The sequence below is a fragment of the Poeciliopsis prolifica genome, unplaced genomic scaffold (genome assembly GCF_027474105.1).
Source record: "Poeciliopsis prolifica strain line A6 unplaced genomic scaffold, Auburn_PproV2 SCAFFOLD036, whole genome shotgun sequence".
NCBI lineage: Eukaryota > Metazoa > Chordata > Actinopteri > Cyprinodontiformes > Poeciliidae > Poeciliopsis > Poeciliopsis prolifica.
Genome location: NW_026562411.1, coordinates 1,763,564 through 1,984,595, shown reverse-complemented (window position 1 = coordinate 1,984,595; position 221,032 = coordinate 1,763,564). Strand labels below are relative to the sequence as shown.

Below are 221,032 nucleotides of genomic sequence, written 5' to 3'. Positions count from 1 at the left end.
ATAAATAAAGTCACTAAGTTAACTGTTCTGGTCCGAACACAATAAAGAACAACCGAAATGAAACTGAATGCACAACATGAGATTAGAGGTTGATGTTTGCTTTGTTCTGGATTTGTTTGGGTTAACGTTGTTTTCGGGCTGGAAGCTGTCAGTCAGATCTGGCAACCTGTTAGCAAACCTCATGCATTTAGTTTCCTGTCTTCTTTGAGAAAAGTGTGTCTGATTCCCAGGGAGGTTCTGGCACCAGAACCTGTGTGGACTTGCCCCGTTTCTCTCCAGGACGTCCAAATGTAGATCATTTACATCCCTGCCTTGTCTCTGCATGACTGAGCAGCTGTGTGATCAAAAGTATGTATGGAAACAGGCGGCTGTGGCTGGAGGCCTGTGGCTCCGACGCAGGAGACACTGACACTGATTCACAACCACCAAACTGCTCCAGAGTTGCCGTCACCAACTCAACTGGCCCGTTGCTCTGAGAACTGATGGTGTTGTTCACCTGAAAACTAATGGAGAGACGCCAACCTGCAGAAAGCTTTCCTCACTGGCTGAGTGTGTGAGTGTGTGTGTGTGTCACGCTCAGTCCTGAAATTGGTCCATTAGCGGCAGTACTTGCAGCGTTTGCACCACAAATAAACACACTATTCTTGTGGTGTGCAAGGCCACTGTTATGTGAGTGAGTGTCCAACACGGCGCTCTGCGGAAGAGGGTCATTTAAAGATCCATCACCATCTGTTTTGGTCCCAACATGCCATTTTCTCTCTGCAGGAGCATTTGATTTAGTGACAGAAGGGTACCACTGCTTACGTTCTTCCCACTGTGCGACCAGACATCCAGCCTGAGCTGCTGATACGAATCAAACGCTGCTGGGCATCCATCGTATCGTCACAGGTCGGCCCATCTGCCCGCAGTCGTTGCAGGTAATCACATCGGGGGCCATTTAAACACTGATCAGGAAATGTGTCGGCTGCACAAAACCGGCTCTTAGTAAGGAGGAAGTAAAGGCAGCAGGCAGGATGTGGACGTTTCACCTAATTTGGCTGTTTTTTGGTCAAGGTTCAATCCTGCCAGCCATGTTTGATCCAACTGCAGTTTATTTGCCGGTTCGTTTGGGAAGAAGTGATCTGATGCAAACTGATCCACATAGAAACCTCTGCCTCACTTGGGTTGAAGTGAACTCTGGCTCGGGTCAGAGACCGCTCCAAAAGCAGGAAGAGGATTACAGCGCAGGGCATTCTGGGTAAATACAACCAAACACAAACGCGCTAGTCCAGCACCAACTGGAGAAGTGACTTGTGCTCAAACGTCCAACGCTATCCCATTTTTGTTTATGTTTTATTGCACTGTTTTCTTCAGAGGTTTCATGTTGCTTCCTTCAGTGGTTCCTGCAGCAGCGCCCCCACAGGCCAGGAGGGGAACAGGTTTGTCAAAGGGTTTGGTTGGTTTGACTCACAGCAGCTGGAGATGAAGCAAACGTTGCAACTTCGGCCCCAATTCAACCGACTCTACTGGACTATTAGGTCCAGTAGACTCAGCTTTTTAATTAGTTCATGCTACTAATTAAATGCATTAATTACAACAGTTTGCAGAAGAAGAACACTGAGGTCAAACAGCAGCACTCCGTTTGAGACGCAGTGCAGTGAGAAAGTAAAACCACACCTGCTAAAAATGGAAGTGAGTTCACCAGGTGGGAAAACTCCCTTAGAGAAGATCCACAGCCTCCGTCCATCAACATTTAGTGAACAGTTGAATTTAATGCCTTTTTCTGCCTTTTAATGAATGAATCCAATTAAACTCTTTTGGTGACATTTTGTTTTGTCACAGGATAAAAAACCAATGAACCTGTAAATCATCCTTTCTGAGATAATGAAGTGAGACCAGCAGCTTACATAAAGGCCCCGCCCTGGAGGTTCCTGGAGGTTCCTGGAGGTTCCTGGAGGTTCCTGGAGGTTCAGCGTGTTGCAGCCTATCTGGAGGGAATCAGTCTCTCTGCAAAGATTCACCAAAACTCCTCTGGAGTCTTTATGATTGGGAGATTATGTTACCAAACTAAGCAAACATACACAATAGGAATTTATGCTATAAGAAATAAGCATAATCTTAGATGAGTTAATTTAGGGAAGAACCTTCGAGGAAGTCAATTAGGTTGTTTGCATTTCTCAGCCTCTAGGTGGCTTAATGGCTCCATCTTCTGCTCAGAGATAATTATGAAAGGATGTTTCAGTCGATGCCAAACATGATGGCATTCTGGGAAACAGAGCAGGAAACCTGGAGAACTGGAAAACCTCCAGCCGTTTAGGAAAAGACTGAAAAGAGGAAGGATGGATGGAAAGAAAATGGGCCAAAGGTCCGGATGGGATGGTCGTTCCCTTCCCTGCACAGTCTCAAAGTGAAAGTGGGAAAAGTCAGAGTGGAGGAACAGGAGGTCAAACGTTTGTGTCAACAAATGTGTCCGTCTCCTGGGACAGCGGTGACAGAATCTGGACTCGGCCTGGGAAGGAAGTTACTGTTTTTGAATATCTCCCACTTCAGCATGACTTTCACAGCTTTGATGCTGATGGACTGAGAGCCTCTGCAGAGGATTTGTTAACCTCACATGTTGTAACCGACTCTTCTGGCTGCGAAAAGACGAAGCTGTGACAAAACAAACATGGTGCAAACTCTCCCGTCAGTCGCTGCTGTCAGCAGGACTTCAGGTTGAAACGTTCCCTTTATGACACCAGGACCATTTTTTACAGCCTTCACCCTAAAAACTGACATCATCATCTTAATTAACCGACTTCTTAGATTGGTCTGGACACCCAGAAGTATGCAAAGTGGTTTAGATATGAACTTTTCTAGATGTTTTAGATGCTGCGTTTCTATAACAAATGTCAAAACACAAATTCAGATTCATCATTCAGGAAGCAAACGGCTCCATTAGAAACACTGACGATCTGCTGGAGGATAAAGGCAAGACGAGGCTTCACCTGCAATCACCAGCTGTGGATTGGGAGAAATACAGCAAGACCATGAAATGTGGACACTCTCAAACAACCGTCCAAACAATAAACCAACCCGAACATGCAAACACAGATTTATGTTGAACTAAAGACGTTCCTACCATCAAAATGTGCACAAAACAATCCTGACGTTTGAATAGAAGGACTGAGTCGTTTTGCAGCAGTTTTTCACTATTGTCCCAAGGTGTGGCTCCTCTGTTTAACCAGCGCTTACAGGAAGCCTAATCCCAGTTTGTGGGTGTGAATGTGTTGATATTTGGAGAAACAATGCTTCTTTAACTTCAGCCAACGCAGATTTCATTGCTCTGATAACGGAGTCGTTGGTCGGATGTATCGTTTTGTTTCTGTGAGAAAATCAATCCGTCAGATAAAAACACGCCTCGCAACAAGCTGTGACTTCCAGGCGGATTGCGACACATTCCTGCTTTATTTGCCCCTGCAGCATGTGATCACGTTACTATGAATAAAAGATTTACAGTGACAGAGACGGAGATTGAGAAAGAGAGCAGGGCTGGATGCCAGCATGCAGATGAGCTCATTGCTGGAACAGGGATTTCCACATTTCCATGCCATGATACAGAACTGAGCAACAAGAGGAAAATGTGGCCACAAACACATTCAGATAGACGCCATAATCTGAGCCTGGAGCAGGAGGAGCAGGCAGGTACCAGGCGGCTTCAGCGTCCCGTTCAGTCTCTGGAGAAAAAGCCTGGATTAGTTTTTGTTAAGCAGAAACTTCTGCGCTTTTTGTTCTGGACAGTTTGGCTCCGTGTGAACACGCAGCAGCCAGCGCTGTAAACAAAGGTAGCCCTCACTTTTATTTAACAGATGCAGCCAGGCATGCTCAATGTGGAATGGACACACAGCAGGCCGAATGCAAGGAAGAGCTGACATCCACTCACTGCAGGCCGAGCCGCCCGCATCTGCCAGCTCACTGCCAGAAAGCTAGCTGCGCTAACGCTAACGCACCGACCATGAACATCAGTTCTGCTAATGCTGGGATGGTTTACCAACCTGGTATTTAGCAAAATGCTAATGCTAAAGCTCTGTGCCAATAGAGCAATTAAAAGAAGCTAACGGTAAACTGCTATGTCGACATGTTAATTATAGGAATACCAATACCAGCATGGTATTTAGGAAAAGCTAATGCTATTGTTTTAAAGTGTTGTAGTTATTAGCAGAAGCTAATGCTAAAGAGCTACACTAATACAGTAATTAGTGGAAGCTAAAGCGGTATACCAACATAAAATCTGACAGAAGCTAACGCTAAAGTGTTAAACCAACAAAGTAATAAGCAGAAGCTAATGCTAAAGTGCTCATATTATTCGGGCTGTTGTAGATTTTTTAAAAAGGTGTAGTAAATAGCCGCCAATGAACTGGAATCTTTCTGAGATTCATCAGTTCATTGAAGATTTGTATCTTTAGGAGCTCAGAAATTATCTTGTTTTTCCTAGAAAATTTCTGAGATCTCAAAATTTCTTAATTTTTTGCTGCAAATTTTCTCCTTTTTTATCAATCCACAGTGACTCTTAACACTCCGTCGTACTTCTCCTATATCTGCATTCGAAAAGTGACTGAAGAGCCGTTTGTGAGTCAGAAGAACCGGTTCTTTTAGGTGAGCCGATCCGTGGAGCCCGGATCCCGTTCGGAACCGGAACTCCCATCAGTCGGTCTGGATTTGCAGCAGCAGGGCTCGGCCTGCTGGTCTCCGTAGCAACGCGGCCCCTCCTCTCAGCCCGGGGAGTGTTTGGAAAGTTCACGGCGTGTTTGTGCGTGTCAGAAAGAGGCGTGGAGGCCGAACCCACTCCGAGGAGCTGCTCAGCCCGCCTGCAGTCTCTGCGCAGCCCGGAGAGTGACAGCAGCCCCTCTGCAGAGGAAGCGTCTGAGTTCAGGAGCCATGGAAGACGAAGGGTCCCACGCAGAGCCCGGCAGCGTGTCGGTCAGTGTGTCTGGCAGCACCCACACCCTCCCACAGCTGCAGCCCGACAACACGGAGCTGCAGATCAGCCCGTCCTCCGCCCCCTGCTCCCCGAACCCCACCGGGACCCTGAAGCGGCTCAGCCTGCGGGGGCCCCTGAGCCCCGCCGCGGCCGCCGCGCCCTCCTCGCCCGGCCAGGTGAGCGCCATCACGGTGGTGGCGCTGCTGGACAAGCTGGTGAACATGATGGAGGCGGTGCAGGAGAACCAGCAGAGGATGGAGCAGCGGCAGTCCGACCTGGAGGGCGCCGTGCGGGTGGTGCAGGGCGACGTGGTGCGCCTCTCCAAGACCCACCTGTCCACCGCAAACAGCGTCAACAAGCTGCTGGAGCGCTCCCGCAAAGTCAACGGCAACGTGAAGGAGGTGAAGGAGCGTCTGGACAGGCAGGCGGTGCAGGTGAGGAAGCTGGAGTCCAACCACAACCACCTGCTGAAGAGGAACAACTTCAAAGTGCTCATCTTCCAGGTTAGTCGGTTTAAAAGCTGCACCAAAACACTCAGTTTGCGCCATTTCAGAGGCAGAACCTGTGACACTGCAGCAGGTTATTATGGAGGAGTGCGGTTTGTGAGCTCTATTTAAAACAGCAGACCTGGTCATTACTCAGGTTGTTGTTTTAGTCCGAGCTGTCATGATGAATCATGGTGGAGCTGCAGGGACTGTTGCCTCAGACTGCTGCTTCAAAGCTGCACTGAGCAGCTTTTATTCTTTACATGTTTGCTGAAACTGTCATCCTGTTGTGACAGATACTCAGTGAACAGATCAACTTCAAATAGAAACAACCAATCAGAGTCAGGAGGCGGGTCTTAGTGCTGTCAATCATTACCACACACAGTCTGAGCACTGAGGCTAATTAGCTTCACTATAAACTATTCTTCCCCATTAGCACATTTAGCAGAATACATGAGAGTAAAAGTCACATCCTGCAGCTTTACATGCAGAACCAAGTATTTAAATAATCTGCTTTTTTATGATATTTTATTTCTCAACCTGCTAAATTCCCTCATATTTTGGTGGATTTTTGTTGCTCATATTAGATCAAAGATTTATTACTTGTTTTCAAAACAATTTGATCAAATGTTGTACAGAAAGTCAGTTAATGATTTAATTTGAGTTCAGGACACAGCAGTGCAGGCCTTCAAATGGTTCCACACGTGATCCGGATTTTATTCAGCTACATTCATCTGCAGAAACTCATTCTATAAAATTCTAGACTTTATATTGTTACCAGTTTATTTATCTTCTAAATCTTTCTGTAACTTAAAATATTTGCAAAAACACCAAATTATTCACATTTTAATTGGAATGTATCTCCAAATTATTTGTTAAAAATGTACAGATTTGCATATTTTTCTGTGGAGCATAACTCAGTTTTTTGTGAAAAATATTCCTGCTTGCTGATTTAAAAAAAATTATTCTCAAAATAATTTCTGACTCACGGTTTTTCTTCTCCATTTGCATCTCTATTGAACATATTCAAAAAGAAAATGCAGCTGAGGAAGATGAAATAATTTGGCTCAGAACAGCAGCCAATCCAGAAGCACCTGTCATTTTCCTTGATGCTGATTGGCTGAAGCAGAGATTCCACTGTAGATTCTTGCTGCTGCACTCGTGCCAACATGGCTGCCACTATTAACGCACATTAAGGTATATTTTGTGTTTGAACTGTTAAAACTGGCAGCTGTAAGCATTTGAGAGAGTCTCAAGTATTTGGAGAGTTCTGCTCTTTGTGGTTTGTGTTCCAGGTTCTGGTCCAATGTTGGCTCAAACATTTGTACCTGATTTAATGGTACTGTAGTAAAGTGTGTGATTGTCAGCTCCAGTTTTCATGGTTAAGGTTCTTGACATGTTGTTTTAAACATGCATGTTTTCCCCTATTAATGCATAAAAACTGAAATGCTTAATAAAAATGAAGTTATTGAGCATCCAGAGCTCGGCTAAAGCAGTGCTGGGTTCAAGATTTTTCCTCAAAAAAAAAAAAAACAACGGCGTCTCGTTGTTTTCTGCTAAAGTCTCATGAACCAGATTTCAACTCATTCATGGCGTTGAAGGCCAGAGTTGGATCCGCTCGGTTGTGGTTTCTTGTGGTTGTTGCAGAAGTTGGGAACAGAAAGAGTCAGTTTTCATTTTGAATGTTATCAATTTTTAAGGAAATTGTTCCTAAATTATAAAGAGTAACTTCAAAGCGACTTGCTTCTCGTTAGGACACGCGCTGCTCTGTTTGAGTCCATTTGCATCCCTATTTGCCTGGAGTTGTGGGTGTGTTCAGGAAGCGTGCGTCCAGCTGCAGAGCTTCGCACATTTACGCCTGAAACGAGACCTCTGACCAACAACTGCAGAGGTGAACAACACGATCCCAGTATTCACAAGTTTAAGGTCCCAGCAACATCCACCCTCCCACCCCCCCCCCCCCCCACACACACACACACACACACACACACACAGCTTTCCCCTGTGCTCCAGAAAAGAAGGGTGTGTCTGAGAACGGAGCTGCAGGAGATAATAGAGAATGGCTTTAGACGCTGACTCTGCCTGGATCTGCTTACAGGCTGCGGCAGGCGTTCACACACACACCTGGGTTTAGACGGGATGTTCAGCTTCAGCTGTTTCCTCTCACCTGTGGAGGAAAAACTCACTGATCTGGAAAAATAAATAAATTCCTAAAAAGTTCCTCTTGTTGTTCAGTAGTCGCCATTAAAGTCATAAATCCTGATATGGTCCGGTTTACTAGGAGTCGGCGTGGGTTTTTATCCTGTTGTGTGTGTGTGTCGTGTAAAAGAAGGAGGGGGGCATTGTTGACTCAGGCTGAGCCACAGAGAGCTCTTTACCGCCGTTGTTATCTGGTTTCCCAGGTACTGAGGCTCTGTTGTTCAAATGCAGCAGGTGCCAAGAACCTTAACCTGTTTAAGCCGGTCTGCAGGTCTATCGGTTTGTCTCCGCTCTGGGTGTTTTTCAAGCTGCTTGGCTTCGGTTTAATGTGCATTTAGCATGCGGTGTCTGCATACGGGAGCAGTCAGACCAAGTATCTGCATGTGTGTGCATGCAGCAATGCCGTTTGATGGTCAGGTGTAAGCAGTTACTGCGGTTGTAAAAGAGCCTTGCTGTGCCCGAGGGGAGGGAGGATTGAAGGAACTGAGAGCAGCCCTGTGTTCCTTTCTGTTCTTTACTCTAATTTGCACCCATCATTTTCTGCTGCCCCTAATGTCAGATTCTGCTTCCTTTAGCTTTTGCAGGGTTTACCCCAGAAAATTTGCTAAGCCTGGTGGTAGAGGTGTTACAGCAATCCACTAGCAACCCAACATGATTTTGTGTTAAAAATGTGAAAAGTTGCTAAAATTCAGAAATGCAGCAGTAACTGCAGTTGTAAAAAAGCCTTGCTGTGCCCGAGGGAAGGAGGACTGATAGAATAGCGTGCAACTCTTTTTCTTTTTTCCGTTCTTGATTCTAATTGGCACCCGTCGTTTCCTGCTACCCGTCAGATTTTGCTTCCTCAGTTTAGCTTTACTGCAGTTGTAAAAGAGCCTCGCTCTTCCGGAGGGGAAGGACGACTGAAGGAATAGTGTGGCCATATCTTTCTCTCCTTTCTGTTCTTGATTCTAATTGGCGCCCATCATTTCCTGCTGAGCGTAATGTCAGGTTTTGCTTTTTCAAAACCTGAGAAAGCAGGTTTTGCTTTGATGTCGCTCGGTTTTTGCCCTCATCTTTTGTTCCACCACCTGTTCCGATTCCCTGAGAGCTTTGATAACACTTATCTGTTGCCAAACTCGAACCACAGAGGCCGTTGGATGTCAGCGGAGGAGGGCGGGGGCGCTTCCTAATTGACCCCAAACAGTCGTGCTCCTGTATGCGGCAGCTGAGGTGGAAACGGGGACGTCCGTACCCGCTCCAGTTGGACAAAGATGTCTCCCGCTCTGCTAAGTCACTAATGAGGTCTTAATTACTGTTGTACTGGTTTGTTTACCTTATTGTGCTTTCCTGCCTCAGTCTCCATGAATTTCATTTCCTGTGACAGAAGTTATTTATTTCTGAGCAGATCTGAACTTTTCTTGTCGCTGTTTATTTCTCAGAAGAACCAGGATGCCAGATTGAATTTAAGCAGAGCGAGAGGCTCGGTTAGAAGTAAAACCTCAGAGGTTTGCACTGACAGGTAAAGCTCCTGTCATTGTTCTTGTTTGCTTTGTTACCAACCGTCTTGATGCTTCGTGCATCAGCACTTAATCAAAGGTTGTTGCTTAATCCAGCTTCAGAGAGAAGGAAGTAAAGCCTGTTTTTCCCTCTTTGTTTAATCTTTTCACTCAAGTCAGCCTGGAATACAAAGGAAGAGACTCATAAATCCCTTTCATTGTCTGTAAGGTCTGTTGGTCAAACTTTTACTTGTCGCTGTTGGATTTAATGTCCCAACATGGGGAAGCATGTTTGGTTCCACATTAGTTGCATTCGCTGCCAGAAAAAAAACAATCTTTTAAAGAGACAAGATAAGAATGCTTCACTGGGTAGATTTACTCCCTAAAGGATGTTCAAAGCTTTGGTTCTCTGCCTCAAACTAAGGATATTCTGGTTTCGTCCATTTAAAACAAACTGGTTTGCTTTCTTCATCAGTGCGTCTCGTTTGGGTCTGGATGAAAACAACCGTCTGGATGAGGTGGATGAGTTTCCAAATGAACTCATGGTTTGTTTAGGTTGTGAATGTGGTTTGACTGCTGCAAGCTTGAGCTTGAAAATAAAACCTCAAACCAAGAGAAAATGTAACCAGTCAATAACCTGAAGAAGTGATTCCGATCAGGAGATTATTAGGAATATTGGAGGAGTTTGAAGTTGCCAAGTTTTGCACAAATTGATGCTGCAGCGTCTGCAGACGTCCAGGGTGAAATGGGCTTCAAGTGCAATCATGCAAATCTTTTCAATAAACATAAAGGTGACGGTTTTTCATTCGACAAGATTCAGATTTTCTTCTGAAGAAACTCGACTGTTTGAACTTTTTAATTGCACATAAAATAAAAAAGGTGCTCCAAATTCCTTCATAGATTAGTTTTAAATCCAGCTCGTAATTAAAAGATTAAAACTTTATCCTCCCTTTTGCATCAGAGCATCACTCTCTCACCCTTTACTCTGCTCGTTTGATGCATTTAGAAGCTGAAAAAGGTTAAAAAATAATAAGATAAAACCAACCAGATTGTACAGGATGTGGCCTCCAGTACAGTAAAATTATTCAGCATAACCCGTTTCTTCAGTCTTCCTTGCTTCTAACTCAGAGTTTGATATTTTTCTTGTGAAAAGACAAAGACAGTGAAGTTTGGCCTTTAGGGGCATTAATAGTGATGTTCTCTTGCATCAGATTGGTGCATTTGTACCTGTGAAACTTCACCGCCGCCGCCGCCGCTGCTGCTGCTGCTGCTGCTGCTGCAGACGCTGCTGCTGCTGCTGCTGCTGCTGCAGATGCTGCTGCTGCTGCAGATGCTGCTGCTGCTGCAGACGCTTCAGATGCTGCTGCTGCTGCTGCTGCAGACGCTGCTGCTGACGCTGCTGCTGCTGCAGACGCTGCTGCTGACGCTGCTGCAGACGCTGCTGCTGACGCTGCTGCTGCTGCAGACGCTGCTGCTGCAGACGCTGCTGCTGCTGCAGACGCTGCTGCTGCTGCAGACGGTGTGTGGGAATTGGATCCTCCTCCACAGGTTGCTGCAGGCTGCTGGCTGCTGGCTGTTTTACGTTCCTCATGGTGATATATAACTTGTTTCAGGGTGTTTACATGCTTCTACAGACTTATTTTAGGTTAAAGTTGCAGATTTGATAAACAAGAAAAAGTTTTAAATGTGCCATCAGAGCAGAAAAAGTGACTTTTCTGCAGAAAAAGTGACTTTTCTGCACGTTGGTGTATTTTTAGCGGGAATAAACCTGTTCTCCTTGTTAAGCTGAGCTCTCAGCCTGTTAAGGCGTGCTCTCCAAATGAACAATGAAGTTTGTTTACGAACTACGTTCCTGCTCTGTTATCATTCTTACTTTCCCTTTGGGGTTCATTCCTTGGATAATCCTCTGGGTTTACGGCACAACGCAGAGCCCAGGATAAATATAGAGAAGGAAAAAAGATGAGCAGAGAAACAAGGGAAGGAAAAATAATATATTGTCTGAGCTGCATTTCTCAAGTGATGACAGCAGCAGTAAGAGGAAAGTTTGGGGAAATTTGCAGACTGTATGCGTGCAGACGAGCCTCCCTGCATTCAGGTTTGACCAGTCGGTTCAACTGTTTCCGTCTTGAAGACAAATGCAAGTTTATAGCTGCAGCTTCTTCTAGTTCCACTCCAGCTTTAATTACACAGAGAAGACTGAGAACTTTGCACAGCCTGGGAGAACGTCTCTGCAGACTTCCAGCATTCTGCAGTGAGGACTCCAGATCTCTGAGATGTTTTTACATTTTAATTGCAGTGAAGTTTGGACGCATGAACGCTGTAAGCAGATCGTTCCTCCGGGAACAGAGCGTCTTTGTTTTGGGCGGCTCACAGTTTGCATGTCTCTGGTTTTAGTTTGGCATTAACTGGTTAACGAGGCCGGTTGCTCTGGTTCACATCCACAACACAAGTTCAATGAAACCAATATCATATTATACAATCATGCAAAATAAGTAAGTACACCTTCTTTTGATTCTGGGACATTTACATGACATTTGCTTGCAAATTTAAATAAATGCATTTAATTTGAAAATCAAGTGAACAAAAACATAAAACAGATTCAAAATATAATTTCTGAAAAGAACAAAGTAATACTGTTAAAATCTTATCAAAATAAGTAAGTACACCCTTGCTAGGTTCCAGTGGACGGTTTTAACATGAGACCCGATGAAAACGGTTTATAGAAGAAAAATGTCCTTTATTGTCCCACAGAGAGGAAGAAAAGGCAGCAGCATGTAGGTTCACACAAATATAAAAAACAAATGAAAGAAAATAATATTCAGAAATATTCAAACTTATCTGCTGATCCCAGGAATGTGGAGCTGAGGCTCGACTTTATAAACTTTACAAAAGGTTCATTGATAAGAATAAAGTAACGATGAAGAAGGTCATGAAATTATGAGGAAACGTTTGGACCTGAGCTGCTGCTCTGGTTTGAAATCCTGACGCAAAAATAATTTAATGATGAGTTAAAAACTCAAATATGGTTTGATAAGATGCTCAACATGCCTCATTTTAAGTTTTTCTACTGTATTCTGGTAATATTAATATTATAATTATAATTACTACTTTACTCTTGAAATATAAGTTTATTTTCATGTTCCTCTTTCTCACATTACAATGGTTTAATTTTTATAATATGACTTTATATTGTACAACTTTATTCTTGTATTTTTATGGATTTTCTCAGAATATTCTGACTTTTTTGTTTATTTTATTGCAGCTTTATGCTTGTAAATTATAAATTTATTCTCATTTATTATGACCCTTTGTCACACAGTTTTAGTCTCACGTTATTCAGATTTTTTTTGTTTAATAACTTTTTTCTGGTGATCTATTTTTCCTTTCATCTTGCCTTCAGAGGCAGAAGTTTACTTGCGGTGGATGAAACTAGAAGAGCAGAAACGTGAAGTGAAATGATGGAAGCTGGGAGGAAGGATCTGCCTTAACGCTGCTCTGTGCGCCGCGGACGCGCCGCCCTGTCACTGAATACGTTTTGTCTGTTTTGTTTGTAGCTTCAGCTGCTGATTCAATGAGACAAAAACATGGACAAACTTCCTGCTCAGCGCTGTGTGGCTCTCTGATTGGCTCCTCGGAGCCTCGGCGTTCCTGCCAGGAAGGGAAACACAATCAGCTTTCTGCTGGTTTTCCTTTTACTTCTGTCTGAAGCATTAAAAACGAACAATAACTTCCTGGACTTCTGCGGCGGCCATCTTGTCCTTCATTGTCCAACATTAACTCTGCGCTGCTCTTATCAAGCACCGGTTGATATGCAGCAGAATGGGTCTGCGCTGCGGCTCACTGACTTATTGAACTGGAAACGTGGAGGAATGTCGACGCGGAAAACGTTTCATTCCTGACAGAGAAAACGATTTTAAAGCAGCTGTGAAGCTTTAGTGAAGCAGTTTGGAGATCAGCTGCAGCTTCACGTCCCTCTGATGACTCGCATGCAAATGAGGAAAGTTAAAGGCCACGACCCGGATGTGTCAAATGACGCTCCCAGATTACAGAGAAGCTGGTGAAAACGCAGGAAGCACTGAGTGACGACTTTTAACGTTAAAACTCACAACAGAGTATTAGGACCTAAACACAAAGCTGCAAGAATAGAGTTGGAAAACTTTATTCTGGTAGGATTTTAACTTTATGAATTAAGTGATATTATGACGTCTTATTATTATAACTAGAAAAATAACTTTTTTTGAGCTATTATTGTATTTCTTTAAACTTTGCCAAGGCACTGAAAAAAGTGACCCAAGTCCTGAAACTAAATTTATATTCCATTTTTTACTTGATTTTATTTTTATTTTTTGGCACAAAAGTAACTTTGAGTCAAAGACCAAAAGTTTTCAAACTTTAAATATTAGAGAGATGGCGGCTGAAACGTTTTGACTAAATTGGAGCATATTTTCCCTGTTTTTCCATATTTTCCCTGTTTTTCCATATTTTCCATGTTTTTCCATATTTTCCAGGGTTTTCCATATTTTCCCTTTTGCACGGAGCTTATCGTATTTGTTCTGCTCCAAAGACAAATCCCAGGTTTCCACTTCCTTCCTGCTTCCTTCCCATGTCCACAGATGGTCAAAACGTTTGCAGATGAGGGGAGGTTTTCGCGGTCGGTCCGTTGTTCCTGCTGCAGGTTCTGGTCGGAGCGCTGGACGACCCGGGTCGCGTTACAGAGTCAGAGAGCAACTCACAGTGAAAAGAAGGAAAGATGTCCGCCCAGCCGTTCTTTCTGTTTGGTTTCATTTAAAGCTTCCTATCTGTCTGGTTGTTACTGGAGATCAACAGAAAGTGGATCTGTTCTGAGCTGAAACTCTAAACTCATGATTATTGAGACCAAGTTTTAATTTCCATTGATTTTTTGATACAGCTAAAGAAAACCCAAACAGTTATAGTCTAACCAGGCTTTTAAATATGCTCATGCACTGGTGTGTAGTGGCTCACACTTTGTCCTTCCACTCAACTTTCTGTATAAAACTGACTGTGAGCAGCAGGACATTTTGATTGGTCTGATGGAAAACTTTATAAAATCCAAACTCTGAAGAAAAAAAACATCTCGAAATCTGAAACTGTGGACTTGAATCAGTGAATTAATCATCAACTTTGAGATGATGATGTATTTCTGAGTCTGAATTTCTGGATTTATATGTGCGGCGGCCATCTTGGATTTTATATTTTAGGGTTGAAACTTCTGATTGGACTCCAGACATCCCAACTGCAGGAGTTGAAGTTCATCACTTTGATTTGTTACATAATATATTTGGTATCAATTTAGAGCAAAGTGAAGTTATTTTCAAAACTTTGATTTGGATTTGATCGGGTTTGATTATCTTCCAAACTAATTGATGGGTGATCGGAGCGAAGCGGCTGCTGTTGCTCCGTCTCTCCGTCCTTCACACACCTGCTCATTTAAAATAGATGATTCAGCTGAAAACAGATCAATTGAAGGTGTCCGGTTCCAGGAGTGGCCCTTCATCTGAAAGGTGAGTCCACTGAGCCACACCCTGACGAGAGTTTACAAACTAGCCATTAGATGCTAATGGTACCGTGCAGCTGATAAACACCAGGTTGCATAACTGCGCTGCTGTCAGCCTGGATTATCGTTGTTTTTCTGCTCTTCTGAAAGAGTTTCTTTCTTTAAACAAAGCTGGTGTCTGACAGACAAACTGCATCGTCTCTAATGAGTCCGATAATTAACGAGGCTCCCAGGAGGACATCAGAAGGCGAACAGTCGGTCCCGGGTCACATGGTTCTGAGGAAAATGCTGCTGGAAGGTTAAACTGGGGTCAGGTTCGTTTTCACAGTCTAGTTGTTTAAAAAGCTGAAAGTTTTTGGGACCAACTGGAACCAGCAGGACAAAGTTTGAATTCGTTTGCCGAAAATAAATTTTTAAAGCCACAATATGAAAAATATGAATTACCAGAATAACATTGTAGTAACAAAAGAATAAAGTTCTGCAGTGCAACTTTATTTTCGTATTATTACAGTTATATTCTCGTATTGTTAAGATTTTATTCTTTGATTATTATGAGTTTAATCTTGTATTACTGAAAATTTATTCTCATATCGTTACAACTTTATGGTAGTGTTATTATAACTTACTGTATTATTGCTACATTATTCTCATATTATTGTTACTTTATTATCTTATTATTATGACTTTATTGAAGCATTTTTATGACTACGTTGTTATATTACATATATATTTTTATTACAATTTTATTCACATATTATTCTAATTTATTCAACTATTGAAACTTTAAGCTGGTGTCATGACTTTATTCTTTTACTATGAATTTTTTTAGTAATTTTACCCCTTACTGCCCTAAAACTCTATTGTAGTTTTAGTTTCCAGTAGCTTTTCTTGGTGAACAAACCTGATCCAGTCAGAGTCCAACATGTCCGGTCTCAGGTTCCCCCTGCAATAAAGTTCTTATCATCCTGATGCAGGAAACAAAATAAACTGTTTCCCTCATAATGACCTGATGGAGTGGAGCTGATTAAAACCAATCCTGACTCCCAGTCTCTTCAATTAATTTCATTTTTCTTTGCTTGGATTGTCATCAACATCTTGTGTGAATTTTATGTAAATTGAAAGATATTTATTGAAGAAAAATCTGTTCAAATCTGATTTTATTGGCTGAACAAAAGGAGAAAAACTGAAAACATAAACATAATATTCTCCTCCAGGCCAGTTTCCTGCTTTCTGTTTAAAAATATCCGGACTTTTAATTACGTGTCTGTTTGTTGTTGATGGCTATCTGTTGTTTCCGCTGAGCCTGGAGCTTCGCTGCTGTCGAGGCCAATTAAAGGTTCTGTTTACAAAAGTCTTTAAAAAATAAATTTCTGAAAGTATTTGCTAAATGCTGGCAGGTTGTTGTGGATTCAAACCTGTAAACAAAACAAAGACGTCAAGATGATGGAGGCCTGCGAAACGTCTGGACTGAGGAAAACTGACGAGTTTTCACTGAAACAAACAAATAAAATCAACAACTGTTTCCTATTCTAGCTTGAGCTAACACTTTTAGCACTAGTTAAGCTAGCGCAAACACCATTAGCAGGATCCAATAACACAAACAGGAGCTAAAATATTATCAAACATTAACACCTTTGTTAACAGGATCTAACACATTGGCTAAAGCTAACAACATTGGCTAAAGCTAACACTATTAGTAGGACATAATACCATTCAGCCTACTAATGGTATTAGCAGGATCGATGCTAATACCATTTGTTCTAACTGCTAGTTAGTGAGTTCGCACTAATAGTGATAACTGACACCAACACCATTATTAAGTTAGTCAGCTAGTTAGCACTGACTAATGGAGCTAACAGTATTAGTTAGTTCTAACTAATGTTTAGCGATAACTTTTAGTCAGTGCTACCACCAGAGTTGGTACTGTTAGCAGCATCAAGCTCCATTAGCTCGAGCTAGAACTGAACTAAGACTATTAGCTGGAGAAAACACTTTCTGAGGGCTCTAACACCATTAGCTAAAGCTAGCACAGTTAGCTAGGGAAAGCACCATTAGTTAGCATTAACACCACTACCCAGAGCTAGCGCTGTTAGCAGCATCTAACACGTTTAGCTACTGCTAGCAATCTTAGCAGGAGCTAAAATGAAATCAAAACAATCTGAAAGATAATGAATGGTTGTTTGAAGTGAAAATGAAGTGTCTTAACGTCTTTGTTACGAAACATTTTAATGTATTTGAGAAAATGTTCTGAGCCTGATGCTAACCGTAAAACAGTTTGAGGAAAAAAATAAAATATTTGTGGATTTCAGCTGTTTGTGTGCAGCTGTGAGTAACAAGAGAAAAACAGATTTTTTGGTTGAAACCCAGAAATGAATGTTCCAGGATGTTTTAGCTGGTTTGGTTCTTAACTTACAAAACAACATGTCCAACTGGAGCAGATTGTCTTTCCATTGCTGGAGTTTTCTGACGAATCCAGGTCTCCTGCTCAAGCTTTCATTGTTCTTTAGCTGAGGGCTGAACTGCGGGCCAGGCTTGGCCCCGACTCCAGAACACACTGACAGATTTATTCCCTGTACCTGGGAGATATCGCACATACCTGGCCCACACCTGAGCCTTGATTCATAGCTGCATTTTTCAGATCTGGGCAGGAGATACCGGCGCTTTAAAACCCTGCCGCGTTTTTATTTTTTGAATGTCTACAAGGTGCAGATAAGGTCCAACGTTGATGAATAAATGAGTCATTCTGGTCTGTAAACACGCTGGGAGCACTTTGGGAACGTCTCACCAGCTGCCAGGCATTCTTTGAAGTGCAGGCATTTTTCTGTCCGTCCATGCAGGTTGCATCACCTAGCAGAGCGAGGAGCATTGGGGAACGGGGTTAAAGTTTTGGTTCTTTGTTTTCCCACCAAGCAGATGGATTTACTGAGGAAATAAAAGCAGGAATGGTGCAGAGGCTCGGTGTTTCTGGAGGTTTTTAAAGTTCTTTTCAGGAGGAAAAAATGTTGAATCTGAAAGTTTGGTGACATGAACCCAGTGGTGGTCGATTCCATGACTCAGCGTTTCTACAGCATGGAGGAGGTTAAGGATTCTGGAAAAGACTGGAAAGTAGATTAAAATGTTATCTTTTAACTAAAACATTCATCCAGGCTTTTATATTTCTATAATCTCTGTAATTTTCAGTCCTGATGGAAGTGAACTCCAGATTAAAGTCAAGTTTGTTTCCAGTTAGTTGACCTTTTACCCTGTGAGTCATGTGGCTGGTCTCTCAGTCAACCAGCTGAATCGGTCAGTCAGTCAACCCAACCATGTGATGTGGACTATAACCCAGTGAAATTTACAATACAGCAGGTTTCTGAGCCTCAGGTGATCCTCCCATCGTTTGTTTATGAGCATTTCACATGTTCGCTGGAGAATGTGAGCCGCCGGCTCCGCTCCGCCGCTCGGCCAGAGAGGAGTGGAGCTCATAAATCCCCGCTGGAGGAGAAGACTGTTGGTGCCTGCATGCTTCTGATTTCCTGATTGTGCACAGATGAGCAGCAGTAAGTCAAACGCTGGACACGAAGCTCGTCTGTTTATGGTGTGTTTGTGCGCCGCTGTGTGCGGCGTGTTGGAATCCTTCAAAAGAAACGAGTGAAATTCCTCCGAATTCGGGGGAAAGGCATGCAGAGACTGGTCTGCTCAGGCCGAGTCTGGATGCCAAAGCTTATCAACACAAAGTCGACGCTTCTTCCACGATGTCACGGAGCGATTACCGGCCTCAAATGTTGGGATATTTCACGCTACGTTCAAGAGATTTATGTCCTGAAATGTAATATTTAAAGTGGCGTTGATCTATCGACTGGATAAGTTTCAGTTATTGGTGGTAAATAAAACACACAACTGATGATCACAAATGTTATTTTTGCTATATTTGCTTAAAAAACCTCCTGAATTAAAGTACCAAATCAGGAGGGACGGCCCGTTACCTAGCAACCCACACTGAGCTCCAGCATGTTTGGTCAGCTGGTTTTACTGCTGTATGAGTTTTGTTGGTAACTTATCATCCAGAAACCTCTTGTTTGTGCAGATGGTTCCACTTCTGCTTTTCAAAGATGTGTATTTGTATCACCGTGCATCTGTTTGTGGGATTGTAAATGTTCAGTGGGAGCGTGGAGAGCAGCATCTTCTCTGGATTAACAGCGACAGAATCCCCAAATAGGCAGGACTCACCCGACTAAAATCATAATTTTGTGTAAAAAAACATGTTTTGTGTCGTCCATAAATTCATCCTGACCATAATGGATCCCCTTTAACATCCATCTCTTTCTTCTGTCCCCCAATAGGAAGACAATGAGATCCCTGCCAACGTGGTGGTCTCCCCCAAAACCCCCGTACCGAGCCAGTATGACGCAGAGTCCACCGTCCAGCCGGCTCCGTCTATCACAGGATCTGTGGAAGGCAGCCGCACTCAGGAAGAGATGCTCCAGAAGATCAGTCTGTCCTCAGACGACGACCCTGACCTGGCGTGCGCTGCGTCCCAACGAGACGAGGGCGACTCCCTGGAGTACGACGTCTCCCCCATCAAATTCGAAAGAAGGTCTGACCGGTTCAAACGCTCCAGTCTGAAGAAGGTCGACAGCTTAAAAAAGGCCTTCACTCAAGCCAAGATCGGCGAGAAGGTAAACCAGATCACCTCCAAGATTGTTCCTCCAGAGAAGCGTGAGAAGATCAAGAAGAGCTTCACCCCGAGCCACCCCAAGTCCCCAAGCGCCAAGGCCTCCACCTTCAAGATTTCCCCAATGACTTTCAACGTCAAGAAGGTCAGAGATGGGGATGCTCAGGAAATGAAATCCCCAGAGGAAAAAGCCCATGTGGAAATCCCTGCGCTGAGCGGTCTGGGCGGTAAGATTCCCTCAGGCGAGGTTCACATCCAGGAAGTGGCGATGAAGGAGGTGGAGGAGACCCTGAGTCCGGCGGAGACCATCCAGGCGGAGGTGTCCGTCAACGGGAAGTCCTCCAGCGTTGAGGCGGAGATCAACGGCGAGGGTCTGGCCGGCCTGGCGGTTCCGGAGCACGACGAAGATGTTGGTGAGGAGGACGAGGGGGAGGAAGAGGAGGATGAAGAGAAGCAGAAAAGCCCCGTTGAGGTGGCGGCTGAAGTCCAGATCACCACAGAAACGATCGCCGTGGAGCAAGTGTCTTAATGCCAACCGGCTGAAAGCATCAAGTCCGATTCTTCTTCTATTCGTCTTTGAGTTCCTAGGATTGCAGAAAACCCAAACGTCCCTCCTGGCTGCCGGGTGGCGATGCACCGTAACTCACATCACCAACATCTCCAGGGCGCTGGAGCAACCGGCTTCCTGTTCCTCGCTGAAAAACGGCCTCTTTTGTTCCCTCTGAGTTTTCTGGAAAGTGAAAAAGAAAAACCAAACTTGCTGAGGCAGCGCATTGCCAGGTTGCGCCGGAGCTGGAATGAGTCGGGTTTTTTCCTTTTCTTCCTCTTTGTTGGCTTGTTGAGGTTGTTTACTGGATTTCCAGATCCGACCCAACCGGTGAATCTGGTCGTCCACCGTCTGCTACAACCGAGCAATTATAAATCTGTTTTCCTCTTACTTTCTGATCTCATAACTGATTTAGATCATCATGTTGTTGTGATAGTATCTAAATACTATCACAACAAAAACAACTGTAAATTATTCCTATATCGCAGGGTGTGGGGAAATAAAAACTGTTAAAAAAACATTAAAAATCTATATAAAGGGAGATAATTGCTAACGTTTGGAGGCATTAACCTGGTATTTACTTTGACTGTACACTAAGGTCACAGCTCTATTTGTTTTAGGATTTTAGGGCAGAAAGTAACGAAATTGTTTCTTTACACGTCTCATAAACAGAAAATAACTTCCTTTCACAAAATTATAGAAACTTTTAACTAAATACCTTTTGATAGTTTCATATTACTGGTGGCAATATGTCCACAAAAATATAGATACATTTAACATTTCTTTATATATAAACTGTAAAAAAAATAGCAAAACTTAGTATTAATGTAATGCAAATTAAAACAACTAAAATTATACAAAAGCTTGGTGGCTTAATTAAAGAACAACTATTTTGAAAAATACAAATTTTGCATGTTTTTATTCTTCCATTTGGGTCTAAAACGATCCAACCGCTTACAGAAAACACCCAGAAAACACTCAGAACACTTAGAAAACACTCAGAACACCCAGAAAACAACCTACTGCCAGCTGTTTTCTGGCAGTAAGTTAAGGTTTTTTGATGCCTGTAAAAAGAGTCTCTTCATAAACCTCCCGATTGTTACCTAGCAACCTAGGCTGAGTGCCAGCATATTTGGTCAGCTGATTTTACCGCTGTATGGGCTGTACAATGGCTGCTGGAAGTAACAAGTGTTTGTTGTTGTCTCACCAAACAGAAATCACTTGCTGAATTCCTGTTGGTTGTGTGGGAGGCTCCACTTCTGCTTTTCATAGATGTACAGTAAAATCCCATTACCCAAGAATGATTTTGTGCAAAAACAGTAATGAAAAACAGTAATGAATATGTTTTAGCTCCATCCTAGGAATCATAATAGGTCACTTTTATCAAAATTTTTTTAAACCGCGCAAATTTTTGACCCTGTTGTTTTTCCGTATGTTCGCTACTTGCTGCTGTGGATCACCTAAAATCTGAACTTTTCTTTGCTGACTGTCGTCATTTCCACCTTGGCCTTGCACTGCTTTGGTGTGGATTTATTTAATACAGATTTACATCTAAAACAGGATGATCATTGCTTCTGCTTGTTAATTTTCCACGCCTCTTGCGAGTTCAGACCTCCTGCTGTGCTGCCTTCGACTTGCACAAGCTGGTCTGAGTAATTGCAGACCCGCAGGGACGGATTCCAGCGGCTGTGCTGAATAAAACACACCAGGAATGTGTTATCAGTTTTACTCTAACCGATTGCATCTTGCAGATCCAAGTTTTCCAAATGCATAAAAACCAAAGTTTACATTGAAATAATTTAAATTTCTGACAGTAATTTACAGAGTTTGAACGGGTCGAATGGGAGCAGATAAAAGCGAAGGAAAACATTCCCAGGTTTGACTGATGGCTCCTGCTTGGCACATTTTTCATCCTCCTGGCCTCCCAGTCTGAAACTGGTGGAGGTTCAGGGAGAACCACAGGTGTGCTGGAAACTGGGAAAGTTCTCCAGGTGCTGGAAGGGACCGAGACGTCGCCCTGGGTGATTTCAGCAGGATTTTAAAATGTTTTTCTGCGTTGAGGCTCGCGTTGAACCGTGGGAATAAACCTGTTTTTTTTATGGGATTGACGATCTGTTGCAGCTTGACTTGTAGGCACATAAATTCTGGATGGAATAAATCCCCCAAAAAGCAATAAATTAAAAAATTTAAATATTAATATATCATCTCCATGTTAACTGTGCAAAACATGCATTTACTAACTTGTTATTCCTTATGGAAGATTAACGCTCATTTTATTGTTTTGGCACAATCAATAAATATATATATTTGTATAATATGAATAAATAAATGCCTCATTTGTGTGAAATTATGGGGAAATTTTAAAAGATGGGAAATTATGTTGTTGATTCACATTGTTTTAGAGATATTCGCATATCTGAGTGAAAAAACGAATCTTTAGTGAATTGCAGAAGTATTCATGCTTGTTTACACCGGATAAAAATGAAACAGTTTTATATTACATATTCTAATATATACTAACTGCTTTTATTGTTGGATATTTTGCCCAGTTGCTTATTATTTTTTAAATAGATCAGTTTTTACTGAAACTGTTGTCCTTCAAAGCTCATGCTGATCAATACTTTTTGCTCTTTTATTCATGATGGGATTAAAAATATCTGGGAAATGAGAAACTTCAGAAACAAGCTTTGGGATGTGTTAAAGGACAAAACGCTAAATAATTTGATGCATTTTCTTCTAAACGCCTCACTGTGTGTCTTTTTAAAACTTCATGTGTTTCTTCAGAAATTCTCCAGATATTTTGGGGTTTTTGCAAATATTCTGTTCGCTTGCATAAATAAAGCTTTTGTTTTGAAATGATCTTTTTCTGTGTTGTTTGCTGAAAGTGAAGTCAGTTGTTAGAGGGGCTTAGCCGCTGAAACCAAAGATCTTCTCCGTCACAGATGTTTCACTGCCATCCTTCCTGCTGTTTCTTTGCAAAGTTTAGTCCTGCATCAACCAATAAAGATTTTATGACACAGAAATGGACTTTTTGTGGTTTATTTCCTGCAGGAAAACGTGCAGAATGTGCAGAGCTGAGTTGAAACGAGGCGTGTTGCTGATGAGTCACGGTCCAGGGAGCGGCTCAGTTCCTCACCTCTGCTCCATGCAGCACTTTATTCAGATTCAGGCTGAAATTAGCATTAGCTAAAAAGACTTGCTTCACTAAAATACAATACACTCAGAAGAATGTTTCCCTTCTACTGACCAGGTGGACGAACCAAAATCAGTCAAAACCATTTGGCTGCAAAAACAAAATCTTCCAATTATTCTTGTCTAGTTTCGAGTGCAAATATTTTAGTACCCTTGAAATGAGACAGAACTAAGTTACATGTAATTATTTGTCAATAATTACTTAATATTGATGAAAAATTGGCAGATTATATAACTTATAACAGGGGAGACCAAACCTTTTGCAACCTGAAGTTGAAAATACGTGGTGGCCATTTTGTTTTTCTCACTTTAAACACAAAATAATGTCATTATTTTTTATTTAAATCCTCATCCAGAAACTTTAACTGCCAACTTTTTATCCCAATAAAAGGTAGAGCGTTTCTGATCCCTTTCATGTTATGTAGTCTAGAAATTTTCCCACGAACAAAAAGGAAAACGTTCTTCAGAAACCATTTTATTAATCAAGACAAATAGAATAGTGTTTTTGGTTTTTTTGAGTAAAACGTTTCTGAATGTTTAATGGGAAATTAAAAGAAAATGTCAGAAAAAAAATCTTGTGCTAAAAACAATATAAAAGTTTCCACTGGAGAACCAAATTTGTAACTGCAGTCGGGGGCCAAAAATAAATTGTTATCAGGGCCACAAATGACCCCTGAGCCACACTTTGGACACCCTCAACTTATGAGACATGTTTCCCGTGTCATAACTGGAACAATCTGCCAGGAAACCAAAGTTATTGATTCCAACAGGTAAAAAGTTACTGATTTTAAGTATACTAGGAAATTTCATTATAAAACACACACACAAATGGTAAACTTCAGAGTTTTTGCAGTGCATTTGTTGCTTCCACTTGCAATATTAAGAAAAACTAGAGAAAAAACAAATCTGGTCCCAAAACCAGATTACTCATCCTGCATTATCTGCCTGACAGTCCTTCACTGTTTGATGGAATATCTTTGCTGCACATCAGGGTGCATGCAAAGTGCAAAATGTCTCATTTATTTACTGGAATTGCAGCATTTATATGTAGAGGAACAAACATTTATTCCGAATTAAAGACTCGATCTGTCGTAGATGAGCAGGAAAATGACACGAGACAGACAAGAAGATTCTTCTTTATTTAATCTGAGGTCCATAGTTGTAACGGCATTTGACATTATTTATATAAAGAACTGAAAACCACATGTCTTCCTCCCTTTTCCAGATAGCTTTGTGTATAAAACCCCAATAAAATACGTTGAATTGAATTGCAACGCGGAAAAACACAATAACGTGTGAACGTCATCAAACCAACATACACGTCAATCGGATGGTGTTTGTCTCCCTCTAGTGTTTGAAATACTACATTACAACTTCCGCGTCCTTCATGTTACACCTCGCCAAACGTTGTCTAAATGCTAGAAACGAGTGAATTTACACAAAAATAGCAACAATTTTATGCACACGGTTTCCACTGACTGGTATCGTAGATATATCCAGCTCGTGCACCTGTAGGATGTATTGTCACGGTGGCCGAGAGGTTAAGGCGTTGGACTCGAAATCCAATGGGGTTTCCCCGCACAGGTTCGAATCCTGTTCGTGACGATTCACTTTTTGATTTAAAAATGCAACAAGCTTTTACGACACATTTTGATTTATTACCCTATGTATATTTGACGTAATGACAAAAATTCACCCGGATGATTACACTCATTACTGAGCAGTTTTAGGGAATATCCGTGATTACAACGTTAATAAAGTGTCCTCATGCTGAAATCTCGCATGCTTTTCTCGCGTTGAAACACAAAGTTGCGACCCTACTGTGAGTGGCAAGATCTGCTTGACTACAGATATGAACCTGTTTCGAAACTAGAATGAGCCATTTTTATATGCAGTTAAATAACTTTAGAGTGATATGTCGTGAAATATTGATGATAAACACACTAATGTCAAATTATTTACCATATTCCTATTTTGATGAAATATAAAACTTGTTATAGCCAGTGTTAAATATTGTTATAAAATATTTATATTAATTAAAACGAAAATAACAGAGGGAGCTCATTTATGCCTTTGTCAGGGAAACGTATTTCTATGTGTAATGAAAACGAGAAAATATTATTTATTTTTAACGAAATATAAAAATACGTTTCTCTGTGTCGCTACACATGCCACTTTAAATATGGCGGCCACGTTGACGTACATCCCCAAGAGCGTCACAATCTTGAACTCATGTGGGGCTCCGGTGCGGGTGAACTGAACCCCCTCCTGTTAAGTCGATAATGGTACAGTCCAGGCGGTATAAAAAGTCACCGGCAGCGAACAGTAACGTAGTTTTTGGGGCATTATAGAAAGGAGGAGAAAGTCGGTACTGTACGCAGCTGGCTTAGGCTTTTAATAGTTAGCTTTGTTAGTTCGGCCCAGGAGGGGCTAACATCCAGAACACTATAATCCCGAGCTTTCAGGAGTAATTTAATTCGCTTAGAGTTATAGCAAAGCATCTGGTCAGCCTACAGCTCCATATAATCTGAGCCACACAAAGGAAGCATCAGGGCAGCAGTATAAGCGGTTCAGGGTCAGAGATGGTGTTTCCTCACTGCAGGCTGGGATTAAAATCTTTCTAACTTCAGCTTCTTCTGCCTGCGAAGGGTATTTTAGACACTCCAGCCTCATAAAACTGATACATTATTATCTTATTAATACGGGTTTAGCATTTTAGCTGGTGTTATGTGAAGAATGAAACCGTTATTATAGCGATAGTCGGGACAGAACGGCTCATATAATGCATCCTGAAACTAGCCGAAGGTAGCTAGTTAACTGCGAGCTAACAAGCTTTCCGCTAACAAGTGGTGCTGCTGGGGACGACAATCACCGTCTGGTGTTATTTATGGGCTCATTAACCTCGTGACTCTGAATGGAAGCGTAGAAACATCCCGATTCTGAAGCGTTAGTGGCAATTTGAAGCCGTTTATTTTTGTGGAGCAGGGCTGCGGCTAGCAGGCTAACTAGCACAGCTAAGGCTAACAGTAACCGCTGAAAGGCAAACCGAAGGAGAAAAAGAGGAAGCTAGCAGAGGCTAACCAGTGATGGCAGCACCTTCTAACGAGGCCTTGTTCCTGATTAAGGACGTGAAACCGGGCTCTAAGAACCTGAATATTGTGTTCATCGTGTTGGAGATCGGTGAGTTGTGAGGCTAAAGTAGCCCCCTCCGTCCCCACGTCCACTCGGGGTTGTGTCTCTTAAAGGGACCGAGGTCTGTCGCAGCTCTGCTGTCTGCCATTCACCTCTGACTTTCTAATCGTTTTGTTTTATGTCCTCTCAGGACGAGTGACCAAAACGAAAGACGGCCATGAGGTGAGGTCCTGTAAGGTGGCGGATAAGAGCGGCAGCATCGCCATCTCGGTGTGGGACGAACTGGGGAGCCTCATCCAGCCTGGAGACATCATCAAACTCACCAGAGGGTAGGTCTGTCTCAGGATGCGTTTGCTTAAATTAAACTGTCTACAGATGATTCATGTTTTGTTTTGAAGGTATGCATCCATATGGAAAGGATGCCTGACCCTTTACACTGGAAGAGGGGGAGATCTTCAGAAGATTGGAGAGTGAGTAAATCATTCAAATTTCACTAGATACCCCAAAAAGTGGTAAATATAGATTTGAATTCACATCACAGTTCTTCTTCAGCTGCTACTCTTTGTTTCACATCAGAATTGTCAACCAGTCAGGTGTCACATACAGTAGATGTCCAGCATGTGTGGGGTCTGCAGAGATGTTGGCTTCCTTTTTTCAGACATTAGAAGTTCAGCCGTCATGGTCTTCTCTGCAGATGCTTTATTAATAAACACAAAACTGAGTGTAGTGCCACATTGAACCAAAAGGATTGAGTTACTCCAACTCATTCAGATCCTTTGCCATTTTCTTACTATCTCAAAATTTTTCCTGGATAATGTACATTTGCTTTGTGTGTGAAACTGAAGCATTTTGTCACCATTTGTCTGACTTTTATGAAACCAAAATGAACATTAAACCTATTTACATTGTTTAATGTCCTTGCGATGTTATGCAATGTTGTCAACAGTCACTTGATTAGTTTCTGGATGTTGGTCAGAAATATCTTCTTTTTTTTTTCCTCAGAAATATCTCAGTTTGTGCATAAAAGTAAACAAACATCAATTATTGCTAACCGGTTTTAATGGCTCCTGAATTACTGCAGCCTACAATACATTTGCAGCTGCGGTTCTGGACAAAAATTACAAAACAATATATTTAGCAGCTCCAATCTGGTGACTCAGTGATTTAATTTGTTTATTGACAAAATTGAAAAAAAAAAATTTGAGTTCCCATTTAGCAAGAATTTCTTCTGTTTTTATGACAAAAGCCATTCTGAATGCACTGTACAAATGAACTTGATTGATTCAGTTTCAGAGTGTTTTTGTTTGATTTTTAGTTTAAGTCAGTTTTTCTTTGCCAGGTTTTGCATGGTCTACTCCGAGGTGCCCAACTTCAGCGAACCAAACCCAGAGCTGCTCGCGCAGACGAACCAGCAGAACAAGTCTGTGAGTACCGACGCATCGGCCAGAAACCTGCAGGTCACGCTCACTTTGATCTGATTCTGATTTTTTTAATGCGAGACTTTTTGGTTCTGAGTAACTACAACACAACAATGTCCAGGGCTGGACAATATGGCTGAAAACATATCATGATATAAATGTTTCATATTGGTAAATATTTATAATTATCGATGAGTCATTTTTGAAAAATATCTGAATTGCAGCCAAACCGGTGACATGGCCTTTCCTGACTTATCTACGTTGTTTTTTATATCTAAGCGGTTCGGAGACGTGCTGGGGAAACTTGAAACTGCTGCTGGTCCAGTTACCCGGCATGTTGTTGCTAGGCAACCAGAGAGCGAGAGTTGGTTGATTTCACCAACTTTCCGTGAGCTAGCTCTGAGGTTGAGCAGCTAGCTCTGAGGTTGAGCAGCTAGCTCTGAGGTTGAGCAGCTAGCTCTGAGGTTGAGCAGCTAGCTCTGAGGTTGAGCAGCTAGCTCTGAGGTTGAGCAGCTAGCTCTGAGGTTGAGCAGCTAGCTCTGAGGTTGAGCAGCAGGAGCTTTTCCTCTCCCAGGAAAAGATCCTGGGAGAGGAATATTCGTTTCAGTGAATATTCAGTAAATTCTCATGATTGTTGTGGTATTTAAATATTTTCAGATGGCTGACATTTTGTCCTCCAAACAGGGAAAGCCTGACCAGAACCAGAGAGGAAACTCTCCGCCTAATCAGAATTCAGGTACCGTTGCTCCACCAGGTCAGTGGCTTCGGCTTCTTTTGGGTTTTTCTTTTGAAAATGGCCTCCAGGAAAACTCTAAATATTATTTTAATAACGTAGTAAATCAACTAGTGAAGCAGTGGGATTAGTTTGTAACTCACAGTTGCATTTGCTTTCACCCTGAATTTCCGTAATTTCTCTGAAGTTTGAGTCATTTTTAATTTTTTCTCTCACAGGTAACGGCGCCATGCCACCGTTTGCCAACAACCCGACCCCCGGCGCTCCCCGCGACCCAACGTTCGGCAACGCCGGTCGTTCTAACGGACGGTCGACGGCGGGCAACGGCGCGACGCCCGTCAACGCCAGCGGACCGCCGGCGACTACAAAGTCCTCCGTCACCATTAGCAACGGCAGGGATCCGCGACGCGCCAAGAGATGAAAGCGATCGGTTCGGTTCTGGTTCCTCTCCCCGCCGGTGACGGCCTTCACAATAATGAATGGTTTTATACAGCCTACGGTAGTCAGACGCATCATTTTGTCCTAGTGATTAAGCGCCAGAGCTACGGGGTCGGCCATCTTGGATGGAGACCTGCAGTAGTTATCCAGTGTTATCGCTCCCTCCCTCCTCCTTTCAGAGAACACATCCTACTTGAACACTTGATGCACTTTCTTCTCTTAATTTATGTTGAAGCTTGGCTGTGATTTAAGTCAGGAAAAGGTGTTCCCTCTTTATTTTCTCCAAGTGGAAAAGGCCTTAAGTGGTGAGGATGCGTTCAGCCGCATCTGAAGTGACTCTTAAAACACGTCAGCTGTTAGATTTTAATCATAGCCGTACAGAATGACTGTTTCCTCTCCATAAACCATGGGTTTCTTGTTTTTTGCCATGAACTGTACCTTTCTATCTTTATCACGGACCAACGATCAGACACGACGGTTCAAGTAAATCTTAATTATGCTGCCATATTTGGGTTTCTATTTGGTTCCAGAAGCTCCTGGTGTCAAACTGACATGTTGGGTTCACTGACTCTAATGGCGTCTGGCCTTTTCAACCTACAGTTAAATACTTTATTTTTCACCAATAAAATGTTGTTGGTTAAACATCTGTATGTTTCCGGCCACCAAAGTGCCACAAATAAACTTTCTCAGTTTCAACTCTTCAGCACCATCTAGTGTTAAGAACATGAATTTTTATTTCCCTGTTGTTTTTCTCTGGAAGTGTCAACAATGAATGCTCCGTTTTGCAGCAACGCGTTGCTTAACCTTAACCCCAAGTTTCCTCACATCCTTTGTTGCACCAAGCACCTAAATCTTTGAGACTTCTGTCGTCTCTCTCACACTTTCTCCAAGATTAAGCTGCGTAGAAAACCTAATGAGAGCCCAAAAAACATTAATTTAAAAGGTAAACACCATAGATGCTTATTAAAATTTAAAATGTACAATAAACAGACCAATTATCATTGTCTGCTCTATAATTATCTAATGTCTTGGTACTAAGATCTAATTCATTAAAAACTGGATTTGTACAGTGGAAACTTGCATTTCAATCCAATATGAGGTGCGTGGGCCTTCTGTGGCGCGCCAACAATCCGGCCCAAAGACATGATGGTGATTTGAAATGTTTCCTAAAATGAAACTTTCTGTGCAGCACAAAGTTTTGCTTTTATTTTGGTTTTATAGTAAATGACCAAAAACATTCAGATTCAGGTAAACCTGTCAGTTTCACTACATTTAGCAAAACTTCAACTGGTCTTGTTGCTGAGAATTTAAAGATGAATTGTTAGCATCCATATGCTAGTAAGATTCAAATGAGAAATTTAGTTTGGAAATAAATATTTACCATCACTAAATAGTGAGTTAAATATTTAGCCTTCAAACTAAATAGTTTCCTTTAAACTAGTCAGCCAGATATTTATTTAGCAAGCTAAATATTTAGCTCACTTATTAAACACTGAGCTACTTGCTTAGCTTTGTACTAAAGAGTTACATTTTGAGTATTTAGCTTCAAACTCCCTGGTGAGATAAATCTAGACATTTAGTTAAGCTAAACTAAGTATATTTAGTCATTTGAAAGGCTGTCTGAGAGCAGACATGTTGGAACTTTAAGGTTGATGAGAGATAATATGGAGTCATTAGCATCAGAGGTGAGTAGCTAATCTTTACTTTCCTTACATTTTGGAAAACTTAGAAATCGTTTTACTGCACTTTGAAGAATCGCTGCAAATGTTCTGATGTCAGTTTGTGTTTGCAGAGCCTGATGTTTGGAGATCCAGAGGAAACTGAGCATCTTGTTTCACTGAATGAACATCTGCTGTAAGTATCAGTTTCATAAAGTTTATACTGAAAACACTGATGGACGTTCTGCTTACATTTTTATTTTGAACGGCATTATTTGTATTTAATGTTTTTAGTTTTCATATGGCTGCTTTTTATTTTCACTGCAGTAAAATATGTTAAAGTATTAACATCTGAAGGCCAGATTATAAAGTACTTTTGGTCTTTTTGATGTGAATTAGATGCAGGTTGTGTAAAACCGTGTTGTGTTTCACAACCTGAACTGATTCCTGATGTTAAAGTTTCTGCTTTTAAATCAACTGCCAGTTTCTCTGAACAATTCTTTAGTTTCTGAAATACAAACAAATATTTACTCATTTTCTTTCATGCATCTCCTGACATCAGAGCTGCTTTCAGTGCAATTTCTCCACCTAAATCTACTTAAAATGCATGAACTTCCGTCTGATCGTCAGGTTTTATGCTTGTAAAGGTTTAACCTCGTTTTGGGTCGAATCAGGTTTTGTTTTGTTTTGTTTTTTGTCAACACTTGTGACACTGTGAGCTGAAACACATGAGATGTGCGGCAGGAAATGTGATGAACTCGTGTGTCAACAAAGACACATGTCATGAGTCGGGGACTTCCTCCCCGGCTGGCGGCGAAGTCCCCGCCGATAAATCTGTCCTTAAAAACTGCTGAGTCACTCAATCCGCTGCTCCTCATACCTTCACTGTGAGCTTCACTCATATTCATAACTCATTCTTCTCTAAGCATGGCTTTATTTCATATTTCAGCTTAAAACCCGTCACTCCTCTCAGATTTCAGATTGAATTGAATTGTTGGGTTATTGGTTTTTTTTTTTTGCATTACACACTTTTCTCTGTCTATTTCCCAACAAAATGAACATTTATTGGCCTGATTTATTGAAGAACCTCTGATATACTCAGTGTTGCCACAGAGGTGGACACTTCCCAGTCAGGACTGTTGAGCAAATCAAATTATGAGAAACAGGAAGGTGAGTTTGATGGGAGGAGAGTCGACAGATACAAGCTTGGTCTCCTGAACTGTCCTGACGTATTTGGAGACCTTCTGCAGCCAAGACACCATGATAACTGGTGAGTATTTCTGTATTTATTTCAGCTTCAGTTGAAGTAATCAATTCATGCTAATTGATTTATGCTAATTAATCTTATTGATTAACTGATGAGCCGCCATTTTCTGTACACAGAAAAGGCTACATTTTTCATATGGTTAATTAAATTAAATTGTTTCAGCTGAATTAAATACTGACTGATTAAACATTAAATTGTGGTTTTGTCACATTATTAATCACAGACATATTTTAAAGATGTGGGAAAACAGGAATGTATTCTGAATAGAAAGAGAAAAGATGGTGTTGGTACAGAAGCGCCGTCGGTTCTGATTCTTCTGTTTTATGCTTTTTATCATCAAATCCTCGTCGTTGCAGCATGTAAATTATTTCTGATGATAACATTGGTCCTTCTGCTTTAGGAGCGAAAAACATAAAACTTCAGTGTTTATATTTAGAAACAGAACCGGTTAAAGTGGATTTTATATCGTTTTCCGTTTTGGTACGGCTGCCATCTTTGTTTCTGTATCAAACCGTCAGCGCCATCTGCTGGATGGCGGCCAAACTATAATTAATTAGCATTACTTAGTATTAATTAGTATTACGACTGAATATTGGGGAGAAGTTAAAAAAATAAAAATAATAAATTACGACAATAAAGACATGACATCAGAGTTTTATGAGAAAATCCCATCATTGCAACTTTATTTTTAAAACACTTTATTCTCGTGAAACTTTCTCATGATTATGACTATTTTTATGTTATTACAACTTGTTGTATGATTTTGTTTGTTTATTTCAACTTCAATCTCGTAATATTTTGACTTTATTTCAACTTCTTAATTTTTTTGTTAGTTTGATTCTCCATCCATCCATTATTAGTTAATTGATTGGAGCCAATCATAAGTTAATTAATTATTTACATACTGATAAATATTTAACTGAACATGCACTGAAGGTTTTTCATTTCTGCCCTCAGATCCAAACGTGTCGTCATTTTTTGACGACTTCAGCTCCATCTATGAAGAGCTGAACTTCACCTACAACTACACAGAGTTCACCGCCGACCCGGCGACAGAACCCTGCGACAACATCCGCTTCCCGGAGGTCATGATGCTGATCGCCTGCTTGTTTTACGTCTTCGTCTTCCTGTTGGCCATTCCGGGGAATCTGGTGGTGGGGTTGGTGATCGGGCTGAGCAAGCAGACGCTGATGCCCTCTGACCTCTACCTGCTCCACCTGGCGGTGGCGGACCTCCTGCTGGCCTTCACCCTGCCCTTCTGGGCCACCTCCGTCACCTCCGGCTGGGTGTTTGGGGATCTCATGTGTAAAATCGTCACCGTCTTGCAGGAGCTGAGCTTCTACTCCAGCATCTTGTTCCTGACCTGCATCAGCATGGACCGGTACATGGTCATAGTGCGGGCGATGGAGGCCCGCCGCGCAAACCGCCAGGTGTGCAGTTTGGTTGTGTGCGTGGTGGTTTGGGTTGTCGGTGGGTTGCTGTCCCTTCCGGGGTTCTTCAGCTCCACGTTCCCTTCCCAAAACACAACCCAGATGGTTTGCGCAGTGCAGTACAACCCCAGCAGCGCAGACGAGTGGCGGCTGGCCACCAGGGTCCTCCGCCACGCCTTGGGCTTCGTCATCCCGCTGGCCGTCATGCTGCCCTGCTACGGGGTCACCATCCAGCGGCTCCTCCGCATCCGCGGTGGCTTCCAGCGGCAGCGCGCCATGAGGGTCATCATATGCGTGGTGGCCGCCTTCCTGCTCTGCTGGACGCCGTACCACCTGGTGGTGATGGCCGACACCTTCTTCCGGCTGAAGATCGTGGAGTACGGGTGCCGGGAGAGGACGGCGGTGGACCAGGCCATGTTCGCCACGCAGAGCCTGGGGCTGCTGCACAGCTGCGTCAACCCGGTGCTGTACGCGTTTGTTGGGGAGAAGTTCAGGAAGAAGCTGCTGCAGAAAATGAGGAAGATGGGCCTGTTGGAGCGGGCGTCGGTCTCCAGAGCCAGCAGGTCCTCCATCTCATCGGAAATCACATCAACAGTCATGTGAAAATGTTGCTGAAAGCTGCAGGATCAAACTTTTGCAAAACTGTGTTTTACTTATTTGTTGAAACCGCCAGTCGAAAACAAAATATCAGAGCCAAGAGAAGACTCCTAACGCTGACAATCAAGCTTGTGTATGTTTTGATAAATATGCTAATGGAGGAGAAACAAGTTACCGTTACAGAAAAATGATTTATCTGCCATTATCAGTAGCTGTGCTAACTAGCTTTAGCCTTCTTGGCTGAAGCTGCGGAAGGCTAACGCTAGTTAGCATTTGTAAATAGCTTTGTACTGATTAACCAGATGTAGCATAGCAGAGAGCAAGAGGGAAAGGATGTGAGCAGCATAGGTGAGAGTGATTGACAGCGCTAAGACCCTCCTCTTGGCTCTGATTGGTTGTTTTGACTGAGAGATTTATTTGTAAAGTTAGACATCACAATAACTTATAAAACCTATAAAAAAACATTTTTTTAATAAAAGTTACCAAGTGAAGCTTTAAGTCCAAATATTTGCTGGACTTTCTACACATTTTGTTACTTTAAAGTTGCCTTTAAAGCTTCTTTGCCTGTTATAAATAAGTTTCCTATGTGTTGATGTACATTTCATTGTATTTATGCTACCAGAAGAAAAGTTTCCTCGACTTAAGCTGGGAACCTTTGTGCAGAAGTAAAAGTACCAAAAATTAAACTCACATAACATCAGCACTGCTTCAACATTTCTTTACTCTAGTAAAAGTAACAGTCCCAGAAATTACTCAAGTGAAAATAAAAACGTATTTGGTAAAATTATGATCAAAGAAAATCTGATTTAGTATTCTTAAAAAAATTATACCATTACACAAAAATATAAATTTAGGTGAAAATACCTTTATTTTAAGGACAAATGAAAATAGTGATGTGAATAAATTAGAAAATTAAGAATAACAAAAAAGTTCATCAGTTACTCAAATACAACTAACTGATCTAATTATTTGGAAATGTTATCAGATACATTTAAATTTAAAATAACACAACTGCAAAATCAGATTATAGAAGCATTTTTACAAATCAATTTCTTTAAAAAAAACAAAACAAAACATGAAATGTATAAAAAATCCAGACATGTGGGGCAAAGTTTTGGTACTTAGATTTTTACTCAACTATGCATTTGTGTTGCCTCTTTTTTATTTTAGCAGGATTATGTCTCAGTGGAGGCAGAGAAACCAGGTCTGTCAACATTTTGCGTGAGTTGTGAAAATGTTTCATAACTTGCTTTCAAAATGTCTAGACAGACAAAATGCTAAAGGAAAAAAAACACCAACCGATGCACAAGAAGCTGTGAAAAAGATGTTGGTCTTTTATAAATCTGTTTTTTTTTATGTGTGTAAATATACAAATATTTTTATCAGCTGTTATTATTGAGTAGTTTCAACTGAAGCTAGCTTGTTGTATTGTCCATATTAAAAATGTAATTTCTGTATGGCCAAGAAACTTCATTAAAGTTGAAACAATGACTGTTTCTCGTCATGTGATCAACGACAGCAGCTCTGAGTCACATCATCGATCAGCTGGTTTTTTTATTGGTTAGGGACGAAACCGAAAACAGAAGTTGTGATTTCTGCTGCAGGAAGATTACAACGCAGTCAGATGTCAACATGCTGTTTTTCTCTCCTCTTCACCTTAAACTGATCCCTCAGATGCTTTTAGTGCAGCAAAGGGAATATGTGTTTTGTCCACCTTCTGAGTCTGTGGCCTGTTTAACTGTACAATCAGTCACACTGCCACCTTCTGGCAAACCAACAAATCTGCAGTTTAAAGTCTCAATGCAGGCAAGGAAAATGGGAATCATCCTTTAAAGCTTTAAAAATAGGACACTATTTGAGTCCAAACTACATACTGCGTTAGCAAGCAAAATATTTAACCCTAATGGAGAAACAAATAGACAATTTAGCTAACGCTGAGCTAGTTAGATATTTAATTAGCTCAGAGCCAAACATCTAGCTTGGAGCTGAAGAGTTAGCTTCCTCCAATAAAAACTTTGGAGCTAAATACTGAGCCTGCTCGCCAAATAATTAGGTTGGAGCTAATATTAGCTTCATAACTACTTTTTCAGTCTGTAGTTAAATATGTAGCTTGTTAGGCTATATGAAATTTGGAGGTAAATATTTGGCTAACTCTGAGATGGCTAAATATTTAAATATCTCAGATCTAAATATCAAGTTATCTTTGGAGCTAAATAGTTAGCTAGCTAATTACTTAGCTTGAAGCTAAAATTTAGCTAACTACTTAGGAGCTAAAGATAACTATGTTGAGTTATCAAGCTAATTTTGATGAAGTATAAAAAATAAATAATTTCTCTCACAGAAACAGGCCAACACGAGTTTCATACGACTGAAATGAGCTTGCTGTGATCAAACGGCATCTACTCCAATAAATATATAGCTAACTAAATAAATATTTAGCTAACAGTATATTTATATATAGCTATCTGCTGGCTAGCTATATATTTAATTAGCTGAGTAAATAGCTTTCAAACTAAACATTTAGTTTGGTGCTGAAATGTAGCTTGCTGACTAAAAACTTAGTTTGGAGCTAAGTTTAGCTTGGTAAGTATTTAGCGTGTTATTTAAACATTTAGTTTAAAGCTGATGTTTATAAATGTAACTTCCATTTTTGCTCTTACGACAGGATAAATGACCCAGATTGTTGCCCCTCTCCACCCTGCCCAGCTGCCCCTCAGTGTTGCCCCTCAGTGTTGCCCCATGCTCTGACCCCAGGTTGGCTAAAAATGAGGCGGAGGGCGGGAGCCTGGCGTTGAGTGGCCAGACGGACCAGCAGCTGTCGCTGTGCGGTTCGTGCGGCTCTGACCGTCATTTCCCCCTCCAGACTGACTGCAAAGGTCGGGGGAAACCATGAGTGGGCTGATTTAACTGACGGGACAAGGAGCGGTGACAGCAGGGGGTCACGGTGCAACTACCAGGGAGGCTCTGGTCCCTGGACGAAGCCAACCTCAAGGAACCTCAATGAAGACTTGAGTTTGGGAGGAACTCCACTGGGAAGAGGGAAAACCAAGAGAAGGAGGAAACTGGGATAAAAACGAGGTTGGAAACTCAAAGCTGCCAGTTCCAGGAGAAGTGGAAGGAGCTGCTGTTAAAGCAACATGATCTGGTGCGTCTTATCCTAAAAATACCTCCGTTCAGGCAGCGGCCTGTCTGCGTCCTGCCTGATTACCTGCTCATCAACAATTCCTTTTGCAGACAGCAGATAGCATCACTTTTACAATATTTAACAGCTGTACAGATGTTACTGAAGTTTTCCTGTTCCTGATGAGTCAAATGGATGGATTATAACTGGACCTGCTGATTTTAGGCCCTAAGTATTTACCCACCTAGACGTCCAACCATGAGAAAAGCTGATGTAGCAATGACCCTGAAGAAGGGGCCCGATGAGGCAGCAGCGCCCCAAAGTCCCATCATCCCCCCCAAACGGTCCAAAACGGCCCTGGAGCAGGTAGTCCCCGAATCCCGGAGCCCCGGCCATCCCGACCCGTCTCCTCCCGTTTTCACCCGGAAAATGCGGAACGCGGCGGTGGGAACCGGCTGCGACATCCGCCTGAAGGTGACCGTGGTTGGGGACCCCCAGCCGTCCCTGTACTGGTACCACAACGACGAGCTGCTCAACATGGAGAACCAGGAGTACGGAGGCCTGTGGATCAGGGACTGCAAGCCCAGCGATGCTGGTCTCTACACCTGCATCGCCAACAATCACCTGGGAGAATCCCGGACCAGCGCCGTGCTGGCCGTCCTGGACCTGGGAGAAGGTACCGGTTCTGCCTGCCTCCACCCCGACATGCTGCACCATCCATTACTGTCCCACTAAACCACTAACACACAGGATTCCTCAGAAACCCATAACAATAACTCCATCAAAGTTTCACCTTCAGGTCAATAATCATAATAATCACAACTAACTTCCTGCTCAGGAGCCAGAAATGATCAGGGTCACTTAGAAAAGACACATTTAGTTGGCAGGATAAATATTCAGCTCTTAGCTTCTAGTTACATATTTATTTTGATAATTAGCTTAAAGCTAAATATTTTTGATGGACGCTATATTTAGTTGATTCAGTATTTAGCCTACTTACTAAATGTTTAGCTTCCAACTCAATGGGATCTAACTGAATATGTAGCCTCATAATTCAGTAAATTCAAACTTACATTTTGCTAACTAGCTAAATATTTAGCTCTCAAACTAAATATGTAGCATACAAACTAGATCAACTAAACAGTTAGCTTGCTAAAACTAAACATGTCACTTGATGTTTGAGGTACATTTCCAGTTGTTTTGTTATTTAGCTTGATAACTAAATATTTAGTGAGATATTTAGCTTCCAAGTAAATATTTGGTGTCCAATTTTTAGCTTGCTAGCTCCCTATTGGGCTTATCACTAGATATTTAGTTTGTAATTGTAATATTTGAGTTAAAAATGGTGAACATAATTTTGAAATGAACTTCTATCGTTTTTGTCGGCTGTCAGGCTAAATAATCCAAGTTTCGGCTCTAAGTTTTGACTCCGTGGATCCAACCTGCTCCCTGTAGGATGCAACTAATTTGGAGATTTTAGCCGTAAACATTGAATAATTTTACCTAAATCAGAGAAAGTAGCTCTGTGTCGACTCCCGTTTCTCTCCAGAATCACCTTATTTTTCCTTTTCCAATCTAAACCCAGTGTATTCAGTTTTGCATGTTTTTTGGTGTCAGTCGTCTGACCCAGAGGCTGCAAAGGCCAAACTTCCTGATCAGAAACCCAGATTTTCCTGCTAAGCATCGCCTCGATTCTCAGCTCAAAGTCTGGTCAGCTCTTCTGCAGAGTTGCTTCTTTATATTTCAACAATAACATCTTGTGCAGAAAAAAGAAAAATATTGCACACCCTAATCTTAAAAATCCCAATTTTGCAAGCTCTGTGTCAGAAAAACAAGTCCAAATGTTTCCAAACATTTCATTTATTAAACTTAATAATTGGTTACTTTGATAAACTTTGGAGATGAATAATAAACAATCCTTAAATCCTGCCTGTATTCACTGAATTTTATATTAAACCTCATTTCCACTGATAAAATTTAACAGGTTATGACCAAATTAAAATAACTCTTGAGAGACCTCCTGTTGGTAAATATTATTTATTGTTGTCATTTAATTAAATATTATCACAGTAGAAAGGATGAATTTGATTTTAACATTTTCAAACGCCAAAATTGGCTGGAAAAAGATATTAAAATGAGCAGCACTCCTTTTATTCTAAATAGTTTAGATATGCTAAGCTAACTAGCGCTAACCTATAAATCATTTAAGCAAAAAAGCTAAATTTAAGTGATAAGTCAGAGTTATTTCAATGTGGAAGATAAAAAGATCTTGCAGATAAAATTCACATTTTTAATATTTACAGGTTAAATGTCTTATTTTTGTGATGAATCAGCCTTTTTGTTGCAAAAATAGTCTAAAAATTATATTAAAAATGTTCAATTGCTGAACCAAACACGTTTTAAAAGACAAACCACATCAACAAACAAGAGCCATCTTTCTTTTATTTTCCTCCTGTAAAAAGCCAGAAGCAAAGGAAACAAAGAAAACAGGCTGCTGTTGTTTTCAGAGCTCAGTCCTTTGGGTTGAACTTTCCCTTCAGGGATCTTCCATCTTTAAAACTCAGAGGATCTTTGAATTTCAGTTTCCCAGCAGCTCAGTTTGATTGAAACTCCTGGATCCTCGGCCGGCTGCAGCTGTCCCATCACTCAGCGAAGCCGCGTCTCTCTCTGAACGTCTCTGTCCGCCCTCTTGTCCTCCGACCCCCCGGTTATTTATACATAGGAATGCGCCTGGCCTCAGATTTTTGTGATGCTAGCAGGCCCAGTGTCTCTCCTGTTACACAGCAAGACATCACTGCTAATATTAGCCAACGGGTTTCGCTCCGAGGCGCTGAGCGCGCTCAGATCATCCACACGACGCAACTTTCTTCCACTAAAATCACAGCGAATGTCTGGCATGAACTCTGGATCCAGCTGTGCAGGATGCTGCTGCTAATTTATGCTAGCAGATCAATCAAAAGTTGTAAAATGGAAATGTTTTCCCATGGTTCATTTTCTATTTTTATACAGTTTCTGGAACATTTTTCACAACCTTTCAGAAAATCCAACTGAAAGTTGAAACAATCCCTCATAATTCCTGCCCTGCAGCTGATTTATGACTTTTTCAAGCCAAAAATCAGGTTGTAATGCTGAGAAGAGTCAAAAGGTGAAGGGATGAGAGAAAGGAAAAGGGCCCATCTGGAGCAGGTGGGGCGATCATCCGGTTGAGCGTTGGGCTATATTTGGAGGTTGGATGTAGTAGTGAGCGAAGCGTCTGCATGTTTCCCCGCCGTGTCGTCCAGCAGCGAACAGGTGGAACCTGAGTTCCTCTGGAAATCCCCGCTCTGATGCAATCAGTGAATCAACAGGGGCTGATCCTCTTTAATTAGAGGATAAATCACTAGAGGTCACTATGAATCAGGCCACAAATGGACTGGAGAGCAAAGGTTTCCATCCTGGCTTTGCTTTGCAACAGGATTTTAAACATTTCTCTTCTAATACAGAAAGTGATGCAAACCTGTTAAGGTGTTTTTTACTTGTCACAGATTGCTTTACTTTCAGTTTCTGTTGCCACAGTCAGAGTAACTAAACCCAAAATCAACTTTCTTTTCGCAGATAAACTGTTTCAATAGTTTTTAAGGATTTTATCTTCATGTTTCTGTGCAAATCTTGAGATTGTTTTGTGCAAATTTGATTAATTCTGCAATATGTTCCCTAAAACTGTCTCAGTGCTGCCCTCTGTGGGTTGAACACAGGCTACTGCAGATCAATTTTCCTATTGGTTGTTGAAGAAGAAGAAGCATTTTATTTTTAAAAAGTCGCTAAATTTGTCACTTTTGTAAAGAAAAAAATGGTGGTTGAATTTGCTGCTTGAATTTGTCACAAATATGAAAGAAATGACCCCAAATTAGTAATAACTTTTGAATTTTTGGTAACAAATTGTCTATTATGATGTATTAATTGTAGAAAACATTAGAAAATGTAAATATGTTTTGGTAAAAGTTTGATTTGTTTTGTTTTCCTCGATTTAAAACAAAGTTTCTGGATTTATTGCAAGTGTCCACTGGATTTTATCACTAGTTTGTCTTTTGTGGAAAAAAAAGAAAAAAGTTGGTAGATTTATTGTTTGTTGCTTTTTTTTAAAGTTGCCAGATTCAGAGTTTAAAGAGATAGAAGCCAAATTAAATGCAAAGTCAAATTTATGTCAAGTTGTGTTTGATATAAATGTAGCATTTTCATAACAGCTGAAGGTGAGATTGACTCGTGATTGTCTTTAAAAAGGCTTGAGAAATACATAAAACACATATTTAGGTGGATCTTAATGAGTAGATCATTTAGTTTTGCTACTTTTCAGGAAACCTTTTTCCTGCCTGCTGATGATTTTCTCTCCCTTTCATATTTTTATCACTCAGATGTTCATATCAAACACCAGATTGAAACCAAAACCTCATGAAATGCAGTTTCCAAAGAGACAATCCTGATCACATCCCCTGTCTTGATGCTTCCTGCCATTTGTTTCCAGTTTTCTGTCATTTTTCCGTTGCTGGTTGTGGGTTTTTCCAGCTGGGCTGCACGGAGCAGACTTTCCCCAGCAGATGATTTGTTGTTCTGCGTGAACGCTGCTGTGGCAGCAGTTACTGTATTTATTAATAAATAAAGCAGAATGAGCAGGATTTGCTGCTCCTCCACCGCGGAGCAGCGGGGATCTCTCCTCCTCCTCTCTGCTCCTTCCAGCGGTTCCAGGATCCAACTCGACCTCATGGGGAGGAAGAGTCGGATCCGGAGAGGCTGGATCGTTCCCGCCGGTTCGTTCCCGCCGGTTCGTTCCCGCCGGTTCGTTCCCGCCGGTTCGTCCGCCTACAGGGGAGGCGTTGGGGAGGTGTGGAGGGGGAGATGCTCTCTCCATCGCTGGCTTTTGTTTTTGCCACAGAGGGGGGGTGAGAGATGCATTCAACAGACATTTGCACCTGCGGATGGAGGTTTGCTTCCCACGCATGGATTCCCTCAGCAGAACCGCAGAGAGTCGGACTCGTTATGTAATCGACAAAGTGCCTTTTTTCTTTTGCGTTTGCTTCTTATTTCCTTTTCTCTCGCCTGGTTGTCAGCATATGAGAAACGGAGCGTTATGCGCTGAAGCTGCTGATGTCTCTGGAGGAAAATTCCTCATTTAGGAGCAACGTGGCGGCGCGGATCCCCCCGAGCGGCGGGGGATCCCCTGCTGCTGAGCGTCAGCCAGGCACAGAGACAAACCAGCCATGAAAACCTTTCAGACCAAAGAGAGAAACCAGGCAAGTGATCACTTAATGCTGTCAATGTGAATGTTATCTGTTCCATCCGGGCTTTCCTCTGTTCCCACAATACTTTGGAACAGTCGGTTACTCAGAAATCAGGAAAAAAACTTTAAAGTTTCACTTGAAATATTTTTACAAGATTTGGACATGGCTGTCATTTCACGTTTTTACTTTTGTTTCTGTTTTTTTTTTTTACTAAAAAAAGCCAAAAAACAAACAGTTTTTATGTGCTGAATCTGAAAAGCCAGACTAGATTTAAAATTAGAAGAAGCCAAAATATTTAAAAAAATGTTTAAAGTGATTAAAGTCAAGCTTGTTGTAAATCAAAACTAATCATTTGATGTGAAAGAAATGAACCCAAATCAGTAATAACTTTTGAATTTTTGGTAACAAATTGTCTATTATGATGTATTAATAATAGAAAATATTAGAAAATGTAAATATGTTATTACATAATTCAGCTCAGGGTTAAGATTGTTTCCTGTTTGTAAACTATTTTATGTTTCCACATGTAGTTCAGATTTTGACCACTAGATGGTACCAAGTTACCTCAAACAGCAACATTAGCAGGAGCGGAAATGTAGCAACCAACGTTTGTTGTATTTATGTTTCTATCTTCACCTTCACTAACAATGTGACGTTTCACACTTTGTTTAAATTCATCTCATCTCCATAAAGGAAGAACCTTTACAGAAGGTTGTTTTCTGTTTTTTTTAAAACTTTGAATGTAGGGATTGATGCATTTGCATTAATGTTGCAAGAATCTGCAGAGAAAACTGGAGATTTGTGCAGGATGAACAGATGTACAGAGCATCACTTCTAGTAAATATTAAAAGAAAGGACGGAGATGACACCAGCTCCAGCGGGAACGAACAATAAAATGATGAAGGAAGCTTTTATTAAGCTGCAGCAGCTGTTGGCTTTATTTTAAGACCATTCTTTCCAAGTGTTTCCTGATGCTGGGATGCAGATTCATGAGTGACTCAGTCATGCTTTCTATTTTCAGAGCAGTGACTGTATTTTCTGTGTGTGTTGAAACAAAAGGCGTCTCTAATTAGCATGCACTTCTATCCAGAGAGAATCTGCTGACATTAAGCTGCCCTTAATTTAGTCTCCAATATTTACTTTACTCCTCGGCCTCCTTGTTCGGTGACATGCGCCGTATTTATGCCCGAGTGTTTGGACTCCTTTTCCACTGGTTCACTCAGCAAACCAAGGTGACCAAGGCTCTTGTTTTTTAATCATTCTCCACCAAATATTGCTGATGAATCCGTGTGACAGTGACGGTGTAGTAAGGATGGTGCTATGGCAGCCATGTCCTCTCCTCATGCCATGATCCAACTTCAGTCTCCCGTTTCGCCAGAATGTAAATTATTGCATCTCAGACTCAGTCAGGCTGTGTTTGTCTTGCCTGCAGACTCTGAGACAACAGAAGATGAAGGCGGCGACCAGTTCGAGACCAAAGAGGAATACAGGGAGGACCGGGCCGCGCATGGTGGGAACCCGTCTATCTTCCTCCGCTGCGTCCCGCCAGGACTTGTTTTGGATCTGCTGTCATTGCTGCCGCAGCCTTCAGACACTGATCAGCAGCATGTTCAAGTGTTACGGCCCAAAACCCCAAATAAGGCACCAACAACCCCACACAGCTGAGCCACATCCACTGCTGCTACAATGTTCGCTAACTTCTCATAAACATTGGTTACTATAATACTAAAACGCTACTTATTTATATTTATATTCACTTACTTTTTAGATTATTACGCAGAGAAACTCCAGAAATAGATTAGAACGAACTTAGAATCCAGAACAGGAACATTCAGCTTTTATTACTGCTTTTACAAAACCGGAACATTTTTATAAAGTCCAGACGATACCTACTCACTTTCACTGTAACAACCCAGAACAATAAGAAGAAACTTAGAATCCAGAAAAATGGCCTCAGAACCTGAATGGATTATCAGCTTTATTACATTTTCTTTCTTCTTCTGCTCTTTCATTTGGTTTGTTATTTAGTTTCCTTTCTAATTTATGAAAAGCATATTGAATTGCCCTGTTGCAGAAAATGTGCTATATGAATAAAATGTCATTACCTTACCTGTACCAACATGGTTTTGGGCGGTAACTAATGCTAAACACTAACACAGTACTTTACAGATGCTAATGCTAAACAGCTAACTTGAATTCAGATTGTCTGGCCTTCAGAGACAACACTTTAATTTTGACATGTTCTGTAAAGGCTCTAGATATTGTGTTTATGTTGATATCTTGTTCTCCTGTTTTATTTTGTTCCTGTGGAAAAAAGAGAGAGAACTTTAGGAGAGGAAATGGAACTAAACAGTCTTTGTGCACTTCAAAATAAGAGCATGAACGTAACCATCTAACGGCATGAACGTAACCATCTAACGGCTTGATGAATTCTGTCAGTGGGTAATTTAAACTTTAACACAGACGTGTGACTTTATTCAGCAGAAAGTTTGCAAATCATCGTATTGTCGTAGTTTTGGTTGATTGGAATCCGACGTCTTCAGGTTTCGGTGGAACGTTTTGTCCCAACAAAGCAAAAGTTTTTTCCTGCAAAGGGAAACAGGTTGCTTAGTGATCATTGGGTCTGTGATTATTTTGTGGGTTAGCAGCTGAAAGATGAGTAACTACTGGATTCATTGGAGTGTATTATTCAGTATCACCATTAATTTATGACTAATTTACCAACATATTTGTTTCTCTGCATAAGAAACAGTGATGGAGAAATGTGGGGAGGACAGAAGTAGAACACATGGACTCGAGGATTTCTCTACCAGGCAAGGAGGAGTCACATTACGGCGGTCCAAAATGCCTTGTTGTCTTCCTGCAGTCATTCTGCATGCAGGTATTGACATTAAATTCTTCCTTTTCAGAAGCCAAGACGATTTTGCAAGAGAATCTCCTCCCCAAGTTCTTCCACCGCCATCGCCAAGGCTGGTCAAGCGCGGCCCGCCGTCTCCGATGCCAAGCCGCTCTGGTTCAACCACTCCCGTCAGCTCGCGGAAGAAGATTGTTGTGCCAACTGAATACCAAGACACGGTTCCAGGAGAGTTTGAGGAAAAGACAAAGCAGCCAAAAGGTGTTTCTCAGGGAGGTGGCCAGGACTCCAGGCCACAGACCCCACTGAGCGAGTCTTCCCGAAAAGAGTTCAACCTCAGACCTTCTCCCAAGCTGACAAGGGCAAGCTCAAAAGTTTTCGAGAAGGTCCGTGGCTTAGAGGAGCGGCGGCGAAGCCTCGATATTCCAGAAGGTTCTGTCTCGGGAAGGTCCTGGGCGGGGTTCAACCGTGCTGGGTCGGTAGATTCAGACGACGGTGGAAGCCGGTTGGGCATCTCCAGGGAGAGTTCAAGAGAAGATCTTCGAGAAGCTTTGAAAGAGGATGCTGCTGAACGGAGATTCATGTTTAAGCAGAGAGCTGCTTCCCTGGAGGAGAAACCACGCTACTCTCAAAAGGTTCAGGACATTGAGAACAAGTTCACGGAAGAGCTCCAGCGCATCAAGAAACTGGTTGGGAAACCCCATCTAAAGAAATCCTTCTCCACCGAACAGCTCAGCCTGAAGGGGAGGCAGCGCCAGCCTTTCAGGAAAATCGAACCGATTCCTCCACAAGTTCTACAGAAGCTGCAAGAAAGAGAACGAGCTCAGTGGGAAAAGGAGCAAAGGGAGAAGGACCTGAGTCAGCAACCAATGCAGCAACAGCAGCAGGAACTGCATCAACCCCAGAAGACAACAGCAACTGGCCCAACAGCGGAGAGATTCAGAGACGCCCCAGGGCCGCCGGAGTCGGTGCAGTTATCAGAGCTGCCGGGTCAACGGTTCGTCCGGGAGTTACACAGAGTCAGTCCGGTAGTAGAAACGCTTCCCAGGTCGTCGTCACCAGCATTGCATCAACAGCAAAGGGCCGAGTCGCCCAGTGTCATAATGACACTGCGAAAGGTGGAGCGACGGCCCCCGAGTCCGCTTGTTCAAAGAGTTTCTCGAATGCAAGAATCGTCTCACAGTCAAGAGCCAGAGACAGGGAGGAAGACGCCCGTTGAGGTGGCAGTGAGAAAAATTGAAAACAGACCTGAAAGTCCTCTGGTGCAGAAAAGGGTTGTCATTATGCAAGATCTTCACCTTCAGCCTCGTCCAAAATCTCCACGGGTAACGTCCGTCACCCCAACAGAGGACGTGACGGAGGTGTCCAAACCGGTCCCGCAGCTAAAGGTCCCTACGATTATTGTTGAAGACGAGAAAATGGACGTGGACGTTCCTGCAAAGACAAAAGAGCCCAAGCAGACGGGTATAAGTGCCAAGGAGGGAAAACCTCCAAAGACGAAAGGGAAGAGCCGCCGTCCTCGTCCCCTGTCTCCAGAGTTAGGTTTGTGGTTTAACAGACATTCTTGCTCAGTATCACTGCCTGGGGATAACCACGGTTAAAAATGTGCAGATTCCTCAGACGATTCGTACGTCTCTGCTGGAGAAGACCCGATGGAGGCTCCCGTGTTTGAGTTTAGCCTCCAGGACACCGAAGCATCCGCTGGCGCAGACGTCCTACTGAAAACCATAATCGTAGGAACTCCATGTCCTGAAGGTAACATGTCTGCTTTTTAAGTTAAAATCCCTGAAAACGAGGAATTTAAACAGAACAAGTTGAGTTGTTTGCCTCACTGTCTCGTCTGCTCAAGTTACCTGGACAAAAGACAACATGGATGTCACAGCCATGCCGAGCTACCTGGTCAAAGTGGAAGGCGAACGACACAGTCTGCTCATAAGATCAGCTAAAACAGCTGACAGTGGGAAATACTGTGTGACTGCAGTGAATCAGATGGGAAGAGCCACCAGCAGCGCCACACTCACCGTCAAAGCAGGTGAGACTTCGCTGCTCCTGTTTCAGCTGCTTTAATTAACAGCATTACAGCCAGAAACCATGAGAATAAAATCACAATATGAAGTATTACCTGAAGACAGTCAAAAAATGACAAAAACGTCATTTTAATGAGAAAAATTCTTCAGTTGAGTTTTAAGATCTGACTTTAAGATCTTTTTCAACTTTTTGTGGCATTATTATGACTATGTTCTTGTGATATTACAATTTTATTCTTGTATGACAATTCTTTACTTTTGTTTAGTTTTGACTTTATTTTCTTACCACTGTGACTTTTCTCTTGTAATATTGTGATTTTATTCTCATATTATTAGGATGTTATTCTAGTACAACTCTATTTCTGTCATATGACTTTACTCTTTATTTTTTACACGTTGCACATACAGGATTCCTAAGTTTATGATTAATTATGTTCATAAGAATATGATTAATTGGGAAACTTAGAACTGCACAAACTTGATCCTAATATAGAGACACTATTCAGAATCGCAACTCATCAAAGTGACAGGACTTGATATTGTACAATATTCCCTTCGTTTATTTGCATTTAGACCAGAATACCACGTGTTTTGATCCCAATTTAAATTATTTACTTGAACCAGTCCAATATTTTTGGTTTAAACCTCATTTCCTTCCAGTCTGCTGTTCATTTTGCAGTTTTGCATTGAACATTATTGGTGCTAATCCACAGAATGATCTACTTAACCTCTTTAATTTGCAGCAGAGTACCTTGTAGAATATGCTTCATGTACGTAAAGTCGATAGATTTAGATCAGGCCAGTGTTTGTAACGTTTGTTCAGTTGGTGCTGCTGACTTTATAAAAATCCATTGTTCTATACTTTCTCTTCCCACGCTGCTTTCTCTGCTGCTCCCTCGCCGTTATCTCCCTAAACAGACTGAGTGTGCATGTCTGAGTCTGTGTGTGCGTCAAATACTGCAGCTCAACAGCCACACTTATAGTTTCCATAGAAACGACGAGGGGAAACTGAACCTGTAAATTTTCCAGTGGCTGTGAAAAAACGCCATTGTTTTGATGCAACACGGTTTCCCATTTCAGATGGTAATTATTAGGGGTCATTTGTAAACCTATTCAACGCCTGTGTTCTCGCTGAGCTGTGCAAAAAGCTAAATAATCAATGTTTGCATTTTCCTCATGTTTGAAGCAGAAATCCTAATATTTGAACACTAAAGTCAGTTTTGGATAGCTAAAAAAAACCAAGTCTGTTGGAAAACAACAGTGTTGGTTGTCCGCTAATAGTGGAGCTAACGTTTGGTTTAGCACTTTAGCTTTGAAAACATTTAGCACATTTAGCTCACTGACTGGATAAAAAGTAAAGCGTTAATTTACTGTTTTGTAAACTAATAAAGTTCAACATCTGTTTTGAAGTTTTGGTTATTAACTGTTGAGGATTTTCCATTTCAATATTCATGCTCTTATTTTGAAGCTTTTTACACAGCACTTCCTCCCCTAACATTCCTTAAAAAAACAACTTTATTGAGCAAGTGGCAAACATACAACAAATGTGTGGTGTGTCATTAACACATGGTGATGTCATGGTGGAAATTAGCGCTTCAGCATTAGCTTCTGCTCAATGTGGTGTAGGTATGATCCTTTAGCCTTAGCAGAGCTAATGTTTAAGATTAGCGCTTTTTAGTTAGCATTGTCCAAAACTGGAAAACAACTTTTGACTTTAAAATGCTGCATTTAGCTTATGACTGTTAATCTGGATTTGAATAATGTTTTCAACACAAATCATAGTTTTCACTGAGGAACTGCTTATTGAAGCTACATTTCTACTCTTTTGAGCAGGTTGGTTTTGTTTGCAGCCAATGAGTTGTAAAAAAGGCGGGAATCATCAAAGCAGCCGCTCATTTTACCCAGAATTAACTTGGCAGTGGTGCTGAGGGTGTTGATGGATGGAAATTTAACCCAACTTTGCTGATCTCAGACTCTGTGCAGGAGCTGAAAGGAGGTTTGGGTGTGCCGATGGAAATCAGCAGCCCGATAACTTCTGACGAAGAGTATTTAAGTCCTTTGGAGGAAGCCACGGACTTCGGAGCTCAAGAGCCGAGACGAACTATTGACACAAGATTCAGGGAACCTCCTGCTTTTCTGGTCCGACCATCGACAACAAACTGAAGCTAATTTACTTTGAATTTTAATGTGTTTTTTTTTAACCATTTTAGAGCACGAGAATGTGCATTAACATTGTATTTCATTCATTTTTTGTTACATTTTCAACAGGCAACAATGGCCGACCAGTCCGTCACTGAAGGACAGGAAGTCAGCATGTCTGTTCGGATCGCAGGACAGCCGAAGCCGCTGCTCTACTGGTACGTTCCTCCAGGACGCCGCGTCACGTTTCATCAAGCTGCAGCAGATTTCCAGTTCCAATGAGGTTCAGGAGGTTTTCTGGGTGTAGCAACTCCTTCACTGCATCATTATCACTGATTTGATCCCACAACCGCAATAACTTGGAATAAAAATGTAAAAAGTTAAATGAAAAGTCAAATCTTAAGTTTCAAAACAATTTTTCAGTAACATTTTTTAACAGTTTTTTCCAGTTCAAATATATTTTTACAGTTTCAAACTATTTTCCATTTTTTCTCTATTGCGAAATTGAAAATTGTTTTGTGGCCCCAGTTTATCTTCATAGACAAAGAGACGCGTTGTTCTGTGTCTTCTTTTTTTTTTTCAGCCTTATGTAACGTTTAGCGCTGCATTATTTTTAACTCATCACATCAGCTCCGTCCTGTAAATAATCAGAAAGGCTGAATCATTCATGTGGGCCGCAGAGTTCATCATGATTTTAAACAACAGCAGAAAATAAAGAGCGATGAAGGAACGCCGCCCACCACAAGTCTGTCAAAGCAAAACAGAGGAAAATGTAACAATCTCACATCTCAGGGTTTGACATTTTGCTTCAGGCTGAGGGACAGAGTGACGGTGAAGTCGGACGCCCGTCACGTCGTTCGGGAGGCAGCGGACGGCGCCTTCGAGATGACCATCAGGTCTGCGGCCAAATCCGACTCTGGAGTTTATACGTGTCGCATCATCAACGAGTACGGCACCAAGCAGTGCGAAGCCAGGCTGGAGGTCAAAGGTCAGCTGCATGGATGCCTCCTTGCTTCCTTTGTCCTTCCTATTTCACTCTCATTTTTGTTTCCATGTCTCTCTCTCTCTCAGCTCCTCCGGTCGAGCCGGGTCTGTCCGTTGTTCGCCCGGTGAGGGACATCACGGCGAAGGCGGGAGAGACGGTTCTGTTCGAGTGTCACGCCGTTGGGCCGAAGGACACCGACGTGGACTGGCTGGCGGACGGGAAGCTGATCCAACCCGCCCTGCTGAACTGCAAGATGCACTTCGACGGCAGGAAGTGCCGCCTGCTGCTCAACTCCGTCCACGAGGACGACAGCGGGACTTACACCTGCAAGCTCAGCACCGCCAAAGGTTCGGACCTGGAGAACGTGAGGCGCAAGATGGCCGACGCTGATGTCACCTGATTGCTGTTATTGGGTTTCAGAGGAAGTGACGTCCAGCGGGAAACTCAAGGTGATTCCGTCACTGGAGCCTCTGTTCACTCGGAAGTTGGACGTTCTGGAAGTGATTGAGGGTCGAAACGCTCGGTTCGACTGCAAAGTGAGCGGGACGCCGCCGCCGAAGGTCCTCTGGAGCCACTTTGGTACAAACACACTGCAAATACACACATTTTATAACCTGGGTGCAGGTGGCCACACCTTCAAATTTAACTAAACGTGCTTCAAACGTTTGTGCAGCAAAAATTTCCATTTGTGCCGCAATCGTTTTAAAGGATATTAATATGTATTTTCTTGGTCATCATCAATATCTTCAAAGCTAAAGCAGAACAAACAACATTGAGTTGATTGACACTAAATTTGATTTTGTAAATGTCATTTTTTTAATTAATATCTTTAAAATAATAGCAGCACAAAGGAAAGTTTTACAAGAAAATCCTGAAGGGAAACTACGTAACTTGGGTTATGCATGTAAAATATGGAAGTTTCGGTGTGACCTAGTCAAAGTTCCACTTAAATTTGATTGGGGAAACCCAGGTTTTCTGTGTCTGATAAATAGTTTTTTTGATCTGCAACTTTTAAGTTTGACAAAAGAAGCAGAAACAGATTCTGTGATCTTTCTCTTCAGACCAGCCGCTCATTGAAAGCGAAGACGTCCGGATGGTCCAGGAGGGCGGCCGCCATTCTCTCATCATTTCTCACGTGACGAGTGATGATGAAGGTTTTTACACCATCAGAGCCCGAAACGCTCACGGAGAAGCCGAGAACTCTGCTGAACTCTACATCCAAGAGCCGCGGCCGGCCATCTCCTCTCAGATGTAGGGAGATGTGATTCACCTGGAACTCATGAATCTGCGAAATATTCCTCCCTGAGCCGCATCTCTCTTCCTCTCAGGGCCAAACTGGAGAAGATGCCCTCCATCCCAGAGGAGCCCGAGGTCCCGGAGAACGAGGTGGAGCGCTTCACCATGCCCGACTTCATCAAGCCTCTCTACGACCTGGATGTGGTCGAGGGGAAGGAGGCGGTGCTGAAGTGCAAAGTGGCCGGCCTGCCGTACCCGACCATCACCTGGTTCCAAAACGGCCGGAGGATAGAGAGCACCGAGGACAGGAAGATGACGCAGTGTAGGCGGAGCTACGCCAACACTGTGCTGCTTTAGCTAAACCTGCACTCACATCTACACTCTGAATTTTATTATTTGCAAAATAACTCCAGTGAGATTGGATGAAGTATCTCAGTTGAGACTTTGACTAGGCCATTTTAACACATGAACATTCATTTCTCTAAACTGTTGGATTTTTACTGCTGGAAGTTGAAGTGCCGTCTCAAATCTTCTGCAGTCAGCAGTGGTGGACTCCGCTAGCTAAAGGTTACCTAACATAAAAATTGTAAACATTCATTCTGCTAACGCTAAACCAATATACCTAAATGGTATTTAGCAGACGCTAATGCTAATGCGCTAATTTCAAACACATTGATGCACATGATCTGTTGTCACAAACAGCCTAGTAAATTTATACGTAAAACTTCATTTTAGGGAAGCTAAGTGCGCTAAACATTTTAAAAGTTAGCAAAAGCTCCAAAGCGCTAAGCGACAGCTATTAGCACATTAGCAGATTAGCAGAATTGTGCAACTACTGGCAGTCAGTAACAGGTTTCCCATCAGGAATGTCGTGTTTTTAGCTCCATTCAACTCCAACCAGCTTCACTGTCCATTTAAAGTAACGTCTCCCCTCAGCATGACACTGACATCACTATGTTTTCTGTGATGATGGTTTTTCAGGGTGATTTGCAGTGATATGTAGCATCTGTCGATGACACAACATTTTACATGAACAGAAAAGATTTATTCAGAGGAAGCTAAACATTTTCAAAGTTAGCAAAAGTGATTCGTTCTGCTATTAGCACATTAGTGGATTAGCGGTGCCCACCACTGCTGCCTACAGTTCCAGGACTCGTCCATAGGGATGATCGTATATTTTGTTCAAGAATCCTTCCAACAAAAACTCAACCAACTTCTAAGACCTGCTTGTTCTCCTCTCTGCAGTCCGTGACGTTCACAGCCTGGTCATCCGCTCTGTGTGTCATGCTCATGGTGGCGTTTATAAGAGCGTGATCGCCAACAAGGTGGGAAAGGCCACCTGCTATGCACATCTCTATGTTACAGGTAATTTTATCTTTGTTTTCAGCTTACATTTCTACAAGTACTCCACATAGTCTTCATCTATAGCACCCCGGTTTTATGAAAGCCAGTCCAGGCTTGGTACCTCAGCAGAGTACCAACAAACCAAACTGGACCTTCAGAACCCCCTGAGAACAACTGATCAAGGCCACATCAGACGCTATAGATCCATGCTAGTTTCCTTTATAGTCACAAGAATTTAAAGTATAGTCACTTAAATATTTATCGAATTTGGAGAATACATTTCTCCATCCAAGCCTTCCTCTTTCTGACAGGAAAGGTTGGACACGGTGGAAATGTTTGAATTCATTGGAAACATTTGCATGTATTTATTAATTTTGCATTGGTGGTGGGAAAGTCTGGAGTTTTGACATGAGTAATGCATGGGAACTCTTCATGCTTCCTCCAACACATTGTCATTCACAGATATTCTTCCTGATCCTCCTGATGGTACTCCAGTGATTGAGTCCATCACTGGAAAAACCATCACTTTGAGCTGGAAGAAACCCAGAAGGTTGGACCCTTCCATTGGTACGTAGGACCATTAAGGACATGACATCAGACCAGTGGACACAGATTCAACCCCTTGTCTTATGGTGTTGAATCTGGAGAAAATAGAGTTTCATCTTGATCTCTTCCAGATCCCAACTCCCTAATGTATGCCATCCAGCAGCAAGCACTTGGCTCCATCCAGTGGATCATAATCGCCTCTGGTCTGAAGGAAACCACTTACATCATCAGTACTCTCTCCAAAGGCGTCCGCTACGCATTCAGGGTCCTGACCATCACCTCCAAAGCCTTCAGCAAACCCTCCCCAGCCACCGATCCAGTCCAGCTCCTGGACAGAGGTAAAGTCCGGTCTGGTAATCCGTCAATAGACGATAGTGAGTTATTAAATGCTCTGTGTGGTTTTGTTTAAGGTCCGTACCTTCAGGAGGCTCCAGTGATCATTGATAAACCAGACATTGTGTATGTGATTGAAAACCAGTCAGTCACAATCTCCATCACTCTGAATCATGTCAACACTGCAGTCACCTGGAAGAGGTACCGACTTGATTCATCTACACTTTTTATGTTTAGATGAAAGGTCAGTCATTTATTCTTCCTGCATCCCAAAAATGCATGATTGCATTTTTGATAGATTGGAGAAAATTATTTGATACACCACAGATTTCTCAAGATTCTCCACTTCCAAACAATGGTATGTAATTTTCTTTAAAGGAACACCTCAACTGTGAGAGACAGAATTTAACAGAAGAATATCGTACGGCACTTTTTGTCACAACTCCACTAATGAACTGTTCTTTAGGAAAGCTTGTCTGCAAAGGTGGCAAGAAGATGCCCTTCATTGAGGAGAGGAAGGACAGGAAGTACAGGAAGGATAGGGCGATAACACCTATCCGCAACAACCACCTTCCTTCAATAAAGAATCTTCTCCATGGGCTTTGCTTTTATTCGTTCCACCTTTACGTGACTTGTCTCTATTGTCAGATCTTGTGTGATTCCTCCCCATTTGGAACCGCCTCAGTAGTGATACAAGCTATCACTAGCTGAATATTGCGCACAAGGAATTGGATTGGTAGCCGGCTGTATTCGTTGATTGGCCCAAATGAACGGACCAATGGTTAAGATACTCAAATAACATCTCAACCAATCCGCGACCAGACCTTTGGTGAAAAGGTTTAACTGAAAATCGATTATTCCATGGTCAGACCTTGAGGTCCAAACCTTTTTATCAACTATGGTAGACAAATGCCACAATTTGAGCTGGCTTTCCTCATCAACTGGACTGCCAATGGAGACACACCCAACCTGATTATAACCAAACCAACATTATCTGGCTACAGTGAGACTTGACAATGGAGAAAGGGCTTAAGAGCATTGAAGATGGGTCGCGGCTGGGTCTTCCAGCACGACAGTGACCTGAAACCAACAGCCAGGGCAACTATGGAGAAAGTATTTCATGCTCTAAAGTGGCCTAGCCAGCCTGGAGGCAATAGAAAGTTGCCCAGTGAAAACCCCAAACCCTGAAAGATGTTTGGAAACCTGGTCAAGAATTAGAGAACGCCTGACCTTTGTAATTATGAACAAAGGTTTCTGGATCAAATTTTTCTGTTTTCATTGTGTGAAATACCAAATTCATGCAATTAATTATTTCAGAAAAATCATGGAACAAAAGTTTCTATATTTCTGTCTCTCACAGTTGAGTTGTCATGAAAATGACAAACCTCTCCAGTCTTTGTAAGTGGGGAAGCTTATTTTGAGGTTCGAGTCTCTCAAACTGATGTAAAACCAACTTGTCTCCAGGAAAGGAGTGACTCTGACCAACAAGCCCGGCCTGTATGAGATGGCGATGCCAGACGACGACCAGCACACGCTGAAGCTGCTGAAGGTGAAGAGTTCGGACTTCGGTGAGATGACCTTTGTGGCCACCAATGAGTTTGGAAGCGACAGCTGCAGCTTCAGCGTGGAGACGGCCGGTAGGGAAGACGCTCCTCTGTCCGTCCATCCATCTGCAGGTTTTGTAACTGAAACTCTGTCCACAGCTCCGCCGACATTTGAGACGATCATGGAAGACCTGGACGTCTGTTCTGGGGAGACGCCTCGCTTTGCAGTGGTGGTGGAGGGCAAACCTGTCCCCGACATCCTCTGGTTCAAGGTGCTAATGCCAAGTTATCCATGGAAACTTTCCCTTTAGGGGATTTCTCGGAGTGTAAGGCAGGAAAGCTAAAATATGTAGCCACGGTGCTGCTTGATGTGCTATTGGTTGGTGTTTGATAGCAGCCAATTCAGAAGCACCGTTTGTTCTCCTTGGTGCTGATTGGCTGAGCACCAAAGAGCAAAAATAAGGAAAAGTGTAGACGTTAGCTTCTGCTGTAGCGCTAAGACGGTTTCCATATTAATGTGGATTAGGATATATTTGTTAAAATTAGCAATATTTAAGTCTCAAATATTTGCGTATTTCAGCTATTCATGAGCATTTCTGTTCCACTTTATAATGTAATTATTTATTTATTTGGAAAACAGAAACCTTGGTAGAGTGGTGGTAGCATCATGATGTTTAGTGATTTCTACACTGATTTATAACCATTTATGGATCTAAACTTTCAAAATGACACCAGAGAATCATAAACGAGCGACTGAAGATAAAGATTCACAAATCTTTGTCACTCTCAGCATCCTCCACAGTCATCGCCTCTCCCGGTAAAGATGTGCACAAAAGCCTTTAAATAAATGGTTGTTATGGAGACTTTGCTGCAGTTCTCCAACCGTCAGATGTTTTCGCCTCCGTTCCCGTCCTCCTCACTGTGCGTGGTGGAAGATAAACTTTGGTCCTCATCCAGCTTGGATTGTCTCACTTCCAGCTGGTTTCAACTTTTCGGTTATTCTTCTGACTGCAGACGTCGACAGATTTTGCAAAGCAACATTTTGAATTGAATATTTTGGATATGAGCCACAAAAACATCTATGACTGGAAGGCAGAGTCCGCTCGTCGCTCCAGGTCGGGATTTAAACCCAAGACCTTTATTTTTTTCTCGTTTTAATGAGTTTGCATATTTAAATGGGAACCTTTCCTCATTATAACGAGATACAAAACTAAATAATAAGTGATATGAAACTCTTCTAAATCAACACAAGATTTGTATCTGGTTAAAATGAGGAAACTTTCTCATTATAACGAGATGCAAAGCACATTAAAAGTAGAAAGTTTTGTGTTTTAATGAAATGAACAACATGTTGAAATGAGAAAGTTTTATATCTTGTTACTACAAGAAAGTTTCTTGTTTATCAAATGTAAAATACAGTCTGACAAATTACGACTTGTTAAAAATCCTAAGACGTGTTTCTGTTTTACTGTTGCAACCTTTCTTATTTAAGAGATAAAATGTTTTGTTTTTAATGTGATAGAAACTTGTTACAAGAAAATTTTTCAAATCTTGCTAAAACAACAAAGTTTTCTCATTTGATGAGCTCCTGCTGGACCACACTTTGGACATCCTTATTATTAATGTTTTAGCGAAAGATTATCCTGCAACAAAACAATGAGCAAAATGCCAGAAACCATCCAGAGATCAGAAACGACACTTTCCTCAGTAACAGTTCCAGCTTTTCTTTGGGATTCTGATCAAACGAGAGCTTTGACCTGCAGGGGGACGTCCTGCTGTCAGAGAGCAGTCACTACACCTTCGTCTATGATGACAACGAATGCTCCCTGGTGGTGCTGAACGCGCACCCTGAGGACTCCGGCGTGTACACCTGTACGGCCCGAAACCTGGCCGGATCCGTGTCCTGCAAAGCCGAACTCACCGTTCATCAGGGTAACGGCTCACACATGCAGCCATTAAATTAAATGAAGTTACTGTGTGCAGTGTTTCAGCCGTCGGTCTGTTCCTGCAGCTAAGAGGAAGGAGGAACCCATTGATGATGAGGAGAGTATCCTGAGGAAGATGCGCAGACTGACCGATTACTACGACGTCCTCAAGGAAATTGGAAGGTGAAGCGAGATTTTTTTAGAAATACTTCTGGATTTGTGAGAAGTTTTCGAGCTCTTGCTTTCTTTCACTACAGGGGAACGTTTTCCTACGTGAAGCGGGTGAAGCAGAAAGCCACCAAAACGGAGTACGCCGCAAAATTCATCTCGGCTCGAGCGAAAAGGAAGGCGTCGGCTCTGAGAGAGATGAGACTGCTGTCCAAGCTGGACCACGAGAGAGTCCTCTACTTCCATGACGCCTTTGAGAAGAAGAACGCAGTCGTCATCATCACAGAGATGTATCCTAAAAAACAGGAAAAGGTTTTCACAGATTATGCAACATGAGTCAGGTCTGCTGTGTGAAAACGCCTTAATTCATGTCTAAAGCTGCCATGAGGAGCTGCTGGACAGACTTAACAGGAAATCCACCATCCTGGAGTCTGATGTAAGGCCTGTGTTTCAGTAACAGATTCTAATTTTTGCTGAGAATCAGAACAGGATTGTTTTGCCCTTTAAAAACAAGAAGCCCTGCTGGTCGCATTGCAACATGAGCTAAAAACTCTCCTGATGCGACTCTTCAGCATTTATACGAGATGTCACGAAGCAAATTCCACCTATTTCTATGTAAATTACAAACATGATGACGGTGTGTGATTCTCAAAGGCCAGCGCTGTTTGTAAGACAAACAAAGTTCTTTTAGCATCTGGTAACTTCAACTTGGAAGAAGAAAAAGACAAAAATGTGACTTTAAGAGAGAAAAAATTTAATATGGTTAAACTTATTTTCAGCTAACATTGGAATTTCTCTTATCGACACATAAATAATCAAAACTGAGAATAAAATCCTTTTTTTTTGTTCAAAATGTAAAACTTACAGTTACAGTCAAATCCAGTAGATAGGACTCTATTTTCAGACATTATTAAACACGACTAATAAATTAGACTTTGGTAAGAAGCTATGACAGCTAGCCGCTACATGTTTAGCATTGAGATGCTATTTTAGGCTTGAAAGGCTTTGCTGATATTCTAACTTTTCTGCAGATTTTTTCAGCGTTCAGTCAGATCGGTCTTTGAAGCAGCTTTGTCGTCCGTCGTTGGACGGATGTCGCTTGTGCGTCAGGTTTATGGGTGTACCAGAAACGCACAAATACAAAGCTTTCAGCCAGAACTTTTGTATGTAATAAAAAATGTAATTAGTTGTACTAAAAATGTTCAAAACTAAGTAATTAATTAATCAAAGTTAGCATATTATGTAGAAATATTTCCTATTTAATCTGGACTCGATGCACCGACACGTCAATGCAGCTACTTGCTTTGTGAATCTGATGCACAGATGGATCACAATGGGAAGAAAATTCAGCGATCCTGTATTTTTCCCACTCAGTTTGTTTTGGTGCTTCTTTTGTGATCATTTTTATTCAGCTCATTAATCATGGAGCAGCTTTCTTTACAGTTTTAAGAAGAAAGTCAGAAGTGAATGAGCACAGAAAAAGAAAGAACCGGTTCTGCCCACTAAGCTGACATATAAAGTATAATTATGTGACAAATAGCAGCTGTTGTTGTTCAACAGGTGCGTTCATGTGTGCGACAACTGCTGGAGGGACTGGACTACCTTCACCATCTGAACATCATCCACCTGGACATAAAGGTAGAACCAGACAGCGTCGCCCTTCCCATTGCTATTTGGCATCATTTTACAGATGTGTTTCTTCCTGCAGACGATCATTTTGTGTGTGTGTTTTATTTCCAGCCCGATAACATCCTCATGGTGGATCACCAAAGCGATCAGATCCGTTTATGTGATTTCGGAAACGCCGTTGAGTTCACGCCTGATGAGGCTCAGTACTGCAAATACGGCACACCCGAATTTGTTGCACCAGAAATCGTCAACCAGACGCCTGTTTCAAAAGCCACCGATATATGGTAGACGTCCTGTAATGTAGAGCATTTTTAATGATCGTTGGACGGTTTTAAAGAAGCCTTTGCTTTATGTTCACAGGCCTGTCGGGGTTATATCATACCTGTGGTGAGTAAAACCTAAATTAGGTTTTAATTTCTGCCTTTCTCCTCCTGAGTTTCTGTATTTATTGAATTTTCCTCTGTTGGCAGCCTGACTGGAATCTCCCCGTTTGCCGGGGAAAGCGACCGGAGCTCCGTCCTGAACATCAGGAACTACAACGTGGCTTTTGAAGAGAACATGTTTGCTGATCTTTGCCGAGAGGCTAAAGGGTTTATCATCAAGCTGCTGGTAGCGGACAGGCTGTGAGTAACTAGTATAAGAAATATTTGTCTCATTAGCATATGTCTGTGCTTAACGCGTCAGCAGATTAGTGGAAGTGCGCCTATCACTCCATGTATGTTTGCTATTTTCAAGAAATAGACAAGATATTTTCAGCAAACTTACTGATTCATTAAAAAAATATTGTGAAAATAAATGCAATTCCCCTGTAGAAACTGTAAAAGCGTCTATCAACAATAGAGCCAAAGTGTTTTAGGATCTCAAACTAATAGTGGGTCCAAACAAAAGCTGTTCAAGATCAAATCCCCCAAAAAAACTGTCAAGTGCAAATTTAGTTACTAATTTGCCCACCACTGATTATCACAACTTGGATTAATAATGTTAATTCCTCCATTTAGCACCAAACTGATCTGAGTCATGCTGAACAAAGTTCTTTTGTTTTTCATTCTGTACATTTTTATACATAATCTAACTGATTTACTTTGAAATCTTTGTTGTTGTTGTTTTTTTGTAAATAGTGGTTTACATAGATAAATTCTGAACTGTCCTGCTAGTTTCCCAAATGCCACTAAACCAAAATATAATGTCAGGCAAAGAAAACAGATTTGAAACTGTGAATCATTGCATTTGCCATAACTTTGTGTAATTTGTTTCTAGGAGACCCGATACCCAGGAGTGTCTTCGACATCCGTGGTTCAAGGTGAGAAAAGTCAATGATCCATCCTTTGAGTTCCACGTGACATTATAAAGATGGCCTTCTTAAATAATTACTTTCGAATACTGTCAATGCCATATGCAGATACTAAGCAAGGGGAAGGCCATCAGTACAGAAGGTCTGAAGAAGTTTGCTGCTCGCAGAAAATGGCAGGTAAAGAAGGTTATTTTCAATTCTTATGATGAATTTCCTGCAGACGTTGATTTGTAGTTGTAACATTTTGTTGCTTATTTTTCAGCGTTCCATAATTGGCTATAAATCAAAAATGGTCATGAGATCCATACCAGAGCTGCTGAACGATTCCTCGAGCCACACCTCGATTGCCGTCCAGAGGCACCAGAAAGAAGGCTCGCCCCTGCCATCTTCATCGTCTGATTCAGACGAAGACATTGATGAACTGCCTTTTATTCCAATGCCTCTCAACATGGACTTCTCTGGATCACGAATGTCACTGAATGACATTCAGACCAATGAGCAGGAATCAGGAAAGGAGAATGAAACAAGTCTATCTTCCCAAAGTCTGGAGGCCATGGAGTTTGACTCTCAGGAGCAGGAAAGAGTAAGAGGCGAGGCCAGGGGGAAAGGCCGTCTTCGAAAACGATCATCGGAAGACAACGACAGGGGTTTCTCAGAGGAATCACCTCTGAGTGAACTGATCCAAAAGTCAGAACAATCCAGAAAACCCCTTAGAAGAGGATCAAGCATGGAGTCTGACAAGGTGGAAGGAGGCCGGAAAAGAGGGGAACTACGGCGTGGTGGTTCGGCTGACAGTGCTTTGCTGCTTCGGATTACACCCGAGGAAGGAGCGGGAGAAGAAAACCCCGAGGAAGGACGGAGAGTCCTAAAGAAAGCTGTCTCCATGGAACTACCGAGGAGGAGCACCAGCCCTGGAACCGCAAAGATGAGTCAGGAAGACTATGCTCTGAAACTGGAGCTAATGAGGCAGCGACTGCTTCGTGGTGGTTCTGTAGACAACAAGATGAGTGGCCTGAGAGGACCTCTTTTAGAAACATTAGGGATGGGAGACGAAAAGCGAGCAATACCTTCAGATCGCTACTCTCGCACTGCTCGTCTGGGCCCACCTCCCCTTACCAGAGCTGCATCCAGTGACTTTCCAAGGGACGAGGTGCCTAAACCTAAAGTTCTACGTAAAAGCACTTCTTTCAGTCAAGGGGATTCAGAACCTATAGCTTTACATCGACGATCAGGAGCACCTTTGGAGATTCCTGTCGCACAAGTAGAAGAAAGGCGGCTTAAAGAAGCAATTTCCATGTCGGCTCTAACGGAGCAAACCAAGCTAGACTCCCGTCCAGAGACTCCCAGGGAATCTTCCCCAAAACCACCGACTCCAGAGCCAGTTGTGCAAGAAAATCAATCCAAAACAGAGAGTCAGGATTCATTGATGGAGAAAGATGTTCGAACAGATGAGACTGTGAGTGAAAAGATGGATGGACTGACTGCAGACAGTAATTTTGATGAAAGATCTAGCACAAGTGGATTCTCAGAGAAGGACATGAGTATTTCAGAGGAACCATTGACTGAAGGAGATAACATGGGCCAGAGTATTCACACACCTTCTGACATGGCCCAAAGCTCTTTAGCAGAAGAGAAAATGCAAGAGGAGAAAGAGAGCGAAAAGGTGTACAAAGAAAAACGAGACTTGGTAAAAAAAGATGACGAAAGAGTTGACTATGCAGTTGAGTCAAAAGCTAAAGAAAATGCAGACGAGAAGACAAGTACTCCAATAACATCTTCTGAGATGATCATAAGCACAAGTTCGGTTATGGTGAAACCAACACAAGAACCTTACCAGCCCCCAGCCGCTGTTGCTTCAACATATATAACACCCTCACCTCCTACCCGAGTTGTTCTTCCAGATGGAAGAGTGTCAGCTTATGCCAGCATAATGCAGACCATCATGGTGCCTTCCCTTCAGCCTCTGAATGAGGCGCCCCTTTCCCCTTCCACTCCAGTTGTTCCAACCAATACTGGCACATCATCTGACTTACTCATTTCACCTAAGCCAATCATGTCAACCACCGAGCACCCTGCAGTCTACTCTAGAGTCGCATCGCCGGAAATGATCACAAAAGAACCCAGTCCGCCGAAGACCTATTCACAAACGTCACCCCAGCAAGACGTCTCAGCCGGCCCTGACTTAGAAGATATGACCTCTGAAGAGGTTTTTGAGGCCCGCTTCAAAAAACGTGAGTCTTCCCTCACAAGGAGTCTGAAGTTTCTCTCGAGATCAAAGAATGAAGACAGTACACCGGCCATCCAGGCAACATCAGACACATCTGAAGAAATATACAGACCTGGGCCGATTGGCGCTCCCTTACAGTTAGCCTCAAGAAGGCTTGAGGAAAAGTCCAAGTCAGTCCAAGATCTTCGTGAAGCTCAAAAGGATCAAGGGTTCATGAGGAGACTCTCTATGCGCTTGAAGAGAACTCCATCGACAGAGCGCACAGATGAAGTACCGAAAGACGACGACTCAGCAAGTTTAAGACAAAGGCTGTCTTGGAGTCTTGGCAGACGAGGTTCTCAGGAAAGGAAAGAGGTAGAGATGACCAGGATGGATGGAGAAGGGGATAAGCCAGTGGATGAAAAGGAGCTGAAGAAACCTAATGAATCACCAGTGTTGGCGATGCGCAGAAAGATTGAATCAACCGTGGCAGGGATCTCCACAAGAATTCGAAGTTACTCAGAAGAGAGACGAGCCTCAGAAGACAAGGAAACAAAACGAGCACCAATTCTTTCTATGCTTCGTAGATCGACATCAGAGAGTCGAGCGATGAAACCTATCATTGTTCCTCAGAACCAACTGGCGTCTCAGGTCACTAATGGCGCCTCATCCGAGTCTCTTGACTCGATGTCCAGCCTAAAGTCAGACACATCCAAGGGTATGGCGTCTTGATGTATTTATTACATTGAAAAAAGTCAATCACCGCTAATGTTTGTTCTTTTATTTTTGTATTATAGGTATTGAAGTTGAGCGGAGATCCAGATGGGATCGATGGGGCTTGACAAGAGGCAAACGAGACAAAACAATATCACAGCCTGACTTACCAACAGCCATCTCCCGAGACAACAGTTCCTTACGTTCACGGCAGTACTCCAAATTAGCTTCAGGTAAAATGATGCTGCTGTGTCCTCAAATCAAAACGTTCCTCTCCTCAAAGTTTAATGGCTTTTTTTTCTCCTAGGTTGGTCTTTATTGTGTCTGAATAGACTGAACCACAACGGTTACTGCTAGCATGTTACATCATATTCAAGGTTATATTTAAAAGTGATCTATTATGCTTCCTTGAACAGGTTTATGGGCTATACAAAACAAGTTCATTACATTTTTTACACAAAACAATTTTTAGACACAGAGATTTTAGCTGTTTTTGGGCATCTTGTCGCTTTAAATCCTAATAATCTGCTGCTGGCCACGCCTCCCCCCTCATTGTTTACACTTGTTCTTAAAAACAGGTGCGCAATTATACAAATGTACATCTTTGAAAAGCAGAAGTGGAGTCGTCTGCACAACCAACAAGAATGCAGCAGGTGTTTTCTGGATGGTAAATAATCAGCAAAACATTTGTTTTTCCAGCAGCCATTGTACAGCGCATACAGTGGTGAAACCAGCAGACCAAATTTGCTGGAGCTTTTCTTCGGTTGCTAGGTGACAGGGGGAGCTTGGCTGGGGTTGCTTGGTAACAGCGCTGATTTCATTGAATATAATTCAATGAAATTGATTTACATTTCATTTCATTTCAGTGTGTAGAAAATTGCTCATTTTCTACACACTGAAAGGCTGTTAACTTATTGCCAAGAAGCAGCAAATGTACTTCATAAAGTACTTTTGCTGGTTTTTGAAGTAGTTGAGATTCAAATGGATGTATAAAAACTATAGGTCCTCTTTAATGGCGGTTTCCTTCATTCTGGGCCAGATTTTCCTCCTGTTTTCCATATCAAGCTCAGAGATCATGTCCTCCTGGAGGGTGACCCAGTAACCCTGAGCTGTCTGCCAGCTGGAAGCCCCCATCCACACATCGCCTGGGTAAAAGGTAAGGCTACAAATATACACTGAAATGTTTTGATATATTTATGATATATTTGACATTTTCCTCCTCAGACAAGAAGCCTTTAGAAATCGATGCTAGAATGAACATGATTTCCTGCCCTGATGGCCGACAGCTGCTGATGATCATGCAAACCACCAAAAAAGATGCTGGGGTGTACGAGTGTGTTGCTACGAACCCCCTGGCCGCCGTGTCCAGCTCTTGCACTATATCCCTCGCTCGTAAGAAATACTAAACATTCTAGTTGGAATACCATTGTTTGATATCATAAGAATATATGTGTATATGACACATTGGATGTCTTACAGGCCTGCCTAATCGTCCTGGGACCCCAGAGATTCCTCAGAAATATAACAACACAGCGTTAGTGGTGTGGCGTCCCTCGGACAATATGGCCCCCTGCACCTACTCTCTGGAGAGGAGAGCAGAAGGTTCCTGACCCACATCATTTTAACTTTTATGAAGTTTATTCAGTCTAGAAAGAACAAATACAGTCAACATGACTGTTAGCCTGGAACAATATATGGAAAAAATACTGGAGATTTAAATGACTTCTTGTCCAACTTCTGGTAGCCGCTAGCTGTACTGAAGTGCTACATGTATGTTGTTATAGTGTCATTCACTATAGCAGTGCCACTATAGCATGGTTTATTATTATGAAATAATAAACCATGTCAAACTGGTACTTTTCTAAGTTTAGAGATTGTATGTAGTGGTGGGTGCTGCTAAGTAATAAGCTAGCTGTGCTAACGCTAAAGTAGAACCCATAAACATTAGTTTTGCTAATGCTAATGCGCTTTAACAACATGGTATTTAGTGGAAGCTACTGCTAAAGTGCTAAAATCAACCATAGATGTCAAACTTTATTCCCCTGAAAGTTTACAAAATAGGTAATAAGTTATTGCTTTGGAGTTTATCTGGAAAATAACATTTCAGGGAAGCTAAGTACACCAAATGTTTACAAAGTTGACAAAAATGCTAGTGTGCTAAACACTATTAGCACATTATTAGCAGATTAGCACCACTGCATGTCTGTTTGCCTTTTCCAGATTTTTCAAGAAATATTTTTGCCAGATATTCTCAACAACCTAACTGAATAATTAATCCAAAAGTTTTTCAAGTTTAAATGCAAAGAAAAATCAACCAGTTATATATATATATAGTTATATATATATATATATATATATATAGTTATATATAGTTATATAGTTATATTGATACATACAACTCCATCTTCATTCAATATGGTACCAAAATATATGTGTGGAGTATTTTAAAGTTATTTAAATGGTCCCTTGCCTCCTTGTTCAGGTGAAAGCAACTGGCTGATAGTTGCAACCGGAGTGGCAGATTGTTACTACAATGTGACTGACCTGCCAGCAGGGGGCGCCTTCAGGTTCAGAGTGGCTTGTGTCAACAAAGCCGGTCAGGGCCCCTACAGCAACCTGTCAGAAGTTGTGACTCTGGATCCCACTGGTACGTTACCTTATCGGTGTCTCTTATTACCCTGATTTATGGAAATGTTTTTACTTTTACAGGGTTGAATGTGTTTCTTTGCAAAGCCACACCCTCCATTGTAACTTGTCTTCATTAGAACCAGCCAAGTCCAGTTCTTCTGTGGTGGTGAAGACCGTTCCTGCCACAAGTCCGACACCCCCTGTGGTCATGATGTCGTCCATGAAAGTGCCTCCCATTAAACCAGCTCCCAGTAAATCCACTGCTGTGACCACAGTCCCATCTCCTGCATCTTCGGTGGCTAAATCTCCCTCTCCTGTAGCCATGAAGCCAGCTGTTGGCCATCCTGCAGGAACTGAACCCGCCTCAGCTGACCAGGCGCCAGTCACACCTCCGAAAGCCAAGACCTCCATCAGCATCAGCGTCAGCAAACCTCAGGCCAAGCTGATGCCTCCCCCTGTTGTTCCACCCAAACCCCAGAGTCCTGTTCTCCCCTCAACGACCAACAAGCCACCTTCTCCGGTACCAACGTCTGCTCCTCCGATCGGGAAGCCGATTTCCTCCGTGCCAATGTATGTTCCCACAGCAACAGCTCGTTCTACGCCTCCTTCTCAAGTTGCTCCCACCCCGGCGACAACGGCGCCCTCCGCCACTCCGCTCGCGCTTTCCCCTCCCGTCGTGATAGTGCAGAGCCTGACGCCGGTTCTGCAGGGAGGGGACAGTCGCGGTACTCCAAGTGGACGGATCACCCCGTCTGGACGCCTCACACCGTCTGGACGCAGGACGCCGCTGGCCAAGGCAGGCGAGGGATCCTTACGCCAGGGCGTCCCGCAGAAACCTTACACCTTCATGGACGAGAAAGCAAGGTGAGGTAGCCAACATTATCAAGCACTTTTGGATCCTTCTTGTTTATTCTAGGAGTGGGAATCGTTTACCAACTCACAATTCAATCTAAAATTGATGTTTGCACTGCAAAAACGAAAAAGTATTTTTGGTCCAGTTTCTAGTGGAAATATCTTAATACATTTAAACAAGATAAAACTAATTTACAAGTAACTTTTCAGTAAGATTTAGAGACTTGTTTTTCAATATAATTCCTTAATATTGATAAAAAATGTACAGATTATTTCACTTGTGACGTTTTCCCATGTTAAAGTGCAATGAGTTGCTTGAAGGATGTTCAAGAGACCACTTTCCAGTCATGTAATAATAATTAATAATAATAATAATACTCTCTCAAAGTTCTAATGAACATTTATCACTGGAACTGGAAGAAACATAAAACTAACAATGACAGACTTTGAATATAAATTCAAAATTTCAACAATTCGATATGAATTCATTCTCCATTAAAAAATTTTAAGGTTCTTTTTAAAATTGATCTGATCAGTGATCAATGTAATTTCATAAGGTAACATATTCCAAACAGATTAATAATAATGTCTAGTGGAGACCAAAACACCAGACTGGAGACTTTTATCATCCAGTTTTTAATACAAAGAAATGATAAATAATGCAAATTGAGTTTGTTTTCATTTTCCCTGCTGTTGATTGATTTATTGCTTATTGCATCATGTCTATCCACCAAACGAAACTATTAAAATCCCCTTTTGCACCATCGTACCTCCCCGCTGTGAACGCGTGCCGATGCTTCCTTCCCCCTCAGAGGCCGGTTCGGTGTGATCCGGGAGTGTCGAGAGAACGCCACAGGAAACCTCTTCATGGCGAAGATCGTTCCCTACGAGGCGGACACCAAGCAGGCGGTGCTGCAGGAGTACGACATCCTCAAGTCCCTCCACCACGACCGGATCATGGCGCTGCACGAGGCCTACGTCACGCCGCGCTACCTGGTGCTCATCTCTGAGTACTGCAGCGGGAGGGAGTTGCTCTACAGCCTCATAGAAAGGTCCAGAACCCAATCCTGATCCAGCCTGATGCTTCCTAAAACGCAGGGGTTAAACTCGAGGCCCACAGGCCGAATCGGGCCCATCACAACTATTTATGTGGCCCTGGAGTCTCTAGAGCGGGGTGTCAAAACTCTCTATCACATGGGCCACAAAAAAAAAAGAACAAAAACTAAAATCAAGACAAATAAAGTAGCAAAATGCTTTTGTTTTTTGTAGGAAAGGGAGGTTGTTCATTATAGATCATAAACATAAATAAGATTTTTCAGGTTTGCTATATTTAAAAATATGCAACTTGTTTTCAAATTCTTTTGGCCGTTATATAACAAATTTATTCTCATTTATAAGAACAGAATTTAGCGAAACTTTCTTTTAAAACACTTGGTATATTTAGCCAAATTCAGTAAATTAAATGAACGTGAATTTTGGTGCATAAGGTAAGTAAAAATCTCTGATAAATGTGGCTCTAATTATCATAAAAGATTAGTTATTTTGTTGTACCTAACTTTTTCCATTATAAGAAAATGATGTTGGTAATAATTTCATCCTGACTTAAAAATAAAAATCAGTTTGGAGAAGCCAAATTTCTATCATTCTCAAACTGGTTTTGGGGGCCACACAAACTCAGTCCCAGGGCCACAAATGGCCCTCAGGCCACATTTTGGACTCCCCTGCTTCAGAGGATTGTAAAATCAAATCAGTTTCTTGCATTGTGTCAAATTACACAATGAAAATATGTTAAATAATTAAATTTAAGAAATACTGATCATATGTGGAGAAAGCTATAAGATTTATCAAAACATTTGGTCATAACCCTGCAGGATATTTAATATGTAAAGTATAAAAGTGAGTTTGACACCACGGATCGTTCTCTGGTTCCTTCCAGGTTCCGTTACTCTGAGGATGACGTGGTGACGTACATCGTCCAGATGCTGCAGGGTCTGGACTACCTTCACGCGCGCCGCATTCTGCACCTGGACATCAAGCCAGAGAACATCGTCGTGACGCACATGAACCTCATCAAGATCATCGACTTTGGCAGCGCTCAGACGTACAACCCTCTGTTCCTCAAGCAGTTCAGCCCTCCGATCGGAACGCTGGACTACATGTGTAAGAGGAACATTTACTCTTTCTCTGCAGGACACTGGAGATTACCTTGAGCTACTATTTTCAGACTGGCTTTAGATTCTAAAAGAAAGAGATTTTTTTACTTTGAATCATTTGTTGGTCTTTCCATGTTCAGGTTTTACACTTTCTCAACTAGAAAGAAACAAAAAAAAAAGAGTTTAATTAGGGATGCAAATTATTGATTGAGTTATTCCAAAGTTGATGAATCTTGTGCTTTATGTCTTCCGTTTTCCAAATTAGTAAAACAAAATGCATAAAGTGCATTTTGTATCAAACTGTTTGGACCGCTTCTCTTTCCTGTTCTAGAATTGGCCGCCATCTTTATTTCTGTATCAATTGATTCAGCTTAAGATGGCCAACAGTGCCCTCTACTGGATGCTGGCCAAACTACAAGACCAAAAGAAAGTCTAAGAGGATGTTATTAGTTAATCGATTTAAACTAGTTTTAATAATAAAACATTAATTATAAATCATGATTAAGATTTTTGAAAGACCTTCCGAAAACCATTAAGACAATAAAATAAACTTTTAAAACTATCTCTTGGAAGAAAAGTATGAATAAAGAAGAGGTGGTTTGTGAAATATTAAAAATAATAAAACAAAGCTGGTCTATGACCAGACTGCAAATCACAGATGAACTTCCTTACAGTCTGTAGCTGTTTTATGAAACAGTGTTTTTCAAAGAGGGGGCCGGGTGGCCACCAGGGGGCGCAAATTGGACCTCAGCTTTTTGAAAAAGCTGGTAATAAGGTAATAATTATTGAATAGTGAATAAAAATGAGAAAAAAACATTCTAAACAGGTGCAATCAACTTACAGTACAATTACTAAGAATAAACAGTTTGTTTCATTGTAGTTTATTTCGGTTTATTTCTATTTCTTCTCCCTCAGCGCCGGAGATGTTGAAGGGAGACGTTGTGGGTCCTCCGGCTGACATCTGGAGCGTGGGTGTGTTGACTTTCATCATGTAAGTAATAATTTCACAGCTTCCTCCTGACAAACCGTGTTTACATTGAAGTGCATTCCTCACATGCAAAGCAGAATCCTGATTTTGATTTCCAGCCTGGTGAATGCTGCAGTAGTGAACAGACTCAGACTCTGTTCACACAGCAGGTCGTGATACTCAGTGGGTTCATCTTGGTTTTCCAGGTTGAGCGGCAGGTTGCCTTTCATGGAAAATGATCCTCAGGAGACTGAAGCCAAGATCCTGGCCGCCAAGTTTGACCTCTCCAAACTCTACCAGAATGTGTCCCAAAGTGCCTCCTTGTTCCTGAAGAAGATCCTCTGTAGCTACCCCTGGTAAGAGGAACGCTGCATTAGCTAGTTTCAGAAAGCTAACCCAGTGAATTTTTACACGTTGTTTCCTCACCAGGGCCCGTCCGTCCATCAAGGACTGCTTCAGTAACTCCTGGCTTCAAGATGCCTACCTGATGCGGCTCCGCAGGCAGACGCTCACCTTTACAACCACGCGTCTCAAGGAGTTCCTGGCCGACCAGCAGCGGCGGCGGCAGGAAGTCGCCACCAAGCACAAGGTGCTGCTGCGGTCCTACTCCAGTTCGCCACAAACGCCCACCAGCCCCAGCGCGCCGACTGTGCCCGTGTCAGCCTCCACACCTGTGACTCAGTGAAAACAGGCTTCCAGACATCAGCTGGCAGGACGCGGCGTGCCGCACACCACTTCCTGGTTCCCAACAGGAAGCTGAGAAACTTCCTTCACCGCTAAGGGAACTCTGGGTAAACCTGAAGGAAGCGGTATGAACATCGTCATACAGAAGAGGAGGACGCTGTCTTCAAACTATACCTCAAAGTTTGCAACTTTTACATTCGTTTTGAATTGAATCCTTCTTTTCGTACCTCTAAGTTTACGACGATGAGAGAATCACGTTGCAGGAGCCTGAAGCGGAAGGCTTCACGCTGTAATTAGTCAGTGTAAATAAAACGCTCTCCTCCAAACTGAGGAACACATATCGTTCAACAAAATCCTTATTTAGATTAGGGCTGGGCAATATGGCTGAAAAACATATCACAATATAGGCGTTTCATATCAGTCAATATTGATAACTATTGATTAGTTTTTTTGTTTTGAATACTGCCAAACTGGTGGCGTGACCGTTCTGGTTTACCCAGTTTCCTCTCTGCTCCGTTCTTTAGTTTCAGGCACTTATTGGACACGATGGGGGAACTTCAACCTGCTGCTGGCTTCGTTACCCAGCAGGCTGTTGCGAGGTAACTAGAGAGAGCTGATGAGTTGGTTGATTCCACCAGCTTTGTTAAGCTAGTCTGGAGAGGTTGAACAGCTAAAGTCTTTCCTCTGCCTACATCCCCCAGAATGCCGTGCGGTTCTGGATCGGACTTCAGTGAAATTACTGAACATTCTATCTATTGATATTGATCACATGTCTATTGCAATATATATTGTTATTTATTTATTGTCCAGCCCTATAGAAAGGAACACAGTTTATGTTGCTTCTGTTTCCCAGATCAACAGTGGTTAACGCTGTTCTCGAACGCCTCAGCTGTGCTACGCATGCGCCGATATCGCCGTAGCAGCTCAGTGAAGGTCAGGAATGTAGCATTTCAAGAATGAACGACTTCCTGTTTTGATTGTTTTGTTTCATGTCTTCAGTTCAGAAGTCACATCAATGGCTTCCATACAAGGGCTACAAGGAAAGAATCTGAACATCTGCTCATCATACACAGGAAAAAAGCGACGACTGAGTCACTTTTTTAAATGTTGTGATACAGTTACTATCTTTACTCTTCCATATAAAACTAATTTTCTTCTAGCAGGGATGTTAACAGCAGAAGTGTTTCTCTAACGGCAGGTACGGAGGACAGCAACCTTTAGCATACAACTAAAAATGACAGCACCTTTCTACACAAATATTAGCATATTAATTTTCAGTCTCAGTCATATCTAGTTAGTGAATCCTAAGGTCTTAAACAACATTATGAACTAATTTAGTATTCAGAACAGTAAATAACTGCCTGAAGTTCTCATATTGCAAAAAACGGTTTCTAAACTGCTACTTTTCTAACTTCCTGTCGCACCCAGCCATGCTGCAGTACTAATACTTGGAACATAATAAGCTAATACTTAGAAAACAAACAGACCTGAAAGTTTTTGGTTTCTTTGAAGCAAAGTCTCATAGGAGTTTTTAAATGCTAGTTTTTTAGCTTTCTGTAGCAGCTAGCTACACTACAGTTACAACATGATAGTTAAATTCAGTCAAACTTTGAAAATAAATTCTGGCTTTTCTATTTTTACAAGTTAAAATGTATTAAAGAGATCATCAGTAATGAGGCTAGGCTAGCAGTGGTGCAATGCTAAACTCAGTCACCTACTTTTCAAACTTCCTGAAGTCAGTAGCTGTGCTGTTGTGCTAACATCAGATTGAAGAGTCAAGAAGAAAGTCAGTTTGTTATATTATTCCCTTAATGTGTCACACCAATTAGAATTTTGCTAGCATTATTTCCCATGAAACAAAAACATTTTCTTCCTTCACAGTTTTCTGCTGTTCAGTAGCTAACCCCTTAGCTACTGAACAGCAGTAGCTAAGGGGTTAGCTAGCTGTTTCCAGTTTTAAATCCTACAGCCTTACAAAGAAAACTAGCCACCCAAAGACTTCCAGTCAGATAAGTGTGACGTATTTAATCCAGAGGTAATTGCACTTTTTTTTTACAAGCTAAATATAGTTTTCACTATACATTTTGCTCAAACAGGCTCCAGCTCACTGTTAATTTGAGCAGGACTAAAGAAATACCATAAATGAATAACTGGATTAGAGTTATTGCAGAGAGTTCAAGAATTTAATCTGAATTACTTTATAAACCTCTAAATACCCCCAAAGAGCAGCAGCTAGCATGTAAAGGTTACAGAAATTCTTGTTTTAGCTAATGCTGTTTTTGTCATTTTCTTTTTGTACAATATTGTTTCTTAAAGGCACAAGTCTTTTGGCATTGTTAATTATTTACAACATACTGTAAACTGAATGTCAGAATCAGACACTCAAACATTTCAGCACATTAACAGCTTCAGATTCTTGTCATTTTTTCATAGATAAACGGTTCAGCTGGTTTAGTTTTATGTACAGTGAACCCTGCCTAGGTTCAGGTTTGTGGGAAAATGTGATCATTTACATTTTTTTTTCCATAAATGCACCTTGAGAAGCTATTGGCTGGTGTTTACAAAGCAGCCAATCTGGAAGTGCCATTTTCTTTCCTTGGCACTGATTGGCTGTAACCCCAAGACAGGAACTAAGGAAGACTGTGAATGTTAGCTTGTTCCCACTTTGGGTATTGATTAATATTAAGGTATGTTTTGTGTTTGAACTATTAAAGTTGGCAGTTTTTTTAAGTTATTGCAGATTTTAGCTGTTGGCTGTGGTCACTAGCCTCCACAGGGTTCACTGTATCTTTCCTTTCTATCTGGTCACGTTTGATTTTAAAAGCAGCAGATATAACATTTTTATATGGAAGCACATTTTAAAGTAACTTAAGAAAAATAAGAAGTCATTTCAAGAAGTCACCAGTTATATATTTATATGTTTACATCTGACAATGCTGCTGATTTTTCTGTGAAATTCTTTCACAGGTTTATTTATTCTGTTTGGTTTGGCCGACTGATTCTTCCCCTCTTCTATGTTTGCATTGCAGTCATTTTTCTATGCAGAAAACTTCAACCTGAATGAAAACATGGGCATGCAAGTGCAGAACAAAGTGTTGTGCAGAATGAGAACCCAATTCCTCAATGACGAAATGAAGTGACAGGGTTTCGGCACGTTTTGTAGAATAATCAGAAGATATTTTGTTGCAGTGCCTCGTGATGAAGTGTAGACCTAGAGGGTAAAAATAATGTAGTTTAAAGGATGACTTGTTTATTTTTAATGTGAGCGCTTTGTGTGTGCGTGTGTGTGTTTTGGCTAAAATTGTTCACTTCTTGAGCGACTGTGTTTGTCACTACGGCTTCAGCTTTTTATTTGTGAAATCTTCTGAGTCTGGCATGGAAATGGCATGACAGGTGTTACAGTTATGAAAAATAAAGGAAACATAATTAAATAAGAATTTGTGGTGGCATTTTGTTTGGGTAAATGCTATGCGAGGCGCTGCGCACTACATGACACGATGAAATGATCAGAGCTTCTTCTCAAATTGATCTGAAAGATCCACATTTCAACATAAACACCAGGATACTAAAAACTCACAGCTAAAACAAACATAGTCATATCAGGGAGGAGCTTCAATGTGCAGCATTTTTTAATCTACACTCATACAATGGTGTATTAGGGCTGTTGTAGATAGAAAAAAGCAAAAATTTTGTGACAAAAAACTCAATAATTTGGAGATCAATCTTAAAGGTCTTCTGGGAAAAACATGAAAGTTTATTAGTTTAAAAGCCTGAAATTTTTGACTTGTGAAAGTCAGAAAATTTCAAAAAGTAAAACATTTTTTGACCTGAAATGTGTGTTTTCTCAAGAAAATTTGTGACTAATCAGAAATTTTCTAGCAAAAACTTGAACATTTCAAAAGTTTCAAGTGTGCCAGAACAAACTAAGAAAGTAATAGATTAATCTCAGAAATGTCTATTGTTCATTCTTGCATATTTTTGACTTTTGAAACTCAGAAATTTTCTAGAAAAATACTAATGTAAAAAAAAATCTGTTTTATTTCTGACAATTTTTACACTTTTGAAACTCAGAAATGTCCACGTTTTTCTGGAACATTTCTGAGATTAATCTTAACATTTAAAATGTCTGAGTTTCAAAAGTCTAAAATTTTTAAGTCTTGGAATTCAGTGGAACATTTTAGACTTTTAAAAATTCCAGATTTTTTTCTAGAGAATTCGAGATTAAACTTGAAATTTCTATTTGTAATTACATTTTTATTTTCCCCATCTCAAAATGTCAGTTTCTTTCTCATAAATGTTCAACTTGAGTAGCTTTAGTAGCTTTCTTGAAAATTTCTGAGATTGATCTACATTCTTTTTTCTTGTAAATGTTTCACTTTTGTAGCTCAGGAATTTCCTAGTTTCTCTAGAACATTTCTGAGATTAATCTCACACTTTATAAATTTAGTGGCAGAAATGTCCTCTGTTTCCTTGTCCGCAGTGGCCCCAACAAGCTTTAATTTGCATCTCTCCGTTTGAAACATGAATGAAACGTTAACTGAAAAAACACAAACTGTAAAGCAGGATTTAGTCACCAGATGGCGCTGTGGTTCAGCCGACAGCTGAATACCAAACATGGCCGCCGTCCTGCGGTGATTAGCCAAAACCCATTTTAGCAAAACATCTCAACATATTTAACATTAACGCGATAAGACACTGTGCTTTCCGTGTTTTATGGTGAACTCGTTCAGATTAAAACAATGTCCGGAGGCAGAAAGTGAGTCATGGAGCCGCTTGGAGGTCCAGTTCGGCTAAAATAGCCCGTTACGGTGCGAGGCGGAAATGCTGTTAGCTCATTATCGGTCACTGAGAGCGTCAGGCGGAACGTGTGAGGTTCGTGGCAGCAGAACTTCGCTTCTTGCTTTTCTGCTACCTACTTAAAGTCCGTGTGGAGATGATTTAGAGACACATGGAAAATAAGCCGCGTTTGTCGGTGAGCGGCCAATAATAATGGAACATATGTCAGCTGAAAGGCATCTGAAACCTTCTTCCCTCTTTCATATATAAAGACCTTAGACGGGATCAATAACATCCAGATACAGAAACTAATGCCTGATCTAGTAAAGCCATGTTTCAGTTCTTAGTGCCATTAACTGGAGGAAGTGCGGACTCGGATCGGGTTTCCAGGCTATTTTAGCTGCAGGCAGCAGGACACACTTCAGACTTTGGTCCAAACAAAAAGATTAAAAACTTTTACCTGCTCAATAATAAACAAAGAAGTTACACATTTAGTAAGAATAGGGGTGCAAAGGTTAAAAAGGATTTTGCACATTTGCCGTATTAAAAGAAATGCATCTCGTTTGCAACATTTTTATTTTGGGGGGGGAGGAGGAACATATAAAAACTGGATTTTTGTCACTTATTTGATCAGTTTTGGAGTGAAGCTGAAAGCCCGGTGACAGATTCCAGCTAACATCCTGAGAGGTTCGGTCTGGTTTATGACATATTAAAAATGATTTTACTGTTTCAAATCAAATCAAATTTTATTTGTATAGCACATTTCAGCAGCAAGGCATTTCAAAGTGCTTTACACCGTTTGTCCCTTTAATACGTCATTTTGTTTCTGAGATGTTATCTGATGATGTCACCACGCCCCCAACGTAGAAAACGCTTTGAAAAAGAAAAAAATAGCAAGAGAAGGAAGTGGACCACAAACACGGAAGTCGCATTTCGCTCTTGCGGATGTGACGTCAGACTGACGGCATATTTGAAGGCGTACTTCAAATATGGCGCAGTTTGTTTTAAAACTGATGCTGCTTTCTGTAGTGGTCTGGTATTAATCCATTCTGGATCCCGGATTTAAAATGATCTCTTCTGATCTCCAAGACGTCCATCCTGAATAACTCAAAGCTTTTGAAGACTGTAATTGTGTCGGTGTTGACCCGGCCTGCTAGCTTGGCGCTGGCTGAGATGGGCCAGTGTGGGCCAGGAAGCCGCGGCGCCTTGTCTGAAATTGCTGTGTTCGTTTTCCGGTAAGTTATTTCTGAGACCTTATAGGAAGTTTGTTTTTCCCTTATTAGTTATTAAATTCATTTTCTGTGTGTTTCAACAGAGCAGCAGAAGAGGACCAATCAACCAACAATGGCGTTTCTTTGGCGGGTTGTTTGGCTGCTGGCTTCTCTGAAGTATGTGAGGGGATAAAATGGCGCCTGGAATTAGCAGCAGATCGATAACGGATACCGAGGTCCATCTTTAATCAAGCTGAGGATCGCTTCAAGCTGCCTGAGGATCCGCCCGACTCAGCGAAGGTAGGTTAGGTCAAGCAACTGTTCAATTGCGGGTCCAGAAGACATCTCAGGGTAGGGTCTGATGCTGAGCTAACGCTGATGCTAGTGCTGTTGAAGGCTTAAGCTGTTCTGGCTTGATTTGATTCTCTGCTGAGAGTCCAAGAGTTGAGAAGGATTCTGCTGTTGAAAATCCTTCTGCCTTTGGGTTTTTTAGTGCTGTAGTTGCTGCGGTTGTTTGACATGGTCAAGTAAAGGTGTAACTAGCATGTTGGAATGTGAAGTTCATGGTTGAAAGCCAGTTGTGATGTGAAAGAAAGATGGCTGCCAAGAATTTGTCAAATACAGTTTAGAGGTTGTAGGAAGTGATTCAGTTTAGGCTTAAATATCACTATAATAAATCTTGATAACATAATTACATATTATTAGTGTTAACTGAATATATTATATACATTATGTGTATATATTATACACAACATATATGTTAACATGATGGATGACCTCAGTGACAAATGGCCTTTTATTCACAGCCAACTTCTGGTTCTGTCGGAGGTTTCTTCCTGTTAAAGGGAAGTTGTTCCTGTCAGCTGTTGCCACATGGATCCTCAATATCTTTTTGGATCGTGATGCCTGATTGTTCTTCTCCGACTTGCTGTAACTTGACATTTTTTAACCCATCCCACAGAGGGCCGCTGATGGATGACCTCAGTGACCTCACTGCTGGGGCTCAGCAGGTTTTCTGGAGAAAAGCCAAGAAGTGTTCCTGTTTGACGCATCCTGATCCTGCTCTCCATTTTGACCTGAAACGTTCCCTGCAGACCTCCTTAAGGAATGCTGCAGCTATTTTGCTGTTACCTAAGTGATATTTACTAGTGAGGTTTTGGCTGGTCATAATGATATGCCTCGTCAGTGTACGTCTCTAAAAGTAACCAGACTGGAACTTGTTCCCATTATTAACCCAAATGCTGATGGTAAATGCAGCTGACCATTTGATCAAAACTTTGAACAGTAGCTGCTAAGGAGGACAAAGATATCTAACATCCAGAATCACATAAAAAAAAACAACTGCAAACTGTTTAAGCTAAGCACCTGCAGTGCATGTATATATATGTTTGTATATCATGTCCACTTTCCTTTAATAGAATGTGATCGTTCACCAGTTTCAGGAGCTGCCGGCAGCCTATTTTAGACTCATCAGTGTTATCTGAGATACCAGCTTACTCTGGGCATCGTGATGTTTTTTACACCAGCTTGGAGCTGCGTGCTTCCAGCAGCCGGGGCCCTTCACACGCAGCAGCTCATTAATTTGTTTCATCTCAGGAACACCAGAGGTATGTCCCGACACGCTGGCCCCGACCATAATGAGGCCACTTTAACCCCGAGCTGAGGGAAGCAGACAGCCAGGCGAATATCTTCTGAAAGTAGGTCAGAATATGGAGAAGACGCCCAACAAATAAAACATGAATAAGCAATTCTGATAAAAGTTTGCATTCATTTTTAGAGAAACTGGGCTATGGGAAGGATTGGGGCCACTGAAAATTTTTTTATTATTTTGCCTTCTCAAAATTCTGACCTTCAACTCAGAATTTGATTTATTTCCTCTCAGAACTCTGACTTTTTTCTTTGAGTTTCAGCCTCAGACGGCTGACTTTATTCTCATACTTCTGACTTTTTTCCTCATAATTGAGAGAAAAAAAGTCTCACATTTCTTGGAAATTTCTGACTTTAATATCAGAATTCAGACTTTTTTTCTCTCAAAATTAACTACTTTTAGGAATTTAACTCAATTCTGACTTATCAGAATTCTGACTTTTTTCTAAATTGACTTTTTTCTTAGAAACTTAAACTAATAATTCTGACATTAATCTCTGAATTCTGACTTTTTCCCCCTCAAATGTAACAATTTTCAAAATTTTAAACTCAGACTTCAGACTTCGCAGAATTTTGACTTTTTTTTCCAAATTTACTTTTCTCTTAGAAATTTAAACTAATAATTTAAACCCAGAATTAAAGTCAGTTTTTCTTCAGTGGCACTAATGCTCTGCCATACAACCCCCCGTTTCCTTCACATCCTAAGCAGGCCGGCAGGATTCGGTCCGCTGTGATTGCGGCTCTAATGCCTTGCCTGACAGCTCTGAGCGGCCATCACGCCTCACCTAATTTGTCAGATTTTTTCTTCTTTTGTAAACACTGGCTCTCATCACTCGGATGGCAGCTGATGGGATGTTTTCTGCTGCGTGCCAGTAGCTGTTCTTACTTGTGTTTGGGATGTTGGCAAACAGAGTATGAAGTGTAACATAGTAAGAAATAAATTACATGCATGACATCGGGCATATCTTATATCTGCAGCTGAAGCAGGTGAAAGTTTCCAGTATTCATTTGGTAGCTGTGGATTTAGACAAATCCCACACTGACAACTTAAAATGCAAAATTACACCAAATAATTTGAGACTTTTATTGGTAGTATGAGTTAGATTTGTGCACATGCCCAAATGTATTTAATCAAAGCAGGTTAGGAAAGCAACTTTAGATGATCTCTGACTCACTTAGAGGAATCTCATAACATATAATCCTCTACCAACTGCCAAATATGGTAGTTTACACACTTCAGCTAATTTAATCTCTTAGCTTCACATTAGTTCATTTTTCCACATAATGTTTTGTGAACGTTCAGCTGACTGAAGCTCCACATCTGTGTTGATGTTTTGGTTGTAAAGTGTCAAAGATTCTTTAAGAAGTTTGTGGTCATCTAAGTTTTGCTTTCTTTCAGAAAGTTAGAGCATGTAGCTTCCCTAGAATTTATTTTTCTGGGTAAACTTTAAACACCAATTTACTTGGCTGTTTTGTCAACATTTTTAGCTGAATAAAATGTGGCTTGTGTGTTGATGTTTTGGTCTTGAAGTGTCAAGAATTTGTTAAGTCTTAGTGGTAGGCACGTTTCCACTCACCCACTAATGTGCTAAGACCAGAGATAATTTTTCTCTTAGCATTTTTATTACTGATTTTGAAACCGTTTAGTGCACTTGCGTCCCCCGTGGAAGTCAAATTTTAAAGTGCTAATTTACTTTTGCCATTTTCTAAACTTTCCGTAGATTAAAGTTTGACACTTGTGTTGAAGTTTTGGTTATAAAATGTCAAGAATACTTTAAGTATCTTGAAATTGGTGAAATTTGTTTATGGCTACTAAAATTAGAAAAATACAAGCTATATGGTCAATGTAAAGTGACATACTAGGTTAAGAGAAATGATTTCTTAAGCAAATTCTTAATATTCAAACGTTTACATGTGAAATTCAGCTGATCCAGACCTCATTTGACTATTTTGGGACTGAAATGTGATCCTATATTTTGGCATTTGATATCTTTGAACTTGTCTGTGTGTTCCTTAGACACAAAACTGATTGACTGGAACAAAATAAAGCAAGCAATCTGGACTCTTTATATCATGGTGAAGGTGAATATTTATGCCTTAAGAGCAGCTTGTGAAGAAGCATCCACAACTGTCTCCTCAGTCATTTCAGTGTCAGACACAGAGACTCCTTCGGTCAAAAATAAAAACCCCTTCTTAGTAGAAGAAAAGCATTTTTGTGTAATGGAAGCTCTTCTTTCGTTTGTACGTCTGGTATAAATTTTCTTCTGCGTCTTCTTGCTTCCGAACGGCATGTGATCACCGTGGTTGTCACTTGTTCAATGAGTTTCTCAGCTTTTTATGTTTCCTAAGGCATGTCTCCTGGACTGTAACAAGCAGCCGTGTTGAAAAGTACTCCATGTCCATACATCAATCAGGGAGTTTCAAGAAGGACAGAAATGGCACAAATGTTACAGAGGTGCATATCTGACCCGGGGAGTCGAGCAGATATCCAAGAACAGAGTTCCAGTAACAGGAAAGACAGCAGATACTTGAAAACTAAATTAGTCAACTTAAAATCAGTGATTTCTGTGATGTGAATATTTGACCTAAACATGACATGAATGATTGCTCATTTGGAAAATGATGGATCTCTAACCCTTTCATACACGTTAACTTGCAGCATTTTGTCTGGTTAAAGTGAGTTTTCTCTGGGAAAACAACCTGCCTCTAGTCAGCTTCAGTCTGAAGATCAAATGCTCAAGAAGTTCTCAGGTGTCAGTTTCAGATTTATGCCTTACTTCAGCCTTTTATAGAGATTTGATATTCCAGAAGTTATTTGTCACGTCTTTCCAAGCACCCAAAATAAATTGCTTGCTGTCTGGCAAAGGGAGGGTCGAGTCTCAGTTTTGGTTGTGACAACCTGTCATGTCATCGTGAGTGCTGTCGCTCCCGCTGCTCTTGCTCTCCAGAGCCAGCAGTGATCTCAGATCTGAGAGTTTCCTCTACCAATGGACCCCAAAGGTGCCTGCTGTTTGGACTCTGCATGGAGCAAAGACTCTTAATTCCTATCGTCTGAGCTCAGAAGCGACTTTTGCGATGTATTTGGAGAACTCTGAACAGGGGAAAGTTGGTGGAGAGGGGGAGCTTTCCGCTGGAGCGATTCTCTCTGGACAATGTACGGTCTCTAAAGTAACAGGAGTTGCAGGTTTGAGCAGCTCTTCAAAGGGAAGTGAACTGGACATAAAGGCCCTTGTGGATCACACAGAGCAAAGTGTCAGTGGAGGAATGGACCCTCCTCCTCTTTGCAACATGAATGCACCGCAGACTCGACTTTGCAAGGATTGTGAAGGACTGGCTGAGAGCTTTGAGGAATATCCTTCAGCCAATGGACTTTTTGAACCGGACGGCACCCTTGAAGACACTGAGTGTGCGGGGTTAAGCCGACTGTATCATGAATGTACTCAACACTGTGAGTGTTTTAAAGCTTGCAAGTCCTCTGAGCATTGTGCTAATCATAGCTTAGCCTCTAAAAGTAGCCTTTGCTGTGAACACTGCCCAGAACACCTCCTATTATTTCAGCAATGTAAGCCCTCTGATCAACAGTCGGACTCTTCTGATTATGAGCCAGAAGAATTGGAAGTGAACTCTGACAGTTTTGGAGAGTCTGAAATGCCTGGTTTTGTGTCTGAGTGCACAGAAAACCTGACGCTGCCTCTCGATCGTCAGTGTGAGGACTCTGACTCGGAGCAGGACCGATCAACTGAGGATTCGGAGCAGAATTTCACCCAAAACATCTCTGACTCCATGGACTCTTTAACATGTGCTGGTAACTTCTCTGAAAACGATGAAAGTCAAGACAATTACTGTGATGAAGAGGAGGAGAACTACAATCATAACGAGATGGTCAGCGATGAAGAGTCCTCCACATTGTCGGAGGACACACCTGGTGACCCCTGTGAAAGTGATGGAGCAGAAGAAAACATTGAGCAAATCTCTACAGACGACGCCTCTGAAGACGTTGATGAGTTGCATGGAGACGATTCAGAGGACGAGTCAAGTCAACATGACAACTTTGAGTCCTGCGTTGAGGAAGACCTGTCTTCCGACGACTCAAAATCCTTCAAGACTTGTCTTGACAACAGTTTTCCTTCTGATCCCTGCTCAGATTCATCCGAGGAATCCGACAAAGCAGCTCCGGATGATTCAAGTGACGAGCCGGTGCAGTGGGAATCCTTCGAAGAGAAGGAGGCAGAAATTCATCCGAGCATTCAGAAGAGTAGTGAGGAGGACAAAGAGAAAACTTCTGCTGTCGACACAGTCATTGAGGACTACTTTGATTTATTTGACAGAGCGGACTGCTCTGGACACGCATTTGCACAAAAGCGGAATTATATTTCCTGTTTTGATGGGGGCGACGTTCACCACCACCTCCATCTTGAACAGGAAGCTCTGAAACAAAGCGTCAAAGAGGAGACTAAAGAGGCGATCAAAGAGCAGGAAAAAGATGTGCCTACTGAAGAAGTAATTGAAATAAACACCCAAGAAAATGATGAACATTGTGAAGATTCAGAGGAGGAAGACCTGAACCAGAGAGACTCTGGATCTTGTGGTTTGGAGAACTGGACCCTAAAATCAGAATCGAGTTCAACAGATGAAGCTGAAGATAATGAACCATTTGGTCTTTACCCGGATTACTACCAGGACTCTGAAGATGATGAAATGTATTATGATGATGAAGCCTGGGTATATGATGGGCAAATTTCTGATGATTACGATGAAGAACCAGAGTACCAGCTGGACTCATTCAGAGCGGAGAGCACGTTTGCACCGTGTGCCCAAGAAATCTCTGTGGAGGGAGATGTTTGTGAAGACAAAGACTCTGTTGGTGAGAGCATTGACTCGGTAGATGAAGTTAAATCCAAAGCACTCACTGGGACGACCTTAGATCTCAAAGACAATAAGAATTGGGATGCTGAACTGGATGGCTTCTCTGCGTTTTCAGAGACAGAGCCTTATTGGGCACTCACAGAAGAGCAAACCGAAGAGTGTTTTCCTTCAGGTGTTGAGGATTACCTTGCATATCAGATTAGAAGCATTCAGTGTTCAGATGCACAGCCCTTGAACAGATTTATTCTGGACAGCAGGTCTTCTGATGGAAATGCTGATGGTGATTACAGACCAGAGGATTTTGAGGAGTCATCGACTGTATTAGGAATTAATGTCCTCAAATTAATCCATGAAGAGCAAAGTGTAGAACCTGAAAATGAGCTGAAGGGAATCTCAGACCTTGCACCTCCTCTGGGTGTCATTCACAGCGTTGCCTCAAAACATGAGGCCACACCAAGCCGGGATTCAGAGGAGGAGCAGAGTGACGATGAATCCGTAGAGAACTGTGAATGTGAATACTGCATCCCGCCGACACAGCAGGTACAATGTGTCATATTTACTTTTTAGATCCTCTAATAAACCCAGAGTCATTTAAGACGGAGTGTCAGCATCAGTATCCTGCTCCACATGGTCATTAGGGTCACATACAACCTGTTTTGTCATACCAGTTTGTTTTTAGCATGAGGAATCCAGAGTCACTGAGCTCTTGTTGAAGGACAAGATATGATGTTGTGATACTGACATTCTGTATCATCATGGCAGCAGCTGCCGCATCAAGTCTCTTGTAACCACTCAGAAAAACCACAACACATCTACGGCTGTTAAGTACATGAAACAGCTTAGCAGGAGGCGATTGAAGTTACATAGTTCAAAACATAAAGCAATAATTTGGATTATTTAGCTTAGAAAAAATTAGGGTTAAATTTTCAAAATCATATTTTCATCATGTTCGGTCATTTATAAATATCAGTTTCAAAATATTTATTTAGCAAACAAAGTATTTAGTTTGAAGTTATATTGGTTGTTAGCAAAGCAAATGCCTAGTGTGAAGCTAGTTAGCAAGCTAAATATTTGGCATGAAGCTAAATATTTAGGTAGAAATCCAAATATTTATCTTGAACCTAGATTTAGCTTTATAAATTAAATATATCTGCAAAGTATTATTTAATATAACTTATCTTCATATTATTTAGTATGAAGATAAGTTCTTGGCATGCTAAATATTTGGCATAAAGCTAAATATTTAGCTAAAGCTAGGTAAATATTTAGTTTGACACTAGTTGGCGAGCTTGAAGTTGAATATTTAGAAAATATGCAAATTCACTTGCCAATACCTGGAAGTGAACTACCAAAATAAAAGCTGGGTCTTCCAATCTACTTTTGAACCGCTTCATGCCACATTTTATCATCGTTTCTTCTCTTGCTGTGCAACATTTCATTGTGAAACAGGATGAACCATTAGCAATGGATCTAAAGCGAGTGTTTATGTTAGCACTGAGGGATTCAGTCTCACCAGGAGGAGTTTATATAGAAGTTCTCAAGAGACGGCTTTTATTTTTGAAAGTCTGCTTATTAGCTTGTACGTAAGCACAAGCTATGAGCTAAAGCTAAATATTTAGTCTGGAGTTAAATAGTTAGTTTATTCACTAAATATTTGAAACTGTGACAATTATAAATAACCAAGATCATGTTCTATAATTTTTTCCTGATAAGCTAATATGATTGTTGCTGTTCATTGTTCTCTGTAATTTTATTACTTTAGTTTCTACTTTTCATGTTCAAAGTCAAACTCTTGTTCACTTTTCCATGTTTGAGCGTCAACGTTGTGCTTGTCTGCAGGTTCCAGTAAAACCACTGCTCTCACAGTCGGCTTCAGACGATCCAGCAAAGATCTGCGTCGTCATTGATTTGGATGAAACTCTAGTGCATAGTTCGTTTAAGGTGAGCCGCCCGGCATGAGCCTCTGTATCTGCCATAATAGGAGGCTGACAGCAGAAATTACATTCAATGAAATTAACAGACTGTGTGCTGTTAATTCACTTTTATTGTGAAATTTTTTTGTTATACTGAATGCCATAAGTTGCTCTGAACATCCTAGGCAAAAGCAGCAGGGCCCTCTTCACGTGTTTCCACTAAAAGTTTAATTTGATGGAGAAGTTGGTGAAAGATAAAAAAACAGACTAACCAACTCAGCAGGACCTGAGCTGAAGTGTCTGCTGTGCATCGCAGCTGCTTTTCTGCCTGCATTTACAACTTACTATGATGCTTTTCATTAAAAAATACATTTCTTAAAATTCATTTGATTTTCCACATATTTAATTTTTGACCTTTTTTTAGTTTGAAAATATGTAAAACTCTTTGATTTCTCACAACAAAACTCCCCACAAATTTGAATAAATAAATTTAAATACCACATATTATTAGCAGCCTCATAATTTTACATTAATTAATTAAAATGGATGTTTTATCCATTTTGATTCTTTCAGTGGCTGCAGTGGGTGGAAGAAGCTAATGCTAACATGGTGAATTGTGCAATAAGCGGCGCGTCTCTCTGGTCACAGACTGTCCTTACAGACTGTCACTGGATATTGCTGTGCAGAAGGTGCAGACAAGATTATTCTGTTAACTCCATGTTTTATGTAAAACGAGTAATAAAACTCAGTATCAGCTTCATCACACATCACTGCTGCCTGCTGAGAGAACTTCTTGACATTTATTCTCAGAGTCGCTGCTGCAAACGTAAAATAACTGCAAAATTAAGTGAATGAAATCAGTTAAAGTAACAAAATAAACTGTAAAAAATTACAGATGTACAACTGAAACACAATAAAATATTCGGTGCGCCTCGCTGCCGGACGGATAAGTTTCTGTCTCAGTGCTCCTTCCTAAAAGGAGCCGGTGGAGAGGAGTTCACATGTCTGTCTGCAGAAACCAGAGTCTCTTTCGGTAAGCATGAGTTGAACCCAGGCGGCCATGTTGGAAATGATGACCGCCTGACTCACGTGTCGATGTTTCTCTGCTTGGCAGGATTTCTACCATCCTGACCATCAGTTTACTAAAATACAAAATTAGATGGAAACGTAAAGGAGAAAGTCATTAAACTCAGGGACTCTGTATACGGAAGACCATTTCTGCCATGAAATAACAGTCCAATAAGAAGCCGTAATTATGTTTTAAAGTTATTTTTACAAGGATCAAAATTATGCTTTTTGAAAGGCTGTTTATAATTTGGGCTTTTACACGTTTCAGGGTTGACTTAAGAACTTTAGTCGACTTTTATTCTCATAATCGACTCAAATTTATGATAAAATTCAGAAATTTATTTTAGTTTCAATTAACTTTACTCATATTTATGACTTTAAGTCAAAATTGTCTTTAAAACTCAAAATGATCACTTTTATTCTCATTATTCTGACTTTAAAAATTGCAGTGACTTAAAATAAAGAAATTCTTCTCATGCTGTGGATATGAGTTCCTTCATATTTGATTATTATGAGAACCTGATGCTACACTGTGCACACTTTCTGTCAGCGCTGATGAAGATTCGTTCACCTCAGCATGCTGATCGCTTGGATTTTTAGATGTGTGGCTAAATAATGTCTGAAATTATGACTGATGCATTAATAAAATATGTCTTAAAGTTTCATCCATGATTAACTTTATTTGGAAAACAAAAACAATAAATGGAATTACACCAAATAGTTTATTTTTTCACTACTTTTAACCATTTCTAATTAATTCAGACTGGTAGCTTTCTGTATTAATTCGGTTTGTCTGTTTTTCACGTTTCTCTTTTGCTGCAGAATCATTTAAAGCAGAACTTGATCCAACACAGTATCCAATATGAAAACTAATTAAATTACGTCACCACTCGAGCCTCACGCCTTATATAGCTCAGCTTCCAGTGATTCAACATCCGAGATGCATAATTCAGATGCTGAGAATTCACCCAGTAAATCATTTTCCTTTAGCTTCTCCTCCTTGTATCTTTGATGTTTTACTAATTATCAAGACTCAAATGGGTTTTTAAAGTTGTAATTTATATGTTTCTTGTCTTTGAACAGCCTTTGAACAATGCAGACTTTATCATTCCAGTGGAAATCGAAGGAGTTGTTCATCAGGTAGGAACTTAAAGCAGTTTGAGTTTAAAAATCCTTGAAATGGATTTTGATTTGGCTCTGATTTGAATGCAAACCTCCTGTATTTATTTCTGAATAACTGATGGGGTGAAATTGTGGCTTTGCCAGCTGGTTTCGAAGCTGCAGCTTTTATATTGATGGCTCCCGGCTGCAGGTTCCTATTTCAGTCCTGATAAAATAAGGAGAGCCTGCAATGCTTCTCAGAAATACCCGCCATCAATCTCAATCTGTATCACATCTTATCCCAGATCAGCCTGCAGCCTGACATGCTATAGCTGCTAGCCGCTAGCTGCTAGCCGCGATTGGCTCTTCTGGCTGACTGAGGCTTTACTTTCCAAAAAAACAACAAAATTCATTCTGTGAAGATTTGGATAGCAACTAGTTACATTTACTTGAGATACTGTTTTAGAAAAATTACTTCCATAAATGCATTTTATTTTTTCTGGATATTAACTGCGAGTAACTTCACTTAATGCTGCAGCATTTAAGTTTTATTTAATTTTTTTAATTATTCCATCTTTTTTCAAACTGTCGCCATGTTGTGATGGTTTAATGAGGCGGATAATCTGTGAACTCGTCGATCTCCATGAGCTTCTCTTGCACCAAAACAACCAATCAGAGCCAGGAGGCAGGTCTTAGCGCTGTCAGTAAAGCTCATATACTCGCTGCTATATGTTTTGATGGCGGAGAGACGACTTACCATTACAGGAAATCTGCCATCATCTGTGGCTATGCTAACTAGTATTAGCATTCTAGCTGCAGCCAAGCAGGTGATTTGCAGCGGTAAGACCCGCCTCCTGGCTGTGGTTGGTTGTTTCTAGATTCTTTCAGCAAGTATGAAAACAGAATATTTTTAATGAAAATTTAATACTGTAACTTTAACGAAGAAACAGCTTGTTTTGATCAACGATTCACCAAAACTACTTACAGTTTTGTTAAAATTTTATGAGTTGGAAAAGGAACTGATGTGGAAACAATTTTATGCCTGATTTTTGTTGTAATTACTTTTATTAATGATTTTGATTTAACTTTACATTTTGTCATTTTTAAGTATCAAATGTTTGTTTTTACCAGTTAAAGTTGGGCAGCCTTAATACCAAATCCCTTTTTTATTCTTCAGTAATTTCTTGGTTATCTTTTACTAAAATAGTCAGAATATGTTGACTATGTTTAAAGTCCTGCCTCTGGGCCTGGGTCCGTTTCAAGTACTCCAGGATCGGCTTGTAAAAGTGGGGAAAGCCTATTCTGGATGACTTGGTTCAGAAACATGGCTGCCAGCGTCTTACAGTTAAAAATAAGGAAATTCATTTAGAAGAATAACACGATTTCTGTACAATGAGAACTATAGCTTCCTTCTACAGTGGATCTCATTTCCAGTGAGTCTAACTGTTATATTTCTGCTTCCATCAGGTTCATGTACTGAAGAGGCCGCATGTTGACGAGTTCCTCCAGAGGATGGGAGAAATGTTTGAGTGCGTTTTATTCACCGCAAGTTTATCCAAGGTTTGCATCCCAAGTCTCTCATTGTCCAGCTGGTGAAACATCACTCTGAGGACGGCCTTTTATGGGACTTATGGTGACCTTTCACCTATTTCATCTTTGCTATAACAGTTTAGCTCAAAATGAAAAGTTAAAAATCTTAGTTAATAATGGCGGCTCTCCAGCATCGATGAACTGTTGTTCATAGCACAGAGTCTGTTTAACAGGGAACTGGCTAATAAATGTTTGCTTATTAGGACCAGAGAAGAAAGTACAGAGATTATTTCACTAGAGATCAACATACCTTAATCTCTAGGTATGTTGATCTAAGCGCCAATGGGTGTTTGTGAGCATAAAGTCATTTTCCAGCTGTTTCTACTTTTTGTAATTTGTTGATGTCACTTTAAAACAAAGCCCATTTACTTAGATTAGCTACTTAGCTTCAGCTGGGATTCATTTGTTTCCGTTGCCCGAGTCAAAACATTACAGAATTTCAATCCTCTTCCCTTTGTCTTAGCTAGCATTAGCTTGATGTGAGTTTCTAGAGCCAAATCACTAACCACATATTTAATTATAGAGTTTGACTGACATGACAAACCTTTTGAGCGTCTACATTAACATACAGCAGCTAAACTCCAAAAAGTAACACAGACTTCATTATGTGGAGAAAAGTGAGAGTCACACCAGCATGTGGCTTCATATAGGAAGTATTCAGGTGACACGGCTGTTGGGAGGAACAAGTAAGCTTTGGAATCAAAATTCTGGTCAAATATGAGCAAATATTACATCAACCTGAACGCTGCGAGGTTTAGTGTGCTAAAGTATAATTTTCTGTGTTTTTTCTGTCTCATTTCCTTCAGTATGCAGATCCTGTGTCCGACCTGTTGGATAAAGGCGGAGCCTTCCAGAGTCGCCTCTTTCGGGAGGCGTGTGTATACCACAAAGGGAACTACGTTAAAGACCTGAGCCGCTTGGGAAGAGACCTGAACAGGGTGATCATCATAGACAACTCCCCCGCTTCCTACATCTTCCATCCAGACAACGCGGTACGCTGCTCCGGTGATTAAAGTCTGAACATCATTTCACACTAAAATCACCGTTTTCAACCTCCAGGTTCCCGTCGTGTCCTGGTTTGACGACATGTCAGACACTGAGCTTCGCGACCTCATCCCCTTCTTTGAGCGACTCAGCAAAGTGGACGACATCTACGACATTCTGAGGAAGCAGAAGACTTCAAGTTAACGGATGTTCAGGTGCAGAGAGTCACCAGCGACTGTCGATTCGGGGCCACGGAGGCTGGCGAGCCGCAGGCTCCATCGCGCTTCCCACTACAAGGACCACGCTTTAAAAAAAACAACTCGCATTTAATCTCATAATCTCACAGCCTGTTGGATAAATCCACCAGTTATCATTGGAATGCTTCATGGACTTACCATAGCCTCTGTAGATAACTGGAGAGCAGAGTGTGTGTGTGTGTGTGTGTGTGTGTGTGTGTGTGTGTGTGCGTGTGCGGGTGTGTGTGTGTGTATTATATGACAGCTGTGACCTTTGTAACTAGATTGTGTGAACAGTTGCGCAGTCTTCTACAAATAGTCCTGGACAAATGAGCCACCATTACTCATTTTAATGTCAGTATAATGTAGCATTTGTACAACAGAATTATTAACACGATCACACAGAAAATAAGGCGTCATAGCGACGAGGCGACGTAATCGCCTTACATAAAAATAACTCTGGGGAGCTGCAGGCGTAAAATTAAACATTCAGTACACCTGGATACAAATGTTGATCACTACTTTTGTAAATAGAGACAAAAATGTTTCTTGATGTTTGAAGATATGCACAAATTATGCTATGCTTCAAAATAAAAAATGCTCATTATGCTAAAAACACTGTTTAAATTGCCTGTTAATACGTGTGCTTAAGAAAACTACACTAAATCCCTACTTTACCAGAAAAGAAGATTCTTTAATAATTATTTATCGTAGCAAAAATTCATCTTTCAGGTGACAGTTTAGCTTTATTTAAGCTAGGCTGTAGAAAGTAGCAGTGAACAGTTGGTATCATCTACAGGGGACAGATGTCTTTATTTCCAAATGTTTGGAGATGCAGAATCACGTTCTCATGTTTGAGTCAAGCTAATAGCTTATAAGTGCTGGTAGATGAGTACTTTGAGTCGCTGTTATGTTTTTGAGGATGTTAGCTTAAATTGTTAGCTTTTTTCTGGGTGCTGTAACTTGGATCAAAGGTACTTTATCTCAACTTCAGGTTTTATCAGTGACATCAATGCACAAGTTATGATCATAAAACTACACACAACGCATGTAAAAGGTTAAAAACGAATACTTTGACAAAATATAAATAAACTGTAATTGATAAACATGCTAAAGTGGCTAATTGTGGTGGACACAAAGCTAGCTGCAGCATTAGTATTAAATGTTACTTTGAGTAGCCGATAGCTTTCTTCTGTGCAGCTATTTATTTAAATAAGGTGTTAGCTTTATTGCTAGTAGATGTCAGCTTTCTTGCTGATAGCTTGACTAAACTGTTATTAGCTTCAGTTTGAGTAGCGTTAGCTTTAGTAGCTGTTGTACTGAGACGATAGCTGTACTCTGAGCAGCCTTTTGAAGTTATTAGCTTTACTTTCAGTAGCTGTTAGCATAAAGTAACAGCTACCCAAGCTAAATGGATTATTTTTTGTTTTGAAAATGTATTAGCTTAGTAGGTATTAATGTTTCTCTTGAGCTGTCAGCTTTATTTTGTGAAGTTCCTAGCTTGTTTTGGTAGCTGTTAGCTTGGCTCTGATTAGCCATCAGTTTGAATGGCTTTTGGCTTGAGTAGCTGTCAGCGTTCTCCACTACTGTCTGCAGCAGGTAAGATACTGACAACTTCACACATGCTGTTGTTTGAATAAACTTGAGTCTAAGCTATTTTATGATAGAAGATGACGGTGTTACGTGTTTTGCCTTGTCTGATTAACTGTAACTCGGTCTAGAATCAGAGTTTGTGTAAATGTCTTTAATTGTACTGCTTTTAGTTAAAAAAAAGTGATTGTTTATTTGCATGTTAAAATACTTTTTTTTTTTTTTACTTTTATTTAGGAAACAAATTTCTTTGATATATGTAAAGGCTTAAACAAAGTAGAGTTCTGGTAATGAACACATGGGTTTGAAAAGGGAACTGAGAATATTTAATGTTTTAAGTAACAACTTTAACATATGAAATTATTTAAAAAAGGTATTTTTTAAAATGGAATCTAACATATCTTCATATCAGATGGATATTAGCAATGGCTTTAGCATAGCCATATTAGCAGTTAGCCATACAGGAAGTTATCCATCCCTCTAATCAGTAGTTTGCTCATCTGCATCACCAAATTCATAAACGATACACCTAACTTTATTTCTTCAATTTTTGTTTTGCTGTTTTCATTCATTTTGACTGAATAACAAACAAAACAACCATTTTAAGCTTCATGTTTTTGTACATCAAGATTTTAATCATCTTCAAAATTAAGCTCCTTTTCCCTCTTCACCATTCCAACAAAAACAAAATTCTCTGTTAGCTTAATGCCGAGTACCTTTTAGCTTTCAGTACCTGTTAGCTTAGCACTCAGATGTTAGCTTCACACTGATCACCTGTTAGCTTGATGCTCAGTAGCCGTAAGCTTGACTCTTTATAACTGTTTTCTTAACTTGTCCATGTTAATTTGTTTCCAATTCTCTGGTGGTGTTAAGAAAAAAAACGTCATTTTTATTTCAAATTCTGATTTCAGGGATTCAGTGTGTAGATTTTAAAACTGTAACAAACCCGAACGCTTGAACCAAACCGTAAATAGTATCTGAATCATCTCGCTGTTTATTGACGCTAAAACAAACAAACCAGGTCCAGTCAAATCACTTCAACGTTATTTACAACACAACAGAAGATACAGTTTGACTTAAAATAAGTTTCAGGAGACAGTAAGGGAGTTTAAGCTGCTTTCAAAGAGACTAAATAAAATATTTATACATGACTGAAGCGTCAGGCGACTGCAGGGTTGGAGTTTCCTTCAGGGATTTTCTGTGAAAACAAAACAGAGAAATTATACATTTTTAAAGTAAAGCTGCTATAAAAACGAAAGTACAAAGAAATTAGTAATTAATCTTTATTATCCTGTTTGTGTTTTTCAAATGTGTTTTTATTAATAATGCACTGGTAAATGTGGCAAAGGACCTTGTACAGAAATAACAATAATGTTAACAGATTGAGGTAAAATAAATACAGTAGAGAAAAGACAAATAAAGAGAAAAAATAAAATATAAATAGAAAATAATTAATTAAAATTTGTCAATCTTGATTCTGATTTTAGAGTCTGTTTTGAATTTAAACTTCAAATTTAAGCTTTCTTTGACTTTATAAACAGAAGACAGCAGGACTTTTATGAATAATTTGTATATCAGAAGGCTTTTATATTTGTAGATGAGTTTAAAACTTTAAAATGAGTAAAAAGCATTTAATTTTTAACTAAAATTTAAATGTATAGATTTTATTTAGTCTAGGTAGTGAAGCAGAACAGTTTTCTGTTACGTAAACGTGTCAGTTTTTGTAGGAAACTGAATATCTTCATTAATATTTAATAAACTCTTTTGTGTCTGTGGTTCAGGTTCAGCTCGACACTTTCAGAGCAATTAAACTTCAGTATCTGGGTCAGATGATGGAACTCGGTTTAATCTGAGACATCATAATAAAACTAAAAATAATCCCAGCAGCTCGTTGGGCCGCTGCCGCGTTGCCTGACCTACATACCCACTGATAGTCGGACCATAAACACCTGGCATTATTTACAGAACGTGGCACCCCTGGGTGCCGAACCGTCCCACCTATTCACTGACACACACACACACACACACACACACACACACACACACACACACACACACACACACACACACACACACACACACACACACACCACCAGGACAGGTAAAAATCACTTATCTGCGTTTTTATTCACATTTTCAGCTGATTTGGTCGGATAAATCTTGACATTTTGACAACTTTTTCTTCGCTTGTCCAATTTGAGATACGGAAGAAACTCAAAGCTGTGTTCTTGTCGCCCCCTAGTGTTCAGGTTTAATATTGCAGAGAAAAGCATGTAATTTTTCTACCAAACTGATTATCATTAAAAATGAGCAGAACTACTTCAGCTTATTTTTACTCAAGTAAAAAGTAGATAAAAAGGCGACTGAAGATTTAATCAAATGATCAATCATTTAATATTTAAACATTACATCATCAGACTGACCAAAATATAAAGTTTAGAAGAAATTTTTGTCTTAAGAACCAGAACCTAAATAATTCATCTAAATTATATAATTCATAAAATAAAAATTTTACCAGATTAATTTATTTCAAAATAAAACTCATGTACTGTGAATAAAAACAGCCGTCTGGTGAATTTTTTGTTAAAAAATTACAGTATAAAGTATCCAAGAAATTAATAGAGTGAAAAAGTATTTACAAAGAGTTACTGATCAAAACAATCATTGGATTTTTTAAAAACACAACAGACGGATCAAAATATAAAGTTAAATCAACATTTTTCTATTTTAAAGATAAACAGGAAAATAATTCACATAAATAACAAAATCTAGCAAAAAATATACATTTATATCAAATTTTTTCTAAATCTGTTTTTTTTTTTTTGTGAAACATTTTTCATTCAGTGGGTTGAAAATCCAGTAGAAATACTAAATAATATAATTATTCAAGTAACCCCCAACACTGCAGCTCTTTCTGGTTAAATTGTGACAAAAAAACTGAACCGGGTCCAAAAGAACCTCATTATGAAGCTCTGCTGACACCTAGTGGTCAACAGGAGAACTGACACTGACGTCCATCCAGTTTCCTGCTTGTGGTTCAATATTTTCTGGATTTTCTTTGGACAAAGCTTCAAAATATTTGGTGAAAACTGGAATATATTGAAGCATATATCAAATATTAAAATACTCTAATACCTTAGCTCAATTATGGAACTAAAATGGTGCCAAAAGGTTTGTTCAAAAGGAATTTTTTTTTTTAACTGAAATCTTGAATCTGAAAAGTTGTTTTGAACATTTCTTTGTTGTAAAACTATTTTCCAGGGTCAATACATTTGTTTCAGTTTAATTAGTTTATGCTTTGAACAAAACTTAGATTAGCTGATGTTTGTGAAGCACCATGAACACTGCAAAAGCAAAAAATCCTTCCAAGTTATTGATGGCAGCTCTCATCAATATTCTGGAATTATTTACTGACACCAAACTATAACAAGTTCCTGAAAAGTCACTTTTAAGTTAGTTTTGTCTCATTTTTATTGATATTTTCAGTAGAAACTTCAATAACTGCGTGGGGAGGTTTTGTGTTTTTGCAGTGTAATCAGTTGTTCCTACCTGCGACTCGGAGCTGAGCTTGACTTCTGGCTTTCCCGGACGTGAACTCCACCAGGCCGCTCATGTCGGCCGCGGTTTGCCGCAGCGTCAGCCTGTGGACCGTCCCCATCTTCTCCAGTCGGACCCGCGGGCCGGGCTGCAGCGGCTCGCCGTTCAGGCTCCACGCCGGGGCCGCCGCCGCCGCCGACACCTCGCACTCGAAGCGGGCGTCGTCAGGCGCCGACACCGCCACGTCTGTCAGCTCCCGCACCATCAGCACGGGCTGGGCTGGTGAGCGGACCGGAGCGAGACAGCAACCATGAGAAACACGAGAAAACAGTTAAGACGTCTGACAGCGAGTCAAACATTTAGACAACTGAACAAATCTGACCAATGAAAACCAAGATGGAATAGTAATCTGTAAGTAATTATTAATTACCTCAAGCACTAAATTTAAACATGGCAGTTTCATGTTAAGTAATCAGCTTTTCTGCTTTAAAACCTAAAGTTAAGAGGATTTTTAATGAAATATAAAACAAAAACAGCAAATTAGATTTAAAGTTACGTGGATTTTAAGTAAAATTTAAAGAAATTTAGACAAAAAAGGAAATGTTTGATTATAATCTGTTACATTTCAAGCCAGCGCAGGCAGTTTGGTTTAGTTTCTTGGACTGTTTTTGACAGTAGACAGATGTCTGCAGCCGTCGCATTGCAGAATAAAAACGCAGGACGGCTGCGGTCAGGAGGCGGCTGCGGTCAGGAGGCGGCTGACTGAGCGTTTTTAGTTATTTACAGATTCTAAGCTTTCTAATGAAAAACATGCAAATAAAAGTAACAAAAGAACATAAATTGTTTACCTTCCACGGTCAGCTTGGCGGAGCATGTGTGGTCTCCGACCTGCACGCTGTAGGTGCCTTCGTCCTCCAGCGCCACCTGCTGGATGATGAGTTTGCGGTAGCAGCCTTCGCTGCAGATCTCGAAGCGTTCGGAGGGCAGGACGACGTTGCTGCCTTTGTACCAGCGGATGCTGCAGCGCGGGTTGGACACGGCGCAGTCCAGGAGCACGCGGCTCTTCTCCACAGCGCTCGTGTCCTGCAGAGGTTTCACGATGTTCACCGGCAGCTCTGGAGCACAAATGGTGCCACATTTAAGAAAAAAGGAGCCAGTAATCTATTGTTGATGTTTCAGAAAAGCCAGTAGAGCACCAAGCAGCCGGGGACACTAAAAGAAACAATATTATAATTATGAAAATAAAAACAAATCTCAGTAAAAATGTGTAAAACATCCACAGACATAAGAATCACAAAGTGATAAATTTGCTTGTTTTCTCCTGCTGGGAGAAGACGGACGAATCACAAATTATTTTGCTGTTCAGAAAAAAAAAAGTTTCCAATTTTTAAAAACCCAAAATAGTTTTAGTTAATCCCAGGAACAACAATAACTGTTTTTGAGTGATGTTTGTGACGCAACAAATTCTGAGATAAAAATGAAAAAACAGGCTAACTAAAGAAAAACCTCTCGGTTTTCCCTTTAACACGAAATAAACTTACCACAGAAAATCTCAAACTAAAAACGACGACAGTGTTGGAGTTTCACGTTTGTTTCATTTTTGGATTGCAGTCAGGGGCCGCAAAAAACTTATCCATGGGGCCACAAATGGCCCTTGGGCCACACTTTGGACACCCCTGGTCCAATGAAACCACTGTTATTATCACCACTAATTAATAATCAGACTGAATAATCAATGACTTTCTGATGCGTCTCTGTTAGTTTTTCATGAAAGTTGAATTTCTTACCTTCCACCTCCAGGAAAGCAACAGATTCTGCGTTTCTGGCAACAAACTTGATCTCCCCGGAGTCTTCAGATCGCACGTTACACATGAGGAGAAAATGTTTCGTTCCTGAAAGCAGTCAATAATAAGACAGGCGTCATCCAGGGTTTTATTTCCTGTTTAACCTCTAAAGGCAGAACCTGACCTTCCTGCCGGATCCTGACGGTGCTGGTCGGTTGGATCCGCTCGCCGTTTTTGAACCACTCCCCCGGAACGTCTTCCACTGAGATCTCACACACGAACACGGCGTTCTGATCCTCCTGGATGTCCAAATCCTCCAGACCCTGCAGGACCAGCAGCTCACGCTCTGCAGACACAAAACCCACCGAAGACACTTTAAACCACAAACTCACCATCACAACCTGATGCGCCACAAAACGTCCCAGACGTTTTCGCAAAGCACCAGGCCTGAAATACAACCAGCATCTTTTCACTGTTTCTTCTTTTCTTTCAATTCTCCACAAATATTTTACAGATTTATTATAAATTGTTAGTTTAAATGAGAAACAGAGTTTTGGGGAAAATTGTTAAAATTTACATCAAAATTTTAATTTTACAAATTTCCAATAAAAAATAATTTCTAAATTTTTTATGTTTTAATTTCTAGTTATAAAAACATACAAAATGAAAGCCTGTAATATTTGGTAGATGCCAGCAGAGGGCAGTGTTGAGTAACAAAAGATTTTACATCTTATTTACTACCGAAGCTAATAAAGGAATATTTTACAGAATCCTTTATCTTTTTTAATATAACAGTAAAATAATCTGACATATATTCATACAGTGACTTAAATAGAGTTAATTCAGCCTGTTGAACATGTTTTAGAAAATGCAGGTATTTAACGGTGCGTTACCGTAAACCTCCACTGAGCAGGAAGTGGCAGCATCACCAGCGTCGCAGGCGTACAGGCCGGAATCCGCCGCGCTGCATTTCATTATCTGCAGGAAGCGCTTCCTTCCCATCGCATAAATACGCACGTCTTTGCTGGGCTTCACCTCAACGCCGTCCTGAAAGAAAATAAAATCGATTAAACTTCCTGTTCGATTATTGATTATTCAACAGGAAACAGTTTAATGGATGACTACAGAGCAGACATTCATTCTCGTTTTACTCAGCATTTATTTGCAAAGGATAAGATAGTTCAGTAGTTTCTACCTTTGCTCAAAACCTTCTAAAACAGAGGTTTCCAAAGTGTGGAGCGTGGGCCATTTGTGGCCCTCAACATGATTTTGTTTGGCCCTTCACCACAATACAAAAGTTTTCACAAATTCACTTTCCAGCTCAGGATTGTAGGGTGCTGCAGTTTTAGAAAAGCCTTTCAGTGAAATGTAAATAAAGATAAAAACCTTCAGCCATTTGACATCAACGTTGTGTCTGGACAGCTCACAGTCGAAGGAGATGACCGACCCGTCAGGAACCTTCTGGTTTTCCAGCTTCCTGATGATGGTCACTGGAGGCTCTGGAGAAGAACAAAATCACTTATTATTTGTATCTTTATATGAACATCCGTTCATATAAATGTGGCGTTTCTGGCCTGATCCTCTGCGTGTCATCAGCAGCTCACAGGAGTGAGAAAACATCAACCTGAGTGAACAAGCCAGAGCTTTTTATTGGGTGGCTGGAGGTTATTTTCTTTGTAACGTGAGCCTGGATGAAGGCAGCAGCAGCAGAGCGCCACTCCCTGCTATTATCATGCCTGTCATGGCGGCCGTGTGGCCACAGCTGCAGCCTGAGGTGGCAGCAAAACGATTACAGTTTAATTATTTGGTGCGTTAAATCTATAAATGATTAAAACAAAGCGACGGGTTGGCGTTGACACAATCCTATATTGACGGATACGTAAACCTGTCGTTATGCCTGGAATAGGACCAGCAGTGGCATCACAAGAGAAATGAGTTGCAGGCAGTTTCCAGAGCAGCCGACAGTCAGCTGAAGGGTAAAGGTCATGAGACCCAGAGGCATTCCCAGCTGATGAGGCAGTCGTCATGTTAACAGGTGTGAAACAGCTTGGCAGGTGAAGAATGTTGGAGCCAGGAACTAAAAACAACATAAAGCCGTTTTACATTATTTTATGAGAAAATAACTTAATGTTCATTTGTTGTATTCTGACTTTCTCCATATCTTCTTTTTTAATTTTTGTGTGGAAAATTCACCTAATTGTGGATATTTTTAGTAAAACGTGTTAAAAATATTCTTTAAAATTTGATTGGCAGCAATGCTTCACAGATTTTAGCTCCTTCAGACTAGCCAGGAGCAATTAGCAATCACCTGCTGAACTCTTTATAGGAGCTACTTCTCAGAGCAAGGCTGGTAAAAATGTTGTTAAATAGAGGAGCCATGTTGGGATGATTTCCTGGAGGCGAAGCTTCAAAACGAACAGGAAGTAGTCTTAAAGAACCCGAGGCCCAATTTCAAGGCGTTAAATAACAAAGTCAATTTTTTTAAGTCGTCTTTGATACATAGAGTATATTCTGATTTACTTGATTGTGCGATAAAATGCTACAAAGACAGAATATTCCCCCTTTAAGGGAAACAAACTCCAGACCCAGTTGCTTCAGAGCAACATGGCCGCTTAGATTCAAGCTGCATGCGTCCTCTTTCTGACTGCCAGTCAGTCACTCAGAGTGCTGCTCCATTTTCTTCCATTGTCTACGTAATATTGGCACCTTCCTAAAGTTATTTTTGCCAAAAATGTCGGGGTTTTAGAGAGAAAAAGGTCGTAATTTATTTGCCAAAATCCCTATTTCTTTCCATCCAAAAGACGAAGACATAAAAACGCTTTAGGAAGTATTGATGGAAGCTGCTGATCTGTTGACCTTCCTGTCGGTTTCCTACCCTTCACAACGAGCCGAGCCGACGTCTTCAGGTTCTCCACGCTGAACACAAAGCTGCCCGTGTCTTCCACCGACAGGTTGGTGATGGTCAGGCTGTGCACTTCCCCTTTGGCGCTCATGCGGAAGTGGTTGGTCGGCTTCAGCTGGATCCCGTTTCTGGTCCAGGTTCCCGGGACGTTGGGGTGGGACAGCTCCACCTCAAACGATGCCGTTTCTCTCTCCGTGGTTTTAATGTCTGTCAGCCCACGCCTGATGCTGATTTTTCGCGCTGTGGGGCATCAGAGCACAAAAGACAGGAATTTATCCGGGGGACAGACCGACAGGAGGAATGGTGTCGCTTCTTTCACACAATGGCTCTGGATTCTGTTCAGCTGGCCGGTTTTAGCCGCTCGAGCCGCTGACCCTCCAACAAAAAATAAGTTTTTCACTTATTGTGGCATACATAAACATTCCCAGTGGAAAAAAAGAGTGTTTATTTTGGAGACCTGATGACAACAGCCTGAGTTTTGAAGGCCAGTGTGTAAATTTAGACGCAGTGAGAGTAGATCAAAATTCACAGGATGTGCCAACAGCGACCCGAAGTCCCAACTTTCCCCTTCCCACCTGCACAAGTGTTGAAAGAGCAGCCTTTAATTCAGCCACTCGCCTGCAGCCTGCGCAGCAGAAGCAGGAGGAAACCCTAGAATAAGTGCATCTTAATGACCACAAGATGTTTAGCAGAGGCTCGACGTCAACAAGGTTTTACGTCACCAAGAAAATCTCTACCCAGAGGAGAATAACCATATGTCCTCTCACTGCAAAAACAAATGTGTTTTTGGACGAGTTTCTACTGAAAACATGTCGATATGCCATAAGCTTTATTCAAATCAACAATTCTTTAATATTGATGAAAAAGTTCTTGTTCCTCTGGCTGATTATTTAGCTTATAACATGTCGATGTCAAATATCTCCATGTAGCATTTTTAGAAGCAGGTTTAAAACGGCACCAAAGTGCAGCACAAAAACGACACAATAAGTTGATGAAAAGAGTAAAAAATACAAAAATAAAAGCAATGAGTAAATAAAATAAAACATCAAGCAGATGTTTTATTTGCCAGTGTAATTAGAACTGGGTTGTTAGGTAACATAAGTGGAATATTGTGCCAGTGGAACTGGAACTTTAAATCAATATTGTGGGATTATTCATTTAAAATAAGCAGCTCCATTCAGTTTATTTGCACTTGGAACTGGACCAGGAATTCTGGGTCAGATTTGGTGTTTTCTTTTTTTTTGCAGCGCTCGAGTCTGATAATGCCGACCTCGTTCTGCGTCTTGGGTTTGATTGAGATGTCACCTGTTGGTTGCCATTCCGTCCCAGTACATGCTGCCTCTGTTCCCAGTAAACTCAGATTACCGCTAATTAAGAAGCAGGGGGAGTTGTCGGTGACGGCGGTAAACAAACAGCAACAGGACATGGTGAGAACATGAGGACACTGACGCTCCACGGCGAGTTGGGCCTGCGTCCGGTCGTGGAGGGTTTCACAGCTGTAGGCGCCCCGGTCGGCCGCCGCCACCTGGTGGACGGTCAGGCTGTGGGTCCGGCCGCGGTGTTTCAGGGTGTACTTGGCGCCGGGGTGGATCAGGATCCCCTGCCGCATCCACCGGACCTCCGCCGCCTCTTGACTGACCTCCACCTCCAGAGTCGCCTCGCTGAACTCCTCAGCCACAACGGCTGCCATTTTCTTTGTGAACAGCGCCTGTTGCTCTGGAAACGACAAATACAGACCACAGGACAGCAGCCTCTGACATTCAGTGCTTAAAGCTACGGGACGCAACTTTGATTTTCATGAGAAACAACATGTCCCTTACATATTTGTAAGTTTATTTTCAGAAGATAATTTATTAAATTAAGATGATCTGCCTGAGCCACTGTTACTGTGAAGAAACGAACCAAAACAGCCAATCAGAGCCAATTAACAGAACAATTAACATTGAAACTGGAAGCCATTTTAAACATCCAAAACAACCAAAAACAATAAATAAAAAGGAAATTAAAATCTGAACACAACATGGCTTCTGTCGATCAATTTCATGTATCACTCTTCACCTTACAGGAAAACCTTTCATTCGCTGTGATCGCTTGCTATGCTAACTGGCCCGACTGACAACAGCTCCACTAACATATCAGGATTCAACACCATTTCCCACACAAAGACCAGAACATTCAGTTTTATGTTTCAGGCTTGATGTTTATTTTGTGATTACTGTTAAGTGATCACTGTGGTAGATTAGCTATAAGCTAAGCTAACACAGAGGTGGTTGATTAGCTAATTTAAACACTACTGATGATCTGTCAGAGTGGGTTTATAGGTCGCCGTTTATCTTTCAAATGAACCGAAACGCATCAAATTCCACAGCACACCTGCATGTTGAGGTAGTCATAGTCAAGCTAGCATAACTCTCCAATGCACCATGTATAAGTATAATTTAAAACTTGTTTTGTAGTTAATTAAGGGCCAGAGGAGCTAAATGTTTAATTAGAGACAGTCTGTTGTTTATGAGACATGAAGGACTCACCCTGGACCGTTAGCTCCGCCTCTGACCTCAGGCCCTCAGCGTCAGCCGTCACTCTGCCGCTGTCTGACACCAAGCAGCTGCTGATGCACAGCATGTGGCACAGGCCGTTACAGGAGACGGCGGTGCGCTTGTTCAGAGCGACGTCCTTTCCGTTCAGACGCCAAACCAAGGTGGTGTCGGCCGGTGAGACCATGCACTTAAACACGGCATCTTCTCCTTCCCGGATGGTGATGCTGCGCAGCTCAGCGATGAATTCCACAACGCGGGGGGCTGAAAATCATCGTTACACATCTGTCACATTTCCAGGTAAAAAATTTACATTAAAGGGGATAAAGTATACAAAATTCACATTTTTCCATTTTTCCATTTGGGTTTCTACTGCTTCTGAAAACAACACAGGCTTAAAAAAAACCCACTCAGCTGTTATTCAGCCTGATGTTGATGGTGTTTGGAAAACGAGCCGTTAAAAAAACTCTGAAATGTAACGCCCCGTCGCCTAGCAACCCCGGCAGCATTCTGCCCCGTCGCCTAGCAACCCCGGCAGCATTCTGCCCCGTCGCCTAGCAACCCCGGCAGCAGCCTATTTGGATTTAAAGTGACAGTACGCCCTGATACAACTAAAATATCATTATCTAGGAGTAATTTTGAGCAAAAATAAGTAATGAACATGTTTTGTATGGCCTATAGATCTATTCTGACCTTTAACCTCTTGAGTTTGAGGAGTGATGGTGACTTACCTTCGATGCTGACAGTGGCAGCCGTTCGGTCGTCTCTGGATTCACAGGCGTATTCTCCAGCGTCTTGGTCCGTCAGCTGCTGGATGGTCAGGCTTCGCTCCCGGCCTTGGGCTCGTATTGTGCAGCGGCGACTTGGCGTTATCTCCTTACCGTCTTTGAGCCACTGCACATCTCCTTTAGGCTTGTTCACCTCACACTGCAGTGTGAGAGTTTTACCTTTCAGAGAGATCACGTTCTCTAGACGATGGACAAACTTCACCTTCATTTCTGCAAAAAAAGCAAAGAAATCACAATTCTGAACTTTTAACAAGCAAGTCAGGGTAAAGGTCACAGCAGAGGGCGTTCTTACCTTCGACTAAAAGACTGAAATACATTTCATCCGTGCTTACGTCACAGACATATTCTCCAGAATCTGACAGCTGCAGAGGATTAATGGTGAGCTTATGAGTTTTACCCTCACTGGAGATATGAATGTTGTCCTTATTCAACAGCTGGCCGTCTTTCAGCCAGCGGACATTAGCTCTTTCACTGCTCACAACGGCACACAATGTGACGCTCTCATTCTCATGAGCTGACATGCTATTCTTTCCTTCTTTATTAAGAAACTTGGCCGGGGGATCTGAGGGAGAGAAAAACAAGTTTCTCAAAGAATTCAGACCAAAAGATATGAAGCTACAAACCCTAAACGTCTGAACTGCAACTGAAAACAAGCAGCTACAAGGACCCAGTTAAAGCTGCAGTTTGTAACTTTTATAAAAAATATTTTTATTTGACATATTTGTTGAAACAGCTCGTCTCAGTGCCAACAACAAACAACCAATCAGAGCCAGGAGGCGGGTCTTAGCGCTGCCAATCACCTTCCATTTGAGAATGCTAATAGTAGTTAGCATGTATGAAGCTAAATAAGACTCAGAAAGATTCTCAAAGTGTACACAAGACTAAATGTTCAATATGATTCATAAATGTGCAGAACATGATAAATAAAAGCTCAACATTCATGTGTGTAAGCAGTTTCTCAAATGAACAAGTTGTAATAAACTATGCATACGAATCACCAAATACACAAATCAGCAGCTTATAATCGGCTCGCTGCGTTTTCCACTTTTGAGACTTTCTCAGGTATCGCAGAAGAAAAGCTGGAGAGTCTGAGTGTGATGATGTCGTCCAAAAATAACTGTATTAAAGATTTACATTAAAGTTATTAGATTCTGACATACACACATTTAAACGGGTCTTACTGTAGCTTTGTGGATCTTTCTGAGACTAATTCAGCTCCATAATCATAATCACAGATAAATATTTCCCTGTAATAGGACGTTGTTTCCCCACCATTAGAACATTTAGCAGCAAGCTCATGAGGTTGATTGACAGCGCTAAGCCCCTCCTCCTGACTCTGATTGGTTGCATGTCTTACAGTAGTAGCAGCTCAGGAATGAAGAAGAGGAAATTGTTTTCCTTCACAGATTTTCTGTCTCATAAACTGTAAAAAAACATTTTTTGTAAAAGTTGCTTCAGCTTTAAGGAAGAAACGTTCTGATTGACCTTGAACCTCCACAACTGTGACCAGCTTGTCGTCGACGGCTTCACACACGTATTCCCCAGAGTCTGAGGGCCGGAGCCCGGAGAGGACCAACTTCCTGACGACGCCGTAGCTGTCGATCCGGATCCGGTCGCTGGGCCGGAGAGCCTCTCCGTTCCGGGTCCACTCCACGTCGGCGCTGGCTCTGGAAACTTCACACTCCAGGATGAGGTCGTCTCCTGTTACCATCACATGATGCTCCGGGTTCCCAGAGTTCCCAATGATCTGCACTGGAGGTTCTGAACAGAAACACATTAACCAGCCTGGAGATGAACAAGGAGGCAAAATATTAAAAGTTCAGGCTTTTGTTTTTCTCTTTTGATCAACACATCTGGTGTTCATAAATTTATTAACATTGCTTATATACTTTTGGATGAACGTGACCTAAATCATTTGTTTTATTGCCCAGAATGGACAAAAAACCCAATATTTGCAGTTAAAAGTTAAAGTCCTAACTGGCTGTTTTACCTGTCTGAGCCTAATGATTAATATTCTAATGATTAATGTTCTAATGATTAATATTCTAATGATTAATATTTCTGAAGGATAGTTTTGTTTACAGAGATTTTATGATTCAATATATTCATGGTTCCAGTTGTGTTGTGATTTTTATTCCCATTTTATTTATTGTTTCTGTTTATTTTGGATATTTGAAATCTCCTCCAGTGTTATTTGGTCTGTAGAAATTAAAGTTTACTCATTTTTTATCATTATCATAAAAGCTTAAATAGACTGAAAACGACAATATTATCGCTCAGCGCAATAATTTCTGGGATGATTTATCGCCCAGCAAAGATAGCAAACACAGATTTAATAAAAACTGTTTATTGTTGAGGAGGTAAAACAAACAGTTTTAACTTAATGAATTTAAAGTTTGGACACCCTGGTTTAATGTGATGCATCTAAAAGCCCAATATGTCCCTGTTCGGAGAGGCCAGCCTGTTTACCTCTCACGGTGATGGTGAAGGCCATCTTGTCGTCTCCGGCGTAGCAGCTGTATTCTCCGGAGTCTTCCAGGCCGGCGTTGAGGACGACCAGCGAGCGGAAAACGCCCTGCTCTTCGCAGCAGAACCTCTGGCTGCCGTCAATCGGCTGCCCGTCTTTGTGCCAGCGGACGGACGCGTCGGCGTTCGACAGCTCACACACCAGGATGATGTCATCTGAAACTAGGAACTGCTTTTCTGTCTTTGCATCAGTTTTACCGAGGATTCTTACAGGCAAATCTGTGAACAAAACAAATTATTGATCTGTTATTAGCTTGGCTATCAATGAGAAGCATTGGGGTGAATTCACACCAGTCCTGATTAGTCACTTTAACTAAACTCCAGTCTACAAAGTCTAATGCTAATCAAACGCTCCAAACCTCGGTCTTGGTTCGGTTTAAGTGAACTCTGGATTGGTTTGAATGTAAATGTGAATGCCAAGCGGACCAGAGAGCGCTCCAAAAGCAGGAAGCGGACTACAACAGAGGGCATTCTGGGTATTCTCTTCATCTATTCTGCTGCCATGATAAAACATAACCCACCCTGCACTCTGACATTGAAGTCCATCACGTCGTCCTTCGCGTCGCACACGTATTGCCCGGTGTCTTCCAGCGTTACAGAATGAATCGTTAACTGACGAGCGACGCCATCTTCCAGGATCGTGACCTTCCTGGAGTCCTCCACTTCTTCTCCATTCTTCTTCCAGGTCACCTCGGCGTTGGACCTGGAAACCTCGCAGTCCAGAACCAAAGTCTCACCAACCACTTTCTCCACTCTGCTCGCCATCTTCCGCGGGCGCAAAAACCGCACCGGAGGTTCTGCACATTCAAGAGCCCAAGAAATGTCAGTGAGATGAAAACACTGGAGTGGATGGATGCTCTTTACCGTTTCTTTACCTGCTATGTTCACAAAAAACGTCACAGAATCGTCTCCGGTGTCGCACACGTATTCTGCTGAGTCTCTGACCGTCGTTTCCGGGATGATGAGCCTCCGGTAGACGCCGTCCACCTCCAGGAGGAGGCTCTCGCTCTCCTCCACCTCCAGTCCGTCTCGGTACCAGCGCACCACAGCGTTGGGCCGAGAGATCTCACAGCTCAGGACCATCCGCTCCGACGCCTGCTGACACAGCTCCATCTGGGACTGGCTGGGCGACAGAATCTGAACCGGAGGCTCTGGAAACGGACATGGAGGCTTTTTATCAACCGAGATAAAGCGGGCGTCGCCTTAAGAAATGAACGTTTTGACGAAAATATACCAAATATTTTCTAATTCCAAAGTAGGAATTATGCAACTGGATCATCAATCATTCAAATTTGGTTGTTTTTCTCCATTGGACAATAACATTTTAAGGATTATTTTGCATTAAATCAAAATAATAAAGTTTATTTTGGTAGCACATCATAAAAACACAAAAACTCATAAAAACATCAGCCACCAATTTGACAAGCTAGTAAATTTATTTTGCATCCTAAATGTTGCTAATTGATCCAGTTATCAAATCAGCTCTAGACATTTGGGGTTTTAGTCTAGATTGAAAGGATTTCAGTGTTTTGGCTGGTTTGCAGTTTTCTGGAAGTTTGCTCCAGTTTTGTGATGCATAAAAGCTGAATGCTGCTTCTCCACATTTGGGAATTAGTCTAAAACATGTGTGGCAGAGCGTCATGGTAAGAAAGAGGCCATATTTTACTGGCACACCTGGTAAAGATGTTTGAAAAGCTAAAAAACAAACATGTACAAGAGAATCTTGTCTTTTCTTTCTAAAATTACCTGAACTACCCTTAGACCTCAGGCTATGAAAGAATTCACCAATCCTATTTTTTCTACAGTCATAGAGTTTCCGCAGCCTGGTCAAATCCAGACCAGTCAGTTATTGGTGGATATTTAGCCAATCTCATCCACGGACCTCAGTAAAGGTCTAAACTCATCCTCTGTCCTCTTCCGTTCTGCGATGCCACCTGGAGCATCGTGGCACCAAATTCTAAACTGAAATTCAAACAAAAAGCAAACTTCCAGCGGCAGAACCAGAGATTTTACCCGTAATGCTCAAATGGAAGAATATGGAGTCGTCCGCCGTGTCGCAGACGTATTCGCCAGAATCCTCGACTCTGCTGGAGAGGATCTTCAGTCGCCGGTACGGACCCTCGTACTTCAGCTTGATGTTCTCGCTCTCCTGCAGCTTCTGGCCGTCCTTGAACCAGCCGACGGCGCCGTTGGGTCGGGACAGTTCGCAGCTCAGGATGATTTCCTCCGGGACGTGGCGGTCCAGGTGGACGTCCTCTTTGGGGTAAACGATCATCACAGGCGGCTCTGTGGAGGAAAAGTGGATTAAAACTCATCAGCTTTTCTGGGAATGTGTTTCCAGAAGCTGATTACCTCTGATGTTGACTTTAAATATCAAAATGTTGTCTCCTGTGCGGCATGTGTAAGCGCCGCTGTCAGACAGTTTGGCTGATTTTATGACCAGATTTCTCTTGGCGCCATCGGCCTCCAATGAAACATGAACGCTCGGTTGTATTTCGGTTCCGTCTTTGTACCACTGGACCGCGCCGTCGGTTCTGGACACTTCGCACGACAGAACAAGCTGCTCTTGCTCCACAGCGGTTCGGAAAAGGTCCTTCTCTGGGATGTCGGTAAACGTTACAGGCGGCGCTGCGGGAAACAGGGAGAAAAGCTCAGTGACTGAAACCCAGCAGCTTTTTATGCAGTCAGACTCACAGCACACAGTGTGAGGATCAGAGTTAATATTCAGTTAAACTGGGAGCATCTTAGAGGCGATGCGTTGGTGATGACGGGTGAAAACATGACAGGTCATTCATATTTCTAAGAGCGTTGAAGCTGCAGTAGGAAACTATCATAAAGAAAATGTTTTTTACATATTAATGTCACCTTGTGACAGATTATGAGATAGAAAATCTGTGAAAAGATGGATTTCCCTGAGTTCCTATTGCTGTCTGAAGAGATGCACTGAAAACGTCCAATCAGAGCCAGGAGGCGGGGCTTTGCGTTGTCAATCAATCTCATGTATGAGAAACAATACAAGAAAACAGATTATCCACCATCACCAGAGGCTATGCTAACTAGCCTGAGCATTCACGACATGCTATGCTAGCAGCAGCGTAGCAGAGAGCCACACAGAGGGTGATGGACAACACTAAGCCCCGCCTCCTGGCTCTGATTGGTTATTTCTAGTTAGCACTGGGAAAAGGAGCTCGATTTTTCCACAGGTTATCTGTCTCATATCCAGGCATGTAGCAAAAACAATAAAACAATCGATCAATTAAAATGACCTCAATAAACTGATTTATTGTTTTTCTGTTTCTATCTAAACTGAATGATAAAAGTCTTCAGTCTCTATTAAATTTTATTTTGAAGGATAATTTTCTTTACAAAGACTTGAGAATTAATTTTATTTTCTAAAATATATCTAAAATGTCCTCCGGTTCCTGTGTTAAATGTTCACTGGAATTTAAAGTTTATTGGTTTTGCATTATTATTTTTAACCAATTTTACTCTTATATTGCTTAAAAATGGCCTCAAAACGACAATATTATAGTTTAGCAACAAGTTCAACAAATATGTAAATGAATAAATGTTTGATAAAAGTTACATACTGCAGATTTAATGGCATTGGAATAAAATCTGTTATGGTGTTTATGAGAATGATGATGATTTGCTTTCTTACATATTAAAAGCTGTGAACATGAACAAACTGAAGAGTGAAAATAACTTGCCAAGAAAAAGCTGAGCATATCACCTTTCACCTTGAAATCTTTATCACCGTCATCAGCCTCACATTCACACACCCCAGAGCATGATGACAGGGACGACTCCATGACCACAGCGCCCTTATCGGGCTTTGACTGGACCTCTAAGCTCGATTCTATCCCGTCCTCAGAGCAGCAGGTTTGGACCGCAGGGATCTCACCATGCACTCTGATCAGGTTTCCTGCCTCAACAGATTCGCTCCTCTGAGCCTCTGAAACAGCTGAGAATCAAACTCTTGCTATAGGACTTCATGTTCACTGAGCAACAACCAGACAGCAGTCAGACTGCAGGAGCAGAGCTGGGCGAATGAGATCAATGTGTCAGAAAACACAGCAGAGTTGGATGAGAGGTTAAAGGTTATTGGAGACAGTCCAAAGTGAGTCAGGTTCTCACAAACGTGTTAGTGCTGAACTTTCTGCGTCTGCCTGTCAAACAGCAGATTCACTTCAAATGAGTCGAAACCAGAAACATGAAGTGCAGTCCTGAAAACCCGAAGACCTTCAACAGAAGAAATGAACAGCAGCTTCCTACAAATGTGCAAAACTTTCTCTATATTGGAAGCAACTATTTTGCAATTGTTGACATTAAATAAGTTTGAAAATCTCACATGAATAAACTCGGCCAAGCCTTCAGTTATGTTCAAAAAGCGGCAGAGCTGGATGTGAACACACGAGATTTATTCAGACACGCCGGCGTTGTGGGGAAACTGCGATGGATTCAAGACGTTAGAATCATTTTCTGAACCGCGTGAGGAACCGTCTGCACATTGTCTGGAAAAACAAGGACAGACCGTCCGCCTCGTTGTTTCCTCTGTGACGCTGATGTCATTCAGTCACATCTGAATGTTGACCTGAAGACTTAATTGGCTCATTGAGCAGATTTACTTTGTAATTTCAATGTACACAGTTTTTGTCTAATGGAGATGCAGCCATCTCTTCGTCTCTTCCGCCAGACGCATCATCCGGTTGATGATCATGTGACTCGTATGAGGTGAAAAAAGCCTTTCTGTGTTTATCTTGAAATGGCTGAAAAACAACCTCAACATAAACTTTTGATCAAAAAATTAAATGTTTCTAAATTGGTGTTTCCATTTGGCAAATTTATTATCGTTCTTTCAATGTGTGAAATTTTATGGTCAGTCGTTGGACTGTTGTCTAAACAGTCATGGATCACATTGAGGAGCAAACCACTGAAGCTTTAAATACTTCATCATGGTCAATCATTTTCATTTGGACATGGATTATTAATCATTAGTGCAGGTTATGAGAGTTATAACTTCATTTTGCTGAATGGTCAGAGAACAATTAAAAGTTAGTTACTCTCACAAAGCTCAAAATACTTAGATCACCTGCAACATCCACCTTGAATTGAATATGGTTTTCTGTGGCCTCACGGCTGAACAACCCGGAGTGCCTGACTTCTGCTGACTGAACCACCAGTCCCCTCAGGTTTTCACTGGTTTGGGTTTCATATTCACTGGTTTCCAGAAGCCGTTCTCCGTCTGTATGCCGGTGAACTTGAGCAGCTGTCTCTGAGACTTCACACTGCAGCTCAACCGGGCAGCCGGCTCCTACAAAATTACTTCTTGCAACCTCTGGTAGCTTTGAGAACCTCACAGGAGTAGCTGTGGATATTATGAGATTTGTTAAGCTTGCATAGTTTTCGTTTTAAAGTTGTGTGGTTCATATTTTGGTTTGCCTTAAGAGTCGGCCATACTTCATCCGAAGCTGAACGGTTGGTGTTGTTTCGGGACCACTTGGGAAACAACCCGTCACTTTACATTCCTGCGACGGTTTGCACTGATATTCAGAAGATTTGTGTAGATATGCAAGGTTTCCTACAGAAAACCTACCGAGCCTGGTGGGACCCACCAAGTTTTTATACTGAAACTGATAAAAGTTTTGATAATTTGGAGGTGCATAATCAGGCATGATAATTTGGAAACCTCGCTCCATTCGTCTTTACTGTCGCTGTTTATGGTGAACAAAAAACAGTTTAGAATAAACAAACAAACTCAGCCTGGTGGGGATCAAGTAAAGCCTGGTGGCCTGCCAGGCTTATAATAAAACAGCATATGATAAATGTTCCTTAAAAGTATTTGTGTCTTCTGCAGAGACAGAAACCGGACGCAGAGGAGCTGAAGGGAAGTACTGATTGGTTTTCTGCATAAATCTGACCAACACTTCATGCAGAACTCTGCTGAGATAGTTTGACCCAGGCCTGCTGTGGGAAAGAAGAGGCAGATGACGGAGTTCACATCTACGTCAAGGAGAGCTGATTGTGGCACTTCGGATAAAGTATGTGCAAGTCTTAAGTGTTTGCAAAGTTTGTCCATTTATTGATGGACTTGATTAGTTTCACCTTGTGCAAACATGCAACTTTCCCAAATGGATTATTATTAAGATAGATGAGTTAGGAATACGTTCCAGAAAGTCACCTTCAATGTCCACGTGAAAGGTCACGACCTCTTCAGCGAGCCTACAGCTGTAGAGGCCAGAATCAGAGACCTTTGCTGAGTGAACGATTAACTTCCTCAGGGTGCCGTCTCTTTTCATATCAAGGCCTGTTCTGGAGAAAAGCTCCAGCTCATCTTTAAACCAGGAAACCTGAGCAGCAGGGTCTGACACCTCGCACTGCAGGAATATTGGAGAACCGATTCTAATCAGCTTGTATTTTTCGGTAAATGGGGTTGCCATAATCCTTGGTGATTGGCCTACAAGAGGAGAATGACAGTGGTGAATTCACACACACCAGACAAAACACTCATCTCAGCCACTCACTTTCTCAAGACCATTTGAAGCAAAGGATACTTGCACCATGCAGACTCAGCAGTAATCTCTTCAGACACATCAATAAGCAATCACCTTTTACGTCCACTTTAAAGGTAATGCTGTCCTCTGATGTGGAGCATTCATAGATACCAGCATGAATGCTTTCAGCTGATGGGATGATTAGGGTCCTTGTCAGACCATCTGATTTCATTTCCACTTTGTCCCAAGACCCAAGTTTCATCCCGTCTTTGTACCAGTCGACATGAGCCAAGGGGTCATGAGAGAGTTCACAGCTAAGGGCAAAAGGTTTTCCCTCTTCGACGGATCTGTTCCTGTCCTTCTCTGGCAGTTTTGAGAACTTCACAGGCAGCCCTACAGTTTTGAGATATTCCAAAAGGAAAGAGTAAATATTCAACTTCATTCATTTATTGAAGTAATACAAGAATTTTCGAAACACGAGATTTTATCTGAAGTTTATCAACACATCCAGCACAAGACAAACATTTCTCTCAAAGCATATTAGACATGACGAATATTCAACAGAAAGACAAAAACCAAAGAGTGTCTCGAAGAGGAAAACCAAGAAGACCGAATCATGTGACATCTCCAACGTCACAACAGAGATTAGAGGTAAGTTTCAAACTTTTACTCTTTTCTTCCACAGGTGAGTTTAGTAAGTCAAAGAATAAGAAGCAAGAAATGCAACGTCTTTAATACAGTAGATATTCATACTCAGAAACTGAGGAGACATTAGGAAAGTAAAGCTCTTGAAATTATTGTGTTAAGGTTTTAAAGGTATTTAATTTAGAAATATTGTGATTAGATGTAACACGAATCTTCCTTTGTGTATTAAAGAAGCAGAATATGAAAACAATTTTATGTTAAGGGATGAAACTCCGTTAAGATAAGCACTCAGTGTTAGTGCCAGAAGCACGGTCAGGTGTCACCTTTTACTTCCACAGAGAACTGGATGTCATCATCCTTTGACTCGCACCGGTACACACCAGTATGAGCTCGCTCAGCGGACGGCACAACCAGACTTCTCACATTTCCCTGGGACTGGATGGCTACTCCACTTTGAGCTAGGAGCTTTCTTCCATCCTTGTACCAACTGACTTGTCCGGAGGGGTCTGACAGCGCGCACTGCAGAGCTATGGGAGCGCCGGCTACTACTGTCATTTTCTGGTCAGCCTCAGATAAAGCCGCAAATGTCAGGGGAGGAACTACAGGGTTGAATGTAGAATAAAATTAGTCAATAAGATGCACTGATCTGATTGAATGACAAGACTCACCTAAATTTAACATAATACTCTCATAAACTGGTAACGATGAACAAAATAGTAGGGTAATATCATGACTTTATCAAATTATCCAACATCAATCCATCTTTTCCACTGTTTTTAATGGAGGAAACATCCGCAGCTCTTTTTCAAGCACTCACTAAACTTTGTTATCTCTAAGATTGAGCGATCATCACCCTGGAGGCCAATGCTCATCTCTGAAGTCCTACAGCAACCCCCTGCTCAGACTTAGACCAGTGAGGCAATTCCTCCCAGTCATGCTTGTTGACTCCATCCAGGTCCACAGAGGCTTTTTAAGGATCAGAAACGCCACCAATCAATCCTCCTTGCCTTAAAGTTGAAAATATTCTAATTTTCTGGTGCAGAACTTTGAGTCGATATCTGGGCAAGAATGTTGCAGCCTGGCAGCATCTGGAGCGTCTGACATAAGATCAGAAATATGCAGAACTGATTTGGAAGAACATGGACAAACAAAGATTTGGGAGTAAAACTTTACTTTGAAAAGTGACAACGAATGGATTGATACGTTACCCTGAGAATACTGTCAGGCAATTTTCTGATTATTTCTTTGATAATTACATGATATTACCTAATGAACTACATTATTATCAAGCTTTCACTAAACTGCTCAGCTGTTTTTGCTGATATGTAATGTAAATTATAATGTACACCCGGAAATCTTTGTAATTAATATTTGTAGCCTTTCTGTTGGACTCGTGTTGCTCAGTTCTAGTCCTGCAGGTTCTGCATGTTTCAGATCTTTCCCTTCTGACTTCAATCAGTGGTTGATTATCAGGCTGCAGAGGAGGTCATGCAGTTATTTGAATCAGGTGTTGTGGCAAAGAGAAACATCTGAAACATGCAGGGAAAGTGTTTCCTGAGGCCCAGAACTGAGAAACACTGTAGTAAGCAGAGAGCAAGCTCATAAAAGTCCAGAACAGCATTTAGGGAGAGTTTTAAGTTCCTTATCTTCGTTCTTGTGGGTTTAGACAATCAATGCCAAGGGAAATGAATGCAGCTCCTCGATTGTCTGCTTTGCAAACACCAGCCGACAGATATTGTGCCAACTAGCTTTGTGTCGAGGTATTTTAGCTTCCAAAGCTGTATTTCCTTTGAAATCTTTAAGATACGCCCCACAGAAAATCTTTGCAAATGGAATTACGTTGCCAAACACTGAACCGTAAATGAGCAGGAGTTCACTGTGCTTTTTTAAAAATCACTGCTAAACAATTTATCTGGTTCAGAATAATATTTCTGCAATATATTACTGAACAAAGCTTGGTTTTACAGTTCATATTATGTGCCAAATTTGTATCAATTTACAGATAATCAATGCTACCAGGAACAAATTCAGAACATTTTTATGTTTTTCATTAAAATTTGCATAATAAATGAATGATCACCTTTCACATCCACATAAAACTGCACTGCATCATGTGACGTCTTGCAGATGTAAATTCCTGCATGAGACGGCGTCGCGGATTGGACAGCCAGCGTCCTGACGGATCCCTCTGTGAGCAGGTTTTGCCCAGATTCTTCAGATAGTTTGACTCCATCCTTTGCCCAAGTTACTGGAGCACTGGGATCTGATACCTCACATCGGAGCACAACGGGTTCACCAACTTCAACAGCCTTGTTCCTTTCAGCCTCTTGAAGAGTTTTGATTCTCACTGGCAGAGTTGGGGATGCTTGAGATAACATCAAGAGAGAGCGTCATCACTATTAATGACTATAACATTTGCTATAATATATCAAGAGCAAAGGTTCAAAGATTAGTCGTGCCAAAAATATTCTGACGTTAAAGAAAATTCAAAGATATGTTCATCGATATTAGTCACTGAAACAGAACGGTTCTTTGGTTAGACTGTAGCTAGCCATTTAGAGTTAGGTTTTATAACTTAAATGTATATTTTTCTCTTTGTTTCTATGATTTCCTCTAGATCACCCAAGCCCAGAGTATTTAACTACTAAAGTTTTAGTATAGACAAAGTCAAGTGAGTAAATGCAAAGGTTTTAAAATGTCAAAGATTGCAAAAAGCAATCTTGGGCTTACACAATGTCAACATTGTGTCCATCTATTGTTTGTTTAATGCTAACCGTTGAAATCACCTTCAACATCCACCTTATTAGCAGAGACATTGTCAGTCCAGTGACTGTCATTTGTTCTTGACAGATAATTCCTCTCTGACTGGGATTGTGTCCATGTCTTCTTGGTGTCATCAAGGTCTGGAAAGCAAATGGCAGAACTTTCTCCACGGTGCATTGCCTGGTCCATTTGGTTCTCTTCTGGTTCCAGGTTCTGATGATGATTTTGTTGGACAGTTTTTTCCTTATTTGACAGACATAGCAACTCTGGAAGGTTGGATACAGTCTGTCCATTAAATGTGTCCAATTTGACGAATGTATTTGATGTCAGATGTTCAGACTGGAAAACTTCTGCCTCATTATTTGGACACAAACCTGAGGACAACAAATCCTCTGACAATGCAACTGATGACTGTTTGGCTCGGGTTAGCTCCTCAGGCTGTTGAGCTGAAGTCGTTAAACAGTCATTGGGCCTCAAACAGAGGACGTTCCCAGACAGCGAGCAACCTAGGAGCTTTTCCGGAAGAGCAGCTGGTATTTGTTTGGACCCATAGTCTCTCTCTGATTGGATAGCAGTTGTCTGTGTGGATTTTGAGCCCTCCTCTGGTTTTACAGTTGAACCTTTTAAGAGCTCAAACCATTCCTCCTGCTGATGAGGAGCAGTTTCTAAGGCTGCACAGAACTTGTCAGGTTGGTCTGTTGAAGCCTGTTTGGTGTTTGATACTCTCCCCGTCAAGGTTTTTACAGTCTTATGGAGGTTACCTGGCTTTAGTTGATTGGTTATTTTCTTTTCAAAATGGTTGATCTGCATTGACGGGACAGGATCCTCCAAGTTAAATTCAGTTTGTTTTGGCCTAAAGTGGGATTTCATGGAACCGCAGTGAGATGTGAATCCATATGTTGGCTGAGAGGTTGGTGTATACTCAACGTGAACTTCATCTCCCCAATTTCCAGTGAAGGTGCCAGAATTGCATTGTGGGGACGTCTGGGTGTCTTGGTCAGAGTAAGCCTCTTCCGTAGACTTGTTCCTTTCTTGGTCAGAAGAGAGCCTTGGCGATGTAGCTATAAGCATTGTGATGTACACAGAGAAAGGTTTTCAGTTGTTGGTGTTCTCATTATTTCTTCTCACAACATATTTTACAGCAGTGGGGGTTAGCATGAAGTTATGGGATAATCCATTGCAAAGACAATCAAGAAGATCGACCAGGATCGGTCTTAAAGTAAACAACATGTCTCCCTTACAATGCCTCCTGTCATGCCATCAATACTAATCCCTTTAAACCTAAAAAAGGGAACTTTTTAGTTCTCTTAGGAAAAGACTTTGTTGTCATTGCAACAGGCAGAGGTTCAGGGCAGCAATGTGAATGACAGGATCTTGAGATGAACAGGACAAAAGATGGACTTTAAGAGTTGCAAGTTGTAAGCAAAGATGACGGTTAAAATGAAGAATGAAGTGACAAACACAACACAGAGATTAGTAAGAGAAGCAGTTACACAAAAACACGTCTGGAAATATCAGTAAAATGACCTAATATCAGGGATGAAAGTTTGCTGTTTTCTAAAGGAAAAAAGATTTACAGATGGCTCACATGACTGAGCTAGCAGTGAAATACACCACTACGGTTAGTGGCATTTATGGGCTGGGTTAACATGGATGACTGATTTTAAAAGATCAAATCACCTTTGACTTCCACAGAGTATTGGGCTGATGCATCAGCTACCTCACCAACCAGGTCACGCGAGTGACACTGTTCTGCTGTTCGGACAAAGCCAAAGAGAAAACAATGAGGTGGGTGAAAGCTTCACGCATGTAACTAAATTCTTGAGTCTGAATGTGCAGAGACACCACCTTTCACGTCCTCTCTTAACGGCACGCCATCGTCAGACAAGTGTTGGGACACAAGGGCCAAGATCTGGCTGTGCTCTTCGGTGCCGGGTCCTCTTTTAGGATAAATCTGGGTTCCGTCTTTGTACCAGCAAGCTTTAGCAATGGGATCCGAAATCTCAAATTGCTGAACAATTGGATATTGCTCTTCGGTTGACCTGGTCTTCTCATCAGGGTCAAGTACATATGTTGGAGGGGACACTACAAACAATCATTAGGGAATAAATTCAGTGCATACCGTCCTTATTTCTACCTAAAGATAGTCTTTCAAAGATGCACATAGAGAATTGGAACTATATATGCATATTCAGAACATTTGCAAATGAGAAAAATCACCTGGATTTACTACTATTAATTTGGCCACATCATCTGCTGTTGCACAATAGTATGCTCCAGAGTTTGAAGGGTGAGTTGGTTCAATAACAAGGGACTCCTTGATGTCTCCCATTTCAAAACCAAATTGTCTGCTTGAATAGGACTGTGAATCTCTCGGCCATGACACCTGGCTTGCAGGGTCTGAGCTTTCATCGACTGGTTCAATTGGACGGGTTGCTTCGAGTGCCTGCAACCCTCCGACCTCCCGGTAGGGCGGCAATGTTGGAGCTAAAGATAGTGATTCAAAATATAACTGGACCAAAGAAAGGCTGAGCTTTGGAGGAAACTCAGTGAAAAACAGCATTGCTTTTACATACTAAACACAAATCTTCATTCTGTAAGTAGAGATTATTTTACAACACCTTTCAGACACACACCTTTAGACACAGCATCACATAAACAGGTTCAGAAATGCATATAAATGTTAGTCATATCTAGTGTCTACGAAGCTTTAGGATTTGCTGTAATAGTGAAACAACTGTAAAAAAATATCACCTTTATCATCCACAGAGAAGTGGACAGTGGCCTCAGTGGTTTGGCAGCAGTATTGCCCTGAGGGCAAGAGCTCAGTGGGTGGGATAACGGGTCCCGGCGGTGTGCCGTTACTTTGTATACCCCAACCCTTTTGCGGGTCGAGCTTTTTACCATCTTTATTCCAGCAGACCGGGACAGTGGAGGCTGCAGCCTCACATTCCACCTTCACAGGGTTGCCCACTTCAAGGGACCCGCCTCTCTCAGCGTCAAAGATAGTAGAGTGTGTCACAGGTAGAGCTATCATTGGGGATTCAGGACAACTAAATAAACCCAAGGCTGTGGAAACACACCTTTCAAACAGATAGCTACTGTGCAGAAGATGAAAAGAGCTTTGGAGACTTTGAGTTGAGAGAAAGCCACAGCAGTTACACAGCAAGTGACAATAAACAATCGTTAACATTTCTGTTTGGTTGTGCGAATGAAGCAGCCATCAAACCACAGAGTTCTGAAGCAGGGGTAGTTAGTGGCACCTTGAGAGAGGAGGTGGTGGTTACAATATCAACACTTAAGAAAGGAAGTGAAAAGTCACCTTTGATCTCCACTTGAAATTCCACGGTATCATCATCAGTGGCGCATCTGTATACACCAGAGTGGGTCACCTCTGCCGACTGAATAACTAAGGTTCTTGTGTTGCCCACTGAATGGATTTCTAATCCAGAGCTGGAAATGAGCTTCATTTCTTCCTTGAACCAGCAAACCTGGGCCTCAGGATCCGACACCACACACTGGAGAACTATAGGGCTGCCAGCTTCGATCAACTTGATCTTCATATCCTCAGAAATAGCTGAGAACTTCATAGGTGGAGCTACAGATATGTTTAAAATTTATGACAACCTTCAGTCAACCTCATGTAAGTCATTTAGGTATTATTTATAATCTAATTCCAGACAGCTTAATTGCTAACAGGCTGAAGGATAAAATGTTGCTGCACATTCAATAGCAAGAAGAGCAAAACATCAGACAACACACAACAGTATCATCAGAGTTAGTTGCTTTGCTGAAAAGGCGCTTGTTAATGTTTCACATGTTGAGGATAAAGGATCACCTGTGATGTCCACACTGAAGGTGACGGCATCGCCCTTCATCTTGCAGCAGTACAAGCCGGAGTGAGTGACGTCTGCTGAATGGACGACCAGTTTCCTCCATAAGCCTTCGGCTTTCAGGTCGACTCCGGTTTGAGGGTGGAGCTTTGATCCATCTTTGTACCAGTACACTTGGGCAGAGGGATCTGAGAGTTCACACTGTAAAACAAACGGCCCGCCTGCTTGGATGCTTTTGCTCCTTTCAGCATCTGGAATTGCGGAAAACCTCACAGGTGGGGCTATGGAGATTGAGACACAATCGGTGGGGAAGCTTTAGAAAAGGATATCTTGTTTCTATAAACCGTTTACACAATATCCTTCCTGCTGGAGGGCAAAACAATGCTAGCTAACAATGAGTAGCATTGGCTTTAACTGTCATGGCACGCTAAATCTTAAATCTGAGAGTTATATGTAAAAGAAAAAGGGATGCAGTGCTTTGGTACTAATTATCAACATGACAAGTTTTTGTCGTTATCAAAATTCCCTCTCCCTTCATTTTAAGAAAAAAATGAGGGGGAGGGAAATAGTTCAGTTATGCTAGCTTGACTTTCACAACCTCAACAAGTAGGTGTGTTGCAGAATTCGGTTCAGTTAAACACTTTTAAAAAAGGCGACCTAAAACATCAGCACTGACAGATCAACATAAAAATGTAACACTGATGTTACTCTATGTTTGGGAATTGTTTGAGTGTTTCTTGGTGTTGAAACCTGAAACACGTACGGGTGTTGCTAACAGTTGCTATGTGTAATGTCGCCAACGCAGAGAGTGAGAAGAAGAGGTTTTGAATTATTCTTCAATGGTTTTCCTTTGCTGTGGCGAACTGCAAAAAAAATTAATAATTCCTACATCCTCAGGCTTCAACTAATTAATTGGATAGAAAGTAAAAGAACGGATGACGTGCGGATGATGGTGATTTCCAGAAGTAAACAATGACATGCAGGGGGTTTATATGTTATATAACAGTATATAAGAAACAGTACGTTGTAAAAACAGCACAAAAATGTTGATTTTATAAAAGAGATCTCAACAGAAATGACAGCCTCTTACCCTCGACTTCCACGTTGAACCTGATTACATCGTCAATGGCATCACAGCAGTAGACTCCTGAATGCGAGAAGTCTGCAGACTGGATGACAATTCGTCTCATTGTTCCCTCGGACTGAATATGAAGACCTTCCATAGTTTGTAACTCGACGCCGTTCTTGTACCAGTGCACCGGAGCGGCAGGATCAGAGAGCTCACAGTAGAGCACAATGGGATTGCCAACTTCCACAAACTTGTTTCGATCCATTTCAGACAGAGGTGAAAATTTCACAAGTGGAGCTGTAGATTATAGGAAAAACATTTCTGTTATTACCAACTGTTTCCATGTAAATTAAGTCATTTCCTCTTTATTCTTATTGTTCCAGTTCTGAAAGCCTTGCTCTCTCTTCCTATTGTTGTTCCTTTACATTTCCATATAAATCATGGTTTTTACTGGTGCATTCACACCAGCCCTGTTTAGTCCACTATAATTGAATTGTAGTTTGTTTGCGTGGAAAGTTTGGTTCCTTTGGAGAGGTGTGAAAGCTAATCAAACTCTGATGGCAACCAAAAAATCAATCTCTGCTCGGTTTCAGTTCTGCTGAAGTGAACTCTGGTGCGGTTTGAATTCATAAGTCAACACCAAGCAGACTGGTGACCCTAAAGCAGGAAGTGGACTACAGCGCAGGGCATTCTGGGTAAATATAACCATTAGCCTAGCGTTAGCGGGAAAAATGTCTTGTGATCTTTTGTAAAAGACAAAAGAAGAATTCTACAACACCTAAAGTCTGTTTGTTTACATTTTGAAGGAAGTTGTTCTCAGTGTCTTCAGAGGTTTTTGCATAATTTCCTTCAGTGGTTTTTGGTGCAGCGCCCCCGCAGGTGAGGAAAGGAACAGGTTGCTCAGAGGGTTTATTGGTTTGACTCAGAGCAGAGAGAAAGAGAACCACAGCAGCTGGAAATAAAACTAATGTTGCAGTTTTGGTCCCCAATTGAACCGAGTGTACAGGAGTCAAATTCTCCTGAAATGTACCCCGCCCATCAAATCTCATTCTTTGACCTTACTGTCACTTAAATTTAACTTTTTTCGAATTTTCCAAAATACCCATCATGCCTGTTCCTTCAATCTCTCATTAACTACCATTTCCAGGTTACCTTTTGGCACCTGTGGAGTCTTAGCAAGGTCTTTAAAGCTATAAAGTGATAAAATAAACTATGCATACCTTGAATGTACAGAGCAGCAGAATCTCGGATGCCATAGGCAATGAATGTAATCTCCGCGCCGTTGTCTGCATCGCGTACTCCTCGGATACGAAGAGACTGGTGTGTCCTTGAGCGGCGGAGGGCATAACGCTCATCGTCTTGAAGCTGAGTACCATTTAAGAACCACGTACCAATCACCGAAGCAGAAAGCTCGATGGTGAAAAGAGCATCTTGTCCCTCTGGCACCAAGGCATCCTGTAAAGGAGCTTGAATTCTGGCGACAGGAACTGCAGACAAAAATTACTTTATTAAAACACTTTTTAACAATCAGAGAAAAAAGGGTTGGCTGTTGTAGCTTGATTACCTAAATGAACAGTTCTGGGGAACTCAACATTGTTGCTTTTTCCGTATTTATTTACACTACAAATGCGAAAGCGATAATCTGCTTCACATGGGACACTGTCACCGAGGATCTCCACTGAGGTTGCAGAGTCAGTGGTCAGACACTGCAGCCACTCCTGCGAACCAGTGCCTACTTCCTGTCGCTCAAGCACATAACCAGACGGAGGGTTCTTGCGTGAATCCGGGGCGGGAACCCACGACAGGAGAGCGGCATTAGCGCGCTCCGTGTTGATCTGAACTCCTACCGGACAACTTGGAGGACAATGTCGAGCCGCTAGAAACAAAACAGTAGGGTTTTATAAACCATAAAGATGGTAAATGTTGGGCTTTCCAAAGCTTAATGCGATAAGTACTGGAACAAACCTTTCACTCTTAACTGAGACGAAGTCTTGGACCGGCCAACGAGGAAGGTCACAAGGCCAGAGTCTTGGGGCATCGTGTTGACAAAAACCAGGATGTGAGTTCGACCAAAGGACTTCAGGATGGTCTGATGCGTTTCACGCAGCTCGATGCCGTCTTTGTACCAATGTATGTCCATCTCTTCTTTTTCCACTTCAACACAAAAGGCGGCATTTTCACCTTCCAAGACATCCACTTTCCTTGGAAGCTTTCGCAAAATTGTACCTGCAGAAAAAATATGTTTTATTAAACAACCAACCATCTGGGAATGAGGAAAGGGCACCAAGGTATCCGTCTGCACAGTGATACTCTCCAGAGACTCCCAGGCATTCCCAGAGAAGAACAAAACATTTCAGATAATAAATATGCCAGGTCTGGTTTCTTTGGATTTACGAAAATCTGCTGGAATGCCATCTGTTAATAACAGAGGCACTTGGGTTCATAAGTACTTTGGAAGACCATTTCTACTTAAAGGGGAGCCTGGTGAAATACCATCATCATCACTCGATGATGGTATTTCACCAGTTCTGTCCATTTCAGGTCCTTTCAGGATGAGCTGCTCTAGGGCTTCTGACTCAACATTTACGCTTTTATTTTATAAACAAAAAAATTATTTCAAATAGATGAGTAATTCTACAACCGTACATGTTTGAGTTTAGTCAAAGCGATTTATGGATGGCAAGTCAAGAACAAAACATTTGTCTTTTCCAGCAGCCATTGTACGGCGGTGAAACCAGCTGACTTGTTCTGCTTGGGTTCTGGGTTCCGCTGATATTCTGGCAGCAAATAACTTGTTGCCAGAAAACAGCTGGATGTTTTTGAAAACACTTGGATCATTTCTATATGCATCAAAACTCCACTTTGACATAAAGAGATAACTTTATGAACGCTTGATAAAAAGCTGCTCAGCTACGCAAATCTTGTAATTGCCAAGATATTGTGTCATAAAGACTGAACAACACTACATTCTATATCATGTAAGTTATTTAAAATGAATAAATAAATGTAATTACCTTTTACAGCTACCTCCGCTATGCTTCTGCCCCCATCAGGCATCTCACAGAGGTAAATCCCATCGTCATCAACGCCAATGTCTCGAATCGTCAGCCTTCGTTTTGTTCCCCACTCCTCCATTCCATATTTGGCCCCCGGCTGCAGTCGTCTGTCCTCCAGATACCACGTGATGGGAACTGAATCTTCTGGAACTTCACACTCCAGAACAGCTAAATCCCGTTCCCAAACTTCAAGATCGTAGAGCGGTTGCTTAAACTGGACAGGTGGCTCTGCAGTCAAAGGTCATAAATTAATATTGGTAGTTATAGTTACCAATGTATGCAAGATAAAATTTATTGTACAGATTTGAGAATGACAACAGTAAGTCTTAATACAGTTTCATTTGCTACACATGCTATTGATAGGTCATCATTCGTTGATTGGCAATGCAACCCTTGGTGACCATCAGGACTGACATTCCCTGTCGCGTTAAGTCATTTAAACGCATGATTAATTAAAACGAGCTCAGTAATTTCCATGATTATCATTTTCTTTTTCTCTCTTTCCCTACCAACAGAAGCCTGATGCTAATTGTGTTGAAACCAGTAGACTTCAGCTACATAAGGCTACAAGTATCAGCTAATGTAAGTTTGATGAGATAAAATGTAATTTTTATGCTAACCAATGTGCCTGGTAATGTGACTTGTAGAGCCTCAGACATGGCAGCTGGAAATGAACACCAATTTACATCAAAATTTAACCAGTCCTGTTGGATGCCAAAGTGTCGCAGTCAAGCCACTTAGAAGTTTCTGTGTTAGCATGCCAGCTTGTTGCATCATGTGACCCCCTCCACTCGTATAAACCCAAAATAAAACCCCAATCAAACTCCCTGGTCATGCTGTGTGAAAGCTCCAGGAGGGATCCCCTGTGTCTGCTGACCTTCAGTCTGTTTCGCCTGACTGTCACTCCACCAAATGTCTCTAACACATTGCTGCAGCAATGCCACCTCTCAGGCGCTTTACTGCCTGTTCTGGATGTTTCGGCTCCTCGCAAAATAAATCATTTACATATCCATCGCTGGTCTGCGCAGCTAAAGAAAATTGTTACATTATCGCCGGATACTTAGTGCTTCACTGTTCTCATCAGTGAGTGTTCTCAGGATAATTTGAACCACAGCTATGTTCTTGTAGTAACACTATAAGTTCAAACATGTTTTACGACAGATTCCAGTTAAGCAAACAAGAAATCAAAAGACAAGAAACTTATTTTGTTGAGGAATGGGAGGGTTGTAAACACTCAGAGGTGTTAGATAGGGAATAAAGTGCCTGCAACCGACACCAGGAGACGGTACCAGACAGTTGTAAACAACAGAATGTGGGCTTTATTTAGCCATCTGTGTGCAAAGCTCTTCGTTTCCTTATCATAGACGCTTTGCCTTACGAATAGTTTGTTAAAACCGGTTGCAAATATATTTAGTTGCCTAAATAGCTGCAAGTACAGACAAAGAGTCTGGTCTCAAATATTATATTTACTATCTCAAACTGATACTGTGGTGACCTTAGTTTAGAGTTTCTCAGGCCACGTGAGAAACATAATACCCACTCTGAAACACTCGCCTCACATGGACCAATGCAGAGCCATTCACCAAGCTGAGTAAGTTTGCAGACTTCATGATAATGTGACTGAACTTGGTTTGTTTAGATCAATTATGGTTTAAAGGCTGTAATGGAATATTTTCACTTTAGTACCTGTTTTTCTGTACATCGTCAACAAGCCTTGGTCAGAGGTCTTAAATCCTCATTTTCCCTTCTCTCCTTGGCTTTATCCCAGTAAATGACCTCAGTGTACCCTTATATCCTACTTACATCATCCCAGAATCAAATGGACAGAAATCTGAGACGCATCACGCCCCACTCAGCCTCATTCCTTGCTGCAGAAGACATCCGTGGTTGGCCTGTGCCCGCTCTTACTCAACAATGCAAAGGAAATCTCTGAGAAAAGCATTGACCTACCCTTGACGGAGAGATGCACAGCACTGAGGGTTTGCCCTGCGGTATTTGATGCAGCACAGACATAAACTCCATTGTCCTTTTGCTTGCAGTACAGAACTTTGAGCGTGAAGTATCCTTCTCTGTCTTCATATAACAAGTATCGCCTTCCGGACAGGATAAGTCTCCCATCCTTCCTCCAGATTATTTCTGGTTTGGGTTTTCCTGTCACAAAGCAGCGGAATTTGGCATGTTTGCCTTCAGTCACAGCAAACATTTTTACTTTTGCAGACTTTGTCATGGCGTCGTCCTTTAGTCGGGTTGGCACTTGCCTGCCAGTCCTTTGTTTTCCCTGATGAACCTTCCAGTGACCGTTAGTGTAGCCGTTACGGTTTCCTTCCTCTTCGTGTCCAGGGCCGGCGTCGACAAGCAACACGGCTCCTGCCAACGCCTCTCCAAACTCATTCCGAGCTTTGCATGTGTACACCCCACCGTCCGGAGCGCGAGTCTTAAAAATCTTGAGCTGAAACCATCCTCCATCCTGGTAGCCCACGTTGAAATGCATGCTCTCAAATATTTCGTTGAGTTTTCTACCGTCCTTTTCCCAAACGACTTCTGGTCGCGGGTTTCCCCAAAGCTTGCAGGAGAAGACAGCATCTTCCCCACGGCCGACACGCGTGGAAAGAGGCTTGATGAGGAACCGTGGCTTGTTTTCCTCTCTGAGCTCCATCTCTTGCGCCTCGCCTTCTACCTTTAGGGTGGCAGCCGCATACGTTTCCCCAATACTGTTCTTAGCTTTGCAAATGTATTGCCCACTGTCCTCAACAGTAACAGCGGTTATGATAAGGTTGTAAACATTGCCATCTTCAAAGACCCTATATCGTCCTTGGGGGTCAATCTTTTCGTTGTTTCGCTCCCAGATGACAGCAGGTCGTGGATCACCGCCAATTTGACACTTAAGAACTGCATCAGTCCCACTTTGGACCAGTACAGGTCTTGGGTAGGCTAAGAAACGTGGTGCGCCACCAAAGACATCCATTTCTCCTCTGACAGTGTTCCTCAAGTCGTTCAAGAGAGTTGTGACTTTTCAGTGGACCGAGTCCATCCAAGTTCTTCTCGATACGTTTCTAAAGAAAAAACAAAAACATTAGATTAGTTTTTACCAAAAATAGATCTCTGGGATTCTTGACAGAAATCTTAAATTATGGCAGTGCAGATCCATGGCTTTCATATAAAATTGAATGCAGAATATAAATCATTTTATTTTGAACAAAGAAATAGCAATAATTTTAAAAAACTATTAAGAAAACAAGAATACATATGCATACACACATACAGCTGCCAGCGATTTGGTGTCATATGCCGTGTTTCAGTGACAGTTTTGGCTCACTATCGCCACCTAGTTGCAGCTTGAGTGCCAGCCAGCACCAGCTGCCACGAAAAGACATGTCGCCTGTCACAAAACGGTAATATCTGTCCCAAAAGTCGTGTCATATGTCACTGCCATGATTTGAACTCAGCCTGCTGGAGAATTGGTCGAAGAAATTTCAAAAGCTACAAACAATTTGAAAAAAAAAAAAAAGAAATATATATATATATATATATATATATATATATATATATATATATATATATATATATATATATATATATATAGCATGTATATTTACAGATTAAAACATTTGACATCATAGATCACTGAATATTTTTCCCAAAATTGGAAGATTAGGACTGAACTGAACTGGGTAAGGAGTCAACAACAGTTTGTATAAATGGGTGAATAAAAACCAGCTACAATATGGAAATAAATGGTGGTGTCCCCCAAGGGTCGGTTTTAGGTCCCAAGCTAAATACTACAACAGGGTGTGTTTTGTCTAGGTTTTGGCTGTGCTGTTGAAGATGAATGCAGTCTCTGACATTTCCTGTAGAGAAGCTCCAATACCAGAATATTAAAACCTGAAAACATGAGTCAGGATTTCATGAGATAATGTTATCCAAGTGAAATGAGTTAAAATGCCAGGAGTACCTTCTGTCATTCCAACGGTTCCCCTTCGCCCCTCTAACTGCATGTGTTTCAGCACAAACGGATGGCATGAATATTAGGGTTAATTGAATTAGATCTGTCTGCGTGGGAGAAAACCCGCCCAGCAGTCAGAGGAGGAACGACCCGGCCCGCTTGCTAAAGCAGCCACACAGCCAGTACAGCTGGTGCTGTATTTCAGTGGGAAAGCTCTTAATATAGCGAGCGCTAAATAAAGACCTGTGTGTGTGTCGGGTATCACAAAGACAGCCAGAAACATGCGGGCTCACACAGAAGCAAAATCCCAGAACGAATACCTGAAAGTTTTTACCGGAACAACATGTTGTGGTTCTGGTCCACAGGACTGAACTGGGACCCAATCTTTCATTTCAGAGGGAATTTTCTAGAATATCTAAGTGGATAAAATTAGTCTCCAATAATGAGCGATAGGCACACTTCGCTAAGCTGCTAATGCGCTAAAAGCAGAGCTAATATTTCGTTTAGTGCTTTTGCTAACTTTGAATAAATGTAACACGTTTAGCTTCTCCTAAACTGTAAAGCGCTAATTTACTTAGCTGCTTTGTAAATTTTCAAGTGGTCAGGACTGTTCCCTCTCCTCATGTTCTGCATTTTTTATTGTAGTCTGTAAAAGGCAGAAGTGATCTGAATGGCAATTAGCGCTTTAGCTTTAGCAGATGAAATAAATAACAGATTATTAAACCGTCTACTGGGATATAAATAATTTGGCGCTTCCTGAACTCTGTAATGCTAACACTAGCACTTAGCACAGCAGTTTAATGTCTTCTCTTCCCCCCCTCCCCCCCCCAATAACTTAAGTAGATATAATTTGGGTTGAATTAGTGCTTTAGCATTAGCTTCTGTAAAATACAGGGTTGTGTTCCACTTTATTGTTAACAGAACTAATGATGATGATTATTGCTTTAGGGCTAGCACAGCTAAACTTTTAGAAGGCCACTCGTTCTGCTGAAAGGTAGTTTTCCTTCCCACTGTCACCACATGCATGCCCAGAATTAGGAATTGCCCCAAAGTTGTAAAACAATACAATTACTGTTCCTAGATGTCTGTAGGCAGGATTGCTGATTGTGATTATGGGCTTTTTTTAACATTTAATGACAATAAATTGGCTATAGCAATCAGTTGTTGGGTTACTTTCATATGTATAACTTTTATGAGTATTTTGAAAATAGGTAAGTGAAATATTTCTAACTTTCATCATGAAGACCTTCTGACATCTGACTGTTAATCCAAATTATTATAATTATACAATTATATAATTATGTAATTATATTATATAATTATAAAACAGCTGCTTTGCTCTGTGGATGCATGGCGACGTTTCAAGTTTTGGCTCCATCCTGAGTACGGACACCCTGCAGTGCCAAAAACATCCTGTACTACGACGCTGCATGTTCACATGAACGCCTCAAAACACGTCGAAATAACGACCTCTCCCCCTCTGCTCCCGATTTAAGTTCCCAATGGGAACTTATGTTGGTTTTAAAATGTAAACATAATAAAACTGAATCAACTGTTGATCAATAACATAATCATTTCAATGGGACGGATTTTTAAAGAATCATTTCTGGAAATATTCAGTGTCAATGACTCAGGATAAAGTGACTGTGAGAGACATTTCATTCCCACAGTCAAGATGCTGCAGTTTAAGTGTGTTTAATATTCCCAGTGGAAACTTAAAGAGATGAGATTAACCCTTGTGTTTACTCGTCTTATTTAATTGGAATGACCTCTGACCTCTCCCGCCTACCTCGCTTCAGTCGCCAGGAGCGGCCATCAACACGCATTCCGAGCCTGCAGCCGTGGTCCAAGTGCCGAGCCGTGTCCCAAGTCCACTTTAAATTCACACACATGCTAATCTGCAGCAGCGCGGTTACATCCTCACAGCTTTCTGTCCGGCAGCAGGAGCCGAAAGCTGCAAAACGAACCCAAACAGCAGCGAGTTCAGAGCAGCGCTTCGGTTCCTGTGTACGTTCTGGCAACTGTCATTGTTCGTGGAGTGCTGCTAAATGCTTTTGCAGCTGCTGCAGCCCCCTAAAAATACTGGGTGCCTTGATGACAGCAGAGCAGATCAGTCAGGCACTTCCATTCAGTTGCCAGCAGGGGCTAAAGATAGCTTAAGTAGCATTTCCAGCCAACCTGGCCCAATGTGGAAAGTAATCCGGTTAACTCAAGAAATCACTTTAAGAAAGCCAGACTGACAGGCAAATAAACTGCAGTAAATTATGTTATCTATTTATTTAAAGTGCTAAGAGAAAAATGATAAGACTCTAACTAACAACATACAATGATTTAAAGCTGCAGTTGGTAACTTTTATTATGAGTCTTTACATGTTTGTTAAACTGTCATCATGTCGTTGGAGTATAAAAAGTCAGATAATCTGTAAAAGATCACCTCCCCCTCGCTCCTGAGCTGCTATTGGAAATGCACCAAAAACAACCAATCAGAGCCAGTAGGCGGGGCTTAGCGCTGTCAATCATGAAAGGACAAACAACTGACTGAAAACCCGTTTATCTGTCATCATCTGTGGCTATGCTAAGTAGCATTAGCATTTCAGACAGGCTCTGCTATCAGGAAGAAGCTGTAGCATAGCAGAGAGGAAAAAGAAACACCAGAGTGATTGGCAGCGCTAAGACCCGCCTCCTGATTCTGACTGGTTGTCGGCTTTGTTTGGCAGGCTGCATGGTGTAAAACCGAGCTGCTCGTTAGTCGTGACCCTTCAGCTGTTTGCGCCGGCTGCTCCCTCCGCCCCGTTTCAGCTGCTGGAGGAGGAACCGGATCGGGTCGCAGCTCCCGCCCGCCTGGATTGGACATGTTGGTATCAAGTGGAGCTGGAAGAGCTGCTGCGTTTACTATCTAATCAAGTCATAAATGTCACTCTGGATTTCTGGGTTGAAGCGTTCATTTTTATTCCTGGATGTTTTTTTACTGCTCCAAAAATTGTCAGTTTCTTTCTGCTTCTGTCCTCAGACAAACCAAATAAAATCATTTTTATACCTAATTACACCAACCAGTCCCAAATCAATCCGTCCAGACTCAGCAGGGAGTCTCTCAGTCTCTCTCTGGTTCTGGGTTTTACTGGATAAATCGATATTATTGATTAATTGGCTGCTTCTGCAGAAAACTGAAAATCTTGTTTCGACGGAGAATCAAATTTTCTATCTGCCGAGAGGAGAGCAACTCCGCCCTCTGCTGGCCATCTTCTGTAAGTGCAACATCCCCATTTAAAATAGTTCTGAGTTATGAATTTAATACAATTATAAATACTAAAACTACCAAATCTTACATGAAAACCGGTTTAAACCAATATGTATTTATTATTCTTGCTGTAATGAGTTAGAATACACACAGTAGTAAAAGCTCACAAACTAAATGCATATAAAAATATAAAAGTGTACTTATGATTATTGTTATGATAATTATTACTTTTTGTTGTTACACCCTGTTGCTCTGCCCAGAATATGAAATTAATGACAGTATTGCTAATTTATCTAAATATATACTATTTTTAAGTATGTTTTACTAACAATAATTATCCTTTATTATTATTATATTTAGTCAGAGTAGTATTAGTAGTTGTGTTTTCCTATTTATGAATAATATTATTTTTAATAAGTTTATTATAATACTTATATCATTTAAAATTACATTTAATACTGTTTTATTTTTGATTTGAGTAATAATCTATATTGATGCATAAATCATATAATTTATAATTTCTTGTTGATATTTTGTGGTAAAAGTAGCATTTAATTTTTTACATTTTAATACAGGAAAATATTCATACAATAACATATAATATATAAATCATTGTTGTATAAATAAAACATTATTTTCAACTATAATAGTCTTTATTCTAGTAGTAGAAGCAATAATATTCCTGCTGATTAATCAATAATATAATAGCAGGTTTTCTGTGTTCAATCTGATGGTTCCTTTAGGACCCGGGGGAAGCCTTCCTCCTCCTCCTCCTCTTCCTCTTCCTCCTCCTCCTCATCAGCTGTCCGGCGGAGCAGCAGCGGAGTCCCGGACCCAGACTCTCCTCTCCTCTGCCTGCCTGTTAGAGTCCATGTAGCGCCCCGCAGCGCCCCGCACCGTCCCGCACTCAGACAGAAGATGAAGATGAGGTGCGGGGTTCGTTTCATTTCTGCAGCTTTCTCTCACTTTGTGCCAGTAAAACCTGACCGCGTTTCCTCCGCAGGTGTTGCTCCGGGCTGCAGCTCTTCCTCCTCTGGGTGCTGCTCCTCATCCTCCCGGCTGCGTCGCAGCGGTCAGGTAGGAAAACCTGCAGAGGATCAACTCGCTTATAGGCGCAAAATAGTTCAGAAATCAAAAGCAAACCATCAGTTTAAAAGTTTAAACTGGTGGTTTTTGCAACATTGTGCATCCGCCTCAGACTTTTCGGGTCAATCTGATCAGTTATTGATCAGATTTGACTCAAATCGAAGCTGGAATGTTTGGAAGAGTTTTTCTTTCCTGCTGTTCTGAATCCTTCATCCATCTTAGGAAATGTTTTTGTTCCAGATGATGTTTAATGTTTGGTTTTCCTGACAAAATGCTCAACATTTCCTCAATGCTGCGCCAAAACCTGCATCTTCATTACAACGTCCTTAAAACTGTAGATATCAGTTATGCAGCATCTGTTTCCGTTACAAATGAGACACATTTTACTGCTGAGGCTTCTCCATTAACTTATGAACTTAGAATCACTTTGTTCATTAACAAATCATTCTGCGCCATCATCTTCCTACTTCCTGTCGTCTTCTTTGTCGCTTCCTGCAGAAGACATTGTAGTGTTAGGATTCATACGAATTGAACTGAATTCAATCAATTTCAACCAAAAACCGTCATTTCAGTGCCAAAACTTTTTATTGGAAAACAAAGGGTTTTTAAAAATTGTCATGTCAAATTTTGCAAGGATCCAGAAGACGATTTGTTGTGGAACCACATTAAACCTGCATTCTTTGGGTCTTCTTCACCTCTTCTAACTGGAAAATGTGGAGTGTTTCTGTGCGGTTTGGTTGGGATCGGGCGGAGAGTCGGTCCACAGGAAGGCTCTGACTCAGTGTTTCCCATTGCTAAGCTGGGTCAGGAATCCCTATTGTCATGTGATCTTTGACATGCGCCCAGCGGGACGCCGCCGGGGGAGGGGAGCGGCTGCGACGGACCCCAACCGTGCCATTTAACGGCCCGCTGTCCTCTCCTTTCTGGGCCAGCGGGACGGACGTTAGAAACACAACAGGAAAAGAGGGAAACTCTGCTGGACTTTATCTGCTAATTATGGATGAAAACTTGAGTTTTAAAAAATTTGCATTGTTCTAATAGAGCCTGAAGCTGCAAATCCTTCACAAAATGTATAATTAGGGAAGAAAAAAAAAAAGCCACCCCATCTGGTCAGGGATAAAGTCTGATTTCCTGCACCAGTTCTGTTCACTCAGTGAACCTTGTGATGTTTAATTCCTGGATTTTCTAGTCATTAAACCTGCTTACGCGTAATCTTCCTCCCTGGAAGTGTCTCAAGTCCCATCGAGCGTTTGTTTTGTCGTATTGTGTCAGCCGCCGCCGCTTAGAGAGTTAATTAGACTGAAGCTAAGTAGATGTTTGCAGACTGACAGTGGGCTTATTGTGGCTGTAAGGCTGCGTTTCTGGGTGGGAGGAACATTAAATGTCCAGTTTAGGTGTGGACCTGATGACTGACCACCCAGACCTCACAGACATGATGGCGGACAATAATCTGACTCAGGTGGAAATGTAGAGAATCTACATGAATCTGACTCTTTAGCATCTGAGCTCCGGCTCTTTGGATCCGTCTTTAGACCAACACGATGGCAGCGCTGGATCAGGTTTGGTGCCCCAGGCGGCTCTGAATCGGTTCCAGCTTCGACCCCATGTTATGACATCACTAAATGTCTCTCCTAATATGTCATGTAAACATTTAAACATCCCCTGAAAAACGTGAAGGATTTCTGCAGAGTTCTGCAGGCCAGTTAGCTGCAAGCTAACCAGGTTTGGACTATTTACCCATCACTTCAATCTGATTGACAGATTATCAATCAGATTTAAGACAGGACTGGGCCCGTTCAAAACGATTCCTTCACAGGAGCTAATTTTTTAGCCTAGCTCTTTGCAAACTTTCAAACCATTTAGCACTCTTAGCTTCCCGCAAATCAAATTCACTCGACTGTTTTGTGAACTTTCAGTTGAATACATTTTGGGTATCAACAGCTTCCTCCTCAGCGTCGGTTAAACACCAAGCTGGCATCAGCTTTAGCATTTTCACTTACTTTGAAAATGTTTAGCGCGTTTAGCTTCCCTTAAATTTATCCAGACAAGTTATAAAGCGCAAATTCACTCAGTTCTTTTATGAAATTTCATTTGAATTGATTTTGACATTTGTGTTGAAATTTCAGATATTGACTGTTTAGCTGCTCACAGTCGTTAGCAATAGCGTCAGCTAAATACCCTGCGGATATCGCGCCTTAGCACTTTTACTAACTGTAAAAGCATCTAGCACACTTAGCTCCCCCTAAAGTCTTTCAAAGCCAAATATCATTTAAATTCAAATTCGCACTTTAGCGCTAGCATTCTCAAACTATGTTGATGTAGCGCTTTACTGTTAGCAGAGCTAATGTTTATGATTCAAGCATTAGGGTCAGCTAACTTAGCTAGCAGTGCCAGTGACTGGTTAAACATGTTGGTGAAATGATGTGGTTATTTTAAGCCTAAATCTGCAAGGGGATGAATAATTTGGGTTTTCTGAAGAAGAAGAGCTCAGAGACCAAAAAGAGTCGTGAACCGTACAGGAAGGAGAAAGTTTACCGTTTTCCTCTCTGAGTACCAAATTCAGCCCATCTGTGATGCATAGGAAGACTAGTGTGTCAACATCCCAGTCGTTCATTGAAAACACATGACCCAGTTAGCATTTCAGAGTTAGCACACCTGGAAACATGCGGTAGGTAGGAACAGCTGCCTCTGGTTTAGTCTTTGGACATGTGGAGGTCGGTGAATCTGGAAATCTCTAGGAAGATTTTCTTTCCTCCCACATGAAGAAACCCCCAAAATCTGTCATTAAAACGGTTAAATATATGAATTGTAGCTGTTAGTGGAGTATGACTTCACACAAGGCTTTTGTTAAGTCTCCTACACAGAAAGGAACACACTCAACGCTGACCTGCTTCAATATGACTGCATGAAAAACCAACATGTGCTCACACTCATGTTCTCATCCACTTACGGTTTTTACAATTTAATTCAAAACAATTATTTATGGTGATTTCTGCTTGGAAAGGATCCTCCTGATCCACTCCAGGTAGATTCACAAACTGAGACATGAAGGCGTCACGTTTATTAATCCGTAAATATTAGACCATGTTTTAATGGATGCTGAATGAACGTGGAGTTGAACTGGGCTCTGTATTTGTCCTGCCTTCGTTCTGAAGCTGCTGACAGCTGTTATTTGTATTTCACGTCCGCGCTGCCCTCAGATCTCGTCCTCGATGTCCAAATGTCGGGTTGACGACTGCAAAATACAGAGGAACGGTGTAATTACTGGCTGCGCACTGAAAGAAGAGGATTTGTCAAGCACTCGCTCCAGAACTAATGGCACCATGAGTGCCGCTTCGCCTCTCAGCGCCTCTTTCCTGTTTCAGGTGAAACCTTTACTTATTTGCTCGTCTTTCCCAGGTAATCCAGGTAACATTCAGCACAAGGTGTGAAGCTCTGCAAATTACAGGACTTGACTGTATCTACATGTTTTCTATTCAGTTCTGCAGATCTGTGTTGACTGATCTGAGTTTGACTTTGTTTCGTACATTTTGTTTCCTAAACCGTTTTATTGACTCAGCCTCGATTCTTCACTCGTTATTCGCAGCAGAAGAATCTGAAATTACATTTACTGATGAATACATCATATTTATTGTTAGAACTACATCCTGTTTTAACTTTATTTGGTTTATTGGTGAAGGTCAGTTTGGGTTGTGGAGCGTCTGCTAGTCTGATTTTTACCAATTGGGCTCAATTAAAGCCAACAGTGTGAAGACCTCTATAGAAACAGGTTTTATTGGAATTGCCAATAAAACCTGGCAGCTTCAGCGGATCCGACACGCTGAAGCTTAATGGAAAATAAATTTCCATTAAGCAAATTTATTTTCATAACTGTGCAAATTTATGGCTAAAGCAGGAATGGAAAATGAGTTGACTGGTCATTATTGGCTTGTTGTGGCTGCAGAAGTTAAAGATCTTCCTCTCCAGTTTTTACGGCGCAAACTGGAGGATTCATTCGACGAAAAGCAGGGCACACGTTTCCTCCAGGTGGTCAGCCCGTCTGCTGCCTTGGGTCTGGATGGGAACTGGTTTCCATGACCACCAGGTGCAGATTATTCCCCCACAAAGCAGCGTTTGGCTGAAGCGGGGGAAACCGGATCTGTGTACCTGGCACTTTGTCCCGGTCTTCAGCTTCAGGTCGTGTTCACTCGTCTTCTTTGACAGCCTGCTGAACACAAAGGGACATGAAACCAGAGACCCTCTCCCCCCATCCCATCAACTCCCACCTTCACTCCATATTTTCCTTCTCCGGTTCTAGGAAATGTATACCATCAGCTTTTCACTCTCCATGATTTATGGCTGATGCCAACCCTATATAGACTATAGACCGCTTTATGTGATGTGATCCTTTTGGTATTATCTAAAAGATGCAAACGGTGTTAAACCCAGGCACCAGCTACCACCCATTTCCCCTTTTTAATGAATGAATAGACCATTCAGCATTTCACGAGGCCCCTCTCGGGAATGCCATTGTGCATTTTGAACCTCACTTTGCAGTTATATCCCTCTTTTTTGCTCTCCACGTCTGCTTATCTTCTGATTGACTCTCATGATGTGTGCGCCGCTTTTCAGGGCATCCTTGAATTCCACTCATTCAGCCGTCCTTCAAGAGCGGCCGTCCCGTCTCTGGAGGCACTTACCCTCACAAATCTCACACCATGGGGGTGTGAACTGAGGAGAATCCTATGGGACAGGGAGATTACAACCAAGGCCACGGATCTTGTGACAAAAGGGGGATTTTGCTGAGTCCGAGACTTTGGTTTGGGGTTTTTTCACCGTAAGCATCAGGAGTCTGGAGGAAGGGTGCCTCCTCCAGGTGGAGGCTTCCCTTCAGGTGCCTCCACCTGGAAGCACCTGAAGGGAAGCCTCCAGGTGCGTTTGGTTTGGATGAGTTAAGCTTGAAAAGCCAAAGAACGGAGAAAAGACTCAGACTGGGACTCCAGATGTCGCTGCTTGTGTCTCGTTTTACACAAAACAAATAATTTAGTTGCTTAAAGCTGTGAATCAGGAGTTTGAGGACAGTTCAAATCAGCTCCCTGATGTCATTGTGTGATGAAGACGCTTCCCTATTCATCATCAGTTTAACTATTTGGTTTTGTGCCAACTGCTCTCTGATTGGTCAGAAGTTTGTTGCCATGTTTCATGCAGAAATGTGCTGGAAAGTTGGTCCTTCACTTCAACTGGTCCATTTCTGTACTTGCTTATGTTTATCTGACGTGGTGAAGAAGTATGTACATCGTTCAAGATCCCTCAGTGAATAACTACCAAATCAAACGGCCAAAAACTCCAGAATGGAAATCGCAACGTCGTCATCCACAGAGTAGTCCGTCTCTGAGTCTCTGAGTGTCTCTGAGTCTCTGAGTCTCTGAGTGTCTCTGAGTCGCTGAGTCTCTGAGTCCGTCTCTGAGTCCGCTTCATTCAACATGGAAATGAATGAGCGACACGCTGAAGTTGGTGTGTGGGAATACGAAGGTACAGCGACCACATGACTGTGTTTGGATGAAGGATGGAGAGACTGAAGGTTCCCACATTTCTCCTGTTTTTCCTCTAATCCAAATGCATACCAGCCAGTTAGACGGTTTGTTGGGAGTCCAACCCGTTTCTTCAGCACGGTTCAACATCAGCAGGTTATTATACAGTGCACAGACGGAGCGCCTGGATCTTATGCTCCGTACCATCTGATGTTGTTCTGGTCCAGGTGGTTCAGAATTATAGACGGGAAAGATGGTAGACTGTAAACATTTAGAGATGCTTTAAAAGATTTGTAAGGCTTTTGGTCCAGACAGTGCCATCATTGGCAGGATTTGGCTTCCTCGCTGACCACTTGATTGGCTGAAACAACAGGAGGCACCATGTTGTTTGGAAAAAGTTGTTTACTGCCGTATTATTTGGGTCATGTAAAATCTTTTTAACGCTGGGCTTCTGTGAATGTTTCCTCCACAAGCTGTGTTTTTCCCAGGGGAAATTTCTTCTTTTTGTCACGCAAGAAGGTTTTGGATCATAAACTAAATTGTCTTATCAGACACAGATAACCGGAGTTAACACAAGAAGATCTGCATTCTTTGTTTTCAAACCATGAAAAGCTTTTTAGGTCACAAATTAACTGAGATTGAGCCATTTTATTTACGTTCAGCCAGACTTACTGAACACCTGAACTGCAGACATAAGAACGTATTGAAATGTTTTGTCTGTAGAATGAAAGATTTCTAAAAGCAAAATATTATCTAAAAAAATCCCATTAAAAACAGTAGAAAAAACAAAGTCAATGCTGAGTTTCCATTGACCTGAAAATTGCTCAGTTTTAATGGAATAAAAAAGTTCGCACATATTTGTAATGGAAATTTAATAATTATATAAATTTTAATCCACTTTAAATATTAATGACATGAAAATAAGCATTGAATGTCAGTTTGGGTCCAGCTCAAATGCTGTCGGACTGTAGAGGAGGATATTCTATGTGTTCATGGGAAACTAATTTATCACAGTTGATGAACATCCAGTCCAATGTTTGGAGTGGCCTAGTCAAAGCCTGGACTTAAATTCAGTTAAGAAGCTGCAGTGTGATGTTAAATAACATTTCGCCACTCAAAGCTCTCCAACATGGCTGGTCCACTCATGCTTGGTGCCCAGGGTTTGCACCGTTAGCTTGTGCCATTAGCTTGTGCCATTAGCTTGTGCCATTAGCTTGCACCGTTACCTTGTGCCATTAGCTTGCACCTTTAGCTTGTGCCATTATCTTGCACCGTTAGCTTGTGCCATTAGCTTGCACTGTTAGCTTGTGCCATTAGCTTGTGCCATTAGCTTGCGCCGTTACCTTGTGCCGTTAGCTTGCACCATTAGCTTGCGCCGTTAGCTTGTGCCGTTAGCTTGCACCATTAGCTTTTTCCATTAGCTTGCACCATTAGCTTGTGCCATTAGCTTCCTGACATGTTGCTGTCACCATAAAATATCTACTTTGGTCTAAAGTCGTGTTTTATTCAGACGCAGCTATAAATCAGGAGCTCTTGTTGGTTTTAGAGACGCGACTTTCCAAATAGCCATACCTGTTCAGTGTTTGTGTAATTGTCCTGTCATGAACTTTAACCTTTAACCTGCTAACTGAAGCTTGTAAAGTCTGAGCTGCAGCTCCACTCCTGGGAAGACCGGCGGCTTTCTGAACCGTTTTCCTCTTGAGAATAATCCCTGAATGATGACGGATTTTACTTTCCAGATCAGTTTTTGTTCATTAACACCCAACACCGACATCAAGCTGGATAAGAACTAAGCAGTTTTGGTTCATTAGCCAAACTATTGCTGATGATTGGTGTTGTAGAGTGAGCTCAGCCCAGGAGTCTTGCAGGTGTTTTCTGGCTGTTTCAATATTAATGTTTCACCGCCTCACTCAGCATCACCACATATCTAATGCATTTTACAGCCTTCCTGTGTGTTTCTGCTCGGATTTGTTGCTTGTTTCTAACAGAAAACTCAAGTGGTTTTCATTTCTCGTGCCTCATTTTTGGGAAGAAATATCCAGTGATTGCACAGTTCAGTCTGTATTTCCTGGGAGCTGAAAGGCTCTCCGCCCCCACAGAAGAAATTAGAAAGTATTAGTGGAAAAACGTCTAGAAGGAGCCAGGATTGCAAAAGTTGGTGAGGCTTTTAGTGGGATTAAGCCGTTGTGCTCTGCTGAGCTGCAGGCTCCAGGAAAAAGGAAAAGGTCACTTTTTTCTTCATCAACACCTTTAGTTGCAGCTGTAAAACTGACAGCAGTACAGACGACCTAATTACCTAATTATCTGTCCTTTCATCTCTTATGTGGCTTTTAAATGCATTTTTAAAAGCCAGTCAGACTCATTGCTCTCTGCAGTTTAATCCCAATCACATGGATTATAAACGGCGTTGCTTTGCCAAGGCCAAGTTACACCGTGACCTCTGCCATTTTTTTCAGAGCTGAAGTGGCCAGTCTGGGAACAATAACCGCTGGCACCCTGGGCTCTGCTAATTGAGGGCCCTGATATTGTCTGGCGGATGAAAGCCTTCTTTGTGGTATCTCCCGATCTGCTGCATCGCCCCGCGGCCGCCGATAGCCGCGGCAGCCATGACGCCATCCCCCTCCGAGCGCCATCTGCATTCTTTGTCAGGGATTTAAGTGTCAATTGAAGGTGAGGTGTAATATTTCCAAAACGACTGGAGGAATGTGCCAGTTGTTCTTTACATGACTGAAAGATGGATTCTGCAGCAGGAATGGACAGAGATCAATCTTTGTTTGAATGCATGCGCAGGTGCACAGGTAGCAGCATTTTTCCCTGATTACAAAGTCCGAGCTTGTAAAGGCAGGCAGAGGTTTTACATGAAGTGTGTGAAGAAATGATTTATTGAAAAGGGGAAAATCTGGAGAGAGACTCAGAAAAGGGCTTTTCTATTGAACTGTGTTTTGCTTGGAGTGAAAGTTTTCTTCACTTTTTAAAACCCTGTTTAATTTTTAAAATTCTGTCTGTTAAAATTCAGAAAAAATACAAGAAAATTGTGTTTGGATGCTTCCAGAAAGGGGCAGTTTCATTTAAAATCGCCTTTCTTTTAGTTTTCCATCATGTTCTAATGTTCTTCCCTCTAAAGTTTATTTTATACTTTTAGGTTTCAGAAATCCTTTAATCTCCATGGCAACCATTCAGCTATGAAAACACCTGGTTGGGCGTAGCCCCGCCTCCAAGGTTTAGCTCCTCCTCAGAAGTAAATTCTCTTTTAAGTCATATTTGATATATTTAGCCTTTTTATAATAACTGAAGGTAACAGGTAAAAAGGATTCAGTCTGATTTAGAAAAAATTCAGAGTAGAAAATTAGAAAGCCACCTCTGGACCTTTAAGAAGCTCCTTTAAAGCTCCTAAACAAGTACACACTCACACACACGCACACACACACACACACACACACACACACACACACACACACACACACACACACACACACACACACACACACACACACACACACACACCCACACACACACACACACACACACACACACACCCAGACAGACTGTAAGCCATCAAAAGTTGGATTTGAATCAGGCTTAATGCAGCTTTTAAACTCTGAGATGTCAATATTCTCCCATACTGCAGGGGGCAGCGTAGGACGCCTACAGCAAGTGTTAAAACAAGTTAGAATAAAAACAGCCATGATGCATCATTTACCTCTGAACTTTGAACTTGGGTCTTGGTTTGACGTCGGTTGTTTCTTCTTTTTCTCTCTTTTTTCCACTAAATGTTTAAACGAATAAAGATACAAAAACAAAATGGAAAAAAATAAGTTAATTACATTAAAATGGAAATTAGAACATTAAACATTATATTAAAATGAAAATGAAGTTGGTGCTGGAGGATTCAACCTTGTAGATTAAGTTAGCGTGTTAGCATTAGCTTCCACTAAATGCTGTTGGATTAGCGTGTTAGCATTAGCATTCCTATTTTAGCAAATTCCATGTACTTTTGATGATTATTAATAATATTTAAAGATGCAGCTGCTTCAGTAGCTGAAACGTTTCTCTCTAGTTAATATCTGCTGTTTGGAAACAACCATTTCTGAACTAAGCGAAGCTAAAATTTGTTTGATCCAGACTTTCTTCTGTCAACTTCTTCCAGGAAACCTGCAGCCATTTTAAACGTTGCATCTGTGCAGCAGATCTCCTTTGAGTGTTTGATACAAGCAGGGATAAATATTTAACATCCTTTTCGAGTGCTTAGCACGAGGCTGTTAGGTGGTCAGCGTCCTGTGTAAGCCACATGGGAATCCTAAGAATGCCCTGGAGGAAAGAGGCGGGTCTCTGTTTTAATAAATAAAGTCCTGGAGTTCTGTTACTTGGTCCGAAGCCTCCGGGTATCATTGGTTTTTCTCCTTAGCTTTCGGATCGGCACCTTTTAGCTCAGCCGCTACAGATTTAGCACCTGTAATGACTCTGCTGTGAGAGTGACTAGATTAAGAAGCTCCCTGTGAATGACACCGGAGGGCATCCATCTGAGTCGGGCTGTGGCTTTTAAATGGATCGTGTTGTTTCTCTGATGCGTCTTTATCTAATTATGCTCCTCCAACGCGGTTCATTTAAGAGAAAAATGCTCATTAAATCTGAAAAACCACTTGCAGGTATTGGCTGCTCCCAAATTAGCCACTTGGCGTTTGTTCTGGGGAGTCAGAGGTTTGGACTTGTCTCATCTGATTCTTAAACTTTTGCTGTTTGTGCATTAAAAACCTCTCCACCGTTTGGATCAGTCTCTACCTGTTTCTTTGTTTCACCAGTTTTGTTTAGATGATAAAACATCTGACAAGTTCTTACGAGTCTTTCACATTTATATGAGCAGGAAAAGAAATAAAACATTTTAAAATAAAACGCTGTCTTGTCAGCAGCCCCTCCAGCAATTTGCTGCTTCAGCATTTAGAAGTTAACCTTTAAGATTTAAAACACAAAGAAACATCAAAAACTACAATTAAACTGAAATATTTGTCTCTGTAGGAGCCAGAGAAATAAATCGATGGCACACTTCGCTTCCCCTAAACATAAATCATAAAGTGCTAATACAGTTGGCTAGTTTGCAAACATTTTAAATGATCAACTGTTTCCTTCCTCACATTCTTCATCATCAGTTTCAGCTGAACAACATGTTGCTGTAGAGTTTCCACATTGTTTTGTTTAGTTTTGAAACATTTCATCCAGTGGAGAAAACGCTTCCCCAGTCGGCTAACACGCTAACGACAGAGCTAATTTTTCACTTTGAATTTGTTTAGCATATTTAGCTTCCTCTAAATCATTCTGCAGATAAAAACTAAAAGCTCTGATTTGTGCAGCTGTTTTGTGAACCTTCGGTTGAATAAACCGATTGTTTCCTCCGTCACACTTAGCTTCCCCTAAGCTAATTTATTTTCAGAATAACTTTTAAAGCATTTATATACTTGGCTGTAAACTTTATTTGAATAAAGTTTGACGTCTGTGTTCAAGTTTTGCTTTGAGCAAGTTGACATCTATCTTCACACTCTTATTTTGAAATAAGTGCAGACTGTTCATTTCCTGTCTCTTTTTTCCCCAATAACTTTAAAACAAGAAACATCCAGGAACTAAATAGACAGAATATTGCAAATACAACATGTAAGAGCAGAAAAACATAAGAAAAAAATAAAGTTTTCGTCTCTCATATTGTGAATAACGACTCATCAGACCCCCGGCCCACACAAACTGAGCTTTAAAGTTTATTTCCTGACATTATTGGGCCGCTTCTAATGCAGCACTGTGATGAAAAAACAACAAAGGCTGCAAGACAAACACAAAGGAAAGCAGGGTTTTACCTGTCAGTCTCATTTAGACTCTCAACCTAACTGAGTCATTTTACAGGCTGCAACTCGCTCTTAACGCCACTGCAGAGACCTCAGCATGTTAAAGCACTTTGCTGTTGGAGGCATGCATCTGCAGGAGTCTCCCTCCAGCTGCAGAAACCAGCACTAAGCCGTATATCCTCAGAGTTTTACAATAAACACAGTTGCTAATGTCTTTAACTATCTTTGTGTTGAGGAGGGAACAGAAATGTTAGCAGCGCTGACATGATGGATGATTTCATTCTGCTTCTCTTAACCTTCAGCTCCATGTTGAACCTGAGGGCAAGGCGAGTCAACCTGCTGCAGGGCCGCGTTAAGCTAGCAAGAAGCCTGGCTGCTCTCCAAGCGTCTCTATATCAGAGCAGCTTCACCAGGGGAGGCGAAGCGTCCACACGCCGCAAATTACTCCTCGATAAACTCAGCAGGGAGCCAACAGGCTGCAGTTTGGTTGTTCTCCACTTCCTACTGTACAAAACAGCTACACAGAGCAGCGCTTAGCATTTATCTGGAAGAGTTAGCTTAACAGAAGCTAAGTATGCTAAACAATTTCAAATGAGTAGAAACACTGAAGTGTGAAGTGAAAAATGATGCCAATAACGTTTCCAAAATGAGCAAAAATGCTAAACAAAATGCGAACACGAAATAGTTTAGCTGAGGCTAAAAACATAAAGAAACAACTGATTGTTGACGTTGAAACTTATTTAAGTGTTTAAATAACTTTTAACCTGAAACTTGTGCTTCAGAATTCAGCTGGAAAATTTGTGCTAAACAATTTAAAACTTATTAAAAGTATGAAAGTGATGAGAAAAGTAGAAGTAACATTTTCAAAATGAGGAAAAGCACAAAACAAAGATGTGAAATAGCAAAATGATGTTTATGTGAAGCTAATGCTAAATAATGTGAGAAAGGAAGCCGTTGGTGGTTATTTAACTGTTTTCAGTCACCAGAAGCTCCAAACCAAATATTCGCTTTGTGACTCGCGGATTAGCAGAGGAGTTTGTGCCGCCGGTTAAAAGCGTCCCGGTCGTGCAAACCTCCACCTGAGATATCGAGTTACCTGCTGAGGCATCCAGCAGCTCTGATCTGACCTAGAAACCTGCAAAGTTGGAAAGTTTCCTTATTATCGCGGTTGAAAAGTTTCAGGCTTTTGCTTTTTTTAAGCTCATAGATGGACGAGACCATTGCTGCTACGGACTGCACCTTTAATTTAAAGGTTTAATTTTCCTTTCAGAGGAAATCAGGAAGCGATAATTAATTAGACTGTTTTGTAAACCCACCACTTGTTTTACGTTTTTATGAAATCCAAAATTTGTTTGGATGAGACAAAAAAAAGAAAAAAAATTTATTACAATGACATTTATTTGTTGCTAAAACCAAAATATGTTCTTGTTTGAAAAAGGAAGGTGGCAGCAGTAAATCAGCAACACCTGTTGCATGGAGCAGAAGAAGGAAAGTAGAGTCAGAGGAAACCCCTTTATGCTTTATAAGAAGTCATATTTTAGGTCCCGTTATGAAAAGATACATTCCTGAATTTATTTCTGGCAGTTAAATGCATCTGTAGGTTTTAGCAGATGAGAACATTTCCTTCTTCTTCGGCTGTAGGAGACGTCCAGGTCCATTTTCCCATCCGAGTTTGTGTGTTTTATCTCTGACTTCATAAACTCCAGCCTCTGAATGCCCTTCCTGTTACAATTTGTAGCTGTCGAGGCTGATGTACTTTCTGTTGTTGAATGGTGCATTGTTTGTCTGGCGGGAGAACGAGGCCACACACACACACACACACACACACACACACACACACACACACACACACACACACACACACACACACACACACACACACACACACACACACACACCTCCTCCTCTTCCTCTGCCTCCTTCCAGCAGGAATGCCTCCGCATGAACCTGTGTGTCTGCAGCTCCAGCTGTAACTTTCTGGATCTCCGTCTCGTTTCTGACTGACACAGAGAGAGAGAGAGAGCGAGAGATAGAGAAAGAGAGAGAGAGAGAGAGAGAGAGAGAAATCTCCCTGGTGAAACGTCTGGGCTCAGGATCAATGCCTGAGCGGCGTATCCTGACTCAGCTCCTCCAGCCACTGCGGCTCAACGCACCAGGACGGCAGCGGAGAGCTCCCCAGTTCTGATTGGTTGTGATCGGTTCTGATCAGTTCTGAGTGGTTCTGATCAGTCCTGATCAGTTCAGATCGGTTGTGATCGGTTCAGATCTGTTCTGATCAGGTCAGATCGGTTCTGATCGGTTCAGATCGGTTCAGATCGGTTCAGATTGGTTCAGATCGGTTCAGATCGGTTGTGATCGGTTCTGATCAGATCGGTTCTGATCGGTTCTGATTGCAGGAGTATCCATGGAGCTGAAGGATTTCTGTCGGCTCCGTTTGTCACTGATTTCGGTGAAACTTGGTTTCGGACGATAGAAACAAACTGACGCTTAGAGCCTCATTCTTGCTTCAGATCCTGGAGGTTTCCAGACTTTTGCTTCTGCTCAGCTCTCTGAAGGTCCATTTCAATCACATAGAGCTCTGAACTTTGACTAGGCCATTGCAGTACCTCAATTCTACTGTGTTTGTTGACAATGTTGGACAGATGGACTCAAGGTAGAATGCTTTGGTCTTTAGAGGAGACCATGGCTGTAAAATAAGCCCACACCATCATGCTTCCACCACCGTGTCTGACTGTTCATCTGACGGGTTTGTGAATGCGCCGCAGTAGAAGCTAATGTGCTTTAGCTAACGTCTAATGGTGGACAAGCGTCTGCTAATGCACCAACAGCAGACCTAGCTGTTAGCTTAGCTTAGTTTTTCTGGATAAATTATAAACTGTAATTTATTTGGCTGTTATCTAAAGTTGAATAAAGTTCAGTTTTGCTTATCGACTGTTAAGAGTTCATCAAGTAGTTTATGTAGCTGTTTATATCCAGGCTCTTATTTTGAAGTGAGTGAAGCAGAGCAGTTCTGCTTCCTGTCGTCTTTTTCTCTCCGTTTCCCTCAAGAACTTTATTTCAATCTAGAAACAACTAAATAAAGCAGACAGAAGAGATCAGTAAATATCATAAGTACAACATGTAAAGGCATTAGAACAAGCTAATTATGTCAAAATTAAAAGTAATAGTATCTTGATTCTTTAAAGCTGTTTCTGCTGATTGCTAATTAGAAAATATTTTCAATAGGAATTTTTTTTACTTAATCTGCTGAACCAATTTGAATTTAATCCAACATTACAGTTTATATTTAGTTTATAAAACAAACATCCCTTAATTGGCCCAAAGTTTCACTGAATGTAATAAAAATGCGTGAAAATGAGTGGAGTGAACTGTTTCTGTTTGAGGTGAACTAGTTCAGGCATCTCTCAGGCTGACACTAAAAACACAAATATCATAAAGGAGTGAATATCAGTGTCAGAATCAGAGCCAAGTATTTGCTCAACGAAGCTGCAGAGAAAAGCAGCCGCTGCTCAAACACAGAGCTTTTCTTCTGCTGCTGCTAAACGACACCACGGCAAATAATGCCGCACATTTAGACGAGTTCTGTCAGATCTTTGGTGAAAGGAGGCGGCCGTTCGGACTCTGGTGTGCAGGAGACGGGAACCTGAAGAAAACCGGGCCAAATATTACAGAAACACATTTATTTTTTTCCAAAACAGCAAAATCAAAGGTGAAAAATTCTCATTTTTATGCTTCCATTTGGGTCTCAGTCGATTCTCTGAACAACCTTAGAAAAGCAAACCCACCCGTCGGGTTTGGGAGATTAATTAAGGATTTTGGTGTCAGGAAAACGAGTCCTATCAAAAACCTTCCAAATGTAAAGTGACAATCAGGCCCATTACCGAGCAACCCAGGCAGAGCTCCAGCATGTTTGGTCATCTAGTTTTACTGCTCTTTGTGCTGCTGCACTGAAAAAAACACAAAAACTTCTCAAGTATTTTTGGTCGAGTTTCTAGTACAAATATCTGACATGAAACTAACTTACCAGTAACTTCTGAGCAAGAAATAGGAGATTGATTCAAGTCAATAATTCCTTAATATTTGTGAACAAAGTACTGCTGGCAGATTATTGTCCTTATTAACTAGTACTTTGCCCATAAATATTAAGGAATCATCACTAAAAAAAAATCCTGTTTTGATTGAAGTTATTTGTAATGTTAGTTTTGTTTGTACTAAAGCATTTAGAAACCAGAACAAAACACTTACTATGAATTTGTGTTTTGTTATCGACTCGCCGAACAGAAACCACTTGCAGCATTCTTGGTGTTTGTGCAGGAAGCTCGACTTGTGCTTGTCAAAGATGTATGCAGCATTTTCACCTGTGAGTGTAAACGTTAAGTTGGGGGGCGTGGTCAGCTGCTGTTTATTTGGATTTAAAGTGACAGAGGACCTAAAACAGTTAAAATCTCTTTAGCTAAGAAAGATTTTGAGTGAAAAATGTGGTGCACAGGTTTTGTATAGGCCATATGTCTATCCTAACCTGTTCCAGGAAGTATAAGTGACCACCTGCAAAAGCCTCACTTCACTCCTTTGCATTTAATGAATTTGACCAAACCGTTATCCGGACATTTCTGTGGTTTCTTTGGGGAGTTTAGGAGTCATTTCCTCCAGTAATTGCTTGAGCCTCAGAAAACGCCGCCTGAAGAGCGGCTCAATACGAAGCAAATCCCTGTTTTAGTGTTTAGGAAGTCAAGGCCCACGTCGACCCGGTGGGATGAATCAACCACAACCTCTCCCTTTCTCTTTCTGCTCTCCTCCTACACGCCGTCATTAAAGTCTGACAGATGTTTGCTGCATCACATGTGGATTGAAATCCCCCGCCCCCACGCCAGCACTTTATTACACACTTCCCGACTGCCGTAAAGCTCTCCGGGGAATCGAACCGTCGCCTGCGTCTGAATGACCAAACAAACGTTTCCCTCCCAGGCGGCGAACGAAGCGCTGCTCTTCTTTCACATGCAGGAGATTCGAGTATCGCGAATCCTGAACCAACATGATCGGAATGCCGTTTTTCCCTCTTTTGTCCCGTTTTTGTTTGACAGATTGTTTTGTTCTTTTGGGATAATTTGACCTGGAATGTTTCCACTTCAGGCTTCAGAGCTCCTGGGCAGGAGCTGCTCAGGTTGGACTGAAGTCAGGAATCACACATCAGAGCTTCGGCTTGTGGAAATTTTATTACTTGTTTTGATGTATTTCTGCAGATAAAATCTTCAAGGATCTTAAAATCTTAAACTTTTACACGTTTATCATGCTACAAACATAAACTCCAGGGTATTTTCAGTGAAATTGTAATCTTTGATGCTCCTAAATAAAATCCCAGCTCTGTGTTATTGGGTAACTATTAACTCTAAGTTATCAGGCCTCGTATCCCCAAGAATCCCAACACTGAAGAGTCTTGATTACTGGTTCAGTTGGGAGCAACACTGCAACATTTGTTTCCAGCTGCTGTGGTTCTTTCTCTCTGCTCTGAGTCAAACCAACCTGTTCCCCTCCTGGCCTGTGGGGGCGCTGCATCAAGAACCACTGAAGGAAACAAAACAATATCTCAAGAAGACACTGAGCGCAGCTTCCTGCTTCACCAAATGGAAATAAAAATTGTGTGGCGTCAGATTTCAGCGGTTGTAGACGGCGCCAAAAGCAGGAAGTGAACTACAGCCCAAGGCATTCTGGGTAAATGCAACAAAAATGAAACATCAGACTCTCGCGCTAGCAGGAGAAATGTCTCATGATCGTTTGCCAAAGACAGAAAAGAAATCCTCAAACCATTAAAATTTGACTGCACTCCATTTTGTTGCTCTCAGTGTGTTCAGAGGTTTTTATGTAATTTCCATCAGTGGTTCTTGGTGCAGCGCCCCCACAGGCCAGGAGGGGAACAGGTTGCTCAAAAGGTTTGGTTGGTTTGGTACAAACCATTGGTGAAAATGTTACAAATGTTGTGATTTGTTCCCCAAACAAACCAGACCATTATGTGGGAGAACAGCCTTAAAGCCACAAAATTCTGATAAATGGAGAAAATTTTTAAGAGAGGAGACGAAATCCGGAGCTTGGAGTTAAGAACAGATTCATTAAATTAGTCTTCATGTCAAAACGTGCTTCTAAATGAACATTTATGTGGTGAGACTGAAGTACGGAAACAAACAGCCAGTCATCAGTTTCTCCATGAGACCGATGTGAAAAGCAGACCTGCTGCTCATTAAGGTGAAGCAGCCACAGACATCGATGATGATGACTCAGCAGCTTTCGGGCTTGCCTGTATCGTCTTGTTCTGAAAGCTTTCATCTGCAGCTTTTCCTGCGTCTACAGTCGGATTATGAATAAGAATTTCCAGAGTATTTACCTTAGGCCTGATGGAGGAAGAAGGAAAAGATGAAGGGTAAATAAGGCAAAAAGGCCAATTAGGAAACCAAACAAACAGAAGAGTTTCATTCCTTTTTCTAAATATTGTGACATTATGAAGGGAGAAGGCAAGAAGCAAGGGTCTCGGGGTTGAAACTCTTCCATTTCACCCCAAACTGACTCCATCTTATTGTTGCCTCAGATGAAACCATGAGGCCCGACAGCTTTAGGTGTTTTGGCCTAACGGGTCCAGAAAGGCGGGAATAAAGTCATATTGTTGATGTGCGGTCAAGTGGATCTGGGAGGTTCATTTTCCCACAAGACGCACCAAACCTTTTTCCCTGTGATATCATCATGCTGTTTGCAGCAGCACAGTAAACATGGCAGAGAGGATCGGCTCTGACGGGTTCTCGGGTCTGGACACGATGGTGAACGGTCAGTCCACCCACTGCACGATTTGTCTAACGGTACGAACTTCCTCATCGTCTCCAATCCGGGTCTCTGGCTGAAAATGTCTGGAAGTAGATGAGGCTGTTTCCCGCATCAACTAACATCGTCTCAATTATTATTATTATTTTCCAGAAAAGTTTGTCAATCAGGTTGTGACAGGAAGGGGATGTGATGTCATCACCCAACTGCATCCAGAACCACACAGCAGGCAATGTGACCGTTATCCGACCTCAGTCTGAACGGCCGGATTCTGATCTTTCATTGCCCAAAATATTCCAATCTATGCCACTTCCAGATCTGGAAATAAACTATCTGGCAGTTTGCAAAGCATCTGCAAACTGATGCTGCATTTACATCAGAGACGTATCGTAATTCTGCACCAGAAGAAGCCAAACTGGACATAAAAATTATAATCATGAAACATGAGCATGTCAGGGAATCACATTACGTCACAATCCCACCAGTCTTGGTTCTGACTACACATGCAGGCGGACTTCTGGAGTTGGGATTTCCTTTCATGAGCTTCCTTTGTGTTGTGATCTTGACAATACTCGGCTCTCATTTATGGACCAAACTGTCCATCGACGGCACGTTGCTTCCTGACATTTATGTTGCTCTGCTGTGGATGTGGGTTGCTTGGGAACTATGAGTTGTTGATTGTAGTCGCATTTAATCACTAGTCTGAACAACCGGGCAAAATAAATCAATGGGATTTCAGTAAAGCCACCTGACCTGAGCATTCAGAACCTCAGCTGGACGAGCCGCTGAGGTTCTGTGGTTCTCTCTGTGGTTCTGCGGTTCTCTCTGTGGTTCTCTCTGTAGTTCTGTGGTTCTGCGGTTCTCACTGCGGTTCTGTGGAGGCCCAACGCCTGACAGATGTCTGTGAAACACTTTCCAGGTTTTAGAAGAGACGTTTCTCCTGTTCTTGAGGTTCTTCACATCGTGTCCTGAATCACATGTATTGCTTGTTGGATCAGATTGAATTGGCTCATGGTGCCAAAGAGATGGTGGTTAATCAGGTTACTGATCACTGCCTCGTACGGCGTCTGCTCGGCTGGATCTGTGATACGGGCGAGTCCTTTCTGTTTCTTTGTTCCTTCACGCCTGGTTGACTGGGTAAAACGGTTCCTTTCACCCGCATCGCCGCAGTAAACCACCGTCAGCCTCTGGACCTGCTGATGTTCCCATGTGTTTTGGTTTAGTTGGCAGAAGAAAACAGTTTGGTTGATGTTTGAAGCTCATGCCGTCCAGAAACCTGCAGTTAATTTCCTGTTTTTAAGCACCAACTTAGATCAGCAGATGACCTTTTCGGTGCAGAAGCGTTGAAGTGGTACACTGCTCTACCCAGAGCTGCTGTTACTTTCTAAAGTTTCATGTAGAGACAGAAACCTTCACCACTTTGATGTCATTTATTGTCCTCTGTTTATTAAATCAATATTCTGTCTGGCTCCTATGGAGCCCAAACACAAGCCAGCCTCTCTGTGGCCAACTCAGCGCTGGAGTTCCCCTCTGTCTGTTCGCAGGTCAGAGAAAACGCTCGCTCCTGACTCATGCTTGCTACAAACCAGCACAGCATTGTTTTTGTTCCTTTCTGAGTGAGTCACCGGACAGAAACAAACATGAATCGGGTCTTTATTGGATGCTGTTGTTCTGCTGTGGCCGTGACACACGGATGAACTGTGAATTCAAACCTGCTGCAGCAGAGGAAACGCTGGTGAATACAGCCTGCTTTGGATATTTCTACTGCGTACATAAAACAGCTCTTGGCTTTCGGTTTATGTTGCAGGAGAGGAAGAAAACCTTAATAAGCTGCAAATGAGCGGTTTGGAGAAACAGCCTTGGTTTGTTATTGTTACCGAAACAAACTGAGACCAAATAAACAGTTTGTCTCAGATTCTTTCAACATGGAGCGTGACTAATGTTCCCACAAAGTGGCTCATTTTCTCTGAAACATCCTGCCATCTTTTCACAGCTTTCTCTGCTCACAAAAAAGATAAAAACACAAGAATCATAGATAGATGGATGAATAAACGATGGTTGGTTGGTTGGTTGGTTGGTTGGTTGTTGGTTGGTTGGTTGGTTGGACGGTTGGTTGGTGGTTGGTTGGTTGGTTGGTTGGTTGGACGTTGGTTGTTGGACGGTTGGTGGTTGGTTGGTTGTTGGTTGGTTGGTTGGACGGTTGGATGGACGGTTGGTTGGTTGGATGGTTGGTTGGACGGTTGGGTTGGTGGTTGGTGGTTGGTTGGTTGGTTGGTTGGACGGTTGGTTGGTTAGTTGGTTGGTTGGACGGTTGTTGGTTGGGTGTTGGTTGGTTGTTGGTTGGTTGGTTGGTTGGTTGGTTGGTTGGTTGGACGGTTGGACGGTTGGTTGGTTGGTTGGTTGGTTGGTTGGTTGGTTGGTTGGTTGGTGTTGGACGGTTGGATGGTTGGATGGTTGGTTGGTTGGTTGGTTGGACGGTTGGTTGGTTGGTTGGTTGGATGGACGGTTGGATGGACGGTTGGTTGGTTGGTTGGTTGGACGGTGGTTGTTGGTTGGTTGGATGGACGGTGGATGGACGGTGGTTAGTTGTTGGTTGGACGGTTGTTGTTGGTTGGTTGGTTGGTTGGACGGTGGATGGTTGGTTGTTGGTTGGTTGGACGGTTGGTTGGTTGGTTGGTTGGTTGGTTGGTTGGGTGGTTGGACGGTTGGATGGTTGGTTAGTTGGTTGGTTGGACGGTTGGTTGGTTGGTTGGTTGGATGGACGGTTGGATGGACGGTTGGTTGGTTGGTTGGTTGGACGTTGGTTGGTTGGTTGGTTGGTTGGATGGACGGTTGGATGGACGGTTGGTTGGTTGATGGACGGGTTGGTTGGTTGGTTGGTTGGACGGTTGGATGGTTGGTTGGTTAGTTGGTTGGTTGGACGGTTGGTTGGTTGGTTGGTTGGTTGGATGGTTGGTTGGATGAACGGTTGGCCAGATGAATAAATGGCTCTTCTCTCCGTTTACTTTTCAGACAGAAACTCTGAATTCCCAGAACGTTCCCGTTTTGTTTTCTCATGTGGGAAAACGGCTTCAGTGAGACCTGGAGAGGACTTCCTGTTCCTCCAGCGCAGGGCGGACATGTTGCCGGATCGGTCCTGAGGGAAAACCCGGACAGGCCAACATGCTTATCATCTCCTCACTTTAATAAAGCATCTGGATCATTTATTCTTCTTCTTTAACCGGTTATTGGTCCACTGCTAATCCTCTCATCAGGTGTTGTTGATTTCCCCTCAGATGACGATGGATGGTAGTTCTATGAGCCGGCAGTGTGTAGTTTGGCGTTTGGCCCCCAGTCGGACCCTTTGACCTGGTTTTGGGAGTCGGATGTCTGAGGAAGGAGACGTTCCGACATGTTGGAGCAAACAGCTGGAATGTGCCGCTCCTGCAAAACCTCTGCACCTCTGGACTCACACAGCCTCACTTTTCCTGTCATCTTTAGAAATATAGCTGTGGTGAAAAAGAAAGTACACCCTGACTCAGCTTCAGGATGTTCACCACCAGTTTGCCCTCCAGTGATTAGTGGGAGATGAACCATCCGTTCTCCACTGGACCAGCTAGCCGATGCTAATGACAGATTAGCATTGATTGGTTACCTGATCAGGTTGAGCTCCAATATTAAAGCCACAATGTCAGCTCAGAAAAACAGCTGTTGCTCCCCATCAGTCTGTCCAGGGTCAAAGGTCAAACTGTCTAAGCTCAGCTTCAGACCAGACTCTACAGGTCTCAGGAGGCTAAAGGTCAAAGTTCATGACAGGACAAGAGCTGAAGAGGAAATGAAGGACAAGACTTGACTCCACTACTTGAAAAGTGGATGGATGTTTGGTTGGATGAACAGGTGGTTGTGGGTGTCCCAATGGCCTAGTCAAAGTCCAGACCTAAACTGAAGCTTAATGAAATTTAAACTGGGCTGTGGGGGTGTACTTACTTTACTTATTTTTTTTCTACCAAATTCAACTTTTCCACGTTGAATTTACAGAAAGACAGTTAAATAATTCCAGACCCTTGAACAGAGAGAGGGGTGTACTTTCTTTTGCGTTCTTCACATTTACACCCATCGGCTGTAAATGTGCAGCCAGGCGGCGGCGCGCCCTTTGAACCCGGTCTCCCCGGCGACCCTGGGTCCAGATTCCTGCAGAGGGAGGGTCGACTCCTCCAGGTGAATGATTAGTCAGGGCGCCGTGACCCCTCGCCGTGACCCCTCGCTCCGGGTTTACACACCGCGCTGGTCGCCGCCGGCAGCACTTCCTGCTCTGTGTTTGTTTTAAAACAAAAGGTGAAAGTTTTCAGGGCAGAAACGGACGGCAGCAGAAACACGGAGCCGCTGGGCTTCAGTTGTGTTCAGATGCTCTGATTGGCTGAGAGTCACCTGGTGGCGGTGACCCCTCAGCTGACCTCGCTGGGGCTGGGTCGCCCCCTGCTGGTGGAACCTGGAATCACACCAGAGACATGATGGATTCAGTGGAACAAAAACAGGATGTTTGTCTTAAATGGTGAACCGGGATTAAATGGGATTGAATGGGATTAAATGGGATTAAATGGGAAGTTTGGAAATAATTTTTATTATTTCTTTTCTGTGCTGGTAGATTAAAAATAATTATGGGCGGGCAGGAAAGCATCCATCCAACAGTTTATTCAACATCCATCCACACATTTCTAATAATTTCCTGCCTGTCAATTTCAGATTATTCTGTTATTCTAATCTGTAAATTTCCTCCTGCCTCCTGCAACAGACTCATTTAATATAATTTAATCTAATTTAATCATTCACCACCAGAGCAGTGATGGGCAGCAGGCGGTAACCTGATCAGCTGATCTTCCTGCTGATAACAGATTTTGGATGTTTGAGTGAAACCAAGGCGAAACCCTGCAGCTGAGTTTCAATGCGGCAGATTAAACCTTATCAGCTCAGCGCTGCGTGTTTGCGGTCTGCGCCGCAGACGAAAACAAGCAGCCTGTAACGACTATCTGAAGCAGCATCAGACGGAAACAGAATCAAAACGCCGAATCCTTTTGTTTCCCTCCTGCAGCGTCTGGCTCCAACCTGCCAGACGCTGACAGCTTCATGTCGGCCTGTTTGATTTTCCCCAGGTGGGTTTTTGTCAGCAGATCACCTGCTTGCTCATTTACAGGACAGATATTTTAATCTGTTCTGTTCCTGGTGTTGAAAACCTTTTACACTTCAGACTCAGGCTTTTAAAAAGCGCTGTGGTTAGATTACAAAGGCGGCTGATGGATGTTTGTTTCCATAACAAACAGCAGAGGGCGCCATTTCTCATCTCACCTGTCTGTCTGTGGCTCTTACAGCAGAATGACGCTCCAGGCTCTGAGCATTAAAACTTTTCATCAAGTTTAGTTCAAGTAAATAATTACTTGATGCTGATTTTAAAAAAGTACCATTGGAAGATCATTTCACTGATGAGACATTTTTTACATCATATTTATATTTAAACAATATTAAGTTGTTGCTGACTTAAAACAAGCTCCTATATTTTAAATAAAAGTTACTTCTAAGTTTTCTATGTCTCATTTTTAGTGCAATAAGATATTTGCACTAGAAAATAGACCAAAAATACTTGGTAAGGCTTTGTGTTTTTACAGTGCAGATTAAATCTTCTGCTGTTATTATAAATAAATGCAGGAGCCACAACAGAAGTCTGATGGCGTCTGGAACCGTTTTAAAATCCAGCCTGTGTGAATAAATACTCATAAATCAAAAGGTCTGATTAAATCTTTGACCTTTGAGGTTAAAAAGCAGCGATGGATTTTTGTGGTATTTTAATCTTATTGTAATGATTTATTTGGGTTTACATCGAGACGTACATGTTGATCAGAGCGGTTAAAGTAAAACTGGCAGGCTGAACACAGATCCAGCAGATCCAGCTCTGTTGATACTGTAGCTGTGTTTCTGCGCCGCAGGCTGCGTTTTCCCCGTTGTAGAGGAATGCGTCTCCCAGAGAGTGACAGCCAGGCTGTTGCTGCTTGTCTGAGCAGGAACCCTGCAGGCTCACTCTGCAGCAGACGTTCAGTTGACTGATGGAGCCGAGCTTCAACCAGCCAGCAGACGCATTCTCATGCATTACAAAGACCGAGGGCAAAAAACGTCAGAAAGAGATTCTTGTTCTTTCATTACAAGAATCCTTACAGAGTTTAAACATTTCTTTGGAAAATGAAGATTTTTAGAAGAATCGCAGTTTACAGTGAAATCACTATTAATAAGATATTAACTGGAAGAATAAACAGGGAAAAGAAGCAGCTAGCAAGGTAAATATTTAGTTTTCAGCTTGCTAGCTATTTCTTCAAGCTATTTAGTTAGAAAGCTAAATGTTTGATGCCCAACTAAATATTTCATTTGAAGTCAGATATTTAGATTCAAACTAAGTGTTCAGTTAGGACTAAAACTAAATATCCAGTTAGCAAGCTAAATGTTTTTCCTTTAAGCTATATTTAGCTAGCTAAATATTTAATTTATCAAATTTTTTTGCTTCAAACTAAATTTTTAAGGCTACATATTTAGCTTCAAACTAAATGTCAAATAAATTTATAAATAAAAGTAGCTTCAAATAAATTTTTAATTCTCTTGCTGAGAATTGTAAGCGTAATACCGAAACATTGCAAATGTCTTAATAAATTCTAACTGGAGTGATTTTTGACTCCTACCTATAATATGGATACTATCTAAATGTTTAGCTGTGAGCTAGCTTTGTAAACTAAATATTTAGTTTGAAACTGTGACATTTATAATAGAATAACTTTGTGAAAACAGGACATTTAAAAAAGGAACGGCCATGTTTTTTCTCTTCTAACAGACTAAATTGTTGCTGTACTTTTTGACTGAGTAACTTTACGAATTGTATGGAAAGCCATTCCTGCCCCTGGCAGAACTCATATCCACTTCTCTGCAGACAGAAATAATGCAGAAGAGTCTGGCAGACATTTTAGAGGCACCAGATTTTGCAGGAATGTCTTTGGGTTTCTCACTGGGACAATGGAAGCCACATTCCTGAGCCATGGCTGAGAAAGGCGAGGGAACCGCGGCCGTCCTGGGCTGACTGCACTCTGGGCCTGTCCCTAATCACATCATTGGAGACTTCAGAACACAGTCAGTTCTGCTCGACATATTTTGATATCTTCATGGAAGTTAAATTTACCAAATGGTGCAACTCAAAGGTTGGATGTTTTTATGCCAATGTCTTCCACTTATTGTTGGACTTTCTCTGAGACAGTTTAACAGTTTATGGCCTGATGTCTGACTGATCATCCCTCAGGCGGGGCGGCCCAGTCAGAACCTGCCCCTGCAGGCCTGATAAGTCTCCATCTGTGGGAAACCAGAACCCTTTCCCTTGGAGCGCGATAGCTGTGACCCCATGACCTCCATTCTGTTAGACAACCCCCTGCTCCTCTTTCTGTGGCTGTCAGTGACACACATTCACTGCAGAGATCTGAGAGATGGAGGCCGAGATGTCGTTTAAATTAGGGTCTTTCAACGTGATGAGCAAGGCGGGGAGGGTGCTGCTAAAATCTGGAGCTGATGGAGGCCAAGCTGCAGTCAGGCTGGGTTATTATGGTCTGCTTTTCCTAAAACCTGCTGTTTATATGGGCAAAATTATTGCACAAAGAAGAATCTCATTATTCTTAGATAATGAGATTTCACGTGTTTTAGGCTGCCTTGTCACTTTAAATTCTAATAATCTGCTGCTGGCCACGCCCCCCCACTCAACGTTTACACTCACAGGAAAATGTTGCAAACAGATGAGCAATTATACAACCATGCATCTTTGAAAAGCATTAGTAGAACCTCCTGTACAAACAACAAGAATGCAGCAAGTTGTTTCTGGAAAGTAAGTCAATTACAAAACACTTGTCTCTTCCAGCTGCCATTGTACAGTGCATACAGTGGTAAAACCAGCTGACCAAACATGCTGGAGCTCCTCTTTGAGGCTGGGCTTGGCTGAGGTTGCTAGGTGACGGTTGAAAGCGACTCAGCATTTGGGATGTTTCTGAATTGGCTCCTTTTCCAGATACTAAAAGAAATTAAACGTTTTTTCCAAAAACCAGCTGTACGAAAACATGCAATAAGTGAATTTTGCATAACAAGCGCTCTTTAAAGTTTTATTTTTTCGAGAACTTACATTTGGACGTAAAATGAACCTCCAGGTTACTTTCCTAGAACTTAACATTAAAGGAGCCCAACGAAAGTTTACAAAGCAGCTGTGTGAATTACCGCTTTAGAAATCAGAAAAATTAAATTCAGGGAAACTAAGTGTGCTAAATGTTCAAAGTTAGCAAAATTGCTAAAGCATTATTATCAGCTTGGCAGCAGTGGAAATCATTATGGTTTTTATTGTCTGGGTTGCTGCCAATAATCTGACAATAATCAGACACATTTCTACCTGCAGTGTATAAATCAGATAATACCTTCTCAGACTGTTTCTTTCCAAAATGTACCCGTAATTTACAGGCTACTTTCACTAAACTTCCTGATTCTCAAATATACAGGTTTGTTATTTGAACTGACCAGTTTCTCTCACAGAAACTATGAATTACTGAAGCATTCAGAGCTAATGTGTCTACCAGAAAGCGCTCCAGTGATTCCTCCTGTTCTGGAGGGAAAACCGCACCATTTCCTTTGTGTTGCTGCTCTTCAGTGGAGCAATTCAAGCTTCCTGGTTCGTTATTTAAAGCTGTTCTGGTCTTAAATTAGTCAGGGATGTTAAATTTAGAGTGTTTAAAATGAACCCTCAGGGTGTGAAATGGGATATGGGAATCAGAGGGATGTTGGTGCAGCAGAGAGTCGATCAGTCACCTGCTCTCTGACGGACTCATTCCTGGCGTCGGGTTGCATCCTTCTGTCTGTTCTTGTGAGGACAGACACACGGCTGGAAGTTCTTCTCATCTTCAGGATTTCTTAAACATCATAAAAAATGACAAAGGTTTTTCAGTTTGCTTTATGTTTGTAAACCAAAGGAAAACAAGTCACATTTTAGCTTTGAATTGGTTAACAAGTGCTACATTATCACACTTAACAAATAACACTTTGATACCATTCAACTTCCTAATTAACTACGGAGGACTGATCCTGCCAAAATTGGCATTAAATATGGAAATAAATAAATGGCTTCATAAAAAAAAACTAATGTGAGCAATATTTTATCCAAAAACAGAAAATCTGAACTTTCCTAATTTATTTAATTAGATATTGTCACAACAGATTAATTTATTAAAATAATATTCAACAGGATTAATTTAACATGATCACTATTATTTAATATTCAATCTTGTTTTATTTATTTAAAATTTTTCCTTATTTAGTGTAATTTTATTTCTTTACTAACCTCTTCACAGTCTATTTTTGGGTTATTTATTGCAATTTTTTAAAATCATACATTTATTTTTTTATTTAATATTTTCTTTTTATACTTTTGTTTAAATTTAATAGTAGTAATATTTAACTTTTTATTTGATGTATTTGACACATCAAGTACTTCATAAAGCCATTTATTTATCTCTATAGTTGCCAGTTTTGGCATGATCAGCCCTCCATAGATACCAACTGTATCATGCTTTCGGGGGTCTTGTTTAGAAAGCTGTAGTTTGAGCTTCTCCTATTTCTTTTTCTTCAGCCTTAAGCACACAGTCCCAACTTTTGAACCCCTCAAGCTGTAATTAACAGAGCGACAGCACTTTGAAACAGGAAGTCCTCCAGCCAGCTCTTCTTCATGTCTTAAGGAGACTCTTTATTAGCGCAACGAGAGATGAAAGAAACGTTGAAAACAGCCACACATAATTTCTGACAAACTCCATAAAGAATGTTCTGCGTTGGATGTCTGGAGATTACATGCGCTAAAAGATGCAGACTCAAGTTGAACAAACATCTTCAAGTGTAATTTATGTTTCTGCTTAGTTTGTTTTTCTTCCTACACTGCAATTACTGCTGACAAGCAAACCTTTTGCTAAATACTTTGCCAAGTTGACAGAAGGTGTGTTTGGCTACATTTCCTTCCAACTGCTCATTGGAAATTGTTTAGTTTATTTTAAACTTCCACACATCTTGATTCAATGTTAGATAACCAGAAGAAAGAAGGGAATTGCCCTCCAAAGTTAGCAGTAATCTTAAAATGAGGCTTGAAATTGGTTCTCGAAATGCATTGTTGAAGGTTAACTCGAGAAAGTCCTTTTGCCTCCTGGAGTTGTCATTATGTCCACAGTTGCAATCAAATTGTCCCGTTTTGGCAGTTTTACAATGAGTGATTGGTTGTTTTAAAGGGCTGCATCTTTCTCGCCCCGCGGGGAAACTCAGATCATTCTCCAGGCAGACAACACAAAAACCTTCTGCTTTTCTAGCTAAATAAAAAGTTCAGGGACTTTCTGTAAGGCACAAGAAGACAAACAAAAAAACACTCCTTCACAATTAAATATTTAACATAATTATCTAATCCAACTAAAACACAATCCTTGCAGAAGCAAAACAAAGTCTTAGAGTTGTCAACCTGACATTAAAACATCTGCATAAGAGTTCACTGGTTTTCAATCAGTGACTTTAAGCCTTTGTTTCTCTTAAAACCCAAATGCTCTGACGGAAAAGGGACTTCAGCTTTTATCAGCCAGCGGCCATTAGTGGCTGTGAAGGGTCTCTGTCAAACAAACCCGCAGGCGTTGTGATCGGTTTGGGCAGGAATCCTGGATTACTGAGGAGGTTCTGAAACAATCAACTTAAAGAATAATTGTGACACGTTTCTCTTCAACAGGCTTTACGGTAATCCTTCAGCCATAAACCACCAAAAGCTCACCGAACTTTCTTTGGACTTTTGGCAGAACCAAAAAGTGGTAAATGGTAATAAATATATTACCATTTAAGAATGTAACTTGGAGGTCATCATAAAGTGCTATCAAAAATTATCTACTTTTTACAGATTTGTCAGTTTTAAAGCATAATTGAAACTCCAAATTCAGAAATCACAGTTAGTTCAGAACAGCTTCTTACTATTAAACATCCAAATTGTATGTTTGTTCATAGAGTCCGGGTTCTGTTGTTATTTGCAGCCTGATTCTGTTTTTCAGTTTCTGGGACATTGTTGCCTGTCCTCAAACTGTCCCCACAGTTTATGATGTAATAACTTTGGTTGAAAACCTGAATCACCCTTAGCCCATATCTATAGTTTTCTAATTAACATAACTTAACAAAGACGGGAACAAATTGCCCGTCTCTGAAAGCATCAGTGTCGTAACCTGAAAGGCCGGGCTGCTGAAACTCTGAGGTATCACTCAGCAGGAGAGATCGCTTTTCACTGCTGCCACAAAAGGAGGAGGAGGAGTTAGCAGCATAAATATTACTAAGGCAGCCAATACGGCGCACACCTCCTCTGCACTCCTCTGAATGGACGCCCTCCTCTCCACTTCTGCTGGAGTGTGTGGTGACAGAGCAGAGGGAAGGAGTGTGTGAAGACTGCGTGGACATGTCATAGTTCCCTCTGGAAGGCTGATTCATCCGGTCGGACACCACAATGAGGAGCTGGTTCAGAGCTTTGCCCCTTCTGACCCTGTGGGTGGTCTACTCCGAGGCTTGGTTCTGGTCCTGGAGTGAGACCGGCACAACGTTGGCGCCCAGGTTGGAACTGGAGGGTTCTGGCATTGCGACAGGTAGCGGCGAGCCTCCATCTGAGAGCAGCACCGCAGCTGGAGCAGAGATCATTGATGAAGGACACGTGCTCCAAACAGTTGGGCAGACTTGGGATGAGACCACTGAAGGTCCTCGAGTGACGACTGTAGTTCCTTCAACGCTACCAGACAGGGGGCGTGGAGTGGGACAAGCCACCGCAGGGATAACATCACGCAGGAGTAAACCCGGTAATGACATCTTCTCATGCAGAATCTGATTGTTTAGGGTCTTAGATCCAAAATCTGGCTCCAGACAAGTTCTTCTAACAGGAACTGAGGTAATACCCATGACACTGTTACTGGGGGCAGTTTGAAATCTCACAACCAGAAGTTTCCTAAGGAAGATTCACAAGGAAGGTTCAGCAATTTAGTGTTGAGTCCTTCTTCTCAAAGAAAACAGACTTTTTCTGTTTTCTATAGTTTTCTGAAAACTATAGAAAACAGAGCTATAGAAAACTACAGTTTCCTATAGTTTTCTCCTCAGACTTTTCTCTGCAGAGAAAACAGACTTTATTGGTGAAACATTTTACAGTCCGACTTCGACTTCATTTCAGCCTCCAGTAACAAGTCAACATCCATCAACCCGCCAGAGTTTTTCCCCAACAGAAGCAACTCGTATCACACAACCAGCGATAAACAGCAATACGCCAGGCACTGATGTATCCACCGCAGCGACTCAGCATGAAACGTCTAGTCAAGAGTTAGCTTCAGTGCTTCTCCAGCTACACAGATCTACAGGTAGAAACCAGAGATCAGACCTGAAATCTCTGACCTGAACATATAGAGCCACATAAAGACGGCTCCAAAGTCGGTCTTCTGTCACCTGAAAAACATTTCCGGGACAAGACGACTTATGTCTCTTTAGTTTTGTTTACATATTATGAAGCAAGAGAGAAACTCATCCAGGCGTTTATGTTTAGTGGCACTGCAACAGTATTTACACTTTAAAACATCAACCAACATATTTGCTGTATATTTGCTTGAGAAGTTTGTTTGTTGGTGACTCAATTATGTTTTTATGATGTGAAGCACTATGAACTGCCATGTTGCTCATTTGCTATGCTAATAAACTTGACTTAGCTCCAACTCCACATGTTTCAGATGCTGCTCAACCATCAGTAGGGGATCAACAGCTTAGCCAGGCAGTCGTAGGTGTTGAGGCACCAGCAGGATCCTCACAATGCTTGAAGCTAGATTTCTCTCTTCCTTTCTGCTCCTCCATGATGGGGGAAACCTTTACCATGCCCAATTACTTCAACCACAGCAGCGTGGGAGAAGTCCGGGCGCTCCTGGAAGAGTGGGCTCCGCTGCTGCGGTCGCGCTGCCACCACGCCGTGGAGTGGTTTCTCTGCCTCCTCTTGGTCCCAAAGTGTGGCCCTGCGGCGGCGCCACCCACATTGCCTTGCCGCCGTTTCTGTGAAGTGTTGCGGGACAGTTGCTGGGCGCTCCTGGATGAGGGTCGCCTCCCTGTGGAGTGCCAGGCTCTGCCAGATGAGGAGGATGATGGGTTTCGGTGCTTGACAGTTTGTAACCAGAAAGGTAACCGCTGGCTCAAAATGAACCTTATATCATTTTGAGAACTGGTTTGAGAATCCTCTCCCCAGAACCTCATCCCCACCCTGAGATATTAACAACGTCGACGTTTGATGAATTAACCTTTGGGACATTCTGGCTGCAGCCTAACAAGCTTGGATCCCGACTACTTTTGTTGCATGTTTGTGTTTCTCTGACATGCTTGTGATTTTCTCACCATGCCGCAAAAGTCTAATCTGTCTCAACTTTAACACATTTTATGCTTTAAAGAAGCATATGTTGGCGTTAGCGTCTAGATTAGGATTTCCTGGTTTGTTGCAGCCATAGGGTGGTTAATGAACACAACCACATCATTAAGATTTCACACAAGCAGCAGCAAAACCAGAAGCAGCTCTTGCAAGAGCAGCTGCTAATCGTGAAGCTAATTTTTGTTTAGCACTTTCGCTAACTTTGAAAACAGTTAGCACACTTAGCTTCCCCTAAACTAATGTTTCCAGATGTTTTCTGTTGAATTAAGTTAGACGTCTGTTGTTGTTTTGGTTATCAATAAATCAGATTAATCGTTAACCTGGATTACACAGACTCATAAAAAGCGAGATACTCAGGAATAATTAAGCCAAACTTGTTCAAACAAAATATATAATTTGCATTTTATTCTGAAAAAACCTTTTTGTCTGCGAAAAGAGTCTCCTGTTAATCACCTTTTATTATCCAACTATTAATCAATTAATCCAAAAACAAATCTCCAGTTCAGCCTTTCACTGTAGATGTTAAGTCAAGTAAGCTTTCACTGAAGAAATGATATATTATTGCACTTTTGGGAATAAAATCTTCTTACTTAAAAAAATTTATTCTATTAAATCAATGTTTGTGTATTTTTAATATTTTGAAAAAAAAAATCTTCGTTGGGTTTTTGTAATCGGATTAATATTAAAAATAATCAACAGAATAATCGATTACTAAAATTATTTGTCTGGAATATTGACGGCTTTGGATTTCTTTTGACAGGTCAGCTTTATATGTTAGAACCTGGTAAAAGGTGAAGTTAGAGAGGATTTGTTGTGTTGAACCCTGAATTTCCCCAAATCGCCAAACCTCGACATGTTTTCCTGTGTATCGGGATGAAAAGTTAAGAACCAGCTGTAATCCAGATTAATAGCATCTTTTTTCTGCTGCATCGTAAATTAGCAGATAGGATCAAATCAGTAATATAATCCCCTATATTACCATGTCTCTCATGAGGATGGAGACACTGGCTCAGTTGTTTAGTCCATAAGTGATTACTGTGAGAGGATCCATGGTTTTATAGTTTTGTGTCGAACTATCATAGCTTGAAACCTTCCGACTTTATGTTGGAGGTCGGTTCTTCCTCTGCCCATCTTCCTATCAGTGGGAACTGAAGATGGTCTTTTTACAGCACGTTATCTTTTAGACACCAAGCTTCACTGACAGACATGAGTGGACATCGCCTTTCTGGTCCCGCGACCAGCAGAGATGTTTGAGTCGGTGTGAAACAGTGTCAGGAAGGGAAGGGATTAGGAGCCTCAAAACTGCAGAAGTAATAAACCGCAACATGTTAGCCGGCTGCATTCAGTCACTGTGGATCAAACCAAGGGTTTTACAGCTAAAATCATTCAGAAATAAACACTAATCACTGAGGGTTAGCTAACGTTAATGCGCTACACAATACTTTCACAGAAAGCTAATGACGGTTGTGGATACTGCTAGCCAAAAAGTTAGCGATGCTAGCCCCTGAAAACTCATCCTGCACATTTGTTCTGTTAATGTTAACACTCTACACCAACACGGTATTTTACAGAAGCTAATGCTAAAGCGCTAACTTCAATTGAGATTAAACCCGCCATTGAAAGACTACAACTCTGGAGCTACAGTATAATTTAAATGTTCTAATTTACATACTTTGTTAAGTTCTTAGATATTGTATTTATGTTTAGAATAAGTTTTATTTTCTTCCTGTATGTTTCTTGTTTCAAATAAACGTTACTGGGAGGAAAAAAGCGAGAGAAACAGAACTGCTGGATAAACAAAATGTCAAAATGAACATCGAGCTACTGAATGTAACAGCTGATGAGCAAAACTTCAACATAGATGTTGAACTTTATTCAACTGAAAGTTGTAACAGGCAACAAAATTTGAGCTTTACAATTCATGAAGAAAAGTTAATTTGTAGGAAACTAGGTGAGAAAAACGTTTTCAGCAAAGGTTTTCTACTGGATTTCATGTCTTACATCATTGAAAAGGACTTTTTCAGTCATTCTGTTGTAGATTTGAGCTTTTCTGCCTCATCTCTGTTGACTGAAGTCTCATTGGATGTCAGATCGAGTCATCTAAAGAATCTGTGTAAAACTAAAACAGGCTGCACTTGGTGGTATTTCTTGTTGTTGAATTATTATTTTTGCCTAAGTTGTCTATTTACTCTAAATCCTTCAGATAAACCTAAAGAGCATTCACAGCAGCCCGGTTCTTTGACTTCCAGTCGAAGAGAGTCTACCGAACCGTCAGCTGGAAGAATAAACCTTAATAAACCGTTAACCCACAGAGGAGGTGTGCGTGATTTTTGTTAACTGTGGGAGGTTCTGAAGCATCTAACCTCTGAGGAATATTAAGCTATTTTACCTAGATTTCAGTAAAAACTGAAGATAATCTGCTTCAACAGTTTGTTAATGTTTTCCTGTCAGCCTTCGTTATTAGTCTCATGACTTCTTCATGGGTTCATCCTCTGAGGCGTTCTCTGATCTTCCATCTTCATCCTGATTATGACGACCCCTGGACGTGTTTCTCTCCTGGCTGGCTCGCCAAGCTGTGACCTGGAACCGTGTATTTTCAGGATACTGTGAGGCAGTTGTGGACTTTTCAGTGCGACTCCCATCAGGCGTGATCCCATCACCGTTGGGGGTCAGGATTGTTAGGGCTCAACAACTCCTTTAATTACGTTTTTCCATGGTTACCAGCCTCTTCCTTGAAAGATGAGCAGTCATTCATATCAGGGTCTAAAGGTCAACTGCAATTTATCCCAGAGGGTTTGAGACGATGTCCTGTGGGGGAAACCATCTTTCTCATCCTTAATTGACATATTCGGGTTGCGTCTGTAGTCTTTGTTTCGTCTGGTTTTAGTGACCCGACTGATTAGTTGCATGATGATTCATCTGAGTTGAGTGGCTCATGGCGGTTCTTGGCAGGGATTCACTCTGACTTGGCTCTCGTTGAGTTTCCAATTATGGCTGAGAGTTGTCCTGCATTTTCACTTTGCTTTTAACTTCAAAACTTTTAGAAATAGATTCTCCTTCCTGCATGTAGGAAGGTTTGTTTTCTTTTTTGATTTGATAAATGTATTGAAATGACTTTGAATGGACTGGGAAGTTGATGTGATTATGGCTGAAATGATTAATTGGATTAAACGTGATTAATCGATTAATGAAATAACTGTTAACTAATGTAGGAATCGATTAATCACTAACTCAAGTTTACAGAAAAAGGGCAATTTGCTGAGAGAACACAGAGAGCAGGAACTGAGCTAAAACTACAAAAAAAACATTTTACATATAGATAAGATTAAAAAAATCTTTGTATGTACAACCGTTTGTAATAACACTAATATGACAAGAACAGTTAAACCACTGATATTAAAACTATTGTTAGTGTGTCTCATATTCTCATTATGAGAATAAATTGTGTGACAATGAACTCAAAATGCAAGAATAAACTCAATATTATGAAAAACAGTCATAATTGGAGACAAAGTTATAAGAGTACAGTAATTCATGAAGATTGTAATAATACCAGAGGAATGTCATAATATAAGAATGAAGTGGTAATGTTATGATTTCTGCACAAAAATAATTAAATAAAAAGAGAAATATTGAGGATCTGCTGAATTTGTACTTCAGAATTGGTTTTACAAATAGAACATAATATTTCAACGTAGATTTTGTTTCTTTATTTGATGAAAAGATCGGACTCGGATCGCTCAGATTGCCATTAAAAAGTCGGATGTGTCGGATTTGAATGTTTGGACGTAATTTTAAGCTCTTAAATAAAACACTGAGATCTTTTCTTCTGCCAAGTCCCGCTATCTTACCACCAGACCTGATTTCCCAAAGCAGCGCTCATGGTGTCTTCGGGACATCGCAACCAGCGGCGCCCCGTGCGGGAATGCCGCTTAGAGACAAAGAGCTGCGTTCCTGGTTGGTAGGTGGCCAGCCTGACAAGACAAACTGTCACCATAAACCCAGCAGCTCCTTTCATCAGCAGCTCTTTTATTTTTGGTGCTCAGCTGACCTTGAAGCTTCTATTGTTCGACAGCGGCCATTATGGGGACCCGAATTCAGATTGTACTTAAAATGCTAATGATGAAAGCTTTTGTGTCGCTAGCGGTTTTGCACGCTCGTCGGATCGGATTTTGTTGCAAATTCTTGTGCAAACTGGTCGAAATTTTCTAATTGCAGCATCTGGAAAATTTATGAGAATTACAGATTCATGGAAACATTTTGTCTCCTTTTGCCAGCCTGCATGTAAAAGGAGAGCACATCTGTTCTGCAGGAGCTATGCTGCCTCTAATGACAGGTTTAGAAAGTTTCCAACAAGATGCAAATACAATGTTTTGGCAGGAGTATTAAAGTTAATTACAAGTATGAACAGTAGAAGAAAGAGTCGGGAGAGAGGAGACAGGAATCCTCTGGATTACTCAAGGCATGAAAAGTTTTGGATGTTCTCCGTTTTTGACAAAGCGCTGCGTTTAAGAGCCGAACTTTTTTGCAGTTTTCCAAGCGTCTGATGAATGAGCTCATGGGAAGCCGGGCTGAGACTCTGCATGTCTCCCAATCTGAGTTTATCTAAGCAAACATCTGCTCTGCTCGCTGCAAATGACTGTTTATTGTTGGCTGCCATTCATGCAGCAGGCGAGGCGTACCTGAATGCCTCTGAACCACATTCAAACAACTCAAGTGGATATTTTTACAAGGCGTTTGTCAAGATGAGATATTGATCATTAGCAAGATGCCATATCAGCAAGTCAGCACCAAAGCTGCATCAACCAACTCTTGGATTATTATTGTAATTACTTCATTTTCTCCTTCTCTATTTACATTTGAATTTTTTCTACATTTAGTTGTTGAATTAAAATAAATGTATTTCATATTTCAGTAGTTTGAGCCAGTAGAAGTGCAAAAATATCACTATTTCTAAAACACATAATGATCTGGTTAGGCTCTGGATTCATGGTAATAAAATTCTAATAAGAAATAATAAATTTAATGTCAGTGGTTGTTAACACAAAACAGAAAAGTTTCAAAACTGTGGCTCAGCCTCTGCACATTTACAGTTTGGTGGAAGATTAAAAAGATTTAAACATAAATACAGGATAAGCACCAGTTAAGTCCATCGGTGCCGTGAACCTCCAGCGATTCCTGGAGTTTTCTGTGCAATTTAACACAAAATTCCACAAAACTGGAAAATTTACTGAAAACACATTTGAAAAATATTCTTGGAATATTGTGACTTTATTGTCATACACCGTTATATATTTTTGGTAATATTAAAAATTCAACATTATAATATACTTAATAGTCGTGCAACTTTATAATTTAGACTTTTTTCTGTTAATTTTGCAACTTTATTCTCGCACAAAGAATTTATTTAGATAATATAATTATTGTTGTACGACATTTCTCTCATATTTCTTTTGACACTCATGATGTGACTTTATTTTCTTAGCCTGGCTCTGATGACATTTGTCAAGTTTAAACCTACTGGGACAAACAATGCTGGGCAGTGACTGAACTCTTTCTTCCACCATTTATGGTGACCACGATGGTAAAAGTGGTAAAAACGTCTCTGTTTCAGATCTGCAGCATTTTTTCCAATGTGACAAGATTAATTCATTGTAATGTTTTTTACTGTATTTAAATCGGGACGCAGTACAATCATCTCCCTCAGTAGCCAAACATGGAGCGGAGAACATCTGCGTAGCAGGAAGGATTTTTATCGCCGTCCTGACTGGCCTCTCTGTCAGCTCTGACTCAAATCAAAGCGTCTTTATTCCTCTGACAGATCGCAGCTGATGTTTACGGTTTCACAGCAGAGAGGACAATCCGGGCTCCAGCTGTGCGTTTTACGTCTGAACAAAGCCAACAGCCGAGCCGCTGTTCTCCTGCTCTGGTGGCAGCGGGGCGGCTTTGAACGCAGCGACAAAGACACTCATTTCCCATCAGGTGGTGAAACCGAAACACGTCTTCAAAGCTCCAAAAATACGTCACACGAGATCCGAAAACGGTCCAAAAACAGTAATTTCTCTGCTTTTCCTCTCAATACAGGAAAAACATCATTTAAAAGAAAGGAGAACAGTTTATCTCAGCAGTTTCATGAGTCAGGAAAGACTCTTAGAGTCCAGGTGTAAAAGAATAAATAATGGATATTTATTCTGAATAAATATCCATTATATTTTGAAGGGCTAATCAAAGTGTGGTCTGGGGGCCGTTTGTGGGCCACATGGTACAAATTGAGCCCTTTCTGTAATTTTTTAGAATGAGATTTTCTGTGGAAAGTTTATCTTCATGACCAGAGTTAGCATTTAGTTGGCCTTGTCTTCATTTTTATTTCAAAAGTCATGCCACAAACATGTAGTGACGTTTGGCACACCCATCCATTACATTAGGCTAAATATAGAAGTTGTAGTCAAAAATTTACTTTTTCGTACTTTGTTACGTTGCACCCGCAAACAGAAGTGAAATCAGTTTTCTTGGTGTTCATCTCAACCCAACGACATTGGGTTGAGAGTTCATGACTTTAAATGTGGCTTCACTTCATAATTCAGATCTTCATGGTGTTTGAAACCAGATGGATGTGATCAATTTTACATCATTTTGCCGTTTTTCTGATGGTTATTAGATTTCAGCTGTTTCTGTATTTTGTTTTCTAAAGTATGAGTTGAGTGATTTGTCTGTGACTCGTTAATAAATATTCTTTGTGTTGCTTTTGTGTTTCATCCTCAACCCTGCAGCCTTGCGGTTTGTGGTCTAACACCAAACTCTGCCATGCAGCCCTCCTCTCTAACCCAAACCCGGTCCGATGGGCCGACAAACTCATTTCCTGTTCTCCAGAAAACTTGTGTGAAGATAAACTCATAATACGAGATTATAGTCAGAATATTACAGAAAGTTGTAAAATTTAAAAAAGTGGCACAACAAAAAAGTTGCAATATAAGATTAGAATCAGATTATTACAAGAAAAATATAGAGAAAGTAATAAGTGATTAAAGTCGCAATATTACCAGAATAAAGTTATAAAAATAAAAGAAAAAAGTTATAAGAGAATGAAGTCATGGAAATATGTGACTAGTCATAAAATTACCAGAAAAAAGACGGTTACACAAAAATACTGTAATAATAGGAGAAAAAATAGTACTAATGCCATATTAAAGTCATATTATTATGAGAATAAAGGGTTAACTCCAAGAAAGATTATAAAATTAGAAAAAAGTGATGCAACAAAAAATTCATAATTATAGAAGATTAATCATAAGAGAATAGTCATATTGTTATGAGAATAAAACCTCATTATTATGAGAACAAAGTCATGATAAAACTAAAGTTATTCTATTACCACTAGAATAAAGTGGTAATGGAAAGGTTGGAGTAATACAGAATAAAATTGTAATAAATCCAGAATAAAGTCGTAATATCGGCAGTATAAAGTTTCGTTATGTCCGATCAGACTCCAGACTGACGTCCTGTTTGTGTTTCCCAGAAGACAGCGGCGTGTCGCTGCTGCAGCTGATTGGCGATCCTCCTCCAGAGAAGATCCAGGAGGTGGATGGCCCGGACAACAGCCCCGCCTACCTGTTCGGCCCAGACTCCGCCACGGGCCAGCTGGCCCGCGCCCACTTCCCCAACCCCTTCTACAGGAACTTCGCTCTCATCTTCAGCCTGAAGCCCACATCCGATGACGGCGGCATCGTCTTCTCCATCACCGACTCTTCGCAGCAGATCATTCACGTTGGCGTCAAGCTGTCGGCTGTTCAGGGATCGGAGCAAAACGTCATTTTGTTCTACAGCGAGGCCGACGCCCCACAGTCCAAAGAGGCGGCCAGGTTCCGCGTGCCGTCCATGACGAACACCTGGAACCGCTTCGCGGTGGCTGTAAAGGACGACAAGGCCATGCTGTACCTGAACTGTGACGTGGAGCCGCAGGTGATGCGGATGGAGCGATCATATTGGCAGCTGGAGCTGCAGTCGGGGTCTGGGGTGTTTGTGGGCCAGGCTGGAGGGGAGCATCCTGACAAATTTAAGGTTGGTAAAACATGTCCGATGCTTGACATTTTGGTCAAATCTCGTGTCAAACGGTGCACACACAGGAGCCTCTTGAATTAAGCCACTGTATTTCCTCTCCCGTTAACTTTGTACAATGGTGGATGAAATATTCAGAGTGCCTTGGCTTTATTTACTGCATCGTGTTTGAATTCACCAGAAAATTCAGAGGTGTTGAGAGTTTGGCGAGTTCCACAACCTAATTTTGCACCATTGAGGGTTTCTATCAGAACTATTTTTGTCTCAACCGAGCCCAGTTTAACAACCTGCTAACACACATCACTGCCTGCATCTACTGGTAGGACATCACCTAAAGGCCACAGTGTCACATAGAGAAGTCTTTTTGATTGCTTGATGCTCCAGATCCAACGGGAAAAGTTAGATTTTAAAACTCCAGCGATGGATGCTTGATACGCACAAAATGCATGTGTCAACATAAAGACTGCATGTAAACCTGATGCTCAAATCACATTCAGTCTGAACGCTGCACTAGTTCAGCGTTCAGACTGAACTAGTGCAGTCTCATCACTGCGGGAACAGGATCTAATGCCGTTCCCGCAGTGATGAGACTGAACCTTTTTCATTTCCTGTTGCCATAACAGATATGTGAGTCTGATGACTCTCATGTGATCCATTATTCTGAAACACGTTGACACCAAACATGTGCCTGCATTCCCCTGCCATTCAAAGCTCCAGGTTTTAATCTCATTGCCATGATTCAGCTGACATATATTCTAGATATAAATGCTGACCTCAGCAGTTTGGGCTGCACTCCTCCAGTTAAGATGCTCAGTGGTTATTCAGTGAACATTTACTAAGCAGTTTTACAGACATGTTTTCAAAGTCTTCAATTTGTTGAAAAAGTTTCTGCATATTTTTTATGCCAAAATTCCAGACTTTTCCAGACTCCTTACTCAAGACAGATATTCCTACAGAGGCCAGAGTGATGGGCGGATTTATGGAAGGATAGATGGTTTACCAAATGGTTGGATGAGTACATGTTTGGACAGATTATGTTGGTTTAACAAGTGGTTGGATGAATGGTATTATGAATGGATGGATGGTTTAACAAATAGATACATAGATGAATGGTTTGTACAAATTTAGAAAAAGACTAGGCTGGTTCTGTGTTTCTTTTCCTTTTTCTGGGAAAAATAGTTTTTGACAAAATGAGGTGATTTTGGTACAAAGTGTGTTCTAACAGCGTTTATGTTTATCACCAACTTCAACCGAAACTTAATTCACATCATGCACAAAAACCACAAAAAAGGGACCATGCTTTGGACCCTGTAAGGTCTTCAGTCCTCTTTCGGCAGTGGTGCCCAAAGTGGGTCCTTGAGCGCCGGATCCTGTATGTTTTAGTTCTTTCTCTGGTTTATCACACCTGGATCCAATAATGGCTCGTCAGAAGCGTAAGAAGAACATTGACATGCTGAAAAGGTTGTTGGTACTACCAGGGAGAGAACTAAAATGTGCAGAATGCCGGACCTCGAGGACCCACTTTGGGCGCCCCATTAAAGTATGTAAATATACCAGGTCCTAGCAAAGCAACATAAACAAGTATGTCCACACACACACACACGCGCGCGCACACACGCACACACACAGACACAGACACACTCACACAGACACACACACACTCAGATATGAGTGGTTTATATTTATCATGTCATATCATCATATCATCTAAGCCTGGAGTTAGATGACATCATTATTGCTTTATCACACACTAAACTTCATAAAAAGAAATAGTCACACCAAATTATATGCCATGTTAATTATGGGTCCAAAAATAATAACATATGAAAATGGAAGTCTGGAAAAGCCTGGAAAAACGTGGGAATATTTCATTCGTTTAAAGGAGGCTTAAACTTTATTTGTTGATACTAAAAATTCCCAAATCTGACAGTTGTGCAAATTTATTTTTTGTCCTAATTGGATTATGTTTGGCCTGAATCCTTATGTTTACAACATACTTTAAATACGGCTTCCATTAAAAACCAGTGAATGTTCCACATTGACTGTTCAGACCTTTTCATGAGGCAAATCTGAAGATTTATGTTGAAGATCTGACACAATGCGATGAAAGGATCCTGGTCATCTGAACGTTGGAAAGATTAAAGACGAGAGAGTTCAAATTCAGTTCGTCTAAAATCCCTTTAATGATTCACTCTGGACATCAATACATCCTAAACGGTCAACTTCAAACATGGCTGCAGAGAAAGCTCTTCCACAGAGTAATGGCTCATTGATAGGGAAGAGTCGCCTGCTGCTGCGAGTGTGAGGTCTTCAGCAGATTGGATGATGGAGGAACAGATAGCAAAACTTCACAGAAACAGATTCGATGGAGCCATGGATGTAAGGGGAATTCCTTGGGAATGTCAGGAAACCCACTGCAACGACAAACATTCCTGTTTATACGTCCGGAGGAACACGTGTGGAGTGTGTGTGATTATACGTGTTGTTGAAGATCAAACAGCAGCGGTGTGTGTGTGTGTGTGTGTGTGTGTGTGTGTGTGTGTGTGTGTGTGTGTTTCAGGGTGCCATCAGCGAGCTGCGGGTGGTGGGAGACACCAGCGTCGCAGCGCGGTTCTGCGAGGAGGATGACGACTCCGATATGGTGAGCGACGAATAATTTCTGCAGATCAACAGCTGTATGCGCTTCATTTTCTGCAGGAATGCTACATATTTTATTTCACAAGGTTAAGGAAGGTATTTCTGCTTAAAAGAAATCATTCTGTTGATGTAATCGTGTTAAAATGACCATCTGCTGCAACTTAACCAGAACTTGGTGGCAGCATTTCAGATTTATTCACAATTAATATGGAGAGCAAAAAAGCGACAAAATTAAATATGTAATCAAGAAAGATGATCAAATAAAATTTAACATCAGAAAAAAGGTATTTTCACCGCAGAAAAATATTTAACATTAACCTAAAAACATCTTAAGTCATTTGTATGGAGGAACAAAATTAAATAATGATGCCAATAAATTATTGAATAAATATTTAAGTCTGGCTTTCATTTTCTGAAAAGCTGGGTTAGTTTGACACCAGATGTAAAGCAATGAACATTCCAAAGAAATTTCACTTTCATTTCGTCAGTCCACATTGTTATGGAAGACCAAAAGGGACAAAATCTCATCAATAAATAAGTCACTGAAATCTAAATGAAGTGTACCTTAAAGTAACTAAACAATTAAATGCCCAATAGACAGTTAATTTATTAAATATGCCATCAAATTATTAAAAAGTGTCACCATGTCAAACTCAACCATCGTAGCCCCGCCCATAGTGACGAAGCCCAGGAACAGAAACCATTAAATAATTGAATACATTTTTAATTAATTATCTGCAGTGGCTATTATAGGTTTGCTTTTTAGTGATTTAATAATAAATTAACAGTTTCAATGTTTAGATTAAAAACAATGTTTGTTTTTTTTCTCAGGCTTCAGGAGAAGGAAGTGGCTACGGAGAAACCAGACGGCCAAAACCTTTCAGTGAGAAACCTCAACAGACGGTATGAAAACACGATTTTCCTCACTCTTCTTTTTCCAAATTGATTGTCATCCTGAAAGATTCAGTCTAAAAATTAACCTTCGGCTGTTAGATGTTACATGAAAGCACTTTACTGCAAAGGGGGAAATCCTTCAGTTCATCCAGCCATGCCTGTATTTCTTAGACATAAAACGTGAAGAGCAGAGCTGTGTTTTATGTTTCAGTGAAGCCTCGGGTTACTCTGTTTAAGTGGATAAACACTCATCCCTGAGGGAAGATTAAAAACTGCAGAGCTGATGCCTGGAAATCGAGCTCCGTCTGGATTTTTTCTGCATTCAGGAAGTTTTAGGAACTGGACTTTTCTTCCAAAACTTCCCTCAAACTCCCCGGATCAGGGATGTTTCTTGCTTTATGCTAACTCGGCAACTGCTCCTTCCTGAGATGTTCAGCTTCATATGAGGAAAGTTAAGATGTTCTCTTTAGCAGTCTCATATTTATTACATATTTTACATGAGTAAAAATTAAAGACAAGAAACATAAAAATTAACTCTGCTGGACTTTCTTGATGTCTGTCATTTTGACGAACGCAGAAAAAACATTGAAGAACAACTCATAACGACTTGTGTTATCCTTTATTGTTCTCTGTGTCGGCTATGCTACAGATAGGCCAGTTTCCATAGCGTATCAGGATTCAATACCAAAAAGTCCATGCAAACATTTCCCACACAAAGAACAGAACATTTGGTTCATTACATGTTTATATTTTCAGGTTTGACATTTTGTAATATGATTACTAATAAGCTGTGGAAGATTAGCTATCGCTGCTATTAGTCAATCTAGCGCTGCGATGGTTGATTAGCTCACTTAAAAACCTGCTCTACTGATGATCTGTCAGAGTTTTGTATGTGGGCCGCCTTAGTTTTTAATTGTTTTAAGCTAACCTAGACAGATTGAATTCCATAGCGCATCTACATGTTAAGGTCGTCAAAGTCAAGCCAGCTGACGGAGAGCTGACTTACTTCCCTCTCACTTGCTGATTTTTTTTTGTTTAAAACTTTTTTCTGACCTTGTTATCCAGTTGTAGTATTGACAATTAATAGCAAAGCACTTTCTTTCACATGTCACATACATTTAAGATTTAGTGTTATGTTGACAAGTTGACAAAGGCAGTCATCATCGGTGAGCAGCTTTTATCCCTCCAGCAGGGAGATGTGGGGCGTGACATCACACTGCGCTTATTCTGGATAAATATGACTCCAGATCTATTTATTCGGATCCTCGCAAGAGTTTTTATAAACACTTAAAATTTTGATTTTTTTATTGATGTTTATAGTATTGCTCTTTTCTTTGCATTATAATTTAATTTAGATTTGTAATTTTAACTATCTGGCTTTGCAAATTGTAATTGATTGTGGACATGTAAATGATTAGGACTCTCTTCATTGCAGTTTGATAACGGATAGAAATGGCCGTGCCCAGGACTCCTCACGCTGTCACTTCACTTTCAGGGAGTTTATCCACTTCTTCTTCTCTTTACCTCCTCAGTTTTCCTCCTTCTGCTTTCTATTCATTGCGTTTTGACACCAAGGCTAAGATGTGCTGCAGCTTCCAGCCAGTTCAAGTGAGCGCAGCGCTTTTACAATTACAGAGGAGTCTGAAAAACCAGATGTGAATTTGGATCCGATCCGATCCAAGTCGGAGGCTTCCCGCCGCCTCCAGGCGTTGGTATTTCCACTGGTTTCTCCATCAACATGCCTTCAGGAACCAACAAAGTGGAGTTTGAGGTTGAGGTCAGGTAGTTCATTTCAGAAGCCTCGTCTTCAACTTTTACGAGGATTCTTTTTCTCTTTCGTTCCGCCAGACATTTATTAATCAGCATGTTATATGAAAATGTCATGTTTGGGGAAACAGCTGGCGTCTTAATGTCCACCTGCCGATGTTTTTCCATCTGACGAGGATCTGTTCACACATCTCGTCTCATCCTCTGCTCTCTCGTCCAACCCTTGCAATTAAGAGGCAAGTTCGGGCGGCGAGAGGCGGAGAGCAGAGGTGAGACTTTCCATTCTGTCTTCCTGGAATCCACCGTGATGGATGGATGGCAGAGCGCGTCTTTAACGGGTCACTGCCAGATCGGGCTCCCCGCGTTAGGCATCAGGTTTCAGGTTTAACAATTGCTGCTGCTTTTACAAAACATCTTGTAAAGAGATGGGAATGAAATCCACTGTTAAAGGGGACATATTATGCACATTTCACATTTTGCACATTTTTGCACTTCCATTTGAATCTCAACTGCTTCTAAAAACAGTTGCTTTAAAAACATTCAGCGTTTTTTTATAAAAAGTTAATGTTTTGTGACGTCCGGAAAATTGAGTTTGATTATTTAATCACATTCCACTGTTACCTAGCAACCCCAGAGGAGTTCTGTCTGGTTACCTAGCAACCCCAGCAGAGTTCTGTCTGGTTACCTAGCAACCCCAGCGGAGTTCTGTCTGGTTACCTAGCAACCCCAGCGGAGTTCTGTCTGGTTACCTAGCAACCCCAGCAGAGTTCTGTCTGGTTACCTAGCAACCCCAGCAGAGTTCTGTCTGGTTACCTAGCAACCCCAGCAGAGTTCTGTCTGGTTACCTAGCAACCCCAGCAGAGTTCTGTCTGGTTACCTAGCAACCCCAGCGGAGTTCTGTCTGGTTACCTAGCAACCCCAGCGGAGTTCTGTCTGGTTACCTAGCAACCCCAGCAGAGTTCTGTCTGGTTACCTAGCAACCCCAGCAGAGTTCTGTCCTGTAAACAGATTTGTAGGCGGATCAAAGTTCACTTGTTTGGTCAAACTGACGGAAATACCTCCTCTTGTCTGTTACAGGAGACGACTGAAATCTGTCCTCACCCAAAAGAGATCCGTTCTCTGACTGGTTTAATGTTTGAGTTTCACAAGAACCAAAACAATGCAAACCTCTGGTGCCACATTTTCTAAATGTTTGGACCAATATTTTAACAGGCCTTCATTGTACAAAATAACAAATGTTACCACGTACTTCTGGTCTAGTTTCTAGTGTAAAAATTAACTTACAAGATTCTTTAACAAGAAATAGGAGCTTATTTTAAGTCAATAATTAATACATTTTGATGAAAAAATGATCAGTTGTAAGTAGTAATGGAGCTACTCATTTTGAATTATTGAATTAAAACAATCTGAAGACTTACTTGTAAGTTAGTTTGTCTTATTTCAAGTGTACTGAGATGTTGACGGTAGAAACTGTAAACGTTCTCCAGAGGCCAGACACTGAGCTAACCCCGTGTTAGCGACTGAGGAGGCATCAAAGCTAAGCAACCTGTCGTTAGCAGCCATGATGGATGGTGTAAGCGATCAGGCCATTCTTTGTCACAATAACTTATAAATCCAGTTAAAATAGCGAGGTCAATCAATGCAACAGAGAGCAGAGAATATTTCCCTGCTGAGGAATACAGTTAATTATCATCACATCAAACCTTCGGGTGGTCCTCATTTCCTCCTCCTCCTGAACGTTTCTACACGCTCCCGTCTTTATCCCACAGGGAACAATCTGAGGTTTTCAGAAACAAAGAGAAGAAATCTGCTTCTGTTGTTCTCATTTCCTCTCTCAGGCCTGATGCGTTTATAGGCCGGCTGACTGGAGCGACCGCAGAGTGATTTCAGAGTAAACAGGAGCCAAGCGACTCAAACAATCCACGCGTATGACGGATATGATCTGCGGTGTGAGCAGAATCAAAGGGAAAACAAATCACACCGAAACTGTTTCAAGCATTACAACATTCATAACGCCGCTGCCTTTTGTATGTTCCAGATGATTTCTCTGAAAAATTACAAAACATTGTAGCAAACAAGTCAGGAAACATATTGCAGACTTTAATTTGATGAATTTCCAAATGCATGTTGCACTTTTAATCATTCCACTCACACAGAGCAAGTCAAGTCAAGGAAATGAAAACATCTGGATTGAGGAAAATTGCCTTTACATTTTCATACACCATAAAACACAAGATAATCTGTTGAAACAAACATGGTTGGCTTGTGATCTACTGTTTACAATATAAGCTAGAGCTAACACAACTCATCAGAGCTAACACCATGAGCTAGAGCCAACACCATGAGCTAGAGCTAACACAACTCATCAGAGCTAACACCATGAGCTAGAGCTAACACCATGAGCTAGAGCTAACACAACTCATCAGAGCTAACACCATGAGCTAGAGCTAACATCATGAGCTAGAGCTAACACAACTCATCAGAGCTAACACCATGAGCTAGAGCTAACACCATGAGCTAGAGCTAACACCATGAGCTAGAGCTAACACCATGAGCTAGAGCTAACACCATGAGCTAGAGCTAACACCATGAGCTAGAGCTAACACCATTAGCTAGAGCTAACACCATGAGCTAGAGCTAACACAACTCATCAGAGCTAACACAACTCATCAGAGCTAACACCATGAGCTAGAGCTAACATCATGAGCTAGAGCTAACACCATGAGCTAGAGCTAACATCATGAGCTAGAGCTAACACAACTCATCAGAGCTAACACCATGAGCTAGACCTAACACCATTAGCTAGAGCTAACACCATGAGCTAGAGCTAACACAACTCATCAGAGCTAACACCATGAGCTAGAGCTAACACCATGAGCTAGAGCTAACACCATTAGCTAGAGCTAACACCATGAGCTAGAGCTAACACAACTCATCAGAGCTAACACCATGAGCTAGAGCTAACACCATGAGCTAGAGCTAACACCATGAGCTAGAGCTAACACCATGAGCTAGAGCTAACACAACTCATCAGAGCTAACACCATGAGCTAGAGCTAACATCATGAGCTAGAGCTAACACAACTCATCAGAGCTAACACCATGAGCTAGAGCTAACACCATTAGCTAGAGCTAACACCATTAGCTAGAGCTAACACAACTCATCAGAGCTAACACCATGAGCTAGAGCTAACATCATGAGCTAGAGCTAACATCATGAGCTAGAGCTAACACCATGAGCTAGAGCTAACACAACTCATCAGAGCTAACACAACTCATCAGAGCTAACACCATGAGCTAGAGCTAACATCATGAGCTAGAGCTAACATCATGAGCTAGAGCTAACACCATGAGCTAGAGCTAACACCATGAGCTAGAGTTAACATCATGAGCTAGAGCTAACAGCATGAGCTAACATCATGAGCTTGAGCTACACCATTAGTTATTTCTAACACCGTTAGCTACAGCTAATGCAATTGTCTAGAGCCAACACATTGTACTATTAATACCATCTTAACGTTTCCCTTTCTCTAAGCAAACACCACTTTCAAATTGTTTATTTTGGAGTTGTAGGTTCGACATGAAACACTGATTTTAGAGCCACTCTGTCTTTCTTCTGCCACAGCTTATTATTATTAATGTGAGTAGCGGCCATATTGAAACGCCAAGTTGACCTTACAAGTCGTAACCAGAGAGAGTCGGAGTCGCTGCCACTTTCCCAGTGGCTTCAGAAAAAAGACTCCAAATAAAAAAATTAATGCTAAAAACGAATCAGCGAATGCTTCAGTAAATATTCAAATCATATTTTTCCCCCCACATTTTGCATGTTTTCAACAAAGAATTTGTTTATCAGCTTAATTGAATAAAATAAAAGAATAAAAATCTAATAAAGATGTTAACTTTCTCCATAGTTGAGGTTTTATTCTAGTATCTGATGATTTCACCGCCTCAGCTAGGTAAATGTGAAGTTGTGCAAAATATGCAGAGTAAATTAGCTGCAAATGAAAACAGGCGGCGCATTGTGTTGTGAGAAGCTTGGGATAGTTTGTACAAGCAGAACTCACTTCCAGTCTCCCAACATTAAAGCAGTTTGCAGAACATGACTCATTTGGGCCTGTGATTAATGTTTACAGGGACAAACTCTTTCCCATGATGCAGCGATGTTTATAAAAGCTTTTCTCAGTGGGAGGTACAGATGGAGAAAATGGAGCAAAATCACTGCAGGTTTTAAATTTAAATTGGGATCTGCTGTGTTTCTGCAGAGAGCCGATGAATCTCTTCCTCCAATCCAACAGCCGCCGCTGGAGAGGCCCGGGCCACAACCCGGTAACATTTCACATCATTTCCTCATTTTATGTTGTTTCACTCTGGATCAGTTACATTTCATATAAAATCAGAGCAGTTCAGTTATTGTTAAAGAATACAGGATTGTAACTTTTAGACAAACACAAAAGAAAACTCAGGTTAGGCAAAAAAACAAAATGAGAGAAAAAATGTCAAAATTTCAAAAATATTAAGACTCAGATGCGTAAGATAAGGAGAATAAAGTTATAATATTAACCAAATAAAGTCTTAGTAACTTAAGAAGTTGAACTAATACTAAAAACTCAAAATATTACCATAATTAAAATTTATTAATACGAAAAATAAATCATGACAAAAGATCACAAGAATAAAGATGGATTTTTAGCAAAATAATGAGAAAAAAAGTTACACTAATACAAAGAGTTATGAGAATAAAGCCATAACATTAAAAATAGACAATAAAGACATAAAACAAGACGAGAGTTGTGCTGATGCTGAAATAAAGTCAAAATATTAGAATAAAGAAGACATGAGAAAAATGTAATGTTACCAGGATAGAAACATAATATTAGTAGAACCAAGCAATTTTATAACGCATAAAATTATATAAAAAATAAGAATGCTGAGCATTATGTGAAGTTATAGCTTGGTATTGATTTATTTTAGTGATGCTGTGCCCTTACTCTGCTAAAATTACTTAATCATCATAATATTAGTAATTTATACTCATAATTGCAGAACAAAACTCTTATTTCTCCTAATACTTCATATTATTAAACTGTCGTATAAAATCACATGGCGGGACAGAGGGAAACATTTTGTGACTTTAACGTTCACTGATAAATGTCTCCATCTACTGGACAATACGAGTACTGCCATAAATAAAGACATTCTTAGAGAAAGAAAAAAGGCCCAAATCCTTTTGCTACAGTGAATCATTTGTCTCCACTTAGTCCTGTCCTCTTCGTCCTCCACGCTCACCGACTTCCTCTCCTCTTTCTCCACATCCATTAGTCTCTCTTTGGGTCGTCTCTTAATTAACTTAATTAAGTTTTATTGGAAGACATGATGAACAACACCTAACCAGTAACTATAAAGTCTTACAAAAGGCAAACACAAAAAAATGTTCATTTTCCTTGACTTAAAGGAAATAGTAAACAGTTTTCATTCCCTTCAAAATAAGTGTATGAATATGCTCTTATTTTGAATGAAGCCTAACAGCTTGAATTCTTAACGGTCAATAACTAAAAGACGTTAGCTCTTTAGGGAAAGCTAAGTGATCTAAGCTTTGTCAAAGTTAGCAAAAGCGCTAAGTGAAAAGTTAGCTCCAGTATTAGCACTTTAGCAGAGCTGTGCCCACCATTGCCATGGGGCATTGTGAAGAGGAAACAGACAGCAAAACCAACAGTACTTTTGCTAATTTGACCACAGGTTAAGTTAGCAAAACCACTAAGCTATAAAATTAGCTCTGCGAATTTAGTGGTGGGCCCACTTCCACTAATGTGCTGACTATAAAACTTTAACTAGTGTGAAATAAGTTTATAACTTGACAACATTCATTAATAATGTTTGTGAAGCACAACTAAAAACTGAATATTCTGTCCGCTGCTTAAAATATATGCACTGGCCGAGTTTTAAATGTTGATTTAAAGAAAAAAAGGGTCAGAAGGAGGAAGACTCTGCAAACCATTTTGGTTGAACTGATGTTTTAAAGTAGATCATTAAAGCCAGGAGGTGGCATCAGTTTATTTCACGCTGCAGTGACGTCGCTAACCGATAACCCGACATTTAGCCTCAGTCATGTTTCCAGAATTCATTCCTTGGAGCAGCAGGCTGCATTTCACACCTTGCCTTCTAAAGTGACTCATTTATCGGGATATCAAGCATGTCGGGTCAAATTGGGTCAATTCACAAGCAGGTGGGAGATGTGCCTCCACTCCACCTGACCTCTAAACTACAGAGTTACAGCAGGAATCCTGCTTCCTTTCCTTCCTCCTTCTGGGATCAGGGATCGTTTGTTTTTCTCGGGGATGCAGTCGTTGATCATCTACCAGAGGTTTTCATCGGGATGTTAATGGATGTGTCCTGTGGTTATGCTTTCCAGGTGCAGCCGCTGCTAAAGGAGAGAAAGGCGACAGAGGAGAGAAAGGAGACCGGGGCCCGACGGGGCCGAAGGGAGAGCCAGGCTCCGGCTCCCAAGGGGGAATCCGCGGAATAAAGGTCAGCCAGACAAAACGGAGCTTTTTCATCCCAGGATCCCTGGCAAAGGGAAAAATACGGAGCTGCAGTGACGCCAAGTTTTAACCTTTCCATACACAAGCCAACAAACAAAACTAGCACAGAAATAATTGAAATTCCTCTCAATGGCAGGAACACCAAGTGTAGACCGGAAAAACTGATACACTTTGTTATAAATGAAGCGTCATCAGAATCTTTCCTCTGGGTTTTTCCCCAAAGTAAAATGCTGAGCCTGGTGGGGCGACGCGGCCAGTCATCCAGCAGTTAAAACATGTTTAAAAGGAAATGTGAAAACACCACTTGGTAATTAAGTTTTATTGGAAGACATGATGAAAAACACCTAACCAATAACTATAAAGTCTTACAAAAAGCAAACACAAAAAAATATCCATTAGGTTCTTCCTAATTACAAAATGTTTTATATTTGTGACTTGTGATTTTGTTTGCTGAAGTTGTAAAACCACTTCCTGTAGAAACAGGAAGTGGTCATGGAGCTGACCTCTGCCTCCTTATGCGTTCACATGCTGACCATTCTGCTTCCAACCGTTATATCAGAGACTCTCTAATCCAGCTTTGCCATCACTGTTAAAAAACTACAATGAAGTAATTATTAATATGCTAAGCCTGGTGGCCCGCCAGGCTGACAGTACACTGAGGGAAACCCTGTTTCCTCTATATTTTTCTAAGAAATAAAGTAGCTTAGATGAGCATTAAATCAAACATTATTGTATTTTTGTTAGCAAATTATTCTTATATTTTTTGTGAAAATCGGTTTTAACTGATTTTCAACAAATACTCCACACCTGAATCCATCTAACTCAAGTACAATTATTTTCAATATTCATTTTGACCGTTTTTTTTTTTAATAAATCATTTTCTTTCTTAATTCATAAATTAATTTAAAAACACTTCTGTGTACACCTTGAAAGGAATTTATTTTAAGCTTTGCACAGAGTTAATGCTGTTCTGAGATCAATTAAATCATAACATTTTAAAGAACACAATATTTAATTAGTTGGATAGAAATAATCAGACATAATTTGGATAGTTTTCTTCTGGAGGTTTTGTATTTCCAAACAATAATTTATGTATGGTAGAAGCATTAAGCAACAATATAACATGTAAAGTTATTTCTTTTTTACAAAATATTTAATTTGATTTTAGCCTTTACATAATCAGGTTTGTTGTTGAATTGCACCAAGTTAACACTAGAGGGCGCTAGAAGCCCGAGAGTCAAAACCACCAGCAGCTTTTTCTAATTTTGCTAACATATTGTGAGGAAAAAAAGGGAAAACTTCTGGAAGTTTGGGTGGATTTACCTGCCATTTGCTCAACAAAAACAGGACGTTTTACAAAAGTACTTTTATTTTCCCCTTTAGAGCGATTTCTACTGTTCTCTTAAAATGGATTAAAATTTACACCACTGCTTTGTTGTTTTATTTTCAGGGAGAACCAGGTGAAAAAGGAGCCAAGGTAAGTTACAGCTGCCTTCAGGTTATTGATTAGTTTGAAAATGTTGAATATGAAGCAACGAAGCAGATTAAAAAGTTTGTCGTTGACTTTTGTCATAGCGGATGAACAGACACGTTCATGTTTTTGATCTGATATGAAGGGAGACAAACAGTTCTGAGTTTTCTGAGATGAAGATGTTATAAATTTAGTTTATAATATTTACTCTTTTATGTAACAATAAACCTACAACATGGTTTGGTGCAGGCCAAAAGACTGAGAATTCTGACCAACATATCCAGACCGTCTTTTCTTTTGTCGTTTTTGTGTTAGACCGGGAAAGAACATGAAAAATTATGCTAAATCTACCCGTTTAGATTAAGTATTTATTGCTGTTTTTTTATTGTTATAAAAAAAACCCTAATACCCACTGTGGCACTGACTATGACAAAGATGGATGTTTTTGTGAAATTTTTTATTTCAATTTGTTTTTCAAACTAAATATTCAGTAAGTCCCCAGATATGTTTGGACTCTTGATGATGTGTCACCAGTGCAGGTACCGCTTGTAACATTAACAGCAATAATTTCATAACATAAAACAATTTGGTTTTGTTCCAAACCAAATATCCAGTTTGCCAAATTTGGCTCCAAAGTAAGTACTTAGCTTGGTAACGAAATATTTAACTCCTGACTAAATATTTATTTGCAAATGTTTAGTTTGCGACCTGAAAATGACAAGTATTTTCCAACGATAAACTACAAATTCACATTTTCTAGCCATCAGCTCACTTATCTGACCACTAGCTTTGCTGTATCTTAACTGGAGACTCAAATGTTTTGCTTATCGATTAAAAACAAGCATATTATCGTCATTAGCTGCTCTTATATTAAATTTGGTGTGCCGTGTTTTAAATATTAGTTTAATCTACTGATTTCTGTATCAAAACGTATTATGAGAGCCAAGATGTGGACCTTTCCTTTGTTCCAGGGCAGTGCAGGTTTTGGGTATCCGGGCTCAAAGGGTGAACCAGGCCCTCCCGGACCACCAGGGCCCCCTGGATCTCCAGGATCTGCAAGCGAGTATTCAGTTGACCGAGATGGGTCGGTTGTTTTGAAGGTTCCTGGGCCGCGTGGACCGCCTGGACCGGCAGGTCCTCAGGGGCCAGCAGGGGAAGATGGAGAACCAGTGAGTGGATCTGGAGGAACAACCTGAGACTTCTCTGGAGATGCTGAAAGTCACTCAGGTGTTCTCTGTTTTGTTCCCGTAGGGTGATCCCGGTGAAGATGGAAAAACTGTATGTAGTTTCTGCTTTTTCTTTCAAAATAGAATGTTTCAGGGGCCGAACATCATATTTGTCTTTTAAATAGGGGCCTCAGGGACCTCCAGGGTTTCCAGGAACTCCGGGTGACGCAGGAGTTAAAGGACAGAAGGTTAGATAAACCCAGCTTGCAGATTGTTAAAAGGGTTTCAGTTTAAGTCCTAATGAGGTGGGTTCATACAGGGCGACCGTGGAGAGGGCCAGCCCGGCCCCAGAGGACCCCCGGGGCCTCCAGGACCACCGGGTACAGGATACAGATCTGTGAGTCACATCCTCCTATGAGGTAAAAACTTCCTTCTGCTTTCTGCAGATGATTCTAAAACACATCTTTCAGACATTCGAGGACATGGAGGCCTCTGGATTCCCTGATTTGGTCTCCGTTCGGGTGAGAACAAACAGAACCGGCTTTCTCTGGTCCTTCTTAGTCACACCACAAAATCCATTGGATCTATTGGAGGAGGAAATATTTTGAATCTTTATAATTGTTGATGCAGGGACTTCCAGGTCCCCCAGGTCCTCCTGGTCCCCCAGGCCCTCCCGGTCTTCCCTCAGCAAGCACGTCCGTGAACACTGCCGCTTTTGGACCTCCAGGAAAAGATGGAGCACCTGGCCAACCTGTAAGTGGAACAGTCCACTCCAATCAGAAACTACTGCAGGAAATCAGGAGCATCCAAATGAGTGGATGCAGGACTGAAAACAGGATTTCACTCGTCTGCATTCTCTTGTTTTCATACTAACAAACTGCCTACTTATGCTGATGATAGAACGCTTTAACCAAAATCCAGTTCCAACAACCAAATCTTTTGGACTTTAGGGTCTGCCTGGTTTACCTGGTGCCGATGGTCTTCCAGGAGCTCCTGGCCCCAGGGGAGAAAAGGTACTGATTTACTGGAACATACGATTTATCATTTAAATGCTAATACCATCTAATTATATGTAGCAAACATTGATTACGCCTGTAAATGTAGCAAATAGATTTTTAGTTGAAAGTTTGAATTAAAGCACTTGGAATCTGTCAAACAGTCTCTTCCACTGATTATAACAGATAATGATCGAATCCCCTACTCCAACATCCTAACAATACAACACAAATGTAAAAATTGTCTCATTTGAAAAACCTCAAAAAACTTAATGAGGTGAATAAAAGATTGAAGTTTTAATTTTGCTGTGATTAAAAATGTGTCTTTTTCCTTTGTTACGTTCTCAGGGGGATTCAGGCGATCTTGGACTCCCAGGAGCAATTGGACAAAAGGTGTGACATCACTATTTCTCATTTTAACTTAAAGGTGAAAAGTTAATTGTGAAATTAACTAGAAAAGTGAATTTTTAAGAGCCATGTTTCTACTCCACAGGGATCTCTAGGAGAACCTGGTTTACCGGGAACTCCAGGAGAGCCTGGACTGGCTGGTCTGCCAGGACCCATGGGACCAGTCGGTCCTCCTGGACCTCCTGGGCCTCCAGGACCAGGTCATCGGGTTGGATTTGTGAGTTCAATTAACATGCAATGATATTAACAAGCAGACATGCTGAAACAAAGTAGCATGCAGGGGTGGACAGACTTCCACTAATTTGCTGATGTGCTAGCAGTGTGTCTATTTTCTAGCGCTTTAGCTAACCTTGAAAATGTTTGGTACACTTAGCTTCTCCTAAATGTATTTTTTTGATCAATTCTAAACTGCTAAACATACTTCTGTTGATGTTCTTCCTAACTTTATTTCAAATATAAACATTCAGGAGCAAAATAAAAAAAACAGAGAAAAAATATAAACACAATGTCTAAGGAGAACATAGAACATGGAAACCAAAAGGTCAAAATGAAATTGCTGCTCAAGGGTTGTAGTCTATCCAAGGGCTGAAATAGTTTGAATTGAAGTTAGCGCTTAGCATTAGCTTCTGCAAAATACCATGTTGGTGTAGGGATTTACCATTAGTAGAGCTAGCTGTCTTGCTAGCTGTGCCCACCACTGGCAATATGGAAACAGCCATTGTACGAAACAAACTTATGGGGAGGGGTTGTGGTATGAGAAACAAGATGCAGTCACTGATCGCTATGGTAATTCCTGCCTTTTCTGTAATATGCTAGGCTACACTATGAAAAATCTTGAATGGTGAGGTGCAGAAAATTGTGCATACACCATAAACCACTGAAGTTACGAGTTATGCCAGTTCAGACAGTCCAATTTTCTGTGAGCCATTAAACAGGAAGCTGGGATGAAACTTCTCAATATTGCAACAAAAGTCTGGCGAAAACCAAAAGTATAGCATATTTTTCTCAATGAAGCTGCACAGCTTTTGCTTTAACACTGATCAGGAAAAGGAACCAATACTGGTCATTGGAAACACCTGATTCCTGATGCAATGACATAATACTTGGGCTAACGAGCAGCAATACCTGCAGATTAACACACTTCATAATTAATATGTTACTTTGCCCTAAAATTGTGTCTCTTGTTCTTCAGGATGACATGGAGGACTCCAGTGGGATTTTCACTAATGGACTTCCTGGTGTCAGAGGACCAGAAGGGATACAGGTACCTTAATTACTGTAATAAAATATGGATTGAATTTCAGCACAAGAATTACGTTTAAATCAGCCGTAAGTGCATCTCTGATCTGTTAAGGCAGAGATGCTTATTAAAAATAGTTAAAATAAGCTTAATTTAATTGAATGAAAAGCTGTGGCATTATTTACTGTGGCTGTGTATCAAATAACCGTAGCACATGTTGTATTTTCAGGGACCTCCTGGTTTACCTGGACACCCAGTAAGTAACACGCTGCAATAAAACAACAGGCTGCTGCCTGGACTTCTGCCCCAGTTAGTCAGCCTTCAGATTAAAGATGAAAATGTTGAACGACAATCTTCAAGTATTTAAAATTGGCAAAGAAATTTTGAAAAAATGTTGGAAAGTCTGGAAAATGTGAAATATTTTTGCCAGACAGCTCAGACCAAAGCAGACAAATTCACATTTTTTTCTGTTAATTTAACACATTTTAGTACTTTTACAGTGTTGGTCTAAAGTAAGAGCAGCTTAATTATTTTTTTTGCATTTATAGGATTTTGTTCTCATTTGTTTACATCTTAATAAAACTCAACCTTTGTCATTCTGTAACAAGTCTAGTTAATGTTCTGAAGTTGGTAACAACCAGAAAAACTTTCAAAGTATCTCATCCTATCAAAATTTGGCACTTCAATTAAAAGGTCCAAAGGTTTCAGAGGTTTTTTCTGCTTTGCTTCCCCATGTTGTTTAACTTGAATCTGCCATTGCAGGGTAAGCCCGGTTTCCCGGGTATTGAGGGTCCAAAGGGTGAGCAGGGTCTGGCAGGAAGAGACGGACTGCCAGGCCTGGATGGCTTCCCGGGACCGCCGGTGAGAAAACCTCAACTTTATGTGAAACCGCACAGGATGATGGAGATTTGCATACATGGATCATGGCATCCGTTGCAGAGCTCAATAATTAGCTCTATTTGTGTGGTGTAAATCAGTTTAATCTGAGAAAGTGACCTTGAGGCACCTCTAAGGTCAAAGAGCTTCAGCTAACAGACAAATATAGACTGCAAATAATTCTTCATCAGCCAATAGCAGAGCTAAATTTCTGTTTAGCGCATTAGCATTTTGGCTAACTTTGAAAACATTTAGCCCACTTAGCTTCCCTGAAATTAATTTTCCCAGATAAATTCTTGGATATTTTGTAAACTTTCAGTTAAATAAAGATCAACGTCTGTTTTAAAATTTTGGCTATCAGTGGTCAATATTCATGCTCTTGTTTTGAAGTGGGTGAAGACAGCAGTCATGTTTCTCTCTTTTCCCCCAACAATTTTATTTTATACATAAATGTACAGGAACAAATGAAAACGTCTCTCATGTCCTTAGACATGTGAGAGGAATTAGGTCCAAATAATGTCAGCATCAAATATCAAACCCGATTATCAGGCCATGATGCTTTTTCTGATTTATAAAGCTGTAAAATTTTGTTTGTCTTCATCTTCACAGGGACAAAAGGGTGACAGAGGTGACAAAGGAGAGACGGTAAATTTCATATTTGATCTTAGCGAAATTTCTGGTGATATGACATTTTTACCATTAACAGAACGGCTTTATGTGGCTTTATGTGGCTTAGTTCTGTATGTGATGACAGATGGATTAGTCCTTCATTAGTTGGTGGGTTAATCTGTTTTCACAGGGCGATCCGGGTCGAGATGGAACCGGACTCCCAGGCCCACCTGGTCCACCTGGACCACCGGGGCAAATCATCTACCAGCCATCTGATAACGTGAGTTCACATAAAACCACTACAGACTTCAGCTTTCAAATGTTTAACTTCAGCTGACAGTTTCCCATCATGCCAGGATGACGTCTCTGTATTTTCACTGAATGTTTAAGGAGAAACTTTAACTGGTTTCTTGTTCTTCCAGGGAGTCGCTGGTTTACCTGGCAGAGCTGGATTTCCTGTAAGCATTCAATGTCTTATTTGATTCCTTTGTTCTTAACTATTTAAACTCCATTTAAAATTACTTTTCACTGGTAGGAGTTGGGAAAAATACTATTTTTAATGCTTGGACATTAGCTGCAGAGCATTAACTGTAAAACAATATTTTTAGGCTCAACACAAAGATTTGCCCGACAGCTTGCAGGCTGACCTGCATGGCTAATTGATGGAGGTTGTTTATTTCTAAATCTCTCACTTGAATATTTTTATGCGCCTGCCAGGGTCCTGTTGGACCAAAGGGGGACAGAGGTGACCCTGGTTCACCCGGTTATGCCCTGAAGGTGAACTCCTGTTATTATATCAGCTGCTAATCAAGCTGCTCATGGTTTCCATCGTTTTCATCGTCAGTTTTCTGTGTTCAGGGTGAAAAAGGGGAACCAGGCTTGATAATTGGACCAGATGGAAATCCTTTGTATCTGGGAGGCCTGACAGGCAGCAAGGTGAGTCTCATCATCCGTCTGTTTGTTCCCATTAGCTCCTTCTTGTTCCCGTTTGCGATGCTAATCATCTCCACTTTGTTCTGTAGGGAGACAGAGGACTGCAAGGACCTATTGGACCTTCTGTAAGTTTGCATCATTGAGATTTTGAAGTGTCTGCACTGATTTATTCAATGTTTTATGATATCATTTTGTTGCAGGGCCCTCAGGGGCCTCCTGGACTGAAAGGTGAAATAGGAATGCCAGGAAGACCAGTGAGTGCATTTGTTTCAGAGTTTCTGAGGCTTTATAAAGTGCATGAGAATGATTAGTGATTTTCACCCACCAGGGTCGACCAGGAGTGAATGGATACAAGGGTGAGAAAGGAGAGCCAGGAGGCGGTGCAGGTTATGGCTACCCGGTAAGCTGGATTCGTTTTCCTGTACTGCATAAATAATAAATAATGTTTCTAAAAACCATCACTCACAAGCACTTAAAACCCAAACCAAACCAAAACAACCCCAGCAGCTCTTTGGTAATGACTTCATGTTTTTATCTGTCTGAAAAAAACCTCCGGAATGCAATGTCGCCTAGCAACCCCGACCCGTCGCCTGGCAACCCCGACCCGTCACCTAGCAACCCCGACCCGTCGCCTGGCAACCCCAGCAAAGCTCTGCCCGTCGCCTGGCAACCTCAGGGTGTTGCTCTGAACAGGCAGAACTAAAATCTATAGAAAATCTTTCTTAGATTTTGTGGAGATTGTAACGAATCGCCCACAGACGGATCCTAACCTGCTGAAGGGAGCGTAGCTTCCCTTTCACATCTGCATGAGTCTGTCTGGCTTTTGCTTTTTCCAAAATGGCTTCGGCTTGGTTTACCTGCCACAAAATGAAATTCTGCTTTGATAAAAGATTGTTTGACCATCTGAACATGGCCTGAGAAAAATAACCTGCCAATAATAAGCCAACCACTGGGAACAAATTGAGCTTCACTCGACAAGTTTAAAGAACAAGACATGGAAAAGTTTAGTCATATCTTTGTGTTTTTGTTGGTGCAACAGAGACTGTCACCAAAACAGCGTCTCATTCTGAATCATAAAGTCGTGTGTTTCCTGCAGGGAGTTGCTGGCCCGCCAGGACCCCCAGGACCCCCCGGACCACCAGGTCCAGCTCTGGATCGCTTTAATGTGAGTCCAAGCGAGCCACGAAGAGTTAATGCATCTCATCTACCAACTGATTCTCTTCCTCTGTTCTTTCTTTAGCGCTTTGATGAAAACTCCAGGGCTTACCAAGGTACGGGCGCCATGAAACCATGTCGATAGATTATAAGCATGTTTCAAGGGTTTTAAATCTTATTTTCTGCTGTCCAGCCTATACAGTAATGCTGTGATGAAAGTGGGCGATCAGACATTAAACATTGTTTTTACGGCGCCATGTTTGCTGTAAAATGCTGTTTTTTGCTGCAGTGGTAAAGGGAGAAAAAGGAGAGCGTGGCGACCGCGGATCTCCTGGGATCCCAGGTAATCCTGAAACATTCATCTCTGTTTTCCTCCTTCGGAGAACCTTCGTCACTAAAGCATCTCCTCCTCTTCCTCAAAGGAACTGCGTCGAACTTCGATATCTACGCGTTTAAGGTAACCCGCCTCATCTCTTCACCTCAGTTTAGTTTTCTCTGCTTTTGGGACGGCGGTAAACTGACAAAACGTCATAATGTTCTGTGACAGAATGAGCTGAAAGGAGACCAGGGAGATCCGGGAGTGAAGGGGGAGAAAGGAGAGCCGGGTGGCGGATACTACGACCCACGTTTTGGAGGACCAGTGGGCCCACCAGGACCTCCAGGAAACCCAGGATTACCAGTGAGTTCAGAGGGAGCCGCACAGTTACAGCGATCAGCAGTAATTTCATTCATGCTCTTATTTTGAAGTGGGTGAAAACAGCACTTCAGTTTCCTCCAACATTATACGGAAGAAGAAACAATCAAGACCAACAGAAAATCAAAATGAATTGGTTGTAGTCTTTGAAGGACAGACGTACTTTGAATTTTTTGCATTAGCTTCTCTTCAATGCCGTTGGTATAAACTTTACCCTTAAATACTAAATAATATTTAGTATTCTAGGGTTAGCATAGCTACCTTTTTCGTTAGCGATGCCCAACTCAAACCTAAACATAATGAAAGAATAGGTAGGAAAATAATTGTCCAACATTTACTATATTATTGAATGAAAGGGAAAAAGTGCAAATTCTGATTGACCAGACAATAAATTGTGGCTGTTTAATGAAGACCATCAAAGTGAAAAGGTGAAACCTGAAGAGGAACATGAGCAGCGAAACATAATAATCCCTCGTAGCAAATTACCGCTGAGTGGTTTTAGTTTCAGCAGCAGAATCTATGTGAAGATAAACCCTGATCTGTTTTCCCCTTTTCCAGGGTCCAAAGGGAGAGTCTATAGCCGGGCCTGCTGGGCCACCAGGACCTTCTGGACCACCAGGTGTTGGCTACGATGGCCGCCCAGGTCCAGCAGGACCACCTGGACCTCCAGGACCTCCTGGGAATCCCTCATTTTCTGGACCATACAGACCTAATTATCGTAAGTCGGTTTTTTCCGAGCCTGTTTTTAGCAAAGCCGTAGAAAATACAAGACCGCCATCACTGGGTCATGTGATCACATGACCCAATGAGCCAATGTTTGTTTTCAAGAGAAAAGAACTGAATAAAAATTAAATAGTCAAAAACTTAGCGACATGAATCAGCAGCCCTTGTTAAATGTGTTGCAATGAAAGCAAGACAAAGATTGAAACTATTTTGCAAGACACTAACTGTGATATCAGTGTGGATGAAGTGAACTTTGACACGGTTTGAATGTATATGTGAACACCAAGTGGACTGGAGACCGCTCCAAAAGCAGGAAGTGGACTACAGAGCAGGGCATCCTGGGTAAATGCAACCAAAACAAATACATTAGTCTCATGCTAGCAGGAGAAATGGCTTGTGGTCTTTAGCCAAACACAAAAGACACACAAATCTGAAAATCTGACGTTACATTTTTGTTTCCCATTTGTGAGGAAGGAAGCTGTCCGTGTCTTTTTCAGAGGATTTTGTGTCGCTTCCTTCAGTGGTTGTTGGTGCAGCACCAAGCGAGGAAGGGAACCAGTTGCTCAGAGGGTCCAGTTAGTTTGGTCCGGTTAGTTTGGTCCAGTTAGTTTGACTCAGCGCAGACACAGAAAACCACAGTCGCTAAAAATGTCACCAATGTGTCAACTTTGGTCCCCGGTCTCGTCTACCAGGCTCAGGTCTGAAAGCATCGAATGACAGTTACACTAACTTGTGTTTGTGTTTTGACTTGAAGCCGTCAGCGTTCCTGGACCTCCTGGCCCGCCAGGCCCCCCTGGAAGCCCTGGCGTCTCCTCTGGGGTACAAACGCCTCTGTATTTTAAATGACCTCATATCTGCACCTACTGTTCCAGTTATTTAAGATGATAATTATTTCCCCAGGTGACGGTGTTGAGGTCATATGACATCATGATTGCGACGGCCAGGCAGCAGCCGGAGGGAAGTCTCATTTACATCCTGGACAAAGCAGACCTCTATCTGAGAGTGCGCGATGGACTTCGACAAATCCTAGTACGTCTGCACTCCTTCAGCTTCCACGTTCATGAATCTGAGTGATCATAATATTCAAAGAGTTTAATGTGAAGAATTAATCGGCGGTTTTTCTCCTCAGCTCGGAGATTACAGGACCTTCTTTGGAGATCTGGTGCGTTTTGAAGCGTAACTCGGTTTGACGTTTCCCGACTCCTTTCTGATCTCCGAGTCTCTTTGTTTTTCATGTAAAGGGCAACGAGGTGGCAGAAGTGCAGCCCCCGCCGGTGGTCGTGTACCCCCACGCCCCAGACCGGACCTCCACCAACGGAGCGGGTCATTACTCCCAGAGCAGCGTGGTTATCCGACCCGTTGAACCCGCGCTGCGGCAGCCCAGCCCCCCCGTGGTGCCAGCTGCTGACTCGTCAGAACCAGCAGTGAGTACAACTAAAACACATTACAGCCGTATAATATGACCAAACAGTCACCATTTTTCTCTTGACCACTCCTTAAAATGGGAAAGATAAGAGAACATATCACTAAACTCAAGTTGTTTTGATGTTAATCCAAAAATGGCTAATGATCTAAACTAAAAACCCCATGATTAAAATTTCAAAGTGGGCGGAGCCACGTGACACTGAAGGGCGTGGCCACGTGACACTGAAGGGCGTGACCCTTTGGCAAACTTTTATCTGAAACATGATTAGCAAAATGTATCACCTCCTGATTGACCACAAGGAGGCGTGTGTCTGAGTGAAACTATTTTATAACCAAACGCTGAGTCACTGGAACCAGAAGGAAAATTCAACTGCAGTAGCCACAGTTGAAACCAAAGAGGGCAGCACTGAGACTGTTTTAAGCTTAACATTGCAAAATTAAAACAATCACAAAAATATGCGCAGAAACGTTAGAATAGCAACCCGATGAGACCAGTTTAAATATTTTATCTGCAAAGTTGACCGATTTTAGTTAAAATCAGTTAAAGTTGATTTGAACTAAAACTGTGACCAATACAGTGAAGATCCAGGTTCCTGGGAGGAAGATAGGATGTCCTACCATCACAAACATAAACTCTCCAAAAAATTTAACTGGACAATCAGCTTTGGTCAAACCTAGTGACATAAATTTACAATATGAGAAAATGTTTTAAAATTAAAAGCTAAAGCCAGCCTCTCTTCTCTCGCAGCTCCACCTTGTAGCGCTGAACGCGCCTCAGACCGGAAACATGCGAGGGATTCGCGGGGCGGACTTCCTGTGCTTCCAGCAGGCTCGCGCTGTTGGTCTGAAGGGAACGTTCAGAGCCTTCCTGTCCTCCAAGCTCCAAGACCTCTACACCATCGTCCGCAGGTCAGACAGGAACGGATTCCCCATCATGAACCTGAAGGTAAGACAACTGTCCAGCTAAATCTACATTTAATTATTTTTGTTCATGGATTTCTGTTTATGGGTCTTTCCTTCCTTGTCCTTTCAGAACCAAGTGTTGTTCAGCAGCTGGGAGTCCATCTTCAGTGAGGACAGCAACAAAATGAGGGAGAATGTACCGTTGTACTCGTTTGACGGCAGAGACATCCTCAGGGACAGTGCATGGCGAGTCTTTGAAAACCGTTCCAGATTTTAATCCGCGGCCGTGTTTGTTTCCACGCCTGATTTAAAGTTGTTGTTTGTTTTCTGTTCCCCCTCCAGGCCAGAGAAGATGGTCTGGCACGGATCGAGCAAAAAGGGCCACCGGCAAATGGATCATTACTGTGAAACGTGGCGGGCGGGCGAGCGCGCCGTGACGGGCCTGGCGTCGTCCCTGCAGAGCGGCCGCCTGCTGCAGCAGACGCCCAGCAGCTGCTCCGGCTCCTACATCGTCCTCTGCATCGAGAACGCCTTCACGTCGCCCTCCAAATAATAAATCCACCCTCTGCGTTCAGGGCCCTCGCTAAATACGTTTTTGTAAACTCAGCTGGTAAATTTTTATCCCCCTCCTTTTAATTTTTATGCCAACGCAGCTTGTAAGCATCAGGACGAACTGCCCCCCGAGGGTTTTCCTGCCTGCCAGGACGGTCAGCATCCAGAACGCTGAAGAAAAGGATCCAGCAGGAAACTGTTGGTCCGTTATCTCCAGAGCAGTGGCACATATTTTATTTTAAGTGCAGAAAGTAACATTCTCAAATTAATTTTTTTTTTTAAATTCTGTATATTACATGTTTGTTTTTTGTGTTTATTTTGATGTTATCAATGTTTTTTTGTCTTCATCCAATTTTTAGCATTTCTTTTAGGAGTTGAGCTTTTACTTTTGTTTCCTCCTCTGCAGCATAGATGGGGGCCGTGGTGGGCACCGCTAGACCATAGCTACGCTAATCCTGAAGCGCCACTCAAACACGACTCACGCCAACGCTGAAGCACTATCAGTTCAGTTTATTTATACAGGAACGCTTTCACAACAAATGCTAATGCTAAAGCTGCCGCAGAGCTGCAACCACCGTTCAACTGTCGCTTTGATAAATCATTTTTCTAATAGATTTTTTTTCATAAGCCTAATTCAAGTGGAAGTTTACAAGACAGCCAACTAAATTGGTGCTTAAGGATTTATCCAGAAAAAATATTTAGAAGCTTGTGCGCTAAAACCAATCGTTAGCAAAACTGCTAACCACAGAATTAGCTCGGCTGTTAGCGGGTTAGCAAGAAGAGTGCCCACCACTGGACTTGGGGTAACGGTGGATTACAGCAAATTTATAAGGATTATTTTAAAATAAAAAAAGAAAATAGATATTTATTTTTAAATGAAGTTATAAAATGAAAACAAATACTCATTTTATTTTCACACATTATAAAAAAGGATTAAAACTGTGCCTTATCTCACACCCCACCACTACAGGCTTTTCTGCTGATATTTTCCAGAAGCTGGTGCATTTAACTGAATCACAATCATTCATGTTGGTCATCCAGGGAACAATGTTCTTAATATTTGTCAGGAAAACCAGCATGTTGAGGTCAGTTTCATACCTTTCCTGTGAATATGCTTTTTTTAACGACTGTACTGTTTCACCCAGGCACTGAATTAAAGACTTTTTCAATTACTTTTGTGTTTTTCAATAGACAAGTTTGAGTTGTATTGAAAGATTTAACCACTCATTTTGGTGTGTAACATCTAATCAAAGGCAACTCTACAGAGACGAGACTTTAGCTTAAAGAAACTTTCTACTGTTTTAGTTTTCTGAAAGTTTGTTCCAGATTTGTGGTGCATAGAAGCTGAATGCTGCTTCTGCATGTTTGGTTCTGGTTCTGATGCAGAGCAGAACCAGAAGACCTGAGAGGTTCTGCTATGACAGCAGCAGATCATTCAGTGATTTATAAACTAACAGCAGTAATTTAAAGTCTCCTCTCTGAGCTGCAGGGTTTAAGGTCTTTAGAAGTGGCGCTCTGTCTTCCTGGTTTTAGTCACAACGCCATCAGCAGCGTTCTGTGAAAACACAGTTGCACTAATCAATGTTAGTTAAGAAAACTCATGGATAAGTTTCTCTAAATCTTGCTGGTCGGGTGTTCTTCAGGTGATGGAAGGCCGACTTTGTAAGCGTCTGACTGTGGATGTGAAGTCTGAGTCAAAGATCTCCCACAAAAACTCCCAGACCGTAGTCATGATAGAGTAAACATGCATCTCTCACCACCTACATTTTACACAGCAGTGCAGAGAAACACACAAGGTTGCACACGGGTTTTATGTACATGCTTACAGAGATTATATTTATAAGTTTTGCTGTCGGTTTTTGAACAGAACTGTTGTAAACAGTTAAACTTTTACTTTAATAGTCGTCCACTTCCTGGAATCAAAGCCAGACCCTCCCTCTTCTTCCTGCTCAAACACATTTTGACGCTGGGTGGAACCAACATCTGCTGAAGCTAAACGCTAATTGGCTGCTGCTTCTCTGCTCTGACATGTGACTCACATGTCAGAACTCAACCCTGTTCTGTTTTCAGGAAATGAAACCAACAGTTATTGCGACTGAGAGGAGAAATGGAGGAGCAGGCAGTTCAGCTGGACCGAGAAACCTTCTCCTGTCCGATCTGTCTGGATCTACTGAAGGATCCAGTCACTACTGCGTGTGGACACAGCTACTGCATGAAGTGTATCAAATCCCACTGGGATGAAGAGGACCAGAAGGGAATCCACAGCTGCCCTCAGTGCAGGGACACGTTCACACCGAAGCCAGCACTAAAGAAGAACACCATGCTAGCAGCTTTAGTGGAGCAGATGAAGAAGACTGAACTCCCAGCTGCTCCTGCTGATCACCCATATGCTGGACCTGGAGACATGGCCTGCGATGTCTGCACTGGAAGAAAATTAAAAGCCGTCAGGTCCTGTTTATTCTGTCTGGTCTCTTACTGTGAGAAACACCTTCAGCCTCATTACGATTCAGCTCCTTTAAAGAAACACAAGCTGGTGGAGCCGAACAAGAACCTGCAGGAGAACATCTGCTCCAAGCATGGTAAGGTGATTGATATCTTCTGCCGCACTGATCAGAAGTGTATCTGTTATCTCTGCTCTGTGGATGAGCATAAAGGTCACGACACAGTGTCAGCTGCAGCAGAAACGACCAATAAGCAGAGAGAGCTGGAGGAGAGACGAGGAAACATCCATCAGAGAATCCAGGAGAGAGAGAAAGATGTGAAGCTGCTTCATCAGGAGGTGGAGGCCATCAATCACTCTGCTTATAAAACAGTGGAGGACAGTGAGGAGATCTTCACCCAGCTGATCCGTCTCCTCCAGGAAAGAAGCTCTGATGTGAAGCAGCAGATCAGATCCCAGCAGGAAACTGAAGTGAGTCGAGTCAAAGATGTTGAGGAGAAGCTGCAGCAGGAGATCACTGAGCTGAAGAGGAAAGACGCTGAGCTGGAGCAGCTCTCACACACAGAGGATCACAACCAGTTTCTCCTCAACTACCCCTCACTGCCAGCACTCAGTGAGTCCACACACTCATCCAGCATCAACATTCGTCCTCTGAGACACTTTGAGGACGTGGCAGCAGCTGTGTCAGAGCTCAGAGACAAACTACAGGACATCCTGAGAGACTCATGGACAAACATCTCACTGATGGTCACTGAGGTGGATGTTCTGCTGTCAGAACCAGAACCAAAGAACAGAGCTGGGTTCTTAAAGTATTCATGTGACATAACTCTGGATCCAAACACGGCTCACACAGTACTGGCACTATCAGAGGGGGACAGGAAGGTGACACGGATGAAAAAGCATAACTCTTATCCCGGTCATCCAGACCGATTCACTGATCGCTCTCAGGTTCTGAGCAGAGAGAGTCTGACTGGACGTTGTTACTGGGAGGTGGAGAAGAGCAGCTCATGGGTTTATGTCGCTGTCGCTTACAAGGACATCAACAGAGAAGGAGAAGGAGATGAATGTTTATTTGGAGGCGATGAGAAATCTTGGGCTTTGGATTGTCAAGAAAAGAGTTATAAACTGGTACACAGAAGAATCCGAACCGCCGTCTCCGGTCCGGTTTCCTCCAGAGTGGGAGTGTACCTGGACCACGGAGCAGGCCTCCTGTCCTTCTACAGCGTCTCTGAAACCATGACTCTGATCCACAGAGTCCAGACCAGATTCACTGAGCCGCTGCTGGCCGGGCTTTGGGTTGGCCCAGGATCCGCTGCAGAGTTCTGCAAACCCAAATAGATCTGACTGTTGATCAGGGTTCATCGTTATAACGTTTTTATTTTTCTGGGTTAAATGTCCAGGAATCCTGAAGGATATCACTACTGGTGTTTTCTTTCACTTTTATATGAGAAAAATGTCTCCACATGAAAATCTAAACTTCCACGGACTAATAACTCTGCATTAATATTTGTGCTGCATTAATATTTGTGCTGCATTAATATTTGTGCTGCTTGGATGTTGATTTAATCAACTTGTCTTGAAATGAAATGAACTTGCTGCTGTTTTCTTGATATTAGAAAACGGAAACTATTAGCCTAGCCATCTCCTTCTGAATACTTTAAATAAGAAAAATAAATGTCTGCTGTTCCGTCTCTTTTGCTTTATTCAATAAAAGTACTTGATTACAGAGAAATCTGGAATGTTTAATATTCTTCATTACAATAAATTGTGAGTTTTGTAATCTGAAGTGCAGAAACATTTCATTCAAAGTGTTTTTTGATCCCACCAAACGCTGACAGGAACAACGTGAGCAACAATCTGACCCGAGTTAAAGTGGATTACATTTGGCTTTGACATGATGCAAACCTTCATGTTTTCCAGTCAGGGTGAAATATTTAAAACATACGACCTTTAATAAACTGACACCCATATTTGGAGATTGATCTTTGAAACAAACAAAAACTGAAAAATCTGTGGAAAATTCATCCAGTTCTGAGGATTTGATTTGCACAGACTCTTCAGGATTTCAGAGAGCTGACCAGTTAACCTGGTTTCTGAACCACTTTACTGAATTAGTAGCTTCTTCACAGCATTTTGACCTTTGATACCTCAGACTGTGGGACGGGCCGGCCGTCAGGAGCACCGGGTCGTTTCCTGGTGACCCGGCTGCCGGCCTGGTCAGGATCAGAACCCAAGGTCGGGTTTCAGGTCCAATTAATAAATAATCTATGCCATTAGTGCAGCTCGCTCTGGAATCTGCCAGGCTCAAAGTCAGCTCTGCTTGTATCAGACATTTCAGCAGCAAGGCAGTTCAAAGTGCTTTGCATCATGAAGTCACCAATTATGAAACTATGAAATGTTCGTCAGATGAAAAAAGGCCGACTTTGTAACTGTCTTTATGTGTCTCTGAATGTTCATGTCTGACTTCCTCACTGATCTCAGGCTGAGTGACGAAGCTGATGGACCGGCTCAAGTCGTCCTCAGATATTTATGTTACGCTGCCAGACTTAGACGACTAGGATACAAACTGACCACAGTTTTCTTCTATTCGCATCATTTACTGTTATTTTGGTGTAACTTTTTGTTTTCTCCATTAATTTTCTCTTTAATAAGCTACTCCTGCTCTGGCGTTTGATTGGCTGTGATTCCTTCCTGTAGGAGGGATGATGCTGCCATCCACTAACTGCTCCTCCTCTTCTACAATTAACTTTTTACTTTCATGAAAGTTGAAAATGATCCTACATCAGTTCTTCTGTTTCTTCTCAGACCTCCGGTCCGTCGGGGCAGATGGCCGATTGAACTGAGACCGGTTCTGGTTCTACTGGAGGGTTCTTCCTGTTAAGGGGAGTTTTTCCTGTCCACTGTCGCTACATGCTTGTTCGGTATGAGGGGCACTTCGCCACCTCCTCATGCCCAGATGCAATCTGTTGGGATTTCAGAAACATTTTGATCTACTTTGAATAAACACTTGAGCTTAATGTGTCGTTTGATGACTCGGATTGATTGCAGTGAATGATTGATTATTTTTGTTTTTAGAGAAATTGCTGTGAATTGGCACTAGGAATAAATACAAATTAATTTTCTGATTGATTCATCCGCTCCAGCCAGATGCCTATAAGTTTGTTTCTGACCACTTTGTAGAAGATAAAAACTTTAGGATCTGAGCCTATCAGTCAATAAAAAATTAAAACGCCATAAAATGATTGGATTAAACATTTGGAGCCTGAAGGCATCGTTTTACGGATCCGGTCTCACATATATCCATTTGCCCGTTGCATGATAAGTCGTGGGACAACCTAAAAATAATCAGGACAAGCTGTCACTTCCCACTCGGTTTCATCCAATCTGCGTGTTCAGATTTCCAGCTTTGAATGGTTAGAAGGCTGATATTAATTGACCTGAGGGCTAAGCGTCGCTGCAGACAGACAGGAAAATAAACCAGCATCATAACTTCCTGTTAAACTCCTCTGTCCTCGCCTGAGAAACTCTCCGGGAAGAGATCTGGACTCCCTGAATGGCATGTTATTTATTAAAGTCCCCATGACTGACGGAGGTTAGAGTGGGAGCGAGCGCTGACCCACAGCTGCAGAGTGGGATCATAATCTGAGGACGGCTGTGTTTAGCGGAGGCTCAGTAATGGCTAAGTACTGTGAAACGACGCAGTGAGGGTAATGATACGACTACGCGACAACCACGTATTGGGCGCCTTTAATTAGACTCAAGGCGGAGAAAAAACGCTGCAGTTGTCAGATGTGTAAGCTGTATTTACTCAGTGGTTCTGACTCACTGACAGCCAACCCAAGTTTAACTAAACCTACAAAGCTGCTTTGTTCTTTGAGCTTCTAATGTATTTAATGTAACTACTACAGATAAAACTCTGGGAATTAGAGCACAAAACAACCACCAAGTTTACAAAGTCAGGAAATATCCTGAATTATTTGGGAATCAGCCTGGAAAAACTTAACGGTAGTATTGAATAGAAATATCTTTCATTTCCAAGCTGTGGGCAGATTCAGGCGTAGCAGCAGAAATAAAAACTATGCAAAATACAAAATATAAGACATTACCGTAAGAATAAATTGATACTGCAAGAAAAACACTAATTATTAAAAAGGCATTTGCTCAAGATGTCTATATTTGTGCATATAAAACAAAAACAGTACAACAAATAGAAAAACTGTCAACAGAAGGAATGTAAACCGTTCTTGAGTTTGCAAACTCCTGGGAAAGGATCTGCGATGTTCGTTTGTGCACTCAGGATGCAGCAGCGACAGAGTTTACTCTTCTATCCTCAGTTTGTGAAAGGACATGTAAAAATAACAAAGAATGAATCCAAAAACATAACTGGGGGTAAAATCCAAGTGTTGCGAATGTTCGTCAACGTTAGCAAATGCGCTAAACAAAGCATTAGCTTCTCCACTAGCGGATGAACAGAGGTGTGAATATTCTCATTCTGACAATGAGAAAATATGAAAACAAAAGAAAACTGAAATGCAAGCACTGGAGTGTTTTTGGATCCCAGTTTGATACAGGATTTTAAATTTGATCAATTCGATCCAGTTGAATTTAGCCAATGCCTGGATTCCTCCAACTTCCATTTCCGTCCTGTCTGAAGGTTCAGGTGAAATTTATCATGCAATATCACTAATTGTTACATTTTGCTTTAAAGAAGCTGCTATACTTTTCCAATAAGTCTCGTTTTCACTGAATTTTAAAGTGTGCTACTTCTGATTCCATCCTGATATTTTGAGTAGGAACATTAGGATCCGAGGTGTTTAAGACCAGAGCTAACTGGCTTTAAATCACATATGTAACACGCCTCATTGTCTTTAAGCCTCTGTGTGAATCTTGTGCCATTTAAGTGTTTTTATCCACCAAAGAAATGCCACTTTATCACCATCTCTAAATCAGATGTGTGTTTTCCAGCTTGCTCTCTCCTCCTGGCTGATGACGGCGCTCAGGTCTGCAGGATGGCGTCCAAAGCTGCTCCATCGTCTTCGCACAGCTGACTGCTCCCGGTCATCAGTGCAGTCGGCTACATATTCGATGTGACATCTCCTTCCATCCTCTAATGAATTTTTTATGTCTGTTCCTCTCCCGCTGACACACAGACGGGCCTCGTATCGGTTCTGTTCGGTAAACTGTGCCGTTGTAAATGGCAGCGCTGCTTTGGAGTCTGGGCCGCCTCCTACTCTGTGGATGCTACAGTCCGCAGCTATTGGGAAATTCATTTCCTTTCCAAATTATCAATCCAGAAAGTTTGAAAAAAAAACAAAAAACAAACAGACTTGAAATTGTAAATGAAACAACATAAGTACTTTGACTTTTCCAAGTTGGCAGCTTTAAAATATTTAGAGGCGCTGAATCAAGACATGGCTGGAGAGATTGATTTATTTTCATGATCAGTTTGGTGAAGGAAATTAACTAAACTGGTGGTTTTCTATGGTGAAGCAGCTTTAAAGGAAACTGATTCTGTTTCTTCAGCTGGAGATTCTGGTTCCATGTTGGAGCTTTCTGACAAAATACTGAACTTTCATTGGCCAGTCCAAGACCCAGTCCCTCCATCCGTCCTTCCTCCTTTCCTTCCTTATTATCCTCGCCTTTTCTTTACTTTAGTCCCTTCCATTCATCCTTCCCTCTTCCTTCCTTGTTTCTTTAGATCTTTTTGTAGTTGTGCTTTTTCCTTCCTTCCTATCTTGAATCTTTTCTTTCCTCCTATGTTAGTCACTTCCTTCTTTCCTTCCTTCCAATCTTAGTCTCATCCTTCTTGCATATCTTAGCCTCTTGCATCGGTATCTTTCCTTCATTCCTGTTGATCGTTGTGTCTTTTTTTCCTTCCGATCATCGTGCCTTCCTAACTTCGTCCCGTCCATCTTCCTTCCTGTCATCACCCCTTCCTTACTCTTTCCTTTCCTAGTCGCTCCTTTTGTAGTTTCACTCCTTCCCATCTTCCTTCCTTGTCATCTTTGTCCTTTCCTTCTTTCCTTCCTTCCTTGCCACCTGCCACTGCTGACTGGGAGTTTGAGAAAACAGAGTCTAGACACAAAGAAACAGAGGATCTGATCGAGGAGTACTTTCTATGTGTAGTAGAAGGGTTCATGGCATCGCGGCTCCTCCAGTTGCTGGTGATCTCTCAGTTACAGGCTGTAAACCATTCAGCGTTCACCTTCCTTCAGACCAGCAGCTTTCCATGTTTGTTTACTTTCTAATTATTCCAGCTGGATATGAGCGACTGGCTGTCCCTGCTGTGATTGGCTGGTTCGTCTCCTGCCTGCCTCCACCCATTGGCCGGCTGCAGGTTGGGAGGGGCAGCTCCGGGCATCCTCCCCCTGCTCCTGTAGCCGAGCTTGTAAATGTAAAGTCTTTCTCCGGCTTTTATCTGAGTGACTTCAGCGTTGTGCCTCTGAGCGAGTGTGTGTGAGTGTGTGTGTCGCAAGGAGAGTTAACGAGAGGAAGGAGCGGAGAGAGGGAGGGAGAGCCAAGCAGCGTTTATTTTTCTCCCCCCTGCTCCCTGTCACTCCATCCTTCCTCCCCTGACCTGGACCACCCTCCAGTCCTGCTTCCGGCCCGAACCGGGACCCCCATCCACCCGAACCGCCCCGGGACCCTTTGACTCTCCTCACTTCTCCGTCCCACCAGCCACCACCCTGACAGGTAAGTCCTGCTTCTCCAGCCTTCAGTGATCGGCTGCTTTTCTTCTTTGGGAGTTCTCTTTCACTATTTGTCCAAAAATATTCCATGTCATCTTTGCGTTTTCTGGAGGCATAGTCCAAGTTTTCCCTTCGGTAAAGTGACACAGTTTCAGGAGATGCTGTCAGTGAGGTCACAGTGCTTTCCCTCCTCCCTTTCAGATATAAACTTCCTCAAATGCACATTTCCAGAGATTTTCTAACTTTCAGCCGGGAGCAGCGATTGGGTGGGAAAAGCTTCTCCCGGTTATTTACCGTTCCTGGAAAATCTGCGGCCACTTCCAAACGGCGGGATAAAACACAGGGCTGCTGGTCGGCTCCAGAACGCATGACGTTGCACAAAGCGTAATGACTTTACAAGGCAGTGAGACGCTTGATTGAATCAGGCAATCCTTCTGGCAGCGGATCGCCGATATTAACGCGGCTCATAAAGCATTCCTGGCAGCAGCAGGGAGGAGAAAAACTGCTTAGTTCTCCAGCAGCACATCCTGCACTCCACCAGGAAGGGGAAGTGCTGTGTGTGTGTGTGTGTGTGTGTGTGTGAGAGAGAGACAGTGTGTGTGATTATACTGAAGTGCTTTAGACATCAATACTGCCAGCCAAGAGATTTTAAAGCCACTTTATCAAATCTGAAAATTGGACCTTACAGCGAAGACTAGAAGAAAAAAAGCTCCTTTCTGAAGACAAATTAATGAATAAAAAAGATTTCTGCCATTTGAATTTTATTCCATTGTTATATTCACTCACCTTTAATTTTATGCTTATTAAACTTCAATTGTAACAATTTCAGAACATTAAAACTCACCTTTTAAATATTTTGCAAATTTAGATATATCATTAAGAATATTTATATTTGAATACAATTAATTTTTCATATATGACTAAAATATTAAATAAATGAAAACTATGATTACAGCATACTATAAATTGTAACATTAGATTTAAAGTATTTAATTTGAAATTAAATGTAAATTAAATTGAGTGAATCTAAATGAAATCATGAATATAAATGTTATGTATAAAGTTATTTTAACTGTATTCAAATAAAATATATAAAAAACTATTGATAAAAAATATATGAATCTATTAAACGTGTTCAGGAAATGCAACACAAATAAGATAAATGTATGTGAAACATTGTGTTTACGAGGTGCAAACCTCACACTGAGGTTCGGCTTAGTTTAAAAAAACATGTTGGAGGAATATATTCCTGGTAACTTCAGATTACACCGATACTTCATTATCCAATTCTTTGGCTGAAATTCCTTTTGACATTTTATGGCTGTCATCAGAGCCTCGAGAATCTCCAGTTGAAGCTCCATCTAGTGTATTTCATTCACAGCGGGCGAGTTTACCTTAGTCACTGAGGGAAGCTGGATGAAGTCAAAGACGCGTCTTCAGACTCTGCCTTTATTATGTGACGTAGTCGGACTATTAGCAAACCCCCAGCGAACCGTGAGCCCTGCTTCCTCCTGAGCTCTGCAGGAGAGCAGCTGGCTCTTTGTGTCCTGGCCTTTTCCAACCATTCCGGTTTTCCCGCTGGCCTGGCTCAGCGCTCCGAATGTGGCGGGAGTTGGATCTGGCTCAGAGTTAGCTGTTGCAACTTCACGTTTCAGTCAGTGGTTAGCTTGATTTATTAGATCAAAATCAACTTTAAGGGTTTTCTTATAATGTCTGAGTCCAGTAAGCAACATTAACCATTTGGTTAATGAGGTTAACGGTTTGGTTTAATTGATTTGCATTAATTAATGCCTAAGTTTAAGCTGTTTTGTTGAGCTTTGTTGAAGACCAAAGGTGGCAGATCCAAACTGCAAAACAGAAGTCAACAAAACCAATAAATACTGAAAATATAGAACCAAAATAAAACCACATTCGTTTCCAAATGTTTGATCAGTGGATAAATAAATTTAAAACACTTTCCGGCACAAAAAGGCAGTATATTCTATTCTATATTAATCTATCTTGCATCTGCTCTGATTTTAAAATCTACCAGGAATCCTAAACCTCTTTGTTAATCAGTTACTTACTCTGTAAGCTTTTATTTTGAAAGGCTCATGTAATCCCCTTTCCATAACCCCATGAGGAGATCCGTACCCGTTCTTTAAATCCAGACTAAATAAAAAACAACACCCTGAAATACTGAGGCTTTTATATTGAAGGGTGTGTTTGGGCTTTAACTTGAAAGGCCAACATATCCCAGTTTTAGGGCTTGTTTTGTTGCTTTAGTGATGTGAAATCTGCTTTAATCCAACTGAAATGTCATTGTTATGACAGGCAGCCGCAGGAGACGACGACAAACAATATCTGTCCTCTAAACTTGTGATGATCTATTCTTCTGTTGAAGGGAGGTGAAATCTGTTTTTTGTTTCCAGTTTTATTTTAAAGGATGAATTTGTCCAGGTTGACTGGGGATCCGTTTCCTGTTCTGAAACAGATTTTCTGTTGACAAACTGATGTTTCACTTTAAAATACCATTTTGTTTGGGGGCAAAGATGTTGTTTGGCTTAATTTAAATTCAAGCTAATACGAGTACATAACTACATTATTAAAGAAAATGCAAGTTTTATCCATTTATCCACACAGATTGATACTGTGAGCAGCTTTTTTGCTTTGGTACTTTGATTATTTAACTTCAGTAATCTCCCTAATCTTTGGCTCCCTCTGCAGATAAGATCTAAACTAGGACTTTGACTAGGCTGCTCCTCGTCCCAAAATTAACCCTATAAATTGAATTAGACTGCCTGATACTTGAATGTACTACAAGTCAATGACTGTAACTTACCTTTATGATAAATTGGTAAAATGTTTTCTTGAAAAGAATCTAGAAGATGACATACATTGTGTATTTGATGTCAATAAAATGGATGGGACTGAGTTGTTGACGGTCATTGGTGGGACTGAATAGTTTGTAAAATAAAGACAGTTTGGGCTGCAGAAGTTTGTGAAACTGGATCCGAAAGAAACTTGAAAGGTTTTTGTCTTCGGGACAGATGAGACCAAAGTCGAGATGTTCAACACTATGCCGAGTCCATTTGGACCTTATCAGAATTAATTTAATTCTTTTCAGAGTTATTTCAACTAAAAACTGAGTAGTTTTAACACTCGAAAAAGTTATAACTACGCCAAGTTTTGTTGAAACGACTCTGAAAAGAGTTAAATTAACACCAATTCCGATAAGGACCAAATGGACTCGGCATAGTGTTGATTTAACTGCAGAATTTACTGCGTGTTTGGAGAAAAGCAAATACAGCATATGGAGAGGCTTCTGTTAGCATCCTGCGGTCTGCTCTTAGGGTGGACCTGCTTGGACAGACAAACTGGACTGTCTGTCCAGAGTCTCTTCTTCTAAACACTTTTCTGACCTCCTTAACAGACTCAAAAGTTGCTGTTTCCAGTGGAAATTAATTATACGGAGTTGTCCTATTTACATTTGGAGATGCTAATCTTCAGTGTCTACAGATACCAGTCTAATTTTTGGGGTCAAAATTCAATTCAGACATAAATTTTTCTATTCAAACGGTCTAGAGATTCTGATCAGTGTAAACAAATACACTTGTCAGTATTTAAAGAAAAAAAAATAATATATATATATATATATATATATATATATATATATATATATATATATATTTTGTAAGGCTTCATTGGTTTCTATTTTTAAAAAATTGGTTTGTGCATAAAATTCAGTAGCTTAAATTACCAGTAGGTTTGCTCAGCTGCCTTGCTTTTTCTTAAATAAAAAATATCAAGATTATCGCCGAGGGGACTAGCATAACGCTATATACTCATAAATAAGAGCGCCAAAGACGTGCTACGTAAATGTATTTTAAAATCAATAGAGCGTTTTGAGGTGATCCAGGACTTCCAGGACAAGCAACAGCAATTCTTTACAGAATCGATTCTTATCTGCACCTGTAATGTGATTCCTCATCAGAAAATGCTTTTCTTATAACATTTTTAACATTCAGTGTTTGTAACCTTGCATTTGTACATATTAAAATAGATATTAAACATTATTATAAATGTGCAGCAAAAATCTGAAACAAAATTTTGGAACATTGTAAAACAGCCAAAACGGTGATTTCCTTTCAATCTGGAATAAAGAGATGCTTTCACATGACAATAATGAAACATAAACTTGATGGACTGATTGATGAAAACACACAGGGTGTCCTGAGTTACACTATTGGAGCTCCAAGTTTATTATAAACTAACACGAAGCTAATTCTGCCTCAGCTTTCCTCAACATGTTCGTACAATAGGCTTTACTGGCTGTGAAGTTGAGGCCAACAATATTTTCTCGTCACTTCGCTGGTTAAGCTGGTTCCTTCCACCCCTGTATCAGTGGGTATAAAAATAGCAGACGGGTTAGCGGGGGCCGCCTGTTCAGGACCATCCCTCACCACCCAGAGTGGTGCTGGGGAAGCAAAAGGGAAGGCTGGCGCTACTGCACTACAGTTTGTTTCTCAGCCTGCCTCCATTTACCCTCCATCTTTTCTGATTGATCTCTGAAACCTTCACAGGCTTAAATTACATAACTCTGTTGCTCCTCGTCGACAGGACGGTCCTCAGATTTCACCAACCATAATTCTCCTGGATGGCTTCGACTTTTAGAAGGTGCCGCGTTCAATTTCAGTAATGCCTTGCACCGCCGGCCCTTGATTTCTGGTATGAATTATTGTTGGGGAGGATTGTTTTTAGGTTTACAGCGTTGCTCTGATAGAGAACAGCTGACCCATCAATTGAAAGGGAAGGAGAGGCATTCCTTCCTCATTGAAGCATCAACTATTTTTTTAATGAGCAGAGATGACTACAAGATATACTAGTTACTTTTACACAGAAATAAAGCTAGAACTGATTGTTCTTTGCTGTGGTGCTAATGCTAGCTTGCATTCAACTACATGAAGGTAGGAAGATTGCCCGTCACTGTATGATCCTTACCGTTAGCTCATTTTTGCATGTGCTAAAAGAAATATGTTGGTAAAATGTAGACGTACAAGATTAAAGGGGTTATCACCGTACAACCCAGTATCCCATCTCTTCATGGGAAACAAATCAATTACTTCATGTTTGATTATTGTATACAGGTGAAATAGTGTTTTTTTTTGTTTGTTTTTTTACAGAAAATAGCCAAGCAAAATGAAGTTAAACCATTTTTATCTTTTGGTTATTCTCTTTGAATCATATACTGTTTTTCAATTGTAATGAAATAAAAAAAATATTCTTGTATTTTTTTCACTAATGAGCTAACGGTGCAGATTGTAGCGTGACAATTATAGCGTGACAATTATCGTGACTTGGGTAGCATCATCTGTCTGAAGACTGAACTGATTCATCATGAGAAGAGGTGAACGTAGCAGATGTTTAACATTTGATAAGCAGTGAGGAAGGTTCCTGCAGTTTGCACGCAGAGAGGGATTCAGTGCTCCCGTTTCGACCTGAACAGATAACATCATTCGGATTTAAAGTTCCAGCAGAGACGACAAGGAAACTTCCAGGAGCTGATAGTGGAGCGACACAACGCCTTATTTTTGTATAAATATTAGGAGAGGAGTTTGGAATCATCTGTAGATAGTCACTGACTTTAAACATCAGGTCATTTGATGCAGCAAGTTGGAAATGACTGGTAGCTCTCCTTTCCATAAAGGTTTGACCTCCGAATGCCCCCAGCTCGGACAGGGTGCAGCTACGTCACCGTGTGTGAATGCAACGTGATTATTTTTCCATTATTGCCACTGTTTCTCTGAGATGACTCAGCTCAACTGATGAATGGAGCCTTCTGAGTCCACAATGAGGTTCTGCAGACCAGTGGAGGAGCTCTGCATGCAGGAACTAATTTTTTAAACATTTAACCACAGAAACCGAACATTATTTGATGACGTAAGCACATGAAACAAGACAGTAGAGAAAACTGAAAAAAAAAAACCAGGAGTGTCTGCGGCTTATGTTTGTTAATGTCAGTGAATAGTGTAAGAGATATTCTAAAGCTCATCTCTCGGCGCTGTCGGCTGCCTCTTGGCGTTTTTTTGCTTGATTAAAAAGCGCCCAGGAGTTGGTAAGCGTGTGGTAGGTGTGAGCGCACGCCCTGACAGCTTAGCATACTGATTATTCAAGCCTCTTAAGCTAAGCCTCGGCACTCGAGTGATGAACGTCAGCTCCTCGCTCTTCCCTTCTGATTTCTGCACTTTTCCCATTCTCAGTTTGAGCAAGTGGGAAGCTGGTGACAGCCCTCGCAAAGAGCAAACCTGTTGTCTGAGAGGGAGAACGGATCGGCAACGCGCTGATTCAGACACAGCCAGGACTTTATTTACTGTGATCCAATCAATGTTAGTGCCATTAACTATAAAGTTAGCGGCACTAACCCTAAAGGAATACCACAAATATTAGTCTCACGAATGACAAAAAGCTAGAGCAACACAAAATGTATCAGAAGCTAACGTTAAAGTTTTAGCTTACGCTAAGTGCTATATGACATGTTCCTTAATGCACTTAGGTATTGAATTCATGTTTAAGTCTTGTTCTCCATTTTCTATGTTTTATTTTGTTCTTGTACGTTTCTGGTTTGAGATAAAGTAACTGGGACAAAATAGAGAACGTGACAACAGGAAATGGAACTGTTATGTAAACAGTCTTCACCCTCTTCAAAATAAGAGCATAAATATAAACATTGAAAACCAAAACTTCAACACAGAAGAAAAATTTTATTCAGCTAAAAGTGTCCAAAACAGCCAATTAATTAGTGCAACAGAATTTACACAAAAAAGTTTAAGGAATGCTAAGGGCGGTAAGTTAGCTAACCACTGTTAGCAGAAAGCAAGAAGTCTGCTTTATAAAAGGTTAAAACTTTCCATAGTATATGATATCCATTTTAATGAATTAAGTGAATGTGTGAGATTTGTCCTCAATAAATATTGAAAGTGTCTTGCATTAACAGATTGTGCACGAGGGCCAAATTTATACTCTTCGAGAATGTGGGTCAGGGGCCACAAATGGCCCCCGGGCCAGTCTTTGGGCAGCAGCGTTGTCCAACAGTCCAGAGGGAATGCAGGAATAAATATATTAGAGGTTTTCTGTGATATTTAACATAAAAGCTGCTGTGCAAGTTTTAATTTGACTGATTTCTTACTTCCTTCTGACTGTCAATAACATTAAGGATTTCTGATAGAACGGTTGGTGGTTTTTTACATATTTTTTCTTGTTTTACCCCAACACTGACCCTGTAGTTGAGCACTGTACCATCAACCATAGAAGGAAGCTCCACAAACCTCTGAGGAAGACACATACCGCAATGTCATTTTTCACAAAATGTTAACAATAATGTAGTGTCAGATTTTAAATTTTGAAGGACCACAAGACTTTTACCAAAGACCACAAGTAATTTCTCCCGCTGGTATTTGTTTTGGTCTTATTTACCCAGAATGCATTGCTCTGTAGCCCGCTTCCCGCTTTAGGAGCGGTCTCCGGTCCACTTGGTGTTCACATATTAATTTAAAACGCAACATAGTTTACTTCAATCAAAGTTGAATAGAGCGTTCACCGGACTGAACCGGACGTTCTCGATGAACAAACTGGAGTTGGATTAAAGTGGCTGTCAGTCAGATTTTAGTGGCTTTACAAAGAACAGCCTGCATGGAAAAGGAGTGAAAAAAGTCCAAACAACCTTCAGAAACTCTAAACAGTTGGTACATGGGACAAACGTTAAAAATTTGTAGTAGCTCAAAGATTTTGAGCATAACTGTACATTATTCGTGTCTACTACCTTTCCATATGCAAGGCGCTGGCACCACGTCAGTTTCTGCATCACTGACCTTGTTTATTGGCTGTAGTGAGAAAGGTTATTCTAATTCCTGTCAGATACAAACCTGAAAAAATTTCCATTTCCATCAAAATGTTGCCTGAGACAAAACAGAAATATTAAATTTGTAGAACAATGAATTCCCTTTGGAAACATTCAGAATGGACTGCACTGTTTGCTCTGCAGCGGGCGTTTGTGTGTGTGCGCGCGCGTGTGTGTGCGTGTGTTATGGGTTGAGCGGGCTCTGAGCTGGCAGGACGGGCCTCGGCTGCTTACCGCTGAGTCCCACCTGACCAACAGATTGGTCCCAGTTGGTGGCCGAGGCCAAAACAGAAACTGTGGATGGTTCAGGATTCAGCCAACACAATGGAAGAAAACAATGAACTGGAGACAACATAATGAGGCATCAAGAGCTGATTCAGTAGTTTGTAAACTATTTTAACACACATTTCTGGATAAATACTAAAATTTAGTTAAAACTTGGTTGGTTTCCTGGCATAATACACTTTTTAAATAAATGAATTGATTTGAATAAGAATTATGGAAAATATGCATATTTAATTATAAATTTGATCATGCATAATCCACCAATGCAGTACATGTTTGACCTGTATTTAGTTAAATAAGGGAGTGGAAAACACCTGGCTGTTGACGAATGTTAAGCGGTATTAAGCATCCAAAGAGAGACTGAAGCAGAGAAAGAATCACTGCCAAAAAGAGATGGAACGTGTTAAAAGAGTAGGATCACTTAAACTAGAAAAGATAACAGGCTCAGTGCGTTTACTGCACAATAGAAATGGAGTTTGTCCTCAGATACCTCAGCAGGAAACATCTACTACATGCATCATCTCCTTAATGGATGCTGGCCTCTTGGCAGAGGACAAACTTTTCTGTGATCGTTCAGACAAAATCTTCTCCAAGCTTGAGACTATTGGTATTATATTATACTAAACAAAGTTTAATATAATGAAGATTGCTTTTTAATTTTTAAATGTAAAACGTTCATTTTCCTTCTTTTTACACTTTCAAGTTTAACAGTCATGCTTTTGGACTTTGGGAGGAAGCCGGAGTACCCGGAGAGAACCCACACGAGCATGGGGAGAACATGCAAACTTTGTGCAGAAAGACTCGGCACGAAGTCCCGGAGATCAGCCCGGAGACCAACGGGACTCCCTACGAAGTCCCAGAGGTCAGCCCGGAGAGTGTCTGACGACCTGGCGACAAATAGGATTAGAGTCTGAAGGTCTGGGAACTCGAGGCCTCAAGTTCCCATGGCACGCAGTCCCTGCGGGCCGCAAGCTCTCCTGCCAACATCTTTCGCCATCAGCCCCTAAGTGTCAAGCTCCCTTGACACCGCAGTCCCTTTGTCGTAAAGCTTTTCTGCCACTGAAACCTTCAAGCCTGAAGGTTTCAGTGGCAGAAACCCAACCCTGAAACCGTCAAGCCTGAAGGTTTCAGTGGCAGAAACCCAACCCTGAAACCGTCAAGCCTGAAGGTTTCAGGGTTGGTCCACGAAACCATGATGACTGAAACCTTCAGGCTTGAAGGTTTCAGTCATCATGACAATTTTTTAAATTACAATTCAATCCAGTACCTCAGAGTACCTGTTTGGTACATTCTCTGATAAGTATTGCAAATGCCTCCGACCACACGTGATATTACTGACTTCTGCCCTGAAACCGACTGGCTGTCTTTAGGTGGTTGCTGGTTCAGCTTTTCCACTTCCAAGTCATTTCCAATACATTTCAGCTTCAAGGCGGTGTTTTCCTCTTCAAAGGCGATGTTTTGATCCTCCAAGGTATTGTTTCTATCCTCTAAGTCAATGTTTTTATTCTGCAGGTCCTCGCTTTTCAGCTTAAGGGTGTTGCTTGTTTCCACCAAGGAAGTGATTTTCAGCTTCAGGGCGGTGTTTTCCGTTTCAAAGAAAATGGCTTTCTTCTGCAGGTCATCGCTTTTCAGCTTCAGGATGGTGTTTTCCTTCTTCAGGGAGCTTTTCTCCTCCTCCAAAGTGGTGTTTTTCTGTCCCCGGGCGGTGACTTCCTGCTTGAGGATGGCGTTTATTTCCTTCAAGGCATTGTTTTCCTTCTTGACGATGGCGTTTATTTGCGTCAAATTAGTGGTTTTCTTCTCCAAGACTGTTCTTTTTTGCTCCAGAGAGGTGCTTTTTACCTTCAGGGCGGTGTTTTCCTCCTCCAAAGCAGTCTTTTCATGCTCCAACTTTATGTTTCTCTCTTCCAAGGTGGTCTTTTCAATCTCCAAGCCTGTGTTTTTCTGCCCCAGTGCGATACTTCTTTGCTCTAGAGCAGTCTTTTTCTTCTCCAAAGCAGTCTTCTTCTTTTTCAAGCCCGTGTTTTCTGTTTCCAGTGCTGTGTTTTTGTCCTCCAAGTCGGTCTTTTCCTTCTCCAAGGCAGTCTTTTCAATCGCTAAGGCTGCGTTTTTCTGACCCAGTGTAATATTTTTTTTCTCTAGAGCGGTCTTTTTCTTCTCCAAGTCAGTGTTTTGTTTTTCCAATGCATTGTTTTTCTCCTTTAAGGCGGTCTTTTCGTTCTCCAAGGTCGTGTTTTTCTGTCTCAGTGCAATACTTTCTTTCTCCAGCGTGGCGATCTTCTTCTCCATGGCGGTCTTTTCAATCTGTAACGCGGCCTTCTCCCTCTCCAAGGCTGTGTTTCTCTCCTCCACAGCGGCCTTCTCCTTCTCCAAGCCAGTACTTTTCTCCTCCAAGGCGGCCTTTTCAATTTCTAAGGCTCTGTTTTTTTGACCCAATGTGCTTGTCTTTCTCTCCAGAGTGGTCTTTTTCTTCTCCAGAGCGGTCTTCTTCTTCTCCAGGGCAGTGTTTTGGGTATCCAAGGCAGTATTTTTCTCCTCCAAGGCGCTCTTTTCGTTCTCCAACGCAGCGTTTTTCCCCTCCAAGGTGGCCTTTTTCTTCTCCAGAGCGGCGATATTCTTCTTAAAGCTTTGTTTGTCACTGCTTTTTTAATTCGTCATCTTTCTCACGAAGTGTCTAGTTCAAGCGCAGCTTTTTTCACGTTTAGAACTTGCGCATTCAACTCCTCATTTCCGTTCAGCAGAGACTTTTGCTCGATGGACATCATGCTGACATTTTTTACAATATCATTGAGCAGCTGCGTCTGTCTCGCCATGGTCTCTTGTATTTTCTCACCTTTGAAATCGGAAGGCTTACTTATCTTACTGCTCTTGCTCATTTTTATTCTTTCTCTCTGGACAAATACGAAAAGCGATCAGAAAATTGATTATTTGCTTGTTTGTGCGATTAGTGCAATCCTCGTGCTCTCTCTCCAACTGCTGCAATAGCTATGACCGTAGATTCAGAAGTGATGCATTCTCACTCCAAAAAGGGTACTCACTCTTTGTGACATCAATTGTGTGATGTCACAAGTTGATATCACCTCAGAAGGACAACTAGAAAACTGCTGAAGTTTGAATAAAAACAAACTTTACAGCTGAAGCTGATGGCCACTGGAGACGGTTCAGCTGGTATACTCACCAAGGCTGAAATCCGCACTTGGGAGACAGCGGCTCTTGAGGACAATGGACTGGCACGCAGGGTGGAAGGACCAACGGTCAAATGGTCCCTGAAAACAGAAAAAGGGGAAACCCAGCTGATGTTGGAAGCCACCATTTCCAACTGTCTTTCTGGCCACTGGATAAGAAAGTGGATTTGTTGCATCTGAGGCTGAGGGTTTCTGCAGAGATGAAGGGTGCCGTTCCTTTGCCAAACGTAAACCCGGCTTAACAGCAACAAGCTGGTATTCAGTTATTGTTACCTAGCAACTCACTTATTCTTTGGTTACCAAGCAACAGCCCGTTGCGTCACTTGCGCAGCAGCAGTTTCAGGTTTCTATTCAGCATGCAACGGGGAGCTGAATATCACAGTGTTTGCAGTGATTTTTCTGTTCACCGTTGGAGAACAGAAAACTACATTTTTTAACATCATCCATAAGGAGAAAAAAGATGGACCATCAAGCTCAGGAAACTGGGATCACAGAGCCGTTGGCTGCTAATGGTCTGACCTTACTGCCAGGACAAAGACAGCTGAAAGACAATCAAGATAAGTGTCTTTCTGAGTTGAATATTTGAACAAAACAATAAGATGGCAAGATTCTGGTTTGAGAACAGTGCCGGATGTTCTGTGATTCCTGCTGTAATTGGCAGCAACGGGATTCTGGAAAGAACCAACCGTTAAACTGGTGTCAAATGAGGACACTCTCTCTCTCTTTGTCTCTCTCTCTCTATATATATATATATAAAAAATCCCCTTCTCACCCACCGCGGGTGGTTCTTATCCTCTGAGCTCGGGTCCTCTACCAGAGGCCTGGGAGCTTGAGGGTCCTGCAGTATCTTGGCTGTGCCAAGGACTGCACATTTCTGGACTGAGATGTCTGATGTTGTTCCTGGGATCTGTTGTAGCCACTGCTCCAGTTTGGGGGTTACTGCCCCGAGGGCCCCGATGACCACAGGCACCACAGGCATGTGGTCTTCACCTTCCAGGCCCTCTCCAGTTCCTCCCTGAGGCCCTGGTATTTTTCCAGTTTCTCCTTTTTCCTGACTTGGTATTGCTACATCTACCACAACTGCTTTCCTCTGATGTTTATCCACTACGACAATGTCTGGTTGGTTCGCCATTACCATTTTGTCTGTCTGGATCTGGAAGTCCCACAGGATCTTAGCTCTGGTGTTCTCCACCACCTTTGGGGTGTTTTCCACTTTGATCTCGGGGTTTCCAGTCCATATTCTGCACAGATGTTTCTGTACACTATGCCTGCCACTTGGTTATGTCGTTCCATGTACGCTTTCCCTGCCAGTATCTTGCACCCTGCTGTTATGTGCTGGACTGTCTCAGGGGCCTCCTTGCACAACCTACACCTTGGGTCTTGTCTGGTGTGGTAGATCTGGGCCTCTATTGCTCTGGTGTTTAGGGCCTGTTCCTGGGCGGCCAGGATGAGGGCCTCTGTGCTGTCCTTCAGTCCAGCTTTTTCCAGCCATTGGTAGGATTTACTGATATCAGCCACTTGGGTTATTTGTGGTACATCCCATGTAGGCGCTTGTCCTCCCATGATGGTATCTCTGGCACCTCAACCTTCGTTCCCTATAAATATATATATATATATATATATATATATATATATATATATATATATATATATACGTATATACGTATATATATATATATATATATATATATATATATATATATATATATATATATATATATATATATATATATATATATATATATATCTGAGTCCTCTACCAGTAGCCTGGGAGCTTAAGTGTCCTGCGCAGTATCTCGGCTGTGCCAAGCACTGCACATTTCTGGACTGAGATGTCTGTTGTTTCTGGGATCTGTTGTAGCCGTTGCTCCAGTTTGGGGGTGACTGCCCCGAGGGCCCCGATGGGTTCAATCAGTTATAAAAAGCCCCAAACAGCAATGATGTGATGTAAAAACTGTCAAGGCTTTTATTTTGAAATTTTCATTAAGCTTAATTTTAAATTGCCACACTAATTGGTTGGTTAAAATCAGTTATAAAATGCCCTAAACACAAGCAGTTCTAAAGTCCAGCCTTTTCTTCAGAGTTCTGCCATAGGTAAAACTACAGTGATGCGTTTTTGTAGTCCTAATCAGCTGCTCTGCCCTGCTGTGTTCCGTTGCTATGGTAACGGATACTCTGTCAGCTGTCTTGTGTGTTTGAGACAGAAAGGTGGAGAAAGAATTCCATCTTTGTGAGAAATCCAGTCAGTTTGAATGAAAAAAGCAGTCCGAACAGCTGCTTCACGTCAGTCACTGCTCTCCTTATGCATCGCTATGAGCAGGCCCCAATAATTAAAAAGTGATATCTGTACATGACGAGAGAACAGAACCTGCAGATATTTTGGTTTTATTCTTATTCTCAACTTCATCTCATTTTTCTGCTCGACAGAAGAAATTCAGAACACAAAAGTCATCGCTCTTTCCCTGACACACTTTTACTCAAAGCTGTTATTTATTTTTATTTTTAGACTGCTGTTTTTTCTCTCTTCTCGTGCAGCTCCAGAAGCATCTGCAGAAAAGGATGCTAAGTCAGCGGGAAAAGTGAGCTTAAGCAGATGTTGGAGTGGAGGGGGTGCAGGGAAGGACGTCAGAGGTTGAGAAAACACTTCGATGGGTCGCTTTTCCCAGGTTTCTTCTGAGGAAAATATGCTCGGAAAAATAGGGACAGCTCTGAAAGTGGAAAGAAACTGAAATGTTCGGCTCAAATAGTTAGTAAAATAATTCAATACAATCATACGGAGATCCCTTGTCTTTAAGGTTACCCCCTTACCACATAAAAGCCTCGTTGAAAACTTTCTTCCTCCTCTTCCCACATTAAGATGAAGGAAATGCTCTTAGCCTCCTCCATTATTCATTTAATGGAGCTCTGAAACTGTGTCAGAGCTGGCGAGAGCCTCCAGTTTTCTACATCTTTGTTTCCTATCCGCCGTGTCTTTCCATCTTTATCACCTCCCGACTTTTCATAGGCCGTCTTGAGACTACATGTCAAATAAGCACTTAGCTATAGCTAAACAATTGCTTCTGTATACAGAAATTTATTCTGTAAAGATGGATCATTTTTATGACATCACAGAAACCAGTGACGGACACTAATGTGCTAACAGCATAGCTAATTTTTCCTCTACTGCTTTGGCTAATGCTGAAAACTTTTAGCGCACCATGATGCTGATGTTCAGGAGCCTCAAACAAGCAGCAAACCCCAAAGAAACACCCGATATCTACACAATATCTGAAGAGCTGTTGATCAAGACCACTTTCTGATCACAGGAACATCTGAATACTTGGAAGGGAAACAGGTACAGGTCTCTATGATTCTCTATGGATTTATGTGGGTGAAAAAATGTGGAAAACTAGACAGACTCTTAAACTGAGAAGGCTTTTAAAATCTGCTGCTTGTTTGGGATTAAACGTTTAAAAGCTGGAACATCAAAGAGTTTTTGGGTTTTGGTGTCGTCTTCGTGTCAGCGAAAGGCTCTGCGTTGGGAGAGCACAAGGATGTCAAACGCTGCTTAACACAACAGGATATAAGACTTCCCCTGACACACACACAGCGTGCAGACACACACATCTTAAACCTGCACCACTATGTTCCTCCAGACTACAGCCGGCATAAAGGCGACTCCTCACCTCTGCTGCATCGACCTTTGTTCATCTGGATGTGCGTGGGCTTCAGAGCTGTCCAGATGCCTTCGAGGCAACCAGTGTAATAAATATGCTGGTTCATAGAGAGTACTATCAGATTTTTGCAGCTTTTCAGCAACAGTGTGATATAATATGGTTTCCCCAGTGGGACGGGCACCAAAAAGGACGTCTTATCTATAAACTGTTTGAACTTATGGATTCAAAACAGCATGAGGCTTATAAAGATTAAAAAAGGCCTTTAAACGTAATTTGTTCATGCACTGATTAAGATGCAGTACCATTCACACTTACTGTTTCTCCTGGTAAAAACTTTAAAAAAGCCTCAAAATATAGTTTTGGTTTTTTTTACACTGCAGCTGAAAAGTATGGCAGAGTATTTATTAGAGCCAAGATAGTAAAATTCTTTAAAAGTACGAGAATAAAGTCAGAGTTGCAGGAATGAAGTTGTAATAAGAGAACAAAGTCGTAATAACAAAATAGTCATGATTTTACAAGTAGTAAGAGTGTTACAAGAATAAAGTCAGAGATACAAGGTGTAAGTCATATGAGAACATGCTACACAAAGTTGTAATAATACAAAAATAAATGTGAGAATAAAGTCACAATACAAGAAAAATAATTTTGCTTCCATTTGTTGTTGCAGTGTTTTTTTAATTTGTATTAGTTTTTTTATTGTAGATTTTGATTGCAGTATTTTTCTGCTTGCTGTGTTTTTATGTTGCCTTTGTGTGCGTGTGCGTTTTGGAGTTTGCATTAT

The 221,032-nt window shown here is 41.4% G+C and overlaps 9 protein-coding genes, 1 long non-coding RNA gene and 1 other non-coding gene across 27 annotated transcripts in view; 9 read left to right on the top strand and 2 right to left on the bottom strand.

Moving 5' to 3' along the window:
* Positions 1-4,709: 4,709 nt before the first annotated feature.
* cavin2a (caveolae associated protein 2a) lies at positions 4,710-22,673 on the top strand. The gene is made up of 2 exons (XM_055052919.1): positions 4,710-5,442; positions 18,936-22,673. The coding sequence occupies exons 1-2, from the start codon at positions 4,897-4,899 to the stop codon at positions 19,794-19,796; spliced, it is 1,407 nt and encodes a 468-aa protein (XP_054908894.1). The 5' UTR covers positions 4,710-4,896; the 3' UTR covers positions 19,797-22,673.
* Positions 22,674-24,529: 1,856 nt separating this feature from the next.
* On the top strand, positions 24,530-24,611 carry trnas-cga (transfer RNA serine (anticodon CGA)). Its single transcript has one exon. It is a non-coding gene; the product is annotated as a tRNA-Ser (tRNA).
* Positions 24,612-25,349: 738 nt separating this feature from the next.
* Positions 25,350-29,433, top strand: nabp1a (nucleic acid binding protein 1a). The gene is made up of 6 exons (XM_055053116.1): positions 25,350-26,186; positions 26,329-26,467; positions 26,537-26,608; positions 27,478-27,562; positions 28,241-28,310; positions 28,508-29,433. The coding sequence occupies exons 1-6, from the start codon at positions 26,093-26,095 to the stop codon at positions 28,708-28,710; spliced, it is 663 nt and encodes a 220-aa protein (XP_054909091.1). The 5' UTR covers positions 25,350-26,092; the 3' UTR covers positions 28,711-29,433.
* A 1,345-nt stretch (positions 29,434-30,778) lies between these two features.
* LOC129374368 (C-X-C chemokine receptor type 2-like) lies at positions 30,779-35,171 on the top strand. The gene is made up of 2 exons (XM_055052747.1): positions 30,779-31,655; positions 32,610-35,171. Exons 1-2 carry the CDS (start codon positions 31,646-31,648, stop codon positions 33,683-33,685), a joined length of 1,086 nt encoding a protein of 361 aa, XP_054908722.1. The 5' UTR covers positions 30,779-31,645; the 3' UTR covers positions 33,686-35,171.
* A 1,331-nt stretch (positions 35,172-36,502) lies between these two features.
* spegb (striated muscle enriched protein kinase b) lies at positions 36,503-73,711 on the top strand. 3 transcript variants are annotated; one of them, XM_055052776.1, is made up of 42 exons: positions 36,503-37,476; positions 43,488-43,565; positions 44,802-44,868; positions 44,965-46,451; positions 46,521-46,664; positions 46,759-46,941; positions 48,909-49,075; positions 49,205-49,293; positions 49,888-50,063; positions 50,147-50,407; positions 50,481-50,639; positions 51,122-51,311; positions 51,389-51,618; positions 52,542-52,661; positions 53,103-53,207; positions 53,318-53,524; positions 53,597-53,720; positions 54,984-55,156; positions 55,223-55,335; positions 56,827-56,995; positions 57,075-57,171; positions 57,246-57,446; positions 57,535-57,592; positions 58,717-58,794; positions 58,897-59,069; positions 59,146-59,172; positions 59,256-59,408; positions 60,043-60,085; positions 60,185-60,253; positions 60,339-63,000; positions 63,080-63,229; positions 64,036-64,152; positions 64,221-64,388; positions 64,476-64,598; positions 65,479-65,643; positions 65,762-65,875; positions 65,945-66,488; positions 67,289-67,528; positions 68,413-68,636; positions 69,545-69,620; positions 69,803-69,952; positions 70,026-73,711. In XM_055052776.1, the coding sequence occupies exons 1-42, from the start codon at positions 37,059-37,061 to the stop codon at positions 70,279-70,281; spliced, it is 10,548 nt and encodes a 3,515-aa protein (XP_054908751.1). In that variant the 5' UTR covers positions 36,503-37,058; the 3' UTR covers positions 70,282-73,711. The 3 variants fall into 3 exon arrangements, with proteins under 3 accessions (XP_054908751.1, XP_054908750.1, XP_054908749.1); XM_055052775.1 differs by having other exon boundaries at positions 44,808-44,868; positions 65,762-66,488; XM_055052774.1 differs by having other exon boundaries at positions 65,762-66,488.
* Positions 73,712-80,802: 7,091 nt separating this feature from the next.
* On the top strand, positions 80,803-90,017 carry LOC129374379 (uncharacterized). Its single transcript, XM_055052761.1, has 6 exons — positions 80,803-83,320; positions 84,620-84,721; positions 86,845-86,901; positions 88,330-88,422; positions 89,259-89,444; positions 89,512-90,017. Exons 1-6 carry the CDS (start codon positions 80,990-80,992, stop codon positions 89,638-89,640), a joined length of 2,898 nt encoding a protein of 965 aa, XP_054908736.1. The 5' UTR covers positions 80,803-80,989; the 3' UTR covers positions 89,641-90,017.
* obsl1b (obscurin like cytoskeletal adaptor 1b) lies at positions 90,008-129,167 on the bottom strand. 8 transcript variants are annotated; one of them, XM_055052753.1, is made up of 39 exons: positions 128,926-129,167; positions 125,144-126,246; positions 123,152-123,421; positions 122,103-122,363; positions 121,702-122,013; positions 121,358-121,624; positions 120,159-120,434; positions 119,074-119,349; positions 118,558-118,833; positions 117,990-118,265; positions 117,456-117,722; positions 117,084-117,320; positions 116,916-116,990; positions 115,610-116,296; positions 115,259-115,501; positions 114,553-114,837; positions 112,796-113,071; positions 111,942-112,220; positions 111,515-111,790; positions 110,426-110,701; positions 109,067-109,297; positions 107,686-107,961; positions 107,347-107,619; positions 106,209-106,484; positions 105,855-106,130; positions 105,277-105,552; positions 104,293-104,568; positions 103,100-103,369; positions 102,751-103,017; positions 102,014-102,283; positions 100,935-101,201; positions 99,459-99,725; positions 97,970-98,082; positions 97,477-97,630; positions 96,768-96,929; positions 96,587-96,691; positions 95,648-95,914; positions 94,812-95,078; positions 90,008-92,460 (listed from the first exon to the last, which is right to left on the bottom strand). In XM_055052753.1, the coding sequence occupies exons 2-39, from the start codon at positions 126,156-126,158 to the stop codon at positions 92,450-92,452; spliced, it is 10,434 nt and encodes a 3,477-aa protein (XP_054908728.1). In that variant the 5' UTR covers positions 126,159-126,246; positions 128,926-129,167; the 3' UTR covers positions 90,008-92,449. The 8 variants fall into 8 exon arrangements, with proteins under 8 accessions (XP_054908728.1, XP_054908729.1, XP_054908730.1 ...); XM_055052754.1 differs by lacking the exons at positions 115,259-115,501; positions 115,610-116,296; XM_055052755.1 differs by lacking the exons at positions 115,259-115,501; positions 115,610-116,296; positions 116,916-116,990; positions 117,084-117,320; positions 117,456-117,722.
* A 2,008-nt stretch (positions 129,168-131,175) lies between these two features.
* col18a1a (collagen type XVIII alpha 1 chain a) lies at positions 131,176-197,292 on the top strand. 4 transcript variants are annotated; one of them, XM_055052871.1, is made up of 41 exons: positions 131,176-131,303; positions 131,378-131,451; positions 170,599-171,137; positions 173,695-173,775; positions 174,603-174,674; positions 180,694-180,757; positions 182,841-182,956; positions 184,421-184,447; positions 185,413-185,610; positions 185,693-185,719; positions 185,793-185,855; positions 185,927-186,004; positions 186,078-186,128; positions 186,238-186,360; positions 186,558-186,620; positions 186,951-186,995; positions 187,096-187,227; positions 188,203-188,274; positions 188,480-188,506; positions 189,013-189,111; positions 189,736-189,771; positions 189,926-190,015; positions 190,158-190,193; positions 190,453-190,512; positions 190,594-190,671; positions 190,758-190,793; positions 190,869-190,922; positions 190,997-191,068; positions 191,765-191,833; positions 191,909-191,939; positions 192,113-192,166; positions 192,246-192,280; positions 192,371-192,502; positions 193,076-193,235; positions 193,995-194,059; positions 194,141-194,269; positions 194,370-194,402; positions 194,482-194,664; positions 195,414-195,611; positions 195,699-195,814; positions 195,911-197,292. In XM_055052871.1, exons 1-41 carry the CDS (start codon positions 131,293-131,295, stop codon positions 196,119-196,121), a joined length of 3,840 nt encoding a protein of 1,279 aa, XP_054908846.1. In that variant the 5' UTR covers positions 131,176-131,292; the 3' UTR covers positions 196,122-197,292. The 4 variants fall into 4 exon arrangements, with proteins under 4 accessions (XP_054908846.1, XP_054908845.1, XP_054908844.1 ...); XM_055052870.1 differs by having other exon boundaries at positions 170,596-171,137; XM_055052869.1 differs by lacking the exons at positions 131,176-131,303; positions 131,378-131,451 and adding an exon at positions 160,883-161,487.
* A 923-nt stretch (positions 197,293-198,215) lies between these two features.
* Positions 198,216-200,281, top strand: LOC129374451 (tripartite motif-containing protein 16-like). Its single transcript, XM_055052889.1, has one exon. The coding sequence runs from the start codon at positions 198,228-198,230 to the stop codon at positions 199,896-199,898; it is 1,671 nt and encodes a 556-aa protein (XP_054908864.1). The 5' UTR covers positions 198,216-198,227; the 3' UTR covers positions 199,899-200,281.
* Positions 200,282-204,086: 3,805 nt separating this feature from the next.
* Positions 204,087-221,032, top strand: part of LOC129374452 (poly(rC)-binding protein 3) — a 53,358-nt gene continuing 36,412 nt past the window's right edge. Inside the window, exon 1 of one of the 4 annotated variants that reach the window (XM_055052892.1) lies at positions 204,087-205,253. The gene's annotated coding sequence lies outside the window, so the exon portion shown is untranslated. The remainder of the gene's footprint in view (positions 205,254-221,032) is intronic. The other 3 variants (XM_055052890.1, XM_055052895.1, XM_055052894.1) reach the window with 3 other exon arrangements.
* The window catches only part of LOC129374459 (uncharacterized), a 2,895-nt gene continuing 2,769 nt past the window's right edge, over positions 220,907-221,032 (bottom strand). For both annotated transcript variants that reach the window (XR_008607499.1, XR_008607500.1), the window contains exon 5: positions 220,907-221,032. This exon is cut by the window's right edge and continues 573 nt beyond it. This is a non-coding gene — a long non-coding RNA (uncharacterized LOC129374459).

Bases quoted from the DNA above. Each gene is read 5' to 3' on its own strand.
- LOC129374451 (XM_055052889.1), top strand. From the start codon at position 198,228: ATGGAGGAGCAGGCAGTTCAGCTGGACCGAGAAACCTTCTCCTGTCCG.
- LOC129374379 (XM_055052761.1), top strand. From the start codon at position 80,990: ATGTATTTGGAGAACTCTGAACAGGGGAAAGTTGGTGGAGAGGGGGAG. The intron at 84,722-86,844 runs GTGAGCCGCCCG...GTCTTTGAACAG, and splicing joins TAGTGCATAGTTCGTTTAAG to CCTTTGAACAATGCAGACTT. The intron at 89,445-89,511 runs GTACGCTGCTCC...TTCAACCTCCAG, and splicing joins TCTTCCATCCAGACAACGCG to GTTCCCGTCGTGTCCTGGTT.
- nabp1a (XM_055053116.1), top strand. From the start codon at position 26,093: ATGGCAGCACCTTCTAACGAGGCCTTGTTCCTGATTAAGGACGTGAAA. The intron at 26,468-26,536 runs GTAGGTCTGTCT...TTTGTTTTGAAG, and splicing joins ATCATCAAACTCACCAGAGG to GTATGCATCCATATGGAAAG. The intron at 28,311-28,507 runs GTCAGTGGCTTC...TTTCTCTCACAG, and splicing joins AGGTACCGTTGCTCCACCAG to GTAACGGCGCCATGCCACCG.
- col18a1a (XM_055052868.1), top strand. From the start codon at position 161,145: ATGAGGAGCTGGTTCAGAGCTTTGCCCCTTCTGACCCTGTGGGTGGTC. The intron at 185,611-185,692 runs GTGAGTGGATCT...TTGTTCCCGTAG, and splicing joins CAGGGGAAGATGGAGAACCA to GGTGATCCCGGTGAAGATGG. The intron at 188,507-189,012 runs GTAAGTAACACG...CTGCCATTGCAG, and splicing joins CTGGTTTACCTGGACACCCA to GGTAAGCCCGGTTTCCCGGG.
- cavin2a (XM_055052919.1), top strand. From the start codon at position 4,897: ATGGAAGACGAAGGGTCCCACGCAGAGCCCGGCAGCGTGTCGGTCAGT. The intron at 5,443-18,935 runs GTTAGTCGGTTT...GTCCCCCAATAG, and splicing joins TCAAAGTGCTCATCTTCCAG to GAAGACAATGAGATCCCTGC.
- spegb (XM_055052774.1), top strand. From the start codon at position 37,059: ATGAGAAAAGCTGATGTAGCAATGACCCTGAAGAAGGGGCCCGATGAG. The intron at 57,593-58,716 runs GTAAGGCCTGTG...GTTGTTCAACAG, and splicing joins CCACCATCCTGGAGTCTGAT to GTGCGTTCATGTGTGCGACA. The intron at 59,173-59,255 runs GTGAGTAAAACC...CTCTGTTGGCAG, and splicing joins GGGGTTATATCATACCTGTG to CCTGACTGGAATCTCCCCGT.
- obsl1b (XM_055052753.1), bottom strand. From the start codon at position 126,158: ATGGATGTCTTTGGTGGCGCACCACGTTTCTTAGCCTACCCAAGACCT. The intron at 115,502-115,609 runs GTTTGTGTCCAA...CCAACCTTCCAG, and splicing joins AGAGGATTTGTTGTCCTCAG to AGTTGCTATGTCTGTCAAAT. The intron at 113,072-114,552 runs GTGATCATTCAT...TCAACCCTGTAG, and splicing joins GTTTTATGTGGATGTGAAAG to TTCCTCCCCTGACATTTGCG.